Source organism: Vombatus ursinus, unplaced genomic scaffold, assembly GCF_900497805.2.
Source record: "Vombatus ursinus unplaced genomic scaffold, bare-nosed wombat genome assembly UNPS02007284.1, whole genome shotgun sequence".
Taxonomy (NCBI): domain Eukaryota; kingdom Metazoa; phylum Chordata; class Mammalia; order Diprotodontia; family Vombatidae; genus Vombatus; species Vombatus ursinus.
The window spans coordinates 10,374,614-10,662,971 of record NW_020947062.1 but is presented as its reverse complement, the minus strand read 5'-3'; the positions used below and the strand labels follow the sequence as shown (position 1 = coordinate 10,662,971).

The 288,358-nt window shown below is 38.1% G+C and overlaps 1 protein-coding gene and 1 pseudogene across 1 annotated transcript; one reads left to right on the top strand and one right to left on the bottom strand.

The window, feature by feature from the left end:
• Positions 1-53,315: 53,315 nt before the first annotated feature.
• RCOR1 (REST corepressor 1) lies at positions 53,316-178,362 on the bottom strand. The gene is made up of 12 exons (XM_027849230.1): positions 177,957-178,362; positions 177,730-177,789; positions 103,330-103,413; positions 81,770-81,822; positions 80,281-80,442; positions 79,297-79,415; positions 76,031-76,109; positions 74,035-74,229; positions 66,957-67,034; positions 66,680-66,737; positions 63,936-64,165; positions 53,316-58,258 (listed from the first exon to the last, which is right to left on the bottom strand). The coding sequence occupies exons 1-12, from the start codon at positions 178,324-178,326 to the stop codon at positions 58,217-58,219; spliced, it is 1,530 nt and encodes a 509-aa protein (XP_027705031.1). The 5' UTR covers positions 178,327-178,362; the 3' UTR covers positions 53,316-58,216.
• A 75,464-nt stretch (positions 178,363-253,826) lies between these two features.
• On the top strand, positions 253,827-254,288 carry LOC114033509 (annotated as a pseudogene).
• Positions 254,289-288,358: the final 34,070 nt, after the last annotated feature.

Here is a 288,358-nt window from a genome sequence, read left to right as displayed (position 1 = left end):
CCACATCTCAACCCCTCATTTCTTTCCAAGGCCTTCATTCCTATAGTAGCCACTCTCTTCTTTTCTCCATCTTGACCTCTTGGTGAACCAGTTCAATCCTAAACTGTCTTCTCTTCAGTTGAGAAAGCCCCCTTATCATATAACCAATTGTGGCCTGCCAACACTCAGTCTTGGATGACTCCCGCCATCCATTGCCTTCACTCTTCGCTGTATGCTGCTGAACAAAGGTGGAGAAAATGATACAACCATTCTGACTGGACTCACTACAAATTTGTTACACAACTTCAACTGGGTCCTCGTTGCCACTAGGTGATCTTTATACACCTCCCTTATCAACTCACTGTACACTCTCTACAATGGTTCTTTGCATCCTTCACCAAATATCCCCCTGATTCTCTCAACTGAGAACCTTGCCTCATCTTGTGCAGAAAAAAATTGAAGTCATTTCCTGAGAAGTCCCTGTTCTCTCCTCTTCCTCACATTATATGACTCAGATGCCTTCTGACTAATTCCTCCAACCCAACTCACATGAAGAGGTGGCCTTACTCCTTTCCAAGCCGACCTCTCTACTTGTTCAAGCAATCCCATTCCATCCTGACTACTCCAGCAGACTGTCCCCTCTGTCACAGCCACATTCTCTTATTTTCAGTCTCTCCTGGTCTACTGGCTCATTCTCTGTTGCCTACAAACATACCCATGTCTTCCCCATCCTCAAAAAAGATCCCTCACTTAATTTTTCCATCCTTGCTTACTAGCATCCTATATCTCCTCTGCCCTTTGTGGCTAAACTCTTTGATATGACATCTACAATCTATGCCTCCACTTTCTCTCCTCTCACTCTCTTCTTAACCCCTTACAATTTCACTTGTGACCTCATCATTCCATTGACACAGCTCTCTCTAGTTGCCAACATTCTGCAGGTGCTCTATCCATTGTGTCACCTAGCTGCTTTACCCACCCACCCCCACCCCCACCCCTGACCTTCTTCAAGTCCTAACTAACATCCCATCTTCTACTGCAAACCTTTCCCTCAATTCTAGTGCCTTCCTTCTGTTAATTATTTCCCATTTATCCTGTATGTAGCTTGTTTGTACATAGTTATTTTCATTTTGTCTCTTCCCCCCCATTAGACTGTAAGCCCCTTGAGGACAGAGCCTATCTTCTGCCATTCTTTGTAACCTCAGGACCTCAAACAGTGACTGGCACATAGTAGGCACTTAATAAATGCTTATTGACTGATAACTGGCACTCTTATATGAGAACTTTGTTGATTTCCCTGGTTATTAGCACTCTTCTCTTGAAACTACCTTGTAGCAGGTTTCCTGACTCATGTATATGTTGCATCGCTTCAATAGAATGCAAATTCTTTGAGGTTGGGGACTTCTTTAGTTTTGTCTTTGACTCACCAGTACCATATCACAATGCCTTGCACTTAGTAGGTCAGTAATGATCAAAAGTGTGCTGGGGCTAATTCAAACCTGGTTCCCTAGATGGTTATTATTTCAGTGTGAGCATCTACACCTTAGAAATCAGCAAATGCTATAAATCAGGGCTTGATTTATTTTTTATTGGTTGTTTGGTTGTCTAGACTTTTAAAAGCATGTCCTGTGTGCCTTTTCTTGAGAGCTAGTTGTTAAACATTTACTAGTTTACACATCCCTCTTCCCCTAATAATTGTTTATTGTATTTAATTGAATCTTTCATGGTCATGGATCAGTAGGTTTGAGGGAACACTGATTTATTTTCTCATAATTCATGCAGGGTTGGTTATGGTCTGATTGAGTCCCCCATGGCAGAACTCCAATTTCTGCCATCCCTGCCTGATTGTGTGTGTTCAATGGAGTTTGGTCTGATTTCTCCAAGGGTCACATCCCTTTCCCTTGACCAGTATTACTACCCTAGACCCTCATTCAATAACTAGGCTTGCCCCCTATTATGTATGTATCATCTAGGTAGAGAGGATTGGCTCGATTCTATAAAATTTCCTTCGATGGATAGCACACTCTCTGGAGAAAGACCTAGTCTCTTGGCAACTCTTACACACTTGGCAACTGTTACACACTTTGCACCCTTTGTATTAGAGATCACTTTCATCCTTTCCACCAGGATAAAATATTGATAAGGACATTAGGATCCTGACAGGATGGGGGGGGCGGGGTAAATGTGAGCCATTTTAATAATTTAAGAATTATTATTATTAAGAATTATTATAACCTAGCCTGGAAACTCAAACTGAGGACACTTCAAAAAAAAAAAAAAAAAAGGTAAGAGCTGGAGAAGCCAGGCAAGTCCCATCTATAACATCTACTGAAAGGGATCCTAAAGGATAGCTCAGGGTTTAGAGCACCACCTGGAGGATTGGGCATAGATTATACCCTGAATTCCAGCCCTACCCACTAGGGGGCACATGTGCTTAGCCTATTTTTTACCGACGCCTTTCCTTGCACAGTACAAAGCAGGTGTGCCTCTGTACAGGAGAAAAGATTCTGCATGTAGAAAAGATTTTATTTACCCAACAAAAACACAGAGAGAATTTATACCTGAGGCCATGGTAAGTCAAGAAGCTTTCTCTCTTACACCTCTCTAATCCCACCCCCATAGAGTTCTATATGGTCTTCTAAGCTTTATAGTGTAGTAATGTGTAGCTTGGGGTTACTAGTGAATCAAGTCACCCTGGTAGGGTCCCATCTTGTCCATGAGTAAAGCATTTTGGTTGGACCTTAAATGAGGATTAGTCCCTTACACTCTAGCTTGAATTTCTTTTGCCCTCAACTCTCTGTTAAACAAACATTTAAATGTACCAAGTAGCTAGTGTCTGAAAGCACATACTCAAAAGTACCATTACTTCAAAATCTTGAGATGAATGATGCGTAGAATGCAGGTGATCAATGCCAGCACCAGGACTGGAGAAGGGCAACGTCCTGTTGAGAAAAAGTGACAGGATCATAGGATTTAAAAATGGAAGAGAACTTTTTTTATTAGATTTTTTTTCCCATTAGCAAGCATTTATTTTCTCTCCTTCCCATAACCCCCCTTCTACACACACACACACACACACACACACACACACACACAACTAGAGAGAAAAAAAAAGACAAAACCTTTGTAACAATTGTGGAGTCAAGCAAAATAAATTCCCACATTGGCCATGTCCAAAATTGTATGTTTCATTCTGCATCTTGAATCCATCATCTCTCAGTAGCTGGGTAACATTCTTCATCCTCAGTAATCTGAAATCGTGGTTGGTCTTTGCATTGATCTAAGTTTTTAAATCTTTCAAAGTTATTTGTTTTAGCAATGCTCTTGTTTGTCTATAAAGTGTTCTTCTGGTTAGGATCTATTCACTCTGCATCAAAGAATTAGAAGGCGTCTTAAAAGATCGTCGTCCTAGGCCAATGGCCTTATTTTCCAGGTGAAGCAGCTAAATCCCAGAAGGGTTAAGTCACTTGTTCAGTGTAATGAGTGTCAGACTGTGCTATTGTCTCTGAATCAGTACATTTGCTTATTGATCCTCATAACAACTCTATGAGGTAAGTGCTATTGTTGTCTCCACTTTGTAGATGAGGAAACTGATGCTGAGAGATGTTCAGAGACTTGCCCACGGTCACATTGTTAAGTGTTTGAGGCAGGATGTAAAATTGGGTCTTCCTTATTTCAAGTCCAGTACTTTATCCACTGTACTGATGGGGTTGGGATCTGGGCCCCAGAAAGGAAAAACCCTGGACTTTCCCACGTGCCCAAATCTCTGGCGTTCCCCTGAGGCTATAATCTCATCAGCTGGCCTTTCATTGTGGAGCTCCCCATGGCCCCAGGCCACTTCTCCATTCTCCTTTGGCCATGTGGTCCAGGTCCCTGGAATTCTATTACCTCATAGACTACTTGGCCACTCCTAGATCCCTCCCACAGTCTTTCTGTCCATCTTGTCTCCATTAAGATGCTAAGATTCTTAAAATCTAGCCAATAAGCCAATAGGTTACTAATGTTCAGACTAATGTTCAGACTCCTTAAGAGTCTGCCCAATGTGATGGATGTTCTAATAAACCTTGTTTTTGGATGAAAGAAGGTTTGGGTCAAATTCTTTCGGGCAGGAACCGCGTGTTGTGATTTGGGGGTCCCAGCACCTCGAACCCCTAAACCACATCAGTACCACCTAGCTGCCACATGATCCTATTTGACTTTATTTACTGCCTTGTGCTGTTGATTATAGGGGCAGCTAAATGGCATAGGAGATAGGAAGACTCTTTTTGTGAGTTCAAATCTGGCCTTAGACACTTACTAGCTATATGACCCTGGGCAAGTCACTTTGATGAAATTAACTGAAGTCTTTCTGGAGATGATGAGATTCAAATAGACTGGTCAATGAAATAATGAAACCAGATAACACCATAACACACACACACCTTGTACCTTAGCTGTTTGGTGACCTTGCACCTAGTCAACTTCACCCTGTTTGCCTCAGTTTCCTCATCTCTAAAATGAGCTGGAGAAGGAAATGGCAAACCACTCCACTATCTTTGCCAAGAAAACTCCAAATTGGGGTCACAGAGAGTCAGACATGACTGAACAACTATTATATATTGACGTGTATGTCACATTGAAATACTACTCATCCTTCAAGGCCCAGGTGAAATATTACCTCCTCCAGTAAGTCTTTCCTGATAACCCTAGACAGAAGTGATTTCTCTGTCTCTTGAACGAAAGCACTATAGTACTTTCATTGTGTAACTTTTATAGCCATATAATATAGGATCTTGTATGGTATAACACTGTTGTTTGTTGAAGATGAGTCTTCCTGACTTCAGGCCTGGCACCCTATTCACTGTACCACCTAGCTGCCCATGATATAGCTAAGGAATACTCTAATTTAAGGCTCATAAACTTGTTTTTTAAAAATATTTTGATAACTGTGTTTTAGTTTCCCCTGTAATCCTATGCATTTAAAAACATGATTCTGAGAAGGGGTCCATAGGTTTTTCCTGGGGTGGGGGTGGGGGCATCAAAGAGATTCATAACTAAAAAAAAACAGTAAAGAGCCCTTGATGTATTAAGCACCTTCTCTGGACCAGACACTAAGCTCAGTCCTGAGCATAAGAAGATCATGTTGCTATGATCCACACTCTGACTTAAAGGAGTTTACAATCTAATAAGGGGAAAATATATGCATGAGGAGAGAAGATGGAGGATAGGGGAGCTGCCAGAAGAAACTCAGAGGGAGAGTTTATCACCTAAGGACGTCATGGAGGAGGGGGTATCAGAATTGAACTTTGAAGGAGAGGAAAAATTTCTTTTTTCTCCACTTTTTAAAAAAAAAATACATTGAAAAAAAATTCTGACCTTAACAAAACCAGACGAAATGAGAATTTCCTTATGCAAAGTAGAAGACAAAGAGGATTGCCCATGAAGCTGTGAATCTCTGTTCCATGCTGCTTGCTTTTCCTTTTAAGTTTAGAATGAATTCAACATGTGGCTCTGAAAGCTGTTCTGTTGGGCTGTTTTTCCTTTTGACCTTTGTTCTCTTGAGCATTTAAAAAAAAATACTTCCATGAATCTCTTTTCATTTTGTTTTTTGCAAATGTATCACTATATGCACCCACGCCCGCCCCCCCCCCAAAACCTGGTGGGGGGAAAGAGAGAGAGAGAGAGAAAGAAAGAGAGAAAGAGAGAAAATGAAAACCCTGGTAATAATATTCATAGTCAAGCAAAGCAAATCTCCACATTGGCTGTGGCTGAAAATGTATGTTTCATTCTGTGGCTTGAGTCATCACCTCTGTCAGGAGGTTCACTGGTTCCCTGAAATTCTGGTCATATGGAACAGAGAAATTCTAACAGATGGAGGAGAGACTAGAGGTTTGCTACAGGAAAGGGAATTGACCTAGGGCTGAGAAGGCCTGGGTGCGAGTACCAGATCTGCTGCATCTTAGCTGTGCATCCACAGCTCAAGCTACCCTCTCTACATCTGAATTTGCTCATCTATAGAAAGAAAATAACCACTTCTGGCTTCTGTGAAGGTGCCTAAAATTATAAAGTACTTTAGAAATGCCCATTACCCTTTGTGTTCATGGTTCGTGCACTAATTACACTCTGCGGTCCCTCAGGGTAGGGCGAGGAACCAGAAGGAGCAAGCATTTATTAAGCATCTATAATCAGCCTGAAACTGTGTTAAGTATTTTGCAAAGGTATCTCATTTCATCCTCAAAACAGCTCTAGAAGGTAGGTAGTATTATTATCACCCCCATTTTATAGTTGAGGAGACTGAGGCAGACCAAGGTTAAGTGATTCATTAGCCCAGGGTCACACATCTAGTAAGGCCCGGAGGCTGGATTTGAACTCAGGATTTCTTTTACTCTATGCAATGAGCCACCTAGCCAGAAATAGGAATCTTACTTATCCTCATAGCCCAGGACCCAAGAAATGATGGCTCATCAAAGCCAGTGGTCTCCCTTGTGTTGGAACTTCCAGTTCTTGAATGTCCAGGCCGCTGCTAAGGTGACCACGGCCAGCCACAGCATGGCTCCCAATCTGCCTGACCTATTCAGTCAGAAAGTCATCTTGCTCTGGATAGACGCCCAGGCTGAACCCAAACACAGTCCAGCAGCTGTTTTGCCAACAGAAATTAATTCATATCTGGGCTGGGGGAAACTCTCTTTGGCAGGAGATTTGGTACCTTGGGGCTTCTCCAGTGAAAACAGATGGTTTCCAGCAGGAGAAGGGCTTCCCATACCTTGGCCTCTCTTTCTAGTCACTCTCAAGTATTTTTCATCCCTATTTCTGTCAGTGGTCCTCTCCTTCCCTCCCAATCTCGGAGTTTCAAGCCTTGAAGTGGTCCTTCCCTCTTCCCTCTCCCTGGATCCAATCCCAGCTTTGATTTCTGTCCTTGTTCTTGGAACAGAGTGATCACAGGGTGTTCTGACAGATAGGCCAGTTCAGTACAACCCAACAAGAATTTCAGGGCCTCAGGTATTCAACCCAGACGTAGAAGAGGGAAGGAATCTTGCCTCTCAGTGAATTTTCTATGTTCCTGGGCCACTTTGAATTATCTTGCAGCCTTCCAAGACTGTGACCACTCCTCTCAACCTAAAGTCAACTATAAAGCAAATCTTGGCTGGAATTATCTAGTTAATTACCTCAGCATTTGGTTTTCCCAAGGAGAGCTAGCTTCTCGGGATACTACTTGTGAGTTTTTGTTGAGTTGTTTCAGTCAGTTCTGACTCTCCATGACTGCATTTGGGGTTTTCTTTTTGTTTGTTTATTTTGTTTTATTTTGTTTTTGGTGAGGCAATCAGGGTTAAGTGACTTGCCCAGGGTCACACAGCTAGTAAGTGTCAAGTGTCTGAGGCTGGATTTGAACTCAGGTCCTCCTGACTCCAAGGCCAGAGTTCTATCCACTGAACCAACTAACTGTCCCTTGCCCTGAACTTTTAAAGTAAGGATTCTTAACTTAGGGTCCGCGGACCCTTCCAAAGGGCTCATGGATAAGTCTCAGAAGGCCTGTATGTGAACTTGGGTGGGGAAAATAATATTACATCTTTATTTTTAGTAACCTCCAACTGAAATTTAGCATTTCCTTAAATTGAGGATTTTAAAATAAAAATTATTCTGAGAAAGAGTCCATATGTGTCACCAAACTACCAAAAGAGTCTATCATACACGCACGCACACATGCACTTAAGCACGCAAAGGCTAAAAACTTCTGTAAGTCTTTTAGCACCAGCAAATGCAACTTCTGTCTTCGATAGTGATGGGGATGGGATCTGGGCCCCAGAAAGGAAAAACCCTGGACTTTCCCACATGCCCAAATCTCTGGCGGTCCCCTGAGACTATAATCCCGTCAGCTGGCCTTTCATTGTGGACCTCCCTATGGCCTCCAGGCCACTTCTCCATTCTCCCCTGGCCATGTGGTCGAGGTCCCTGGACTTCTTTTACCTCACAGACTACTTGGCCATTCCTAGATCCCCTCCCACAGTCTTTCTGTATTTAAGGTCCATGCTTAGATTCTTATAATCCCGGCTCAGATTCCTAAAATCTAGCCACTGCTGGGATTCTTATAATCTAGCCACTGCTTACCCACCTTCAGACTCCTTAAGAGTCTGCCCAATATGACAGATGTTCTAATAAACCTTGTCTTTGGCTTAAAGAAGGCTTGGGTCGAATTCTTTCGGGCAGGACCCACATGTTGTGATTTTGGGGTCCCAGGAGCCCTGAACCCCTAAACCACATCAGATAGCATCTAAATTCTCCCATAGATAAGTAGATAGCTCTTTGTCTCCCTTTCCATCAAAGGCATTATTCTTCTTCCACTTCCTCAGAATTAGAAGATGGATGGGTGGATGAAAATGAATGAGTCAGCAACAGTAAATATTTTAACCCCTAATCCTATATGAGGAGTAGGGGCATTAACATGTGTGGCAAAACTACAAAACTCTTACTCCACATCTGTTTTCTCTGACAAAGACCATGATCTTTGGATGAGGTTGGACAGAACAAAAGCAGGTAACCAGAAGCTGAAGCCCAAGAGAATGGGGAGATGGCAAAGAAGAACCAGCTGTTGCTCAGTTAATCCAAGTCAGCAACCCTCCCTGAGTCACATCCTAGAACACCGAAAAGAAGTGTGGCTGTGACTGTTGGGGCTGCTGTCAATGATCTTGGAAAAATGGCCTGGAGACAAAGGAATTTTCCAATATTCCAAAAAAAGAAGAAAAATAAATTCTTCACAAATCATTATCTGGAGACTTTGCCTTTAATTTCTTGCAAAATTCTATTATAAATTATTGAAGAGATGATGCGTGAAAGGGAATCGAATAAGCATTTATATCATGCCTATTGTGTGCGAGGCACAGTGCTAAGTGCTTTGTACAAAAATTATTTCATTTGATCCTTACAAATCACTCTCAGTAATAGGTGCTATTATTATCCCTGCTTTACAATTGAAGAAACTGAGGCAAATAAAGGTTAAGTGACTTGCCCAGGTCACACAGCTAGTAAGTGTCTCAGGCTGAATTTGAACTCGGGACTTCCTGACTCCAGACATAGCACTGCGCTACTCGCTACCTCTGAACATAGAGAGAATGTGGCTGTCACTAAGAACCAAAATGGCTTCATAGAGAACAGCTCAAACCAGACTAATTTCATATTCCATTTTTTTATAAGATTGCTCTTCCTCCTTTTCCTCTTCTCCCTCCTCCTGCTTTAAGGTTTACAAAGTACTTTACATATATTCACTTATTTGATCTAACTCTATGAGATGGATGCTATCATTAACCTCATTTTAGAGATGAGAAAACTAAGGAGCATAGAGGTTAAATGACTTGCCCCGGGGCCACACAACTAATCAGGATTTGAATTCAGGTCTTGTTCCCTATTCATTCTACCACCTAGAGACAGACTGATGAATAGAGGAAATGCTGTAGACACAAGGGTCAAACACTCAATCCACAACAAGATTAAAATGTAATTGGGAAATATTTAACAAAATAAATAAAATATAATAAAACATAGATAATGTTAACCTGTGGTTTTCTGAGTCAGTACACTTCTACAAAACTCTTTAGGTATGGTTTAGTAGAGGTTCCATTTCTATTTGAATTTGATACCACTGCAAAGATAACATCTATTTAGATTTCAGCAAAGCATTTGATTATTTTGTATACTATTCTTACAAACAAGACAGAGAAATGGGCAAAATAATAAAAGAGTTGGGTGGTCACATACACAACATTGTCAATTAATGGGTTAATATCACATGGAAGAAGGTTTCTAGTACAGGGGAGGCCCTTTGGCATTGAGTTGTTTAAAATTTTTTTTTTATCAATAACATAGATAAAGGTATAGAATGCATAATTATCAAATTTGCATAGAATACAAAGCTGGTATGCATAGATAGCTTGTCAGATGACAGCGTTAGGTTTCAAAAGGATCTTGGTGACTAGAATCAAATGAAATTAAGTGGAGGAAAATGTCAAGTCCTATTTAAATTAAAAACAACAGCTACACAAGTATAGGATAGAGGAGATGGGATTAGACAACAGTTGGTATGAAAAAGATCTGAGGGTTTTAGTGATCTCCAAATATTTGAAAGGCTATCATATAAAAGAGGAGGCAGTTAGGTGGCTCCTTGGATAGAGCCCTGGGCCTGGAGTTAGGAAGACCTGAGTTCCAATCCAGTCTCAGACCCTTGTTAGCTATGTGACCCTGGGCAAGTCACTTAACCTTGTTTGCCTCAGTTTCCTCACCTGTAAAATGAGCTGGAGAAGGAAGTGGCAAATCACTCCAGTATCTTTGCCAAGAAAACCCTATGTGGGGTCACACACATAGGAGTAACTGAACAACAGCAACCACCGCCACAACAATTAGATTTATTGTGCGTGGCCCCAAAGAACTGATCTAGGAACAGCAGGTGGAAGTGAGAGGTGGATCACAATTAGAGCTGGACTTGAGTGAATGGGCCAGCTCAGGGGGTGGTCAGTAGAAGCTGGAGGACCACTTGTAAGGGATGTCGTAGAGGACATTCCTGCTTAGTTTTGGGTAGAAATAGTGCGTCCTCTCAGGTCCACAGGATCACTGACTCAGAGCTGGGACCTTAGAAGCCACCCAGTCCAGCCGTCTCATTTTGTGAAGGAGGAAGCTGAGGCCTAGAGAAGTCTGGCTCATGGTCATCCAGGTAATAGACAGAGGTAGCATTGGATTTAGCCCCTCCGATTTCATAGCCAGGGTTTTGCTATTCAAGACCCTATAGAATCCCCAGCCCACTTCCCAGACTCATTTCCCTCTACTCCGTTATTCAAATCCTGTTCTGTAAGCCAGCCTGCATGACTGCCCATTCTTCTGACTGCACAGTCCCATTCTGTGCCTTGGTTCTGATGGGATATGGGCCCAAAGTGAGACCTTCGTCCCAATTTGGGCTCCATTTGTCTTTGGGCCCTAGAAAACCTTTGGACTGTCCTTGAATTCTCCCACTTGATCAAGGAGATCTCTGGTGTTCCCCTGAGGCCATGATTCTGTAGTTTTGGCTACACCCAATCCCCCAATTCTGTTATCCTTGACCTAGCCTGGCCCTCCATTGTCTTGCCTCCCTATGACCCCAGGCCACTTCTCACCCTTGGTACCACCTAGGCTCCATTTCCCTGGAATTCTATTACCTCACAGACTACTTGACCACTCCTAGATATTACCTCATAGACCACTTGGCCACTCCTGGATCCCTCCCACAGTCTTTCTGTATATAAGGTCCATCTTGTCTCCATTAAGATGCACAGATTTTCACAATCTAGCCAATAGCCCACAGATGCTCAGATTCTTTAGGAGTCTAGCTAATACGGCGAATCTTCAATAAACCCTATTTTTGGCTGCAAGAAGGCTTGGGTTGAATTCTTTTGGGCAGGACCTGTGTGTAGTGATTTTGGGATTCCAGGACCCCTAACCTCTAGACCTCATCAGTTCAAGTGTCCTGTCTGCTTGGGATGTCTTCCTCAATCATAAGGAAAAAGCCAACTAGTCAAGTGTTTGCCAGGTGTAGTGCCCTGGCAATGTTAATTACTGATTTCTTTCCATTTTCATTCTCAAAACATTCTACTTTCCAAAGATATTCCTGCCCTAGTAACTACAGATTCATACCTATTTCACAGGTAGGCAAACTGAGACCTAGGGAAGAAACCTCACAACAGCAGCTGCAGTGGTGGGGATCTTCTACATGCTCTGAGCAGAAAAGGTTTCAATCCTCCTCTAGGCAGCTGCCTGTGTTTGGGTTTGGCTTTTTTCCTAGAGTGAGTTTTCTATTGGGGGAAGGTGTGGGAGGGAAGAGCAAAGCAATTATTTTCCAAGCACTGGTAAAGATTGCTGATCTTCTAATAGGATTCTAGGACTGCAGAAACAGAATGAGATTCTGAAAACTGATGGAAAGGGGGTGGGGGTAGTGACTGGCCAATGAAGGCACAGTCCTTTAGGAATGCATAGGCTTGCTCTGCCTGGTACCCACATCTGCCAGCCCCAACCTCCTGCCCCTTCCATTGATCATTCAGTTCTCTAACTTGCCGTGAGCATTGGGCAAATCACCCTTTTCTGGGTCCTAGTCTCCTCTGTAAAAGGTCTGTAAAATAGACTCTAAAATCCCTTTCATCTCTGCCATTCTATAGTCTACTTTTTTCTGATCCCCAAATCCCTTCCAGTACTATCACCTTCCCGTCTAGCAAGGATATTTTGAGCTCTCGGTTGGGGCAGAGGAGTGGAGCAGGGGAAGACACCCCCCTAGAGGACTGCCTGTCTTTCTGAGTGAGGGCCGATCTGTTCACACACAAATTCCTCTGGGTCCTGAAGCCTGCTTTGCTCTTGACTTGGACTAGATTAGATCAAGAACCAGCTCCCATTGTGTCCTGGAAAGAGTGAATCAGAGTAGACTTGGAAAGGGGGGGAAAAAAGATAGTTTGAACAAAGAAGCCAGATGGGCTTCCCCAGAGTTTCCTCTCTCCCTCCTCTCACCCCATTCCCTAGCAATTATCACAGTGACAATTACTGCACAGAATGGAATGTGCTCTATTTGTATTTTAGGAGGGCCTCAGCCCTGGGACGGAAAGACTTGGGGGAAGCCAGGGCCTCCAGACAGCATCTGCCAAGAACATCAACTCTTGAAGCTAGCCTTTCATTTTTTTTAAGGTAGGGGGCAGGGTGGTTAGTACTTATAACAGGCCTGTACAACATATGGCCTGCCAAAGGATTTTGGGCAGCCCGAAAAAAAATGTAGAGGGTATGAAAGAAATTAAAGAGGTAACAAGTGCCTTCCACTAGTCACTGTGGTGCCCGTCATGTAACTTGGCAGGTGGGTTGCCATTGTGCACTCTCTCCTGTTTGTCGCGTAACATGCGGCAACCAACAATTGTCAATGTGTCTCTAGTCTGAGAGGAGTGATTTTATGATAAATAAAAAATCTTAAGTATTTTATGATAAACAAAAATCTTAAGTATTTAAAAATATTAAGTAATAAGTGTAATTAATTGATATTAATTGAAATTGAAATTAAATTAATTGAAATTTCCCTTTTTAAAAATGTTTATTTGCAAAATAGTTTAATCATTAATTATACCTTTACTTAGAAAGTGAGCCACTAAAAACCTATCTGCAGCCTGAAGTTTAGCCTGTTTTAAGTCTGACCCCTACTTACTGCCAAGTTGTACAGGCCTGCCTTATACTATAGTCATATCCCTTTGGCTCTCCCCATCCTGAACCCTTCCTCACAAACAGGGAAAACATCTAAGGAAAGCCAAATGAGTGTTGTTCAAAACAAGTGGGCAGTGGATAGAACTCCAGCCCTGGAGTCCGGAAGACCTAAGTTCAAATCCAGCTTCAGATACTTACTAGCTGTGTCATCCTGGGCAAGTCACTTCACCCTGTTGGCCTAAGTTTCCCTACCTGTAAAATGATCCGGAGAAGGAAATGACAAACCACTCCAGTATCTTTGTCAAGAAAACCCCAAATGGGGCCATGAAGAGTAAGATATGACTGGAAATGACTGACCAACTTCAAGTAGCAACTTCATTTGACAATGTATCACACATTCCACATTCATAGTTATCCATCTCTCTACCAAGAGGAAGAAGGTATATTTCCCTACTCATTCTTTAAGGAGAGAGACTGTTCACAACAATTAATCAGAATCCAATTTTTTTTTTAGTCTTTTCAGTTACATTATTGTGGCCATTGAACCACAGGAAGACCTGAGTTCAAATTTGGCCTCAGACACTTGCTACCTGTGTGACCCTGGGCAAGCCACTTAACCCTTGCCTATTTCTATTCCCTCAACTGTAAGATGGGGATGATAATAGCACCTCCCTCTCAGGGTTGCTGTGAGGATCAGATGAGAATATTTGTAAAGCTCTTAGCACAAGTGCTTGGCACAAAACAAGTGCTATATACATGTTAGCTGTTCTTATTCTCTTCTGATTTCTTTACCATCCAAGTTCTTATTTTACAGGTAAGAAGACTGGAGACTGGTAAAAAGGCAGGAATTTCCCAAGGTCACTCGATGAGTCAGTGGGACAAGAACCCAGGTGGCCTTAGTCCTAGTCTAGGATTCCTCATCTTTGCCCAGGCTGAAGATGATCCCCCCACTCCCACCCCCATTACCAAGGCATAGGCTTTGAGTTATTCTGGTAGGGATTTGACACTCTTGTCCAATAGTCTTCAGGCCCAATATCTCACACTTGTAAAATGGCTAATTGTTTGGCCAGGGAAAGGAATGCAAGCAGATAAAATGAAACAGAAAGAGCTAGTTGACTATATTGTTGTTCAGTCATTTTTCAGTCATGTCTGACTCTCTGTGACCCCATTTGTGCTTTTCTTGGCAAAGATACTAGAGTGGTTTGCCTTTTCCTTCTCATTTTACAGCTCATTTTACAGATTAGGAAACTGAGCCAACAGGGTGAAGTGACTTGCCCAGGGTCACACAGCTAATAAGTATCTGATTATAATTCAGATCTTCCTAACTCTAGGTTTGGTGTTCTATCTACTGCACTACCTAGATGCCCCTGGTTGGTTATGACTTTGGCCTTATTGTTTTACCTTAACCACTGAACAAATTGAGTACAGATTGGTACAAGTTCCCAAAGCAGGTGATACCACCCCTTGGGAGGTGCTGGAATGATGGGGGGGGCAGTAATAGCTTCGGGTACAATTAGGGGTGTTGAATAAAAACAAGGGGGCAATAGAAGCATAAGGAAAGAAGAGAAGAGAATTTTGAAAAACTGTTCATCCATGTTTCATCTGTTGTGTTACAGAGTTGAAGTCATAGGGATTACATTATCTTCCAAATAAACACACAAAATGTAAGTTATAGCTAATCAATGGTCAAGTTTGCTGAAAGGTCTTAACAAACAAGTATTGGCAGACAAGCATGTCGCACATTGTCAGGAAGTCCAGAATGCATGACAGGAATATGTGCATGTAATGACTTGTTTACAATATGATGCTATACAGTTACATGATACAATATTGCATCATCAAAATTTCAATGCAGGAAAAAAACTACAAAATTACAATAAATTATTAAATTCAAGACAGGTGATTTAAAAATATACATATTATATTTTTTTGAAATGATGCAAATTACTAGCTGTGTGACCTTGGGCAAGTCACTTAACCCCGATTGCCTCACCCCCCAAAAAAATAAATAAATAAACGAAACTTACTACCTACTGAAGCAGCCTGATTGTAAGGGAATTCTTCTCATCTTGAGATGAAATCAGACTTCTAGATCCTTCTCTGTACTGAGAAAAGTTACGGTCATTTAACTACTCTTAGAGAACAGAGGGCAAAGGCAATGTCAATTAGCTGTCATGACAATTAACGGTGTCATTTCTGGACTTTGTGTTGCTTACTTAGTAAATGAAGGGATTGAACCAGACGGCTTCTGTATTTCAATATAGCTTTTACAATAAACTCTCTACTGTGTCATTTAGTAGGTTTGGATTTCTGAATTGCCTGTGGCTATCCAGTATCCATCTTAGGTATACTGAAATAACTTCTTATAAAGGAAGGAAGGAAGGACGAATGAAAGGAAAGACTTATTAAATGCCCTCTATGTGCCAGGTACTATACTAAGCACTTTACAAATACCCCATTTGATCCTCACAAAAACTCTGTAAGTTAGGTGCTATTATTATCTCCATTTTACAGTTGAGGAAACTGAGGCAAACAGAGGTTATGTGACTTCCCTTGGGTTACACAGCTAGTCAGCATCTGAAGGGGGACTGTGAACTCAGACTTTCCTAACTATAGGCCCCAGCATTTTACTGGGCTACCTGGCTGCCTAACCAGGCACCCTTATGGGTAATGATGGTGGTAGTGATCATGGTGAATCGTCTAATTCACAAACAATAAACATGGATTTGTATTTCAGAAAGGAAAAGGTGTATTTTTTTAATTGGAAAAATGCCTACAGTACTTTATTTTAATTCCTTAAGGATCCATGATTTCCCTGGTTTATGAGCATCCCCAGAATCAACAGGAATCATATCTTCTCCATACCTTAGTACCCCTTTTGGGGTTTCCACTTTGTTGGCATTGCACCGCCTGAGGCATGCGAGGTGCAAAGTGCACATGCTTTGTATTCAGAACCAAGGCTGCAGTGAAGTTGCACGATACAACTCGGGCAAGCACAGCCAGAAACTCCTCAGATTCCTTATGAGTTTGATTTTGAATTAATTGTTGGTCATCAAGTTCAGAAACCTTTCACTGTTGCCAAATTTTTTGTGACCCCATATGAGGTGATGACCCACAGCTTAAGAAGCCCTGCCTTAGTAGAGTCTTTGAGTTACAATGGACTGAAAAATTCATCTCTGGTGGTCAACATTCTTTTGTCAATGCAAAGTATGCCTTGAGGACAGGCACTGTTTTCATTTTTATCACTGGACCTGTGTTAAAAGTCTTTTTTTAGCTTAGTAGGACCTGCCACAACTTGGGCTCCACCAGCATAATAATAATTCCCCTATTTCTATAGCACTTTAGTGTTTACAAAGTGCTTTCCTCATGACAGCCCTAAAAGACAGATAGCTTAAGCATTATTACTCTCACCTAATAGATGAGAAAATTGAGAAATTAAGTGACTTGCCCGGAGTCGCCCAGAAGAATGAACGGCAGAACTGTGACTGGATCTCTGTGCTCCTGCCTCTTCAGGCTCATTCCACTGAAGAGCCCACTAACATTTACAAAATTCAAAGTTGTTATAAAGAGCCTCAGAAATGAGACTTAATTCAAGGTTGTTTTAAAGTGCATCAGAAATGAGAGACTTAACGGTGATTTTTCCTGACAAGTGCAGAGATGTGTAAGGGCCCTAATTATTAAGCTAACAGTGAAGGTCAGGGTAGAGGAGATATGGAATTCAATTAAATTTGATAAACATTTATGATGCACCTATGATGTGCCATGGAATTTTGCTAAGTTCTGGGGATACAAATAAAAAAAGATACATAGTCCCAGCCCTCAAGAAGCTTACACTCTAATATGGAAAAACAATATTCAAAAGGAAACTGGAAAAAAGGGTAGGGAAGGAAACCAAGGGGAATATCTGGCAGGTCCAGTCTCCCAGAAAGGAAAGCTTTGGATGGAGTTTACCACTCCCCCTTTAGCCTCTAATCAGAAGGGAGTGGAGGCTGAGGGAGCCGGGAGGTGCTGAGTATCCAAGGTTGAGTTTGGCATGATGAGATTTCTGGTGATCAGCTTAGCCTGGGAGGAACAACTTGTTCCTGGAATTCTGACCAAGCAGAGCTGCATATGGAGTGTTTCATACAAATGGATGTTTTGGGTGATATATGGACAGATACCTAGTTTAAAAAAAAATGAGATCATAGTTTCTAAGAGAAAAGTTCAAGATACTCTACCTAATGGCACCAGAAACATGCATCTTAGAAGGCAGCTGAATTAAATGTCTTAGTCTAAAACCATTGTGCCACACTATCCCAAGAATATGTACTGGGCGGACAATACAGAGCCATAATATCAATTATCTCCCTTGTGTATCCTGTGGTCCTAATGTCAAAACTCAGGCTGTCACATTCTGCTTAATAATAAGAAAAAATGGAGGATGCTTTTTAAAGCAACATTGTTTGGTGAAACACAATGGAATCTAATTCAATTTGGTAAATATTAAGTGTCTGTCAATCAACAAGTATTTAATAAGCACATCCTATGTGCTATGAAGAGGCACCTCAATGGTTCAGTGGATAGAGCAAGGAAGACTTGAGTTTTAAATCAGCCTCAGATACTCACTAGCTGTGTGATCCTGGGCAAGTCACTTAATCTCTTTTTGCCTTAATTCACTGAAGAAGGAAACGGCAAACCACTCCAGTATCTTTGCCAAGAGAACCCCAAAGGCGTCACAAAGAGTTGGACACGACTGAACAACAAATGTGCCATGCATTATGCAAGGCCGTACCTATACAAAGACAAAAATAAACCTGCCCTCGAGGAGCTTCCAGTCTTTGGAAGCAACAACCTGCCGTGGAGAGAAAATACATACATGGAGGCAGTTTGGTGGTGCAGTGGATAGAGCACCGGCCCTGGAATCAGGAGGACCTGAGTTCAAATCTGGCCTCAGATACCTAACACTCACCCTGGGCAAGTCACTTAACCCCAACTGCCTCACCAAAAAAAAAAAAAACAAACCAAAAACAAATAAACAAACAAAAAAAAACATGGTAAATACAAAGTATTTGTACGTACTTCTGTAGGGGTGTACTGTTGGGGTCTGAGAGGTTCAGAGACCCCTCAAAGACCAAAGTACAGAACAGGGTCATCTGGAATGAATTCACAGACTCAAGCATTCTTTAAGTCAAGTTGGTAAAGATTTATTGCTATACTTTTCAGCAAGCAAGGGTTCTTAAGGAATCTATGACCTTAGAAGGGTTTGGTTAAAGTTTATATAGGATAAACTAAGTAAAACACATGCCAAATATGCTAACTAGGTGATTCAGGGTGGGATTAGGGAGTGGTTGAGGAGTGGTCAGTTCCTAAAGGAACATGCACTTTTCGTATCTACTGCACAGACATTTTACCCAGAGTTCACTAGGAAAAGCCCAAGGTAGGTACACATGGAGGTACGGTTTTAAACCTGCTTCTTCACAAATTAACTAATGGTCAGGGCCAACTGAGGGTTGCCCAGTTTGCCACCAATCAATGTCTTGTTTGACAAGATATAGGGAGTATACATATGCCTTAGGTCTAGAATACACATAATGAGGAGTCCACAATGCAAATGAGATAGGGAGTTGGTATAGATAGTCCAGTGGGTACAAAAATCTTTATGAGCCAGTACAAAGCTAGTTTAAGCTGATAATTCCTACAGGTGGGGTTTGTAACTGCACCAGGAAGAGAGAGAAGTATTGCTGAGGCAAACTCATGAGTGACTGCTAGGCATAGAGTCCTTGGGCTGGGAAGAAACTGCTAGGGACAGTGTTTCTGAGGCTAGGGAGAAATATGGTCTTGGAATTGGGGTCCCAGTACAAGCACTCAAGCACCCCATCAGTACTAACCCCACAGGGATTAGAGGGATCAGGAAAGGCTTCATGTAGGAGGTGGTACTTGAGCTGAGGAAGGAAGTTAGGGATTCCAAGAAGTGAATTCGAGGAGAGAGTACAGTCTAGGTAGGAGGGAAAGCTTTTGCAAAAGCATGGAGATAACGAAAGGTGAGGAACAGCAAGAAGGTTGAAGCAGGGTTGTGAAGGGTGTAGAGTAATCATTCTCTCTCCCAGTGAGGTCTTATGCAAATGCCCGTACTTAAACCTTAGGTAACATTCTTCCCCTGAGCCAAAACTTTTTGCAGTCCCTTGTAGAAGTCAGCCAAAGCAAGCTTGAGCTGTACTACATAAACACAAACAACACTTTAAAATCAAGAGTGAATTTCTTGGTGTCCTAAGTAAGTAACCTACAGTACCTTTGAAGCCAAAATGAAATGATACTTGCAAGAGACATGGATGGCCTTGTAAAAATCATCCTCTGACTGGGTACAAAATGCCTAAATTTTGTACAAGGCATAATACACGCACAGTTCAGAAGTGCATGCATGCCCAGAATACACAGCAATTGATCACAAAAACAAAGCAAAGAATGGTTGATGAATAAGATAAATAACTCTGTGTGTATTTGTGTATGTGTGTGTGTGTGTCTGTGTGTGTATACATACATATATACATACATATAATCCAACCCAACTATAAGTGTTAGTGTATGTGCAAAACAATTAGCAGACATTGGCAGAGCAGGAATATAACACAAAACATAGTCAAATGAAGATAACAGCAAAATAAGAAATAAGCATATTCAACATGCAGTAACTAACATGTACAGAATAAAACATATAATTACATTAAAGGTATATTTTGCATGGGTAAGCTCTAGTATTGTTTACCATTCCCCAGACCTCTGCCTTCCCTCCTGGGGCTCTGCATGAACACAACTCCTCCACAGCTGGGGGAAGAGGAGTGGGGTTCTGGCAGCCAGTGCCTAGGGCCCCACAGTGGGAGGACCCTAGTGCAGGGCTGCATTGGCAACCGAAGCTGCCAATACTGCCTCTGCCGCCACCTGCCAGAGTCAGAACCTGGGCTGGATTGGGGTCCTGCCACCCACCGTGTAGTAGAAATTACATAATGCCAATTTCCATAAAATGAGACCTGTCTGTACACGTGTAACTATATCTTCAGGTTTACTTATGATATTGCAGCAGCCTGGTGACTGACTGGTCTTGTGGGTCCAGTTCCTTTGTTAGTTCTCCCACCCCTCTTAATTTCAGTGCCTTCCGTCTTTCAGATTTATCCTGTACATATTTGTTTCATATACATTTATCCCGTACATATTTGTTTCATATACATTTGTTTGCATGTTGTCTTCCCTTTTAGATTGTAAGCTCCTTGAGAGCAGGGACTGTCTTTTACCATTTTTTTTTGTATCCTTGATACTAAGTACAATGCCTGGCACATAGTAGGTACTTAATAAATGCTTACTGATTGATCTTCACTACTATATTTGAGCTAGTTGTTGGCATAGGTTGGCCACGAGGATCAATACAGGCTTTTGTTTGCCTGTATCTGGACTGGCAACAAGGGAAGGTTGACTATAAATGTTTGTGCTTTGTGAAATGAGCTTGCACCCTAGGAGTCTATATATGATTTTTTATTTTTTGAGTTAAATTTACCCTTTTGTCTTAAAAGATAATATTCCAATGAACTGACAAGCCACAATGCCCTACAGCTCTTGATTCTCAATGTAATGAACATCACATTCTGTGCCTTTGAAACCTTTTAGATGCTATGTTTTTCATTTTTAAAATAAATTTCTTTCTTTGCCCCACTTATACCATTAAACTGTTCACATACAAACAAGGTATTTTATATATCTTTATATTATAAATGTTATATTATTTATATATCTTTGTATGTATATATTTCATATATCTTTCATAAGGTGATTTGTCTTTATATTTATGCTACAGTTCTGTACCAAAATGCTATCTGATAACTTTATGCACAAATATTGGTAGTTCTTATTAAACCAAAGTTCTTTTCCTGTTCCTTTCAAGTATTAAAATCAAAACGTTCCTCAAAGACAAAGGCAATACCTTACATCCTTTACTTTATTGATTTAAATCTTTTTCTTCACACAAAAATACTTTTTTCTGTCCCCCTTCAGCACTAAATTGACCTATTTGAAAGGGAAGTATCTTAAGGGAGTAAGAACTTACACATTTACCTGAGTTTTTGCCCTGAACTGGCAACTGTCCCAGGGAATGTCAGCATCTGGCACTCCCTCATAAGTAACCACCAGCTCTCTTTATTAAAAACTCAAGCTCAGAGGATTTAAACACAGAACATTTTTATTTATTATAGTCAAGGACCAGGAAAGGCTCATGTCAGAACTGATACACAGTTATGGGCAATCATCTCTCCCCAGGAATCTGTACAAGTCTTCATGACTTAAAATCATGCTAAGTGTTCTTCTCAGGACAGAGGACTCCTCTCTGAGCGCAGAGCATCAAGACTAAACAAGTCAAGAAACTCTCCCTTCGAGCAAGCCGATAGTCCCCATTACTTATGTCACTACTCTGGGTGGAGTTCCCTGCAAGGAGAAAGGAGCTTTATTCCTCCACTTTGGTGTTTGGTGCTTTCTTCTTTCTCCAAGTGCCTCCTAGGTCGTTCTCCCTCTCCTGCAAACACCCTATAATTCCACATGGTCTTTTGTTCCAGCAGACATCCTATGTTCTTTCTAGCCCACCCTATGCACATTTTCTCTTATGTTGCTTTGCCACGACCTCTACTCTCTTTGCTGCTCCTTGGTGGTTACTCTTTCATTAACCTTTTTTTTTTATTGCTATTGTTTTAGAAGAAAGTCCTGAGGGAAACACAGATGAGCAGGATAGCTTCGAAAGTTACATATTGAAAATATACTCTTTAAAAAGCAAGCAATACATAATAAAGATGAAAACTTGGGCAATGCAGGTATATTTTCTGGCCTCCTTAATATCACCGGGCCAGCAGCTCATTTTAAATACTTCTTTTATTTGTCTTTTTTTAATTGATTAATTTATTTTTGGTTTTCAACAATCACTTCCATAAGCTTTTGAGTTTTTAATTTTCTCTCCCTCCCTCCCCAAGATGGTGTGCAATCTGATATAGGTTCTACATATACATTCCTATTAAACATATTTTCACATTAGTCATGTTGTAAAGAAGAATTAAAATAGGAGAAAACACAAGAAAGAGAAAACAAAACAAAATGGAAGAAAAAAATAGCAAATAGTATGCTTTGATCTGCATTCAAACTCCATAGTTCTTTCTTTGGATGTGGGTAGCATTTTCTATCATGAGACCTTTGGAGATGTCTTAGATCCTTGCTTTGCTAAGAAGGGCTAAGTCTATCAAAGTTAGTCATTGCATGTGGCTGTTACTGTGTATGACATTCTGGTTCTACTCACTTCACTCAGTATTAGTCCATACAAGTCTTTCTAGGTTTTTCTGAAGTCTGCCTCCTCATCATTTCTTATAGCACAATAGTATTCCATTACATTCATATACCACAACTTGTTCAGCCATTCCCCAATTGATGGGCATCCCCTCAGTTTCCAATTCTTTGCCACCACACAAAGAGCTGCTATAAATATTAAATATTTATTTATCATGAACTTAGCAACTACCAACAAATGCAAAAATTCAAATACATATATAGGATTTTAAAAAAGATTATACATCAAACAACAAACTTTCATGTACAGTTAGTTTAGGGGAAAATGTGTATATTAATTTTAACAAAATGCTAACACACTTGCCCCGTTTGTTTCCATCGATTCTCTTTTGAACTTTTTTCTTTTTATGTATTTTTCAGATTTCATTGCTGCTGCTGCTGTTCAATATTATTATTATTTATATATTATCAGTGACTATGTTAGCTTTTTGATTCTCCTTTTTCCACTCTAAATCACTTCATATGAGTCTTTACATATTTCTCAGCATTCTGCATATTCATCATTCTTGTAGCACAATTATATTCCATTACATTCACACACTATACAGCAATTCCCAGCATCACAGAATTTCAGAGTTATAAAGGACCTCAGCAACTATCGAGTTCAACTCATACCTGAAAAAGAATTTCCACAACAACCTATGAGTTGTTTCCAGTTTTTCTGGTGTTACAAATAATGGCAGAAATATGTTTATACATGTAGCTCTTTTTCTTCCATTAGCAGTATCCTTAAGGTGTAGTACTAGAAGTAGATTCACCGGGTTAAAGGGTAGGAACTGTTACTCTTAACACATAAAGTCGTATTGTTTTTAGAAAAGATTGCACCAATTAATAGCTTCACCCACCATGTAATAGCAATGTCCATTTCCACCAACCCCATGGCATTGACTTTTCTAATTTTTCATCATCTTTGCCAATTGAATGGGTTTACAGTGATATATGAGTTGTTTTATTTTGTGTTTCTTTGATTACTTTGTTCAGTCACGTCCAACTCTTCTTAACCCCATTTGAGGCCTTCTTGGTAGAGATATTGGGGTGGTTTGCCATTTACTTGTCCAGCTCATTTTACAGATGAGGAAACTGAGGCAAACAGGGAGAAGCGACTTGCCCAGGGTCACACAGCTAGTAGATGTCTGAGGCCAGATTTGAACTCAGGAAGATGAGTCTTCCTAACTCCAGGTGTGGCACTGTATCCACTATTCACCTAGCTGCCTCTCTTTGATTATTAGAAAGCTCAAATAATTTTTCAGGTGGTTATTAATATTTCTTACTTTTTCCAGAATTGCCTATTCATATCCATTGGTGATTTATCTATTGAGAAGGAATTTTACTTGGGAAAGTTTGTGTAAATTCATGAAATTTTAAATGTTAGACATTTATCAGAAATAGTTATCTCATAGATTTTCTCCAGTCTGTTTCTTTCCTTTTTATTATATATATATTGATTCTTGTTGTACAAAAACTTTGTTTTTAATATAATTTTTTATTTCATAATTTTTTATTTTATATAATTTATAGTATCATTTCCAATAGTTTTTTTCAGTTGACTAGAACTAAGAAGTTTCCACAAAAGATATATATGTACATATACACATACATATATATATATATACACACACACATATATATATATATATATATAAAACATACCATCATGTTCTATTTTTAATTTTAATTTTAATTTTTTTTTGCTTTTTGGTGAGGCAAATCTTCTTTACAATGCATACATTCTCATCAAGGATGGCCTTGCTGTATGTATAGATTATTCTCTTTTTGTTGTTGTTGTTGTTGTTGTTTTTGGCTAGGCAAGTGGGGTTAATTGACTTGCCCAGGGTCACACAGCTAGTAAGTATCAAATGTCTGAGGCCGGATTTAAACTCAGGTCCTTCTGACTCCAGGGCCAGTGCCCTATCCACAGCGCCACCTAGCTGCCCCTACATTATTCTCATAAATTTTACATAAATGAAAAAGATATATGGGTTAATAGATATTGATGTTGTCACTTTTTTTTTTTAATAATAATCATAAGGTCTGAGACTTGTTTCCACACCTTTTTTAACTCCCCCTTTCTGAGATACTTTGAGAATCATTCCCTCAATGCCCTCCAAACTGTATGGCCTTCAGCATGATCCTCTTCTATATGTGCTTGGTCTAGTCCATCTACTTTTCCTACTTTTATTTCCTTCATTGCCATTTCCACTTCCTCCAGGAGAACATCTGAGAATGTGATGTTAGAGTCAACTGTCTTTGATAGCGAAATTTTTTAAAAAAATTTAATAGTATTTTATTTTTTCCAATTATGTAAAGAAAAATTTTAACTTTTTTTTTAAATTTTGAGTTCCAAATTTTCTCCCTCTCTCCCTCACTTCCCTAAGACAGTAAGCAATTTGATATAGGTTATATATGTGCAATCATGTAAACCATATTTTTATATTAGTCATGTTGTGAAAGAAGAAACAGACCAAAAGAAAAAAAAGCATGAAGAAATAAAGTGAAAATAGTATGCTTCCATCTGCATTCAGAGTCCATCAGTTCTTTGTCTGGCGGTAGATAGCATTTTTCATCATGAGTCCTTTGGATCATTGTATTGATGAGAATAGCCAATTCATTCACAGTTGATCATCACACAATGTTGCTATTACTGCATACAATGTTCTCCTGGTTCTGATCTTTGCATCAGTTCATGTAAGTCTTTCCAGGTTTTTTTTTTAATCCACTTGCTCATTATTTTTTATAGCATAATAGTATTCATATACCACAACTTGGCCAGCCATTCCCTAACTGAGGGGCAACACTTCGATTTCTAATTCTTTGCCACCACAAAAAAAGCTGCTATAAGTATTTTTATACGTGCAGATCCTTCCCCCGCCCCCACGGATCCCCCTTTTTTAATCTCTCGGGGATACAGACCTAGTAGTGGCATCGTTGCTGGATCAAAGTGTATGCACAGTTTGGTTGCCCTTTGGGCATAGTTCCAAATTGCTCTCCAGAATGGCCAGATCAGTTCACAATTCCACCAACAATGCATTAGTGTCCCAATTTGGTGAAAAGAGTTTGTTACCAAAATCTTTGCAGATCTTTTGCCAAAACTCTTTTTTATTTTCCTTTAAATTTCATTCTTAAATGCTTTTGGAATGACTTTGCTTTTTGAGTCACTTTCTAGTCTTCAAATGTATTTTTCCCTCCATTGTTTCTGGCTGTTTTATGATACAATAATCTTGTACTATCTTTCTCTGTAAGATTTTATAAATAAGTTTACATTCCAACCTGTTGTGACCCTTGGTTTTCATATATCTCTTGATTTGGCAAGTAGGTTAATGGTTGCTGACTAAGGCAGTGCATATTCCAAGTCAAAGAGGTATTCTCTATAAATGGCCAGGTCCTCCAGGTATTCCTTTTTGTGGGTAACATACAGGTTGCATTAAACCTAAGAAAATTACAAAGCTCCTGAAATAAGATCCAGAATCACTGAAAAAAGTTTAGGAAAAAAAAGATGGATGGAGAAAGTATATTATTGTCCATACTGTAAAATGCAGTTGGATTTGTAATCTATAGAGCTACAATCTGTATATAGCTACAAGATATATAGATACAGACATATCATGTTCAAATAGTATAAATAGAAAATGAGTTGGGTGCAGAATTAGACAGAAGGAAAGGGAGTAGACTAAATTGATTTTGGAACACTCCAAAATTATTTTAATGTTCCCAAGCTTCTACCTGAAACAAGGGCCTATTGTTTTTAATACCAGTATTCTTCCAGTGACATTGTGAGACATGGGACCCTTCAGCTTCTGAAGAAGGAAGACAGAGTCCTTCAAGAAGAATTTGAAAAGACAAACAAGATAATCAATGGTTTATTAATAGAAGATAGAAAATTATTAAAGCAGCTAACACTGTGTAAAAGTATGTCAAACAGAACATAAAAAATGAAAAGATGCAATGTTTTAAAAAATACAGCAAAGTTGAAAGAACACTTAAAGTCTCTACGAAGCAGAGCTGTAGACCTTAGTAAAACAATCTGAAAATGATGTCTCCCATTAAAGCAATGAAAGAAAAAGTCTGGATACCATATTTCAGGAAATTATATGAGAAAGCTGCCTGGAGTACTGAAAAAGGAGTGGAAATGGAGGGAATCCATAGACATCATCAGAGAGAAATTCCAAGTTAAATAGCATTGGGACCATGTAGGGTAAAGTGGATCGCCCAGTCTGGAGATTACTGGAGCTATCATCTCTCAATAGAAACTAGGAGTTGGAGCTGAGCTGCTATCACTTGAGTGGTATGAGTGGGTGTCCCAGCCCTGGCCCCCTCAGGGACTGGATTTGGAAGTTGTCAAAGAACTGGCTGTGCCAGTATCTACTGCCCAACATGAAGAATACACCCACTCTGTTCTAACTCAGCACTCCCACAGACCTCCACTTACCACCAAGTGCCCAGGCAGGTGGGGCCCACTATTAACAAAGGTTCCTGCCCCAACACTCAAGCACTCACCTCTCTCTTCTCTATCACTGGTTCTGGATAAGTTGGCTGATAGCTCTGTGCTCACCCTGACTCCTCCACCCTGACCCTGGTTCCTCTCAGGAATGGCTTTGGAGAGCCTCCTTCTTTCAGAATCATGTGATGGCAGCATCTACTCTGCTCCACATTACCACAACAACTCTCCAATCCTGCCTTATCACCAAGTGTCCAGGGGCTGAATTTGCCAGTTTCCTCACTCTAGAACCCACTGGTTAGTGAGGAGGCTCCACCTATTCCACTCTGTTTCATTGAATTGTAGGAAAGGCAACAAGGCCTAAGCCCTCTGTGACCATTCAGTACCCAGATACTCTGCCTCTCATTACTAGTACCCCCATCCAGGACCAAGGTCTCAGACATCGGGCTTCTTGCCACCAGCCCTCTTCTGTTAGTAGAGCCTAGAATACCACACTCAACCAGGGTCAAGTGAATGCTCCATGTGCATGGTAACCTCAACTCTGAAAAAGGGGTAGAAGGGTAGGGGGAGGTGGCTTCCCATGTCTTCCTTGGGGCTAAATTTGTTCTTCATATTTTTTCTATATTTGTTTTTGATTGTTTTGCCTTACTGCTCCATTTCCTCCCTAATCTCCAGCCTTTGGAGGGAAGAGTAATGAAATCAGGCCTCTCCTCTGATCATCTGATTGTGTGTGCCTTATGTCTCATGCTTTGCTTGTCTCCTCCTGAGCTCTAGTTTCCTCTGGGAAGAGGAGTGGCACCTTCCAATCAGTAATGAACATTCCTTCACCAGGTCATACATACCCTATACACCCCAGGGTGTGTGAACTCCTATAGGTTTCATCCAAACCCCATTACCCACCACGTAATCTTATTTCCATCCCCCTATTCTGAAGTTCCAACCAAATACCACCCTCCCCTTCTGTTGTATCTTTTTTGAATGCCTGTTCTATAGGCAACAAACTTACTTTAATCCTAAATCTTTTCCTCTCCCACTCCTTCCATCTTCTAGCAATCACTGAAACCTGGCTCCCCACTAATGATGCAGCCTCCTTGGCCACAATTTTCAGTTCTGGCTATACTTTCACCCTTTCTCCTCAGCTCACTAGTTAAGTCCCGAGAATTAGAAAATGCCTTGTTTCCTTTTGTTACTTCCAGGTTCTCTCCTTACCTCATCACCCAGTAATCTTTCTTCCTTTGAGGTCCATGCAATCCAAATCTTCCACCCAATCAAAATTCTGGTAGCTGTTGCATACAATGACTCCACACCTCCCCCAGGTCACTCCCCTTCTTTTCTTAATGAGTTCAGTACTTAGTTCACAATTTTTCTCTCCTCTCAATACCTGTGCTCATACCAAGCAGGGGTGGGGAACCTGCGGCCTGAGGCCACATGTGACCTTCTAGGTCCTTGGGTGCAGCCTTTTGACTGAATCTAAATTTTACAGAATAAATCCTTTTATTAAGGGGATTTGTTCTGTGAAGTTTAGCTTCAGTCAAAGGGCTGCACTTGAGGACCTAGAGAGCCACGTGGCCTCAACACCTCAGGTTCCCCACCCATTAGGGGACATCAATGTACATATTGACTCTCCCTCAAACACTCTAACCACTCACTTCCTCAGCCTACTCACTTCTTATGACCTACCCCTTCACCCCACCTCAGCCACACACAAACATGGTCATACCCCCGATCTTGTCATCGTCCACAAATGCATTACCTCCAAAATCATCTTGACCACAATTTACTGTTTTTCTATCTTTCCCTCTGCCTTCCCTTACCAAATCCTATTTTTCATCCATACTTACTGTGACCTCCAATTCCTTTCTTCCAGGCCATCTCCCTTATATTAGCCACTCTCTCTCCTTTCCCTTATCTTGATGTTTTGGTAAACCTCTTCACTTAAGTCCCTGGCTCCCTTAATTACATCATCAGTTGTACTCTGCTAAGCCTCAGCCTGGGATGACTCCCACCATCTACTGCTTTCACTCTTAACACATGTGCTGCTGAACGTACATGGAAAAAACCAACCATTCTGACAAGGTTCACTACAAATTTGTTATATAATCTCAATTGGGCCCTCACTGTGGCAAGGCAATCTTTACACACCTCCTTAATTTATTCACTATTGCCTTCACAGTACTTTTTCCAAATCTTTTCATTCTCTTTTTGCATCTTTTTGCATCCCCAGTGCCTGGCACATAGTAGGCACTTAATGTTTATTGTCTAATTTTTCTGCCACCCACCACTCAACAACTTCTTCAATGTTCTGAGAGAAATTAAAATATTACTATATTAATAACCAATTATTAATTTGTAATTTTCCTTTCTTTTATTTTTGTTAAGGCCCAACTCCTGAAAAAGTCAGCCAGTCTCTGAAGGGCATGGCTGATTGCTGAGATCATTCCTAGCCCTCAAAGCCCAGGCTTATAAATTAGGTGGGTAGGACCCCACCCAACTGGGAAGATCTAATTTCTGTTTAGAGTATAAACAGAATCCAGTCTGGGCCAGCCTTTGCCTGCAGAAAGAACCCCCAGTCTTTGATTCCCTCCATTAGAGTTTAGGGCAATCCAGCTCACGAAGGAGAAAGCTAGCCAGAGAGATCCAGAGGGAAATGTTTTCCCCTGCCCAGATACCTTGAGATAGTCGAGTCTTATGATCAAGCCAAGTTCTCAGCAGGAGAAATTGAAGACTTTTAGCCCAACTTCTCATTAAATGTCCACCAATCAGGGCTAATTTTCACTTGTCAGGGGAATTACTTTTCAGAAGGTAAGGATTTAAAGCATTTCAGGGTCTCCTTTGAAATTTTTGGTTACTGAGAGAAACCACTGACCATCAATTTATTGATGACCATCTAGCCTAATTAATAAATTATTAATTACCCAGAAACTCTGTTCTTGGGGGTTTTTATTCATCACAATTCCCTCCAGTAACCTATGTAACATCTTATCCTGCACTTTCTTGCAGTAGTCTATCAGACTCCACCTCATTTTTCCTTCTGTCTCAAAAAATTAAGCTTCTTCTCTATCCTAACCCCTGTCCTTATACTTGGGAACATCATTATACATGCAGATGGCTCCTCAAACCTCCTGGCCTCCCCATTCATCAACCTCATCAGCTCCCATGACAAGTGCTCATCCAAGTCTCTCTGAAGATCTATAATGAGGAGGACCCTGTCACCTACTGAGAGACCATTATACTTTGGGACAGCTCTAATTGTTAGGAAGATATGCTTCTCCAGGGAAAAAGGAGAGAAAACCTTCCACTTAACCACAAGTTCCTTCTGTCTTTTGGTTTCATGTATCGCAAGAATGTCAGTATTTAAATGTTTTGGTGGTCATTGGGCACAGATCTCACATTTGGAATACCAACAGTTTAAATTAAAATTCATGTTATCTAAGAAGTGTGATTGTTAGCTTTGATGTGGTTTGGGGTTGCTGGGAACCCTGATATGTTAGGGTACAGGGTGGTGTCCACCTGGAATTCAAGCACTCAAACCATCTTCCCATCAGGGACAGTTTATTGTTTTTGTTTTTTGGGGATTTTTTTTAGGCAATTGGGGTTAAGTGACTTGCCCAGGGTCACACAGCTAGTAAGTGTCAAGTGTTTGGTCTGAGGCCGGATTTGAACTCAGGTCCTCCTGACTTCAGGGCTGGTTCTCTATCCACTGTGCCACCTAACTGCCCCTCAAGGGACAGTTTATTGTAATGCCAATAGAAGAAGATAGGGTTCCTAGTGAACCTGCAACTTAATGGGGGTGAGACTGATGCTTATATACAAAAAGGGATAGAGGAATGATCTGGATAGGATTAAGGAGTGGTTGTTACATGCAAGTAGTCTGAGTTGGGCCAAGAGCAACAGTGAAAGGAATGTCAAGTAAGCTAATGAGGTGATCTAGGTGGGCTGGGGTGGGCCAGTTGCCTTGGATGGAAGCCAGTCATCTGGGCTGCTGAAATGTATGTGAAAATTCAGGGACTGGGTTGCTTTCAAAGACATGGTCTTTTCCTTTTAGGGATCCAGGTGCCATCACCCCATCAGTTTTTTCTGCCACCTTTACTCAAATCCTGCCCCTATCTCAGCAGAAGCCAAAAGAGTCGATGAAGGACTAAGCCTTAGTCACTAAGGGTTCTTTCGGTATTTGTCTTTGGCTTTATGAAGCCAAGAAATTCATCACCTAAAAGTCACCACAGGAGGTGAGCCTCCCTGTATCATTAGACCATAATGGTCAAACATGTCCCAGCTTTACAGAACCTGCCAAAAATTTCAGTGAGCAGAGCCAAAGCCATCTCCATGCAATAGGGAGGTATTAGAGGAGGAGGATCTGTAAAATGGGGATAATAATAACAGTGTTTCTGGGAGGCTCAAATAACAGTGCATTGCAAAACTTATTCTAAATTGTACAAACCAACTCTGGGTGAATTAGAAGTAACAAAGACATTTATGATCACTAAAGTGCAGTTCAAATCTCAACAGTTCAAGACATATCAATCAAGAAACATTTATTATTATGCCAAGCACTGGGAATACAACTTTGAAAGAAAAAAAAAGCTACCCTCAAGAAATTTACAATGTAACCAGAGAAGACAATACATAAAAAGAAAGTTGACTATTGTGCTATAAGAAATGATAAGCAGGCAGACTTCAGAAAAACCTGGAAAGACTTGTATGGACTGATGCCAAGTGAAGTGAGCAGAAGCCGGAGAATGTCGTACACAGTAACAGCCACGTTGTATGATGACTAACTTTGATAGACTTAGCCCTTCTTAGCAAAGCAAGGATCTAAGACATCTCCAAAGGTCTCAGGATGGAAAATGCTATCCACATCCAAAGAAAGAACTATGGAGTTTGAATGCAGATCAAAGCATAGTATTTGCTCTTTTTTTCCTTCTGTTTTGTTGGTGGTTCCTCCTATTGGTTCTAATTCTTCCTTACAACATCACTAATGTGAAGATACGTTTAATAGGAATGTATACGTATAGCCTATATCAGACTGAGTGTCCTTTTAGGGAGAGAGATGGGGATGGAGGGGGAGAAAAATTTTAAACTCAAAAATCTATGGAGGTGATTGTTGATAAATCAAAATAAATTAATTAAAAAAAAAGGAAGTTGAAAAGGGGGAGAGGAGAGGCACTGGAATGATGAAGTCAAGGAGCAAGGATGGAGATGTCCAAAGGAGAACAGTGGGTAGGAAATGAAGAGCTGGCTGGCCTCAGGGCCCCAGCCTAAACAGGAGGCTTTGGGAAGAGCTCCCCACTCCATTCTTCAATCAGAGGGTAACGATGAGTTGTGAGTACCAAGGCTGATGTGATCTTGCAAAATGATGAGGTTCCTGGTTGCCTGATGGAGACTTCTCCATATGTAAAGAATATGACGAGTATGCAGCCCCACACCTGTTCCTCTTCCTATCTCTTTCAGCTGGTGGATGCCCTGGGGAAAGGTCTTCATTAGCAATTCTGATTAAATATAGATTTGCTGGGAAAGGAAGAGAGAGCTTTTTTGGTTAAAAGGAGCCTTGAAGCCTAACTATGGCTCCCATTCTCCTAGCTCTCTCCCAGATGACCCCAGCAGAGTCATTAGCTTAATTCTCATTAACAGATAATTGAGAAAGTGACTGTAATCAAGTATCTTTGGAGCTTCTGAATGCTGGCATTTGCATAGTTCTCAGCCTTCTACCTTCAGCCCCTCTAATCACAGAGATCCCATTATTAGACTAACTGGGGAACAATTAGAAATAACTTTCTATTCATTATCAGGTTATTAGTGCCTCATTTGAGAGAAGCTTTTTCATGTGTTTCTCTTACCTTACTCTCATCTTAGTTACTGCACTGATTTCCCAAGAATGTAATGCTATGCTAGGCTCTGAAATCCTGAACCCCCTCCCTGACCCCTCTCAGCAAACAGCTAGTGGACCCACCACAGTCCCCTCTGGCAAGGAGAGCCTGATGATTTCAAAGCAATTTACACATCCTACAGGTACCTGACAAATTAGTCCAGAAATATTACCGGGGCCTCTACAGTTTGTAGGGCTAGGCCATGCTGCCAAAGAGACAGATGAGTGAGGATCAGGTCCTGCTTCAAAGAGCTCTAGTGAGGAAAAGATAACAATAATAGGGTTAGACTTGGGATACAGAAGACTTGGGTTCCAATCCCACTTGACAACTAGCTATGTAATCCTATGTAAATCATTTAACCTGTCTGGGCCCAATTTCCTCAGCTATAAAATAGGAAAATACCTGCAGTAATTAAATCATAGGGTTGTTATGAAGAAGAATTGAAATACCAAATGTAAAGTGCTTTGCAAACTTTAAGGTGTTACCATGGTCTCTTTCCTGAGCTCCATTCTTATATCTTCAACTGCCTACTGGATATTTCAAATTGGACTTGGGGTAGATATCTCAAACTTAAGAAATCCAAAGTAGAACACTTTCTCCTAAAACTCAGCCCTCTCAGCCAGATTTGAACTCTAGTCCTCCTGGCTCCAGGGCCAGTGCTCTATCCACTGCACCATCTTCTTGCCCTAAATCTTGTCATTTCTACCTCCACAATACCATTCACATCTGTCTCCTCTATATTTACCTATCTAGTTCAAGCCATCACCTCTTGCCTATACTTTTGTATCATCCCACTAATTAGTCTCAGTGCTTTTCTAATATATCCTTCACAAAACCTCTAAAATGTTTTTCCTACAGTTAAGGTCTGACCAATGTCAGTCCCCTACTCAGTAAATTCTAATGATTCCTGTTGCTTCTAGGATTAAGTTTAAATTTTTCTGATCAGTTTTTAAAGCTAGTTCTTTTTTTTTTAATTTATTTTTAGTTTTCAACATTCACTTTAATAAGATTTTGAGTTCCGATTTTTTCCTCCCCTCCTTCCCCAAGATGGCATGCAATCTGATACAGGCTATACATGTACTATGGTATTAACCATATTTCACAATAGTCATGTTGTGAAAGAAGAATCAGAACAAAAGGGGAAAACCATGAGAAAAGAAAAAAAAGAGAGAAAATAGTATGCTTCAATCTGTATTGAGACCCCATAATTCTTTCTCTGTATGTGGATATCATTTTCCATCATGAGTCTTCTGGAACTGTGTTAGATCATTGTATTGCTGAGAAGGGCAAAGTCTATCACAGTTAGTCATTGCACAATGTGGCTGTTACTGTGTACAACATTCTCCTGGTTCTGCTCACTCAGCATCAGTCCATACAAATCTTTCCAGGTGTTTCTGAAGTCTGCCTGCTCATCATTTCTTATAGCACAATAGTATTCCATTACATTCATACAATTTGTTCAGCCATTCCCCAATTGATGGGCATCCCCTCAATTTCTAATTCTTTGCTACCACAAAAAGCTGCTATAAATATTTTTGTACATGTAGGTCTTTCCCCCTTTTCTATGTTCTCTTTGGGATACAGACCTAGTAGTGGTATGGATCAAAGAGTATGCACAGTTTTATAGCCCTTTGGGCATAGTTCCAAATTATTCTCTAGAATGGTTGGATCAGTTCACAACTCTACCAACAATGCATTAGTGTGCCAATTTTATCACATCTTCTCCAACATTTATCATTTTTCTTTTTTGTCATATTAGCCAATCTGATAGGTGTAAGATGGTACCTCAGAGTTGCTTTAATTTGGATTTCCCTAATCAATAGGGATTTAGAGCATTTTTTAATATGACTATAGATAGCTTTCATTTCTTCATCTGAAGACTGCCTGTTCATATCCTTTGACCATTTATCAATTGGGGAATGACTTGTATTCTTATACATTTGACTCAGTTCTCTATATAGTTTAGAATTGAGGCCTTTATCAGAGACACTGGCTGTAAAAATTGTTTCCCTTCTAAATTTGGTTGCATTGGCTTTGTGCAAAAAACTTTTTAATTTAATGTAATCAAAATTATCCATTTTGCATTTCATAATGTTCTCTATCTTTTGTTTGATCATAAATTCTTCCTTTCTCCATAGGTCTGACAGGTAAACAATTCCATGCTCTCCTGTTTGTAAAGCAGGTTCTAATATATAATCTGGTTCTAACCTATTCTCCTTCCTCTAATGTATGATTCAGCCAAAGTGGCCTTAATAATAGCTAGCATTTATATAATGCCTTAAAGTTTGCAAAATGCTTTACAAATATTAACTCATTTTATCTTCACAACAACCTTGGGAGGTAGGTACTATTATCCTCATTGTACAAATAGGAAACTCTGGCTGGCAAAAGAGGTTAAGTGACTTGTCCATGGTCACATTGTAGTGTCTGAGGACAAATTTGAACACAAGTCTTCCTCTTTCCACTGTACCATCTAGCTGCCTTGCTATATTCTTCCTGCCTCTTTGCCTTCATAGTGGTTGTCCCAACATGTCTGGAAGCACTCCAATCTCACCTCTGCCTCTTAGGGATACATTTGTTTCCTTCAAAACATTGCTTAATTGACACCTGCTACATAAAGCCTTTCTTGATCTTCCCAGCATGAGTACCACCAACTCCCCTATAAAGATACCTTGTATTTATTTTGGGTATGCATTCAGTATATCTATGTACACATTGCCTCCTCGTATAGCATGTAAGCTTCTTGATTGTTCCATTTTTGTCTTTGTCATCCTAACACCATGATAAGCGCAGTACCTGGCTTTAGTAGCCAGTGAATGTTTGTTGATTGATTGATTATTGTTACAGCAATTTACAAAATTGCTTGCATTATTCTTACTTGGCAAATGAGGAAACTGAGTGGTTAAGATCAGAGAGGTTAAGATATTCTTATTCAGAGTTCTTTCTACTGTACCACACTGAGGGAAGGGCATAAATACTTAGTCTTGTAGGCATTCAGGGAAAGAGGAGCTCAGTATGGCTTGGATTAGAACACGTCCTCTGGGGCTACTCCCCCAATTTACCCTCATACAGTACTTGTAATTTGGGGTAATCTTCAGAGGGAAACTGCTACTTCAGGTTCTGGGAGTAATCCTATGGGTGGCTACTACCATGTTAGCTCACAGACCCCATCCATATGTTTCTCAATAGCAGTCAACTAGGAAACTTAATCAGCTCCTAACAAAGACATTTACTAAGATGATTTTGTTAGTACAGTTGACAGAAAACACAAATCCCTCCCATAAATACACATAACATCTGGTGGATAACATCTGTTGGACTCAACTCAAAGTCCTAAGATCTTCCCAAGTGAGCAATTCCTCCTATCCCAATCTATTTGACTGGAGGTCAATAAATCAGGAGGCAAGGCTAGAAGACAAAAAGTTTAATTAGTATCAGTTGATGGGCAGCAGTTGCCAGTGGGTAAACAGTGCCTAAACAAAGGAAGACACACACATAGATAAGCTTCTGTGAAGCCTTAGGATGACAGAAGCAAAAGGAACCTGTCAGGTGAGCCTGCTCGGGCACTTTCCTCTTTGAGAAGTTGAGTATATCAGATCATTTTGGGGAGAATGTGTTGACGTTGAGGTTAAACTATGTTAACCTTGGGATCTCAGGAACTGCCAAAGATCAGGTTTGTTCATGTGGGATGATGAGGTAAACTCTGAGGTGAGTCTTATCACAATATCCTGGTGGTGCAGGACATATCTAAAATAGTGGAGGATTTCTTCAAGAAAGAATCAGTAAGGCCTAGCCTGAGGGGTCTTTACACAACCTGTAACTGTTTCCTTGACTTCTATGGTTACTTTTTGTGAGGTTAAGATGTTTTCCTCAAACTCATATTTCACTCCTCCACACATCCATTGGGAACATGGGCTCAAACTTGAATATAATGGTAGTGAGATACACTTGTAGGATGCATATGTAGAAATAACTCACAACTCCTGGTTGTGAAACTCTTGGTATTGGAAGCACGTTCTTCAAATAATCCTCGTACGTATTCTTTGGTGAATCTCTTTACTGGGTGGACCATTTCATCTTGGGCTCTCAAGGTCTGCTCATTTCTTGGGTCCATAGCTGTTACTTATCTCTGTAGCTGCCTCCTCCCTAGGATATGTCTATCCTTGGTTTCTGTTCTAGGGTAGGTGAATTATTTCCCAATGTCTGCCACCTCTCTCCAAGACTATTGTAATAACCTCTAAATTAGTCTTCCAGCTTCCAGATTTTCTTTTCTTCAGTCCATCTTTCACATATGTCAAATTGAATATTTCTAAAGCACAAATCTGATCATGTCACTTCCATTCTCAAGCATCTTCTGTGGCTCCCTATTGTCTTTAAGATAAAACACAAACTTCTCCACTGGGCATCTAAAATTTTTTAAAGCACAGCTCTAGCCTTCCTCTCCAAACATTTCCCACTGCTTTCCTTCACTCATCCTTTGCTCTAACTGAACAGGCTGCCATTCCCCAGACTCAGCATTCCATCTTTCACTACAGTACATTAGCACAGACTGTTTTCCCACATGTGTAATACACTTTTTCATCTGTGCCTCTTAAAATCCTTAGCCTTTCCTTCAAGAAGCTGAATATACTTCCTACTAACAGAAGTCATTTCTGATCCCCCGTAGTGTTTGTTCCCTCCTCAAATTACTTTGTATTCACTTAATGCAAATGAGGTAAGTGCTTTCATTTGTCTTTATATCCCCATTACCTAGCACAGTGCCTGGCACAAAATTGATATGGAACTGAACTGAAATGAGGAAGGACTCACTTTGTCATCACAATCATACAGAAGAAGCATTTACTGATTGTCAAATGTGCAAAAGATTGCCAATTGATGTAAGACAGCTTGTAAACCAGCAGTAAACCAGAAAACACTCACTGAAAGGTCACTGAGTGATACAGTGGTTGGTGTGTTGAAGGCTGGAAGACTAAGATCAAATGGGGCCTCAGACACTCACTAGTCGTGTGATCCTGGAAGAGTCATTTAACCTCTGCCTGCCTCATCTATAAAACCAGGATAATAACAGCCCTTACCTCCCAGTGTTGTTGTGAGTACAAAATGAGATGATATTTACAAAGCAGCTTTGCAAACTTCAAAGCACATATAAACGCTATTGGTATTGTTAATACTATATGGCTTGGCCTAATGCGGTAGAGGAGAGACATAAAAATTAATAAAATGTAGCTTTTGCCCCCAAGGAGTTGGTGAGCTAAATATGAGGAATACAATATGTACGTGAATAAGTACAATCTAATTAGGGACCAACTCCATGTCAGAGGAGGATCAGTTGAAGGAATTGGGCACGTTTAGCCTGAATGACAGAAGAGTGGGAGAACATAATAACTGTCTCATGAAGTTTTGTTGTTGTTTATTTTTTCCCAGGGTAGGCAATGGGGTTAAGTGACTTGCCCAGGGTCACACAGCTAGCTAGTAAGTGTTATGAGTCTGAGACCAGATTTGAACCCCAGTCCTCCTGAATCCAGAGCTGGTGCTCTATCCACTGCACCACCTCGCTGCCCCCTCATAAGCTTTTGAAGGGCTGTCATTTGGAGGAGAGATTAAGCCTGTTTTGTTTGAACCCAGAAGGCAAAACCAGGAGTAATGAATGGGTAGAAGTTGGAAAGAGGCCAGTTTAGGCTTGATAATATTAGGGGAAACTTCTTAACAGCTCTAGCTGTCCCAAAGTGGAATCAGTGGATTGTCTCAAGAAGAAATGGCTTCTCCCCACTAGGAAGTCCTCAAGCATAGGCTGGATGGCCACTAGTTAGAGATGTTAATAATGGAGATTCCTTTGGTGGATAGGTTGAAGAAGACGGCCCCCGAGGTTCCTCCTAACTCAAATTCTGTAATTCTGTATATTAAGTACTCACTATGTACCAGACACTAGAGATATAAGGCTGGGCATAATATGTTCAGTTTGGCTCACAATAGCAAGGGATCCATCAGCCTCAGCCTCCCCAGGAGCAGGGATTACAGGTGTGCACCACCCTTCCTTGATCTGAGTCTCTACTTGGAGAGCTTTGCCTTTCATGTAGATTGAAAGTCAGGAGTAATTGGTGTATGGTAACATCACTAAAAATGTTGTTCTTAAGTTTTTATGGGTCAATATAATCTCCTTGCTCTTGTGAACAACAGTTTTGTTTTGATGATGCTTTGATTCCAATACAGTTGATTTCTTGAATTTTCAAAAGGGTATTTTAAGGGTTGTGTCTGTAGGATGGGGATTTATCATCTGTTAATATCTGGTGTGTAATTCTGGCCACTTGATCATGTCTTTTTAGTTAGCCAGTGAAGTAATATGTTGTCATTTCTACCATTTCCTTGAGACATCCTTCTCAATCCAGTTTCCTTTAAGATGACCATTCTATAATTTCTGGTAGCAATGACCTAGTCTTCTTTCATAATCATCAACTCTACTGGTTTTTTAAAAAAAAAATATTGTTGTTGTATCATTCTCATCTTTTTTGGAGATAGTGTGAGGGCAAGCTGCTATTACTCTTTTTATTTAACATTCTAAGGACTATGGTGCAGGTAGATAAAATGACTGCTTTTTGTAATTTAATAAGAGTAATGGATTGTAAGCTTGCCTTCTGAAGACTCAATGAAAATATCTTCAGAAGAACTTCAGTATTAGACAGGATATGTGCCTCCTCTTGTTCCTCCGTGGTTTTAATTTCTTCCATGAAGTCTCCACATTTTGAAAGCTTTTTATTCCACAAGTTTGAATCCACATATTTAGTTTAGCAACATCTATTTATAATGTTGCCTTAAATTTAAATGCCTATATTTTGATCTGGAAGTCCCATAGGCATCTCAAACTCAATGTGCCCAAAACAGAACTCCTTATTTCCTGCCCTACCCCAAACCCCAAACCATTTCCCTTCTGAAATTCCATATTATTATCAAAGATACAACCATTCTTCTAGTCACCTAACTGGTGTCATTCCTGATTCCAGACTCTCACTCTCTCTACATATCCAACCAGCTGTCAAATTTTGTCCTTTCCCCCTCCACAACATCTCTCATCTATATCCATCCACCAGCTAGATGGCACAGTGGATAGAGTACTGGGCCTTGAGTCAGAAAGACCTGAATGAACACCCCCAACCCCCGCTCCATACACATTAGCTGTGTGATGCTGCACAAGTCACTTTAATGTTTGCCTCAGTTTCCTCATCAGCAAAATAGGGACACTATCTCCCAGGGTGGTTGTGAGGAACAAATAAGGTGATATTTATAATGGGCTTAGCGTAGTGTCTGGCACTTAAAAATGCTTCCTTCCTTTCTCTTCACTAACACAATCACCACCTTTCAGGCCCTTATCACCTCTCTCACCTGAACTACTGCAAAAGCCTATATGGTCTCCCCTCCTCAAGCTTCTCCCAATTTCCCTTCCATAAACCTGCCAGTGATTGTCCTAAAGCACAGGTTTGATCGTGCACCGCTACAATAAACTCCAATATCACCTCTAGAACCAAATGTAAATTCCACTGACATTTACATCTTAACAAACAGCAAACCAACCTCTTCTTACCTTTCCAGGGTTCCTACACATTACTGCCTTTCAAAAACACACTTTGCAATCCAGCTATAATGTCCCTACTTCACATTTCCAGTACTACATTCCATCTCTTATGTCCATGCTTTCAAGGCTGTCTCCTTTGCCTGGAATTCACTCCTTCTGCCTCACCTCTGCCTCTTGAAATCTTTGGTCCCAAGACTCAGATGAATTACCAGCTTGCTCCTTCCCAGCTGCTAGGACTCTCCCTCCCAAAACTATCATATTCATTTTGTGTAACATATATCTATATCTATATATCTATATAGTATATTTATTTATGTAATGGATGAGGGCCTTCTCCTATCCATGAAACATATGGTTTAATCCTTGGTGAGTCTGCTTTTGAGCATGCATAATGGAATACTTCATAACATAATCGACACATAATTAGTTCCACCATCAGCCAATTAAAAGACTTTTCATCACTGCAAACTATGGCAACAGAAAAAAAAGAATAGAACATAAACCATATAGCATCCAAATGGATACTGACAGACATAAAAGTTGTGAAATTATAACTTTAGATTGGAAGCAAGGAAGAAATTTTCTTTCAGATCTATGAATGGGGGAAAATATTTCTTGCTCACATCCTTTGCCCATTTATTAATTGGGGAATGACTCTTACTATCCATTTTATCTTCTGTGACCCTCTCCCTTATTTGGCCATGAACTCTTCCCCTATTCATAAATCCTAAAAACAATTTCTTCTTTGCTTCTAATTATAATTTCACAATTTTTATGTCTGTCAGTGTCTATGCAGAATCTTTCTTGCTATACAGTATGAGATGTTGGTCCAAACCATTAACAAGTTTGGACTGATTTGGATTTTTACTAAGCCAGTCTCCAAACTGAGAATGCTTGGAGCTGCACAAAGCAGGCTTAGAAGATGGGAGTGCCAATAATCAAATAGTTTAATCAATTTCAGGGTGAGCAATGTTCTCTTAGCTGAAGTAAAAGCACAGGTTATATACTTAATCCACAACTGGGGAAGGTGGATTACAAATGACCATTTAGTGGTTTCCCATGAGAAACCCCTAAGTCCCACAATACAACAATTCTGGAGTCAAGTCTTTGGGGGTTGTGACCACCTCCCCTAAAGTACAGAACCAGAATTCTGTGGGAATGGGAACAGGTTCTACAGTCTTTGATTTGCTTCAATTCAGGTACGCAGGCAGAAGGATACCAGTGATTATGAGCCTTGTCAAGGTTTGATTGATTGGTTCAAGCTGCATTGTGAGTCTGACTCAAAAGCAAGAAAAGGCAACTCTTCAGAAAACTAAATTATTAGTACATTCATTATACATAGTGATTAATATGAAAATCATTAATTCCTTTCTCAGAACCTAATATCTGCCAGACTACTTTCCAGTTTTCCCAATTTTTGTCAATTATTACATACTTAATCTGTTCTACTTATGAACCTATTTCTTAACCTGCAATAATAATTGGTAGTATTTATAAAGTACTTTAGGGATTTGCAAAATTACAAATATTACCTCATTTTATCTTCACAATTTTGTGAGGTAACTGTTCTTATCCAAATTTTACAAATAAGGTAACTGAGGCTGACAGATGTTAATTGAGTTGTTCACCTTCACACAGCTCATGTCTCAGGTCATACTGAATTCAGATCTTTCTGACTTCAGACCAGAGTTCTATCCACCATGCCACCTAGTTGCCAGTACCCAAAACTAACCAATAGTTTTGATGATTACTGCTTTGTAGTATAGTTTGATATCTGGTACTGCGAGGTCCTTTCCTTTCCACCGTCTTTCATTATTTCCCTTGAGATTCTTAACCTTTTGTTCCTCCAGAGGAATTTCATCAGTATTTTTTCTAGCACTATAAAGTAATCCTTTGATAGTTTGATAGGTATGGTAGCAAAGACACAAATTAATTTAACTAATATGTTCATTTTTATTATCTTGGCTCTGTCAACCCTTAAGCAATTAATATTTCTCCAATTACTTAGGTCTATCTTCATTTTCATAAAGAATGTTTTGCAGTTGTATATAGTTCCTGGATGTGACTTGGCAGGTTGATACCCAAGTACATATTTTATGCATTCTGTAGTTGTTTAAATGTATTCTTTCTTTGTATTTCCTACTGTTTAAAACGATAAATTTGTTTCCTCTTTACCTATGCTTATTTCCTTAATTTATGTTTTTCTTGTCTTATTGCTAGAACTATATTAAGTTGTAGTGGTGACAATGGACACACTTGACCACTGATCTTACTGGAAAGGCCACTAGTTTATCCCTATTACATATAATGCTACCTCTTGGTTTTCAATGGATACTACTTACCACATGAAGGGAAGATACATTTATTTCTCTGTTTTCTATTTATTTTTTAGACAGAAAGGGGTGTTATATCTTGTCGATAGACTTTCCAAGATCTTTTGATAGAGGACTTTTGTTGTTATTAATATGGTCTATTTTGTTGATAAATTTTCCTAATATTGGACCAGCCTGAATTCTTGTTATAAATTTAACCTGGTCATAGTATGGTTCTGTAGTTTTTTTATATGTAGCAGGAGTGAGTGTAGTGGTAGAAACACCCCATCCCCATGCTTAATTTTTTCCTTAAAAGGTATTGAAACCATCCTTAATACTTGATGGCTTTGGGGACTGACGACTCAGGCAACTGAAATCACTTCCTGGTTGCCTGAATGAGCCATACACAAATAACAGTAGGAATGTTTTGATCTTTGGCTGTGATCAACAATGGGTAGTTTAGACAGGTGTGCTTCACTAGGCTAAACTGGCTCAGGATGTCTTTAATACATATTCCTATTGCCTTCTGACCCCTTTTCACTTCACCATGGCCTATTCAAGAGTACCTTGGGCCCTCTCCTCCTCTTTTCAGTATCCATTTTATGTGTTATCTTCCCCTATTAGAAAGAAAGCTTCTTGAGAGCAAGGACAATTGGGGGGGGGGGGGAAGGGTTGTATTTGCATTCCCAGCAGTTAGCACATTGTAAGCCCTTAATAAATGTTTGTTGACTGACAAAGGATTTAAGGTGGAAGGGAGAGGGAGACTAGCAATAGGGTTATCCAAAAATAGAGAATGGAAGAGACAGTCTTTTTTTTTTAATGCAAAGAGAACAGAAGAAAGGCTAGAAGGAAATATAGACAAGGAATTTATTAAATACTTAAGAGAAAAAGCAAACTTTAAGATCTGCAGCTTCATGCCCAATCCTCTTATTCTGCTGTGCTCTATATGGAAGTGCTCATTTTATTTGGTGTTTAAGTTTAGAATTTTTAAAATTTGAAATAAAAAAGCAGTCTGGCAGAGAAGAGAGGCCTTGAAAGTAGACATAAGTGGAAAGAAGGGAATAGATGAGAAAAATTAAAGTGATATAATTGATAGGACTGGGCACTGCATGTGGTGGGGGGTGAGAGAGAAGATCAAAGATTATTCTCAGGTTTTGAACATGAATTACTGGATGTTGGTGATATCCCTCTGCGCAAGGACATGGCTAGGTCTATAGGATTTACTCAAAGATTTCTGCCTCTGCCTTGTCTACTCTAGCCTGGTGGCCTAATCCTGACTTCTCCTTGCTGTCTTGCCTGTTTTAGTGGGGGAGGGGAAAAGAGAAATGAGGAAGTTGAGAAGAGGGATGGGTTTTGAGTGTGAAGTACTAGGTGGAGATGTCCAACAAGTAGTTGGAAATGTGGGACTTGAGCTCAGTTCCCTGGCTTGCTGACTAGATCTTGACTCTTTATTCAAAAAGCTGTAATGAAAGACTAGTCATCTCTGCTTTGTCTCTCTTCTGACCTGTCAGCTATACTTCCTGTGGTCAAACTATCATTGACCATTAAAGTGCTGAAGTGTTAAAACTTTAAGTGATTTCAAAGAACGAATCAAAGTCATGCACTTTACAGATGGAAAGAAACTGAGTCTCAGAGATGTCATATATTGTTCATAGGAAAACTAATATTGGAAACCAAGGTATCCTGACTCAGTCCAATTAATATCCTTTCCATCACACTATGCTGCTTCACTCTCATTGATAGGGAAGTTAGCATCCTTAAGAGGCCCTTCTTAACTAAAACTCAGTGTGTCCAAAAATGAATTCACCAAGCTAGCATAACAGAAAGAGCACCAGGCATTTGGAGTCAGTAGGCCTAGGTTTGAATTTTAGCTCTGCAATGACTTTAGGTGCGAACAACCTTTCTGGGCAAGCCACCTCGTCTGTAAAATGAGGGTCGTGGACCTAGAGGACATCAGGTCCCTTCCAGTTCTATATCTTATGGCCTTCACCCAAAACCTACCCCCTTCCCAACTTCCCTCTTTCTGTTGATGGCATCACCATCTTCCCAGCCACCAAAGCTCAGAAATGTCATTGAGTTGCTCCCTTTCTCCCAACACAATTAAATCACCAAATCCCAACAATTCTACCTCACAAATTTCTTTTCTGCTTTGTCCTTTTCTCCAGAATCTCTTAACTTACTACTTGCTCTCCACCCAACCAGTCAAGGCAAGGCAACAATGAGTCAGGATCAGGCTACCAGCCAGAGGTAGAAAATCAGAGACAGAAGACCTTGAGTAAGCCCAGCACACTTAGCCTAGTTCCTGGCCCTGAACACATGCTGGTTGATGGCTAGGGAATCACTTGCCACCAGTCTCCTGTGTAGCCTAAAGTCTAAGCGGTCTTTATTCCTCATGTTTTAAGAACAATATATCATTGAGATTTGTGCCCCTTGTAGGAGAGGTGTTTTATCCCAGAAGGTATTTGCCAATAAAGCAAATAAAATTTCTTTCCCACTTCTTTAGGCATCAGCCTAAAGTTCAAGTGCCCCATCTCAATCACATGACAACTACTCTCAGAGGAGATTAAAGGGGCAAGGAGATATATAATAGGAATTAGAACTAGAAGGAAACATGGAGCTAATGAAGTACAACTTCATTTTATAGAAGAGGAAAATGAGGCACAAAAGGAAGTGATGGGGGCTCCTATATACTCTCCCAAATAGAGTTAATTAAAATTATATCCATATTAATGATCAGTCTAACTTCTGCCTCACCATCATCATTCCCAGGCTAACCACTTACCAGATCATAACAGTCAAAAATGTCTGGTCTGGGAGTCTTCTCTGAGTGGTGGACAGATGTTGGAGATACTTATACAAAAAGTCCCCTTCCCCACACACACCAAGAATGTGCGTTCCCTTACTGTTCTGGCTATTAAATCTATCTCTACTCTCCCTTCTAGTCCCTACGCACTGCCTCCTTACTGTTGTTTCTTTAGTATTCCTTAGTTTACCTCAAAATTTAAATATGAATGTCACCTTCTGTATGTCTTTCCGGAGTCTCATTTTTAATTTGTATATAATTACATGTTGCCTGCTTCAGCAAGCAAGCTCCTTGAAAACAGAGACTTTCATTTTTTTATTGTCTTTGTATTGCTGGGCACAAGATAGGTAATGAATACTTACTAAGTCATGCTTCAGAGACAAGCTCAAGTATTACCCCTTTTCCCTGGTCCTCCCTGGTTGAAACTGATCTCACCCTCCTCCTATATTCCTAGAGCACTGTATCCAGCTCTCCCACATTGGATAGTAAGCTCAAGGTCAGTACCTGTTTTTCATCTTTGGATCTTCAGCACCTCAACAATGTGCATCCCAATTAATAGGAGTTTCTTGAGTTGAATTCTGGCTCTGCCACTCGTACAACGTGGCACATATCATTTCCTCTCTCTGGGCTCCAGTTTCCTAATTTAAAAAGGGGTTTAAGGAAGATAGATGTGGAAAAGGCCCAGTCATTTGACTGCATTCTCTCTCTTGCCTACTACCAATACACCTTGTTCCCTACTACTAATGCACCTAATGCTCCAGATTCCTTCATTCTCTCCTCAGAACATAAAACGTTCATTTTTTTTTTTTGCTTATACAATTCTTTCATCCTCTACTTACTTCCACTTGCTGAAAAGCACTTCTCAAAAGCTCCTTAGAATCACTGAACTCATGAGAGTTGGAAGGGATCTCATGATTTATCTAGTCCAACCCTTGCCTGAAAAATCCCCTTATTCTAACATTCCAACAGTCATCCAGCCTAATTTTTGAAGGCCTCAAGATTAGGAAATCATTGCCCAATGTGGAGGTTCAGATCATTTTTGGACATTTCTAATTGGGAAATGTTTTTACATTAAATCAAAATCCTTCTCCATGTCAACTGCTCCTAGTTCTGTCTGGTGCCATGCATTGCAAGTCTGACCTTTCTTCCACATGACATTATTAGGCTAAGTCTTACTTTCACAAATCTAAAAACTTCTAAGCCTCATATAACACCCAATTCTGTTACTATCTTGGTCACCCTCCCCAGGGCACAATAATCCAGATAGTATCCTGAACAGGGTAGAAGACTATGGAATTTCTCAGAGGTCTACCATCACCATCTAAGTCACTTAATCCCTCTGGGTCTATCTCCATCTTGTCTTTGTCTCCTCCTTCGGCTAAAGTGATCTCTCATTATATTATTTGCAATCCACATATATACAAATACACTTCTTTCAGTAATCCTACTTATCCTGCTCACCACTATGCACCCCCAAACTTGAGAACAGCTGTTAATTCATTCTGAACTCCCTACAGCACCTAGGTTCTAAAAACAGAAAAAAGTGACAGTTTATGGTAGAGGCAAGAAAGTAGACTAGATGATCTCTAGAAGTTTTCTTGAGTTTTAACTTCTCTTCCTTTTATTCATCTTCCTCCCTCATCCCTCCTCAAAAGTGTTTGCTTCTGATCACCTGCTCCCCTAATCTGCCCTTCCTTCTATCACCCCCACTTCTTTTCCCTTTCCCTACTTTCTTGCAGGGTAAGATAGATTTCTATAATCAATTGTGTGTGTATGTTAAGCCCTCTTTGTCAATTCTGATGAGAGTAAGGTTCACTCATTTCCCTCTCACCTCCTTCCTCTTCCCGTCCACTGTGAAAGCTTTTTCTTGCGTCTGATGTGAGATAATTTACCCCATTCTACCTTTCCCTTTCTCTTTCTTCCGATATTCTTCTCTTACCCCTTAAATTTTTTAGATATCATTCCTTCATATTGAACTCATACCTGTGCCTTCTGTCTATATATACCCCTTCTAGCTACCCTAATAATGAGAAAGGTATTATGAGTTACAAATATCATCTTTCCACATAGAAATGTAAAGTTTAACTTTAATAATAAGTCCCTTATGATTTCTCTTTCCTGCTTCTCCTAAGTCTTATATTTGAAAGTCAAATTTTCTATTTAGCTCTGGTCTTTTCTCAAGTATGCATGAAATTCCTCTATCTCACTGAATGTCAATTTTTTCCCCTCATGTATTATACTTAATTTTGCTGGGTAGGTGATTCTTAGTTTTAGTCCTAGCTCCCTTAACCCCGAGAATATCATATTTCAAGCCCTCTGAGCCTTTAGTGTAGAAGCTGCTAAATCTTGTGCTATCTTGATTGTAGTTCCACAATACCTGAATTGTTTCTTTCTGGCTCTCTGCAATATTTTCTCACTGACCTGGGAACTCTAATATTTGGCTATAATATTCCTGGGAGTTTTCCTTTAGGAATCTCTTTCAGGAAGTGATCAGTGGGTTCTTTTAATTTCTATTTTACCCTCTGGTTCTAGAATATCAGGGCAATTTTCCTTGACAATTTCTTGAAAGATGATGTCTCTTTTTTTGATCATGGCTTTCAGGTAGTCCAATACTTTTTAAATTATATCTCCTGGATCTATTTTCCAGGTCAGTTTTTCTGACGAGATATTTCACGTTGTCTTCTATTTTTTTCATTCTTTTGGTTTTTGTTTTCTAATTTCTTGATTTCTCTTAGAGTCATTAGCTTCCAATGGCTCCATTCTAATTTTTAAGGAATTATTTTCTTCAGTGAGCTTTTGGACCTCCTTTTCTATTTGGCTAATTCTGCTTTTTAAGGCATTCTTCTCCTCACTGGCTTTCTGGACCTCTTTTGCCATTAGGATTAGCTTATTTTTTAAGGTGTTATTTTCTTCAATATTTTTTTGGGTCTCCTTTAGCAAGCTGTTGACTCATTTTTTATGATTTTCTTCCCAATTTTTCCTCTACTTCTTACTTTTTTCAAAATCCTTTTTGAGCTCTTCCATGGCCTGAGACCAAATTAATATTTTTCGTGGAGGCTTTGGATGTAGGAGCTTTGACTTTGTTGTCTTCTTCTGAGTGTGTTTTGATCTTCCTTCCTTCATCTTCATCCCAAAGTTAAGTTTTTATAGTCAGTTTTTTCCTGTTGTTTGTTCAGTTCCCCAGTCTATTACTTGACTTTTTAACTCTTTCTTAAGGTAGGGCTCAGCTTCCAATGTGGAAGGCAAAATGTCCCAAGCTTCAGGAGTTTTGTGCAGCTGTTTTCAGAGATATTTTTGGGTGCTGTAAGTTTTCAGTCCTTCCAAGGTGGTATGATCTAAGCGGAGGTGTTTACTCCTCTCCTGGCCTGTGCTCTGGTCTGTGAGTAACCACAAGCACTCTTTTCTGCCTAGGAACTGTGAAAAGGGTCCCCTCTCCACTGGGGCTACAAGCTCTGCTATGCTAGTGTTCCTCCTCTCCCCAGGACTGCCACCCTGGACTGTGATCTGAGCATGGGCAAAGCAACAGAGTCCTGCCTCAGCGCTAGCAAAGAGACCTCTGTAATCTCCTTCTGACCAGTTGTTTGATCCCCTTACCATCAGTGGGCTGAGAGCTCCAGAAGCAGCTGTTACTGCTGCTGCTGCCCCCGGGCTGTGCTGGGGCCAGGGCTGGACAGCACTCCTCTCTCACCCAGGTCTGACAGACCTTTCCTACTGATCTTCTGGGTTGTCTTTGGCATTTGTGGGCTGAGAAGTCTGGAAACTGCCACTGCTGCCAGTGATTCAATCCCCTGAGGCCTGCTCTGGGTTTGCTGGGGCCCCATCTGTGCTGGATTGTGCTCCTCTCTCAGCCTGGTGCAACAGACCTTTCCTGTTGATCTTCCAGGTTGTCTTGAGCTGGAAATTTGTTTCACTCTTCTTTGTGGTTTCTGCTGCTCTAGAATTTGAGAGTCATTTTTAAAGGTATTCGGAGGGGTTTGGTGGGAGAGCTCAGGTAAATTTCTGCTTTTACTCTGCCATCTTGGCTCTCCCCCTCCCCATATTTCATCCTTTATTCTCACCTCAAGGAAAGAAGAATGAATGTAGTACCTGGGGCCTTGCAAATAATGTCTTCAATAAGTATCTAGTGAAGTACAATTCTCCTTATTTTACAGAAGAGGAAATTCAAGATTAAGTCTAGACAGGTCACAATAGAACTCAACAGGAGAGTTGAATTAGAATACAATTTACTCTATGCTATCTCTGCCACACACACTTTCATCTCAGATGTGTCCTCTGTGGCTCCGAAAAAATGTACAAGGACATTTGTAGGGGAAGAGAGGAAGATGGGTGATTGATGGCTCCATAGAGCCAGGATGGTGTAGTAAGATAGAGCACTGGACTTAGGATTCAGAAAGACTTAGGTTCAAATCCCACCTCAGATTTCTTTTAAAAAGCTGGGCAAGCCGATTAACTTGTCTATGCCTCAGTTTCTTCATCTGTAAAATGAGGGAATTAGTCTATGAACCCATGATCTATGATTTAGTGAAGCTTTGACGCCACAGACAAACAACTGGTGAAAGGAGACACATGGTACATGGAGGCTATGCAGCCTTTCAAAACTTGCCCCAGATAACATCTGGACAGACTTTGGGGACAGATTTATCCCAGGCAAAAGGCTTAATTTAATCTAGATACACTATCTGCCTCCATGCCCTCCCTAGGCCATTCTTGGGCTCTATCTGAAGAACCAAATTCTAGGAAACATCAATTGCAAAAACACTTCCTTAAACATCACAAATTAGTCCTGAGGGATTCAGGACTTGCCCTCCAGGGACTGACTTTTACAGACCTTACCTTATGCTGTATAATATCAAACAATGAGGGGAGCCATTCCAAGAAAGCTTATAATTCTCTACAATCTTCTAGAACATATTAAGAGGCAAGAGAGATAACTAGATGTGACTTGTAGCAAAGAAGGTTCTCTCACAGCTGCCAAAGAAAGATTAGGTTACTTCATACTCCCTCACAGAGCTAACATGAGGTCCAAGTCAGAACGTGTGGGAGATGACAGATATGGAGGTGAGGGGGAGGACTGCAAGAAGTATAGTATAGGGCGGTGGGCACAGGAAAGTTTCCAGGATATGGGAATATTTGTCATGATTTTTAAAAAGGGAGGCATCATCCCTCTTTAAAAATTTGTGAGCATTTGAAAAAGAATGTAGGAATTTTTTAGGAATCAGCATGGAATCAAAAACAAACCATGACAAACTAATTTCATGTCCTTTTATGAAAGGATTACTCAATAGCCTAGCTTGGAGAAATGCCAGAGACATAGTATTGCTAAATTTCAGCAAGTTATTTAACAAAGTTTCTCATGATATCCTTGAGGATAAGATGGAAAAATTATAAATTCAAAAATTATCAGGTATGCTTCACATAAGAATTTCTTGACAATCAGAGCTGTCCAAAATGGAATGGGATGTAACAAGAGTTAACTAAGTTTGTCACTGGAAATATTTAAAACAACATCCAAAACACCAGAATGAACTCTTGATTGAGGATACTTTAGAAGGTGAAAGGCTCAAGTTGTTTGTGCTCAACAGAACAAGGCAACACTTCAGGCTCCTCCCTCCCAATCAAGTGGTTTTCTGAACAACAGCATTAACATTTAAATATGTTGTATTGTTAGTAAACTGGCATTTATTGTTTTTACTAAGGGCCAGGCACTGTGCCAAGCACCAGAAATAAAGCAAAAACATGATTCCTGCCCTCAAGGAGCTCACATGCTAAGGGAAGAGCTCCTTAATCAAAGGAAAAATAGTGGGACCTAGTGATTTAATTCCAAATATCTTCAAGGCAAAAGGAAATCAAGTCAATAAAAACCAGGTATCACTATTGCCATAATCACCACCTCAAAATTGTTGAAATTTAACTCAACAGTAATACCCACTTCATATTCCATTTATACATATGAAGGCAAATGCTTTACTAATACAATGTTGGTAGAGATGTGAGCTGGTTCAATGATCCCATTACTGGACTTACACGCCAATGAGACCAAAGACACACACAAAAAAGGCTCTCTATATGAATACTTGTAGTATTTTTTGTGGTAGCAAAACAAACAAAATTCAGTAACAAAGTAGATGACCATTAATTGGGAAACAGCTGACTACAATGTGGTACATGAATTAATGGGAGTAAAAAAACAATGACTGACCAATCTAAATATAAGCAGAGTTGTATGAACTGATGCACAGCAAAGAAATCACAAAAGGTACAGCAGACATGACTAGAATAATGTAAATGTAAAGTGATACAAGCAGCTATACTCAGATTAATTACAATGACCAATCTTGGAACTAGTTGTAGAATGAAGACATCAATAAAACTTTTTTAAGCTATTGCCTCTGTTGTGCTCTTAAAGCATGACAAAGTTCACCTCAGGAGAGCTAAGTCAGGATTAGTGTCAGTGGCACCAATGTGTAATCAAGAAGCAAACTTTGTTCATAATGACATGTCACATTTTCCCCCTCTTGTACCCTACTCTCTATCCACTTCCATACTCTCGTCTATAAACACAAAATCTTTAAGATAGGGTGTACAAGCTATCTCAAAAGTCTGAGTAGTTTTAAGCTTTGTCAATTTTAGAAGTGTAAATGTGACAAACAAATTTGAAAAAATTTATGAAATGTATTAAAAATTTGAGTTTGTTTAAATTTTTCTTATACTTAGTTTTTAATCTTAACAAGATGGGGTACCCTATCATTACGTATGAATTTCTGGTTGAAACAATCTCAGGCCAATAATTTGGAAAAGGAAGTCTTCTTGCTTGGTTACCTTATCTCCATTATACATTTTTTCGTGGGGTCATGTAGGCATCCAAAACTTGCTCTTGAGATGTTCTTAATAAAACTTAATAAAAGGATCTGTACTGTGAAACTTGGACTCAGTCAAAAGGCTGCACCCAAGGGCCTAGAAAATCACATGTAGTCTTGAGGTCCCAGGTTCACCACTGCACTAGAGCAATATTATAACAATAATAATAATATATTAATACCATAAGATGGTAGCTAGCAATATTTTAAGGAATTTCTTTTGGGGGGGGTGGCTAGGCAATGGGGTTAAGAGACTTGCCCAGGGTCACATAGCTAGTGTTATGTGTCTGATGCCGGATTTGAACTCGGGTCCTCCTGAGTCCATGGCTCTAACCACTGTGCCACCTAGCTGCCCCCAGTTATCAATATTTTAAAAACAAATAACCTCCCCAATTTTTAAATAAGTTTGTAGCATTTATACTTAAGTAATTAAATCTTAAAACTACACCAAAACTTTTGGGACATCCTGTATGTATAGATCTATTTACACATATACACATTAAGTATGCATCTAATTACAAAGTTGTCTCTTATATTTTATAATGTTTTCATATACATTGTAACATAGCACCAATAAAGCCTTTCAATTCACATATGAAGTTACCTAGACTCCTAAAGCTCAAATGAGAAGGAATCCACTTCTCATCAGTCCAGTGATCATAGCTACAATGGGTACCCATTTGACCACCAATGCAACAAATTATTTGGGCTGACATTATCTGTAGACACTGCTTCCTCTGGTGAGATTATAAAAAGTCAGGGAAACAACGGCAGATCACCATAACTCCAACCTTTAGCTTTAGTGCTGTAAGGTTCCACGAGTTGGATAAGCCTTTGCCCCAAATTTTAGTATTCTTGGGTTCAGGAGTGGCTAGGTGGCTGTCACAACTTTATTTATTTATTTTAATTTTTTAGGCAAGTGGGGTTAAGTGACTTGCCCCGGGTCACACAGCTAGTAAGTGTCAAGTGTCTAGTCTGAGGCCAGATTTGAACTCAGGTCCTCCTGACTTCAGGGCCGGTGCTCTATCCACTGTACCACCTAGCCGCCCCATACGACTTTAGACCTTATTTATCCTTTCTTGCTTGCTGTTATTAGACACTTGCCATCTGTGGTAAACCTCTGACTGTTCTTTCTTTGCCTAACCTTGGAAAAAAGAAAAACAGGTAGCTAAGCTAACGTGGACTCCTTAAACAGCCACAACCCAGTTCATATCAACATGTGGGTCACCAAGAATCAGTTTCAAAATGCTACCAGGTACCTTACTTGTCCATCTGAAATATGGGATTAATGTAGACTAACCCAAGGCAATAACTATGCTCAAGCGCCTATTTCACAGTTTGAGGCTCAACAAACATTCTGATTAAAAGGTAAAAAAGGGGAAGATCAGTGAGGCCCCTGATGAAGAGCCTGTGACACTTGTTGACTCTTCAGTTAGCTCTTCATGAAACTGAATGTAAGAAGTAAGCAGTTTAGTTTGAAAGGAGGGCCATGGACCTAATGGCTGGATAAAGAGAGATTTTCTTCCTGATCAAATGCCCCTAAAGAAACTTTAGAAATAAATGTGCATGCAGGTAGAACCCAAACAAATTTGATTTCTTTATCTCAGGAATGCATTAAGAATGAACACAAGAGGGTAGGGCCAGCTAATTTCCAGGGATGATGTTTTTAGATAAACTACATCCTTGATAATACCAAGACTAAATACAGGAACAGATAAGAACAGTTTAGAACATTTCATTTGGAGGGAGAGGTGGTTTTACTCCATGTTTTATTACATACATGGCTTGAAAAGGTTTTATTTGATATCAGCAAACATTGCAAATCATAGAAAAAACTGAATTATGCAGAATTTCACAAATGAATTTTTCAATCTCTACTAAAATTTCATTTACAATAAAATGATAATCAGAAAAACAGAAGTTACCTTTTATCTTTCAATGGCTTAGCAAGTTTGATGCTATGAACATTCACCACAATAAATGTGCTGAATAATAAAAAACAGGCCCAAGAGACGTTAAAATATTACTTACAACAGCATTATTACAACATACTTTAAAAATTCCAACGTGTAATTTATCACTTCAAAAGCTATACAGCATTTCCATTATATTTCCAAACTTAACCTTATACATCTTTTAAAATCTTGAAAAACTTTTTAAGCTGTCTAAAAGCACTTAACAAAATTGATAAAATCTACATAATGGAATAATACTATACAATCCAGTATAAATTTTCATCTTCAGAGAATATGACTGTAAACACTCATTATTATACAACATGCATAGACTATACTGACCTTCCTTCTTCTGAACTGTTACTGCAATTGTGCTTCACGATCAACAGAAAAAGCTCCACAAATCCAGGGAGTGGCTGAAAGATTGTAGGCAATTAGGCCTCTGCATCAGAGATCATCAGCATCATCAGACTAGCTAAAAACTACCTCAAGGGATTAATTTTGTTTTAAAAGCTTGAATCCTAGGTCATTCATCAATAGACTTTAAAACAGGGGAAAGTAAGAGGCTCTTTATTTCTGGTTGGCGCCGTATGTAGGGCCTTGGCTCAATTGAGGAGTCCATGGCTGCCCTGGGCTCACCTAGCAGTGGCCCAGTGATCTGTAATGCACTGTTTGGCTCATATTTGGTGTGCAATTATACCAACAGTATATCAGATATTTAGAAAGACAAATAAAGGGCACAGTTTAAATTTAAAGTGACGATGAATATATTTAAGTGGTATAGGTAAGAGAACTTTTTAAAGGACATTTTAAAAACTAGTTTGAACATCATGGTTAGAGATTTAAAACCCAATGACCTTCTGTAGATTAGAGGCTTACGTGACCATTAAAGGATCCTCTGGGTTGAAAACTTTTACAAATAACTATCAGGAAATCAGTTTCTTTATTGGTGTGAACTTATCAAGACACAACACAGTGCTTGTGTTATATATACTACCTATGGCTCCTGTGGACTAGAGCATACACTGTAATTGTCCACAACTGCTCAACTATTAAGCACAACTGAGGCATAGTCATTTCCTTGGTTAAGAGAGCTATATTACAAAATTGATCACTGTGTTTCAGGAACAGTTAACACAATATTCAAGTAACGAGGTGTTTAAATGGTTAAGTGGAAAAAAAACTTTACCTAGTACTTTACACACCTATGAAAAATTAAATAAAACAAACGTAATTTGCTTATGCATATGTAATACACTTTATATCTCTGAGGGATTCTAAACTAAAAGTTAAACTATCATTTGCTTTAATGATACTATATTTTGCACAATAACTTATAATTAGGAAAAATAAATTCCCAGTTCCACAAAAATTTATATAATTATGACATTCACATTGATAATTTTTAAGAAAACAAAATTTAAGTGAACACTACATCTTCTGCAGTTATCATTGCAGACTTTCACACGTCTCAATGCCACCATTTGATGCATATAATTCTTGATCCATTAAAAGAGGTCTTAATATAAATAAGACCAAACTGCTTAGCTTTTAAAGCTAAGTGATTTCTTATATTTAAAACATCATTGCAAAGACAGTGTAATGAAAATCAAAGGTAAAAATACAGTGCTATCTTATGTATATAGCTACAATGGCAGCAGTCAAGCAAAGATGGGTCACTTATTTTTTCCCTCTTTCTATCAAATGAAAATTATATGCTATTTATTATCCCTTAGGGAGTGTGCCAAAACTTAGCTGCTAGGAAACATGAATGGTAGCTTGATGGGACTGGAGCCTAATTCACTAAAGATTAAAGATTATTGACCTGTTTGCCATTCTAAATTACAAGCAATAGCATCTGGCTTCCAAAGCACTGCCATAAGGGACTATTTCTTAATCAGAATATTTGTGGTAGGAGAAATGAGTTTTTTGGCAAGGCCAAGAGGGCTCCTGCAGCAAAAGCTCCTGATGTGCTGACATTAGCATAGAGAAAGCATGTGTTGTTGCTTTGGAAAGATGTGCAAAACTGTCCCTCAATTCTTCTCCCCGACACCTTCCCTGCCAAGTCCCCAATTCAGCAGCAGGCTGGCTGCTTTTAAAAAAGGTAATTATTCTAGTATTGTTCTATTCCCACTATCATCATGCAAGAGCAACCAGTTGCTGCCCCTCTCATCTTTCCTCCTCTGATTTTCTCAATAGGTTCCATTAAGCAACATACAGACCTTGTTGAGGTACAAAAAGGAAAAGAAAATGTTCTCTTTCTCCTGACTTCCGTACTTGAGTACTCTTTCTCCAGAAGCATTTCTAAAAATCTACAGTTCCCAGATAACCCTCTCCGAGGCAGAGGATCAATTAGCTTAAAAAGCAAGGTGCAGAGAGGGACTTAAAACACACGTCCAATTTTAATTGCATATTTTAAGTTCTTAAGAAGGATGTTGTACCTTAAAGCATCTGGCAAGCATTTTTTTGTTTTTGGTATTGAAAACAGAGAGCAGAAATCAAACTTGATGATGCTAGGAAAAAGTTAATTATACCTAGAATTTAACACGGATCTGAATCTGTGGCTTGCTAGTCTGCTCCTCCCCCACCTTTGCATACACAAGTTAAAAAAAATCTGTTCTCCAAATCTTAGAGCCTTGGTCAGACATGTTTTAGTAGTCCAACCAAAAGGCATTATCATGCTACCTTGGAATATGCTTCTTTTTATCATAGTCTTGTTAGATCAAAAAGCTGACCAACCATTTCTACACTCTACCCTTTGACCCATTTGTATTTTTGTTATCAAACGTTCGTGCATAGGTAACACAAAGCGGGTTGTGATCGAGAGGCAAGTTGTACAAAGAAGAAAGGGAAGTGCAGTGAGCTTTCATGAAGCAGTCACCAACCATTCGACCACTCATAAGTATGGAGAAATTCTAAACCTGTGCTCCTGTCAGGATCTATGGCAAGCACACTTGTGCTTGCCACCCCTCATATAAATACAATGATCTTTGGCAAGCAGCAAGCTTTAAGGAAAGAAGATGACATTGAAGCATAATGATAATATGGATGCCAAATGTGAAAGGCACCAATTCCAAATGGATGAGCACCAGATAAAGTTGTTTGGATTCAATCTCTAGGGGGTACTGAGAAAGGTAGGGAGTACAGTGTAGGGGAAGGTGTGCCTGACCAGGGTTACAATGCAAAATGACGAGTGTGGTGGCACTTTACTCAACCAAACCTTGAAACTACTGTAACCCAGGCTGGTCTGTTCACTACTAGTGAGTTTTCCACCAAGACAGATTATTAGGGGTTGGCTTAAGAGAGACACCTGCCATTAAACCATTATGATCTGATAATTATAAACCATCATTAGGACCTAAGTTGAGGAGACCATGAATGGCATTGGAATGCTGAGCACTAAAAAGTCACGATGCAGTTTACAAACATAGACTATGTTTTCAGAGGAAGCATGATGTCTGGGTGGTCAGTCAACTCAAAAATGAATAGGAGGCTCTTCCTGGAAAGCTAAGAGTGTCACTATTACAATTATAATACGCACAAAGCAAAGATTACAGGCAATACAGAGTTAGACCTTCTGAGCTGACTCTTCTCCCCCTTCTACTCCCTGCCGATTACTTTGAGGCTGTTGGGAGTACTTATGGAGACAGTTCAAAAACAAACCCACAAGCTATGTGGGATGTGGTGATGTCCCCCAGCATTCAGGCAGGTACCGACGAAACAAAAAGCAAACTGGGAAGTGGAGGCAACGCAGAGGAATGAGCAAAGAATTAAGGCAGTTGCAGCACAGGACTGGAAGTGTTTGCCTTTTTTGGTAATAGCTGCTTGTCCACATAGGTATGATGCAGATGGCTGTCTGAGGTTCGGTAATACCTGATATCTTGGATTAACAGTAGTTAACGCAAATTATTCTAAGCTACTCGAGTCTTTCATGAAGCAGATGCATATCTGACGTCAAGAACAGAAGTGGCCTGTAGAAGAGGAGAAAATCAAGTATTAGACAAAACAACTAATTGGGCATCAATGGAAGAGAAGCAGCACAGTAGAGTCAGGAAACCAAGGTTCCCAGATCACTGTACAACCTTGGATAATAGCAATAAAGCTAATAATAATAGCTGATACATACAACCCTACTATTAAGGTTTATAAAAAGGTTTTACATATGTTTACTTGATTTTATTACAACAACTTTGTGAGATAGGTGCTACCTTACTGATGAGGAAACTGAGGCTAAAAGAGATTTAGCAACTTGTTCATGGGTCATACAACTAGTAATATCTGAATAATATGAGAAAGATACTTTAAAGTAAACCACTGGCCTATAAATTCTGATCTGCTTCAAATTATTAACAACTTATTTGAAATATCACAAACCTTTTCTAGTTAAGTCAAGCGATTCTAAGCTGATTGTATGAAAAAGTTACTCATTTTCACAAACCTCCTTTGCCTCTAATTACAAGTCATCCTAAATTTTCTTTTATTTCCTGTAAATATTAAAAGGGAAAAACAATGGATAGAGAATTAGAGACCTTGGTACTTATCTTGCTTCTGCTTCCAACTGCCAAGTCCCCTTCTGTCTTAGGGCTTCATGTAGCTGCACTAGACCTCAGAGATGACCTGCTCAGTCTAATGTCTTAAATTTACAAATGAGAAAACTGAGGCACAGAGTGGGAAAATGACTTGCCCAAGTTCATACAGGCATCAAAAAGTAAAGCCAAGATATGAACACAGGTCCTTAGTCTAAATCAAGTGCCTTCTTCTACTATATTGAACCTGTCCAGCCACAAATGAGAGATTTGGACTAGGTAGTTTCTAAGATCCCCCCTCCTAAGTGACACTATTGTTTCTGCTCCTTAACTATGGAAAAGGCATGGTGGTATATGATTAGGAGCTCAACAAGAAGTCAAACATTTGGATTTCAGGAGATTTAAAACCTTTACTTTACCACCTCTTCTGTATTAGGCTAGAGACCCAGGGATCAATCAGTTCCTTCTGAACTATGAAGGAAAATGGCTTTTTAATTAAAACTGGGACTGATCCATTGTTCATCGCTTGGACAATTCTAAAAACAGACTGTATAATAGACTTTTCCTTCCTCCTATGCTACTCTACTATTGACAGCCCTAGCATGTTGTACCCAAAGCAATGAATTGTGTTGTCTACGCCTACCAAAGGCAAAGGGCAGCCATGATAAGGTGAAATTCTTTGTCTTTCACTTCCCTTTTGAAGTGGTTTTTTTCCAGGAGGTGGAAATCTGAAAGCCTCAAATCTCTTTCCTTTGCCCTGACCCTGGAAAGGCCCAAAATGGCATCAGAACATAGGGACTGAAATAGTTGAGTAATTTTGTTATGTAAATTAATGCAAAAGTAGAAAAACTGAGGGGAATTATTAGTATAATTAGAAAAGGAAAACCATCTTCATTTTTTAGTGATGTAAGGGATAAGGATTTATCAAAAAGATAAAAAATCTATTTAAAAATCAAATAAAATGCATAATTACTGCAACCAGGTAAATGAAGACAACATTGTCTTCAACAAATGGCCAAAAATAAAACAAACATTGGTTAAAAAAAAAAAAAAAAAAAAAAAGAAAAGAAAAGAAAAGAAATTATTAGTATTAAAAAATATTCCTCAACAAAATAAACCATAAAAGCAAAACTGCTGCAGGGAAAGGGGGGTGCTATATTTTGTGGGTTATCTTGGGAATCTGGGTTAATCTTCTGTGACAAAACCAAATTTATCAATTTTTTTTTTAAAGAAAAGGAAAAGATATTACCAGTAATTCCCATATGAACTTAGAAAGATGAGATCAAATGTTCAATACTATCATCCTACTCTCTACAGGAGCATTTTTAACCAAGTACAAGTTAGTGAACAATGAGGAAAAACAAATCTGCTAAATAAATCTAACTTGTTGAAATAATACCATCATTTTGTATTTGTTTAGTATTTTGCTTTCAGTTAGACTATTTGATTATCACAATAATTCTTGAAGCAGGGCATACAGGGATTATCGTCCACTTAATACAGATGAAGAAACTGAGGCCTAAAAGACATAATTTCTACAATCTGGACAAGTTTACACAGCTATAAATTAGCCCTGCTAGTCCAAAGCTAGTACTCTACTCCATTACATAGATTCAAATAAATTATTTGGAATCATTTGATGTTTGGAAAAGCCAAGCCAATGAAAGATAAGACAGGTTAAAACTACAACTCCCTGGCTCCCTACCTACCTGTGGAATGGAGGCAAAACTAGTCTTCTGGAGCAAGATAACACTGGGAGTGGAAAGAAGAAATATGATATGATAAAGAATACACAACAGTGGACAATAAGTAACCTGGGTTCTAATTCTAGTTTTACCATTAAGTAGTTGTATGAATTGAACCAACGTAAACTTTTCTTATCTGTAAAATGCCATGATTGGACTAGATTATTTCAAAGGCATTAACATACTATTATATCCAATAATAATTTACATTGATCCTTTAAGGCAGATTATATAAATATAATTTCTACTTGAGGAAACTGATATTAAGTGTTAGCTTAGAGATGATCTTATGACACCCATGTTCAGGACTCATTCTATTATATATCATATTGCCTTTGTGGTAGAAAGAACACTAAATCAGGAGTAAGAAAACCTAAGTTTAAGGGGCACTGATCCTGTCAGTTACTATTTGTATGAGCTTAGACAAGTCACTTAACCTTTGAACTTTGGTTTCTTCTTCTATAAAATAAAGCTAGTATCTGTCCATTAAGTGGTCGGATGCATTTTCTTAACATATATATATATATATATATATATATATATATATATATATATAGGTTTTACTCTCAAACTATATTAATTTTATAATCAAGCTTACCCTTCCCTACCTCCATAGGAACTGTGAGGAAAACCAATATGAAATTATGAAAAATTCATAACTATAAAAGCACTATATAAATGTAAGTTATTAAGACAATTCTCATTTTATATAAGTGTACCGTTCCACATACCTTTACATAAAGCAATTTTTACGTAATGTGAATTTGCTCGTCGGGGGCTGCACTATGGGGTTAGCAGGGGGAGGGCTGCCACATGGTTCAAGGACACAAGGGCTGGGAACAGACATATGTTACCAGAAGACAAAGGGACAAAACATAGATACTAAAGGGGGCCCAAAAGGGGGTCGGACAAGTGGATGGGTACAGCAGGATAAAGTTCTCTCTCAGAGCCAGAGGTCTCAAGCCAAGCCCCTGATCTGGTGCTGGTAGTCTCTCTGCTTCTCTTCTTCTTGTTTCACTTGGAGGGTTTTTTTTTTTTTTGGTGGGAGGAAAAAGGTAGAAGGCCATAGAGCACCAAGCACAGGGGCAAGAACAGAGAGAGAACCCGGTACTGTACAGTAAAGTTAACACAGGTATTTTTTTTTGGAATACAGATTTCTTTCAGAATTTTTACATAAAATTGAATTTGTATAATGCAAATTTATATAAAATGAGAATTGTGTGTATAATAATTTAAGGTTTTCACTTTTTCCTATTCCCAACATCCTTATTGACAACATACTTCATCCTTATCCAAGAAACCCTGATAGTGAAAGTCATCAGGTGATGGGGAAAAAAAAAAAGCTATGGCCTTTCTCAGGGAAATCAGTTAATGGTGATAATCAGCAAACTCTGGTCTAGATAAAATCATTGCTTCCCACTCACTAAAGTGACTAGGGCTAATACTCACCTAAGGGAAGTGTCCTCTTTTATATTTAAGGTTGAGATACAAATCACAAGGAAGGAACTCTTTTCAACTCTTTAAGAAACTGAAGTCTTAACATAAATGCTATTATTGTTATAGTTTATATAACACTTCAAAGTTTACTAAGTGGGCTTGACATACATTATTTCATTGGATCCTGACAACCGCCAAAGAAAAGAGGTTAATAAACATTTATTAAGCTCTTACTGCTTGCCAGGCATTATGCTAAGTAAGCACTTTACAAACATTATCTTATTTGACTCAACAACCCTGTGAGTTAGTTGTTATTATGATCCTCATTTTACAGTTGAGCAAACTGAGGCAGCCATAGGTTAGGTAATTTGCCAGGGTCAGTCATATTTGAATTCAGGTCTTCCAGACTCTAAGCCAGAAGTTCCCAAACTTATTTGACCCACTGTCCCCTTTAAAAAAAAAAAAAAAAATTACTCAGTGCCCCTTGGAAATCTACTTTCTTTAATGGTTAAACCCTTTAACTTTTTTTTTTAAGTTTGCATCATTTAAAAAAAATTAAAAATTTTTTAAATGATGCATCTTAAATTTAATAATTTATTGTAAATTTATGGTTTTTTTCCTGCATTGAAATTTTGATGATGTAATATTGTGTCATGTAACCATATGGTATCATAAACAAGTTATTATACTCATATTCCTGCCAATGTATGCTGGACTTCTCAACAATGTGAGACACGCACTCCTGACAACACTTGCTTGTTAAGACCTGTCAGTGGACTTGATCACCGATTGGTTATAACTTGCATTTTGTGTGTTTATTTGGAAAATAATGTAATCACTACTACTTTAACTTGGTTACACAATAGATGAAACATGTGTGAAAGGTTTTTCAAAATTTTCTTCTTGTCTTTCTTTATGCTTCCACAGCCCCCTTATTTTTATTCAATGCCCCCAAATTGCACCTGAGGTTACTATTGTGCCCCTCTCCCCCATCATTCCAGCACTCCTTCCAGGGTGTGGCATTGCCCCCTTTGGGAACCTCTGCCCAGTGCTCTATCCACTGTACTACCTCACTGTCTCAAGGTGTCAGGGAGAGGAGTGAGTAAAAACAGTGTTGATATAAACGGAAGGGTTGAAGGTCATAATGAGGGCAACTAACGGGTTTAAGAAGATTAGAGAGGAACAATTCAAGTTTTATGTTTTGTCTCACATATACCATTTTCCAGAAACATAGAGAGGGTAAATATTTGTTGCTAATAAACAGGGAGACCACTCTAATGAGTAGATGACAATGACTTAATACTGCTCACAATAACATGATGAATAATTTAATCTCTGAGCTGTGATTTCCTCATCTATTAAAATAACTTTTGCTGCCATATACACATCTAGTTCTGTTTTGTCTTCAGGCCTGGGTGTAGAAGGACCACTGAGGTCATTGCAAGGTCACTGCTATTTCACTCTGGGTTTAGGGAAGGAATCTCCCTCTCCCACCCCCAGCTGCTATGAGGAAATCAACCAATTAATAAACCTTAGAAGTAGAATAAAAGTGCTTACTACATAAAAGGCACTACAAGCCTGATAGAAATGTGTGACCTACACTAACTGGAAGAGCTGAAAGATGATCAAAAACTGCCACAGAATCTACACTGCATATTATTTACACATAGGTGATCAAAAATTGATTGAAAGATATATAAAGTAGAAATACTCTTTCGATAGTATGTACAAGATGTCAAATGACTGATACACCTAATTCACATGGTAATAAGGAAAGTACTTTGCAACTCTCAAAGCACTATATAAAAATGCAAGATGCTATTAGTTTCATTGTAATTGAAGGATAAAAATATCTCTACTGTCAAAATCACAAAAAATTAGAAACTGACTTGAACATTTGTTGCCAATGAAAAGAGCTAGATTTTAGGCTATAGATTTACCTCCTCCTCTTCTTCAGGTATTTTAATGGGATTATCTGAGGACTTTATAGGTTTCTGGGTACTGGTTCCATTGGTTTCTTCTTTGCCATGTTCTGCCTCCCATTCCTGTAAGACTTCGTCTATGTTGAAGCGGCGTCGGTAATTTACAAAAAAGTTTTTCACTTGTACCACTGATTTGTTTCCAATGACATCTGAGATTGCCTGAAAATCTCGGCCATATTTCCTGATTGCTAAAGAATTAAAAAGTCATTTTATTTAGTGCCAAAGAAAAATAATACTCTGTATCCCACCCACCCCCAACAGAGAATGTATGATACCAAGAAAAAACCCTTACCAAGAGTGGAGGAAATTGCTTCCTCCACTTTATTTACTTTGCATATTATTGTACATGACCCACTGAAATGTGGCAATTGGATTCTTGAAGGCTAGACAAACTCTGGCAAGTTCTAAGAAGTGGAAATGGCTTTGAATACGGAGATGGACTACCTGTCACCCAAGAATAAATCTAAAGTTTAGGGAGGATCATAAGCAGAAGGTTGGTAACCAACTGATAACTTCTGCCACAACTCACCAAAGATACAGAAGAATTATGATTTGATTCAATGGAATGAGTGCCCACACTGATGAAAGCATAAATTTCTTTGGTTTTAAAATATCATTAGATAGATGAAAACTTGAAAGGTAGTGGGCCTATCAAGTACTCTATGCTGGTTACAAAAAACAGACAGTGCCAGATTTATAAATTAGAGCACAGTGTGGACTTAAATCAACCAGGAGAATGGCTTTCATACTATCTAATTGTTCATAAGATAAATGAAAGACCACCACAAGAGGGCTTAAATTTGGCAAATACTTATTAAGTACTTACAATATATGAGGAGTATTGTTGGCACTGGACATAAGGAAAAAAATAAAATCAAAATAGCTTATGCCCTCAAGAAGCTTACTAAAATTGCTAAGGAATAACGGATGGGAGTTGTGAAACAGAAAAAATGCACATTTTAAATAAAAACAAGGTAGAATGAGGAGTCATATACATGCATATAGATACTTAATCCCAGAGGGGCTAATGAAACCATCAAAACAAAGTATATAAGGAAAAAACAAATCAAGGACAAAGTTTTAGGCTATGTCTACGCTTAGGAGATAGCCTCTGGATAATGACATAGATCTGGTCAGAAAGGCAAGGGTAAAACCAGAAAAGTGTGGTATCAATGAAACCAAAGGAGGAAGGCTTATATCAAAACTAGATGGAGGAACAGGAGGGAGAAGGGGTTTGCAGTGCTTAATAGTGCCAAAAGTGGCAAAGGAAAGCTACTAAGAACAGACTAGTGATTTAGCACAGAATCAATACTAGTAACTTTCAAAGAAACAATTTCAGAGGAGAAGAGGGATTGTCAAAAACAAGGTTATAAATGTCTGAGAAACGAAAAAATTGGTAATTAAGTGGAGACAGTAAACAGACTTTTCCCAGGAGTTTCACAATTAAAGGGCCAAGAAATACAATAGCCCGAGGGGATGCCAAGGCCAGGATCAGGGGAGGAGAGAAAGGGAGAAATTTCCAGAAGGAATCTTAGGCAGGAGTAGTGTGGATGGCTTTAGCAAGGAAAAGGGTGACCTTTCCCTCAACAGAAGGGCCACAATTTTCCTAATAAAGTAGGAAGCTAAGTCCTAAGCCAAAGGGAAAGGGTGATATATAAGGGCTTAAGAAGAGAGGAAGTAATTTGGAAGAATAAATGTAGGAAGCACAACAGAGTTTATATTAAGGCAAAATATTAATGGCAAAAGGACAAGGTGACAAGGAATAAAGGTAGACAGTTAAGACTGAATGGAGAAACTTAGGCCAGAACATGAGTGATAGATTGAGAACACAAGAAAGAATAAGATGATTGAGGACACAGTAAATATGAAGAAAAAATTTAAGGGGGGTGATTGAAAGACAAGAAGTTAATATTAGAGAAAGTATCACTAACTCTGTGGGTAGCTGAAATGAAACGATGGTAGTTAAGGAGACTGGCGAACTGGGAGGCCAGGGTATTTGAGAGGCATTAAACATACACTGAAACTCAAATTTTAAGACAAGGGCTAGATTAGACTCAGACACTGAAATTCTCGAGAAAAGACAGTGTCCAGGATACCAGGATATAGTAATAAAAAAAAAATGTCTGGTATAGAGAGACACAGTGAAACTTCAAAGGAAAGGACAGCGAACATTGGTGTCAGGAGGGTTATATTTTCAAGCTTTGCTGCTTACTATCCCTGTGAAGCAAAATAACTGCTTTGGGCATAAGTTTCCTCATTTGTAAACTGAAGTAGTTGCCTAGATAGTCTCTAAGATCCATTCCAGTCCTATAGCTATGATTATTTGATGTTATCAGTCTGGTGGTATATTGGGGTGGGGGGAAAGGGGACATGTGTCTACTGGAAGGACACATAAAAAGCATACCCTATACTGCAGAGGTCTATCAGGGATGGAATATCTTCTGGAGAGAGACAAGTTTCTATGAATTTAAGCTGAAGACAGGTAGGTAGGTACTCAATATACACAAATCCCAAATTTAATCTCAGTTCAAAAGCTCCAAAATCAGTGGTGATGTCAGATCTATTTTCTTTTTGGATTTTGTCACTGGTCTGAAGATCCACAAGTAAATTAGTAGTTCTAATACCTATGTAGTCAGACTAATGTTATTAAATCAACTTGGAAACATTGCAAAGCAAAAGAAAAAATATAACTCCTTTCATACCTTGTACAGCAAGAAGCTGTTCTTCCGTGGTCCAACGTGCATTAAACTTCTGAATAACCTAAATGTCATCAGAATAACTCATTATTAGCCCATTTATACTTAGAACTCTATGAGAGATGAACTGTTTTCATTTTCCTATTCAATTCAAGATCCTAAAATATTGGAATGTTAGACTTATCCTACCTCCCTCCCCCAAACTGATGACCAGGAATAATAGACTAAATAGCAAACATGACAAAGTTATTGAGAAAAAAAGATACAGTATGAACAGTTTTACCTCTGGAAGTCTATATTGTTCTATTCCACCATCAAGTCTTTCTTTGAGAGCACTGTTTGTCTGTTTAATATTCTGAATCTGGAAGCAGAAAAAACTCTTTTTTTTAAATGAACAAAAAAATATAATAGCAGCTCACATTTTGTAGAACACCAGTGCTGCCTCATATTACTACAAATTAGAAAATATAAGTAGCTACAGATTAACTGAGGCTTAGCAAGATTAAATGACTTGATCAAGACAATACAACTATTCATTTACATTGCCAAGACTTGAATCCAATACTCCTAAGTCTGGGTGCTCTTTCCCATATACATTTTTTTAAAATAAAGGGCTAGTTAAAAAAGATTTTTAAAATTATGTTCACATTAGCAAATCTCTCAAATTTGTCTCAATAACTATGTGGGACTCTAATAGCATTATAAAAAAAAAGAAAACAAAACAAAAAATACTAACAAGGACTGCCTTTCACAAACTGTGCAAGTAGACTAATGGCCTGGTGTCATTACACATGTCTGTAGTCCTTGCTGCTGGGTAGGTTAAGGGTTCAATAAGGCTACTGCTTGACTGGCAATAGGGCTAAAACTGCTCAGGTTTCTGCACTAAGTCTGGCACTAACTTGATGAGACCCTGGAAGCAGAGGGCCAACAGGCTGCCAAAGGTGGGACACAATGGCACAGATCAGAAAAACGAGAGGTAAAGCTTCTGTACCAAATATAAGCAAAAATATGTCAGTATGCCCATGGAGTTATGCCACCAATATTACTGATTTTGCATAGTTCAAAGAAAATGGCCATGACCAAAAGGAGAAATTAAACAAGAAGCAAAACAAAATATAATTCCATCTGCAGTGGGAAAACTCAGGTAACTGCACTTAGTTCTAACATTTTTATCAATTTGCACATATGAAGATTAGGTGAAATTTATTAAATTTGCAGATGAAATGAAATTGGATTATATAGCTGACAATGAAAAAATAGTCAATATTCAAAAAGATTTTAACTGATTAGTGGTATGACAGCTATCCTTCAAGTTTGTGAAGGGCTCTCATTCAGAAAAGAGATTAGGCTTTTTCTACTTGGAGGAGCACAAAATTCAGAGTAATGTTTAGTAGTTGGAGAGAGGCAAATTTAAGCCTGATTTAAGGAAAATCTTCCTAATAATCAGAACAATCCAAAGATGAAATGGTCTTGCTAAAAGGTAGTGGAGTCATTATTGTGCTCTAAGAAATATTAAGCAGGATGATTTCAGAAAAAATCTGGAAAGACTTACATGAACTGACACAAAGTCAAGTGAACAGAAGCAAGAAAACATTGTACACAGTAACAGTAATATTGTTAGATGAAGAACTATGAATGACTTGGCTATTCTCAGCAATATAACGATCCAAGACAATCCCAAAGGACTAATGATGAAGTATACTATCCACTTCCAGACAAAGAATTGATAATTGTTTGAATGTAGCCTGAAGCATGCTATTTTTCACTTTCTTTCATTCTTTTTCTTTTGAGTCTTCTTGTAAAAAATGACTAATACAGAAATGTTTTACATGATTGCGTATGTATAACCTACATGTGATTGCTTACCATCTCAGGGAAGGGGAAGGGGAGAAAGAGAAGGAAGAATAGAATTTGGAATTAAAAACTTAATCAAATATATTAAATTAAAAAAGGGTAGCGGAGTCCCATTCTTTGGAAGCCTTCAAGCAAAGATGCTACTGAGTAGATCCCTTCTCAGGTTTGTATTGGACTAAATGGCCTTTACTGAGATTACTTTCATGCTAAAATTTGATCTACGTAAGATACTTACGAAGAAAGAGCCAAACACTGACTGATGGACAGTTAGTTGTGTTATGAAGCAGTCCAGCTATACAAGATTTAAATTTGGAGTTACAAAAGAAAATAATGTTGTTCATAGCCTTTCACCCAACAATTCTACTAAGCACATACCCAAAGCAAGTCAAAGAGAGAGCAAAGGCAGTGGACAGAGTGCTAGGAATGGAGTCAAGGAAGACTTATCTTCTCAAGTTCAAATCTGGTGGGAGGAGAGAAGGAGAGACTGGCTGTGTGACCTTGGGCAAGTCATTTAATCCTGTTTACCTCAGTTTCCTCCTCTGTAAAATGAACTGGAGAAGGAAATGGCAAACCACTCCAATATCTTTGCCAAAAAAACCCCAAATGGGGTCACAAAGAGTTGGACATAATTGAAAATGACCAAATAACAACAAATTATGGTATGAGAAAGTAATGGCATATGATGATACAGTAAGAAAGGATACAAAGAATTCAAAAACATTGGAAGATTTGTACGGGAAGATGCATAATGAAAGAAGTAGAATCAAGAAAATAATACACGGCTAGAATGTAAATGAAAATCACTAAAAGAAGTTCAGCTCTGAGTAACTGAAAGATGAGTTCTAGAAATGAGATATTCTCCATTCTCACCATAGGAAAGTTGAGTGTCTATTACGGACAGAATATTGAATAGATTGCCAGACAAGGTATCCATACTGTATGTTTTTACTGAATTTTTTTCTTTGCCACAAAAAAGTTGGATAAAACTTTGAGTTCAAACTCTCTGCTTTTTCTTCCCTACCCCACTTATTGAGAAGGCAATCAACCTCACTAAAGAAAATAATTCCTTTAGATACAGGAGAGACAATTTTAAAATTATTGGATTAGCTAAAAGTCATGATCAAAAAAAAAGGGCTAGACATCATCTTTGAAGAAATTATCAAAGAAAACTGTCCTGATATTTTAGAACCAGAGGGTAAAACAGAAACTGAAAGAACCCACCAATCACCTCCTGAAAGAGATCGCAAAATGAAAACTCCCAGGAATATCATAGTCAAATTCCAGAGCTCCCAGGTCAAGGAGAAAATATTGCAAGCCACCAGAAAGAAACAATTCAAGTATCATGGAGCCACAGTCAGGATAATGAAAGTTTTAGCAGATTCTACAGAAAAGGATCATAGGGCTTGGAATATGATATTCCAGAGGTAAAGGAGCTAGGATTACAACCAAGAATCACCTATCCAGCAGAACTGATTATAATTCTTCAGGGCAAAAAATGTATATTAAATGAAATGGAGGACTTTCAAGCATTCAAGACCAGAGGTGAATAGAAAATGTGACTTTTAAATATAAGACTCAAGAGAAGCATAAAAAGGTAAACAGGAAAGAAAAATCTTAAGGAACTTAAAAAGGTTCAACTGTTTACATTCCCACATGGGAAGATGATACTTGTAACTCATAAGATCTTTCTCATTGTCGGATCAGTTGGAAAGAGTATATATAGACAGAGGACACAGGTATGAATTAAATATGAGGAAATGATATCTAAAAAAATAAAATTAAGGAATGAAAGAGGAATGCACTGAGAGAAAGGAAAAGGTAGAATAGGTAAATTATCTCACATAAAAGAGGTAAGAAAAAGCTTTTACAGTGGAAGGGAAGATGGAGGAGGTTAAGAGGGAATGAGTGAATGAACCTTACTCTCATCGGAACTGGTTCATAGAGGAAATAACACACACACTTAATTGGGTATAGAAATCTATCTCACCCTACAGGAAAGTAGGAAGAGAAGGGAATGGGAGGGGGGGGTATGTTGATAGAAGGCAGGGCAGATTGGGGGAGGTGGTAGAGTCAGAAGCAAAACACTTTTGAGGAGAGACAGGGTAAAATGAGAGAGAGAATAAAATAAACAGAAGGGGAAATACAGTTAGCAATCGTAACTGAAAAAAATTTTGAGGCACATTTCTCTGATAAAGGCCTCATTTCTCAAACATACAGAGAACTAAATCAAATTTGTAAAAATAAGAGCCATTCCCCAATTGATAAATGATCTAAAGATATGAACAGTTTTTAGATGAAATGATCAAAGTTATCGATAGCTATATACCATTCTGTAGAGAAATATGGAACTATGACCAAAGGGCTAAAAAATCATGCATACCCGTTAACTAAGCAATACCACTACCAGGTCTATATCCAAAGAGATAAAAAAACAAAAAGGAAAAGGACTTTTATGTGCAAAAATATTTATAGCAGCTCTTTTCTAGTAGCAAAGAATTGGAAATTGAGGGGATGCCCATCAACTGGGGAATGGCTGAACAAACTGTGGTATGTGATTGTGATAGAATACTATTGCGCTATAAGAAACGATGAGAAGGATGCTCTCAGAAAAACCAGGAAAGACTCACAGAAACTAATGCAAAGTTACAGGTCCTGTGCACAAAGTAATGGCAATATTTTAAGATGATCAGCTGTGAATGACTTAGTTATTCTCAGCAATGCAATGATCCAAGACAATTCTGAAGGACTTATGATGAAAAATGCTATCCATCCCCAGAGAAAGAACTTATAGTGTCTGAATAAAGATCGAAGCATACTTTTTTATCTTTATGTTTCTAGGTTTTTTCTTTTGTCTATGTTTTCTTCCACAACATGACTAATATGGAAATATGTTTTGCATGACTACACACGTATAACCTACATTAAATTGCTTGTGGTCTCAATTAGGGGGGTGGGAAAAAAGGAAAAGAGTTTGAACTCAAAGTTTTAAAAATGAATGTTAAAAATTGTTTTTTGGAGGGGCAGCTAGGTGTCACAGTGGATAGAGCACCAGCCCTGAAGTCAGGAGGACCTGAGTTCAAATCTGGCCTCAGAGTAAACATTTGACACTTACTAGCTGTGTGACCCTAGGCAAGTCACTTAACCCCAATTGCTTCACTAAAATAAAATTGTTCTTACATGTAATTGGGGAACAATAAAATACTAAACAAAAAAAGGGATTATAAAAAAAGTTAGTTATTCTCATACGAGAGTGTCCATGACAGATAACGTTATAGTAGAAAGAAAAATAATTTAGAATCGGGACAATTGTGCACAAATCCCAGCTCCTACACTTAGTAGCTATGTGACCACAGACAAGTCACTCTTCTGAAGCTCAGTTTTCACATCTGTAAATTGTGAACAGGATCTGTACCATCTATTTGGCATAACTGGCATGAGAAAAGTGGTTGGCAAACCATAAATTGATATGGTAATTTTAGTTATTACATTTGACTTGGATTTATCTTTGTTGATTTATAGATTATATCTATATCTATCTATCTATCTATATATATATAAAGATTATATCGATGATATAGTACAACGTATTGTCACAGTTCTTCCCTCATAAAACCCTTGAACATAGGGAGAGGAATAAGAACCAATCCCTAACCTCTATTCCTATAATTATTTCATTCCCTCAGAAAAAGGAACTTTGTAAATAAGGGAATAATGTTAAGAACGAGGACTAAATCCTGCCTCTGACAGATACTGGCTATTTGTCCCTAGAAAAATAATCTCAACACTCAGTGTACCAAGCAACTCTTGAAAACTACTGTAAATTACAGAGCAGATGTTGATTCCCACTAGCTATAGTTCTATATCTTTACTTACCTTTTGCAGCTAAATTCCTTGAAAGGAGCATCTAAATAGGTGCCTTCACTTCCTCGCACTCTCTTTGCAGTATGGCTTTTGACCTCATTATTCAACTGAAACTGCTCTTTCCAAAGTTACTAATTATCTTATAATTGCAGAATCTAATGGCCTTTTCCCAGTCCTCATCCTTCTTGACCTCTAATCAATCAATCAATGGCCTTTGGTACTGTTGATCACCCTCTTCTCCTTGATATTCATGGTACTGCTTTTCTAGTTCTTCTCCTACCTATCATATGACCCCTCAGTCTCCAACGTATCCTGGACCCTCTTTTCTTTTCCCTCTATACTACTGATCTCATAAATCATCTCTAAACAGATGATTCTCAGATCTACCTGTTAGGTTATCGCTAACCTTTCTTCCAAACTCCATTCTCACACCTCAAACTATCTTTAAGACATCTCAAACAATCATTTCCCCTAGACATATTAAACTCAACAAGTCCAAAAGTGACATTTCTCCCCAAACCTTTCCTTCTTCCTAACTTTCCTTTTACTGTTGAGGATACCACCATCCTCTCAAGCCACCCATGCTTACAACTTGGGCGTCATGTTTAGATCCTCTTATCCCCCATATCTAATCAGTTGTTAAGTTCTGTTATTTTTACCTTCCTAACATCTCTTGCGCATGCCATCTTTCCTCTGACGCTGACACCACTCTGTTACAGGACTTATGCCCGGACTACTATAGACTATATAGACTATGGACTCCTACTGGAATATTAAAAGACTTTAGTCTTCTGGGTGGTGTTTTTGCCTCAGGTCTTTCCCCAATCTAATCTATCCTCTGCTTAGCTGTCAAAATGTCAGATGCAGGTCTGACCATATCATGCCCCTATTCAATAAACTCAATTTGATCTCTATTATCTCCAGTATAAAATTAAAAAATCCTGATTTTAAAGCCTCTCATAACCTGGCCCCTTCCTCCCTTTCCAATCTTCTTACATCCATCTTCATGTACTTGCAAACCAGTGACACTTGCCTTCTTACTGTTTCTCAAATATGGCACTCCATTTTCCTGCTCCTTATATTTTCGTGAACTGTTTTATGTATGTGGAATACTCTCCCTTCCCATCCCTACCTCCTAGCTCTCTTGGCTCTCTTCAAATCTCAGTTATAGCCCCATCTTTTTCAAGAAGCATTTCCCAGTCTTCCTTAATCTGAGGGCTTTCCTTCTGAAATTATTCTCAATTTATCCTGTCTATACCTTGTTTATACATCATTGTTTGTTGTCTCCCCATAAGATCATGAGCTCTTTGAGCGCAGTGACTATTTTTTGCCTTTCTTTGTATGTCTAGTACTTAGCACAGTACGTGAAACAAATTAGGCACTTAATAAGTATTGATTGACTAACTGGGAGTTTCTTATAACACTGAAATCATAGGTCTAATGAAGAACAAAGAAAAAATTAATATCCTACCATAATTAAGTACATGATCAAGGAGATAGATATGCCAATAACTAAATAAGTTCCCATAACTCAATGAAATGTCAGATTATTAAGATATGGAAACAGAATACTTAGGAAAAGATCCTCTGGGTCACTGTGTCAGTTCTAAATGTCTACCAGGTACCAGGTACTATAGGGCAGGTACCTGTCGTTTGATTGAAACCAATTCCATGTCCAGTTGTCTTAGCACTGTGGTAGCAGCTGTAGCATTGGCAGAAACTGCCTCTACATCTTCTTGAGAAAGAAACATTCCCTTGGGAGGTTTCCTCTTGGCCCTATTTTTAGCTTGTGTACTATGCTTTTCTTTTTTGATTTGAGGAATTGTCTCAGTTGGTGGTACCTGCAAAACAATATTTGATAAATGACTCATGCGTATAGAAAGGTTTTAAAATAAAACGGAAAGAAACCCATTATCCTACAAAATAACGAACTACTCTCTTTAATATATAGCTCTAAAGGTGCTATCAAATACATGCCATATTATAATTACATTGACAAATTTTAATACAGGTGGTTCAGAGTAATAAGAAGTCACTAAATGACTAGACACTTCAAAGCTTACTCTTATGTCTTTTACACAGAAAATTTATTACTTCAGTTTAAGCCTCTGCCATCAAGATTATTGTCTTAACTAGAATCTCTCTCAGATAATTCCAGCAAACATAGGGGAAACCTCAGCATACCTTTAATGAGCTTTGTTGCTCTAAAATCTTTTTTTGTTTAAAAGAACAGGGACCTATTTTATGCTGAAAGACTTATGGTCAAAGACAGACATAATGACAACATATTGTGAGTATTTAAGTGGCAAACATTTAAGTTTGACATTTTATAAAATGTATAAGACTATACCCAAAAAGAAATCAAAATCTTTGCATCAAACTACATCCACTACAACCCATCTTAAAAACTAAACTTAACTTCAGATACAACTGGTGTAATTTTCTTCATAACGAAATTTTAAAGCACTAAGATGCATTATCAACACTTGTTATGAAATAAATTTTCACAGTGAATCAATAATAAAGTATAGATCTCAGTATGTTGTGCTTTAATGTCTTAGCAAGGAAAAGCAGAACTTTGTTAATATGAAGATTTAACAAGTTTTAAATTCATTAAATGTCACAACTTTCCAAGTTTTTTTTCTATTAATGTCAAGTTTATTATATTAATTAATATTTAAGGGATTACATATATATACTATCTGTAAAGTAATATTAGCAAAACACAATTTGCTCATTCAATACAATTATGGTTAAGTGATTTTTTACAAATAAAACAATTTTCAGATATGTTTAAAAATCATTGCATGGCATTTAAAATAAATAAATAAGCTTCTTAGAAACAAAACATTACACTTTCAATAGTAGGCTATAAAACTACACACTGCTAATTCTTTCTCTGTATAACATGATGGTTGTCTATTCAAGGTCAGGTGTTTACAGCGTTCATGCTTTACTTGGGTTTCAGTTCATAAGAACTCTGACACTTAACCATTTTCCTTTTTTTTTAAATCAGGAATTATCAGAGTAGTTATTGTTTATCTATCCCTTTCTTGGTGACCTAAAATGCTTCAATCAAGAAACGTTTTAAATGACAGTACACAAATAGAAATCATATTCCAAATTTAGTAGAATCATTTGGTTCCTCAAAGAAAACTCATAATCTAACATTTAAAGACATGGGGGATTTTTTTTTTAAAGGGAGAGGGTGGCACCTTGCTTTCATATGTGAAAATGATGCTATTTATCAAGCCAAACCCTTTTCCATGGTTCCCCTTGTGGTAAAAAGCATTTATTCCCCAAGAATACCAGCTAGGAATGAGGATGTGGCAGAGGAGATATTGGTCCAAATAGGAATCAAATATAGAACCATATCCTTATTGGCACCAAATTTCTAACCAAATTAAAGATGTGGGTTTGTAATAAATGATGCTACTATAGAGAAAATCTTTAATTACCTTCAGCAATGCAATATGAAAGAAAAAAATTCGCCATATTTATCTTTCCCTTCCTTGAACAAAACTGGAAATATAATTGTTGATGTGTCTAAACAGTAACAAGTTTCCTGTGACAGGTGTGTTTTTACTAATAAAAATAGATAATGAATTCTACTAGCCTTCCAAAAAATTAGGAAAAAAATACCTCCTTTTTGCTTTCCTTGTTTTGATCAACCTCAATGTCAACTGGGTTATTTCCATTTGTTTCTTCCAGTTCATCCTCACTGGAAGACAAAAGTAAGTTACTGAAAGATTACTTTGTGATGATTCTATATACACACACATATAAGCTAGCTTGGGGTTAATTTGATGCATGTTTTAAACTTCTAAAAAGGAAATGACATTTAAACCCCACATTATTTTTGGACTGCATTATTTCATATATATCATCACAAAAACAAATCTGATTTGAGCCCTCTCTCCAAACCAGCAACCGAATAATCAGTAAGTATTTATTTATTAAACACCTATTATGTGTGCATCCCTGTGCTATAAGTGGAGAATATAAGTGCAAAGAATGAAATCATCCCTACTTACAAGGTGCTTACATTCTAACGGGGAGACAAGTACATGTCAATATACACAACATAAGAGGCAATAAACACAAATATATACAAAGTACTTCAATACCAACAGGGTGGGCACTAATAGTCAGGCAAGAATCAGAAAAGGCTTCACACAGAAAAGTACCATTTGTGCTTGAGCTGTCTTAAAGGAAGAAAAGGACTCAGTGAGGCATAAGTAAAGAGCGGGGTGAATAGCAGGTACACAGAACGGCTGTCCTGGGGCAAAGGCCCTGAGCAAGGATGTGGAGCATTATGTCCCGAGGTCACTTAGGCTAGATCAAAAACTGTGGAAGGAAGAATGGAATAATGTCCAATAAGGCTAGAAAGATAAGTTGGGGTCAGATTGCGTAGGGTTTTAAAAGCAAGACAAGTTGAAATTTGATCTTTGAGGCAACAAGAAGCCTCAGAAATTGAATGAATAGGGAACTCACATGGTTAAAGCTGCACTAAAGGAAAATTACTTCAGCAGTAATACGTACATTGGACTAGACTGGGAAAAGACTTGAAAGCAGGAAGACAAATTAGAAGGCTGCTGAAATAATGTAGGCCAAGAGGTAATGAGAACCTGAACTAAGGTGGCAGCTATGTAAGTGTAGAGAATGTCCAAACATGTAGGGTGAGGGTGAGTGAAGAGTAGAGGACTGATATGAATGTGGGAAACCTAGGTGACTAGAAGAAGGGTGTCACCTTCAACAAAAATGGGAAGTTACTGAACTCTTAATTTGCTTCTATTTTCTTTGCCAGAAGAATAAATTTTAAAGTAGAAAGAACAGAAGAAAAATGAAAATCATAATAAGGAGCTGAAACCCAAAATAAATAAGAGCATCTAATTGCCATTCATGAGCTCAAGTCACTGACTCAGTATTAAGATTAAGATACTAGAAGATGTGATTGCTGGACCTGTCGATGATGTTTCTTTTCTTTTTTTGATCTTTTGATATTTCAAATGTAGAAAGCTGGAGACAAAACTTGAGTAGAAAAATATCCTGATTTTCAAAAAAAGGGAAGAGAATAAAATCTACTAAAGAGTTTGACTTAGATTCCTGGCAAAATTTTAGAGTTTATTATTACAGAAATGGTTACTGAATGTTTAGAAAAGGAAATGAACACAGAATTGCATAGATTTCTTGAAGAACAGGGCATGCCAGATTATTCCCTTTTTTGAAAGGGTTACTAAACTGAATTATCAGGAGAATGCCGTAGATAACAATTCCCTAGATTTTAGCAAAACATTTGATGAAGAAAGGTTGGTTAGAAGACAGTATAACTAGATGGATTTGTACCTGGTTGAATAGACTGCAAAGCATAGTCACTACTAGTTCTATATCAATGTGAAAAGACATCATCAATAGAGTTCCCTAGGAACCTGGGCTTAGCCTGATGCTTAATATTAGCCATGATTTGGATAAAGAGAAGGATGGCACCTTAAATTCGCAGATGACAAAAAGCAGAGAAGGATAGATAACAAACTAAAAAGATTAAGATTTCAAAATATCATGCTTTCATAGATTTAGATCTAGAAGAAACTTCTGAGGTAATTTATGCCCTCCAACTTCATTTTACAGATGAAGAAAGTGAAGGCCAAAAAGATTTGTCCAAGTCAAAGGAGAGAGATTTGAATTCAGATTGTCCTCCAACTCTCTAATCAGTGTTGGGCTTTGAAAAGTGGACTTGTACGGTGAGATTTAATAAGGATAAAGGTAAAAGTCTTACATTCAGAAAACGAACCTCAAAGAAAATGATTTCACACGTAAAAGATGAAGGAGTCATGGTTAGACAAACAGACAAAAAATAGTCAGACGAAACAGCAGTTTGTCTGAAAAAGATCTGAGAAATTTAGTGGATGATAACTTCTATGAATCCACAATGTGAAATGGCATTCAAAACACTAATGAGACGTCTTGTGGTGCATAAAAGGAGGCAGAGTTTCCAGCAATAAGGTGACCAACCCCACCATTCTCTTGCTTGTTCTGGTCAGACCACATCTGGAATACTGTGTTCAGCTGACTGAAAAGACAGAGAGCACCAGGAGAGTAAAAGGCCTCAAAACCCAAGCCACATGATCATCAACTGAAGGAACTGGGAATGTCTGGCTTGAAGAAAATGGATTGGAAGGGGAAAAGCTTAAGGCAAATGATAACTCTCTTCAAGAACTTGAAGGGCATAAGATGGAAGAGTAATTAGATTGTATTTTTGGCCCCAGAAGAGAGAACTAGGAGTAACAGGTAGGCGATGCTAAGAAGTAAATCTGAAAGAAATTTGAAATGTTTAAAAGGAAAAACTTTCTAACAAATAACACTACTCAAAAGTGGAATGAGCTGTCTTGGGAGGTACTGGTTTCCCCATCTCTAGTTGGAATTCTTTTTCATGTATGAGTTGGCCTAGATCAGTGGTTTTTAACCTAAGGTCTAAGAACTTGGCTATTAATTTTTTGACAACTGATTCAATATAATTGGTTTCTTCGGTAATCCTATGTTTAGGCTTAGGAATGTAAGTATGAATTTGATAGACCCCAGTTGAAACTTGCAAAATCATTAGCACAAAACCTGTGAAACCATCAGTCTAACAAAACCTGTGAAACCATCAGTCTATTTCAATCTAGAAATTATATTATTACTTTAAATAGTCACTAAATTAAAAGAGAGAGTGATACCAGCAAAAAGAAAAACAGGAAGAAAACATTTACTGTTTAATTATAATATTTCTGTTCAACTACTACTTTATCAGGAAATAATTGAGGAAATTCCAAACAATCTACTTTTGATTTTTGCCTCTACCTACTCTCACGAATTCTAATGGCTAACCAAGTTAGTGAAATAAAAAACATAGCTATGGCTTTAGTTACCTTTCCTCCCGTTCCCTTTTCTGCTTCCGAGCATGACGATCCATTACACTGGTTTTGGTTCTTGTCTTCTTCCAAGAATAGTAAAATTTCACTAGACTTGCTATAGACTTATCAGGAAGCTAAAAACACAATGAAAAAAAATTCATTCTAATGAAACTTTATTGGAGAAACTACAATTTGAATTTAAATATTATCCAGATTCAAATATAACACTAAGTGAAACTTTTTTTCTTAGTGAAAACACAAAATTTTTAGCCTAGCCTATTCCATATCCAAATTTACCATAAATTCTGATTTGTATTGTCTAAAGCAGACCTACACAACTTGTGGCCCGCCAAAGGATATTCTCTACATACAAAGGATGTTTTCTTCAACATTTCTTGCAGGCCACCAGAAATCCTTTGGCATGCCAGAAGGTGTGCAGGCCTGGTCTAAAAAGCACAGTTTTACTGTACTAAATGGCAAAAGTTGTCTGAAATTATAGAACTATCTCATATTTAAACTACATAGTAAACCCAATGTTCTTTTTTAAATAAAATTATTGATGCCTTGTTTTGATCATCAGTGATATCTGAGGATATCCCTTCCTACCATCAGAACAAAGAAACATAGTTTAGAAGCACATGAAACAGTGGCTTCATCTAATGAGGTATGTATGTACATGTATGCATATATAACTACATACATACATATATAAAAACCCCATGTTCCTACTATAGCCCTTGTTTTATTTTTTAAGCCTTCTATTTTAAAAAACATCATCAAAGATTTCTTAGACAAGAATTCAATTAAATATCTTTGTATAACTAAAAGCCCTTCTGCAGTCAGGTGTAACCAATCAACAGTTTGTAGTATGTTCAACTACCAAAAAAAAAAATTACAAATACCCTTTTCTGAATAGTAGGCACAACCAAACCAGCTTACCTGTACCAAGATATAATGTACCGAATAATGTCCTTCCTTATTTTTTTCTAATCTACTTACCATCTGTTGGATTCTATGAAATGTTTTCCCATGAAAACTAAAGGCCTGCTCAAACAGAACTTTATCTTCCACAGTCCACTCATCTGGAAATGGGGTAAAGTTGGGTAGATCAGCCAAGGATTTTTCAATATTGTGCTTATGCCAAAAAAGCATCCCAAGTGCCTAAAAATATATTTTAAAAATCTTTATATGCAACACTATAATCTTAGATCAAACAACCTCAAAAACATACCTGATGTTATGAATAGAGGTAAAGAGTAAATGCAAAGTGTAAGGAAACTACTGAACTACTTTCTTCTCTCTAAAAGCTTTGTAGATACTATTGTTAAGGATATTACAGAGGAGAATTCTTGAAAAAATATAGTTCCTAAGTTCCCTTCCAACTTTCCAATTCCATGATCCCACAGAAAAATATATATAAGTGATGAGGTACAGATTAAAAAATGAAAAGCTGAGAAAACTTGTTAATATTGTTTTGACACTATAGTTTCCTAATGATGGTTTGTGAAGAAGTATTTCAGAGGGAATAATAAGTAGCATTATGTCCAATCTTGAAATACAGCGTATGGGGAGGTACATGATGATGTAGCTGTTGGAAGGAGGGGATGGAGCTGTGAAGTGGCAGAATCATGGCTACATAAAGCTTTTCCCTGGAAATGGGGCATCTACTGAATGATGGTCAAATTTCTTTAGGAAAAGAGGGAAACAGTCTGACTGAATCAGGAATATTTGTGGTGAGGAGAGGGTGGTATTGGTACAGATTATCAAATCAAGATACAACATAGGGAGCCTCTCAAACTGGAAATGGGGTGGGCTAAACCATCTAAACATAATTGATACTCAGGGGCCAGGTGGATGAGAATCTTCATAAAAGATTCTCTTGAGTCTGTAACTATACATTAAAAATTTTTTCTTCAAATTGTGTATTTTTAATTCCTTCCCTTTAACTTTAATAAATGGCTTAAAAATCCATCCCCTTTCCTTTGAGCTGTTTCAGGATGAAGAAATGGATTCCCACTTGAAATACTACCTTTTTTACTCCTCCCCCCACCCATAACAATAAGAAATGGTATGCCTCTCCCTACCCACTGGATAAGTACTCTCGGGATTAACTAAACTATTCAACAATGAAAAGGACTTCCTTAGTAAGGAAGTGATTTCCCCATCAGTGGAAATTTTTAAGTTGAGAGTAGATGACTAATTCTTATAATTTGTAGAAAGCTTTGCAAATGGAGAGAGATGCTGCATTAGTTATTAATTCACATTTCTACCGCATTTTAAAGACTTATAAACCACTTTTGTCCCCATATTCATCCTGTGAGGTAGGTAATTATTACCCAATTTTATAGAAAAGGTAATCTCTAAGGTCCCTTCAGATCCTATGGACAAAGGTGGTAAAAGGAGTAGTACCAAAAGAAAATCCTTTTCAGCAATGTGTTTATAGAACCCCACTTAATAGGAATGAGGGGGAAAAAAATCACTTTATTACCTGCTCCATATTGTACCCATGCTTCTCCTTGGCAATGGCAATGTATTCGTCTACTGAAAAAACACAAAATAAAAGAATTGTAAACAAATTAAAGATTGAAAGAAATACACATATTTTTGTTTGTGTTCCCATTTCAGATTTTCAACACATAGTGTTTGAGAATTAGGGTTAGCCTGGACTGAGGTTGAAGAAGAAATGTTCCGTTAATGTTTAATAGTCAAATTCCATTACCATAAAATCCAAGCAAACTGTACAAGTGAGTCATCAGTTAGGTCTTTGAAATATTATATCCTCCCTTTCATAGCCAAAGTACTAGAAAAGATCATCTATATTCATTGCTTCTACATTTGTAGTTTCCAACTGCAACCACTATTAACTGAAATTGCTTTCCCTAAGGATACCAACAATTTTCTAAATTAGAAGGATTGCTAATTCTCATACTGCATGACCCTACTCTGGCTTTGGCTTTTCCTACACTGCTATCCCCTAGTTCTTCTACCTGTCCAGCTGCTATGTCCTTTGCTATATCATTATCTGTCTTCTGTCTCTCTACATGCTCTTCTCTATGATCTCAGCAGCTCCCATGGGCTGAATTATATCTACGCAGAGGGCTTTCAGATTGATGTATCTGGTCCTAATCTTTCTGAACTCAAGTCCCACATAACCAACTGCCTGAATAATTCCACCCAGAAGTTGCTCATGCATCTCAAACTCAAACTATCACCGTCCAAACTTGCCCTTCTGTATTGGAAGACACTACCATCCCTTTTAATCACCAGGTTTACAACCTTTGAGTCACCCCTGACTCTTCTTTCTCTCACCTTCCACATAACCAACCTATCAGTTGCCAAGTTCTGTCAAGTCTATCAACATCTTCACTTTGCCACTTCCCTAGTTCAAATCTACATGAACTATTGTCTAACTACTATAACATCATCCTAACCTAACTAGTCTCCCTTCTTCCAGTTTCTTCCCTCTGCAATTTATCCTCCAACTAGCTATAAAAATAATTTTCCTAAAGCACAGATCTAACAATGTTACTTTCTTGATCAAGAATCTTCAAGAACCCTGTATTGCCCCCAGGATAAAATACAAACTCCTTAACTTGGCATCTAAATGGGGAATAAGCATTTATTAAGTGCATATTCTGTGCCAGGCACTATGTTAAACACTTTACAAATATTATATCATTTAATGCCCTTTATAGTTTGGCTACTGCTTACCTCGGTAGACTTCTTTTCATCACTTCTGCCCCTGCCTACTTGATCTTCTGCACACCTTTCACAGGCAGGCCTCTCCCTTCATTCTATACCTTAGAATCCTTGGCTTTCTTCAAAGTTTATCAGGTATCATCTCTTCAGAAAAGCCTATTCTGATTTCTCTCATCCCTTCCTCAAATGTTCTTATATTTATTTATCTGTGTATATGCAGTCAGTAAACTCTTTCACCTTGGTAGAAAGCTCTTTGGGGACAGGGCTCCTTTTATCCCCCCTATTGCTTTTGTATCCCTAGCACCTAGTACAGTTCCTTGTTCATAGAAGGAAACTGAATTAAATACAGTGCTCTTGAATATAATAAAAGAATTAGACATCATTCAACAAAATATTTTGTGAGCACCTATGTATAAGACCCTAATTTAGGTGATGTGGCAAATATCAGGAGAGAGTATGGATTAGGGCAAATAGCTCTTTTGCCCTCTGGACAACAGGAAATGGATTTAAAATGCTATGGGAAAGATTCTATTTATTTAGTAATAGAATTGCACAAATTATATTGAAAGGTTTCTAAGACTACTCTTAAAAACAATAGAGACTACACATCCTCTCCAAGTATTTTCTAGCCTTCTACTAAAGTCTTACTCTTGATGCCCTACCATAGCACGGAGACAATCCCAGATTCTTAAAGGATATGCCAGCAAAGCACAACCTCTAGCCAAACTGTAAAGGCTTTGAGTTTGGAACCTGTGATAGACTGTATATGTTGCTCAAGGACTAGCCTATCTATAATTCTGAAAGAATTGTAACCAAAAGGTTGTCAATTAGGTGATTGATTTCCCAGAAACTCTTAAAGATTGTCTAGCCTAAGGTATGAAAAGGCTGAGATGTACACTGCAGGAAAGTGAACACCCACATTTGGAAATAATGAAATAATTTCACATGGAAAGTAAAACAAGAAACACAGAAAATACCCAGACTTATAATATTAACGTATGTTGACAGCAATGATTCCAATGAGATATTTCATGTTGTCTTTTTTCCCCCATTCTTTTGGTTTTATTGTTTCTTGATTTCTCATAAAGCTTCCATTTGCCCCATTTTAATTTTTAAGGAATTATTTTCTTTAGTGAGCTTTTGGACCTCCTTTTCCATTCAGCCAATTCTGACACTTTTAAGGCATTTTTCTCTTCATTGCCCTTTTGTACCACTTTTACCACTTGGTTTAGTCTGTTTTTTAAGGTGTTATTTTCTTCAGTAATTTTTTGTGTCTCCTTTACCAACCTGTTAATTGCAAATAGTATGCTTCAATCTGCATTCAAACTCCATAGTTTTTTCTTTGGATGTGGATAGCATTTTCCATCATGAGACCTTTGGAGATGTCTTAGATCCTTGCATTGCTAAGAAGGGCTAAGTCTATCAAAGTTAGTTATTGTACAATGTGGCTGTTACTGTGTACAACGTTCTCCTGGTTCTGCTCACTTCACTCAGCATCAGTCCATACAAGTCTTTCCAGGTTTTTCTGAAGTCTGCCTGCTCATCATCATCATTTCTTATAGCACAATAGTATTCCACTACATTCATGTACCACAACTTGTTCAGCCATTCCCCAATGGATGGGCATCCTCTTAATTCCCGATTCTTTGCCACCACAAAAAGAGCTGCTATAAATATTTTTGTACATGTGGATCCTTTTCCCATTTGTACGATCTCTTTGGGATACAGCCCTAGAAGTGCTATTGTTGAGTCAAAAGGTATGCACAGTTAAACAGCCTTTTGGGCATAGTTCCAAAGTACTCTTCAAAATGGTTGGATCATTTCACAACTCCACCAATAATGCATTAGTGTTCCATTTTTTCCACACCTTCTCCAACATTTATCATTTACTTGTTTTGTAATGTTGGCCAATCTGATAGTTGTGATGTGGTACCTCAGAGTTGTTTTGATTTGCATTTTTCTAATCAATAGTGATTTAGAACATTTTTTCATATGACTATAGATGGTTTTAATTTCTTCATCTGAGAATTGCCTGTTCATATCCTTTGGCCATTTATCTATTGGGGAATGACTTGTATTCTTATAAATTTGACTTAGTTCTCCATATATTTTAGAAATGAGGCCCTTATCAGAGACACTGGTTGTAAAAATTCTTTCCCAATTTTCTACTTTCCTTCTAATCTTAATTGCATTGACTTGTTTGTATAAAAACTTTTCAATTTAATATAATCAAAATGATCCATTTTGCATTTCGTAATGTTCTCTTATCTCCTGTTTGGTCATGAATTCTTCTGTTCTCCATAAATCTGATAGGTAAACTATTCCTTGCTCTCCCAGTTTGCTTATAGTATCAGCCTTTATATCTAAATCACAAACCCATGACTTTATTTTGGTATATGGTGTGAGATTTTGGTCTATGCCTAGTTTCTGCCATACTCTTTTCCAGTTTTCCCAGCAGTTTTTGTCAAATAGTGAGTTCTTATCCCAGAAGCTGGGGTCTTTAGGTTTATCAAATAGTAGATTACTATAGTCATTGACTACTGTGTCTTACATACCTAACCTATTCTACTGATCCACTACTCTATTTCTTATTCAGTACCAAGTAGTTTTGATGATTGCTGCTTTACAATACAATTTAAGATCTGGGACAGCTAGACCACCTTCCCCTACATTTCTTTTCATTAGTTCCCTTGCTATTCTGGACCTTTTGTTATTACAAATGAATTTTGTTATTATTTTTTCTAGCTCTATAAAATAATTTTTTGGTAGGTTGATTGGCATGGCAATGAATAGGTAAATTAGTTTAGGTAAAATTGTCATTTTTATTATACTACTAATACTCGGCCTACCCATGAGCAACTCATGTTTTTCCAGTTATTTAGATCTGACTTTATTTGTGTGAAAGGTGTATGGTAATTGTGTTCATATAGTTCTTGGGTTTGTTTCAGTAGGTAGACTCCTAAATATTTTATAATATCTACAATAACTTTAAATGTAATTTCTCTTTCTATCTCGTGCTGTTGGCCTTTGACATTTATCTCTTTTTAAAAACTTGTTGGACTTGTTGGAATTCTTGTTGGACTTGTGTCCAATTAGCATTTTTCTTTGAGGCTTTGTTACTGTTTTCATGTTATTTTCTTCTTCTGAGTTTGGGTCTTGGGCTTCCTTGCCACCATAGTAGCTTTTTACAGTAAAGTTCTTTTTCTGGTGTTTGCTCATTTTCCCAGCCTATTTCTTAACTTTTGAACTTCATGTTAAAATTGAGCTCTGCTCACCTGAAGGTGGGGAGGCACTATCCCAAGCTTCAAGGCTTTTTTTCATTCTGCTGTTTTTAGAGTTAGTTCTAGGACTCTGTAAGTTTTTGGACTTCCAAATTGATGTGATCTGGGGAGAGGTATGAGTACTGCTCTTCTGGTCTATGCTCTGGTCTTTACTGACAAAGGGCCCCTGCTCCCTTGCAGCTGCAAGCACTAATGGTCCTCTCAGCCCTGGAACTGTGACCCAGAACTATATATGAGCAGTAGAGTTGCCAATCAGTGCTAGTTTCACCCAGTGGCAGCAAGGGGTCCCTTGTACCCTTTCTCTGACCGGTTGTCTGACCCTCTTCCTGCCTATGGACTGAGAGCTTCCAAAGGAGCATGCCCCCCAAACAGGCCTCTAGTCCAGTGTCACAGACCTCTGCTGCCAACCTTCTAAGTTTTCTTAGACTGGAAAAATGTCTCACTTTGACTTTTTGTTGACTCTGCCATTCCGAAATTTGATTTGAAGCACTATTTTAAAGTTTTTTTGGAAGGGAATGTTTGTTGAGTGCTCAGCTGGGTTGCTGCTGCTAATCTGCCATCGTGGTTCCCAGGCTACCTTATACAAATCTTTTATGTAGATACTTGTTTGTAAGCCATCTCCCTCATCAGAATGGGAACTCTTTGAGGGTAGGGACCATGCCTCTGATTTTCTTTGCATCCCCAATGTTTAGCACTATGCCTAGTTCATAGTAAATGCTTAATAAATGCTTGTTGACTGACTCTCCCTCAGGCCAATCCTTCAGCTATTATAAGAGGGCAATCATATCTTTGCCTCCTATCAGTTCTTTTCTCCAGGGTAAACACCCTCCAGTTCATACAAATGATCCTGAAACAAAATGTAAGTGCCTTTAGAAGTCAGAGGTTTAAAGATAAAACCCCCTTAAGCTATCTGCCATAGGTTCTAGAACCTTCAGGAAAGAGCAACAGTTGGAATTTTGATAAACTACCCACATAGCTTCTTTAAATCAAAACTAAAGTCAACTTTGTTACAAAGAAAGAGAGAGAAAGAGAGAGAGAGACAGAGACAGAAAGAAAACCTGTTCTTACTCATACCCCAAAAAAGGTAGGATAGAAGGCCCCAGCCTTGGTTAAGGAGTTGCATTAATGGTTTAAAAACTACATTATGTGGAAAGGGTATCAAGCTCATAAAAAGCTGTGAATATAGAGCTCTTGGGATACATATTATGGCATTATGGTCCTCCATAATGAGAGAGAAGAGAAATCATTGATTTCACCATTTGGAAGCTAATGGTTAGCCTGCCAATTGCTACCTTCACATGATTTTGATGAAGTGATATCAAGGTCTAATCTCACCAAGTCAAGTCAATGAGCATTTATTAAGCTCTAAGCACTGGGGATACAAAAAAAGGCAAAAAACAGTCTCTGTTCTCAAGAAGCACATATTTTAATGGGAGAAACAACATGCAAAGTATACACCAACAAGATATATATGAGATAAGTTGCAGATAGTCAACTGAGGGAAGGCACTAGATTTAAAGGATATTTTTATTGGATCATAGAATATGTACAGGAAAGTAAGGTGTAAAAATAACTGGAAAAAGTATGAACAGAGAAATTTTACATTTGATCCTGGAGGTGATAGGAAACCACTGGAGTTTAATGAATAGAGGGATGACATGGTTAGATTTAGGCCTTGGGAAAATCAAGCTTTTACTATTTCTTATCAAAGCAACATTTAGTAGGCAAAGAAGAGGCTTGTCCTTTTCTCTTAGGCTGTTAACTTTCTCCCAGTTAATAGTGCGTTCCTGTCTGTCACCATGAGCCATAGATGTAGGTACAATCTGTTATGGGATTAACCATACTCTCTTTTTAAAAATAATTCTGAAATTGCATCCATGAAAAAATCTAATACACATAAAACTACTTTGGTAATTCATGCTAGAAACACGCAAGGAGAATTACCTAACATTTAAACTCTAAATTTAGGACACATAAATCCACTGTATTATGTTTATGATTTTTTAAAACCCAATCTCATGTAAGAGGGGCAAAATTTTCACAAAACAGGAACTTTTTCAAAAAAAAGAAAAGACTGAAAATAAAGAAAACTATAAAATGTCATATGGGCAGCAAGACAAGATCAGTTAATGATTAGGAAAACTCAGAATTTCAGCTACCCAATCAATAAGCATTTTGAATTATGTAGCTTGTGAATTTAGGATACAAAAGAAATAAATATTTGCCAATGAAAAGAACTTTATAAAAATTATTTATAATCAATGGAGAGCAAAAATATATTTTTAACTTGAGGATGACATAAAGTAAAAACGTCAGGAGATCCAGCTTGATTTGGGACAACTCTGAGTAGATTTCAGTTTCTTCAGCTATATAATGAGGAACAGGGCTACATGATTTATGATCTCCTTCTCTCTGCCTTTGCACCGGGTATACTCCTTGCATGAAATGCACTGTACTCCCTCCTCACTTTTATCCTCAGGAATCCTTAATTTTCTTCAAGTCTTATCTCAAACACCACCTCCTCCTGCACAAAGCTTGGTCCAGTTCCACCAGCTGCTACTTTTCCTCCAAGGTCACCTTCCCTCCATTTTGTATTATACAGCCAAGTATGTGCATGTTATCTCATGCTAAATGCAAGTCTTTGAGGACAGGAACTGTTTTGTTTTATGTCTGTGTATCCACCCAGAGTTCTTGGAACATCAGCAGGGGCTTAATAAAAGTTTATGGACTGAATGTCTAAGGCTAAATAGTTAATAAGTTGCAGAGCTAAATTCAAACCCAAATCCTCTGGATTTTTTATAGCACTCTTTTTCCTATAACAATGATACCTTGAGGAGAGTACAAGTCTGCATTGGCAGAGAATCTTGGCTTGGATGGGATAAAGAGAACATCGAAAAATGAAGTTGATGAAATATTTTGGAGGTAGAAGCACATAGCAGGTGGATTCTAAGCTTATCTTGTTTGATAAATTAATTTCTGTATCTGATGAACAAATCAGCACTAAAAAGCTTATGATTCTCGCATCAGTTGGTCTCAAGTTGGAAACGAAAAAAAGAAATCCAGCCAAAAAACCACTACTATCACCTTAACTAACCCTCTTCCCTATTTGCTGCAGGCATCCAAAAGCACCTTGTGATCCTGCATATTCTCTGTGGTGCAACAGGATGACATAATAGGGTGAGTTAAGGACAGAGCTATCCCTTTAATGGAGCCTACTTGATGTATGGACCATTTGCAGTAGCATTAGACACTGCAAAGGAAATCTGGCAGAGATTTCTTCTCAAAATGAAATCTTGAACATGCCCAATTTTTTTTTTATCTAGACTGCGATGGCAAATGAATACATGGCTGACATTTTTATGATTAAAGTAAGGAATGGGCTATTGCAGCACCTCAATTGAAAGTATAATTAGCAGAAGCTGTTTTAGTAAAGCAATAGTGCCATCTGGTGGCTACAAAACATTAATGCAAACAACATCTCTAACCAATAACCTTAAGAAAAAGAGGGAGGTTGTTAGAGTAATTAATATTAATAATAACAAGTAATATTTAGGGATATAAGGTTTGCAAAATATTTTGCACACATTATCTCATTTGGTCCTTATAACAAGCCTGTTAGGTGAACATTACAGTCATTATTATCCCTTTTTCATAATGATATTGTTGGATGGAAGACTGATTCAAGCAATGAGAACCAATCACCCAAAGGCAACATAAAAAAAAAAAATTATCGAAGGCCAAGATTTAGATGAAGGAATTCAAAAGATTTCTGAGCTCTTAAAAGAGAGGTTTCCCCCTTACCTTCTTCAAAAGTCCAAGATTAAAAGACAGCTCAGTTTGACCCAAGCAAACATGCCTTCCTAAAATGTGTCCTTTTTCATTTCAAGCCATTTGAAACATTCACAACTTCTCTAACTCCTCCAGAGAGATCAGTTTCTTTTCCTACACAATGTAAGTAGGGACAACACGAACATTTTATAATTATAAGTTAACTAACTGAATACTAATGACCCCACTTTCTGTCCATATTCATTCTGTAAAGCCACTCTTCATTAACATGTTGTGTTTGGATGACTCAGCACATGTCTCAGTGGGAAAGAGAGCTATGACAGAAATGTGGGAACCTGAGGAAGGTCAAGGAAAAACAAATACATTCTCTGCTTGACATTAGAGGGGAAGAAAATTATGTTATTTTCTGCCATGTGATTTGAGATCAGGTCTCTTCTAAGTCTAAATCTATAACCTATGAGCTTCACATAGGTGAAAAGTAGAATTTAGAACAAAAACTTTTTATTTACTTCCCAAAGCAGAATTTAAGTTCTATCTTAACACATTTTACTTTACATGTAGTTCATGGAGCAATTTTTGGACTCTGGACACACACTGATAAATCAATGGCCATCTGAGCAAATTATGGCTACTTACTGATTACTCTAATGACAGGAATGAAATCATGTGGACTTTTCCAATTTAAGAATTTATTTCCTTCTTGAAGGGTTTGTTGTGAGGACAGAATAAGAATGTATGAAATTATTTCAGTTTGTATTGTATCCCATAGGCAATAGATTCACTTCAGGGTTTTGAACAAGAAAGGGACATATAGACATGATAAGAGTTTTGCATTAGGAGGATAATTCTGGCTAACATGTGCTAGATGTACAGGAGGTAATGATATCCTGGTCTAGGGTGGTAGCAGAGTGACTAGAAAGGAGATAAAATTAAAATAATTGGGGAGGGGGAGTTTTGGAAAGGAACAAGAGAAGAATGGTTTTGACCCTTCTGGGGAGGAAAGCAAAGATGGCAGAGAAAAGGCAATGACTCGCCTAAGTTCTCCCAAATTCCCCTCCAAACAACTTAAAATAATGTCTCAATACGAATTCTGGAACAGCAGAACCCACAAAAGGATACATGAAACAATTTTCCAGCCAAAGACAACATAGAAGATTGGCAGTTAAGATCTGTTACACCAGGGTGAGAGTGGAGTAGAGTACAGGCTCACAGGCCAGGCCCCAGCAAACCAGAAGCAGACATTGGACTCAACTGAATTGGCAATGGTAGCAGCAGCTGCTAGAGTTCTCAGTCTATAGATGGTAAGAGGGTCAGACAACTGATCAAGAGATCACAGGGGATCCTTTGCTGGCACTGGATGCAGGAGTCTATTGCATTACCCATACATACATCTGGGCAGCAGTTCTGGGTACCAGTCTCAGGGCAAGGTAGAACATCAGAAACAGCTCCAGGGTGGAAAAGAGTGCTTATGGTTGCTAACAGGCCAGGAGCCTCTCCTTAGATCATACCACCTTGGAAGAACTGAAAACTTACAGACCCTTAGAACTAGCTCTGAGAGGAGCAGTAAGAAAGGCCTGAAGCTTGGGACAGTGCCCCCTCCACCCTGGAAGCACAGCCTCACTTTAACATAGTTAAAAGTCAAGAAATAGGCTGGAAAAATAAGCAAACAACAACAACAAAATAACCTGACCACAGAAAGTTACTATGATGACAGGGAAGATCAAAACACAAACTAAGAAGACAACAAAGTCAAAACTGCTACACCCAAAGTCACAAAGAGAAATGTGAATTGGTCTCAGGCCCAAAAAAGAATTCCTGGAATAGCTCAAAAAGGATTGTAGAAATCAAATAAGAGAGGTAGAGGAAAAAGTGGGAAAAGAAATGAAAGTATGATACAACAGAATCATGAAAAAAGAGTCAATGGCTTAGTAGAGGAGGCACACAGAAATACTGAAGAAAATAACACCTTAAAAAGCAGAATTGGCCAAATGGAAAAAGAGGTACAAAGCTCAATGAAAAAAAAAAATAATTCCTTAAAAATGAGAATTGGTCAGGTAGAAGCTAATGACTCCATAAGAAATAAAACAAAAAAATCAAAAGAAAGAATAAATAGAAAATGTGAAATGTCTCATGGGTAAAACAACTGACCTGGAAAGCAGATTCAGTAGAGATAACTTCAGAATTATTGGACTATCTGAAAGCCATGATCAAAAAAGTAGCCTAAACATCACATTTCAAGAAATCATCAAGGAAAATTGCCCTGATATCCTAGAACCAGAGAGTAAAATAGAAACTGAAAGAACTCACCAATTACCTCCTGAAAGAGATTCCAAAATGAAAACTCCCAGGAACATCATAGTCAAATTCCAGAGCTCCCCAGGATCAAGGAGAAAATATTGCAAACATCCAGAAAGAAACCACAGTCAAGATAACATAAGATTTAGCGGCTTCTACATTAAAGGATCAGAGGGCTAGGAATATGATGTTCCGGAGGGCAAAAGAGCTAGGATGAAAACCAAGAATCACTTACCCACAAAACTAAGTATTAATGTTTAGGAGGGGAAAAATGGACATTCAATTAAATAGAGGACTTTCAAGTATTCCTAATGAAAAGACCATAGCTGAATAGAAGATTTGACTTTCAAATACGAGACATGAGAAGGATAAAAAAAGTAAACAAGAAAGAGAAATCAGAAGGGATTTAACAAGGTTAAACTGTTTACATTGCTACAAGGAAAGATGATACTTGTAACTCCTAAGAACTTTCTAATTATTAGGGCAATAAGAAGGAGTATACAAAGACAGAGAGTATAAATTAAATAAGATGGAATGCTAACTAAAAATATAAAATGGGGGGGGAGAAAGAGGAATGCACTGGGAGCAGGGAGAAGTAGAATGGGGTAAAAATTATCTCACATAAAAGAGGTGCAAAAGGGTAAGTTTTACAGTGGAGGGGAAGATCGGAGAGGTAAAGGAAGACCACTTGAATCTCATTCATATTAGAATTGCCTCAAAGAGGGAGTAACTTACACACTCAGTTGGGTATAGAAATCTTTATTAGCTACAGGAAAGTAGGATGGGAGGGGGAGCCTGATAGAAGGGAGGGCAGATTGGGGGAGGTGATAGAAGCAAAACATTTTTGAGGATGGAAAGCATGAAAGGAGAGAGATAATAGGACAAACAGAGGTAAACAGGATGAAGGGAAATACACAGTAATCATAACTGAAAAAAATTTTATAGCAAGTTTCTTTGATAAAGGCCTCATCTCTTAAATATATGGAGAACAGAATCAAATTTGTGTAAAAAAAGAAAAAAAAGAAAAAAAAAAAAAGCCATTCCCCAGTTGATAAATGGTCAAAGGATAAGAATAGGCAGTTTTCAGATGAAATCATCAAAGCAATATATAGTCATACGAAAAAAATGCTGATTAGAGAATGCATATTAAAACAACTCTGAGATACTACCCCACACCTATCAGGTTGGCTGGGGGATGTGGGAAAATTGACACATTAATGCATTGTTGGTAGAGTTGTAAACTGATTCAACCATTCTGGAGAGCAATATGAAACTATGCCCAAAGGGTTATAAAACCATGCATATCCTCTGACCCAGCAATACTACTACTAGGTCTGTATCCCAAAAAGGGAAAAGGGCCTATATGTACAGAAATATTTATAGCAGCTCTTTTAGTGGGGGTAAAGAATTGGAAATTGAGGGGATACCCATCCCCTCACTGGCTGAACAAGCTGTGATAAATGATTGTGACTGAATACGATTGTGGTATAAAAAATGATAAGCAGGATGCTCTCAGAAAAAACCTGGAAAGACTTACATGAACTGATGCAAAGTGAAATGAGTAGAAGCAAGAGAACATTGTACACAGTGACAGCAATATTATATAATGATCAACTGTGAATGATTTAGCCATTCTCAGTAATACAATGATCCAAGACAATTCTGAAGGAATTATCATGAAAAATGTTATCCATCTCCAGAGAAAAAAATGGTTGGGGTCTGAATGCAGATCAAAGCATACTTTTTAAACTTTGCTTTTCTTGGGTTGCTTTTTTTTGGGGGGGGGGAACAGCTGTTTTCTTTCATAGTATGATTAATATAGAAAAATGTTTTGCATAACTGCACATATATAACCTATATTAAATCGCTTGCCTTCTCAATGAGGGGGGAGGGATGGGAGGGAGAGAATTTAGAATTCAAAATTTTTAAAATGATTGCTAAAAATTGGGTTTTTTTACATTTTTTACATGTACTTAAGGGGGAAAATATCAAATAAGTATATTTTTTAAAAAAAGAAAGAAAAATGGTTTCTTTGAGCCTAGATACCTGAAAAAGATCAAAAGATTTAGTGAAGCTGGAAGAATGGGTCAGATGCTTAGTTCATTTTTAGACAGTGGCAAGTTTGTGGTACTGACAGGACATCCAGATGAAAATGTCCAGGATACAAAATGGAAATTCATTTGAGCAACTGGAAGGAACGGTATAATGAAGTGTTTAAATTCAAAATATTTATATTCTTCTCTGGAAGGAATTAAAGCCAGAACAAGGTAGAATAAGGAATAAAGTCCTGACCAAATTAACAAGTTTTTTTTTTTACTTTTTCTTTACAATGTTTATTATATGTAAACTATATTTACAAACTATACTGTGCTAGGTACTGAGGACACAGGTACAAACAATGTTAATAATCCCAACTTGTAATGAGCTTATATTCTTTGAGGGCAATGATAGGAATTTATGATCAGCTTTAGAAAATCAAAACTATGCCAACTTTTCAACTTATCATATGGACTAAAAACTAAATATGACTAGGTTTGGTTTACAGTTGGTGCAAGAAGAACTAGGATATATCTTCTCTTGTCTCTTCCGCAGGCTTCTAGATACCCCAAGGACCACAACTGACCACCAGATTTGCCAGAATTAGACACAGCTGCCTTCTAGCTGGAAAGAGCACTTCCTATTCATGCCTACCACACAGCAACATGGCAACTGAGGGCAGTTCTGAAATCTCTAGGATCCACTTCAAAACTTGTAATCACCTGCCTACACCATAGAATGCAGTTCCTCTGCCTAAATTCATTCTCCATTGGGATACCCCCCACTCCCTCTTACTTGCCCCATTCCTATGATACACTAAACTCCCAATTGGTAAAACACAAATCCTCCTTCCCAAATCTAGCTATCTACTCCCTCATTCACAAAGACCTCAACTCTTCTTCATATAATATCCCACACTGTATTTTCTGGAATGCCTGCTCCATAACGAACACATTTCATCTCTTGCTCCTTCCATCTTCTGGCATTCACTGAAACATGATGCTCTTTTAATAACATCTTATCCCTCACCACACGTTCCATTACTGGCTATTTATTACCAGCTTCTTCACTCAATGGTCAATGGGGAATTGGAATATCCCTTGCCCTCCATTACCAATCCCAGGCTCTATTGCCATCCCTCAGCAATCTCCCTCTCCCTTTGAGTTTCATTAAATGAAGATTCTAGCAGACTACTTAGCTTCATTCCATTCTGTTCTCTTCAAACAACAACTCAACAATGTGTGGTATGCCTTACCCATTCTTTCCCCCACACCTTCCAGTTCTGGAACCATGAATCAGAATAAAATCAATATTATGGATTGTATTATCCCTGAATGGATTGTATCAATCTATTTTCCTAGTATTGCCCACACTTAATTAAGTGCTCCTCCCCAGTCATTCTTTCTCCGCATGTTGGTTTCCCTTCTCATCTGAATGTAAGCTTATTGAGAGCTGGGACTATCATTGCTTTTTTATTTGTATCCTCTGCGCTAAGTACAGGAAGTGCCTAGAATAGAGTAAGCACTAATAGGTAGTACAGGGCATAGATTGCTAGTCTTAAAGTCAGGAAGACCAGAATTTGAATCCTGCCTCAGATACTTACTAGTTCTGTGTAACCCTGGGCAAGTCACTTAACTTCTGTGCTTCAGTTTCCTCATCTATAAAATGGAGACCTACCTTCCAGGGTTCTTGTGGAGATCAAACAGGATAACACATACAATACTTTACAAACCTTAAGGTACTATATAAATGCTAGCTATTAATATTATTAATAAATAATTGTTTACTGATATAATGTCTGGCACACATGAATTCATTCCACATACCCAATCATTGGCAAAATATTATGTCTTGGGGCAGCTAGGTGGCACAGTGCATAGAGCTCCGGCCTTGGAGTAAGAAGGACCTGAGTTCAAATCCGACCTCAAACACTTGACACTTACTAGCTGTGTGACCCTGGGCAAGTCACTTAACCTCGAAAAAAGTTATGTCTTTTTTCTAAATATCCAGCACACAACCCATTTTTCTCCACTCTACTCCATCCCCTCCTGACCTCTCCTCTGGACTACTGAAATACCCTTCTAATAAGATTCCCTTCCTAAAGTCTTTCCCCACTCCAATCCCTATTTCACACAGCTGCCAAAGTGATTTTCCTAAAGCATAGGTCTGACCATGTCACTCCCTATATTTGATGAACTCCAATGGTTCCCTTTAAAATCAAATATAAGCCATTATGGCATTTAAAAGTTCTCCACAACTTGGCCTTTTGCTATCTTTCCAATCTTAATACGTTACTCCTTTCTATTTATCACGGTCCACTCTCACACATACTCATAATTTATATACTCTGTAACTTTATAGTAGCTATTCCCTATGCTTGAGTTTCAATCCTAACCTCTGACTCCTAAAATCCTGGCTTTCTTTAATATTCAGCTCAAGCACTGCCTCTTAGAGGAGGTCTTTCCAGGTCCCTCCATGCTTCTGGCTTCTCCTCCAGAGCTACCTTCCAATCTACTCTGCATCTTGTCCATAATGATTTATATTTATGTTGTCTCTCCCCGCACTCCCATTAGAATGTAAGTTATTTGATAACAATGACTGTTTTTTGCTTTTTTTTTTATTCCTACTCCTCAGCAGAGTGTCTGTCTGGCATATAATAAGTGCCAAATAAACGTCTGATGCTAGAAGCATCACCACACACCTCAAAGTATGCCCCACATTGGATTATTTTTTTTTCAATCAACAAAAATCCTCCCTCACTCCAACTAAGAAAGAAAGAAAAACAAAACCTATTACAAACATGTATAGTCTAGATGAAACAAATTCCCATACTGGCCATGTCAAAAAAAAAAAAAGAATCCTGCTACTAAATTACTGTGAGACTTTGGGAAAGTGACTTAATATCTCTGGGCCTGTTTCCTCATATAGAACCACAAGGGAGTTATACTATTTCAATCTATGACTACATGATAATTCATTTCTACAGTACTTGACAACTTTCCTATACTATTTTCCTTACAGAACTATGAGACATAATATAAATATTATCCTCATTTTATAGATAAGAAAACAGAACCATCATAAAGGTGAAATAACTTGCATAAGGGACACACCTAATAAGTGGTATGGCCAATGTAATATGTAATATAAGATCAACTCTAAGTTTAGAACACGTTCCACCTGTACTATGTTTATATTCTACTGGAGGAAAACAACATCAATACAAAAAAATACAAAACAGATGCAAAGTAATTTCTGGATGAAAGAGGAGGGGAATCAAAAAAGGATTCCTATAGGACAAGAAGCAGGTGAATTGAATCTTGAAGAAAGCCAGAATTTCTATGAGAAGCTAATGAGGGGAGAATGCATTCCAGGTATGGGAGACATTCTGTATAAAGGCAAAAACATGAGATGGAATGGTGTGGGCCAGCAAGTGGGCCAATTTGTATATAACAAAGTGGTTGAAAGAAGAACTTAGAAAGATTGCCTGAAGCCAGACTACGGAGGACTTTAAAAAAGAGAGGATTTTGTACTTTACCCTAGAGGCAAAAGGGAGACTTTGGAACTTTCTAAGCAGGGAGTATGGAGAACAGTCTGTTCCAATGGTGGGCTTCCCCCTTTTTAGCAAATGCCAAATAGTTTTAATGACTGCTACTTTATACTATACTTTGAGGTCTGGAAGTGCTATTCTTCCTTTATCCTTACCTTTTTCATCATTTCTCTTTATATTCTAGATTTTTTATTTCTCCAAGTGAATGGTGTTATTACTTTATTAAGTTCTGCAAAGTATCCCTTTGTTAATTTGCTTAAATTTAAGTACATTCCTTTTCTCTAGAGGTCAGTAATATATTTTGTCTGCATTCTTTTGGACTCATGGTTTATCACTGTGTTGATCAGAGTTCCAAAATCTTCCAGAGTTCTTCCTCTATCATGTTATCATTTATGAACTGTTGTCCTAGCTCTGTTCACTTCGTTCTGCATCAGTTCATAAAGGTCCTCCTCTGAAACTGTCCATTTCCTTCTTTCTTAGGGCACAATAATACTGCATTACATTCATGATTTGTGTAGCCATTCATTTCCCAATAGGAGGACATTTCCCCTTACTTTCCAATTTTAGGCTAGCATAAAAAAGATCTATAAATATTTCTGTACATTTAGATGCTTTTCCTCTTCTATTACTTTGTGGGTACAAGCCTAGTAGTGGTATTGGTGGGTCAAGGCAACTTTCTGGGCTTAGTTTCAAAGTGCTCCCCACAATGCCTGGACCAATTCACAGATCCACCACTCCACCAATAGTGTATTAGTCTACATTTCCAGTCTCTTTTTCCTCTTTTGCCATATTTGCCAGTCTGACAGGCAGAAGGTAGGACCTCAAAGTTACTTCAATCTGCATTTCTCTAATTATTAGTGATTTAGAACATTTTTTCATATGATTGTTGTTAGCTTGGACTTCTTTCTTTGAAAACTGCCTGTTCATATCTTTTGACCATGTATATATTGAGAAATAGCTGTTAAGTCTTACAAGTTTGAATCAGTTCTTCATATATCTTGGATATAGATACTTTATCAGAGGTACTTGTTACAAAGAATATTTCCCAATTACTTCCTTCCTTTCTAAATTTAACTGCATTAGATTTGTTTGTATAAAAACTTCTTAAATTTAGATACTCAAAACTGTATGTTACATCTTCTATCATCCTATCTATCACTTGTTAAGTCATGAACTCTTCATCTAGCCATAGTTCCAAAAGGTAATTTCTTCCTTGATGCTTTAACTTGCTTGTGATAGGACTTATTATATCTAAGTCATGTATCCAATTTATAGCTTCTCTTGGTAATACGATGTGAAGTGCTGGGCTAACTAAACCTAATTCCTGTCAGGCTGCTATCTCGTTTTCCCAGCAGTTTGACAATCCACTATTGATAGACCTTTTCCTTTCCCATCTTTTTTTCATTATTACCCTTGAGATTCTTGACCTTTTATTCCTCCATATTTTAGCGTTTTCACTAGCTCTATGAAATATTCCTTAGGGAGTTTGATATAGCATTGAATAAATAAATTTAGGTAGTAATATGTATTGGCTCAACCCAGCCACCAGCAATTAAAGTTTCAAAAAGAGCTATCTGTTAAAAATTTTCCTATCAGAATTATATGTAATTGTAAAAAAGATACTTTTATGATACTTCATTCATTTAAATGAAATGTAAATACTGAAACAGTAAATAGCAAAAAGAGTAGACGAGTTTTGATCTATACTAGACAAAAATAAAATCACATATCCATGGAACTATCTAAATATGTGTCATGCATAAGGATAAGAATTTCTAGCTGATGAGGACTTTATAAAAATGTCACTAGAATTATCATAAATGTGATTTGTAATACAGTCAAGATAAAGGTAATTGGTTTCGATTGCCCCCTCTCAAAAAGTCATCTGTATTGAAAACAAAACTTTCAGGAACCATTAATACAAAGCTTTTATTCTAATGTGCCTTTACAGCAGATACATAACAAATTTTTATGTGGGTATTATACAAAGGATCATTTTCAGAATACTGATTGTAAAGAGGTATAATTCATGTGTGCTGAGTCCACTTATTACTAATAAAAATTATGAAACCCCCACCAATTTTGCTAACATCAAAGACCCACTCATTGAATCAAAGAATATTGGCACTAGAAGGGTTCAAAAGTTCAAACTCCCACATTTGATAAATGAGACCAGAGCCCAGGGAGGTAGCATAGCAAGTCAGTGAAAATCCAAGACTAGAACCCAGATCAAATGACTCCTTTTCAGTAAAGTTTACTTCTTATTTCTTCAAATTTGGCTTTGGGTAACTTTGTTACATTTTATTTACATCTTTTCAAGGGTTACTATATTAAAATAATTTTAAATCAAGTGAGTAATTAATTCCAAAGTTGTTGATGGGCTTCATTTGTATATCTCCCAATAGTCCAATATTGTATTTAGCTGTTTGCCTTCTTATCGTGTGCAATTCTTAATTCAATTTTCTGGGTAAAATTTTCTGGATGCCAATATCCTCAGGCTGTCAGTCAAGAGACTGACAATAAGATCCTTTATTCCTTCTTTTCACAAAATCTCTTTTTCCAGTCAGACATCTTGTTCATAAAGTCTTTTCTATTACTTTTCAAATGCAAGTCTTTAAAAGTATATTGAAACCTTTAACCTAGTGTTTTCCACTGTCCTCTAGATTACTTGTAATTTTGATTCTTTTGAGACTGTGTTCATGTAAAAGGGACTGTTTTCCTGTTCTCCAATTTAGTTCGACCATATCAATTATGCTCTACTCCAGATATCACAATTTAGGAAAGATACTGACAAATTGGAACACATCCATAGGAAGGATCGAAGATGAAATATTGAAGAACTATGTCATATAATTAATAGCTAAAGGAGTTGGAGATAGCTGTCTTCAGCTATCTAAAATTTCAGAAAGGTTGAGATATTTTGGGCTGCTAGGGAAAAACTAGGTGCATGAGTAGAAGCTATAAGGAGATAATTTTCAGTTCACTATAGAAAGTTCTTCTCTGCTACTTGGAATAAGCTATCTTGCGAAATAGTGAGGCATCTATCACAAAAGTATTCAAGTGAAGGCAAAATCACCAATTAGTAAATATTCTAGGAATTAGGTAGGAAACTAGACTAGATGACTTCTAAGTTCCTTTTCCAAAATAATTCCATATTTCCATATGACCATTATATTTATATTTCATTTTTTGGTCCACGTGATTTCACTGATGTAGGAAATGCCTGGTGAAGGATCTCTTTGATGCAGCAAATACTATTCTTAAGAGTCAATCAGGATGTGTCAGAAGGAAGGCTTGAACCCAGGTCTTTCTGAATCTGAGAAAGCTCTGACACTTCACCACCCTGCTTCTCAAATTTGTAAAATAATAATATGATGAGGATAAAGGGTAAGGTACTCTAAAAAGTTTAGAACAGATAAAAAGCTGAGCATAAGATGACCGACTTAAACTAAATTTGATACAGATTCCATCTTCTTGACGTATCCATTCATGATGATTTGCTATGGTCTATGCCTACGATGGTTTAGAGAATTGTGTATGCATGTATGTATGTACGTATATAGTACAAATAAAACCAATGTAGCTAACATTAGAAGAAACAAAGAAAATTGGGAGGAAAATATTTATAGACAGTTTCTCAGATAAAGGTCTCCTACCTCAAATAGATAAGAGAACTTTGTAAAATTTATAAGAATATGAGTCATTCCTCAATTGACAAATGGTCAAAGAATATGAACAGGCAGTTTCTGAATTAAAAATGATTTCTTCAAAGCTATACATATATATATATATATACATATATATATAGTCACATGAAAAAATGCTCTAAACCATTACTGAATTAAAACAACTTTGAAATATCATCTCACACCTATCAGGTTGGTTAAAATGACAGAAGGGGAAAACAACAAGTATTGAAGGGGAATACGGAAAAATTAGGACACTAATACACTATTGGTGGAACTGTAAACTGATCTAACCATATTGGAGAGTAATCTGGAATATGCCCAAAGAGTTATAAAACTATATATACCCTTTAACCCAGCAAATACCACTAATAGGTCTGTTTCCTAAGGTGATCAGGGAAAAAGGGAAAGGACCTGTACGTATAAAAATATTTATGGCAGCTCTTTTCTGGTGACAAATTGGAAATTGAGGGGACGCCCATCAACTGGAGAAAGGTTAAATAAGTTGTGGTATATGATTGTGATGGAATACTACTCTGTTGTAAGAACTAAGAGGTTGATATTGGAAAAACATGGAAAGACTTGTGTGAAATAATAGAGTGAAAGGAGCAGAACCAAGAGAACATTGTATACAGTAACAGCAATATTGTTCAAAGAATAACTGAATAACTAAGCTATTCTGAGTATTATAAATAATCAAATTAACTACAAAGGACCTATGAAGGGAGATGCTATCTACCTCCAGAGAAAAAACTGATCAATAGAGGAATGCATAATATGGTTATCTATCTATATATGACAAATGGTAACCTTCTCTATTATAGGGAGGTGGGGGAGAGGGAGAAGGGAAGAACAGCTTGGAACTTAAAATGTAATAGAAATTAAATTTATTTTTTTAAAAAGAGAGAATTGTATTTTTGAAAAAAATTATTCAAAGAAAAAAAGACTTCTTTTTTTTAAAACTTGGGAGAAATTAAAGATTTTGAGAATGACATGAAATTCACCTTTAAAGTTAGTTTGTGATATGTATGTGTGTATATGTTTATGGATAGGTAGAGGAGAGGAAAGGGCAGCAGGGTAGAAAGAGACCAGGAAAGCTAAAAAGCTACACCAAGCAGTAAAAATTACTAACAGCTGGAGTACCAAAAGAGGGGAAAAAAAACAAAAAGAACACAAATATAATTTTAAAACCACACATAAATCAAATAAGCTACAATTCTTTAGATAGCTCATTGTAATTAAATAGTCTTGCCTTCCTGGTTTGTGAATTCTTAGCAATAGAAAACTCATTTTCTACAACATGCATTTGCCACTGTAATTCTTTCTATTACATTCCAAGGTTTTTCAAATTTTGGCACCTTAAATATTCTTAAAGTCCCAGCTAGATTAGTTACTGTATTGCAATGTTCCCTCCCCTCCTTGAGCCTCTTATCCTGCCTCAGCAATGTTATTTTTGTGTCAGCTGCTACAGCACTTTGAAAAAAATGGATGATTACGAAAGCTCATGGTGCAAAAATTTCAAAGGTTTGTGCCTAGAAGATCACTGAAGACCTCTTTTTTGTGACGGCTGGCTGCTTAGCAGTATAGAATTTCTACATATATATCCATGAATTCTTTAGATATGCAGACACATAATTAAAGAAAAACGCAACAGGAAATAAGCATTTTTGGTTGAAAATGGACTAAATTAAAAATTGTTTTTAAGACTTACATTTTGCCTCTGATAGATTCTGATTAGGTGACCATACCAGCATGCCAAGATTTTCTCTTTCCTGAGAGCGCCTTGAAATTTTAGCTTGAAAAAAAAAAAGCAGAAACAATAAGTTATATATTTTATTGTTTTAATAGATACAAAAAGCAAACTAAACAGTTTTTTTAAAACCATAGTGTGTTCTGACAAGATTACTCATCCTTACCTAAACTTACCTGACATCATGTAACAGAGAACATACATTCATCAGCATGCAAACCAAATGCTTTTTAAAATGCTGACATACTTCTACTTTTGTATTTTTAAAAATCAATTTCTTGTGTTTACCTTTCCTTAAGAAAACCAAAAAGGTAAGGAAACCACTATTTCAAATCAGAGAACCTAATAGTTTTATAATTATAGAAATTTCCAAGATAAATGTACCAAAATTAAGATTAATATCTATGCTTATTATCTAGCTATACTCTTCATAGGTATATTAAAGAAAAAAAATTTAAAGACAGTGACCAGAACTCTTTGAATGGATAATCAAATTATTGTGCCATTGTTCTCAAATTATTGTACCATTAGCTAAGAAATGGAAGCCCTGAGTAAGATGAGTGGATATAGCCAAGTTTGCACATACAGGTTTACAAGTTGCTGACAAGGACAATGGTATATAGCCCAGAGAACCTTGGAGCACTGTTAAAATTCTTCTATTATCTAAAGATACACACACGCACACATACACACACAAAACAAGCATGGGGAAAAAAATAACATGTGTCAACCAAGTTTTTATTAATCTCATTTTTTGCAGGCTAAGGTGGTTTACTTTAATGTGACTAATTGCAAATCTTTCCACACACTAATCTGCATCATCTCTCCTCTCTGTAAGAGAATGTCAAAGAAAAACCTTAGAATTCATCTTATTCAACCCCCATCATCATATGTTAATGTTTCAAAACAAGTGCCAAGATAAGAAGTAACCAACTTCAAATAAAAATGGACAAAGCATTTAACTTGCAAAAAAAAAAATGAACATTGTAAACTTGGAAAGACTAAATTGTAGGGGCTGGTAAGTGGGACAAGGCAATGGGAGCAAGGCATTTTAAGTAACCAACAATACACTGGCTACCACAGTCTAATAATGATTATCCTATGTTTAAATTAATTTAAAAACTCTATAATTTCCCATAACTTAAAAACTCTATAATTTCCCAAATACTACCTAAGCTATTTATGAAATAGACAGATTTCTGTAAAGTTGTATATCATTTACATTTCTAAGAATCAATCAAGAAGCAGATACGGTAATAACACTAGACTCAAGAGTTACCATACAGGCAAATCTGCTATAACACAACCTATCTGTAAAAATCGCTGTGCTATGTGAAATCAAATAATCAAAACCACTGGGCTTGTGGGGAAAATGAAATGGTAACACAACACTCCAACTCACTCCCAGGGGAAAACACTACAGCTGTAGGATCTGTGTCACCAACACTAGTCTCTGCCCTATGAAGAGCATGAATGGGATCAGCGTGAGGGGCACAGGTGGGATCAGCCTAGGACCTGGAAATTGGAGACCTTGGGCAGAATGTCTTCTGTGAGGTTGGCCTAGGACCACTCTTTATCCTGCATGCATGAAGTTCTATTGCCCATTTCCACTGAAGCACTACATTGCAACTATCTCCATCTGGGCTTTTTCTTTGGCAGGTGGCTGGGGTCAAAGGGGCTGGATCAGTCTGTTCTGTGGTAAAGGGTATGTTGGGGATCTCTGTGTCTTCCCTTCCCTTTTGTGCCTGCCTCTCAAGGCCTCCACCTCTCATTCTCCCTATTGTTACACTTCCCCAACAGCTCTCACATCATCCTAGGTGGAGGAGTATAACTGCTCACTGCAGTACTTTTCTCCCAGTGGAAGACTGGCATCTCCTCTTCCCAAAACCCCTACACATTACTGTGTCCCATGCATACCCAACCACTATGGTGTGATGATGAAATCTGAAAAAGCAAGGTAAAATTCATATCATTCTCAAACTGTTCCTTAATACAGCATGCCTTTGGAACAAATTCATATTTTCAAAACAAATGTTGTAGCAGAACTGTCTGTACATACTCTACTACATTCTACTAAATTGCTGTGATTTTGAGTAATCCCTTTACCCCACTGAACCTCAGGTTTCTCATTGATAAAACCAAGGAATTGAACTAAACTATCCATGAAGTTCCTCTCAACTCTAATATTTTATGATTCTATGAAATTTATTTCTTCAATGACAACTATAATTCCAATGGTATTTTGTCATCATTTCAGTTATCTTCAACTAGCAATGGATCCTGAGCTTTAGTTTTAGTTTTCTCTCCTTTTGTCCTTACAAATGTGCTAAGGATCTATAAAACAACATTTCAATGGACTAAGGAAGTTTTTTTAATAACACAATAAGACACTTAATTTTGTACAGCAAAAAAGCTGGAATTCATTTGTATGTTGGGGTTTCCTAAAATACAACTTTCCAATATGGAAACAAAATATTATAACTGCAGAATTTAACAACTTTAGGGATCAAATTCAAAATCCTGTCAATAATAGTTAATAAAAAATACGAGGGACAGCATAAGTTTATACATTTTATATTCATTATCTCATTTGATCTTCACAATAGCTCTGCCAGGCAGGTTGTTCAGGTATTACCCTATTTTATAAATGATGAACTTGAGGCTCTCAGGCACATTAAGAGACTGTTACAATAATTAAGATTATATCTCCCAGATCCTCTGATTACAAATCTAGCATACTTTACACCAAAACATACTGAGAATTGGAAGTGTTTAACCTGAAGCTGTGACAGTGTAAAGAAAGGTATTCCCCTTCCCATCTCAATTGATGTAGTCATAGAAGACACAGAATGAAATCGCAATGTATTAATGAGGTGTTAGACTGATAGGAGAGATGCAGCTTTGCCCAGATCCCTCTGCCAGGTGTCAACACTTCACTGAGTCAAGAAGGGAACAGTACAATTGGCTGAGAAAATAAATTAGTTCTGGGGGCTTTAAATCACTAAACCCTGAGGCCGTCTATAGGGGGTGGGGAGAAGGAAAGAATTTCTCTTTCCTCCTTCCCTGGTATTGGCCATGTGGCTTAGAAAGGGTGCTAATGGACCAAAAGGAAATACTTTATCAGAGAGTGTAGACACACACTGGAGACAGATACAAAGAGAAAGTTATCTAAGACAGTAAGCAGCTTTAGGAAGCTGTGGAGAGAACTCTTGGAAACCAGGTTGCAAGAGCATGGAAAGACGCAGATCTCTACAAGAAGACAGGAGACTTTCAGAGTCTTCAGTACCAAGAATTGTGAGTTGCCACATGTGTAGGCATCCTGTGTCTCACTTCCATTGTACTTCTGAGTTTGATTCCACTATTCCCAAGGACACTGCATGTATGTATGTATGTATGTATGTGTGGGAGAATACATTCTACATTTATGGAGGTAATGTTTTATAAGTACTGTTCTTTCTACCCTATTTGAGTATATGCCTCTGATAAGAGCTGAGTCCACTGGCGGATTGTTAACTGGAAGTACAAAGGAGGGATTCATGAGCAACAGTAACAGAAGTACTACCCATAGGTTGACCCCATAGAGTCTGTGGTTAACAGTAGGCCATAAATATGAGTACACACTGGAGTAGCATCCCAGAAGGTGTTACAATAGCAGCCCTCTTATCAAAAAGACTGGGTAAGAGTGACCAGGTTTGTTCTATGTGGCTCCAAAAGGCATAATTAGGATAAATAGTTGTAGAAGTTACAAGGAACCAGATTTCAACTCAACACAAAGAAAAGATTATTAATAATTATAGGATTATAGGGGCTATAAAAGGGACCTTAGAGATCACAGCTAACTCATCACCCGTTTAGAGTGGATGTTTACAAATCAAGTATTCTTTTTGCTTCATCACAAACTACAATCACATAGATGTAAAAAAAACCACAAAAACAAACAAACAAACAAAAAAAGTGGATTCCAATGGTTAAGCACAGTGATTGGCATTTAGTAGACACTTAGTAAATGCTTACTAACTGACACCGTAAGGGTCCTAAAACACCAGCAAGGACCTTGAAGATGCAACAATATGAATCTCAGAGATCAAGGGGATGCCTTACCCTGAGAGGTACAAGAACCTAGAGGACCCAGCATAAGAGTAAGTAAAGCTGATCATCTGATGATCAGCCCAAAAGAGGGAAGAAGCCTAGATAAAAAAATATAATATAAAGCCCCAACTCAGGAACTAAAACTGGAGAGCTGAATAAGTCAAAGGAAACACTGACCAATAACAGAAAGGTTTATTAATCCAGGAGATTGCCTTAAAAGGAGGGTAACTACATAACAACTGCAAGCAGAAACTCAAAGGGAAAAAAATGGATTTTCTACAAGAAATATTCTATATTTCTATAAGAATACCTAGAAGAAATGAAACAAGAGGCAATGAAACAAACAAAAAGGGAAATAAAAGCTCTGGAGGAAAGATGAGTAACTTTGAAGAGAAAATGACAAATTTACCAATTAAGAGACTCCCTGAAAACTAGACTAGACCAAACAGAAATCAATGACTATGAGAGAGCAAGAAATAATAAAACAAAACCAGAAGACTGAAAAAAAAAATAGAAGAAAATCATCTGATATAAAAAAAACTCACCTGGAAAACAGTTCAAGAAAGAAAAGATAATTTAGAAACACCAGACTCCCCGAAAACTATGAAGGGGGGGAGGCCTAGACACAACATTTCAAGAAATCATATATGACAAATACTCAGATCTATTACAACTAGAGGGCACATTAAAGAGGAAAAAGAAAACAGCAATCACCTACAGAAAGGAATCCCAAAAGAAAAAGGCCCAAGAATAGCAAGGCCAAAATCCAGAGCACACACATCAAAGAGAAAATACTGCAAGCACCTACAAAGAAACAATTCAAGTACCAAGGAATTATATATTCATGATCACACAAGACCTGATAGCTATAACTATAAAAGAGGAGATCTTGGAATACAATATTACAAAAGGCAAAAGAATTAGACCTGCAACCAGATATAATTTATCTTACAAAACTGAGTATAATCCTGGGGGGAGAAGGGAGTGTTCAAAAATATTTCTGAGTAGGAACTTTGAAATACAAGCATATGTGTCCAAAGAAACTTAGAAATTTATTTTAGCAGTTATTAGGAGCCACGTGATTTCTCAAAAGTAGAGTGACTGAAAAGAGTATACCAAACATGGTGGAAGTGAAGGAAGTGGACATCATATGAAGAACCCACTACAAGATCAAGGTAGAGCCAAGACCAGAAACCAGGCTTCTTGACTCCTAATCCAATAAAATTCTGCTGCTATAAACTTTACCCCAAGTCATAGTCATTGTTTTCCAAAGCAAAGTTGCTTTTTTGGTAAGATTTCTTAAGAGCTAAACTAGATTAATGAAATTTTAACAGGATCACACCCCAAGTTATACAGCTGTTTAGTTAAACTAGACTGGTGATCAATGTATGGAAAGAGTCAGGACTAAGTTTTATGGAATTAGAAGATAAGCCCCTTTGAAAGTAGGGATTGTTTCCTTCTCTATATTTGTATCTCCAGTACTTAGCATAGTGTCCACTAAATAGTTATGGCTCCTTGTGGTTGTCGTTGAGTTGTTTCACTTGTAACTGACTCTTCATGACCCCATTTGGGATTTTCTTGGCAAAGATTTTGGAATGGTTTGACATTTCCTTCTCCAGCTCAGATGAGGAAGATGAGCAAAGATAAGAGATGAGTAAAGATAAGATGAGGCAAACAGGGTTAAGTGACTTAATGTTTACTGACTACTTAATTAGCACAAATGTAATAAATATATCCTGAACACCACTTATAATAAAGGTATTCTCCTCAAAACCAATATAAAATAGTCCTATCACTTAAATGAGCATGATATCACTTTTAGGAAAAGAACATTTTAAGATAGTGTGTGTGTGTGTGTGTGTGTGTGCGCGCGCGCGTGTGAGTGTATTTTGCATAACGCTTCTGAAATCTGTTCTTAATTTTATTAGCAGTTTGGTGGGAAAGTTTGAGCTTCCCCATTTGTAGAAACTCATTTAAAAATTGTAGTAATTTACTTAAAGATTACAAAAAATCATGAAAGCAAAGTAGAAGAAGAAATGGCTCAAATATTAGTTTCTTGCTCAAGTTCCTAAAAAAAAAAACAACACTAAAATAAACAAATAACCCTAAAAATAAAGCTATATGTTGACATATAATGCGTGGTGCTATGTTAAAGTTTGCTGTTACAAAAAGGGCAGACAGGTTTGAAATAGTTATAGAGCACCAACCTAAAACCTATCTCCCTATGGACACTGCAATGCAAGTATATGTTATCTCATCAACTGGCTTCACAGAATGATATTAGGTGAACAACCACAGAGACAGTTAACTCCAGTAAACAAGAGCCATCTTATGATTATGATCAGCCAAACAGCATTAGGACATTAAATCACAGAATTTCAGAGTTGGAAGGGACCTCAGGGGCAAATTCATATTAAATTCAATTCAATCTATACCTGTCTAATGATACTTCCTATATATCCCTGACAAGTCTTCAACATTTGTTGAAAGGTTCTTTTTGCAGTATAGATCCATACTCAGAAAGACTGTAAGGGATTTTCCATAGTACAGATCAAAAAAGCTCCAATATCCCAATCATAGAAACAAAGAATGTTAAAAGAGTTGAAAGAGACTTTATAACTTGATGTAGATCATCTAGTCCAACCCCTTCATTTTACATGTAAAGAAACTATACACTGGCTTTTGATTCAGAAAGATCCATTTAAACATGAAACAAATGAGCAGAGAGGAACACAAGAAAGCATCAGATCTGGACTTTAAGCCCACCTCTACTATTTTTTGCTTGTGAGACCTTAGGCAAGAAACTTAAATTCCGGGCCTCAGTTTCTTTGGAATAGAGGGTATAATTCAAAGGATGTTGGATTTCTAGGCTATGGCTTAAAATAGAGGAACAATATGGCTTTTGACATGGGATAGTATGCAGCTAACAAAACCTGATAAAAATTTATATTGATCCATCTTAGTGGTAACAAAAAAAAAATGGTATATGAATCACTTAGCCTCTCTAGTCCTCAGTTCCTTCATCTGTAATATTATGAAAATGGATTTCTAAGGTCTCTTTTAGTTCTAAATTTATCCTATGAATGTAATGGAATATTATTGTGTCATAAGAAAAAATAGGGAATTCAAGAGAAATATAGAAAGATTTGTATGAATTAATACAAAGTTAAATAAGCAGAATTGAAACAATTACAATAACAAACAAAAATAATACAATGTAACCTACTGACGAGAATTTTGTAATGACTAATCCTGCCCCAGAGAAGACACAAATAAATAGCTCCCTTTTCTCTAGCAGTAGAAGATTATTCATGGAGAATGTTGTATATATGCCACTAGATATAGTCACAGTGTTAGTTTTGCTTAACTGTTTTTGTTATAAGGATGGCTTGTTGAGACATGTGAATTTCCAGAAATGACTAATGTAAAAAATAAAATACATCAGGAAGAAGATAGAAAATTTTCTATGTACATCTACCAAGCTATCTACTACAGAGAGGAGCAGCTATAAAATGGAAACAGCAATAGATGTATCAAATAATATACAAGAATCAAAATCCAAGAATGAAATGAATTAAAAATCCAGCAATGAAAACCACACCCTCAGATTATATACACAAATGCACAAATATAGTCATTAAGGAAACTTGGAAACTTTTAACACTAGAAGACAAATTTAAACACAGAGTGAAACCTGTTGGGTAGACTGGGAGAATGGCAATCTTTACTAAAATATGGCTCTGTAAAACTGTAATATTCCAAAGGACCAAAATAAGGGGGGAAAGGTATGATGCAGAAGGGAATAGTATCAAATGTTAATAAGACATACTCACATGTGAGGAAATCTGGGAACCAGAGGCAAAAAGCTAGGAGAATTTCCTAGTGAAGATCAAAACAAGAAAGAGGAATGATATTGTCAAGGGACTACACTACACACCTGTATAGAAGGAGGAGTTGGGGAAACAACATAAACTAGGCACACAGGCACAATATAATGATTGGAGATTTGAATTACCTGAATATTTGTTAGAGCTCTGACTCACAAAAACAGCAGCAATTACATTCTTGACATTCTCTAATAATTTCAATCTTCAAAAAGCAGAAAAAGCAACAAGGAGAAATGCTATTACAGATCTAATTCTCACCAAGAAAAAAAGAACTTGTTGCTGAAACAGAAATGATAGAATCCTTGAGAAGTGACAACGAAAAGAGAGGCAAATAATAGACTGGCACAAATCCTAGATTTGGGAAAAGTTAATTTCAAAGAGTTCAGACAATGGAACAATTGGATTATATGGTCCGAAGGGGGCTTTTAGCCCAAGAGGGAATGGAAGTTCTCAAGAATGAAATGTTTAATACAAAGAGAAATAATGCCAAAGAAAAGAAGAAAATACATAAACTGACTATGGAGAAATTACAGGGAATTCACTGACCAACCGAGATTTTTAAAAGACATATAAGATGGAAGCTTAGTTAAGGAATAGAGGATTAATAAAAAGCATGGCATAGACCTGCAAGAATACTATCCAGAAAAATAATGTCCAGAATGTGATGGATACAAGGACAAAAAAAGGGGGGTGTTTTAGCTGCACTGGAGAAAAAGATCAAAGGGATAGTGGATGGAAAGCATCTGAGTGATATGAAATGAGGAAGGGGAGAAAAGGGAGTTCATAATGAATGACCACAATTTTCTTTCTGTAAAATATGAGAAGTCCTCAGTTGAGAGGGTGAGGGGAAGGAGAGCAATGGGAGGTTTGAGCAGGGATGAAAAAGGTTTGGAAGAGCCACAGCAGAGAATGTCATAGTGAGTTGATAAGGAAACTATAGAAGGGATGCCTAGCAGCAGTGAGGGCCCAGATGAGGGCAAAAGACACAAATGAGGTGGAAGTAGAAAAATAGGGTGGAATTAGGAGAAACATGGGAAGATTTGTACGAATTGCTGCAAAGTGGGTTGAAAAAGAAAACAATATACACAACTGCAACAACGTAAATGAAAAGAAGTTCACTGGACTTGGAGTTAAGAAGACCAGAGTTTGAACCCTGCCTCAGACACGTGACTAGCTGTGTGACCCTCGATGAGTCACTAACCTCTCTGAACCTCAATTTCTCATTTGTAAAAATAAGGTGACTGGATTCGATATATAGAATGTACCATGGCTAAGTCTGAGATGAATAGCAGCACTGTCATGAAGAATATTCTTAGAATAGACTAGTAAAGTTAGTGTCAATATGCGCAATGAACTCAGTACCTTTTTTGTGATTCCTTCCAGAAGCACTCAGAAAGTAACAGAAAAGGAAAGACATTCAAGGATGAATAAAAAAAGTATAATGAGCACTGGACTTGAAATTAGAAGACCTTAGAGTTTTGAAACCAAGTTCTCTATTCCTTACAGACTACATGAAACCATGATAATCCCTTTGAGTATTTTTCTGGTGCAAAACAAGGCGGATGGAATAGATAGTCTAAAAGGTCCCTTCTGTCTTTAAGTTAAGACCTGTGAAAGTACATAGTTAATAATGCTGACCTAGATTCATTGGCCAGGGACAGACTAGAAGTGAACTTATAAATAACTTTTCCAAACAAATTAATTTACAAATTTACTACTTTGGTAACACAATAGTTAAACTGCTTATGTATTTCCTCCATTTTGATTCATCAGAGAGAGTCATTTCAGTTCATGAAGCCATATGCTAAAGCTGAAGAAAACAGAAAATTAAAAGACCTTCTCAAGGAACATACAATCTAATATCTGCGAGACACTTCCCAATGGCAGCTCTTGGAATTTTCCCTATAACTTATTTTTTATTCCTTTAAATAACTCTATTTTCTTTTATTCTTTAAGCATTTTTATTAATCAGTCCCTCCTACTCAGCTAATATTTTAAAAAAGAATCCTTTAAAACACATTTACACAATCCAACTAAACAAATTTCCATATTAGTCATGTCTAAAAATATATGTCTCTCTCTACATTTTAAGTTCAGGAAATAAACGGAATGTTTCATCTTCATTCTTTTGGATTCACTGTGTTGATCAGAGTTCTGAAGTCCTTCAAAGTTGTTTTTCTCTGTCATGTTATCATTCTATAAACTGTCCTCGTACTTCTGCTCACTTCACGCTGCATCAGTTTTAAAGGTCTTCCCAGTTTTCTCCCAAATTGTTCATTTTGTCATTTCTTATGGCACAATAATATTCCTTTACATTAATATACCATAATCTGTTTAGCCTTTGCCCAATAAAAAGATTGGGGAATTTAGTTCCCAGTTTTTGACTCTCAAAAAAATGTTGCTACAAATATTCTTCCTTCCATTTCTTTTGAGTATAGGCCTAGTAATGATACATTTTATGAATTCACATAGTTTGATAACTTTCTAGGTATATTTCAAAATTGCTTTTCAGAACTGCTGCACCAATTCACAACTTAATGAAGAATATATTAGTATATACCTATTTCCCCCAAACCCCTCCAACTTGCCATTTTCTCTTTTATCTTCACTATTCCTATAGGTGTTGCTTTAATTTGCATTTCTCTAATTATTCATGATTATTAGTAGTTTCGATTTCTTTTGAGAATTACCTGTTAATATTCTTCAACCATTCAGTGATTTGGGAATGGCTTTTAGTCTAATAAATTTGAATTCATTCCTTATATTTTGGATACAAGACTTTTATCAGAGACACTTGTTACAAAGATTTTTTTCTTTCTCAGTAACCTATTTCCCTTCTAATTTTTACCATTATATCTGTTTATGCAAAAATATTTTCATTTTAAATAATCAAAACTCTCCATTTTATCTTGTGATCTCTTTTTTTTAATGAACTCTTCTCTGATTTATGGATCTGAAAGGTAATTCTTCCTTGCTCCTATAATTTATGATGTGAACGTTTATATCTAAGTCATATGTATTTATTTGGAGCTTATATGTATGATATGAGGCATTGAACTAATACCTAATTTCTGTCAGACCGCTGTCAGTTTTCCCAAAAAAAAAAAAAAATTTTTTTTTTTCAAATATTGAATTCTTCCTTCAGTAACTGAGGTCTCTGGGTTACCAAAAACTAGGCTATTTTCTTTGATTTCTGTATGTTGTGTGCTACTCTTTCTTTTTTCTTTAACCAGTACTAAATAGTTTTAATGATTATTGCTTTGCATTATAGTTTGAGATCTGGTAGAAACCTGAGATCCCATAAGACCTTTCTTCAAACTTTTTTTCCCACTATTGCCCTTGAGATTCTTGACCTTCCCTTCCTTCATATGAACAATTATTTTTTTCCTAACTCTATAAAATACTTGGGACAGGTGTTAATGATTGGCATAGCACTACACAAATTCACTTAGGAAGCATCATCATTTTTATTATATTGGCTCAACCTATCCAAGAGATGAAAAATTAATGTTCCTCCATTTATTTAGATCTGTCTTTATTTTCTACAAAGAGAGTTAGATTGATATAGTGCCTGAGTGAAGATACACTCCCAATATCTTACAGCTTCTGTAGTTATTGTGTTATTATGTACCTACACACACATTTACACATACCTGAATGCTTATTTTTATTTTTTCACTGTCATATTTTTTTTAACATTATGAGAAACTTTTTATACATAGATATGCAATAATATCTAATACCACATACAGAAACAGAAATCTCATGAAAAATTCACATACCTTAGGATAAGAATTGAAAATCTTAAAAATAGAAGTATGCTCATTTAAAGCATATCTGAATAAAGGATATTAGCATATGATAAGTACAATATATTAATTAACCTTTGCAATACTATCTTTTTTCTGAATGCTTATGAGTGTGTATTTATATCTTGCAGAGTTGCTAATCTTAGTTTCAATTAACTTTATTCAACCCTCTATGTATACCCTTGTATTACTGCAAAAAACAATGATTTTATTTTCTTTGCCTATACTTATTCCTTCAATTTATTTTTCTTGTTTTACTGCCAAAGCATTGGGTACTCTGTTCCTTAGTCTAGTTTTCTTTCTCTGCTTTGTCTCTTTGAGGTTTAAATATCAAAGGTATAACTAAATCATAAAAAAACCCAGAAAGGTATCTCCTTATTACTGCAAATAGTTAATTAATATAACAATTTTTATTTTGTAATAATCTATTATCCTGCTCTCCCTCTTCCACCTACTTAACACGCATCTTTTGAGTAAAGGATTCTCATATCTTACTCTGGAAAAAAAAAAAACCAGTAAAAGGTGAAAGACTGACATAAAAAAAGTAGAATGTAAAGAACACAGGCTAATAATACGTGGGCAATATGATTTCACTGTAAGCATGTCATGGAGATCTCAATGCCTACTGCAATTTCATACAATTTCATAAATAATTTTTTAGCTGCTGGCACCAAAATATTTAATGAAACGCTCAGACATTAATGAAGCAAAATAATAACAGCCAACATTTCTAGAAAAAATCTGGAGAACATACAAATAAATTAACTTATTCACAAGGATGCTGAGAGGTAGACAGCACAAGAATTATCCCTATTTTATAGACGAGGATGATGATTTTATCGAGGCAGCTAGGTGGTACAGCAAATAGAATGCTGGGCCTGGAGTCAGGAGGACACCAGTTCAAATCCAGCCCCAGCCCCCTATTTATTGTGCGACCCCAGGCAAATCACTTAACTTTTCTTAAGTCCCAAGTTCCACTTTCTATAAGAAGTCTTCAGAAGCCCCAATTAAATTAAATTCTAGAGCCTACCCTCATAAGTATTTCCTATTTAACTTGTATATAACTGCATATTCCTCTCTTGATTATATATTCCTTGAGGGCAGGGACTGACTTTGATTGTATACTCCTTTATACTATCTTTTGCCTCTTTTTGTATCTCAAGAACTTAAGCACAGTGCCTGGCATTTAGTGAGCTCTTAATGAATGTGTATTGATTGATAGATCGACTTACCCCTCTATATGCCTCAGAATCCTCAACTGTAAAATGAAGATAATGGTAGCAGCTACCTCCCAAGACTGTTGTTAGAATTAAAGAAATAATATTTGTAAAGCACTTAGAATAATATCTGGCACATAGTAGGCACTTAATAGATGCCTGCTTATTTCCTTCCTAGGAAGGGTTAAAACATGAAATTCTGGCCTTCTAATTCTAAGCCCAGTGCGCTTTACATTTCACCAGAGTTTTAGATAAAAAAATTGATCTTTTTTTCTCCCTAGCAGGCTCCCTAACAATGCCATCCCTTAAATAAGTGGTAATTGTTAACACTATGAAAGAAACTTGGTCTTAAAGCAAGAGAGACAAAGGCAAAAATATCTTAGCTCATTAACATATCTGTCGTTATGTTAAGACGTCCATCAACTTTCCTCCTTACATACACAATACTCTCTTCCAGCTTCTGAAGTTGTCAGCGCTGACAAGTAAGCTTCCTAGTCTTTGTCAGTTTCAGGAAAGGATTAACACAAAAGAACAGCTTGCTATTTGGGAGGAAGGGAAGTAAGGACAGAGAGCAGCAGGACAGACACTCAAATCTATCTTCTTCAAGCCTCTGAAGGCTTTCTCCTCATCTCTTACTACCCAAGCTAGGGTAATGACAGGACTTGGAAAGCAAAACAACTTTCCATCACATGCAAATCATCTCCCTACACAGGATCATAGGTTTTAGAGCAGCAAGAGCAACACCCTCATTTGACAAACAGACCCAGACCTCTCTGGAAGAGATCTCTAATCCTTTCCCTCAAAGGATACTAGTAGATGATTGGGTGAAGGGGGAATGGAGAAATAAAGGACAATTTAAAAAATATTCTAATTAACATAGCAACTGATTTTTAGTAAATGTGGTAGAAAGTGAATTTGATAGATTAATGAAGCAGACCAGGACCTAAATGATCACATCATCTTATTATTCCCATTCTTTCTCTCCCCCAGTGAATTTACCAGGGTTGGTAAAGGGAAATGAGGGAAATAGTATGAGTATCATGTTATTCCCCTTTTCCTCATCCTACAACACAAATTTTAGCACTGTATGATAATGCAATGCTTCTCAAAGTGTGGTCTAGGAATTGATCCCACCAAGACCTGTTCAAGGTCACACAGCTAGTAAGTGTTAAGTGTCTGAGGCCAGATTTGAACTCAGGTTCTCCTGACTCCAAGGTGGGAGCCATCTAGCTGCCCCTGACTTCTAATATCTTGAAATTTTTCCACAATTACTAAGAAAATAATTCATTTTTATTTTAAAATGTTGCCCCCCCCCCCAAAAAGGGCTTTCATTACATTAAGTATTTTCCCCTCTCTGGGTTTTTGTGACACTACTCTCTCCTGATTCTCCTATTAGTCTGGACTCCTCAGTTTCCACTGCTGAATCATGCATTATCCTTGTTCCACCGGCTACATATGGGTATGTCCTGGGCTCTTTTCTCTTTGTATAAATTCTCCCAGTACCCTCCCTCATCAGCTCCTATGGGTTCAGCTATAACCTCTATGCAGACAACTACCAGATCTACACATCTAGCTCCAATGTATCTCCTAACAGTCTGTCTCACCATCACCAACTGCATTTTGGACATTTCCAACTGGAGTTCCAAAAACAAAACGTATATACTCCCCCTTTTCAACCATTCCTGCTTACTCTTAAAATGCCCTGTTTTGGTAAAGGAAACTACCATTCATCCTTTCATGACCCAGATTTAAAGCCTCATAGATCCCATCCTCTAGACATCTAATCAATGAGCAGAACCAGGAGAACAATTTATATAGCCACAACAGTATTACTGTAAAAGACAATCAACTTTGACAGAATCTAATCATCTCTGATACTCATCACAAAAGATTCATGATGAAGCAGACTACCTGGGAGGTGATGAAATCAAGAATGCAGATTGAGACTTTTTTGGGACACAATCAATGTGGGAGTTTAATTTACTATCCACGTTTGTAATCTTGGTTTTCTTTTTCTTGCTTTTCCAATTGGGGATGGAGGGATGGGGGAAAGTGGGAGGGAAAGAAGACATATTCATTTGGAAAAAAATTTGTTTTTAATAGCTCTTGGAGGCAGAACCAGAAGAATAATTTACTAAGTGACCACAATATAATACGAAAGAATTTTGTGACACCTCAGAACTTCAAAAGACTGATGATAAAATTTACCTTTTACCTATTAGCAGAGGTGTGGTAGACTAGAGGTACAGAACTAGATATGCATTCTTAGACTTGGCCAATGTGCAGATTTGATTTCCTTTACTATGAGTGACATGGGACACGCTGGCATAGGACCACTCAGCATAGTGTACGCACATCAGAGAAGGTGCTGTGCTCTGTGAGCAAAGGAGAATTGAAATAGCTCAAAAGAAATGCAAGATGCACAAACTAAGAGAATCCACCCTAAATGTTCACACAGACTATTTGTGCCCGACCTGTGTTAGAACATTCCGAGCTCCTATTAGTCTGATCAGCCACAGTCGGGCACACTGAAACTTGATTCTAACATAGTGATGTCATTTTGGTCCTCTTCAAACGAAGGACAACAACCAACCAATCTTACAAAGGAGGACTGCTACTAGGATACAGATAGGAGTTGGGTTAGTCAGTAGTGATAAGCATTTAAAAAAAAAAACTTCAATAAAAATGTAAAATGCACTAAAGAAAAAAAGTACAGAAGGGGGGCACAAAAAGCAATTTTGTTACTATTTTATTAAATTTCTTATCTTTATTTCTTTAAATAAAATTTTAAGTAACAAGTTCAATCTTCCCTGTTCTTCTTTGTGTTAACATTAAAAAAAAAAAAAAAAAACAATCTTCAGGTTCACACACAAAAAGAAAAAATACAAAAAGCTCCAGTGGCTTCCACTTGCCTCTAGTTTCAAATACAAGCTTTTTAGTTTGGCTTCTAAAAATCTTTCACAATCTAGTTCCAGCCTACATCTACAGGTTTATTTTATGTCACTCTTTCACCCAAACTGGCCTTCTTACTGTTCTCCAAAAAGCAATATCCCATGTCCCATCTTCAGGCATTCACACAAAGCTATTCCTACATGCTTGGAATGCAATCCCTCTTCACCTACGCCTCAGACTCCCTGGCTCAAATAAAGTGCTACAGGAAGCCTATCTGTATTTCCCCAGCTGCTAGGGCCTCCCTGGTAAATATATATTGTAGATATTTTATACTTGTTTTTTTTTTTAAGGCAATTGGGGTTAAGTGACTTGCCCAGGGTCACATAGCTAGTAAGTGTCAAGTGTTTGGTCTGAGGCCGCATTTGAACTCAGGTCCTCCTGACTTCAGGGCCGGTGCTCTATCCACTGCACCACTTAGCTACCCCTATACTTGATTTTCTATGCACATATTGTCATCCCCCCTCCCCAATTTGAATGTAACTTCCTTAAGGCAAAGGTGTTTTTATTTCTGCCCCCAGCATTTAACAGTGTCTGGCATGTAGCAGATACTTCATAAATGTAAGTTGAAGACTTCTATAGCAGAGACCATGGTTACTTCTCAATGGAAAATGTCTATCTAGAATGAGTAGCTAAAAAAAATTAATTCCACCTTGAGCTGTAACTACAAATCTTATGCTACCTGGTTAAGATTTTAAAGATGACCATTCTTAAAAAATACCAAAAACCGTAAATTTTTAAGAGAAAGAAGTATTTCTGCTTTGGCATTAGAAAATGTTCTGGCATCTACCTTTGTAAATTATCATCCTGATGAAAATTATTTGTCTCATCTTCCAGATTACTAATGCAATTTTTTACAAAAGAAAAAAAACATAACTATGATTAACACAGAACCAGACCTGACTTCCTTTACCCTTCCCCACCAAAAAAAACTCTTACACATACTCTCAACACATATTGAAACACTGAAATAAGCCACCAACCAAAAGTACTAAAATATGCCTCTGGATTACACAACCCACTTGTATGTTCTAACAGTTTTACACAGGAAAATACTTATTCACAATCATTATAAAACAATGTTTTAGCATTTAATCCCTTTTTTAAAAAATTTTAATTGGCTCAAAATCCAAGAACCTCAAATTCATCTACATTTTATCTTCAATTTCCACAACCCCAAAAAAGTGAGTTCCAAACTAGGACTCTAAATTCTGGCTACCAGTATGAATTTAGTGGAGTTTTTTGTTTGTTTTTGGAAGACTTGGTATCCATATGGGAATGAGAATTCATTTAGATATGATTAGAGTAAGGGAGCCTGACGACTCCTCTCTCCCCAGAAAATACCCTGTCACATCTGAGAAATCACCATGGAAATAAAGTCCTAGAAAAGAAAAAAATCAATCACTTAAAATTGTCGCTAGAAATTATGGTTTGTGGCTCACAATTTTTAAAAGGTATGAATAAGGATGACTAAATCTTCTAGGAGAAAAGTTTTATAATCAAAAGTTCTAACTTGGTTCACCAAAAACAAAACAAAACAAAACAAAAAAATCCCACATGATTATAGGAAGCTGCCTGGCTGAAATTTGGTCCTCTTCCACACAGTGTTTCTATGAGGCAGGTATTCTATTTATGGTCTAAGGTGGAATGTAAAAAATCTGGGAGAACAAGTAAAAATAGACTAAACTTTCCTGATAACATCCCAAAAGGACAGGAATGAAAAAGTATTGTTTCAGCACACTACACATAATTATCCAAGCTAGACAACAAATTTTAGTTATATAAGTTCTTTCATCTTTAACAGCAATTTATAATCATTAACTAATTCATAATATCTATGTCAAATGCACTATGGCACTCTCATTCTGAGATGAGGAAAAGCTATTGCTCCAAGCCTAAATGATTCAACCTTAAACAAAGGTTGGAATTATGGATTTCATGAGTACTAAACAATGTCAATACCACATGTAATCTTGCCAGAACATTAAAAACAGGACAGAAAGCAGACTTAAGATTAGATTTCTTAAATTTCACAATATTTCTATTCAGACTGCCTCCTCTCTACTCATTGTGATAAAGAATAATTCTTAACAATGAATTTCAAAGATAACTTAAAATACAGTGCAGGTCACAATCCCTCTAAAAAACTTCGTAGCAGTTCTTCAAGAGTTGCTATGTACAAAAATATTTCAAAGACTGGGTTGCATTTGGAGACAGACATCCATTAGTAACTCTGCTCCTACAACCCATGTGACCTTGAGCAAGTTATTTAAATTTTTGGAATCTCAGTTTCCTTATTTGTTAAGAGGAGCTACCAGCTATATGTATATGATCCATGATCAGTAAGATCAAACTGTTGATGAGCTCCTCCCTCCTCCAAATTTAGCTAGCTAGGATTCTTTGTCATCTAAGATCACCAGGTCTTTCCAACTTGGTAGGTTCTACAAGAGTTTAGGCTTCACTGGTATTGCCTTTTAGGACCCAAGATCATTCCACACCACCACGGGGGTATCTATCTTTTGAAAGGGTCACAAAATACCATATATGTAGGTCTATCCAAAAATCCCTCAAAATAATCAGTATGCAAAAAAAAAAAGACTTTTAGTCAATAAGCATACTGAGAAATATATTGATATATTAGGCATAAGTGCCTAAGACATTCCAGGCAAATAATACAGATAAAAATTACTTGTTCATGCAACATAAATGTTACTAACAAAAGAAAGACAAATTTTTAAAAACTGAAGTTGTAAATATATCCATTGTTCAATCCAATCCCACAATCTTTATTTTTTCTAACTAAAAAAAAATCTGCATCTCAAATAGGAACAGGTATCAATCCCACTGGTCCCTTCCTCTTTTTAAAAGAAGCTATTTACCAAAGACTTCTCCAAGCATGATAATTTTAAAAAAAAACATTGTCACCATTCTGATATTTGTCTATATAGCAGGTGAGCTTAGCTGTTTATTAGTTCAGCTGGTTAGAATTTGGTGCTAGTGAGGCTGGGTCACCTGATTCAATTCCCATTTGAATTAGCTTTATTTTGGTCCTTGGCCACATTTATAAACAGTCATTCAGTGCAAATCCAACACCACCATTAGAAAAACAATTCAAAACTCACAGATAAGTGGTGAAGAGTATCTTGGGAACCCAAATATATTCATTTTAAACATATCAGAAGGGCAGCAAAGTGGAGAGAGCCAGTGTGAGAGTCAGGGAAGATCTGCTTTCAAATTCCAAATCTGTTACACACAGCACTGGATGTGTGACCCTCAGAAAGTCATTTCATTTCTCAACTACATAACAGTTGCCAATGTTCATTGGTAAAAGTTTCTTTTTTCCATGAAAGCTCTTGCCAAGAGTTTCCTATCCCAATGAAATAAAAAAGCCATTTAAATAAAGGATTAAAAAAAAAAAGAATTTTAAAAGAGAATCAGTCTCTTAGGAGTGACCTCAAAAGTCATCTAATTCAACTTGAACCTGAACAAGTGGTCAGGTATTTGGGAAGTAGTCATGAAATCTTCGCTTGAAAAAAACCACTCCACCCACCATTTCCAATTATTGGCACCTGCACTGGAACCAGGCCTCATCCTCCTGAGGCCCCTTCCTTCACCAGAACCTTTGACTCTCCTCCAGGAACCATACAGGGTTCTAATGGGTGAGCAAGTCTCTACCTCATTTAAAGGCCATTTCCCAAATATATTCTCCTTTATGTGTTGGCTTCCCCAATTAAAATATAAGTTCCTTGAGGGCAGGGCTGTGGGCTTTCTTCAATTTGTAACCCTTTGACTTAGCACAGACAACAAAGACTTGAGTTATACTCAACTCTTTCCCTATCAATTGGTTCCTTCTCTACAACCTTCCATCAGGCCCATATCACCCCAATTATTTTATTTTTTTAAATTAATTTATTTTGATTTCTCAATAATCACTTCCATAAGCTTTTGAGTTTTAAATTTTTCTCCCCCTCCCTCCCCACCTCCCCTCCCTTATACCTGATATAAGCTATACATATACATCTCTATTAAACATATTTTTACATTAGTAATGTTGTAAGGAAGAAGTAGAACCAATAGTAGGAACCACAAGAAAGAGAAAACAAAACAAAACAGAAGAAAAAAATAGCAAATGGTATGCTTTGATCTTCATTCAAACTCCAAAGTTCTTTCTTTGGATGTGGATAGCATTTTCCATCATGAGACCTTTGGAGATGTCTTAGATTCTTGCATTGTTGAGAAGGGCTAAGTCTATCAGTGTTAGTCATCACATAACATGGCTGTTACTGTGTACAACATTCTCCTGGTTCTGCTCACTTTGCTCAGCATCAGTCCATACAAGTCTTTCCAGGTTTTTCTGAAGTCTGCCTCCTCATCATTTCTTATAGCACAATAGTATTCCATTACATTCATATACCACAACTTGTTCAGCCATTCCCCAATTGATGGACATCCTCTCAATTCCCAATTCTTTGTCACCACAAAAAGAGCTGCTATAAATATCCCCAGTTATTTTAAACAAAACAAAACCTTTACTAGAACCTATTCTATCTCAAACACTGTAGCATATCTTTTTCCTCCCTTTCTCAACCAAAGTCTTTGAAAAAAATTATCTACACTCACTGCCTCCCACTTGTCCTCTTATTTTTCAATCTTTTAAAGTCTACCTTCCTGGGGCAGCTAGGTGGTGCAGTGGATAAAGCACCGGCCCTGAAGTTAGGAGGACCTGAGTTCAAATGCGGCCTCAGACCAAACACTTGACACTTACTAGCTGTGTGACCCTAGGCAAGTTACTTAACCCCAATTGCCTTAAAAAAAAATAGTCTACCTTCTCTCCTCATCACTGAAATGAAACTGCTTTCTTGAAAGTTACTAATACACTGTTGGTGGAGCTGTGAAGCGATTCAACCATTCTGGAGATCAGTTTTAAACTGTGCTCAAAATCCTATAAAAGCATGCAAAGCCTTTGACCCAGCAATAGCACTACTAGGTCTGCGTCCCAAAGAAATCAAAGGAAAAGAAAAAGGACCTATGTGTACAAGAATTTATTTTTTTTAGTGAGGCAATTGGGGTTAAGTGACTTGCCCAAAGTCACACCACTAGGAAGTATTATCTGTCTGATGCTGGATTTGAACTCAGGTCCTCCTGACTCCAGGGCCAGTGCTCTCTCCACTGTGCTACCTAGCTGCCTCAAGAATATTTATAGTAGCTCTTTTTGTGGTGGCAAAGAATTGGAAATAGAGGAAGATGCCCATAAATTGGGGAATGGCTGAACAAGCTGAACAATTCCATCACATGACTGTGATAGAATACTACTGTGGTATCAAAAATAATGAGCAGGAAGCTTTCAGGAAAACATGGGAAGACTGATGCAAAGTGAAGTGAGCAGAACCAGATCATTATACACAGTAACAGAAATACCATAAAGATGATCAACTGTGACTGACTTAGCTACAAGGATCCAAAACAATTCTGAAGGACTTCTGATGAAAAATGCTGTCTACCTCCAGATAAAGAACTGATAAAGTCTGAATGCAGATAAAAGCATACCTTTTTACTTTCATTTTTCTTGCCTTTTTTTTTGGAAGAGGGGGAGTATGCCCATGTTTTCTTTTGCAACATGGCTAATATGGAAACGTTTTGCAAGACTTCACATGTATAATCTATATCAAATTGTTTGCCTTCTCAAGGAGGTGGAAGGGAAGGAGAGATAATTTGGAAAGGAAGGAAGGAAGGAAGAAGGTATGCTTCACTGTGTATTCAGACTCCATCAGTTCTTTCTCTGGAGAGGGACAGCATTTTTCATCCTAAGTACTTTGGGATTGTCTTGGATCATTGTATTGCTGAAAAGAACTAATTTATTCATAGTTGTTCATTACACAATATTGCTGTTGCTGTGTACAGTGTTCTAGTTCTTCTCACTTCACTTTGCATCAGTTCTTATATGTACTTCTGGATTTTTCTGAAATTTTCCTGCTCATCATTTTTTTTTCCAATTACATATCAAGGTAGTTCTCAACATTCATTTTTTTAAGATTCTGAGTTGCAAATTTATCTCCCTCCCTCCCCTCCCCAAGACAGCAATCTGATAGAGGTCATACATGTACAATCATGTTAAATATATTTCCACATTAGTCATGTTGTAAATGAAGAATCAGAACAAAAGGGAAAAACCACACTGCTCATCATTTCATCATATTACCACAGCAGTATTCCACTACAATCATATACCACAACTTGTTCAGCCATTCTTCAACTGATGGACCTCCCTTTCCAATTCTTTGCCATCACCAAAAAACAAAAAGAAAAACACTGCTATATATATTTTTGTACAAATAGTTGCTTTGCTCTTTTCTTTTTTTTTTTTTAAATCTCTTTGAGATACAGACCTAGTAGTGATATTGCCGGATCAAAGAGTATACACAGTTAGATAGCCCTCTGGCATAATTGCTCCCCAAATTGCTTGCATCAATTCACAACTCCACCAACGGTACTTAGTGTCCAAATTCTCCCAAATTCCCTCCAGTATTTATCATTTTCCTTTTCTGTCATATTTGCCAATCTCATGGGTGTGAGGTAGTACAGTAGCTCTGAGTTGTTTCAATAGTGATTTAGAGTATTTTTTCACATGACTATGGATAGCTTTGATTTCTTCATCTGAAAACTGCTTATTCATATCCTTTGACCATTTATCAATTGGGAATGTACTGTATTCTTATAAATTTGACTCAGTTTTCTATATTTTTTAAAAATCAGGCCTTTATCAGAGATACTTGCTGTAAAAATATTTTCCCCCAGTTTTCTGTGTCCTTCTAATCTTGGCTGTATTGGTTTTGTTTGTGCAAAAACTTTTTAATTTAATACAATCAAAATTATCCATTTTACATTTCGTGATGCTCTCTTATTTGTTCCTACATTCTTTCCTTATTCATAGATCTGACAGGTAAACTATTCCACGCTTCCCTAATTTGCTTACGGTATCACCCTTCATGTGTAAATCATTTGATCTTGTCCTGATGCACTGTGAGAGATGTTGGTCTATACCTAGTTTCTGCCCTACTGTTTTCCAGTTTTCCCATCAGTTTTTGCCAAATAGCTTGTACCAAATACTTGAAACTTTGGGTTTATCAATCATTAAATTACTATGGTCTTTGGAGTTAACATTCAGTCATTTTAGTTATGTCCAACTCTCTGTGACCCCATTTGGGGTTTTCTTGGCAAAGATACTGGAGTAGTTTTCCATTTCCTTCTCTAGCTCATTTTACAAATGATGAACAGAGGCAAACAGGGTTAAGTGACTTGCCCAGGGTCACATAGCTAGTAAGTGAGGCCAAATTTGAACTCAGGAAGAGGCCTGACTCCTGGCCTGATACTCTATCCCCCATGCCACCCAGGTGCCCTATAGTCACTTACTACTATGTACTGTGTACCTAGTTTATTCCAATGATCCATCACTCTATTTTTTGGACAGTACCAGATTGTTTTCATGATTACCACTTTATAATACAGTTTGAGCTCTGGTACATCTGGATCAGCTTCCTTCACATTTCCACCCCATTAATTTCCTTGATATTCTTTACCTTTTGTTCTTCCAGATGAATTTTGCTATTTTTGTAGCTCTATAAAATAATTTTTTGGTACTTTGATTGGTATTGTACTGAATAAGTAGATTAACTTAAGTAGAATCGTCATTTTTATTATATTGCCTTGGCCTACACACAAGTAATTAATATTTCTCCAGTTTCGATTTGACTTTATTTCTGTGAAAAGTATATTGTAATTGTGTTCATAGAATTCCTGGATTTGTCTTATTAGTAGATTCTCAAGTATTTTATAATGTCCATAATTATTTTAAATGGAATGTCTTTTTCTATCTCGTGCTGCTGGACTTTGTTGGTAATATATGGAAATGCTGATGATTTATGTGGGTTTATTTTATACCCTGCCACTTTGCTGAAATTGTTAATTATTTCAAATAGTTTTTAGTTTAAAAACTATTCTAGTAAACAGTTTTACTTTGATTCTCTAGGATTCTCTAAGTATACATCATATCATCCGCAAAGAGTGATAGTTTTGTTTCCTCACTGTCTATTCTAATTCCTTCAATTTCTCTTGGCACGATGTTTTCTTAATGAAGCCATTCTGGTTCTTTGTAAATCACTATTTCCTTTTTCTGGATACTTGGTGACCATCCCTTTAATACTACTGCATTCTAGACTTCTGACAGGATTTTGTCAAGCTCACTGGCCTATAGCTTCAAGAATACACTCTCTTCCCATTTTTTTTTTCAAATTGGAACACTTGCCCTGGTGTTGTGGATCTATACTCCACTATTAATGACAAATACTCAGGAATTGTATCTGCTAGTTCTTTCAGTATCCTTGGATATAGAATTTGTCTATTCCTAGTGACTTGAACTCATCAGGGCCAGGTAGGTGCTTACAGGAGAAAAAGCACAGGCTCTGGAGTCAGTGGACTTGGGTTCAAATATGGCCTGACAGTTACTATGAGACCTTGTGCAAATCACTTGAAAACTTCCCTGGACCTTGGTTTCCTCCTCAACTAGATGACCTAAGGTCTCCTCCAGCTCTAGATCCATAATTCTTTGAGTCCTTCTCCCTACTTATCTTTGATAACAATTCCCTACCAGCCTTTTCTATTATGTCCTTTGAAGTCTAAAAATCCTCCTTCATAGGAAAAAAAAATGAGAGCAGTTCTGCATTCTCTGTCAGTTTTTGTTCCATCTCACTGAGAGTATCCTTTCTTTGATTTTCTGTTTTTCCCAATATAAAGCAAGCTAAGTGGTGCCAGTACATAGAGTGCAGAACAACCTGAATTCAAACCCTATCTCAAATACTTACTAACCTGTGACCATGGGCAAGTCACTTAACCTCTCTCAATCTCAACTTCCACATCTGTAAAACTGGAATAATAATAGCACCTATTTCATAGAATTGTTATGAGAATCAAATGAGATAACAAATATAAAGCAACCTGAAACCTTAAAATGCTATAATTATACAGCTAAAATGTTTTTCTCTTCTTTCTTAATTTTCCTCATCAGCGATGGCTTATTTTTATGAGTTTTAGTATATCTTCCCCCTCCCCCTTTGCATTCCATTGTTAATTATGAGCTTCTTGAGGGCAGGGAATGTCTAATTCCTTTTTTTGTGTCCCTACAACATAGAAAGCAATTTAATAAATGTTTGTTGATTAAGGTAATGAAAATTAATAGCCACTGGCATTTAAAGGAACATGTGGATAAAATGAAATAATATATAAAGCATTTTGTAAACCTTAAAGCTTTATAAAAATGTTAGCTATTTGTTATCTGTAAAGGATCTTGAGGTTTGAAAAATGGTTTAAGGAGCCAAGACTGTAAAGTGGAAGGGGCATTCCAGCCAAACCCTCCCAACATTCTCCTCCAAACAACTTTAAAATAACACATCAAATCAGAGTCTGGAGTGGCTTTACAACATGAGACATTTTTCCAGCCCATAAAAACTTAAGAGGTCAGAAAGAGAGGTCTGTGACACTGACAGTGTGACTGTGAGGACACAGTCAATTCAAGCACACAGTATAAGTGAACCTGGGAGTGTGAAATGCAACCAAGTAATAAAGAGCACACATACTACCAATTGATAATGACTAATAAAAAAAAGTTACAAATGAAGTATTTTTTGTTTTTTAACTTTTACCTAATGCACTGGCAGTCTGGATTGGCTTCAGATGTCCTAAACAGGAAAAGCATTTTATAAAGAGAGTTAGTGACAAATTAAGTTTGTATTTAAACTTAGAAAGTACTTTCCTCAGAACACCCATGAAATAGATATTGTAAGCATTTTATACATGAGGAAACTAAGGCACTGAGAAGTTAGGTGCCTTGCACGAAGTTACAGAGCCAATAAATGTCAAAACCAGGACTTAAAAGAGTGATTGATTCCAAGAGAAGCACTCTTTCCTTTATAGTACAGAGTCTACACTATACTATTCCCATAGTGAAATAAATAGAAAAATAAATGCTAAGCTGGTGATGCTGACACTATTATTAGTGCATCTTGTACAGCTGCTCTTGCTGTTTTTATTTCCTCATTCAGCATATTTGGGATTGATGTTAGACCAAAGGGTAGCCGTACTTACTGTTACAGATGGAGAAAAGTTATAAATCTTTACACATTTTTAAAGCAGAGGTTCATAGTTATTACTTCTAATTAGTAAAATATCTGTAAATTTATTTTTTTCAATGTCAGCTATATCTTGTTCTGCTCCATCCATGAGTAAGTAAAAAAATAATTTCAAAGAAAAAGACCTCCTAAATCTATCTTTTCATTACCATCTCATTATGTCAGTGGTACCAGGTCTTACTGATGTCCATTTAAAAATTCTTACTCATTAATCTTTTTGAAAAGATCATATCTAGTTTCAATTGAATTTTTTCTTACAGTACACAAATAATAGGAGTTCAAAAAAAAAAGGTAAAGAATGAACAGCATTAAGGGCAACAGAGAGAGAATCCATTATTGTTCTATTTTATTTTTCTTTTAGTTTTCTATCCTAGACTTAACAGGGGTCTAGGTCCTTGGGTGCAGTCTTTTGACTGAGTCCAAATTTTACAGAACAAATATTTATTAAAGGGATTTGTTTTGTGAAGTCTAGTTTTTTTGTTTGTTTGTTTTTTTGGTGAGGCAACTGGGGTTAAGTGACTTGCCCAGAGTCATACAGCTAGTGAGCGTTATGCGTCTGGAATTTGAACTCAGGTCCTCCTGACTTCAGGGTCAGTGCCTATCCACTACACCACCTAGCTGCCCCTTATTCTGTGAAGTCTGGATTCAGTCAAAAGGTTCCTCACCCTGGTAAGCTTTAAATGGAGATACATTAGCTTTTGTTGCAGGGGAGAACAAGTCAATCAATAAATATTTAAGTGCCTACTATGTGTCAGACACTGTGCTAAGGCCTGATGTTACAAAAAGAAGCAAACGACAATCTGTTCTCAAGGAGCTAAGAGTGTAATGGGAGAGCCAAGCAAACAACTATGTACAACAAGCTATATACTGGATAAATAGGAAATAATTAACAGAGGGATGGCACTAGAATCAAGAGGGGTTGGGAAAGGCTTCCTGTAGGCGATGAGATTTTAGTTGGGCCTTAAAGGAAGCCAGGAGGCAGAGATGAGGAGGGAGAGCATTCCAGGCATTGGGGGGCAAGGGGGTAGGCAGAGAAAAGTCAGAGCTGAGAGATGTAGTGTCTTGTTCAAGGAACATCCAGGAAGCCAGTGTCACTGAATCAAAGAGTACATGGTGGGGAGTAAGTTAAGTACTCTGGGGGAAATAGAGTCAGCATTGTAAATGTGAAGGTAGAAATCAACCCAGGGAGAGAGACAAGAAATGAAATAACTTATCAGTGATAACTCTAGGCTACACTCCAGTTTTAGATAAGCCAAATTTATGAGATAAGGACCTATTTTCTGTATTTTGGGATAAGGACCTATATACATTTTGAGATAAGAAGACTGAAAAGGTAGGAGGGAGCTAAATTATAAAGGGCTTTTAATGCTAGATGGATCCGCTCCCACAGCACTTCTTAAATTGTGGGTCTCGAGGTCATGAAAAATTTGACAACAGTAAAAGGTTTCTGAAAGCACAACGACCAAAAATTAATTTAAAAATCAAATGCATAATGAATCTGAGGTGTTTCTGGCAACCTTACCTGTGATGCATCATACAACTTCACTACAGCTTTGGTTCTGAACACAAAGCATGCGCAGTTTGCACTGCGCATGCCCTCAGGCCAGGCAATGCCAACAAAATGCTGTCCGAAAGTTAACCAAGGAAAAGGTATCTCAAGGGGAAAAAGTTTAAGAAGCCCTGCACTAGAGGGTTAGACTTGGGCTTTAACAAAATCACTTTGGTGGCCGAACGGGAGGATGGATTGGACTGGGAAAAGACTTGGGGCAGGGAGACCCACTAGCAGGTAGTAGTAGATAGCATTCCTCTGTGCAATTGTATTTCACTAAGCCTGCTATGGGACAATGGTGAAGCACTAAACTTTTTAGGAAAGATCTATTTTCAAATCCTATACACTGTTCTGACATTTAGTAATAAGCACATGACCTGATTTTTAAGGACCTTACAATTTTCTCATTAGTAAAAGGATAAAAACTACAGTACCTCACAGAGATCATAAGGTTCAAGTTAAATGATGTTTATAAAGCACTTTACAAAGTTTAAAGCATTTTAACTGTAAGCTATTATTAAAATAAAGGTATAGCATTAAACCATCATTCATACTGTTGTTAATCAATAAAACTCTTAATTATATGTTAGGTGAAAGGGAAATAATACAATAATGCTGCCCATCTACTTACTAAGAAACAATCTTATTAGAGTATTATTAGCAGCCAGCACACTGCAATACACTTACACGCAAAGGTTCTGGGTTATAATTTCTAATTAGTAAGATATCTATAAATTTATTTTTTCAATAAATCAACATCTTGTTCTGCTCCATTCATGAGTAAAACATAATTGCAAAGCAAAAGATCTCTTAAATCTATCCCTTCACTACCATTTCACTATGTCAGTGATACTAGGTTTCATTGATTGCCCATTTAGAAATACTCATTAAATTTTTTGAAAAGATCATATCTAATTTCAAAAACATTTTTTCTATGGTACACAACTAATTTAAAGGTCTGGTTCTAATTGGTCATATTAATCTGATCACATAAAAGTGAATTATTAAAGCACGACTACATTGTTTGCTATAAAGGAAAACCTATCCCCTAATCATCCATATCCCATCCACCCAAAAAGAAATCAAGTAAATTCCATCAACAAAAATAAAACAGAAAATGACCACTAGCAAGGTCCTTATCTTAAAAATTAAGGATCACTGCAAGTTTCAAATAAGTTATTTTGGTGTCTTGTCTCTCTCCTTGAGTATATTTCTACCTTGACTTAAACAATGCTAACTATACTTACCCCAGACTACTTGGCTTCTTTCCTACTATACTCCATTGAAATACTGAAGTATTATAGTAGTAATAATGATGATAGGTGGCATTACATCAAACTTTGAGGCTTACAAAACACATTACCTCTTTTGAGCCACAACAACCCTAAGGGTAGGTACTATATAGTGATTATCCCCATTTTAGAGATAAGAAAAGACCCAATGAAGTTTTAAGTGCTTTGCCCATCATCACACAGTAGGTCTTAAAGTCTTAAATGTGAAATATCTATATTTGATTTGAACACAAGTCTTCTCAATGTCAAGACATTCTATCAACAATATCCATTTAAAGGTCAATCTTCACATCGAATGGAGTTTATTTGTTTTTAATTTCTACGCATCTCCTCCTACCAGTAGAGAAGACTGATGAGACACACAACTGATCCACACCATCCTAAAAGCATTGAAGGGTGAAACTGGAGGATAATCAGAAGATGAAAAATGTGTAAAAAATTTGTTAACTTTTCTCCATAAGTGACAGTAAGTATGGCTGCCATTATTTGATCTATTATCAGTTCCAATATGCTGAATGAAGAAATAAAAACAGCAAGAACAGCTGTACAAGATATGCACTATTAAAATCCTTTGCAATTTTCATAACTAATAAAAAATATCATAATCTTACCTTGCCAGTTTTACCTCCTACTTAACTAAAATCACCACCACCACCCCAAAAAATTCCCTTGATTTTCTTGCCTTTGCTAACACTATGCCTTACTCCCAGAATATCTTTAGGCTCACCTCCAACTACCAAAAGCCTACCCAGCCTTCAAGGCTCATTTCAAAGCAATCTCTATCTTCTATGAATTCTCAAAATGTCTTATACCTCAGAGCAACTTTCACATGCTGACATGTCTGTGTGTATGAAACATTTATAATTAGTTCGAACATAGACTGCTCCAAAAAGGTTACACTATACCCCAAAGACATCAAAGAAGAAAAGTTCTCACATGTACAAAAATATTTATAGCAGCTCTTTTTGTAGTAGCAAAGAACTAATTCCCCATTAATTGGAGAATGGCTGAATAAATCATGGCATACAAATGTAATAGAATATTTTGTGCTGTAAGAAATGAAGATGGTTCCAGAGAAACCTAGGAAGACTTGTGTAAAGTGAGCAGAAAAAATAAGATTTCTACAATAGTAATAACAGTGTAAAAACTCTGAAAACCACAAGAACTTGGATCGCTGCAAAGACCAACTATGATTCCAGAAGACTGAGATATGATGGATTCAGGGTACAAAATGAAACATTTATTTTTTGGATACAATAAATGCACTAATTTATTTTGTTTATGCATTATTTGTTACAAGAGTTTCTTTTTGTTTGTTTTTTTCTTTTAAAGATGAGAAGGGTAGGAGAGAAATAGATTTTTGTGCATTGAAAAAAGTAATTTTTAAAAAAGAAATATGGGCTGCAATCCCTAAAACAAAATTTATTTGAATGAGAAAAAAATAGATATGGGATGAAAAAATAACACTAGGTTATACTTCAATTTTATACAAGCCAAATTTGGGGGAAAAGTACTGCTTGCATTCAGACAAGTCCATGTACAATTCTCCTATCAAACTGTAAACTCCTTGAAGACAGGAGCTTTTAGCTATGCCTTGGGAGGTAGCAAGGTACTGTGGGAAAAGTACTGTTTCTAGAGTTAGAGGAACTGGGTTCAAGTCATTAAATTCCTTGGGCCTCAGTTTCCTCATCTGTAATGAGAGGGGCTGGACTAGATTGTCTACAAGGTCCCTTCCCCTCTAAATATATGTTCCCTACACCTGATAGGTACTTGGTAAATTATAAGTTGGATGGATGTATAAGGAAGGGTGCAAAAACTAGGATTATAATTTCATAAAAGAATTCAATTCAATAAGTAGTTATTACGCATAATAAAAGAACTGAAGAAACAAAGACCACTGGAAACAATCCCAGCCCTCAAAAGAATTTACATTGTACTGAAGAGAAAAATGTACACCTAAGTAAATGTAAAACATATACAAAGTAAATAAGAAGTAAAGTTGGAGGAGAGATTAATAAATGAGGAAAGGTATCTTGTAAAAGGAGGCATTTAAACAGAACTTTGAAGGCAGCAAGAGATTTCAAAAGGCAGAAGCAAAAAATAATTCCAGGCATGAGGGACAGTCTGCAAAGCCATAGAGGTAGGAAGTAGAATGCCAAGTAGAGGAAATTTCAAGTAATCCAGTTTGGCTAGGACACAGTACTAGAGAGTGAAAGTGAATAAGGTAAACAACTAAAGTCAAAACAGCCTGGAAATAAAGGTTGGAGGTAAATTGCAAAGAGCCTAGAGGCAATAGAGATCTTTTGAGGATTCATGATCAAGGAATAACAGATTCACATTTTAGGTTCATAGAAGCACTGCTACTCCATGTCTGAGGTGGGATTTAAACCCAGATCTTTCTGGCCTAAATCCAGTACTCCCTCCACTATTCCACATTGCCTCAATTTAGTGGCATTGGGGCAGCTACGTGGCACAGTAGAAAGAGTGCTGAGACTGAAGTTAGAAAACTCATCTTCCTGAGTTCAAATCTGGCCACAGACACTTACTAGCTGTGTGACCCTGTGCAAGTCACTTAATCCTATATTTGCCAGTTTCCTCATCTATAAAATGAGTTGGAGAAGAAAAATGGCCAAACACTTCAATATCTTTGCCAAGAAAATCCCAAATGGGGTCACAGACAATCAAACACAACTGAAAAAATAACTGAAATGAAGCAAGCTGTGGAAGATAGATTAGAGAGGGAGAAACCTCGAGGTACAGAAATCAATTAATAAACTATTGCAATAGTCCAGATCAAAGATCTCGATAGTTTTCATGCATATTATCAATAGCAGTAGAATAGCAGAATTCAGTACATCAAAAATGTAAAACCTGGGCAAAACTACTACCCATGTAAGTACAGAAGAAAGGATATCTATGAGATCTTGAAAAGTTACTTCACCTCAGGTTGTATAGATCTCTAAGATCCCTTCCAGCTCCAAAGCTGATCCTATCAGCTGGGTCTATATTTTTAAGTAGAAAAGGCTATGTCTCCCAGAGATGCTAGAATAAAAGGCTTCCTCTTGTTTGCTCATTCGAAGAATATCAGTCTAATTTCTTTTTTTCTTTTTTTTTTGGCTAGGCAATGGGGTTAAGTGACTTGCCCAGGGTCACACAGCTAGTGAGTGTTTTGTGTCTGAGGCCAGATTTGAACTCAGGTCCTCCTGAGTCCAGGGGCTGGTGCTCTATCCACTGCACCACCTAGCTGCCCCATATCAGTCTAATTTCAAAAATGTCTAGATAAACTCTTTCCCAACCCAATAACCCCCTCCATGGTACTCCTGCTCCTCTACTAAGCTAAGCCCACTTCAAAGCTTTATTCCCCATGCTGCATATTCCAGATAATTCAATTTTCCAATCACCTCCAACTTAAAAAGATACTTCCTCATAAGCACACGGGAAGTGTAGAAGGGGGAGGGGAGGGGAGAAGGAAGAGATGATATCCACAAGTACAAAGATATTGTAAGAGCAGTAGGTGCAATGTTGGCTAGGTCACTTAGCCTCTCTGATCTGTTTCTTCTTTGGGGAAAAAGAAACTAAGGCTACCCAAGTGATCTGTTCATTTATTTCTAGCTCGAATTATCTACCAGGCCCTTACAACCAAAGCCAGAAAATTCAGTAAAGGGTAAAGTTCTCTGTTCCCCTATCCATCTAAAATGAACAGTGAGAAATGAAGATACAGGGTCTTGGTGTTGGAGTAGAAAAGGGTGGCACAGTGGAAACAGGCCTTGGGCAAGAACAAACAAACGAACAAGGATACAAGCTAAGATACACCTCCATACACCCAGTTTAACATTTCAATACTCCTTACAACACAGGAAAAACAGAGCTGGGAAATGAGAAGGCTCTCAGTGTTGTTGGAGGCTCTTGTTTCTTCTATCACCATTTCAGGAGGAGTAAGATTTCCCTATTGATTCCTTCAATAATACTGTATGATCTGGGTGCACTGCAATGACAGAAAATGTTTAGCATCAGCTATTTCCCTTACTTTCCCCAGAAACTCACTAAAGAAATTAGAAAGTCTGTGATTCTGTGTATTGTAATTCCTTTATCTCCAACTTATCTTTAGTTTCCACTACTAATCAGTATTATTACTGTAAAGCAGATATCCCCAACCTCACTAGTCAAGTGGCACTATAGTCCCGACTATTAACATGTATAAGTAGGGAGGAAAATTGGGACAGAGAAGTTGCCCATGAGCTACTATCATCCTCTTCCTACCATTTTGTTTGAAGCATCGATGAGCCACAGTGTGGGCAGAGTGTCAACTCTCTGTGATAGGTAGCATTTAAAGCAACAGTAACAAACATGTTGCCCCCTATCCTAAACACAAGAACCTTCTGGGGATAGTAGCAACACACTGGCCACCCTCTTATAATAAGAGGCATCATGGTATGGTGGAAGAGCTGAACCTAGAGTCAGATGGTATGTTCTGTTTGTCTCTACCTCTTACTAGTTATATTACCACTCCACCTTTCTAAGCCTTGGTTTATTCATGTGTAAAATGAACAAAACATTTGTTTAAAGGAAAACACTTTGTAAATTTTTGTAAAATACTATGCAGATATGAGTTATCAATCCAGCTAAACTAGATTCTTTAGTACAGAAAATCCTGTACTAAATAATACTCTCAGGAAGTTCCCTCAAATTTTCTTTCTTTTTTTTTGCTTCTTAAAAACAGCAGAAAGTTGTGGATAAAGGCACAATCCAGTTAGATATTATGAGGCATGAAATGGAAGATTGGATATATCAAATAACTACTTGAAATTTAATTTGAATATTGCCTTTATAGAGACCATTCAGCCTTTTAGTTGTGGGGCCAATCTTACAATCAGAAGCTTCTCTAGTATTAGAGTATCACCAAAACACCTCAGAAGAACAATCTCAAATAAGCACGCATATTTTCACCCATGTCTTCCATTAAATCTCCCAGAAATGACAAGGAAAATAAACGCTGAGGAATTTCTCCAGAATAGATAAAGCTTAAATCTATTCCAAAGGAAGATGTCAATTAAGTTCCCTTGCATTTCCCCGGTCAGCTGCTTGCTATTGTCCTAGACCTCTTTCCTTTTTCTGACTCTTCTCCTCCTGCTACTCTCTTTCTTAATCCTCAGTAATCTGACTTCCAACCTCATCATACAACTGAAACTGCCCTTTCCAAAGTTAGAAATTACTCAATTGCCAAAACGTTTTTATTGTCAAGGTCTGTTATCAAAACTTTACCCTTGGTGACCTCTTTGTCACTCAAAAAAATTCATCACTTTCTCCTCTCTAGATTTTCATAACACTGCTCTCTCCCGGTTCCTCTCCTAATTGTCTGACCACCCTTTCTCAGTCTCCTTTGCTGCATCTTCATCCAGGTCATATCCTATACATGAGCATCCCCTATAGTTTTGTTCTGCTGTCTTCTCTCTTCTCTCTATACACCTCTCACTTAGCGATCTCATCAGCTACCATGGCGTCAATTATCATCTCTATGCAGATGATTCCCAGATGTATATAAGTCATCCCTAATCTCCCTCCCGAGCTCCAGTCTCACATCACCAACTGTCTTTTGGATATCTCCATCTGGATGACCCATAAGCACATATTAAAAATCAGCTGTCCAAAACAGAACTTCTTATCTCTCCATTATCACTCCAAGGGACAAACCTACCTGTTCCTGCAAGTGTATATTGAGTTCTAAGTGTTCATCATTTATTAATGTTAGTGTTTGTGTCAAGTAGGGGGAGAGGAGAATTAGGAAGAAGGATTAAATAAGTGCTAATAGTATACAGTGAGGCAGCTAGATGGCTCATAGGAGAGAGCACTGGGCTTGGGAATCAGGAAGAGTTCAAATCCGGCCTCAGACACTTATTAATTCTGTGGCTCTGGGCAAGTCACTTTTACCCTGTTTGCCTTAATCTACTGGAGAAAAAAATGGTAAAACCACTCCTGTATCATTGCCAAGAAAACCCCAAATAGGGTCACAGAGAGGCAGACACAACTGAAAGGACATGGAGCATACCACAAGAAGTATAGTCTGTCTGGACCTGAGAACTTGCTGCTGACGTTACACTGGAATCCCCCATTACAGGATGACATGACTGAACAACTGAATGACAACATAAGTGTATTGTAGGTGAATCATATCATACCTATCTGAGAAGTGAAGGCAAGAGAAAAAGCTTAAAGTGTTGAAAAGAGGTACAAAATTAAGAATATTTACCCAAACTCATAGTCCAGGGCAATAGCACATTTAGATTCCTTAAATATAAGTACAAATTATACAGAACGGTATTTCAGTGTCAGTCTCTAAGGCTAAATGCTGCTAATAAAAGTAATATCCTAACAAAGAAGTTAAGTGATACAGACCAAAAAATACTATAACCATTAAGAAAAAACTAGCTTTCTACCCAAGCAAGCCTTCTGTGTGAATGCAGTTTGAGAGATGTCATCAGATTCCCCAGCTATAACCACTTTCCCACCCTGAGCAAGTTATTCTTAGAATGAAAACTCCTTTAAGGACAAAGACTCATTTTCTTTGCATATTCACAGTTTGACTGAACCCACAAGTTCAATATATGGTACACTCTTGATAAATGTTTGATTTCTATGAATTGCAAAGTAATTGTCAATCTGGATTAGTAAAAGGAAGTTTCCTCACCAGAGGGCTCCCTATACTAATAAAATCAAATGTCCAGAACAAGTACAGATATATATGAGGGAGACTAGAGAGAAAACGAAAGAGAAGAGAGTGGGAGAGATAGAGAGACAGAAAGACTTCCATTTCAGCTTATTCTGTAAGTTTGCTACATTTCTTGCTGGTATCACCTTTTAGCTTATGTGTTCAGTGTGAAATGCTACCTGATTTTAAGCTTGCTGTAGTGCTATGGTTAACTCAACAATATATTCCAGTGAATTTGACATAAGGCTCCTCCAATTCTTTTTTTGTTTCACTTTATAATAAAAACATACTGTTGCCATAATAACAAATCCAGATATTTTACAAATTGTATGGTTCATCTACCCAGTCTAGGTGGCAAAGCAGATAGAGCCTGAGACCTGAATGAAGTCGCCAAATTAAATCAGAAAGACCTGAGCTCAAATTCTGTCCTAAAACAGTTACTAGCTATGTGATTCTTGTCAAGTAAGTCACTTCACCTCTATCTATCTCAGTTTTCTCAGTTTTAAAATGGTAATGATAATTATAGCTCCTACCTCCCAGGGTTGCTGGGAGAAATGAGATGTCTATAAAATGCTTTGAAAACCTTAAAGCACTTATATAAAGACTAGCTATTTATTAGTATTATTATTAAAACTTCTTAAACCTGGGGTTCTACAGCCTCCCACTCCTTTCAGTGATAAGTCTTTGAACACATTCCAGGCCATATTCTTGATTTTGGCTTCTTTCTTGTGAATCTAAGGTGTTTAGGATGTCCAGAACGAAGTATTTCACTTTCCTTATTTCCTACCCTCCCCAACCATCCCTCATTTCTAAAATGCAGGTTGTTATTAGTCTGGACCACAAAAAACCACCAGTTAGTAACGAGTCAGTATGATGAAGAAATAAGATAATCATGTTTTGCAGAGCACTATCAGTTCTTCCAACTAGTCACAGAAATTATAAAAACCATTAAATATTCTGAAATAAGCCCCAGACTTGGGGGTGGGGGGGAAGCATGAGTGGAAAAAGCATGAAAATCAAAGACCTGGCAGGCCCGAATACAGGCTCTTCCCCATTTTACCAGTAAGTGACATGGCAAGTCATTTAACTCCTCTGGGTCTCAGTTTAGTCATCTATAAAATGGGCAGGTAGGTGGCACAGTGGATTGAGTGCCAAGACTGGAGTCAGGAAGATTTATCTTCCTGAATTCCAATCTGACCTAGCTGTGTGACCCTAGGCAAGTCACTTAACCCTGTTTGCCTCAGTTTTCTCATCTGTAAAATAAGCTGGAAATGGAAATGGCAAACCACTCCAGTATCTTTGCCAAGAAAACCCCAAATGGGGCCGTGATGAGTCAGACTTGACTGAAAATGACTGAACAAAAATGAGACATTTGGACCAGAGAGACCATCTCTAAGGTCGCCTAATGCTGTCAGTTAAGTTCCCATTAAAAAAAAAAAAATCATTAGGCCTTACTTACAAATGACTACCCATACATAATAGTGGGTAGAAATGCAGGCCCTAACTCAATTGAGATAACCATCTTCTACAACTGTGGATATTAGAATTAAGATACAAAGGGAACGCATAGTGTTAACTTGCTACATTTGCTTAAGAGTTTAAAACAGACAAACATAATGATGAGTTCCTTTTTGTTTGTTTAGGGTTTTTGTTGTTTTTTTTTTTTTTTTTTTGGTAAAAATGGGTTGAAAGCCAGAGTATTCCTGATGTCCAGATGTATTTTCCCTGTTTTACTGAAGAGACCGTCTTTCAAGTCAATAGGCATTTATTAAGTGCCCACTATGTGGCATGCACTGTGTTAAGCACTGGGGATACAAAGCTTTGAAGGTTTAAAAAAAGGGGGGGGGAGAGCAGCTAGGTGGATAGAGCACCAGCCCTAAAGTCAGGAGGACCTGAGTTCAAATCAGGTCTCAGATCAAACACTTGACACTAGCTGTGTGACCCTGGGCAAGTCACGTAACCCCAACTGCCTAAAAAATCAAAACAAAACAAACAAAAAAACAGTTTCTGCTTTCAAAATGCCCAAAGTCTTATGGGGGAGGTAACACACAAACAACTACATACAAGATACATACAGGATAAATTGTAAATAATCAACAGAGTGAAGGCACTAGCATTAAAGGGCAACCTGAAGGGCTTCTTGCAAGTAAGACTTCAGTGGAGACTTGAAGGAAGCCAGGAGATGTACATAAAAATAAGAGTTTGAGACATGGACAATAGCCAGTGAAAAAACTCCCAGAGTAAGGAAACAGGAGACTGTTTGTGGGAGTTACAGTAAACAGTCCAGTGGCACTAGACTGCCCGGTAAGTGGAGGAGTAGCACAATGTAACTTGACTGGAAAGGTAGGAAGGGGACTGCGTTTTGAAGGGCTTTGAAAACCAGAGTGTTTTATATTTGATCCTGGAAGTAAAAGGAAACCACTGCAGTTTATCAAATATCGGGGTGACATGGTAAGACGTGGGCCTTAGATCAACTTAACAGCTGAGAGGATGGACTACCATGGAGAAAGACTTGAGGCAGGAAGATCAACCAGAAGGCTCTTGCAATCAACCAGGCATGAGGTGATGAAGATCTGTGCTGGGATTTTTGGAGTGTCAGAAGAAAGAAGAGGGATATGAGAGATATTATGAAGGTAGAATCAACAAGACTTGACAACTGATTGGAACGGCGGTGTGGGGTGGTAAGAGAACACCTTCAGATGAAAGTGGTGCCTTCAACAGCAATATGAAAGTTACAAAGGGGGAGAACTTGGGGAAAAAGATAAGTACTTCAGTTTTGGACAAGTTGAGTTTGAAACAGGTTGAATACCTAAACAGTTAGTGATGCCAGGGTGGAGGGTCAGGATAATTAAATGAATTAAAATAAGTTCATTTTGGTAAGAAGGGACAACACCTTATAGTAGGGAGACAGACTTTTAATACCTAAAGGCTAATGCAGAGAAGGCCCAATAGAGGTTGTGGGGCAGGGAGCAGAGTAAAGTGCCACTGAGGAGGGGTTTGGCTAATATGCAGCCACGGGAGGAAGGAAGTATAACTTGGTAACTGAAACTGGAAGGTCACCAATGACTTACTAATCAATAAATCCAAGGACCCAACTTTCTTAAGGCTCATTCTCCCTTAACTTCTTTACCATTATCTTCAGAAAGTAAAGCCTGATGTGGAACAAGGATTGTTAATCTGAGGCCTGTGAACTTTTTTTTTGTTTTTTAAATATTTTGATAACTGTATTTCAATATAATTAACTGGTTTACTTTGTATTCCTGTATATTTTACGTATTTAAAAGTTTCTGAGTGGTCCAGAGGCTTGACCAGACTGTCAAAATTGACACAAAAAATGGTTAGGAACCCCTTATATTAAGTGTTATAATTAAGTCTCCTTCACTAACTCTTCAATCACCTCCTTGCCTCTTAAATGTGAGCACACCCCAAGACTCAGTCCTAACCTTCTACTCTTCTCTTTGTAAACTCTCTTACGGATTTTATCCACTTTTCCAAAAAAAAATTTTTTTAATCCACTTTTGGCATTTATCACCCTTAAACAGATAACATCCAATGTGGTCTCTCCTTACTTTCATCTCACAGAATATCCAGCTTTTTTTGAAACATAACTCAGGTGCCATGTTTTACAAAAAGCCTTTCCCAATCTCCCCCACCTCATTAGTATTCTTTCTCTTGAAATTAAATTGTATGTAGCTTGTGTTTACTTACTTCTATTGATTGTATACCTCCAGCCTACTGCGAGCTCCTTTCAGGCAAGATTAAGTTTTTTTTTCTTTGTACCCCCAAGTCCCTTGGAGGCATTTGATAGACCTTTAGTTAAATTGGTTTGTAGAATGTACTCTATACTTCCCTGAAATGCCATCTACCTACCTAAATTCTATCCCATCCTTCAAGATCCACTTACAAATCTACTTTCTCCACAAAGTTTTTCCTAACTACCAAAACCTGCAGTGATCTTTCACTCCTACAGAAGTTCGTGTAATTCATTTGAAAATCATGGGATGTTTCTTCTATTGTTGTAATAACCCCACATTGCCCAGCATCCTAGATATTAACTGATCATGAGCTGCGATGAGATATAAGACTATTTGTACTAAAACTTTTCAATTTTATTATAGGTTAAATACACACTGGTGAGTGAGACAGGAAACCTAACAAGCTTTATAAAGTTTCTAGTAAATGCCTTCCAGATTCTAAAATACAACCTGTTGGAAAATTAAGGACTTCTTGGATGTAAAACTAGAAAAAAAAAATGAGGAAAAAATGATGAGCCATAACTTGGTTTAAGTGATCTTCTATCACTTTACAATCTATTTAACAAAGCAGTGCAGAATAATAAAAATATTTCTGAACCACAAATCAAAAACGTCTACTTGTCTCTACTACAACTAATTTTAGGACCTCACTCCAACCTATCTATAGAAAGGAAAAAAAAAACCCTTAAGATGAGAGGAGGTGAAATGACTTGCCCAAGATCACACAGCTATTAACTAGATGAAAGCTGCAAACCTAGAATTTTTTAGCCAAACTACAGTGTTCAGTTTACTACACCACAAAGCCCTACCAAACTCCTGGAACACGGCATTGCTTTGATCTTTGCATCTTCGAGGACCTAGCCTGGTGCCTTGTACACATAGGTGTTTAATAAATTGCTTATCATTAATAAAGCCAATATATTAAGGCTCACATGTAAATTTCACATTGCAAAGTGCTGACGAATTGTCAAGTTCACAAGTCAATTAGTACTTTTTAAAATTGGGGAACAAAAAGAACAGCATGACAATGAATAACACTGTGTGATCAATCAATAGATACATTTTTAAAGGTGCCAGGCATGGTTCTATGCATTGTGGATACAAGTACAAAGAATGAAATAAGCTCTTTGTAAGGAATTTACATTCTAATGGGGGAGATGAATACACACATATACATGCATATACAGGTATATGTACATACAGCATTAATATAAAGTAAATAAACACACAAAGGAGAACAGAGTCTAGTTTGGCTGGATTGCAGGAATATAATGTCCAATGAGGCTGGAAAGACAGATTGGGGCCAGGTTGCATAGGACTTTAAAATTTTAAATGTGTTTTGTTATTGTTTTTTAAATTCTAGAGCAAGAGGAAGGCACTAGAGTTGATTGAATAGGGAAGTTACAGGGTTAGATCTGTGCTTAAAGAAAATTAGTGATGCCACTAGAGCAAGAAAAAAAGTGGTTGGTTCAGAGACATGCCTATGTTTTACAGGGCAGAATATAAATACAAACTTCCTAAAGATATATTCATGGCCTTCTAAAGGACCCTTCCAGCTTTCAATCCCAAGTTTCAGTCACATTGCCCCATAAACATGAGAGAGAGAGAGAGATCTACATGAAATATAAAAGGTTTCCTCTCAAATTCCCAAAGAATTGAGATAGGTTCAGCTATACTGTTTCTGCTGCCTGTACTATATAAACCATTTAGTTTCCTGTACTCCTATCAATTGTCCTGCAGGGTTCACTCACAATGTGGGATCTGAACATTTGGTTACTACACACATTCAGAGATAAGAAGTATAACACATATACCACAACTAATTGCGCTCATAGATATGGAGCTGGAAGGGACCTCAAAAGCTCCCAGTCCTTGGGGCAGCTAGGTGGCGCAGTGGATAGAGCACCAGCGCTGGACTCAGGAGGACCTGAGTTCAAATCCAGCCTCAGACACTTGACACTTACTAGCTGTGTGACCCTGGGCAAGTCAGTTATCCCCATTGTCTAGCCAAAAAAAAGCCCTCAGTTCAGCCCCCCTCACTTTACAGATGAGGAAACTGAGACTGAAGGAAATCAAGCACCTTGCCCAACATCACACAGGCAATAAAAGTAAATAAGTAACTGATAAGTAAGTTGATAAGCAACTACCTCTGAAAAGATCACTTTGAACCCTACCATCCCAAAGGCCAGAAAGGATCCATTAAAATCAATCTGTGATACACTAAAGCACTTCAGTAGTCTAATCATATCAGGCTTCAATGGGCCTATTTCATACACCTCCCTTTCATGTACTCTACATTCCTGCCAAACCAAACTACTAACCCTTCCCTGAATTCATTCTGTCCTCCTCCCTACCTCTCCGCCATCTGTATACACCCTTTCCAGACTCAAAAATGAACCCTCCTCAGATCTCACCTGCTGAAATCCTTTTCTGGCTTAAAGATCCAGCTTGGGAGCTACTTCCCCTATGAAGCCTTCCAAGATTCCTTTGATTAGAATTGAACCCTCTCTCCACCAATCTCGTCACCCTTTAAGTCCTCCTATGTACTTAATCACATTCTAACTTATTCTAACATAAAATTTAAAGTTGAAGGCCCCTTCAAAATACCTTGTATCTCTCATTTCCAGCATTGTTCAAAGGCCACCTTATACATTAAGTATTTCTTGATCCTTCCAACTGCTCATGTCTTCCCCATAAATTATACATACACACACACACACATATATGTATATATGTTGTATCCTCCAGCTAAATTGTAAGCTACTTGAGGACAAGGATTGTTTCATTTTTATCTTTGTATCCTCTGTGCCTAGTACACAGTAAGCACTTGAAAAATGCTAGATGTTTCACTGAAATTATACCATCTCCCTTTAAGGACAGGAACTACATATTTTTCCCATCCTTCAAAACCCCAGCAACTAACTACATGGTGAATGCTTAATCGATGTTTGAACTAAAAACCAGTTCATACACTGACCAAAAGAAACTAAAGAGATTAGGGGTTCAGGAGTGACTAAGTGGATCAGATATCTAGACCTGTGCTTGAAAGGATGAGGGACTAGGTTTCAGGGAACATTACTGATAATTTAATTCTACTCAGTGTCAGACTTCAATTAACATGCTCATCTAATCCCTCCTACTCTGACATTTCATACAATTTCACAATTGCAATTTGGAATCTACCCCATTTTTAAAAATTCATACCCAGGCAAAGTTAGAGTTATCTTCCCCCACAAAACAATTTTTAAAAAAGAATCCAAACACTTTTTTTTAATGAGAAGACTTTAATACACACATTGAGCAAGATCTGCCTAGCAACAAGTTATAAACTCATGTCATCCTACTTATGTTCCCATGGCTACTGTCATGAACAGTACCGTGGCAGCTGTATAAATTGAGAAAAGGATCCCAAGAGAATCATATTTGAGACTCAGCTAGAAAACAATACTAAAAAGATAGGAATGCTTGTCTCGTACAATTTCCATTAAAGTCCATCTCTCCATTCCTTAATAAGCCCCTAACCACCGTCATTAGAGACTTCCCCACAAATCTCTAAAGACATGATTGCTAATACAGGTTTCAGTAGAATATTGGATATCATCTGAAAACACCTTTTGGTTTGCCTTTTTCCAGATCAGTACACAATCTCTTGCTCTTTCTGATGGAGAAGCAATTAAGCTGGTTTGAAAATAAGGTGGAAGATCAGTCCACATCTTAAAGTGGTTAGGGAAGAACTATATCTTTTTTTTTGTTTGTTCTTATTACAAACCAAATCTAATGATTTTTAGCATTAACATCTGTACAGAAAAACCAAAGCGTATATTCCAAAACATGACAAATAGTTGTTTTTAAATAAAGATGGTACTTCAGAACCTAATTTGCCATAACTATAAAGAAGAAAAACTGGTAAGATTCTTAACCAGAGAAGATAAGCAAAGTTTCTTCCATCATATTCCCTTTATCCAAATAAAACCTCTATTTCTGTGTTCAAATTTCTCTAATAGTAAAAATATAAGGAAAGGGAAAGGTATCAAAAGCTTCTAAATATTATACAGAATATGACATGGGTTATCTTCAAGCAACAAATGTCAACTTTCTATGTTACACATAACTATAATATACACAACAAATCTGATTAGCATTAACCCTGAAAATCATGCCCCCAAAAGGTCATAACTACTGGCCTCAAATGACAGATATTTATAATGCTACATTACTCATTTAAAATTTGTATATCCTTCTTAGGTATCTAAGTGGCACAGTGAGTAGAGTGTTGGGCCTGGAGTCAGGAAGATCTGAGTTAAAAACCAGCCTCAGATACCAGCTGTGTGACTCTACGAAGTCACTTAACCTTTGTTTGTCTCAGTTTTCACATAAAATGAGATAATTGTAGAGTACTCAGCATGGTACCTGGCACATAGTAAACAATATATAAACTTTAGCTGCTATTATCATTGTTGTTGTTGTTGTTATTCATTGATATTTTGTCCAGTCAATCAAGTTATTTGCAGTAAGCTGGTTCCATTGATCACTGTTGTAGTAGTTTCATTGTAGTTAAGTCACCTAAACGCAATGCTCATCATTCAAAGGATCAGTCTGACAAGAAAACATGATGGGATGAAGACAACTCATAGTCCTTCATCAACCTCTACTCCCTTCCACGCATTTATCTTTTAGGTTTCTCTTGACCACTGTATTTGAGTTTCATTTTTCCACTGAGCTCAAATTTTTTCATTAGAAATGCTTGAAATTCTTTCATTCCATTAAATATTTAATAACATTGAAAAACACTGAAGAAAACAGTTTAAAAGGAGATATTAGCAATACTTTTCTTACTGCTATATTAAACTTAATATACATGTAAAGGAATAAGTTTATGGGTGTATAGATAATCATCACTTTTGTTCTTTGTATATTGAAATGTCTGTGTTTGTTGCCTATTAAATTCATAATAAAATTTTTCACATATTACTTCCTATGAGTTGTCTTCATCCCAATTGATAAATGGTCAAAGGATATGAACAGGCAGTTCTCAGATGAAGAAATTAAAGCCATCTATAGTCATACGAAAAAATGCTCTAAATCATTATTGATTAGAGAAATGCAAATCAAAACAACTCTGAGGTACCACATCACACCTATCAGATTGGTCAACATTACAAAACAGGAAAATGATAAATGTTGGAGAAGATGTGGGAAAATTGGAACACTAATGCATTATTGGTGGAGTTGTGAAATGATCCAACCATTTTGGAGAGCAATTTGGAACTATGCCCAAAGGGCTATAAAAATGTGCATACCCTTTGACCCAGCAATAGTACTTCTAGGGCTGTATCCCAAAGAGATCACACAAATGGGAAAAGGACCCACATGTACAAAAATATTTATAGCAGCTCTTTTTGTGGTGGCAAAGAATTGGAAATTGAGAGGATGCCTATCAATTGGGGAATGGCTGAACGAATTATGGTATATGAATGTAATGGAATACTATTGTGCTATAAGAAATGATGAGCAGGCAGACTTCAGAAAAACATGGAAAGACTTGTATGGTCTGATGCTGAGCAAAGTGAGCAGAACCAGGAGAATGTTGTACACAATAGCAGCTGTGTTGTGTGATGACTAATATTGACAGACTTAATCCTTCTGAGCAATACAAGGATCTAAGACATCTCCAAAGGCCTCATGATGGAAAATGCTATCCACATCTAAAGAAAGAACTATGGAGTTTGAATGCAGATCAAAGCATACTATTTGCTATTCTTTTTCTTCTGTTGTGTTTTGTTTCCTCTTTCTAGTGGTTCCTCCTATTGGTCCTAATTCTTACTTACAACATCACTAATGTGAAAATATGTTTAATAGGAATGTATATGTATAGCTTATATCAGATATAGGGGAGGGAGGTGGGGAAGGAGGGAGAAAAAATTTAAAACTCAAAAGCTTATGGAAGTGATTATTGGTAAGGCAAAATAAATTAATTTTTTTTAAAAAAAAGGAGGGGGGGAAAGAGATACACTAAGTAAAATGAGGCTAGGTTAGTGTAGAAATAAATTAAATTGAACTGACAGTTGACAGGGACAGGAGGAACTTAATAAAGAAAGAAGTATGGAGAATGAAACAAAACAAATTTCACCTTCACTGAATGGAGCATGGTAAGGAAGAGGACTAAAATGGAATCAGGTAAGGAAGAGGGACAAGGGAATGGAGGCAGAATTATAGATCACTTCATGAAACACCTACTTCACCACTGTCTTCTTTGTAAAATGGGGGTAGGTAGAATAGCAGGATAGGAAAAGGGGAAAATTTACAATTAACAATCATAATAGTGAAGACAAATGGGATAAACTCACTCATAAAAAGAGCTCAGACAGAATGCGTTAGAGAGCAAAAACCAATAATATGCCGCTTAAAAGAAACAAACTTGAAACAAAGATTCAGAATCAAAATGAAAATGAAGCAAAATTTTTTTATGCTTCAGGTAAACTTATAAAAGAAGAGCAACCACCACCTTAGACAAGGTAACAGAAGAGAAAAAAAAAGGCATGATTAAGAGATAAACATGGAAACATTATTATGCTTAAAACTACCATTTTTGTCTAACTCTTCCATGACCCCTTTTGGAGTTTTCTTGGCAAAGATACTGGAGTGGTTTGCCATTTCCTTCTCCATAAAAGCACCACAGACAATGAAATAATACCAATACTAATTAAATACACACTGGATGTCATAAAGTAAAAGTTAATTGAAGGGAGAAATAGAAAGCAAAACTATATTATGTGGAGACTTCAATATACTTCTTTCAGACCCAACCATAGTTAACCAACAGATTAACAAAAAAATCTGGGAAGGTACATATGGACTAATGTAGAGTGATGTGAGCAGAACCAGGAAAACAACTTATACAATAACAATGTCGTAAATACAAACAGTCTTGAAAGATGTAAGAACTCTGATCAATTCAATGACCAACAGAATTCTAAAAGACTCATGATGAAATACAATACGCATCTCCTAACAGAGCAATAATGGGATTCAGAGTGTAGTGTGAGACACTTTTTGGACACGACCAATCCTGAAATTAGCTTTGCTTTACTACAAATATTTGTAAAATGGGTTTTGTTTTTTCTTTCTTTATCAGTGGAGGAAAGGAAGTGGGAGATAAGGTGCATTTTTGTTCATTTAAAAAAAATTTTTTTAAGCAATTAAGAATTTTAGAAAAGTTGGATATATAATAGATCTCTGGCAGTTACTGAAATGTACCTATAGATCTATATACAGTACCTTAAAAAAACTTACTATGTTCTAGGGTTTAAAAACCTTATTAATAAATACAGAAAATCAGAAATATTAGACATATCCTTTGGTGAGGACGCAATAATGATTATAATAATCAAGAAAGGACTTTAAGGAAAAGGCAGGTTTGGCTTTTTTAGCAGTGCCAAAGGCCACAGAGTGGATAGAGTGCTGCTGGGCTTAGAATAAGATCCAGCCTCAGATATTAGTTGTATGACCATGGGGCAAGTATCTTAACCCTTATGTTTTGGTTTCCTTACCTGTAAAATGCGGATAATAGCAGCATCTACCTGACATGGTTTTTGTGGGGACCTAATGAGGTACTTTGCAAACCTTAAAGCATTATATAAATGCTAGCCAATATTATTATGAAAACTTAGAGAGTAATTTAACTCTAAAGAATTGGTGGATCAAAGAACAAATCAGAGAAATAATAGACTACTTAATCAAAGAAAATGACAACAATGACATAACACACCGAAACTTGGTTGACTGTCAAAACAGTCCTTAAAGGAAAATTTGTATGTCTAAACATCTTAGCCCAGTTATATACCAACCAAACTGAAAACTTAAATGAAGATTTATAGAAATAAATACCCAGAATAACAAAATCAGAAAGAGAACATAAATAATCCTATCTCAGAAAAAGAAGGTCTCAAAGGAACTACCAGGATCAGACAGTTCACAAGTGAATTCTATTAAACATTCAATTAATTGTTCCCTTTTTAATCTATGTATTTCGTTTTATGCATTTAAAAGCATGATTCTATCCATAGATCTAATAAGTAATTTCTTCCATGCTCCACTAATTAGCTGGTATCACCTTTTATGTCTAAATCATGTGCGCATTTTGAGCTTGTCTTGGTGTACACTGAGATATGTTGATCTATACCTAAATTTCCAGACTATCTTCTATGTTTCTATAGCTTGTTAAATATTAACTTCTTTGCCCAATAACCAAGATATTTGAGTTTATGAAATACTAGGCTTCTGCGCTCATTTGCTTCTATATATTGTATACTTAATCTATTCCATTGATTACCTACTCAACTTTTTATCCAGTACCAAATTACTTTGAAGTATTATCGTTTTGTAGTATAGTTTGAGATCTGGTAAACACTTTTCACATTTTTCTCATTGACTTCCTTAATAGTCTTGACCTTTTGTTCCTCCAGATGAATTTTATTTTTTCTAGCTCTTTCTAGCTCTTACTAAAGTAAGTCTTAGGTAGTTTGACTGGTATGACATTGAATAAGTAAATTAACTTAGGTAGTGTTGTCACTTTTATTATACTGGTTTGACCTACCCATGAGAAATTAATATTTCTCCAATTATTTGGATCTGTCTTTTTTATGTGAAGAGTGTTTTGTAATTGTGTTCCTATACTTTGTAATTGTGTACTTGCCTATAGTTCCTATAGCAAGTAATTTCAAGTATTTTATGCCCTCTACAGTTATTTTGAATGGATTTTCTCTTTCTATCTCTTCCTGCTAGGTTTGTTGGCAATACAGAGAAATGCTGGTGATTTGTGTGGATTAATTTTATATCCTGCAACTTTGCTGAAGTTGTTAATTGTTTCAACTGGCTTTTTAGTTGACTTTCTAGGGTCTTCTAAGCAAACCATCATGTCATCTGCAAAAAATAACTGCTTTGTTTCCTTGCTACTATGCTTATTTCTCCAATTTCTTCTTCTTGTCTCATTGCTAGCATTTCTAGTACAATATCGAATAATAATGGTGATAATGGACCTCCTTACTTCACTCCTGATCTTACTGAAAGGTTTCTTGTTTATTCCCATTACAAATAATGCTTGCTCTTGGTTTTAGATAGATACTCCTTATTGGTTTAAGAAAACCTCCATTTATTCCTATGCTTTCTAATGTTTTTAATAGGAATGGGTTTTATGTTGTCAAAAGCTTTTCCTGTATCTAGTGATAGAATCATGATTTTTACTGTTTGATATCATCAATTATCCTTACAATTTTCCTAATATTGAACCAACTCTGCATTCCTGGCATAAAACTGGCCTAGTCATAGTATGTGACCTTTGTGACATATTACTCAAATCTCCTTGCCAGAATTTTATTTAAAATTTTCTATCAATATTCATTAGGGAAATTGATCTATAGTTTTATTTTTGTTTTGACTTTTTAGGGTCTTCTAAGTACACCATCATGTCATCTGCAAAAAGTGATAACTGTTTCCTTGTTGCCTGTGCTTATTCCTCTAATTTCTTTTTTTTTTTGTCTTATTACTATAGCTAGCCTTTTTAGCACAATAATGAATAATAATGGTGATAACGGACATCCTCAAAAAGTTTTATTGAAGCTCTTTTTCTTTCTCTTTCTCTGTATCTCTGATCATTACGCATTGTTACTTCCCCCCATGAACTCTTTTTTTCTTGTAACAAGTAAGTACAGTGAAGCAAAGCAATTCAGCACATTAGTTATGATGGGAAATGTTTATCTCAAGAGGTGTTTATATTGGGTGGTTCCACTCCCCAGCTAAGGTAGAAGAGGAAAGGACAGAGAAACAGCAAGTAGTTAAATGAGAAGGAAAGCTCATAGGGCATCCCAGAGGAAATCCCTCAATCCTCAATGTAGGATAACTTTGTCCTGGAGCCAGTTGTTTACTTCCCAAGGCAATTTTTCTATTCAGGATCCCATGTTTTCAATAGGCTGAGGTAACAAAAACATCACCTGTATTCTAGTGTCTCCAAGTTTCTTGACCAAGACTTTGTAATCTTTTGCAACACTTTTTAGGTTTTTCTGGCAGTATCATTTGTGTCTATGACAATCACCAGAAGTGGGCAATAATAGTTATCCCTTTTAATAACTTTGAGAGGTTATCTGTTATGTGTTTTATACCTGGCCCAGGAAGATAACAGACTTCATTAAGCCACTTACCCTCTCTGGACCTCACTTTTCTCATCTGTAAAATGAGGAGGTTGGAGTTAGATGGCTTCTGAGGTCCCATTCAGCTCTAAATCTATACTACCACGATCTGTGTAGCACAGCTGTGTAAAAAGATAGCAACCTGAGTCCTTCTGGGATATTTTTCTTACAGAAAGAGGGTTCTTAAAGGGCCCATGCTCCCAGAAATATAATTATAATTACAAAACAAAAACTGTTAGGAATCAATTTACCATGCATTGTTTTAAAGGAAGCATTTCAGACATGCATTATTTCACAGATTAGTCTATATTGCATTGGGCTCCTGGCAGGATCACATGGCATCATGGAATTTTAGAACTCAAAGACAGCCCCTAATTCAACTACCTCATTTTAGAGGACAGAAAAATAAAAACCATCTTAATTCATAAAACTTAGATCATCTTTAGGGCTTCCTCCAGCCTTAAAAAAAGAAACAAAAAACTCAACTCTAGAATCAAAACTAGGAGTAAAAACCTAGCTGCTGCCACTCATCCTCTTCTTCACTACCAATCCAATGCTCATTTTAAAATTAAAGCACACTGCTTTATCCTAGAAAAACAGTTATATAGCATTAATTTTTATTTTAAATCTGGACTAAGGCAAAGAAGCCTCCTGTTGTGGAAACTTCCTCCACTGATATAGTTCAACTTACCTGTTACAATCTTAAAGAGGTGTCTACCCCATTCACAAGTTAAGTGACTTGCCCAGCCACACAATCTGCATGGGTCAGAGACAAAATTTGAATCCAAGTCTTCATGACTCTTATCCATTCCATTGGGTTGTCTCTCCTTCATAGCTATTTATTCTAAAATACGTAATTTATAAGTGTACTTATCAGCAACCATGTGCCAGATTTCTCAAAGCAGTCCCAAATGGAATATCTTAAAACTTTATTCAAAAAAATATGGTCCCTGCAGGTATACCTTGCAAACATTGTACCATTATCATTTTGCAAATCATTTATGCATTATAATTTCAAAATCCAGGTGGAAAAGGTATTGAGTTTAGAGTCAAAACACCTGAGATGGAATCCCAACTTTGCCTCTTAATAAACCTAATAACCTAACCCCAATAAAAGTAACTGACATTTTACTTAGTGTTTTAAAATTTGCAAAGTGCTTTATATACATTAAGTCATTTGAATCTCACCCTATGAGGTTATTACCCTCATTTTACAAATGAAAAAACTGTGATTTAAAGAGAGTAAGTGATTTGCTTCTTGTCATACAGCAAATAAGGCAAATCTGATCCTACGATCTTCTTGATCCAAATCCAGAATTCTACCCACCTTGCCATGCTACTTCCAGACTGATTTTGTTTTTAGCCAGGCACTAGCAGTGGCCAAATTTAAACAGATTCTTCCAAGTACCATGGCAGAGACTGAGCCTAGAGGAGCATTAAACAATTATGTATTTGGGATGAGGGTAAATACTAAGGTGACCTAGTTCTGATTTCTGATATTTAGATTCTGATATTTAGAGCTGTAAATCCAGCTCTAAATATTATGATCCAATAAGAATACAATAACAAAAAGTAGTGATTGTGTATGTGCACGTGTGCATGCATGCACACATGCATACGTGGCAGGGGAGAAAAAGGGAGAGAAAGGGGAAAGGGGGGTTGGGAGGGATGGAGGGAGAGTGTGTGTGTGTGAGTGTGTGTGTGTGTGAGTGAGTGACAGAGAGAGAGAGAGAGAGAGAGAGAGAGAGAGAGAGAGAGAGAGAGAGCATTTATATAGCATTTATTATGTGCCAGGGACTGTGTTAAACGGTTTTTACAAATACTGTCTCATTTGGTCCTCACAACAACCCTGTAAGGTGGATGCTATTATTATCTTCATTTTACAGAGGAGGAAATTGGGGAAGACAGAGGTTGACTTACCCAAGGCCATAGAGCTAGCATCTGAGACTGGATATACTTGTGCCAATAGATGATAGAACACAGGAGTAACATCAAGACAGTGATCTGTCTAAAGACCATTTGTATGTGAATGGTATTAAATTATCTCATTGATTCTCACAAAAATCCATGAGGTAAGTGCTACTAATGACTCCATTTTGTAGGTGATAAAACTGAAGCCTAAGTGATTTGCCCATGGTCACACAAGAGGCAGCTGGTAGCAGTGTTTAGAGAGCTGGGTCTGAGTCACTAAGATCTAGTTAGAATCCAGCAGTAGAAAAATCCCTATCAACTAAATCTGATCCTTAATAACTCCAAAATTAGAGGTTCTGCTATATCAGGAGGGCTTACATGTTAGTCTCTTAAGAATTATTAATCTAGACTCTCCCTTATTAATCTCTGAAAGCCCAGAAAATATCACCCCAGGAAAAACCCTGGAACGGTTGAACCTGAAGAAAGACGGAGAACAGTCCAGTAGCCCAGGTAGCTTGGGGGATTAACAGGAAAGGCCCCTTTTGCCCTGGGGGAAGAGGAGCAGTACAGAATGGTAGTTTCAGCAAGCTAGCAGAAAGCCCCACCTCAGCATAACAGGAGAAGATCCTGAAATCCAGGTGGTGGAGCAGGAAACACCAACACCAGGACCCCCAAATGCCTCAGTGACGGTGGAGGAACTGGTGGAAACTAGTTTGAAAAACCACCAGGTGCCTTAGCATTCTACAGCAACCGGTCTCCCAATGCCTCAGTAAAACTAACAAAAGCAGCTCCAAGGGGCCCTAGGCAGATAAACATCCTGCAACATCCATCTGAAAGGAGCTGCAGAAAGCGAAAGGAAGGAAAGGTCAGGGTGAGCAGGAAATCTCCAGGGGCCACACTATCCAATCTACCCCTAGAGTTCCAGTGTTGCTGATTCCAGCCCAACACTACGTAAGCTGCCAGAATCCTGCAGCCTCCGACTGCCAACAATGGAGTCTCAAAGCCAGTGACTAGGCCCGAGGCTCCCAACACAAGAAGCTTGGGTCAGTGCCCTCTGCTTCCCAACAGGAGAGCTCAATCTCTTTAAAGGCCAGGAAATAAGCAAACACCATGAGCAAAAAGAAACGTACGATAGGGAAGAGTGAAGATCAAGGCAGAAATTCTTAAGAGGACAACATTGTCAACATCCACATCTGGAATCTCAAAAGGGAATATGAACTGGTCTGAAGCCTAAAAAGCCTCCTTAGAAGAGCTCAAGAAGGACTTTAAAAGTCAAATGAGAGAGGTAGAAGAAAAAATGGGAAAAGAAATGAGAGGTATGCAAGAGAGAGTCAATAACTTGGAAAAGGACAAAAATTAACTGTAGAAAACAAGTCCCTAAAAAATACAATTGGCCAAATGCGGAAGGAGGTACAAAATCTAACAGAAGAAAACAATTTGTTAAAAATTAGAACTGGGCAAATGGAAGCTAATGACTCTATGAGAGAGCAAGAATCGGTCGAACAGAAACAAAAGAATGAAAAAACAGATGAAAATGTAAAATACCTCACTGATAAAACAACTGACCTGGAAAATCGATCCAGGAAAGACAATTTAAAAATTATTGGTCTACCTGAAAATCACAATGAAAAAAAGATCCTGGACAGTATCTTTCAGGAAATCATAAAGCAAAACTGCCCCGGGGTCCTAGAACCAGAGGGTAAAATAGCCATAGAAAGAATCCCCTGATCACCTCCTGAAAGAGATCCCAAATTGTAAATGCCAAGGAATATAGTAGCCAAATTCCAAAATTACCAGGTCAAAGAGAAAATACTGCAAGCAGCCAGAAAGAAACAATTTAAATATCATGGAACCACAGTCAGCATTACACAGAACCTTGCAGCTTCTACATTAAAAGACCGTAGGGCGTGGAATATTATATTCCCTAAGGCAAAGAAGCTTGGATTACAACCAAGGATCAACTACCCAGCGAAAAGGAGCAAGATCTTTTAGGGGAGGAGATGGATATTCAATGAAATAGGGGACTTTCAAACCTTCCTGATAAAAAGACCAGAGCTCAACAGAAAATTTGATCTTCAAATACAAGACTCAAGAGAGACACAAAAAGGTAAATAGGATAGAAAGAAACAACATGTTATTAATAAGGGCAAACTGTTTACCTCCCTACAAGGGAAGATGACATTTGTAACTCGAGAACTATATTGTTATTACACGATGTTAAAGGGGTATACATAAAGGGGGTGGGTATAAGTTGACTTTGATGTAATGATTAAAAAAAAATCTAATCAAGTGGGTTAAATGGATCCAAGTGGATTAATCTGATCTAAGAAAACGTACTGAAAGAAAAAGAAAGGAGGAAGCAGACATGGGTAAATTACATTACCAGAAAAGGCACAAAAACCTATTACAGCAGAGGGAAAGAAGGGAGATGAACATTGTTTGAACCTTATTCTCATCAGATTTGGCTCAAGATGGGAATAACATAATCAGTGAGGTATAGAAATTTAACTTGCCCTATAGGCAGTCGGAGGGAAAAGGGGAAAGAAAAGGGAGGGGGGGATAGGAGGGAGGGAAGAAGTAGTAAGGGTAAAGGGGAAGAAAAGGGAGGGGGCTAATAGAAGAGAGGTGGGACTGAAGGAGGCAGTGGTCAAAAGCAAAATACTAGTGAGGAGGGAAAAGGAGAAAGGAGAAAGAATACCTATTTTTCCACCTCACCTCCAGCCTATGTCATTTTCCATTTCTGTCATGTTATCCAATCTGATAGAAATGAGGTGGTACTGCAGAGTTGTTTTAATTTGCATTTTGCTAATTATTAGCTATTTAAAGCATTTTTAAAGTGACTATTGATAGCTTTGATTTCTTCTTCTGAAAACTGCCTGTTCATATCTTTTGACTATTTATCAGTTGCGGAATGACTCTTATTTTTATAAATTTGGCTTAGTTTTTTTATATATTTGAGAAATGAGATGTTTATCAGAAAACTTGCTGTAACATTTTTTTTAAACCACCTTCCTGTTTTCCTTCTATTTTCGGCTTCATTGGCTTGGTTTGTGCAAAGCCTTTTTAATTTAATGTAATCAAAATTATCCATTTTACCTCCCACAATCCTCTCTACCTCTTTCTTGGTGATAAACTCTTCCCTTACCCATAGATTTGACAGGGAACATTTTCCATGCTCCTCTAATTTGCTTATGATATCACCCTTTATGTCTAAACCATGTACCCATTTTGACTTTATCTTGGTATGTCGTGTGAGATGTTGGTCTATGCCTCATTTCTTCTAGACACCTTTCTAGTTTTCCCAGCAGTTTTTGTTGATGTGAATGTTAACAATTTTTTTCATGTAATTGAGAAATATTTAATGAAATAAGCAAGAATAAATTTAAAAAATAAAGTAATCATAAAAAAAGAATTATTAATCTACAAAGATTAGGGTACAATCATGTTTTAGAAGTAAACCACTAACCTATATTAAGTGGGATTCATGGAAAATTAAAAATACTTGGACCAATATGTTTAAATATATGCACAAAAAATAATTATAAAAACATAATCACTTCCAATGATTATAAGCTCAACAATTTATATTAAAAGCAGAAAACATTTATCCCAAAAAGCATGCATAACTCAAATGCTTTTTCAGAAGCAACCTATAATGCTTCACCTCATTATCTATCTAAACATGAAACAGTACTCACACAAGAAAAGTGGAGAGTCACGAGAATAGGGAAGAGAAATTTAGGTAGCATGTTAGCTTTCTGACCAAATTATTTGTAGGCTAAACTTTTATCTGAACTAACAACAAACTGCTTGTAGACTAGTGAACAAATGTCTGAAAACACAAATATAATCTGAAATCAGATAATCATCCAAATTTTCAATGACTAGAATAACCCCCTACTTTGAAAGTAAATCTGAGCCCACAAAAACAAAATATCAATTGAATGAGTAACCCTGCCAAACAAAATGAAAGCTATGTTCTCCCACACTTTTGAATAGAAATTAACAAAATCAACCTAAAGTTACCATAGGAAATGTCTAATACAACCAACACACACACACACACACACACACACACACACACACACTCTCACACGAAGATTTTCTACCTACACCACTGATTTTAACCAGTACACTCTCTTTTCAAAAATGAATTTAAAGGGGCAGCTAGGTGGCACAGTGGATAGAGCTTGGGCCTTAGAATCAGGAGGACCTGAGTTCAAATCCGGCCTCAGACATTTCACACAGAACACTTACTAGCTGCGTGACCCTGGGCAAGTCACTTAACCCCGAATGCCTCACCAAAAAATAAAATAAAATAAAATAAAGAAAAATGAACTTAAATCATCATACCCTCTTTATAGTCAATCGTTATGTTCATATATTCATCAATTCAAGCATTCAGGTATTAAGGCCAACTATGACATGTAATGTGCACCAGGTACAGAGGAAGATGCAATGTGGACTATATTATAACCATATACATTGCCACTGAAATGTATTCATCTTGGTTGCAGTGACAGACTAGAAATAATGATTAAAATAAAATTGTGAATTTTTAATAAAGGATCTTTATAAAGCCATATGCAGTTTTAGAATTTTAAACTTAGGTTGCAGATGTTAAAGAAATCTACATAGGCATGACAGAAACCATCTGGTAAATATCATTTAGAAGCATTTAAAACATTCTTAAAGTTTAGGACAACTCCATCACAATAGTATACAATATATTCTTATCCTGTAACATTTTTTTTTTAGAAAAAGATGAATTGTGGTACATGAAGAGCAGAATTAAAGTTCTTTATCCACCTGAAAAGAAAATTCCCTGTTGATCACCACAAAGACACACTGCATAGAAATTTAGATATAATGGCACAGATTAAATTTTGTTGATCTAATAAAATTGACTCTTTTGGAGGAATATAAGATTAAAGCTACAAGTTCAATTAGTTAAGAGGCAGTATGTGAAAAGAACACTGTACCTGAAGTTAAAAAACTTTGGTCAAATGCCAGTTCTGCCCCTAACTAGCTCTGTGGCCTTGGGTAAGTCAAACTTTGCTGTGCTTCAATTTTTTCATAGATATTACCTGTACTATCTACTTCACAAGGTTGTAAGCAAAGTGCTTTATAGTAAAGTAACAGATAAATGGAAACTATTTTTGAGTTCAGAATCTAGATGTAGAACTGGATAATGATATGATCATTCCTCTTCAGAGCTAGAAGAGACTTGACCTTTGGGGCCATCTAGTCCAAATACTGATAAACGGGAAACTGGAAATCAGAGAAGTTAATTTACCTAACACAAGTAATGAGTAGCAGAAGTGGGATTCAAACCCAGGTCCTCTAACTACAAATCTAGTACTGTTTCAACTGCATCATGAGAATATATGTGGTAATTACGTAGAAACGTACAATTGCACACTCCAATTTACCCTAAAAACTTTTATTTACACTCTTACATGCCACAAATCGTTTCTATCTCATCTAGCAACCTAAATTTTAAGCCTCACAAAGTTGTAATATGGAAACCACTTTGTAAAGTGCTATATAAAAATTAAAGCATTATATAAAAGTGAAATATGTAAAAATTTATACATAATATTGTAAAACATCTTAAAATAACTGGTTTTTAGTGAGAAAGTTCAACCTTCATATTACTACATTAAGTCCTATATTTAATACCATTAAAGCCAACCATCTTAATAATCTTGTTTCAGTACTAAATGGCCAAAAAAAAAGAAGTAGAGGATATGAGAAAAGAAATTAAGGTTAAGGATTCCATATACACTTGCACTTTCAAACTGTTTCCTATGGGCTTTTTTGATGGACATCCTATTACATGTTGATGCTAACACCTTGAAAAATGTCTACATTAGAGAAATATGCACACATCATAACCTCTGATCAATTACAAGAAATACCCTGAAAATACTACATACCAAGGGACAAGGGCCTACTCTAAAATCACATGACACATGAGGCATAATTTCAGAGCTAATTAAAAAGAATAATCAAAAAGTGGACTTTCAATTAAGCCCAGCTACCCTGGACAATTCACAAAATAAAATATAATACATTTTAAAGAAAATTTGAATAAAAAGCTCAATCTATAAGAGATAACTGTAGAAATTTTCCTTCTGGATTATTGTAGATCATCAATTTAGGAAGGCAAAACAAAGACATAAGCTTTTAACTACTTAAACTATTCAGGTTTTTGTTTTGGCTTTTTTTTTTTTTAAAATAATCACAATCACAAACATTAATGACAAAGGTTCATAAAGATTTCTCCATTCAAGGCAAGTTAGCTAGGCCAATAATGTTTGGATGCCTAAAGAAAATATGTTCCAAAAGTCAGAATCATTAAGGCTTCTATTATCTCCTGCTTTCTTCAGAGACCCGAAAATTAAATTCTTTTCTCGATTATATTCAAATACTATAAGATCACTGTTTCTCTGTTTCCATTCTCTTCATCCTCACTTAACAAGACCGAAGGATGCTCAATCAGGCTACGTGTGTTAAAGATACACTCACTTCTTTGTATACCTTGCATACACTACTTTTAAAGCTGAACTTTAGGCTTATGCTGAGAAGAGAATTCTCCATCCGGAAGGGTTAGGAGAAGCAGAGTTGGAACTGGATCTGGGTCAATGATGACAAGCTTCTACAGGGTTATTTGACTTACTGAGGTGCAATCAAGTGACCATACTAGAACTCAATTCAATAAAAAGCAAGCAAAATTAAATGTATGCCCATGAGTTTAGGCATTTTATGGTATTTCTAAAGACTTGAGTCCACAAACCCATCTACAACATTTCTCTATTGGCTGTTATATGAACTTCCAGGAGAAGATATGATTAACCAAACTTACAAGAGCACATGAGTTTACCCTAAGTTCCCCACAGATTCCTGATAAGTCCAAAGTCATGCCTCAGTTCACAAATCAGACAATGCCTCGATTTGAAATTCAAAAAAGTTAAGACTCATCCACCTCAACCAGAACAGGGACACCTTCACCAATAGCTGCTTTTTATCTATGCCTCTACTCTTTGAATTGCAGGTCAAAGAACACCCCTAGAAGTATAAATGAAATGAAGAAGGGAAAAAAAGAAGAGAACACTGTATTACTAGGAAAATCATAATCTCCTGGATATTTTAGTTCATCTTGGATTTTTACAAATTTTTCGTCATTACAAAATCCTATATCTTAAGGAGGATGAGACAACAGATTGACTAGCCTATAGATGAGTAATGCAATGGCAGCCATGAAATTAAAAGAATAAAAAATAGTTAATGTGTCAGTGTGACTATGTGAACTAGGTTTTCTTTTTTTATTCTTTGTTATAAGGAATGGCTCTTAGGGAGGGTGTATTGTAGAGGGTATAAAAACAAAATATAACAATTTTTTTAAAAGAGAAGAAGGCCACCAGATTGTGGGGTAAATTTTCAGTGAAGGATTTATAGAAAAATATGGACAAGACTTGCACAGAATGAGAAGTCATGGAGGGGCTGCAACTTGTACTGGTGAATTGATTACCTGAACTGATGAATCACAGATTCAAAAGTTTAATCAGGAAAACAGCAATATAAGGCAATGTCATTCTATGAGGTTGACAATGTTAACAGGATTATGTTATCTTATGAAAAGTAAAGGAACCAAGATGGCAGAATAGCAGGAAGTAGCCAAGTTCCCCCCAATACAACTCCTCCACAAAGATCTAGAAAATGCATCAAGTCCTGATCAAGAAATCCAAGAAAAATCAAAGTAAATCATACTTCCAGCCCAGGTCAGCATGTGGAGACAGGCTGAGAGGTCTACAGACACTGGAAACTGGATCTAGACAGGAATACAGTTCAAAGAGTATTCCAGCATGCAGAAACTGAAAGAGAACCAAGACTACGTAAGCAAAAAGGATCAGATTCATACATGGGGACCCTGACTTCATACAGGGTGCAGGATACAGAAACGGATGCCAAAGTGCCAGGTCAAAGATCCAGGGCAGATTGAGAAGGGGACCAAACACCTAGAATCTCAAGACATTGGGGGGGGGGCATGGGAAGGAAAGGGTCCTAGCAATACCAGATCTCAAACCCTACTGTAAAGCAGCAATCATCAAAACAATTTAATACTAGATAAGAAACTGAAAGGTTGATCAGAATAGATTGGGTATACAATATACAGAAGTAAATGAGCTGTGTCAGACACACCCAAAGATACATACTATTGGAGCAAGAGTTCACTATTCAATAAAAACTACTGGGAAAACTAGAAAAGACTATGGCAGAAACTAGGACTAGACAAACATCTCACACTCTATACACTAAGATGAGCTCCAAAGGGGTATATGATTTAGAGATCAAGTGTGATATCATTAACAAATTAGAGGAGCAAGGAAGAAATTATGTCAGATCTATGGATAAAGAAAGAGTTCAGGAACAAACAAAAGGGTCCCAGAAGATAAAATGGACAATTTTGATTATATAAAATGTAAAAGGTTTTTGCACAAACACAAGCAATATAGCTAAAATCAAAAGCAAAGTGGGCAATTGGGGGAAATTTTTTGCACCAAGTTTTTCTGAAAAAGTTTGTCTCATGTCTAAGATATACAAAGAACTAATTCAAATTCTTAAGAAGAAAAGCCATTCCCTAAAAGATAGTCAAAGAATATATATGAACAGGCAGTTTTCAGAAAAAGAAATCCAAGCTATCAATAACCATACCTAAATCACTAATAATTAGAGAATTGCACATTAAAACATCTCTGAGATACCACCTCACACCCCTCAGATTGGCAGAAAATCGACAAATGCTAGAAAAGCTATGGGCAAACAGGCACATTGATTCATGGAGCTGTGAGCTGGTCTCACCATTCCGGAAAATAATTTGGAACTACTCCTAAAAAGCTATTAAAACCCAGCAATACAACTATTAGGTCTATACCCTCAAAGAAAACAAAACAAAACAAAAAAAAAGAGGGAGAGGACCAGTATGTACAAAAACATTTATGTTAACTCCATTTGCAGTTGCAAAGAATTGAAAACTGAAGGGGTGACCAAAAATTGGGAAATAACTGAACAAATCTTAGTATATTAATATGACAGAATTCTATTTTGCTGAAGAAAATTATGAAGGAGATGGTTTCAGAAAAAACCTGGAAATACTTGTATAAACTGATGCAGAGTAAAGTGAGAAAAACCAGGAGAATAATTTCTACAACAGCAACAGCATTATAAAGACAATCAACTTTGACAGACTTAGGAATTCTGATCATCACAATGAATAGCCAAGAATCCAGAGGACTCATCATGAAACAGGTTACTTACCTCCTGAATAAAGGAGTGATAGAATCAAGAATGAAAACTGAGATGGGTTGGGGAGGGGAGGGAGGATTTGGACATGAACCACTGAGATTTTATTTTACTTGACTCTCCATTTTTGTAATCAGCATTTTGTTATTCTTGCTTGCCCAAATTTTCCCAATTGGGGATGGGAGGAGGTGGAAAGGAGAAAAGGCAGATCATAACTTAAAAAAAAAAATTAAGGAAAAAAAAAGAAAAAGAACTTTAAACAAATGTACCCTTTAGAGATGCAGGGATTAAACAACATAAAGATCTCTTTTTAAGTACGCATATTCAAGATAATTTTGCTCACTCATGTAACCACAGTAATTAACACTCTCAAGTAAATACACCCAAAGAACCTAGAAGGGCCATGATCCAGTCCTTATGAAACTAGTTAGTGATCACAAGTCCTTCAGTTTCTTTTAAAAAAAAAAATGTATATCACAGCAGGACTCTTGATCCTGCCTGGAAAAAGGATTAGTTCCATCATTATTTTTGGCAACCGAGAGTCGCACAATATCACACTTAACCAGAAGAGGGGGATCATTCACCTCAGGACCTTTTAGTAGAAAACCAAGCTGTGGGTATTGACCATTTCAATTTAATACATTGTGAGTCACTCAGTCACAGGAAAGCAAGTCACTCAGCTTCCTGCTTGTAAGGATGGACTCCTTTTGTCATATTCCTCCTTTCCTGCTAGTGAAAGGACAAATGAAGGCGGCTGCAAAGCAATTTTTGCCAACCCTAGAACTCTAACTACTAATATTACACTTAGAGCCATATGGACACAAACGATACAGATAAGCAAATATAATGGTATACTATGTACTGTACTGTTTTCCTCTGTGTCTTTTGTTTTGGCTCTTTCCAAGCACTGCTGGGTTGACAAATAAGGAAGGGCAAAAGTGTTGTCCTCATAAGATGACAATGTTAATGAATCAGCATACCCTTCGGTCTGTGAAGTCTTTCCGGTAGTAGTAACCTTGGATCTTGTTCAAGCCTACCTTAAACTGATGGCATAAAATAGCAAAGTGACTTATAAGTTAGGCCTGTCTATAGTCATTAAGTTTCCTCTCTGCAAGACTGACCAAACCTATGACCCTGGTTTCATCAGCATTCTACTCTAAAGAAAATATTCTTACAAAAATAATCTTTTATTTTGCTTTGCTTTCCATGAACAAAAACTGATTTCCTCTTCCTCCTTCCTACTCATTCCAACCACTGGGGGGAGGGAGATGGGAAGAGGGGTCTTGCAACAAATATAGTCAAGCAAAACAATTCCAAAATTTTGACCACATACAAAAACTATGTTTCATTCTGCACTCTTAATCTATCACCTGTAGGAAGCATAGTGACATGCTCTATCATTAGTCTTATGGAATCACAGTTGGTGATCAGAATTCTCAAATCTTTGAAAGTTGTTTGTTTTTACACTGTCATTATTTACAATGTTCTTGTTCTGCTCAGTTCATTCTGCATCAACTCATACAAATCTTTCTGGGTTTCACTGAAACTATCCTTGGCATATTACAATAATATTCTGATGAAGGCTCAAAATAAAAATTGGCGGGAGGCATCTGAGTCACTAATTTACAAAGCCATTTATAAGTCCATACTTCTGAATTATCCATGTTCAAAACTGACACCAAAAAAAAGGAAGTATGTCTATACAAATGATAATTGTCATCATAGGGAAGCAGCAGAACAAAATGCCCTTAGCTTTAGAAATAAGAACTCGTACTCTATTCTTTCCTCCCCAAAGCAAAAAACTCTTTTTTAAAAAAACTCTCAAAAAATATGTAACTGAATGCTGATAAAATTTGGCTTCATGTCTCAGGCAAATATTCTACTGTAATGTACTCTCAACAACTTATAGTAAAAAAAATAAAAAAAAAAAGCAGATATCACCAACAAAATAGTAGAGCTGTTCAGAGCATCTCTCAAAGTCAAGGAAACATGTCTTAGCAATTTCTGCACCTTACAGGCCAGCTGCCAACACTGAGAAGATACCAACAGTCCTTTGAGAATCACAATCCTCTTACTTAGTTGAGTAAATTCTGGCCAAGGAGAAGGAGAAGTTAAGGAACATGTAAGTTCCTAGTATAAGGAAATATATATTTGCTGAAAATAAAACTCTCCTCAAAAAAAAAAAAATCACATTTTAAAACAAAAATTCAAAGCTTGTGATTTTTTCTCAGCTAATATCAAGTAGTCTTCCCTCTAAGGAATTCCAATTGCAAAGGAAAAAAATCTTTTTTTTTAAAGTTTTCTCTCAAGATAAGAAATAAATTATGAAACTTTTATTAGCCAAATCCTAGTAATTAACCAGAATACTCAGATAACAAGGAGCAGCTACACTCCATTTTTAAGGGAAAGAACCAAAAGTTTAAAAAAAAACTCATCATGACTAAACTAAAAACTAAAAACAAAACCAACAACCTTCCAGGATGTTACATAATTACCCTGATCCTCTATTACTACAATACTGGACACAGAGTGATAATATATATAAAAAGCACTAAACTGAGTCAAGAAACCTGGTTTTGGTCCCAATTTTTCCACTAACTCACCATATCAAGTCTCTACTAATGAGCCTCAGAGGTCTCATCTGTAAAACATAGGGAGAGGAGCTGAAATAAGTGCTTACCATGAATACCAACTATCACTGTGAAGTGCTCTTGCTGAAGAAACTAAGAGTTTAGGCCAAAATAGACTAAGCCTATGACATACCCCAGAAACTGGGCAGGTCAACAGCAGTACTACCGTCATTGGTCAGCAGAAGTAACTTGGTCCTAGAGTCCGAAGACTTGAGTTTCAAGTCCTAGGCTTGAAATGTACTACTGTGATGCATAACTTTTTGGTTAAGTCACTTTACCTGTGAAACACACTTCCTTCATCTGGAAAATTATCTGTTATAAGATAATGCTTTCAATCCCACAACCTGGAAGGTAGGTAATGTGTTTTTTTAAAACTACCAATTTAAAAGCTACCCTTAAGTAAGTATGATAAGTAACAGGATCTGTCATTTCTGTGGCATAATAGAAGACCTCTGAAAAGTCACAATCTCTTACTGCTCTTGGCAGCCAGACTAAGTCGCAGAGAAGTAAATTCGATAAAAGCTTAAAAATAAAGGTCTAGAGATGAGTGAGAATTCACCAAGATCTTGATATCAAAATTTGATTATATTCCACAGGAAAAAAAGGCAAGAACAGAAAACAAAACATTTTAATTTTTCAACAAATGTTGAAGCAGATAACTTCCCTAGCTAACCCTCTGCAGGACGGTACCCTGGAAAAGAGCTCTGGATTTGGCACCAGAAGCCCAAGGTTTACTCCAGCCCTGGAGTCATCTTCCTGTATGACTGGGCAAGGCACTTGACTTCTCTCAGCATCCACACTAGACAGCCTCTGACCAGGTGATCAAGAGTAACCGTTCAGCACAATGCCAAGGTCCACAGCTATGTCTAACTTCACTCTGAAACATTCAAGTTAGCTGAGGTCTTACAGCACCATTCTTTAATAAGAGCCTTTCTCTTTAATAAGATGCTTTAGCTAAAGTATTATCACCTTACAACAACTCTCCAGTATTCATTTCTTTAAAAGTCAAAAGCAGTCAAGCAACAGAGACTCAGAAATTAACAGACCTGTACGAAGTCATTCATGGGCCAGAAGAATACTTCCAATCCCACAGAAAGAAATACAGCAGCAAAATACCTCCTCATAACTCAAACATTTATCAAGCTCCCACTACTTAAAAGCTGGTGCACAAAGTTCTAGGGAAAGAAAAACATGTGATGCCTTCAAGGAGCTTACATTTCACTGGAGGGATACAACATGTCCACAAGCAAATACAAAGTATGTATAAATTAATACAGTTATTTCTAGAGGGAAAGCATACTAATGGTGAGGGAAAGGGAGAGAAGGGGAGGAGGAGAAGGGATCAAGAAATGGCCTCAGGTAGGCAACTGAGCTCTGTTTTTTTTTTTTTAAGGCAACTGGGAATTCTGTGAGGAAGAAATAAAAGAGAAGCACATTCCAAGCATGGAAGTCCACTCCTACAAAGTTAGAAGAGACAACGTTGAGCTTGGTAAAGAGCTAGTGGCTGGTTTAACTAGAAGAGACAACAAATGCATGAAGTGGGTCAAAGTATCTTTCATAATTGCTGTTGTTCTGTTGTTTCAGTCATGTCCAATTCTTCATGACCCTATTTGGAGTTTTCTTGGCAAGGATACTGTAGTGTTTTGCCATTTCCCTCTTCAGCTTATTTTACAGATGAGAAAATGGATGCAAACAGGAATAAGTGACCTGTCCAGGGTCACACAGGTAGTGAAATGTCTGAGGTGAAATTTGAATTTGATTCCAGGCCCAACACTCTATTCACTGAGTCACCTAGCTGCCCAATCCATAATTGTGGCTCAAGACTTAAAAGTATCAACATAAATCCCTCAAAATCAATTCCCCTTAGTACCCAGCTCTTATGTTGCTCATACTGGTCTCTGGAAGGCTACTACACAGTATTATTAGCAAGGGGAAGGGAAAGAGTACACAGAACAACCTCCTGACTACCACTTCTTGAAAAAGACTTCAGGCTGACAGGTTTATAAATAATACTTTCTTCATAAACTCTTTAACCAAAGGTCACAGTTTTCTAGTAAAGGGCTTTAGTACACTAGACTTTCTTGTCTAGTAGTATGTCTCATTTATAAGACAACAAAGAGATGTAAATGGAACTGGTAAGGAAAAAAAAACTCTCCTATACTTTTATTGAGATCTAACTTTTTTCAAAATTAAACAAAAACTTAATTTAAATATAAAGTCACCTCAAAATTCCCTAAATTTGTACTGTTCTGAAAAAGTTTATTCACAGCAATTCTCTCAACAAACTTTCTAATTCCTCCAATGTGAAAAAGCAGAACAAATGCTGGATTTGAAGTCAGAGGACCTGCATTCAAATCCTGATTCTATCACTTAAGCAAGCCACTTAAGCTCTCTGGGACTGCTTCCTTATCTTTAAAATGAGGGGGTTAGAAGAGATGACCTATTAAGGTCCCTTCAAACTCTAAGTCTATGAACTCTATATCATGGCTTTCATTAGCTTTCATCCAAATAAAGATCTCTGATACTCAAATACAAAATACTCAGACTTTAAGTATCACAGAGTAAAACCTCATTAATTCAGACACTATACTACCTATGAATTCCTACGGCCCATGACTAGATTTAAGGTTTTTGGTGGTTTACTTTTTTTAAAAGATTTTTTGCGTTTTTGTTGGTATTGGGTTAGAAAAAAGGTCTTCTTAAATAAATTCAAAATGTACTTATCTAATTCAGCAAAACAAACCTTTAACATGATAACACGTCTACGTCAGAGATTTTGTGTATAGTTATATACACTAGAAAGTAGCAGAACTGTTGTTAACTCAAACTTAACTAATTTAGATTTACTCATCTGAATTAATCAGTGAGGTTTTACACTAATTTAAATTATTCTTCTAAGAATGATATTTTATTTTTAGGTGAACCAGAACTCATTGCTGAAGACTATTAAAACTAGTATTTTAAAATATTTATTATATGCAAGTTTTTCTCTTCTGAAAACTATCATAAAACATTATTTTGTACTAAAAAATCAACTAAATTCACTTGGGCCAATGATAAATGCAAACTGAATTAATTTGTACAATGTATTGAAATTAAGCTTTGGATCTTCTATAATACTTAATATAACTCCAGGGGGAGAAAAAAGACACAATGCTCAACTCTAAATCAATTATTTCTTCTGTAAAAATTGAATAGGGATAAAGGTAAAGTTCTACACTTGTGTTTAAAAAAAAATCAACTTGATAAGCACAAGACAGGGAAGATATGGCTAGACATGTCCTGTGAAAAAGAACTGAGGGTTTAAGTGGATTGCTAGCTCAAAGAATGAATCAACAGTGTCAATTCTTAGGCAAAAAACTAATGTTACTATAGGCTGTACTGAGAGGTATAGTGTCCAGTATGAGGTAACAAACACTTAGATTACATTTCACCTTGGCCAGACTATATAATTAATCCATGTGATTCTGAGCATCACATGTGGAAAAGATAAACTAGAGTATGTCCAAAACAAGATGATCAGAAGGGTGAGAGAACTAGAGGGCATGCCATAATTGAAAGTAAGGAATTTTAGGTCTATAGAAGAGAAGACTTGACTATGGCAGAGAACATGATTATGACATTAAAATGTCTGAAGATCTCTCCTATGAAAGAGGAATTAGACTCATCCTGCTTTTCTCCAGAAAGCAGAACCTGAAATAATGAAGCTGCAGAGAAGCAGACCTAGGCTCAAATTTAAGAGCAAATTTTCTAACCAAAACATTCCTAAAATGGAACAGGCTGCCTCAGAAGGTAATGGATTTCCTCTCACTGGAGGTCTCAAGCAGAAGACCAACTACTTGTTAGGAATAAAGGGAGTCTTGGTCAGGTACAAGCTAGATTACCTGGATTCATGACCTCTTTCAGCTCTTAAGAGTCTGTGTAAAGCCTAAATTTTACTAAATAGCGACTAGCAGTTCTAAAAAACAAAAGCAAAACAAAACAAAACAAACTGACTTAATAAACACCAGCCAGGAGGCAAAGCATCAAAGTCAATTTTCAACTCAGTTCTTTCCTAGGTCATTATTCTATAGTGACTATATTCTACTCCCTTCCCAATCTCAGCCCTTTAATGTACCAATTAAAGTCTACACTAACTGAAATCCTTGCCTCCTCATTATCAGTCTCTGGCAAGCCCCAACTCTGGATTGCTTCCACCATCCCTCTCCTTTATTCCTACATACCCTTGCTGAACAGAGTTACAAGAAAATGATGGGGACCTACTGCAAATTTGTTATCTAATCTCAACTGGGCCCTCACTGAAGCAAGAGAAACATTTTATTTCTCCTTAATTGATTGACTATTCACTCTCTGAACACTCATCTCTCTCCTCAAGCCTCTTATTGCACCTCCCCTCCCCAACTCTCTCAGCCTAGAATTTCACTTCATACTTACACAAAACAAAAAACAACAACAACAAAAAAAACAATCTGAGACTATTCTCCAAAGATTCTCTCTTCATTCAGATTCATTTTCTCTAAATACCAGCTCCTTCACTCCAGTCTCAGATGAAAAGGTGGCCCTTGTTGCCATGGCAAATTCCTTCAGATGTACCTTTGATCCCATTCCATCCCAACCTCTCCAGCAAATTGTTCCCACTCTTACTATTCTTCCCACTCTTATCTTCAATCTCTATTAGTTCCTTTACTGGTGCCTACAAAGATGCCTATGTCTCCCCCATCCTTAAAAAACTCTCAGTTAGTCCTAACAACCAGTCTAGCTATCATTCACTTATCTCTCCTTCCCAGTGTGGCTAAACTACTGAAGAAAGCCATCCACAACAGGTGTTTCCACTTCTCCTCCTGTCTGTCTCTACTAAATCCTCTACAATCTGGCTTCTGTCTCAAATTACCAATGATCTCTTATTTGTCAAATTTAATGGCATTTTATCAATCCTGATCCTTCTTGACTTCTCTGCAGTATAAGACGCTATTGATCACCTTCTGAATACCCTATCTTTTCTAGGTTTTCATGTCATGGTTCTCTCACCTGTCCAACTGATCTCTCAGTCTCATTTACTCTTTCTTTATCCATGTCATACCCATGGTCCCTCAAGGTTCAATCCTGGGCCCTCTTCTCTTTTCACACTCCTTTCAGCTCTCAAGGGTTTAATTATCATCTCTATGTAGATAATCACCAGATCTACATAGCTATGACAAATCTATCTCCAGAGCTAAAAGTTAAGCATCTCCAACTACCTCATCCAACATTTTGAATAAGACATCCCATAGGCATCCCAAACTCAGCACCCAAAATCAGTACATTCAAAACAGAACTATCTTTCCTCTTAACCTCTTCTAAATTTCCCTATCACTGCCTAGGAGGAGCTAGGTGGCATAGTGCATAGAGACCCACAGTTGAAATCATTAAGACCTGAATTGAAATCCACACTCAAGCACCTATTATCTATGTGACCCTGGGGAAAGTCTTGTTCCCTCAGTCATTTTCAGTTATGTCCCACTCTTCGTGACCCCATTTGGGGTTTTCTTGGCAAAGACACTGCAGTGGTTTGCCATTTCCTTCTCCAACTCATTTTACATATGAGGAAACTAAGGCAGAGTTTATATAATATATAAACCTGCCCAGGATCACAGTCTGAATAATAAATCTGAAATTAGATTTGAACTTGGGAAAATGAGTCTTCCTAACTCACAACCCAGCCCTTTATCCATTGCATCACCTAGATGTCCCTGGGAAAAGTCATTTAACCTCTATATGCCTCAATTCCTTCATTTGTAAAACCTCCCAGGTTTGTTGTGAGAATAAAGTGAGATAATATTTTTTAACAATGAGCATAGTACTGGAACATAGTGGACACTTAAAATTAAAAATTAAATTATCACAATTGAGAATACCATCATCCTCCCCATCATTGTGGCTCAAAAATGCAGTGTTATCCTCACCCGTGCCACATATCCAATGTGTTGTCAAATCTTTTTCTAACTTCACAACACCTCTCATATAGTCCACTTCTATCCACTTTTACAATCACAATTCAAGGTCAGGAACCCACCACTCCTCACCTGAAATACTAAAGGAACTTGGCCTCCTGGCTTTAAATTTCTTCCCACTCCAATCCAGACTCAACTTGGTTGCTAAGATGATTTTTCATGTGTAATAGGTCTGACCATGTCGTTATACCTACACAAATTCCAGTGGCTCCCTATCACCTCTAGGACCAAATTTAAAAAAAAACAAACCAAAAACCTGTTTGGTTTTAAAACTCTCCATAACCTGGCCTAGTCTTCTCCCACTACTCCCCTCCATACACTCTACAACTATACTGGCCTACTTTCAAGTCCTATCTCCCAACTTCATCTCTCATCTCCATTTTCCTACCTATTCACTGGTTGTCTCCTGGTCAGTTAATAAACATTTGCTGAGCACCTACTATGTGCCAGGCACTAAACTAATCACTGGGGATACAAAGAAAAGTAAAAAGCCCCTGCTCTCAAGCTCACAGTCAAATGAAGGAGACAAAATGAAAACAACTAGGTACAAAAGGTTACATACAGGACAAACTGGAGACAATCAACAGAAGAAAGGCACTAGACAGTCAAGAAAAGCTTCCTATAAAGGTGGACTTTAACTAGGACTTAAAGGAAACCAGAGAAGCAAGGAGGCAAAAATGAGGAGAGAAAGCATTCCAAGTATGAGGGACAGTCAATGAAAATGCACAAGAGCTGGGAGTTTCAGAAGAACAGTAAAAAAGACTAGTGTCACTGGATTGAAGAGTAAATTGGGGAAGAGGAATGTAGGATGTTAAGAAGACTGATGGGAGGGCAGGTTATTAAGGGCTTTGAATGTCAGAGTAAAATATAAGTGGTAATATAAATATACTTTATATTTTATTCTGGAGGTTATAGGGAGTCTCTGGAATTTGAGTAAGGCAATGTCATGATCAGACTTGCTCTTTGGGAAGACCACTTTGACTACTAAGTGGTCAACTCTGTTTGATTTCCTTCAAGACTGATCTCAAATCCCACACAAGGCATCTAGCCTCCCATCTACTCTGTATATAACTAGTTATAGTAAACTAGTAACACTATAGTAACACTAGTTAAGTGTTTTCTTCCACATTAGAATGTACATTCCTTGAAAGTAGGGCAGTTTTTTTGCCTTTCTTTGTATCCCTAGGGTTTAGCACACTGCCTGGCACATATCAAGGACTTAAAATGTTTGTTGACTGACATCACTGAAATACCTACAACTGGAATACAATAAAGAGAGTATGATAGCCTTACTGAACTATAGAATAACAAAGATCAAAGACTTTAACAGACTACTCTAAAGTGCACTAATAAAATTACAGGAGTTTTCACATTTACATAGGAGAAACCATGTTAACTATCTCAAAATAATACCCATGACTGAGGAACATAGTTAACTGTGGACTAATAAATAGATTGGATGGGCAAGAACAAGCACTGGATGGTAAAACTGAGATAATTTTCTTTGTGATAGCTGAAATAGATCTAAGGAGAGTGAAGTCAAAGGTAAAGATTTAATGAAGCTCAGAAAAGACAGCCTATAAAGTATTACTAGGGCCCATATGATCCAAATTCTGAGGACAACCACTTTCTTCAAACAACAAAAGTTTATTCTAAGTGAAAGGTTCATTTCCCTGTACTGCACTTTCAACTTTCACATTTTTTATTCTGAGTGCTAAAACGTTCTTCTCCCAGTGTAAATAGACAGTAATTAAGATGACTTTATTACTGATTTTTTCAAGTAGTACTCCATTGATCCAGCTTAGTTCTTAATTAAATTTTAAGAACTGAATCAACATTGTTATTCATACAATTTCATGACAGAATGATTGCATACCCCAGTTGGTCTATAAAAAGGGGGGGGGTTGATATTATCCCAACCTTATAAGTTACATAGTACCATTAAATACTTGTCAGTATTTAATATATTGTAGAATATACTGTAGATAGTAACAATAAGAGTCTAAAAATTACTGTTTAGTCAGTCATCCCTTCCTTCTTTACTACCCCACATACCCCCAAATACTTCACTTAAAAAGTAACACTTGTTAAATCCAATTTTCACTTTCTCTTCACTGATATCTGGTAGAGAAGCTAAATAAGTAAAATGACCAAAAAAGTAGGCAGAAAAAACAGCAAGGGACCTGGATAATCTTAAAATGAATAAACTTCCTGAAGAGCAGTTTCCCATTATTATACCTAGCTTGTCTAAAAGAAAGGAAATAAAAATAATGATCATAAATTCCCAAAAATTAATGTCTCTCCTTCCTCTTACCCCAATTACTTGGGTTTTTTTTTTTAATTTCCATAAGTATAGATCACTAGGCAAGAGAGTCATTAGTTGTGAAAAATACAATAAGGCCAAACATACAACCTTTAACCAAGCTTTAACCTAGAAGCAACACCAACTTTCTGATATATTCACCATTTCAGATTGGTAAAGTACTGTTTGAAATTTATTATTACAGTTCAAATTTTTCATTTTTGTTGAAAAATAAATAGCATTCAGAAATGTTTACACAAAACAACAACAGGCATGTTATACTATTTACCAGAACAAGAATATCTACAATGTTTTATTTTTTACAATAAGGGGCTTCTAATAAGCCCGTTAACTGGTAAATGTTTCCTTGAAAAGTGTTAGGCAGTTAAAATATAAGCTGTTACATATACTCTTCCATGGGAAAATAAACAGGTAAAATCCTCAAATTGCTAATGATGCATAAATGATAAAGTCAGACCAGCTGTATTCAGCTACAAATCAAAAATTTTTTAATTTTTTAGTTCCCAATATGTCTGCCACTTTTTCTTAAGGCCCATTCAAAATATTTAACTAAAAGGTTTCAAATAGATGTAACCAAAATGTATCAAATTAAGCCAAGATAGTTGCAACTTGTTAAAACTAGAAGATTTGAAAGGATGATTGAAAAAATATACAATATTTTATAGATACTTGGTGACAAGTTCTATTTTAAATATGCAAAAGAAATGATGAGCTTGACCTACAAACTAAAGAAAGGGTCAACTGTAACCAAAAAACAATGTGCTTCCCCTGGTGGCTGACTAAGGAACAGAATCATGTTGGGGGGGTGGGGGGGCGGAGCCGACAAGGCTAGCTTCCTAAGTCTGCTCTGTCATTCAAACAAATGAAAAGTTACTATAAAAATGGGAGGGGCACTCTCAAAATTCAGGTAATAAAAATTATTACAAAGTAACATGGAGGTTTGGGTTTTTTTTTTGAAAGCACAAGCCTTTATGTACTGAGAGTATACCTACACAGTTTCAAAGGTTTGTTTTCACTTAAAATAGAAATTGTCAAAATTACAAGGAAAGGTAAAATTGCAAGAAAAAAAGCTCATATCCAAAGTATAGGGGAGCAGGACAAAGTCATCTCCACTTAGTGACTTCAAATATCAAATCACAATATATATCTAAAATCTTCACTAGAGTAAGAGTTGTACCTATTTCAATGACTGGTCCTATCCTATCAATTTTCTGTTTATATACTGTGGAAAAGAGGTTATGCATTATTCAAAGAAGTTTGAGCCATACAAATGAAGCAACTCCAGGTCTAAAAACCTTAGCCAGTAAGAGTGTTTGACTAAGGGTCAAGTTTTAAAATGGTTTTTTTTTTCAAATTAAACTTCTTCCTTTTAAGAATTCTATACACCAACATATCAAATAAATTGACAAGCTGAGATCCCAAGAGTTAAAATCTAACTACAATTCTTTTCCACTTTAAATTATCTTGGACCTAACAGCATGCTGGATATGGTTTCAAAAATGTTCTGTTCTTGTTTCTTGGGGGATGAATTTGGGGCTGGTTGTTTGTAGATTAATCCGTTCTTTAAGATGAGATTTTTGATTATTTTATTTTCATAACTTGTCCTCCACTCCCCCACTACCTTCACCACCACCCCCAAAGGAAAAAAAATATTTACAAAGAAGTCTCAAAAAAAAAAAAAAAGCAAACTGCCATATGAGAGCCTCTCCTGGCTAAATAAGCTTTTCTTCTGCTTTTTCCCTGCAAAGCGCCCTCTGGAAAACCCACTTCTCTTATAAACTGAAACAATATGTATTTTGTCCTTATTCTATCTATCCATCCTTGACATTTCAAAATCAGGGATAAGGAGGGAAGCAATGGCTCAGGAGGCCAGAAAGGAAGTAAAGGGTATCTTGAGTAATAATTGATCGTGTAGGGTTGTCTATTCTATGTGGTCAGTGAAATTTCATTAAGTCCATTTAGCTTGCTAGATGCTACTTCACCACCACTACCATAATCACAGTGAATGTGAAACTAACCACACCTGAGCCAGAATGGAGTCAATACAATTGCTCCCATTACTACATCCCCGTTATCAATACATTCTCAGCTCTCCGGAGGATAGATACCAAATCATAAGTTACACTGGTATTTCGTGAAGGAGAAATCATCTTTTTTTATAAGTCTAGAGGCACGTTGGCAGAACACGTTCCCCCTCCCCCCCTGCTGTTCTTCCCTTGGACAGCAGGGCGAACACACACAAAAAGAAAGTTGTTGATTTGATCTCCACTCCCTACCCAAATCCCCTCATACTCCTTAAAATCCACATGATCCTACGTTTTCCTGTAAGATTTTCTCCCCCCAAAATGAAAAGGGTGGGGTGCCTGTCCCTCAAACATAACCCCCACCTGGAAGACTTGTGTGCAACAGCCAAGGACATACACACCATCAAAGTCCCCCAGCACCTTCTCTAACCAGTTTGAGGCTACTACCCTACCCCATCCGTCTCAAGCTCTAGATACCATCCTCTGCCACCCCAAGCAGGGGCAGCTGCCACCCTATGCCTGGAGGACCACCCCCCACCCCCAAGGGTGCCAAACTCACCAGGATCAAAATCGGGGACCACCGCCTGGTACTGGGGTCCGACTCTCATGCCACCTCCTCCTGCGAATAAAGGGGAAAGCGGGAGGGAGTCAGCGAGGGCTCCGGGCAGAGTTTGGAAGCTGGGCAGGAGGGGACGACGGGGACGCCCGGGCGGAAGGGGGAGGGGGGAGGGGGGAGGGGGGGTGGAGGCAGGGTAGCCTCGGCTCGAGTTTGAGGCTATCACCTACCATGCTCTTCATCACTCGAGGAGCCCGAGCTCGCTTCCTCCCAGGAGTTGGTGCTATTTCCATTGGGCGCCGCGGCGGCGGCCGCTGCCAAACTTTTATTATGGCCATTATTGGCGGAGCCGGCGGCGGCCGAGGCGGAGGCTGCAGCGGAGGAGGCAGAGGCGGCCGAGGCCGAGGAAGAGGCTGAGGCTGAGGCGGCGGCAGCGGCGGCTGCTGCGGAGGCGGAGGAGGAGGAAGAGGAGGAGGAGGAGGCAGTAGTGCTGGCGGCGGCGGCGGCGGCGTTGGCGGCGGCGGCCGAGGAGGCAGCGGCATTATTCCTCCCCCTCCTCTTCCCCAGTACCTCCGGGCCCTTCTCCACCATGGCTGGCATCGGAGGGGACGGCGGGGCGCGGGGAGGAGGGAGCAAACTGGGGCTGAGGGGCGAGGCGGAGGGGTGGCTCGCCGCGAGGGCGCGGGGATGGGGGCGCGCCCGCCGCCCGCCAAGGGGACGGGGGGCCCGGGACTCCGGGGGGCGACAGTTAGAACCGGGGCTGCCCGAAGGGAGAAAGGGCTGAGGGAGAGACTTGTGACGGCGGCCGGGTACGCGGAGCCGCTTCAACGCCCCAGCTCGAAGCCAAGCGCAACTTTCGCTCTCATCGCCGCCAGCCCGCACTTCACTGGCTCAACTACTCTGGGAGCAGGGAGTCGAGGGGGAGGGGGGAGGAGAGAGGGCAGGGGAGGGGAGGAGGAGCAGAGAGGGAGCTCAGCCTAACCCAGCCGGCCAGAGGAAGGCCCCGCCCCGCTCCCGGCCTCTCATTGGTCCCTCCGGGATTTTGGAAGAGCCACAGTCACGTCGGTTGGCTAGGACGCCCCGTCCGTCAAAAGGAAGCAGGGCGCGGATGGGAGGGGGAAGGAGGAGGGGGCGGGCCCGGAGCTTCCGTTGCTCGAGTTCGGTTGACGCGTGTAGCCCGCTGTACGTGGTTGGGGGTTTGCAATCTCTCTACGCCCCATGATCCCTCTCTCTAGTCTAGGCAATGGAAAGGACTTAGGCTATCTCCCCCCAACCGCCCTTCCCGATAACACCCACCAACCAACACCCTCATCTGGCTTCCCCCAAGGATCCCACCCAAGGGCTAAACAGCTTATTTTTTTTTTATGTGTGTATATAAAAAAAAAGCTGTTAAAGCCGGACTACTTTTTCTCCTCCCCCTTTCAGCGGAAGGTTACATCAGTTTGAATGGAGTCCATACAAAGAAGAGAAACTAATTGGAAGAAACTAATTGCGCCAATCTCCCTCCCTCCACCTCTATATCTTCTCCAAGGATTGGGGAGGTGGAGAACCAGAGGGAGCAATTCTTCTGAGGCTGGGTCTATTCCCAATACAGCATACAAAGTACCACCCCTTGGGTGAAAAAGAGGAAAGTGGTAGTTGGGAGGGTAGTCATCTGAATTGCTGGAGTTGCCCAAATTATTGTGTGTGCTGCGGCTAGAGGGAAAGAGGAGGAGGAGGAGCTTCCTGCTGCGGAGGGCCATCTCCCCTCTCCTGGTCTCCCTCTGGGCCAAACCCCGCCTCCAAAGGGAGCAGGCGAGGTCCCAGCCACTTTGCGATGTTCGACCTTAGACAGCTGGAAGATTTTTATTCCCTGTTTGAACGACAGTAGCTTCATAGGGACATAATGTGTACATTTCTCTCACACATTCACCCTCCCGGGTCTGGAGTTGCAGAGTTTCTAGTCAAATTGCCTCTTTGTAGCTAGGTGCGGTCTGGTCAGTGTCATGATATTGTAAATTCCGCTGGGACTGCACCTTATCACAGATTGCATCCTTCCAAACTGTCCCTCATTCTCTGCCTGCACTTCCTCTGTCCCTATCTCCTGCCCTAAGCCAGAAAGAGCTAGGGCAGGGTAGGGGATGGAAGAGGAGAGCTGCTGATAAAAAGTGGTAGTGCTGCTGGGTTTGGGGGTTGAATCTTCCTCCTTACTTGTCCCCCTGTCCCCACCACTGATTCTCAGGTATTTAATTTCTCGAATGTAATTGGAAGACAAATGAAGTCCATCGAATGCTCGAGAGAGTTGCACTTCATGAAAATGGCCGGGATGTTGGAGAAAAAGGATAAAGAAAAAATATTGACACCCAAATCCCTTTGTTATGTGGGTCAACTTCCTCCAAAGACAAAGTCCACTTTTCAGTACTGAAAGCACCTCAACCTTCTAAAAAAAATTAGTCCACTAATTTCTAAACCTTTGGATCTCCTAGCAAGAACTTGCCTTTTCAAATACCTGGAATTAGTATTTCGTTGCTTTTGCTTTATCCCCTCTGGCTCAATCTAGAACTGAAGAAATTCATGTGAATGGCTGAATGGTGATGTGAGAAATTCACAAGTTCAAAGACTTAAAGGGACAAAACCCACCCGGGCTGTTTTGAGGTCTGAAAATACATCGGGTGACTATCTAGAAAATATTGTTTGGCTAAAAATCAAATGTTTTCAAAATAAAATATTATTAATGGATAATTGGGGAAGGTGTTCAATAATTAATTTTAAAAAATTAGAAAAATAATATCCTTTCAAACCAAAGCTTAATATGTGTAGGATTTACACCAGTTCAGGGATATAAATAAGTATAGAAAAATGTTGAATTTTGTGGTTTTTAAAGACTAAATAATCAGATATTTAAATTCAGTTGTTAATACTATATGAACATTCATTATTGAGTTAATAAGTTAAACTAACCACATTCACTTCTGTTTAAATGATCTTACATTGGTATGTGGTACCCATTTTAGAAATATTTGCTCCATGAATTTCGTATTCATTGTTAATAGAGTAAGAATTATACAATTATCTTCTTAAAGAATGTTGTAGACTATTCTTTTCAGGTCAGAGAACTGTTTTCATAAAGGTCACCAAATATTTACAGTAGTATTTAAACGTTTTTCAAACTTGATAAAATATCTCAATTTTTCTGTTATTTTTTAGATAGGCACCTACAGTGATGGGGAAAATGCTGGATTTGGAGTCAGAGGATCTAGATTTCCATTCTGGCTCTGGTTTCTGTGGTTTTCAGTGTTCTTATACCCAAAATGAAGAAGTTGGACTAGGTAGTCTTTTAGGACTTTCCAGCTCTAAATCCTCTAAATCCAAGTGACTTTATAGTAAAAATGACCTTTCCATTTTCCTTTCTGTAACTCATCTGGTAAAGTGAGTACTTTATGTAGGGATATGCTTATAAAGCATTTTTCACTTACGCCTTTTTCTCAGATTTCATTACGAATTTAACAGCTATTAAAAAATAATTAAATCTGGGGATGGTGCATTGATCAGATCAACTCACATCAAATTTCAAATTTAATGAGTTTGCCACGTGGTGAGCTTTTGACTGACCTTACTTCCCCCCAGAAGGTCTGGATAGGGCCATAGGCCCTTTAAGAGGACAAAAAACAAACAAAATCCATTTAAGGCTTTATGACTAGGCTGCCCTAAGAATCATTTATCTGGAGTCACTAATCTAGGGGATGGGCTTTCAGTAACTAGAAGCTATCCCCAAGGTGAACTGGTTAATTCAGAATCATAGAGATTCTTGTAGGAGAAACCAACCCATTTCCATTGGCTTATAAAAGAGATCTTCATTAAGGAATCTGGGTTTTTTCACCTTTCTTCAGGAGAGGCTGTAGGAGTGCCTACAGTGTCTTCCTCAAAGACATACATGGGAGTTGCATGTGCTCAACACTTAAGTCCATACGATGGGAAAGGAGAGTTCCTGCTTGCCTTTTGCCTTTTTTCATTTCTGACCACAAGTTAGAAACCAAAGACTTGACCATGGATTTTCCTGGGCCAAATGATGGAAAGAGCCAGGGAAGTGGTAGAGTATCATAGAAACACAGATATGTGCTTGCCCATATGCCTTGAGAATGGAGTTTAGGACTCTAATCAATGCTAAGACCAACTACTTTTCCAGAACACAAATGATGAAACATGCTACTACTTACCACCTGATAGAGGTAATGGACTCAACGTATACATTTTAGACACAGACAATGTAGAAATTTGTTTTGCTTGACCATGCATTACAAGGATTTTGCATTCTTGGTTTCCCCCCCCCAATATGAGTGTTGGGGGAGGGGGAAGATGGGAAGGTAAAGGGGAGAATGGTGATAGGACTGCTAAAAACAAAAAAAGAGGATGATTGAAGATTTTTTTTAAATCATAAGAGGCCAGGTTTGCAAAGCACTTTACATCGGTTAACTCATTTGATCCCAACAACAATCCTATGAGGTGGGTGCCATTATTATCCTCATTTTATGGAATAGAACAGAAGGAAGAAAAAAGGAAAACACAGACAAACAGGACAGCTTTGAAGGTTATAAGATGGATTTATTATATGCTTAAACGAAAAAAGACAAGCAATATATAATACATGCTCAGTTTCACGTAGAATCCTCTTTTTATTATCTACTTTGTATATGGAAATGATCCTTTAATTTGGTGCTTTAATTCAGAATAAAAAAAGAAACTTAAAAACAAGAAAAGGGAGTTCAAAGACATTTTCATTCCCAAACTTTTGCCTCTAAGTAGAGAAGGAACAGCAATGAAGGGGAATGCCAGCCTTGGAAATGGCCTTGGAAGTAATCCCAAATTTGATAGTTTAGGCTGCTAGCCAAGGAAGGGGAATTACCTGAATAGTGTGCCTCTAAGAGAAATAAGAGGATTGCCCACATGACTCCCAAAGATGAAGAAGTGATCAAGGATCAAAGTTATGACAGAAAGGATCAAAAAAGTCCTTAACTTTGTTCTCTGCTATTACCTTGAGTTACTCAGAGAGAGAGAGAGAGCAAGTCCATTAGGAAAGGAATTACCTGTCTAGCAGCCTCTAAGTGTGTTTCCTTTCTAGGGGACAAAAGTCTTCAGAAAAAGGTGTCTGAGGAATACAAAAGGCAGGACCCAATGGAGAACTTAGAGAATTGTATTGATTGCTTACAGGCTCCTTCAAATCTTCTGTCTTTTGTACATTTTCTATGGGAGTGAAATAAATGTTGTCCTATACCTAATATGGTTGAAACCTTAAGCTGTGGATCCTATTACTCCATGTTAGTAGAGATCTAGACTCAAGTATTTAGTGATTTTCCCAAAGCTCTATACAATGGTCCTACAAAGGGAGGTCCTTTTTTTGTTGATGTTGTAATGACCATAGAATCATAGACCTAGAGATGAAAAGAACAACCTCTGTTTGCCTTGGAGGCAGCTAGTTAACTCAGTGGATAGAGCACTGGGCCTGGAGTCAGGAAGATCTGAATTCAAATCCAACCTCAAACATTTACTAGCTGTGTGACCCTGGGTAAATCACTTACTCTCTGTTTGCCTTAATCCACTGGAGAAGGAAATGGCAAACCACTCCACTATCTTTGCCAAGAAAATCTCATGGACATTATGGTCCATGGGGTCAGGAAGAGTTGGATACAACTGAGCAACAACAACTAGTGTGATATATAGGTAATATTAAGCCATTTATTGTGCTATTTACATGCACAAAATTATTTTTCCTCCTATTTCCCACATATTATCTGTTATCATGATTCATAGAATCACAGAATTAGAAAGCCAACTAGTTCCTGTACATGAACAAGCAATCTTTATAACAACTGACTGGTCATCAGTCTTCCATTGGAAGACCTCCAGTGATGAATCAGTTAACATGCCTTTTAAGCATTGTGCTAAGTACAGGAGATACAAAAAAAAGGCAAAAGAGAGTCCCTGTCATCAAGAAACTCAAAGTCTATGGGGAAGACAACAAAGAAACAACCATGGATAAACAAGATATATAGAGAATAAATTGGAGATAATCTCAGAGGGAAGGCATTAAGAATAAAGAGGACTGAGAAAAGCTTCTTGAAAGTGAATCTTTAGTGGAGATTTGAAGGAAGTACTTGACAAAGAAATCATTATGTCCTGAAATTACTCACTCTACCTTTGTAGCTTTAATGATTTTTGTTGTTGTTCAGTTGTGTCTGACTCTTTGTGACCCCATGTGGGGTTTTCTTGGCAAAGATACTGAAGTGGTTGACCATTTCCTTCTCCAATCGTTTTATGTATGAGGAAACTGAGGCAAACAGGGTTAAGGGACTTGCCTAAGATCACACAGCTAGTAAATGTCTGAAGCTGGATTAGAACTAAGGGATATGAGTCTTCCTGATTCCAGGGCCAGCACTCTATCCACTGTGCCACCACCTAAATCTGCTCCTCTACAAATTCACTCACTTCTCCCAGCTCTGCCTCTTGAAGCCAAGACAGACAAGTCTTTGGGTCAAGCAACAAGATATGTCCATTGAATGGTTGTGGTGGACTTCCAAGCACTGGAAAAACAACTGTGAGGTTTGTCAAAGATTGAAAAGCTTGGGACAATTAGACTAAGTGTGAAAGACTATAGTATGAGACAAGATTGAAAGGTAGGATTGCTAAAACTGCTAAATTGAGGGAAGTCTTGTTTTTTTGTTCATCCTTTGTTCTCTAAGAGGACCAATGACTTTATGAGGACGATGCTCTTGAATTGGATTTAAATGAGGCAGAGCTGGGCAATATCATCAACCTCCCTCTCTCCTCCAGAATCACCGAAATCCAGGGGCAAGACACAGGTCAAGAGGGATGGTCCAGGATGCAGTAGGTGATTCTGGAGGAAGAGGAGGAGAAGAAGGAGAAGATGGAAGGGAAGGAGGAGAAGGAGAAAAAAGAGGATGAGGAGAAAAAGGAGGAGGAAGAGGAAAAAAGAAGGAGGAGGAGCAGGAGGAGGAGAAATAATAATAGCATTCCCCAACTTCTGCTCAATTTGGCAAGTTGGGCCTCCAGAGGGCAGCTACTACTACTCTTAGATAACATGATAAAGACAATACAAACCTTCTCCTAAGAACCTGGTTCACTCCTTTGTGGGAAGTCTTGAATGCCATACTAAAGAGTTTGAATTTTGATTAAGAGGCAAAGGGCAAGTTTTGGTCAGATCTATACCTAAGGAAGGTTGATGTGCCAATAATGTGGGACTGATACTTCCTCTATTTTATGTCCTTTCTCTAGCTGAATTGTCAAGCTTTCAAACTCTGCTGCAGAGTGTGCAACTCCAATGGGCTGGCCACATAGTTTGAATGCCAAACTTACATTTACCTAAGAGACTATTTCACAGAGAATTCACCGAAGGCAAGTGCTCACATAATGATCAGAAGAAGCCATACAAGGACACTCTCAAGGTTTCTTTGAAGAACTTTGGTATTGATTGTAAGACATGGGAGACACTGGCACAGTGTCAAGGCCACATGTGACTTCAGTCAAAGGGCTGCACTTGAGGACCTAGAGGACCACATATGACCTTGAGACAGCAGGTTCTCCACCCCTGGTCTAGACCAATGACAGGCAACTTTGAGACTCTATAAGGTCATCAACCCTTAGAGCCCAGAAGAGAGATATGTCTGAGGGGAATTTTATGAAGGGTTAATTTTATGAATGGGTGGTGCAGTGGAGAAAGTATCAGCCCTGGAGTCAGGAGGACCTGTGTTCAAATCCAGCCTCAGGCATTTACTAGCTATGTGAACCCCGGGCAAGTCAGTTAACCCTGTTTACCTCAGTTTTTTCATCTGTAAAATGAGCTAGAGAAGGAAATGGCAAGCCACTCTAACATCTTTGCCAAGAAAACCCCAAAAAGGGTCATAAAGAGTTGGATGACTGAAATTATTAAACAACCAAAAAACACGTCTAGTAGTGAGGAACTAGGGGTTTAACTTTGGACATGGGTGCTAAGTTTGAATTCACTTTTCCCAAAGACTTCGTATGTTCAAGAGGAGGCTGTGTCTCCAGTTTTGGAAGATGATTCTATAATGACTGTCTTTGTTGTACCCTCTTAATAAAGGCCCTCTCTAATAGCTAATTATATGGGGCTGATGATGAATGGGTTATAAACCAGATGGGGCTCATGAACAACAATATTAGAAATCCCAGTGACTCTTCCATCCCTAGGTTATTCAAAGAACTCTGAAGGCAGTAGTAGTCAGTATGCCAATTAGTTTAAAGGTTAAAGGAGTGAACTACATCTCTAGGTAAGGAGCTCTATACTTTCATTCCTAATGTAAAGTCAATTTGGTCATACTGTATAATTTTTTGGATATATCGCCATAATTCTTTTGTTGATATTATATTTAATATTTTTATATTTGTATTCATGAATGATACTAGCCTGCGATTTTCTTTCTCTGTTTTATCCCTCCTTACTTTGTGAATTGGGACCATGTTGTTCTTATAGAAAGAGTTTGCTAGAGTGTCTTCTTTCTTGATTTTTGAAAATGGTTTTTATGCCATAGAGATTACTTGTACTTTAAGTATCTAATAAAATTCGTGTGAAACCATTTGGTCCTGGAGTCAATTTCTTTCTCTCTAAATAATTTCATTTATGGTTGCTCAATTTTTCTATCTGAAATCAGATTATTGAGATTATTTAGTTGATCTTATTTATTTGTCATTTAGTTCTCAAAATCTCTTTGATGCTTTATTTGAACTTAATATTTTGATGGAGTTTTTTTTAGTTGCACCCTCAATTCATTGTCTTTTTTCTCTTGTTAATATAAGTCTTCAGGTATATATGCTTTCCTGAAAAGATTGCTTTTACAACATCAAATAAATTTTGGTGTGTTGTCTCATGTTTGTTATTCTTTTTAATATGATTTTTCAGTTTCTGCTATTCAAATTTTGACCTAATTATCTAAGGTGTCGAGTTTTCCTTTTACATTTTTATTGTTGCTTTTTTTTACATGTCTGTCCCTTCTAAACTGCCCTACCACTGAATCCTTCCTTATATCAAAGAAAAACATGTAATTAAAGCCAATTGACACAGCAACTGCATCTGACATTGTATAACACATTCCACCTCATAGTCCCCACCTCTCTACTGAGAGGAGAAAGATGTGTTTCTTTGTCAGTTCTACAGGACCAAGATTGTTTGTTACAATTTATCAGAGTTCAACTGTGTTCTAGTGTTATCCTTTATATAATTGTGGTCATTGTGTATAATTTTATCTTGCTTCTCCCTCTACTCTATATCACTTTATGCATCACTGTTTTCCTGAATTCCTCATATTCATTGCTTATTATGATAGAATATTTCTTTATATTCCTGCCCCAATTTCTCTGCTGGCCTCCAATCTTGCATTTTCAACTGCCTTTCAGACATCTCAAACTGAATTCTAGTAGCATTTTAAATTCAACATGTCCAAAATAGAGAAATATCTTTCTCCCTAAACCACAGGTTCCCAAAATGGGTGATACTGCCCCTTGGGGGATGCCAGAATGAACCAGGCAGGGTGATAGTAGCTTTGGGTTCAATTTGGCAGTGCTGAATAAAAATAAGGGGGTAGTGGAAGCATAAGGAAAGAAGAGAAGAAAAATTTGAAAAACTGTTCCTACTTGTTTCATCTGTTGTGTAACAGAGTTAAAGTCATAGTAACTACATTATTTTCCAAATAAACACACAAAATGCAGGTTAGAACCAATCAGTGGTCAAGTCCACTGACAGGTCTTAACAAGCAAGTGTTGGCAGGCAAGCATCCAGCATTCACTGACAGGAATATGTGCATGTAATGACTTGTTTACAGTATGATACTATACAGTTACATGATGCAATATTGCATCATCAAAATTTCAATACAGAAAAAAACATAAAATTTACAATAAATTATTAAATTTAAAAGGCATCATTTTTTAAAAATATTTTATATTTTTTGAAATGATGCAAATTTTAAAAAACCGTTAAAGGATTAAAGAAAGTAGGGTTCCAGGGGGGCACTGAGTAATTTTTTTAAAAAGGGGGCAGTAGGCCAAATCAGTTTGGGAAGCTCTACCTAAACCAGAGGAGGAGAACCTGCGACCTTGAAGCCACATATGGCCCTCTAGGTCCTCAAGTGTGGCCCTTTGATGGAATCCAAACTTTTTGTTCTGGGAAGGTTCCCCACTCATTGTCTGATCCATCAACTCCCTTCCCCCACCTTCCCTATTACTGTAGAGGGTAACACCATCCTCCAAATCCCTTGGGCTCACAACCTAGGAGTCATCCTGGATTCCTCGCTATCTCTCATCCTTCATATCCAAGACGTGCTGATTTCACCTTTGCAACATCTCTCAAATACGAGCAACAATTTTATTGTACTTAAAAATGCAAGTTCCCTTCTCTCCTCTGACACTGCCCCCATTCTAGTGCTGGCCTTCATCCCCTCTTGCCTGGATTATTGTAATAATCTATGGGTGACTCTGTCTGCCTCAAGTCTCTCCCTACTTCAACCCATTCTCCATTTAGTCACTAAAATGATTTTCCTAAAATGTTGGTGCAGTCATATCACTCTCATACTGCCCTACTCAATAAACTCCAGAAGCTCTGTATTGCCTCCAGGATCAAATACAAATTGCTCTGTTTGTCATTCAAAGCCCCTTCCAACCTTTCCATTCTTCTTACACCTTATCCAGAAATATGTACTCTTCAGTCCAGTGACACTAGCCTCCTGGCTGTTCCATGAGCAAGACACTGCATCATTTGGCTCTAGGCATTCTCTCTGGCTACCCTCATGCCTGGAATGCTCTCCTTCCTCTGCTACAACTACTGACCTCCCTGGCTTCCTGTAAATCCTAATTAAAATTCTACTTTCTACAGGAAACCTTCCCTCACTCCTCTTAATTCCAGTACTTTTCTTCCTTATTTCCTATTTATCCTATATATAGCTTGTTTTCTATATATTTGTTTGTATGTTGTCTCCTCCATTAGATTGTAAGCTTCCTGAAGGCAGGGACTGTCTTTTGCAATGTATCTACAATGCTTAGCACAGTGCCTGGCATGTTTTTTTGCTGTTGTCATTTAGTCATTTTCAGTCATGTGTGACTCTTTGGGACTTTCTTGGCAAAGATACTGCAGTGGTTTGACATTTCTTTCTCCAGCTCATTTTACAGACGAGGAAACTGAGGAAACACATTTAAGTGACTTGCCCAGGTTCACACAGCTAGTATCTGAAGTCAGATTTGAACTCAAGAAAACGAGTTTTCCTGATTCCAGGCACTGCATTCTACCTACTGTGTCACTTAGCTGCCCACTTGGCACATAAGAGGTGTTTAATAAATGTTTACTGATTGATTACTTTCATACATTTTCTTCAACTATTCTTCAGGACTAAGGACTCATTTTGCTTACAATTCTCTAATATCATTAAGAGTTCAATTTATTAAATTCTGCTTAATTCATCAAATACAAGAATAGTAAAGTCAACTAAAATTACTATCTTACTATCTAGAGCTTTTTTTATTTCAGTTAGCTTTTCCTTTAAGATCCATTTGGTGCATATGTAAATATTGATATTGTTTCATTGTTTATTGTGCCTTTAATTATAATATATTCAATAATCCTCCATATGTTAAAAACTTGTCTCAGTATTATGTATGTTGCTATTACTTTACATGAAATCATGATTGCAACTCTGGGTGGGTTTTTTTGTTTGTTGGGTTTTTTTTTTTTAGCTCAACGGTAGTGTGGAAGTGCTCTTTTTACCAGAATTTAGATTCAGAATTTTAAAAATAAAATTTTTTAAAAGGGAAAAAAACAGTTTTATTCCTTGCACTCTCATACTGTTTTTCCTCCTGTCTGCACTATAAATAAAGCTTGTCTTGCTTTATAAATTCAGTCTTAATTATATATACCTTCCCTTTATGAATTCTATTTCATTGCATACTGCCATATATTCTCAATCTTTTTAGATGATTTTCTCATACAACTTACTGGAATATAGTATTCATACTCTTTATAATATGTGTGTATTTTAGGAAACTAATATGAATTGTTGTATTACCTTAGGAAACTTGGTCTTCTTATGCTATAGAATGTGGTTTTTTGTATTTTTAAGTTCAATGTCTTTCTGCCAGGAGGTAAATGGCATATTTCATCTTCATTCTTTTTTGTCTTGTGGTTTATTATTGAGTTGATAAGAGTTCTAATGTCTTTCCATGTTGTTTTCTTTATAGTGTTATCATTGTATAAATTATTCTCCTAGTTCTTCTCACTTCCCTGTGTATTAATTCATATCGGATTTTCTTTGAAACAGTCCATTTCATTATTTCTTGTGGCACAATAATATTCCATTATTCATATGCCAACTTTTTTTTAGCCATTCCCCAATATAAGGACACTTCCTTATTTTACAATTTTGGGCTACTATGGTCAAAAGCTACTATAAACAATTTTGTACATATATATCCTTTTCCTCTTTCTTTGATTTCTTTGAGGAATAGGCCTAATAGTGGATAGGCACAGTTTTGTAACTTTCTGGACTTAGTGCCAAATTTCGTTCCATAATGAAATCGGACCATAATGGACAAATTTACAGCTTCAAGAACGATACATTAGTATACCTGTTTTCCAGCAGCTCTTCCAAGATATGTCATTTCCTCTTTTATCATCCTCACTACTCTGACAGGTGTTGCTTTAGTTTGTATTTCTTTAATTATTTGTGATATAGGGCATTTAAAAAATAATATTGTTGGTAGCTTAGATTTCTTCCTTTGAAAACTGCCTATCCATATCCTTTGATTATTTATCTATTTGGCTATTTACCTATTTATCATTTACCATTTATCTATTTGGAGAATGGCTCTTAGTCTTATAAATATGAATTCATGCATTTTATATCTTAGATATGAGACCTTTATTAGAGAAATTTGGTGCAAAGATTTTTCCCAGTTAGTTATTTCCTTTCTACTTTTAACTATATTAAATGTTTGTGAAAGAAAAACTTGTTAAATTTCATATAATCAAAATTATCCATTTTATTCTGTATAATCATCTTTATCACTTGTTTAGCCATGAACTCTTCCCCTTTCCACAGATTCAAAAGGTAATTTCTTTCTTGCCCCTCTAATTTGTTTATGATGTGACCTTTTGCATCTAGGTCATATATCCATCTGGAACTTACTGGGCTAAACCTAATTTTTATCAGACTGCTGTCCAGATTTCCTAGTAGTTTCCATCAAATTGTAAGTTCTTTCCCCAATAACGTGGGTTTGTGTATTTATAGAACCTTAGACTACTATGTATGCATGCTTCTGTATGTTATATACTTCATCTGTTCCACTAATCAGCCACTGTTTTTTAAAACCAGTATCAAATTGTTTTAGTGATTACTGCTTTGTTATACATTTTGAGATCTGGTACTTACTGACAGACACCCCTCCCCCACTTTTTTCATTATTGTCCTTAAAATTCATAACCTTTGCTCTTCCGTATGAGTTTTATTATCATATTTTCTAGGTCTATAAAGTTTACTTTCAGAAGTTTAGTATAACAATGAATAAGTAAATTAATTTAAGCAGCATTGTCATTCATACTATATTGACTTGACCTACCAATTAATATTTCTCTAATTATTTTGATTTACTCCTGCTAAAAGTGGTTTACAGCTGGATTCATATAGTCTCTGGGTGAATCTTAAAAAATAGACTCCTGGGGCAGCTAGGTGGCACAGTGGATACAGCACTAGTCCTGGAGTCAGGAGGACCTGAGTTCAAATCCAGCCTCAGACCAGACACTTGACACTTTCTAGCTGTGTGACGCTGGGCAAGTCACTTAACCCCAATTGCCAAAAAAAAAAAAAAAAAATAGAGTCCCAAATATTTTATATCTAGTATTTTAAACATAATTTCTCTTTCTAGCTCTTCCCTCCAGATTTTTTTTGGTTTTAATATATAGGAATGCTGATGAATTATATATGTTTATCTTATATCCTGCAACTTTGCTAAAGTTTTATTTCAATTAATTTTGAGTTGACTCAAGAATTCTCTAGGTATACTATCATATCATCTGTTTAAAAAAATAATTTTGTTTCTTCTTTGCCTATCCTAGGGAAGGAAAGAAGCATTTATTAAGCACCGACTACGTGTCAAGTACTGTGCTAAGTGCTTTATAAACATTTCACTTGATCATTTGCTAATTCCTTTTATTTCTTTTTCTTATCTTATTGCTATAGTTACTATCTCTAACACTAATATTAGATAGTAGTAGTGATAATAGGCATTCTGCTTTACCCCTGAATTTATTAAAAAAAAAACACCTCTAACTTTTTTCTTTTACATATAATGTTTGCTTTTAGATTTAGAAAAATTCTGTTTACTACATTGAGAAATGGTTCATTTATTCCTACAGTTTCTAGAATTTTCCATAGAAACAGGTATTGGATCTTATAAAAAAAAAACTTTTCCAGCATTTATTTACACTGCCACCACCCCAGTGCAGGCCCTCGTCACTTCATGCCTGGATTGTTGCAATAACTTGATGGTGGGTCTGTCTTCTCAAGTCTCTTTTCACTTCAGTCTAATCTCCATTCAACCACTAGAGTGATTTTCCTAAAGCACAATCTGGTCATGTCATTCTCCTACTCAATAAACTCCAATGGCTTCTTGCTAATATTTCATTTAAAAATTTTGTGTCAATGTTCATTGAGGATATTGGTCTGTAGTTTTCTTTCTTTGCATTGTTTCTCCCTGGTTTAGCTATCAAGACCATATCTTTATCATTGAAAGATATTGACTTTTCCAGCATTTATTTACATCAAAATATGTTTTTATTATTTCTACTGTTAACATGATCAATTATATTTATAGTGCCTCAGGTTTGCAATCTATGAGTCATCCTGGATTCCTCATTATCTCTTATCTTCCATATCTAAGCTATTGCCAAAGCTCATTGATTTCACCTTTGCAACATCGTCTAGAAATAACAGCCAAGAAAAGATGTCACATTCATTATGGAGACCGTAATGCTAAAGTAATAATCAAAAGATAATTGGAATAACAGGCAAGTTTGGCCTCAGAGTACAGAATGAAGCTGTACAGAGACTAACAGAGTTTTGTCAAGATGACTTACTGGTCATAGCAAACACTCTTTTTAAACAACCCAAAAGATGACCCTACACAGGGACATTACCAGATAGTCAATATTGAAATCAGATTGATTATATACTTTGCAGTTAAAGGTGAAGAAACTCACTACAGTCAGAACAAAAAAGTAGGGAAAACCATCAGACTGTATAGGCATAACCTAAATAACAACTCTTATGAAAATGATGTGGAAGTGATGAATAGATTTAAGTGATTAGATCTGGCACATAATGTGCTTGAAGAACTAAGGACAGAGGTTCACAATATTGTACAGGAGACAGCAACAAAAACATTCCAAAGAAAAAGAGAAGCAAGAAAGCAAAACGGCTGTCTCATAAGGCTTTACACATAGCTGAGGAAAGAAGAAAGAGAAAAGGAAAGAAGAAAGGGAAAGATAAACTCAACTAAATGAAATATTCCAGAGAATAGCAAGGAGAGATAAGAAGGTTTTCTTAAATGAGTGATGCAAAGAAATAGAAGAAACCAATAGAATGGGAAAGACAAGAGATCTCTTCAAGAAATTTAGAGACATCAAGGGAAAATTTCATACAGAAATGAATAAAAGACAAATATGGTAGGGACTTAACAAAAGTAGAAGAGAGTAAGAAGAGGTGGCAAGAATATACAGAACTATACAAGAAAGATCTTAACATCACCAATAACCACAGTGGTATGGTTACTGATTTAGAGCCATACATCCTAGAGAATGAAGTCAAGTTCATAGGAAGCATTGCTAACAATGAGGCTAGTGGAGGTGATAGAAGTCCAGCTGAGGTATTTAAAATCTTGATGATGCTGTTAAAGTGTTGCCCTCAATATGCCAGCAAATTTAGAAAACTCAACAGTGGCCACTGGATTAGAAAAGATCAGTTTATGTCCAAGTCCAAAGAATGTTCAGATTACTAAACAATTGCACTCATTTCACAAGCCAGCAAGATTATGCTTAAGATTCTTTGTTTAATAATATTTCCCCAATTTCATGAAAAACAATCTTTAACATTATTTTTTTTAAATTTTGAGTTCCAAATTCTCTCCCTCCACCCTTTCTCTCTCTCCTCCCCTAGACAGTAAGCAATTTGATATAAGTTATACATGTGCAATCAAGCAAAACATATTAGTCATGTTGCAAAAGAAAACCATACCACCACCACTACCACCACCATCCCCACACACACAAGTGAAAAATAGTATGCTTTGATCTGCATTCAGAGTCCATCGGTTCTTTTTCTGGAGGTGGATGGAATTTTTCATCATGATTCCTTTGGGATTGTCTTAGATCATTGTATTGCTGAGAAGAGCTAAGTCATTCACAGTTGATCATCTTACAATATTTCTGTTACTGTGTATAGTGTTCTCTTGGTTCTGCTCACTTCACTTTGCATCAGTTCATGTAAATTAGGTTTTTCTGAAATCATCCTGCTCATCATTTCATGTGTGTGTGTGTGTGTGTGTGTGTGTGTGTGTGTATTTAAGATAACGAAAGCTAGACTTCGGCAGTCTCTGAACCAAGAATTACTAGAAGTACAGGCTGATTTTTGAAGAGGCAGAGGAACTGGAGATTATATAGCCAACATTCACTGAATTATGGAGAAAGCAAGAGGGTTCCAGAAAAGCATCTACTTCTGCTTCATTGACTACACTAAAGCCTTTGACTGTGTGGATCACAACAAAATATGTTAAATCCTCAAAGAGATGGGAGTATCAGATCATCTTTACTTGTCTCCTGAGAAAACTATATGCAGGCCAAGAAGCAACAGTTAGAATCAAACATGGAACAACCAATTGGTTTAAGATTGGAAAAAGGAGTATGACAAGGCTATATATTGTCACCTTATTTATTTCACTTATATGTAGAGTACATCATGTGAAATGCCAGGCTGAATGAATCAAAAGCTGGAATTAATATAGCTGGGAGAAATATCAACAATCTCAGATATGCAGAAGATACCACTCTGAAGGCAGAGAATGAAGAAAAATGAAGAAACCTCTTGCTGAGTCAAAGAGGAGAGTGTAAAAGATGACTTGAAGTTTAACATAAAAAAAAAACCCTAAGGTCTTGGCAACTGGTCCTGTTACTTCCTGGCAAATGTAAGGAGAAGGAATGAAAGCAGTGTCAGATTTTATGTTCTTGGGCTTAAAGTTCACTGTAGATGGTGACTGAAGCTATGAAATTAAAAGATGCTTGCTCCTTGGAAGGAAAGTTATGGCAAATCTGGACAGCATATTGAAAAACAGAGACATCACCTTGCTGATAGGTAATGTACGACTATAAGAGTTGAACTATGAGGAAAGCTGAGCACTGCAGAATCAATGCTTTTGAATTATGCTTTTGGAAAAGACTTGTGAGTTCTTTGAACAGCAAGGAGATCAAATCAGTCAATGCTTAAAAAAATTCGGACTAGTAATTGAAAGGCCAAATACCTAAGCTGAAGCCTAAATACATTAGCCACATAATGAGAAGACAAGACTCACTGGAAAAGACCCTGATGTTGGGAAAAATTGAAGGCAAAAGGAAAAGGGGACAGCAGAGGATGAGATGGATAGATAGTGTCATAAAAGCAACAAACATGAGCTTGGACAGATGTCAGGGGATGGTGGAGGTTAGAAGGGCCTGGTGTGCTATGATTTATGGTGTCACAAAGAGTGAGACACAATTGAATGACTTAATAACATCTCTTTCCTCTAAGTTATCAGTTTTGTTAGCATTTTATTGGGCAAAATGGTTTCTGATTATTTATTTTATTTCCTCTTCAATTATTATGAGTTCCCTTTTTTATTTTTGATATGAAAATTTTGGTTTTCCTCTCTCTTTCAAAAAATCAGCCTAAATAAGTTTATCTGTTTTATCTGGGGTTTTTTTTAATAGTTCCTAGTTTTACTGACTAATCAGATTGTCTTTTGCTTTCAATTTTATTAACCTTTTCTTTATTTTTTATAATTTCTATTTTGTTATTCAGTTAGATTTTTTCCTTTAAGTTTTTAAAAATTTCATGTCCCATTCATTCATTTGTTCTTTCTCTCTTTTGCTGATGAAAGTGTTTAAAGATATAAATTTTCCTCACAAAATTGCTTTAACTATAAATAGCATAAGTTTGGGGATGTTGTCTTTTTGTTGTATTTTTCTTAGATAAAATTTTCTATTATTTGTATAATTTATTTTTTGACCCACCAGGTCTTATTTTATTAGTCTCTATTACTTTTTAATTTTTTCTTTAAGGGCATGTTATTGAATATAAATTTTATTGTATTGATCTCAGTAAATAACATATATAACATTTCTGGGGTTTTTTTTACATTTTTTCATGAGAAATTTATGCTTCAATACATGGCCAATTTTTGTAGTGGTATCACATAGAGAGAGAATTATATAAATTCTTTTCTAAGAGAACTCACTTTCGGTCTTAGAGACTCCAGATCTTTCATCAGATGTCTTTTTGTAATTCTAAAACACTCTAGCTGTTCTCTGTTTTAGAGATGTAGTTGGAGCAGTCTTGTCCTTTCCTTCTGGAGATTCCAATTCACTTTCTTTTACCCTGTAAATATTTATTTACCATATTAATGCCTCTTTTTCTATTTATACTCTCCTTCAATCTTTCTGTTAGTTTTCCTCTAAGATTTTTCCTATAAAAGTTGCTTTCTCTTCCCTACTTTTCTTTTTTGTTGTTGTTCTTTATGTTGGTGCTTTTGTCATTATTTTGAAGTGATGTGAGGATAGTGGGCTTATTCATGACCATTCCTTCAGCTATCTGGCCAGAAGTCCCAGAACCTTACTATAGTACTTGCTTTACATATATTGGGTACTTTATTCATGTTTACTAAATGGAATAAGTGTTCCATTTCTTCAGATACTAAAGTAGATGGAATCAACATTCTTTAATTTTGGCCCCCAGAAATTATTACTTTCCATGGTTTGGTAAATCAATAACTTTGGATGAAGTTAAAGGCAAAAAAAAAATTGCTGATTATCCTAGTCTCCATCAGAATTTGAAGTTGAAGAACAATCTGAGGGTCACCAATATGAAATAAGCCTCTTCCCCAAGCTCATCCTTCTAAATACCTTTTCCCCACCAAGCCTGGATGCCTTCAAAAAGTGAGTTGGAAAAACATTGTGATGAATGTCAACATCCTTCAAAGAACAAAAGCAGTTTTACCTGACATGTATTTCATGGCTTGATATAAGAATTGGTGAGTGTAAATAGACAGCAGCATATTTCTAATGACAATTTTCATATAGGAAGTGGTATAAAGGCATCGTCAAGGATGTAGGATGAGAATGAAGATGAGTCTATTTGATTGGGAAAGGAAGTGAGTCAGTCATATAAAGATGTAAGGGAAGACAGATGCAAAGGCCAGTTGCCAAACTGGTAGAAATGATATATTAAAAGAAACAGAAGAAAACCAAGAAAACATGAAGGGGCTGTACCAGGTGAAGGAAATACTGCTACCTATGGATTCATAAATTCTTTGGAATATAGAATGATGAGAAACAGAAATTAACAGGTGTCATGGCACTTATGCATACATTATCTCTTTTAACTTTCATAAGTTTATGTTACAAGTTTACCCAGACAGAGGTTCTCTGGGTACAATGGCTATAGAGCATAGGCTAGGATCTATAGCACTCCTACTCTGATTCTTCTGTGTATCAAACCTGTTCTGTTTTGTGGTCTTATCCCTGGATTATCCTCCTTTTTTTTTCACCTGTTATGTATTGACAAGAGGACCAGTCCTAATTACCTCTTTACACTTCTGACAGTGGTGGTAGTATAGAGTTGTCAAACTGAAGAGGAAAACCAGCTATTCTCTCTCTCTGGTCCTGGCTATTGTGTAGACAGAGTTGTTCTTTCCCAATTCTTGTCTTCAAGTGTCACCATGAATGTGACTTTTCCCTCAGTTATACCACCTTCCACTCTGCCCTTTAGGCAAGGAAGAATGAGGCTCTTCAACCTGCTTTGAGATTAGAACTATGAAGAAGGGAGTTGTCCAGGATCACTGCCTCCGAGGCAAGCTTCCTCATTTTTATTACTAAACCTTTTCTCCCACTACATTGTTGGTTCTTGTGTCCAAGGAAATGCAAGATAGTGCAGACTCATTTTTACCTCAGGCTTGGAGGAATTTAATATACTATCAGTTTTCAAAATCTCTTTTGTTTGTCTCAAGCCCCCAGTTGGTAGAAATCTTAGTGACTGGAAAGAAAATCTCCCTTCTGTGTACATAGCTGACCATCGCCTCCCTCTCAACTGTCTTTGAAGAAATGATACATGTACAGACCAGTAATGCACTGAGTTAACCAGTTTTATCTTCATACTGGCTTTTAGAGCACAGATGGACAGAAATACAAAGTAGACTTTGAAGAAACAGAGATAAGCTTTGGAAGGGATACATGCTTTCACAGGAGAGACAGATAAACCAGCATTCTGTTTTGTCTCCTGGTAATCTCGCATTGCTCAACTAGTCTTTTCTCTTCTTGTCTCATGCCTGGTGGTGCTAAGCTCCCATCCTCTCTTGTTCTTCCTCTGGTCATCTCTGTAGTAGAAGCTGCTGGGAATTGAAGCTGTCACATGATGGCTGAAGCTCCTTGGACACAGAGACTGTCTCAGGAGTTGGCCAGAGCCCTCTTGCCTTCACTTACCTTTACAATTCACTTGCAATTTTTCACTGATGGCATAACCTCCTTGTGCAATTCCTTTTGCTCTTCTCTTATTCCTTAGGGAGGGGAAGGACTGAGTTTCCAGTCACAGGCTTCAATCTCCAAAACTGAAAAGACATGCATGGTTACATGCTGCTGGTTACACACTTCTTTGGTAATACCTGGGTTTCATTGTGTAACTAATGCTTGCCTTACTCTTTCTGGGATCATAACAATAAAATAAGGGAGTTGGATTTGATGACCTCTCAGATGAAAAAAATATAGAGATCATGTATAATGATGATGTGCACTCATGGGAAACATGTATGGAAGAGCAACCTTTAACACTGCTGGGCCCCTGATACTTCTTGTGATATCCTCATGCTTTTTTTTCATGGATGTAATGTCCTGCTTGGCATTTGGCTTGGCTAGTTTCACTGGACTTACTTACTGCAGGGCACATTACTGTTTCAGTTGGCTATAATTTTCACTGCTTTTAGTTACTGGTTCACCTGAAGCTATTGGTTAGGATATTGCTATACTTTTTGAGAAGGAACCAGAGCCCTTACCCTAGAATTAGCGGAAGACTATTCTCTTAAAGTCTTGACTATAAAATTTGCCATCTCCCAAGCAACAGGATCTCAGCTCCAGATGCCAGGGCTTACAAAGGAAACCAAGAATAATGAAATAGTTATCAAAACATTAAAAACAAAACCAAATTCATGGACCTCAGATTAAGAATCCCCAAATATAATAGGACCTGTTTCTAAGACCTGTATCTGTCCTCTATCCTAGCCTTTTCAACTTATGAGTAGTAGGCCTGTTGGTTACCCTTGATTCCCCAAGGCCAATGTCCCCAAGGCTATGTTACTTACAGTTCATCACCATCACTCTCCCACACAGAGAAATATGTACACATAACACAAATGTACAACCTATGTCCTTGAACCGTTCCATGTATCTGCTTGGCACAGAGCTAATTTCACCACCTTTCAAATGTTTAGATATACTGTTGCACTATAAAATGCAACATATAATCTATGCAATGGTCAGCCCTGCCTATGCACTCTAAGAACCTAGATATTATAATCTCCCGCAGGGCAGGAACTGTATCTGCTTATATAAAACCCTTAGCACAGCACCTAAAACTATGATATGCAATTGGTTGATAATATCTGAATCTGTAAATAGCAGATAGGAACAGAAACCTTTCCTATCTACTTATTTTCCTTTTCCTATCCCTTTATTAGGAAGGGTCAGAGAGAAGCACATTCAGAATAGCTTCAGAACATGAGGAAGGTAGGAAAAGACAGTGTTTCCTGGAATTATGGCAAATAGACAGGTGGAAAAGAGAAGAAGGTGGAAAACAGCAACCACACACAAACTTGGGAGCTGGTTCTGGAGGTGACCAATTTGGCAAACAGACATTCCCAATGGTAAGAGACTAAGAATGGCTGCCAAACGAGACTGGTTGGTGATCTGAGCAGGGATGCTAATTCTGACTTCATAGAACTTTCCAACCTCTCACTCTAACTGCAGAGATACTTTGACAGGGCTTGTTCTAGTAGAGTTGAGAGTGTGTAGAGATGATTAAGACCCAAACTACTCTTTGGGAATAGAGGAATGTGATGGTACTCGCTAGGAATTTAGGTTATGATTACTTCCTATTGCTTTACTGTTCATGTCTATTATGCATAAGTGTTCTTATATTTCAATGCCACAGGGAGACATGGTTTGCTAATATATGAGTCAACTGAATATTCTAGAAGTGAGCTAATTAGAGAAGTTTCCCAGAGCAAAGGAAGGGGCAAAATGAGTCAAAGAGAGTGTTAACCATTGAGAACCTATATGACAGGAATTCAGTCTATCAGAGGTTGGATCCAACACCTGGCTTACATGTAAATGTTGCTCATTTAGACTCTAGGAGTGGGGTCCTTACCCCAACTCTCACTTGTACACTAGCAGAGCAGGTTCCTAGAGAGTGGCTACATCTACCCCCTCAAGGTCCTAGAGGCAACTTTAAGAGGATATGGGATTTATTTTAATGTTAATATGAATTAACTTTTACTAAGGGATATTTGTTGAAAAAGCAAGAATCAAAATATAAAAATATTCCTCCTCCAAACCAGGACACATTCTTCCCTTTACCACCTTGGTCCCTGGGGATAGTGGGTTCAAACTTAAAACAGTCACTATAGTTTCATTCCATCAAGTTCATTTATGAATGGGTATGACCACTGCAAAAGTCACTCCTTTGTTGCAAAATAAGGCATCTTGGCTACCAAGTCAGTTCACTGCTAGGTTAGGTCAAGTATAGTACTCCTCAGGTATGTGCTAGCACACTGGACTCCACTGCCTGCAAACTCTAGTAAAGATGCCCATCATTGGACTTTTCCTTAGCCTTTTGAAGTCTCACAAGACTCTATATATCAAAGGAAAGATAAATACAAGAGACAGTCCTACCCCAGACACAGGCTTGCCTAGGAGATCATAAAATCAAGGGTTGTTGGGAGGGTGGGAATGGACGAAGAGGAAGAACATTCCACACCTTCCCCCCTCCCAGTCTTCCTGAGCTCAGAGATGTCTTTATACCTTGCAGCCAATGGAAAGGGAAAAGAGCAAGTTTTTTCTTTTGTATTGCACTCTCAGTTCCAGTTTAGCAGCTAACCAAAAGACCCCTCTTCATTATGTAATAGAAAAACAGGACACAGTCACAGAATACCCACACATGCTCTGAAGTAGAGAGCCTGTGAGGTGGAGACTATCAATTCCATGTTATCATGAACTTCTAGAAGAAGATATCCCAGCCTTCATGCGGGGGATTTTAATAGGCAGAGCGCACCATACATGCTCCTAAGGACTATGCTTTTGTTGGCCAGTCCATTTTTTAATACCTTTTAATAGCCATTTATAATAGCACTGCCTATGCTATTATATAAAGCACTTTCATGATTGTCACAACAGCCCTATGAGGTAGAGTAGGCATCACTGTGCCCATTTGACAGATAAGGGAAAATAGGAAGAAGAAGGAAAAGTGGTAAAATTAATTGACCAAGATCATACAGCAAACATAGTAGACCATTTGGATTTGAGGGAAAGAGCCATAGTTAACACTTTACAGGGAACTTACCTAGTTGAAATGTAACGGTATTAAAATAAAAGATGGAAGTAGTTGTGGTTTAGCAGATAAAGAGCTGGCCCTGGAGTCAGGAAGAATTGTGTTCAAGTCTTCCCTCTCTCACCTACTGATTGTGTGACCCTGGGCTAGATCCAGTGGTATACTGGTAAAGGTTTGACAACAGGCTCTGTAGGGAAAAAAATGACACATATTTAAGTTTAATCTGCATTATTGACATTTTCTCTATCACTTTGTTCAGTAGAGACAATCAATAAAACAATAAATCAGGCCCTGATTTGTAGTGTTTGACAGTTTCTGAGATGTAAATGTTCACACTGAAAATTTAGCAATTAGCTCTTGTGAGTTGGTAAGAGCTGGCTCCAGTACAACCTGAGCACCCTAATCAACTACCTAAAACTAAGAGTTACAGGGCAGGTACTGATCTTCATTGAGGAAGCAGTACAACTATTTTGGAAAACGATTTGGAATTTTACCAATAAAGTGACTAAAGGGTTCATGCCCTTTGATCCAGAGATTCTGCTACTAGGCTTGTACCCTTCAAGAGATCATTAATAAGAAGAAGGTCCCTGTACACACCTGTGATAAGACAAAGTTGTCTGTGGGACTTGATTGGTCCCAGCTTCCCTGATGTGACTTCTGGGTTGTTGAAAGGCATAAAAACATGCCAATCATATGGACTTTCAGACTTGGTAGATGCCCAAGACCATGGAAGTCACCATACACTGATGGCCTACTGACCAGATGGAGACAAAGGAGGCTACATCCAGACAAGCAAAGTGCTACTGTATTCTTGTTGCATGTTCTTGCCATGTCATAGAAAGTAAACTTCCTTTGTTACATGTTCAGTGCATTGCAAGTAACTTCTTTTGTCCCAACATCAATCCGGAACCAAGAGGGGTTAAGGCAATAGGGCCACGCCTATAACACCAAAATACTATTTTACAGAAAACTCATACAAGGCAAGTGCTCACATAGTGGTCAGAAGAAGCCATGCAAGGATCCTCTCAAGGTCTCCCTGAAGAACTTTGGTATTGATTGTGAGACACAGGAGACACTGGCACAGGACTGTCCAACATGGAGTGCCTACATCAAAGAAGGTTCTGTGGTCTATGAGCAAAGCAGAATTGCAGTAGGTCAAAAAGAAATGTGAGATGCACAAATTTAGACACATCTCCCTTCTAAATGGTTATCCAGCCGATTTGTGTCCAACCCATGGTAGAGTCTTTTGAGATTGTATTGTTCTCATCAGACACAGCTGGACACACTATACATTGACCCCAACATCATGATGTCATTTTGGCCCTCTTCAAGTATGAAGGACAGACAACATGATTTATAGCAACTCTTTTTTGTGGTAGCAAAAAAAAATTGGAAATAAAGTGAATGCCTATCAATTGGAGAATGGCTAAATAAATCGTGGTATGTGAATGCAATACAATATTATAATGCTATGAGAAATGGCAAACATGATGGATATAGAGAAGCATGGAAACATTTATATGATCTGATATAAAGTGAAATAAGCAGAGCCAAGAAAACAATATACAGTACATAATAACTACAGCAATTTAGATGGAAAGAACCACAAAAAGTGAAAAAATTAAAAGTGAATGTTGCAAAATTACAAAGAATAAATGGGGCCCCAAAGAAGAGATACAAGAAGATATCTCCATCCTACTCTTTTGCAGAGGTAGGAGGTAAAGGGGAAAATATGCATTTATATAGCACTTATTATGGTAGGCACTGTACTAAGCAATTTTTTTAAAATGTTATCCCATTTGATCCTCACGACAACACTCTGAGGTAGGTACTATTATTATCCTCATTTTACATTTGAGGAAACTGAAACAAAGAAAAGTTAAGCGACTTGCTCAGGGTCACAGCTAGTAAGTGTCTGAGGCCAGATTTGAACACAGGTCTTCCTGACTCCAAGCCCAAAGCTTTATCCACTGTGCCAGAGGTCCAGAGGTAAGTATAGTTCATATCTTTTTGGACTTTTTATGTATTCACAAGTTTTGCTGCTTTTTTCCTTTTAAAAAATTCTTTGTTATATGAGATGGCTTTCTTTGAGGGGAGAAGGGGTAGGGATACTGGGAGAAATTTTGGCAGTATGAAAAAAATAAGATATCAATAACCATTTATTTTATTAAAAAAAACATTTTTAACCCTAAATGTTACAGTGTAAGTTCTGATTCATTTTGGTGGAGTGGATTTCCTCATCAGGAATTCCCCACATTGACAAAATCACAGATATAGTCCCAAGAATAAACAAAGAAAGGATACAGCAAGGACATGTACCAGCTGGTGAAATAGATACACAGGATGCCTTCAGCTCTGATCTGCAACATGCTCAAAGGAGTCCATTTAGGAGTTAGTCAGATGTCAGAACGACAGAATGACCTGAGAGGCTCCTGGACATGCAGGATTTCACTGCCATTTGCTCAGGAAGATTTGCTTCTGCAAATGCACTGACCTGGGGGTTGAGTGGCAGGAGACCATAAAGCCCTTCAAATTTATCAATCATGAATAAGTTAAACTGGCATGCAGACAAGGGGTAGGGCTCAGTGATTGTATCCAGAGACTCTAGTCATTCTAACCTAGGAAGAGAACATAGATCTCTGAACTCCCATACCAGAGCTCTTTCCACTAAATCGTGTTGCCTCCTTTTGAAAATTATAATATTATCATGGGAATTCACCACTTTCTTGTCATAGGTTGTCTAATCCTGGATATAGTCCAGGGTGTTTGATTCCTGAATTGTAACATTCCAAGGTTGGTAGAGTGGCAAGGGAATATGGAACATCACAGTCAATGAGGCTGACAGTAACCAACATGCCCAGCCCTGTGGAAAGAGCTCTGGGCTTAGAATCAGAACGTTTGGGTTCTAGACCTTGCTCCAGCATTTGCTGGCTATATGATCACAAAGCAAATTGTTTGACCTCTCTGGGCCTCAGTTTCCTCATTGGCAAAATTATGATAATACTTGTGCTACTGATCTCACAGTCTTGCTGTAAAGAAAGTGCTTTGTAAATAGTAAGATGATATATGAATGTGAGCTATTATTTATTGTCTATGCCAGACCCCCTGATTTGACAGATGAAGAAACTGAAGCCCAGAAATAGAAAAGGGACTTGTTTAAGGTCATAGAAGTGGTTAGTGTCAGAGCCTGGACCAGAACCCAGTTCTTCAGACTCCTGGTCCAAGGCAGTGTCTAGGCCACCACATTGTCTCCTCAACCCTAGAGAGCCCTGAAGCACCAATTAGTACTAGGGTGAGACCCCAAGTTCCACAAAAGTAGACATTATATGTTTGCACATGATGGAGATGGTGCCTAGCAGATTCAATAGATGTATATATGTATAAATAGATGGATGGATGGATGGATGGATGGATGGATGGATGGAGAGAGCGAGATCTCGTTTGTTTATTATTTTCAAGGGAAAATTGCTTTCTATCCCTCCCACATTCCTCCCCATAGATAGACAAAAAGAAAGACAAATTTCCTGTTACAAAACTGTATTGTCAAGCAAAACAAATTCCTGCATTGTCCATGTCCAGAAAAACAGGTCTCCATCTACATTCTGTCTATCACATCCCTATCAGGCAGCATGTTTCATAATGACTCCTCTAGAATTATAGTTGGTCATTGTGTTGATCAGAGTTCCCAAGTCATTCAGAGTTGTTTATCTTTACAAGATTGTTGCCATTGTATAAATTGTTCTCCTGGTTCGGCTCACCTCCCTCTGAATCAGTTGATACAAGTCCTCCCAGGTTTCTTTGAAACTGCCTCCTTCCTCATTGATAGAGCATTTATTAAGCATTTAATATATGACAGGCACTGTGCTAAGCACTGGGAACACAAACACTAGTGAGGAAAATAGTCCCTGCCCACAAGGAGCTTCCATTATAATGTCAAAATTACATTCTAACACATTAAGACAACCCATTAAGAGTAGGGGAAAAGGAGGAAAAGATGGAGAAAAGGCTGCAGATAGCCAGAAAGTGAAGTGGAATCCTGGATCTGGCAAAGCAAGGTACAAACACACCTATCAGAATCCAGAGTGGATCTAGGAACAGAAACCCACATTTTCAGTGAAAAGGAGGTGGTGATGATGACTGGAGAACTATCATAGTTTGGAGATGGTCAGGAAATGAGGTGAAGGCTTGGATCCTGGCAAGATAAAGTAAAAGTTCACCTATCAGATTACAGTGCTTAAGTAATATCACATTAATATTTCTATTTTTATCCATATAACAAAATGTCTTGTAGTGTTTTCTTACTGAGGAGACTAATACTTTAAAATTCTCTGATCATGACTTTTTCCAGTCCGCTGATACTATGTGAGATGCCCAAAATGATGTGAATATTTAGCAACGACATTTGGAAACTATAGAGTGCTGCAACTGTGACCTATTCTTGGTGCAAAAAGGAATTGCACAAATACAAGAATATCTACATATAGAAGAAATGAGAGAAAAGCTTAGCATAAATCAAACAAGCATGGGAGAAAGACGCAGGAGGCTTGAGTTCCAGTTGCAATTCTGCCACTAATTCTGTCCTTGGATAAGTCACCTCTCCTGGACCATCAGCTTCCTCATCTGCTAAATAAGGGTTGTTTTCATGATTTCTAAAGTCCTTTTTGCCTCTGACATTCTATGTTCTATGGCTTTTTGTGATTCTACAAATTTTCAGAATTCCAGTATTCTCACAGCTTGCCCTCAGTAATGCAAAGTTATTATTTGATAGATGTGAAGGAGAGGGGAGGGAAGAGTTTTGATTTTCCTTAGAAACTGTCTTGAAAATTGTAACATGTAAATTGCCTAGAAAAAGCTATCTACATTCACTGTCTTCCTCTCTTCTCCCTCACTCCTCAACCCATTGTAATCTGGCTTCCATCTCTTTATCACTCTACTGAAACTACTCTCTCCCATGCTAGTAATACTTTCTTTTTTTTTTTCCCTTTTGGAGGTAATCGGGGTTAAGTGATTTGCCCAGGATCACATAGCTAGTACATATCTGAGGCCAAATTTGAACTCAGGTCCTCCTGACTCCAGGGCTAGTGCTCTATTCACTGTGCTGCCTAGCTGCCCCATCAATGATTTCTTAATGAACTTTTAGTCTTTTCTCAGTCTTCATCCTTCTTGACCTCTCTATATGACACCATTGACCACCCTTCTCTCCTGGTTATTCTCCCTTCTCTGGGTTTTCCTGATACTGTTCTCTCCTCCTACTTCTTTGTCTCTTTTGTCGAATCATTATCCATATGAAGCCATTTAACTATGAGTGCTCCCAAGGCTCCACCTGGGCCCCCTTTTTTCCCCTCTCTATACTTTTTCTTTTAGTGACCTCACCAATTTCTATGATTTCATTACCACACCTATTCAGATTACTCTGTGTATTGTAAATACTTGAGTTGGGACTTAGAAATAGAACTTTTAAAAAAAAATTCAGCCTAGTGTAGGGGAATTCTGAATTAGAGAACCTGGGTTTGAATCCCAGTTCTGCTACTTGCTACCATGGGCAAGCCACTTCCCCTTTGTGTGTATTTCGGAGTGGGGAGCATTTTATAACAGTACTAGAATGGGAGAGACCAGCTTTGGAAGGAGCAGAGAGGCCTAAGATGAGAAACAGATTGGTCTACTTCCAAATTTATCTGCAAAGTAAAAATAAAGATTTAAAGGCTTGTAGTTTTGCATGCAAATGTGACATTATCCAAGCAAGAAGAGTGTGAAAGAGAGAAGAGAATGGGGGAGAAGAGTATAAGAGAGAGGGGAGGGGAAGAAAGAGGAAAGGAGGAAGTAACAGTTACTCAGAGAGTGAAATACAGGAAAAGGAGAGAGTGGCAGAGTGGGGATGGGATGAATGAATGAATGAATGAATGAATGAAAGAGCATATAAGTGGCTTCTATGTACAAAGCATTGCATTAATCACCTAAGACATAAAAACAAAAGAAGCAAAACCAGTAATGCTTTCAAGGAACTCGCATTCTAGTAGAGGATGACAACACATGCAAAAAGTTTCAGCTACAAATCTATCCAGTGGTCCTTTAGGTGCTTCAGTAAAACAAATGGTACTCCACATACTTCAGGCTAGTTCTTTCCTTTAAGAGGTACAGAAACTCTCCTTGCAGACCTGACTGATTCAGGTGACATCTGACTTAGGCTGTTCATGTGGCTTTCTGGTCACCTGAATACAAGGCTACCAGGTGTTCCATCTCTCTCTATGACCGTGACAGCATGACTGGATCCAGGAAGCTGTGCTCAACTGAAGCAGTGTAGATGTCCTCGCTGAATATCCTTGCTAAATAACTTTCCTTTGCTATGGTTAAATAAACCTCCTTTTGTTAACTCTTGAATGATGTATGAGTGCCAAATTTCCTCACCTCATTCTAATATTGGTCCTTAGTTCCCTTATCTGTGAAATGGGCATAGAACTCCTGCCCTGCCTACCTTATAGGAGCATACATTAAGAGCCGGACCTTAAAAGTTCATAAACCCCACTAAGTCTAGAGATGAGAAAACTGAGGCCAAGAAAGGTTAAATGATGGGCCTAGGGTCATGTAAGTAAGTGGTAGAATTGAGATTTGAACTCAGATTCTTTGAGTCCAAATCAAGTATCCTTTCCACTACATCACACTGTCTCCCGCATAGTCACTCTGTCAGTCAACAAACATTTTATCAAGACCCATTCATGTCTGACTCTTGGTGACCCCATTTGGGGTTTTCTTGCTATTTCCTTCTCCAGCTCATTTTACAGATAAGGAAACAGAGGCAAACAGGGTTAAATAACTTGCCCAGGGTCACACAGCTACTAAGTGTCAAGTGTCTGAGGCTGCATTTGAACTCAGGTCTTCCTGACTCCAGGGCCAGCACTCTATTCATTGTACCATCTAGCTGTGTGCTAGATCCTGTGCTAAATACTGGGGATAGAAAGAAAGGCAAGAACAGTCCTTGTTCTCAAGGAGCTCACATTCTAATGGTGGAGACAAACTTATAAACAAGTCTGTATATATAAGATCTATACAGAGTTGTTGTGTCATTTCAGTCATGCCTGACTCTCCATGACCCCATTTAGGATTTTCCTGGCAAAGATACTGGAGTGGTTTGCCATTTCCTTCTCCAGCTTTACAGATGAGGAAACTGAGGCAAGCAGGGTTAAGTGACTTGCCCAAGGTCACACAGCTAGTAAGTATCTGAGACCAGATTTGAACTCACAAGATGAATCTTCCTGACTCCAGGCCTTGCACTCTATCCACCGTACTACCTAGCTATCCATACATACAGAGTGGATAAGTTCACCTACCTTGGTAGTGGACTTTCCAGGGATGTACACATTGATAACAAGGTTGATGAATGCATTGCCAGAGCTAGCTCAGTGTTTAGGAGGCTCCAAAGGAAAGTATTAGAGAGAAGAGGTATTAGACGGACTACCAAACTGAAGGTCTACAGAGCCATTGTGCTGACCTCATTGTTGTATGCCTATGAAACCTGGATAGTATATCAGCACCATTCCAGGAAACTGAAGCACTCCAAATTTGAATTGTCTTAGGAAAAGTTTGAAGATCACCTGGCAGGATAAGATACCAGACACTGAGGTCCTTTCTTGAACTGAACTGCCAAGCATTCAAACCCTACAGCAACTCTGATGGGCTGACCATGTTATTCTAACGCAAAACATATGCTTGCCAAGAAGACTATTTTATGGAGAGTTTACACAGGGCAAATGTCACAAGGTGGTCAGAAGAAGCGATATAACGACACTCTCAAGGTCTCTCTTAAGAACTTTGGAAGTGATTGTGTGACATGGGAGACACTGGCACAGGACCGCTCAGCATGGCGTGTCCTCATCAGATGTGCTGTGCTCTTATGAGCAATGCAGAATTGAAATAGCTCAAGGGAAATGCAAGAGATGCAAACTTAGAGAATCTACCTCAAAGATTCACACGGATTATTTGTGCCTGACCTTTGGTAGAACATTCCGAGCTTGTAATGGTCTTATCAGACACACTAAAACTTGACTGTAGCATAGTGATGTCATTTTGGTCCTCTTAGAAAACAAAGGACAACAACCAATCATATACAGACTACACAGAAGGTAATCTCAGAAGGAAGGTAGTAGCACGGGAGAGAACCAGGAGAGGCCTTCAGCAGAAAGTAGAATGTGAACTGAGTTTTGAAGGAAATCAGTGGACAGAGGCAATGAAGGAGGGTATTCTAAGTATGGAGGATAGCCAACAAAAAGGCTTGCAGTTGGGAGAAGCAGTGTTGTGTGCTTATAGTAAAATTCAAATTAAATAATACCACAAAACAATTTTCTAGACTTAAAATCTTTGATATAATGTGAAAGATATCCTATATGATATGAAAAAATATTATTAAGATCAGAGATGATGCTTCTCAAATGATATCTCTCTACCTTCTAAGCTCCTGCCTGTGGTGCCAATGTAACACCCACCTGGGCATAAGAACACTCACTGCTACTGAATTCTGACTCTGCTATTTCTCCCCACCCCTCAAAGGAAGTAGGATGGATAACATGGTGGACCTTGGACAAGTCACTTAATTCAGCGTTCTAAGCACCTCTCTCAGATTAAATTGCCAAGAAAGTGCCAGGTAGTGCCCTACATTGATATAGTTTTCTTATCTGAGTTCCCTATACCAATGAAAGCACTGGTACAGCTGCTATCCCTGTCTCCAAAGGAAACTTCAGAGGCCACTGTATGAGCTCCATGTGCTCCTTAAGCTCATTTCTCCTTGTTCTGTCCTCTGGGAAAGAGAGAACAGCTGGTCGTCATCGTCAGTATAATAATGATCTATTCCAATCTCCTAGCTGCTGGCACCTGACCAGGAGGCAGCTGAATCTCTAAAAACCCTCTTCCCTGTCCCATCCCCCAACACTGTCCCTCTTACCATTAGGGAAAACCTCAATTATTTTCAACTTGAGCCCCAAGGTCTTTAATAATCTACCAGCTCTGACATTCTAAGTTCTATGATTCTAAGAAAACTTCCAACTCTGACAATTCTGTTTTATATGCATTTTTGTTATTCAGTCATATCTGCCACTTCATGACCCCATTTGGGGGTTTCTTGGCAGAGATACTGATGTTATTTGCCATTTCCTTCTCCAGCTTATTTTATGAATGAGGAACTAAGGCAAACAGAGTAAAGTGATTTGCCTAGGGTCACACAGCTAGTAAATTTCTAAGGCTGAATTTGAACTCAGGAAGATGAGTCTTCTTGACTCCAGGGCTGGCACTTTATCCACCAAGCCACCTAGCTGCCCCATAGAACTATAAAACATAGAAGCAAAGAACTAGAAAATATCTGACCCATAAGAGCTCTTAGAATCATAGATTCATGGAATGTCAGAGCTAGAAGGGAATTGAGAGTTTATCTAGTTATGTGTTAAAAAACTCCACTCCTCCTCCTGCCCACCCACCCTGCCCAAACATCAGCTGAGTTAACACTTCCCAGAAGGTAGAGGACACACCACTATGGTGACATATGTTGACACACGTAGGCAGCACAGAATCAATTGTTAAATACTGGGTCAGGTCAGCCTGACATTATAGGGTCACAGCCCATCGATACTGGCCGAGGGATGGACAGCAGCTGGGCACCAAGGAGATGAATGCATCGAGGGCCTTGAGGGCAAAGGAGCAAGGACTGACAGCTCTAGCCCCAAACCAAACACCCCGGCTTCCCTTCCGAAGGTGAACCCTCTCCTAGGTGCCCATGGCACAAACATCTACATGAGGAAACTGAATCAGTTTCAAACTGAGGAATCATTTTGTTTTCTTTCTCATCCCTCAGCTCTAATCCATAGCTAAATCCTGATGATTTTACTTCCCTGATTTTTCTCAAATCCATTTCATTTCCATTCTTGCTCAGGTCCTCATTACCAGCACTGGACTGACCTGGGATTCAGGATACCGGAATTTGAATCACCATTTCTGCCACTAAGGAATTAAGCAAGTCACTTTCACTCCCTGGGTTGCAGTTTCCTCATCTGTAAAATAAATCAATTGGACTCAAACATCACTAAGACTCTTGCTAGCTAGAGGCAACTAGGTGCTATAGTGATTAGAATGCTAGACCTGGAGTTAGAAAAATCTGAGTTCAAATCTGGCTTTAGACACTAAGAGCTGGGAAAGCTACTTAATGTCAGTTACCTCATCCGTAAAATGGGGATAATAATAGTATCTGCTTTCTAGGGTTGTTGTGAAGATCAAATGAGATAATATTTGCAAAGCATTTTGTAAATCTTAAAGAGCTATATGAATACTAGCTATTATTAATATTCCAGCTCTAATAGTCTATATATCTCTGATTTTATACAATAGAGACAGTGGGAAGTAGGAGAAAGAGATCAAGCCAATCTGAAAAGATAATGGTCTAAATCCCACCTTTATCACATACTAGCTGTTGGGCTCTGGGCAAGTCATTTATAGTCTCAATGTCCCAGGCAGCTTTCAAAGGCTAGAGTCTAGTTGATTTGCATTAATGGGAGGGATTTCCTCCACGTGACTTCTCTATTATCAGTGAAATCACATTTAGTGGACAAAAAATATTATAAATTATTCATGTTTTAAAGCTAATTTTAAATCATATTCATTCAGTAAACATTTATTGATTATTTTATTAGGCCTGGATCAGGTATGCCTCCCTTTGACACCATAAATTCAAATTACAGTTCGACCCTCTCTTAAGCAAACCCAATATATGCAAACCCACACTTGCAGAAAGGCTAGATTAGAATTCTGATTGTTGTGCTTTACAAAAAGATCAATTACTTTGAAAAAGACTTTACTATAAAATTTCTTTTAATGAAACTCTACTGGTTGACACAAAATCTAATTCAATTTGCAAAAATTTGATCTGTGAATTTTTTAAGGATATTGGGTATATACTTTGTAGTTGAAAATGCTCCTTTGTGCATTTTTTAAAGGATTCATTTGACCACATATTTGTTAACATGTGCACCTGTTGAAAAGGATGTCTTTAAAGAAATTTATGATAGAAAATGAGAATAGACTGGTTATGAGAGAAGAGCAAGGCATGACCAATGAACAGATCACATGGCACATTAGTATGCTCAGGCCTCTAGTACTTTGGGTGGACCATCCAAACCCCCCAGGGCAAATTTATGAACTGGTTGGAACTGGAGTCAAGGCCCAGGGTTGGAACTAGTTGAATTGCAATCTGTATTGTTGAAGGGAATACCTGCATAATGAGATAACATTCATTTGAGTATCTGAGTATTTGAGTACACTTTGCATTCTCCAGTCCCTCCCTCCCTGCCTCCCCAGTAAAATATAAACTTCTTTAGGGCAGAGATGATTGAATCTTTCTCTTTATAATCCTCCCCTCTTCCCTACCCCCACCCACACACACACTCAAGGAACTTCTTCCAGCACATAGTAGGTAGTCAACAAATGTTGAATAGAATTTACTTCACATATGGAGTAAATCAAGGCACACTTGTATCAATACATGTAAAATTAATAAAACATCTTGCCTTTGAAAAAATTTAGTAATTCTAACTTGTTTTCCAACATACTTTTAAGTACATAATTATGCAAATGATCCTTTATTATCTTGGAGGTAAGGCTTAGGTACTTTTCGTAGAACTATATCTTAGTCAATCTTCACCTCCAATGAAAAAAGAATTTTATATATACATACATACATATATATATACACATACATACATACATACATATATATATATATATATATATATATACATATATATATACATATATATATACAATTGAGGCAACCAGGTGGTGCAATGGATAGAGTGCTGGGCCTGGAATCAGGAAGACTCATTTTCCTGAGCTCAAATCCTGCCTCAGATACTTACTAGCTGTGTGAGCTTGGGCAAGTCACATAATCCTTTTGCCTCAGTTTTCTCATCTGTAAAATGAATTAGAGAAGGAAATAGCAAACCACTCCAGTATCTTTGCCAAGGAAACCCCAAATGGGGTCAGACACGACTGAAAAATGCCTAAAGAATAACATATGTGTACTATTATAGAAGTAAGTGGTGTATACTAGAAGTATGTGGTATTTAACTGGTACCCACAGCAGATAATACAAAATGTCATCTAAGTCTATAGTTTCATGTTATTCAGATAGGTGTCACAATGGATAGAGCCCTGACCCTGAGTTCAAATCTAGCCTCAGACACTAGCTGTGTGACCTGGACAAATCACTTAATCTCTGTTTGCTTCAGTTTCCTCAACTATAAAATGGGAATGATAATAGCACCTGGATCAGCAGGTTGTTGTGAGGATTAAATGAGATCATATTTGTAAAGTGCTTAGCACAGTGCCTGATGCATAGTGAGGGCTTAATAAATTGTTTCCTTTCTTCTTTCTTCATCTACCTTTCTACTAGGCCTGTTCTTTTAAGTAATCAGAATGTTTTGACTTAAATTTTCAGTGATCTGGTGTCTTCTATCCACCCTGGAAAAGATGCAGAAAGGGCTACTCTCCAAAAAAGGAAAAGAAGAAGGAGAAATGAAATAATCATTGCCAACTCATATTTACTGTTCAATGGGCAAGGTCATATGCTTATGTACTGTGGGGATACAGAGGAGAATAATAATAACAATACTGTAAGCTCACATTTCTAACTTCTAAAATTCTAACAAAAACTCTCAGGTAAATTAGCAAATAAAATAAAAAAGGGCTATGCATAAAACCATAAGCTGTAAGTTACTTACAATTTGTCTTTTTAAATGTTTTTATTCACTTCAAAAAAAATCCTACCCTACTTGGCTCATCATGATACAGAGACTTCTGAAGGTACTGCCAGTGGACCACAAGCTCTGACAGGTTGGACCATGAAGGAAAAGCCTCCAGGATGGGCCTATTGGTGGCCTATTGCAGCAGAAATAAGTATGTTAATTTAGGGTTTTTGTTGTTTTGTTGTTGATTCAGTTATGACTCTGACTCTTCACAACCCCGTTTGAAGTTTTCTTGGCAAAGATACTGGAGTGGTTTGCCATTGTCTTCTCCAAATTACAGATGAGGAAACTGAGGCAAAGTGTTATGTGACTTGTCCAGGGTCACACAGCTAGTAAGTATCTGAGGCCTCATCTGAACTCAGATCTTTTTGACTTTAGGCCGGGAACGCTATTCACTTTGCCACGTAGCTGCCTGGGTTCAAATTTGGCCCCAGACTTATTAGCTCTGTGACTTGACACTTAATCTGCCACAGTTTCCTCAACTGTGAAATGGAGATAATAATAGCACTTACCTCCTAGGATTGTTGCGAGGATCAGATGAGATAAGATTTGTAAAATGGCTAGAACATAGTAAGTGCTCAGTAAATACCTGTTCCCTCCCCTCTCCTTATCTCAGGCTGCCTCTCATTTTTTTTTTATTTTAACAAATCAATTAGAAATTGTCATGGACAAAATGTTATACTAAGAAGCTGGATATAAGAAAGCCACTTCAGCTGTGTACAATGTATATTCATGGACGTCAGTTCCCATAGCACTTTGAATAGGGACATCAAATTGCTTACCATTGGAGGGAGAGGGGAAGGAGAAAATTTGGAACTCAAAAATTTGTAAAAATGAATGCTAAAAATTGTCTTTACATGTAGTTGGAAAAATAAAATGCTATTTATAAAAAAAATTTAAAAATTAAATATCTCTTTTGAATTCATATATCATCCATGGGTAGGCAATGGAAAAGGGAAGGAGTGCTCACTGATTATAGGGTCAGAGGATGCAGGTTCAAGTCCTACCTCTGGTGCTGTCTTCCTGTGTAGCTTCAACATTTCTTGGCCTCAATTTCCTCATTTGCAAAAAAAAAAAAAAAGATGAGGGTGTAGGGGTATACCTGGAGAGAGGGGGTCATATTGAGGAAGCCCAGGGCTACATGTAAAGTGAGGGGGAGGTATATGAAGACCTCTAAAATCTCTTTCAACTCTAAAATCCTATGATCTTGATAAGCTTATAAATTACAAATATAAGAGGGGAGTATGAGAGCAAATACACAAATAACAATAGTTCATGTGACAGTGAGATAAGTTCCCCCAGATGGTACAATGGATAGAGTGCTAGGCTTGGGGTCAAGATCTGAATTCAAATCCAGCCTCAGACATTTACTAGCTATTTGACCCTGGACAAGTCACCAAACTTCTCACAGACTCAGTTTCCTCATTCATAAAATGAGGGGGTTGAACGTAATGGCCTCTAAGGTCTTGGTTCTGAGTCTATAAATGCAAAAAATGGTCCAGGGAAAATGCTGTGACAAATTTGAGGGGAGAGAGGTCATTTTCACCTAGGGAAAGCTTCATAATGGAAGTAGTATCTGAGTTGGGCCTTGAAAGAAAGGAAGCCCTTTGAAACTGGGAAGAGGTCTGGGGAGAGGTATCAAACACAAGGCCAGCAGGACAGACGCAGCCCAAAATGCTTCCAAGTTTGGCCCAAACCAGATTAAAATGTAATTGGGAAATATTTAACTAAATAAATAAAAATATAATAAAACATAGATAATATTGCATTTTAAAAGTAAGCAAATATCTGGTCCCCAGGGATCCTGATGTATGATTTAGTGGCCCTGTTTCCATTTGAATTTAACATCACTGGTCTAGAGTACCAGACTCAAAGTTTGCACTAAGTTCTAACCTTTACATAGCAATCAAGACATTTGTAGTGGAGGTGGGATATCCTAGTTCATATTTTAGATGTAACACAAATGGAGTTAACCTTCCTTCCACAGTGTAAGCAGGGTGTTTTTGTTCTAATCCTTCAACCACATACATAGTCCATCAAATAATGGAAGGCAGATCATGGACCCTAAATATACAGCCTTGTGGGGAAATCACTTTGTAAATCTTAAAGCACTATGTAAATTCAAACTGTTATTATTATAGCTTCCAGCTCCCTTTTACATTCATGATCTCATTTCATTTCAATTCCATTAAATAAAATATCTGCTAAGGAACTATGCTAGGAGTTAGAGAAACAGAGTGTCCTAGCCCTCATTCTACTGGTAGGATGTTCTATGTACCAAGATAAGTAAACAATGTAAGTAGATGGTAGTTTGAGGAATGAAAGAATACCAACAACTAGGAGACCTTTTCTGGTCAAAAAAAAAAAGTTTTGTGTAGGAGATGGCATCTGAACTGAACCCTGAAGAAAGCTAAATATCCCACGAGGTGGGACTGAAGATGCACCAGGCATGGGGGATAACCCATGGGAAGGCACAGAGACAGTCAATGGAATGCCAAGTTCAAGGAAAACTAGTAGGCCACTTTGGCTGGAATTCAGAATGCATGAAGGGAACCGAGTCTGGAAAGGTAGTGGGGAGCCCAATGTGGAGGACTTTAAATGATAAGCTTGTGTTTTATTCTAGAGGCAATAAAAAGCCACTAAAGATTTTGAATAGGGGAGTGACATGATCAGACCTATGTCTTAGAAAAGTTTTTTTTGACAACTATGGAAGATGGATCAAGGAAGGGAGAGGTTGAATGCAGGGTAAGCACTTAGGAGGCTAACTGGCAAGGGGCAACTGGAATGCCAAAACATTCCAGAAGGTGCACACACTTAAAAAAGATTTTTTTTAAAGATTGTGCATTTTCAAAATTTGTAACATTTACATTTCCATTTTGACAGCATCTTCACTCCTTCAGCAATGAAGAAACAACTGAGCCTAGCATCTAGTTAGCAAGAATAATGAGTTAAACTGGGAACCTACCAGATGGTTTATTTCCTACTCCCAAAGCTGCATATTAGGCAAAAATCTCCCTAGTGGGGCCTTGATCCCCCCACTTCCTCCCCCATACTCCCCCCCCAGGTGGTGGTCTTCCTTGCATTATTGTTGACGTAGCCAAGGGTCTCTGTTTCCCCACCCAGAGTCTCCTTTCCTACTCAAATAAATGTATCTGAATTACTTTATTACTCCCGACCTCCAGTCTTGCATCTCTAATTCCCTATTTGATATCTCTAACTAAATGTCCCTCAGATGCTCAAAATGTCACAGACTTAACATAACCTAAATTTAACTTATTATCTTTTTTCTCTAAGCCTTCCCCTCTTCCTAACTTCCTTAATACTGTTGAGGTTACCACCATCGTCCCTACTCACCCAGGCTCACAACCTGGATGTTATTCTTGATGCCTCACTTTTTATCAACTTCCATATCCAATCAGTTACCAAATCCTATCAATTCAGCCTTCATCTTATCTTTATGTACCCCCTTTTCTTCTCTGATACTGCCACCTTACTCATGCAGGCCCTCATTACCTCACACTTGGACTATTGCAATAGCTTCCTGGTTGATCTGTCTGTCTCAAGACTCTTTCCACTTCAGTCAATCCTCCATTCAGCTGTCAAAATTGTTTTCCTCAAATTTTTGCAATTGTTTTTCCCGTCCAAGTTCACAGACCCCCTGAAATCCACTTTGAAACGTCCACTGAATAATCAGTACTTCTAGCTACACAGACAATAAGGAAGCACTTCTTCATCTTCAATTATAAACCTTTCAGCCATAAGTCACATGTAGCCAGGCCCTGAAGAAAGAGAGAAAGAGTTCAGAAAGGTAGAGAAAGTGTGCCCTGAGCATAAAGCATGAGCTAGACAAATATATGCAGGCAGAAACATGCAGGACACAATTGGGCAACAGGTTCTAGTCTTGTTTCTGGGTTGAAATGTAAAGGGCTTAGGAAAGACTTGCCTAAAGTTTTTATATTTTATACCATAAACAATAAGGAGCCCCTGAAAGTTTGGGGTTTAGAGGGAGATGGGGTTAGTGACGTGGTCAAACCATGTACATGGTCATTTTGGGCAGAATGTGAAGGATGGATTTGAAGAAGGGAGGGGATAGAATAGTTTCTATTTGAGTTCTTTTCAGTCTCCTTTGAAAAGTAATCATCCTGTCTGATAGGTGAACCAATCCTAGGACCCCCTTTCCTCTCTCTTAATGTATTTCTTTCCAGAATATCAATCAGGTCCCACTATGCAGATGACTCCCAAATCAACATACTCAGCATTCATCTCATTACTAAGCTCCAGTCCATCGATCAATCAACAGGCATTTATTTAGCACCTACTATGTGCCAAGAAAAAAAAAAATGAAACTATCCTGGCCTCAAGGAGCATACATTGGAGAGAATATGTATATATACAGAGTATCCTAAAAATCTTCATGCAGTCTTAAGCTATTAAAGCTTAAAGCTAATAGCTTAAGCTATTAAGACTGCACAAATCCTTTTGGGATACCCCGTATGATGATAATAATAATATTTAATATAGCACATATGTTATCTCATTTGATCCTCACAACAACCCTTTGAAGTAGGTGCTATTATTTCCCCCTTCTACAGATAAGGAAATGGAGGCAGAAGGAGGTTAAGTGACTTATCCAGGGTTATGCAGTTAATAACTGTCCAAATGGGATTTGAATTCAAGTCTTCCCGATTCCAAGTTCAGCATTCTATCTACTATGTAACCTAGCCACTTCTATATAAGTATATGTAAAATATATAAAAAATGAATCCAAGGACACTTGGGGAGTTAAGGCACTAGCAGCTGGGTAGGGGGATCAGAAAAGCCTTCATGGAGAAGGTGGAATTTAGACTAAGTTTTTAAGGAAGCCAGGGATTTTCAGAGACAGAGGGGAAGAAACAGTGAAAACAGCCAGTATAAAGGCACAAAGATGAAAGGTAGATTATCCTATATGAGGAACAGAAAGGTCAGTTTGGTTAGAGTACAAGAAGGTGAGTAATACATTTAGGGATGTGCTGATAAATGTTTAATAATCATCTTTCCAGGAGTTGATTATTGAAAAGTACATAAAGGGGGGCAATTAGGTGGCACTGTGGATAGAGCACTGGCCCTGAAGCCAGAAGTTCAAATCTGGCCTCAGACCAAACACTTGACACTTACTAGCTGAGTGACCCTGGGCAAGTCACTTAACCCTAATTGCCTAAAAAACAGAAAAGAAAAAAGAAAAGTACATAAATAATACATTTTTAAGTTTGATCTGTGTTATTAATATTCTCTCAACCAATCTCTTGATCACTTAAGACTATTAACAAAATAATCAATTAACCCTAATTTGTAGCCATTTGCTGATTTCTGAGGCATAAGTACTCACAATGAAAATTTAACAATCAACTCTAGATTGTTGTATGAGCTAGTTGTACCACACCCGTGATACTGAAAAGGTAGGTTGGGGGCAGGTTTTGAAGGGCTTTAAATGCCAAGCAGAGGAGTTCATTTTTGACACCAAAAGACCCAAATCACTTTGGCAGCTGTATGGAGGATAAATTGGGAAGGAGAGAGACAAGGCAGAGAGACCCATTAAAAGACTATTGTAAAAGTCTAGGAAAGAAGTGATGAAGGCCTGAGTTAGGGTAATGACTGTGTGAGGGAAGAGAAGAGGATGGTTGTGAGAGATATGGCAGTAGAAGTGAGTGACAAGACTTGGCAACTGGGTAGTTATGTGAGGTGAGAGAGAGAAGAGTCCAGAATGGCTCTGAGGTTGCAAATGTGGATGGTTGAAAGGGTAATTCTGCCCTCAACAGAAATAAGGATGTTCACAAGGCAGTTGGTTTTTGAGGAAAAGATCGAGATCCCTGTATGAACATCCAGTTTGAAATATCCAATAGGCAGTTGGTGATATGGGACCAGCCCTCAGGAGGTTAGATTATCCACCAACACAATCACCCTAATTCAGGCTCTCATCATTCAAAAAGACTATTGCAATAGCCTCTTAATTGTTTCCAATCTCTCTCTTCTCCAATCCATCCTCCACATAAGCTACCCATATTCCTGAAGCACAAGTCTGACCTCTCTGGCTCAAGAAGCATCAGCAGGCTCCCTATTGTCTCTTCTAGGAAAAAAAACATAAACCCCTCTGATTGGCATCTGATTCCAATATATTTTTCTAGACTGATTTCACACTTCTTATCTGCTCAATATTTCAGTCAAAGTGGCCTATATGCTATTCCCTATGCATGAATTTCTAACTACCATGCCTTTGTGTAGACCATCCCCCATGCCTTGAATGCTGCCTCTTATCACCTCCACATCTCAGAATCCTTTTTGTTGTGTGTTGTTCAGTTGTGTCTGACTCTTCACGACCCCATTGGAGATTTTCTTGGCAAAGATTCTGAGTAGTTTGCCATTTCCTTCTCCAGCTCATTTTACAAATAAGGAAACTGAGCCAAATAGGGTTAAGTGACTTGCTCAGAGTCACACAGCTAGTAAGTGCCTGAGTTCAGATTTGAACTCAGGAAGATGAGTCTGCCTGACTCTAGGGCCAGCACTCTATGCACTATAGTGCCACCTAGCTGCCCCTTGGAATCACTAGTTTTCTCTAAAACTTGTTCAAGTGCCACCTCCTGCAAGAGGCCTTTTCTGACTCCCCCAGATGTTTGTACTCCACTGGCTCCCTAAAATTATTTTGCATATATTTTGCATAATTAGCTTAACTGCGTATATATTTGTGGCAGAGTAAAAAAAAAATCAACTTTAATTGCATCAATGCTTTCTATATATATGGTCTCTGTAGTTCTATATCCCTCTCAATTATGTATATAAGGATATAGTTTTGGGGCAGCTAAGTAGCTCAGTGGATAGACCACTGTCCCTGGAGTCTGGAGGACCTGAGTTCAAATCCAGTCTCAGACACTTACAAGCTATATGACCCTGGGCAAGTCACTTAACCCCAATTGCCTCAAAACAAACAAATAATAATGATATGATTTTGCTTCCTCAAATATTTAATTTCATGTTCTCTCCATTTTTACTCTGAGAAGGTAATGAATCAGTCACTTAGGTGGCTAAGTAGCAAGGTAGATAGAGTGCCAGACCTGGAATTAGGAAGATAAGTTCAAATCTAGCCTCAGGCACTGACTAGCTGTGTGACCCTGAGCAAGTCATTTCACCTCTTCATCTCAGTTTCCTCATCTGTAAAATGGGGCTAATAATAGCCCCAGCATCACAGGGTTGTTGTGGGGATCAATAATATATTCAAAGCCTTTGCAAACCTTAAAGTGCTCTATAAATGCTTGCTATTATTTTTTTTTAATGAAGATTGCGTTCAATAAGATATAAGGGCAAAGGAGGGGATTTAGTTCTCACTTCCCAACCCTGTAGCAGAAAGAAAAGAATAAATGACAGAGGTAATGAAATGTTTCTGAATAACATTCAATGATCCCTTTATGAAGTGTAAATACCTTTCTCTAATGAAATTAAAGGGAGAAACCTCATTGGAAAAGGGAGGGAAATGGGCTTGCCTTTGCAGAGCTTTAGATAGTTAAATTCTGGGATGAGTTTGGCTGTTCAAAGGAATGCAGACCAAGAGTTACTATGAAGGCAATCCATGAAGGGGGAGGAAGGGATCTCTCACCCTCCCTCCCCTGTTAGCCCTGTAGCTTTGAAGGGGAGCTACTCCATCTGCAGGAGACACTTCATCATTTGGAAAGCAAGGACTCAAACTCCAGACAGACAAAAATACAGAAGGAGACGTTCACTCAAGGCCGGGAGCAGCTTCAAGGAGAAGGACATGTAGCAATAGAAAAGAGCCAGGTATGGACTACAAAAAAAGCTAGCCATAGAGTAAATCTGAGAAAAGGAGTAGACTGGGAGCCAAATGGAATAACTGGTCCATCAGAGACTGTGCGCCCAGCAAGAGCTTTGTGAAGGTTCCACATGGTTGTGAGTTGCTTTGGTGCCATATTTTCCTACACGACCGCCTCGTGACCATTGCACTGCAAGCTTATACCCGCTCGACACATTGACGCTGTGTGTATTTGTGGGAGAGTGTACGCCAAGGTTTTTTGGAGAAATGTTTTATAGTTATTGTTTTTGAGCGTATTAGATTTGAACTCAAGAAGATGAATCTTCCAGAATTCAGGCCTGGCCCTCTATCCACTGTGACACCTAGCTGCCCTCTCAATTAGCCAATTGTAAACTCCAAACCTCACAGACTTATGTATATGTATATATAACTTGCTGTAGTTTATCTACAGATGCCAAAACTAAGTATGTTTAACCTTTATGGCCTTTGAGAATGTATGACATTGATGCATGATCAAAAATTACTTCTGTCTCTCCGATGGAATCGAAAACCATATAAGCTTTGTTGGAACCCTATTTAGGGTTCAGAGTTATTTTTCTGAGCTCTGAACCTGTGCTTAAATATAATAAAACCCAAATTTTAACCTCTGGGATCCCCGTGTTGTGATAGTGTTATTCAGCGTCAGTTTAGTATGGGGGATAGCCAGAGTAAAGGCTGTGTTTGGAGTGTTGTGTAACAAGTAGGCTCTTATAGCTTGATTATAAAATATATGGGAGTAAAGTGTAAGAAAAGTGGGGAGGTAAGAAAGAGCCAGGTATGTTAAATATCAAACAGAGCATTTTATATTTTATCCTGAAGGTAATAGTGAGTCAGGAAGCTAGGTGGCTCAATGGATAGATCACTGGCCTTGGAGTCAGGAAGACTCATCTTTGTGAATTCAAATCCAGCCTAAGACACTTATTAGCTGTGTGACCCTGGGCAAATTACTTAACCCTGTTTGCCTCAGTTTCCTCATCTGTAAAATGAGCTAGAGAAGGAAATGGCAAGCCACTCCGTATCTTTGCCAAGAAAACCCCAAATGGAGTCATGAAGAGTCAGACGTGGCTGAAAAATAACTGAAGACATAGACTAGGGCGGCTATATGACACAGAGGATAGAATGCCAGGTCTGGAGTCAGGAAAGCCTGAGCTCAAATAGGATCTCTGACACTAGCTGTGTGATCCTGGGCAAGTCAATTAATCCTTTTGCCTCAGTTTCCTCATCTGTAAAATGAACTGGAGAAGGAAATGGCAAACCACTCTAGGATCTCTGCCAAGAAAACCTCAAATGGAGTCTTTATGAGTTGGACACCACTGCAATGACTGAACAACATTGGAGAGGAGAGGTTTATATACCACAGGATTAGAGCCACTTGGGACACTTCCACAAATAAAGCAAGTTAAATTACTTTGTGAACCCTTGACTCTCTTTTGGCTTCTAATCTCAGAAATATCTGAGAGCCTTCTCTAACATTTAATAAGGGACAGGTTTCAGCCAGCCAAAAAAACTTCCTTAAACAGGAGAGGCAGCCTTTGAACCCCAAATAATAAAGACAAATAGAAGGATATAAAAATTTCTTAATACAACACTTTCTTTTCACCTCTGCTTCTTAGCTACACTGTGTTCCTTCAGACCTCAGATCAAATACCACCTTTTTCAGGAGATTTTTTTCTAACCACCTTCCCCCAAGCTATTAGTGCTTTTCCTGCTAAAATGACCTTTTATCTACTTTCTCTATATCTTGTATGTACTTAGTTATTTTCATGCTGTTTCCCTCATCAGAACGTGAGCTCCTTGGGACAATTTTTGTCTTTCTTTGTATCCCCAATGCTTAGCACAATGCCTGGTATGTCATAACCACTTAATAAATGCTTATTAATTAATTAATAATTAATAAATGCTTAGCCTTTGCTAAGAGCTAAATGTTTCCACTGGCTAACTACAAAAAGGAAACTTATTAATGAAGGCTCATGAATTATACTTTTAGAAGAATAGCTGCAGAAGGATACATCCTTGAAACTAGAGGTGGTAGTTGTCATTTAGGGCTCCAACCCACCATTTTGAGTGCAGCTTGGGGAGAGTACCCCAGAGAGGATGCTATGTATGCATGTATACACACCTCATAAATAGTGATATTACTAAGTGAATATTTTATTCCCTTGTTATGTTTTGTATATTAGAAGCTTATTCCCCTTTCTTCTACTGAATCTGAGTTTGTATTTCAAAGGTAGAATGGGGGAGGGGACCACAAGTAGTTCTATAAGGCCTTTGATTTCTCGCTTGAGAAAAGAGCCTGACCAAGGCTATTCTCTCTCTCTCTCTTTCTCTCTCTCTCAAACTTTATGAATAATGTTTTCCCACAATTATATGTAAAAATAATTTTTAGCATTCATTTTTTTTAAATTTTGTATTCTAAATTCTCTCCCTCCCTCCCTCCCCCAACCCCACCCTGAGAACATAAGCAATTTGAAATGGATTACACATCTGCAATGCTGCAAAACATATTTCCATAACCGAAGCTATTCTCCTGGCATTTTCCAGAGAGTTGGCATTTATCTTGTAAGTGATAATTGTCCTCCCCCCTTACTTTTTGCCTTTGCCCCTAAAATCAGTCAAGAACTCTCTCTCTCTCTCTCCTATTCCCCACCTCCCCAATATTGACCTCAAAGATAAAGTCTCCATCTGTGCCCAAGCAGCCCAATATGGCCAGGCATGGCAAATAGGCTTTTCTACAAACCTCTTTGTTAACCTTGAGTAAATAAGGTTACATTCCAGTCCCATTTTCAAGTCTCTTGATACCAGTTACTGTGTTCACAGATCCAAAAGCATAAACTTGACATCAGAGAGAGCATCTAACAGTTTCCTCTCCACCAATCACCATCCTACAACCACCACCACCTCCACCCGAAGGAGGGAATTTCCCTAAGGAATGTCATAGATAGGACTTTCCTATAGGGCAGACTGGGAGTCCATCAAGGAAGCTGAGAGGTACAAGGTAGCTCACTTGACAGAGTGCTGGACTTGGAGTCAGGAAAACTTGAGTTTAAATCTAGCCTCAGACACTTACAAGGTATGTGATCTCTGCCTCACCTTTCTCAGGGAAATAAGGATAATAACCACAGGATAATAACAACCCTACCTCTGAGGGTTGTTGTGAAGATCAAATGAGATAGTATTTGTAAAGCACTTTAGCACAGTGCTTGACACAGTAGATGCTAAATAAATGCTTATTTCCTAAAAGGAACCATAGACAATGAAGTAATATCAATACTAAACATATATATACCAAATGGCATAGCATCCAAATTCTTACAAGAAAAGTTAAATGAATTATAGGAGGAAATAGACAGTAAAACTATACTAGTAGGGGACCTCAACTTTCCCCTCTCAAGGCTAGATAAATCTAACCATAAAATAAATAAGAAAGAAGCCAAGGAGATGAATAGAATCTCAGAAAAATTAGATATGATAGACCTCTGGAGAAAATTGAATGAGACTAAAAAGAAGTATGTTTTTTTCTCAGCTGTACTTTCCCAAAAACTGACCACATATTAGGGCATAAAAACCTTACAACCAAATGCAGAAAAGCATAAATAATAAATGTACCCTTTTCAGACCATAATGCAATAAAAATTACACTTAATAAAAGTCTATGGTAAGCACAAATTAATTGCAAACTTAATAATCTAATCCTAAAGAATGAGTGGACTAAAGAACAAATCAACAATTTCTTTAAAAATGAAAACATGATAAAAATGATAACAAAATTTGTGAATGCAGCCAAAGGAGAAAATTTATGTCTCTGATTGCATACATCAATAAAAGAGAGAAAGAGCAGATCAATGAATTGGCATGCAACTAAAAAAAAGAAACTAGAAAAAGAACAAATTAAAGATTTCCAACTAAACACCAAAGTGGAAATCCTGAAAATCAAAGAAGAGATTAATAAAATTGAAAGTAAAAAAAAAATGAACTAATAAATAAAACTAAGGGCTGAGTTTATTTGAAAAACAATTAAATAGGTAAATCATTGATTAATTTGATTAAGAAAATTAAAGAAGAAAACCAAATTATTAGTATCAAAAATGAAAATGGTGAATGTGTCACCAACAAAGATGAAATTAAAGAACTTATTAGGAGTTAATTTGCTCAGTTATATACCATTAAAACTGACAATTTAAAGTGAAATAGATGAATATTTACAAACTACAAACTGTGCAGATTAATGGAAGAGGAACTAGAATACTAAAATAACCCTGTCTTAGAAAAAGAAAATGAATAATCCATCAATGAACTCTCTAAGAAAAAATCCTCAGGACCAAATGGATTCATAACGAATTCTATCAAACATTTAAGGAACAATTAATCCCAATACTACATAGACTGTTTGAAACAATAGATAAAGGAGTCCTACCAAATTCCTTTTATGACACAAATATGGTTTTGATACCTAAACCAGGGAAAGTAAAAACAGAGAAAGAAAACTATAGACCAATTTCCTTAATTAATATCACTGCAAAAAAAATTTAAATAAAATACTAGCGAGGCGATTATAGCAATATATCACAAAGATTATACATTTTGACAAGGTAGGATTTATACCAGGAATGCAGAGTTGGTTCAATATTAGGAAATTAATATAATTAACATAATTAATTACCATAATTAACGATGACAACAAAAATTATATGATTATGTCAATAGATGCAGAAAAAGCCTTTGACAAAATGCGTCACCCTTTCCTATTAAAACACTTGAAAGCAAAGGAATCTATGGAGCCTTTCTTAAAATGATAAGTAATAAATAAAATAATAAAAGAAATAGATTTAATAAAATAAAATGATAAGTAGTATCCATCTAAAACCAAGAGCAAGCATGATCTGTAATGGAGATAAATGAAGTCTTCCCAGTAAGATTGCCACTATTATCAATATTGTACTTGAAATGCTAGTTACAGCAATAAGACAAGAAAAAGGAAATTGAAGGAATACAAATAAGCAATGAGGAAACAAAACTATAACTCTTTGCAGATGATATGATGGCATACTTAGAGAACCCTAGAGAATGAACTAAAAAACTAGTTGAAACAATTAATTTCAGCAAAGTTGCAGAATATAAAATAAGCCCACACAAATCATCAACATTTCTATATTCTACCAACAAAACCCAACAGGAAGAGATGAAAAGAGAAATTTCATAACTGCAGACAATATAAATAAAAAGTCTGCTTGCCAAGACAAACCCAGGGATTATATGAACATAATTACAAAACTTTTCACACAAAGATAGATATAACAATCAGAGAAGTATTAATTGCTCATGGATAGGCCAAGTAAATATAATAAAAATGACAATTCTACCTAAGCTAATTTACTTATTCAGTGCCATGCCAATCAAACTACCAAGGAATTATTTTACAGAGCTAGAAAAAATAGTAACAAAATTCATCTGGAAGAACAAAAGATCAAGAATATCAATTAAAAAAAATGTTTAAGAAGACGGTATAGCAGCTATAGATTTCAAACTATGTTACAAAGCAGTAATCATGAAAACAATCTAATACTGTCTAAGAAATAGAGTGGTGGATCAGTAGAATAGAATTAGGTACACAATACACAGTAGTAAATAACCATACTAATCTAGAGTTTGATAAACCCAAGGATCCAAGCTTTGGGGATAAGAACTCAACAGTTGACAAAAATGGCTGGGAAAACTGGAAAGCAGTTTGGCAGAAACTAGGCATAGACCAACACCTCACACTGTATACCAAGATAAGGTCAAAATGAACAAATTATTTAGACATAAAGGATGATATCATAAATAAATTAGGGGAGCATGGGAAAATGTACCAGTCAGAGCTACAGATAAGGGAAGAGTTTATGACAAAACAAGAGATAGAGGGGAGTACACAAAGTAAAATAGATAAATTTGATCACATAAAATTTAAAAAGCTTTTTCACAAACAAAAATAATGCAACTAAAGTTAGAAGGAAAACAGGAAAGTGGGAAAAAATTTTGCAGCAAGTTTCCCTGATAAAGCCCTCATTTCTTAAATGTGTAGGGAACTAAGCCAAATTTGTAAAAGTAAGAACTATTCACCAAGTGGTAAATGGTCAAAGGATATAAACATGCAGTTTTCAGAAGAAGAACTCAAAGCTATCAATACTCACATGGAAAAAAAATGCTCTAAATTCACTACTGACTAGAGAAATGCAAATTAAAACAATGCTGAGATACCACCTTACACCATGCAAATGAAAACAATGCTGAGATACCACCTTACACCTATCAGATTTGCTAACATGACAGAAAAGGAAAAGGACAAATGCTGCAGGGAATGTGGAAAAATTGGGACACTAATGCACTATTGGTGGACTTGTGAACTAATCCAACCATTCTGGAGAACAATTTAGAACTACGCCCAAAGGGTTATAAAATTGAGCAAATCCAGCAATACCCCTACTAGGTTTATATCCCAAAGAGATCAAAGGGAAAAGGACATATAGGTACAAAAATATTTGTAGCTGTTCTTTCTGTGGTGGCAAAGAATTAGAAGTTGAGGGGATACCCATCAGTTGAGGAATATCTGAACAAATTATGGCATATGATTATAATGGAATACTATTGTGCCATAAGAAATGACAAGGAGCAGGATAATTTGAGAAAAACCTGGAAGACTTATATGAACTCATGCAAAGTGAAATGAGCAGAACCAGGAGACCATTGTACTTAGTAACACCCACATTGTAAGAATGATCAACTGTGAAAGAATTAGCTACTTTGATCAAGACAATGATCCAATACAGTTCCAAAGGGCTGAAAAATGTTATCTACCTCCAGAGACAAAACTGATGAACTCTGAATGCAGATTGAAGGATACAGGTTTTTACTTTATTTTTATTGTTTTATTTTGTTTGTGTTTTCTTTTGCAACCTAGTTAATATGGAAATGTTTTGCATGACTTCACATGTATAATCAAACTCAAATTGTTGCCTTCTCAAGGAAGGGGGGGAGGGGCAGAAGAGAGGGAGAGAATTTAGAACTCAAAAAAATTTTAAGTGATTGTTAAAAATTTTACATGTAATTGGGAAATATCTAGTGAAATAAAATAATCCTAAAAATAAATAAATGAATGAATTTAAAGATGCTTATTTCCCTTGCCCCTACCCCAATCTGGACTCAGATTTGGAAGTCTTCCACATCCCACTCCCATGCCCATGTAGCTAGAAAGAATATCCATTAGTCAATCTCCTTTGGGCATAGAAGTAAAGTGTGTGTTTCCATTTCCCCTCCCTAACCAGATGCTTGAAGTTACCATACAATCTCTCATTTGGAGAATCATTTATTGCCAAATAAAGAAATTAAGATGGGAGAGGGGGAAACCATGACCAGAACTCTTCCTCACTTTTAAACTCCTAGAACTTATGAACACTTATTCCAGTCAGGTTTTTCTTTTATTTATATATTTATTTTTACCATTCTTTTTTTTGCACTTTGAGTTCCAAACTCTCTCTCCCTCCAGCCCCTCCCCCATTCATTGAGAAGGCAAGTAATATGGTCTCAATTATACATGTGAAGTCATGCAAAACATATTCCTATATTAGCCATGTTGCAAAAAAATAAAAAAGTAAGAAAAATAAAGAAAGCAACAGTATTCCATCATCATATACCTCAACTCGTTTGGATTCTGTTTAATTGTTACAGTGAGTGGCCCTAATTTAAAGTCATTTCCCTTCCACCTTTAAATTATAGCTATTTAAGGACTTGAAAAGATTGGATTTTTTTCTTTGCATGCCTAGTACCTAACATTATATCTGGTATATAGTAGGTACTTAATAAATGCTTATCTAATTGAATTGGAAGTAGATAGACCAGTAAGGATGCTAGTATAATTAGCCAATCAGTCAATTAGCCTTTAGTGCCAGCTAAGTAGCAGGTACTGTGTGCTGAGCACTTGTCAGAAAGAGGTGATGAATACTTGAAATAGGGTGGTGGAAGCATGAATGAGGAAGAAGAAACAAATGTGAAAAATATTATGGAAAGAATGAACAGTAGTATGTATCAAAAGGGCTCCTGTTTGGGTATAGGTAGGCTTCAGAAGTCCCTTCCCACCCTGAAAAATTATGTGATTCCATGACAGTTTTTGTGACAGGATTCGGGATGTACTCAAAAATGATTCTGATGTTTTCATTATAGGTTACTAGGAAGATGGTGATGCTATGGACAGAAATAGAGAAGTCAAGATGATAGGGAGATTTGGAGAGGAAGATAAGTTCCTTTTAGAAATTGCTGAGTTTGAATTGCTAATGAAAGTCAAAGTGAAACCTTCTGTTGGGACTAGACTTCTGGGGAGAGGTTGGAACTAGATATGAAGATTTGGGAATCATTTGCATAGAGGTGATAATTGAGGCCCTGGGAGTAGATAGAATCCACCCAGGAAGAGAATGGAGAGAGAAGAAAAGAAGACTTGGGAGAGAATTTGGAACTTAAGGTTTTAAAACAAATGTTAAAAATTGTTTTTTACTTGCAACTGGGAAATAAGATATACAGGCAATAAGGTACAGAAATCAATACTGCCCTACCAGAAAATAGAAGGGGAAGGGGATAAGGGGGGAAGAGGGTGATAGAAGAGAGAACAGATTGTGGGAAGGGGGATTCCGAATGCATGTCTTGGGGTGGGGGAAGGGAGAGATGAGGAGAAAATTTGGAACTCAAAATCTCGTGGAAGTGAAAGTTGAAAACTAAAAATAAACTAATTAATTAATAGAAAAAAGAAAAGAAGACTTGGGACAAAGCCTTGAGGGATACATATCCTTTGAGAGAAGGAGGGGGAAAACGTGTACATAGTTTTCACTTTTAAAAAGCATTGATTTTGGAGAAATACTGTCATTAGAAATGAGTTTCAAGGGATCCTGCACCATAGAGACCTGAGAGTTAGTGAGAAACTTAATAATAAGGAAATAGAGAAGAGAATACATTCTCACTCAGAATTCCCCAGCATTACCTCCTGAGGGGCCTATCAGGCATCCCCAAGCTGTTTCTATCAGAGAGTGATCAAGAGTAGGAGGTAAGAAGCAGGAAATTCTGAGAAGAGAGAAGTCAGTCTTTGCAATTACTCACCAGGGACTGAAGGACTGAATGTGTGGGAGAGGAGGCTAGATGATGAGAGGATAAGAGCCTGAATATGGTATGAAACAACTGTAATGACCACAGGGAAGAGAAAAGAGCCAAGGGAAGAAAGGCATACTAATGCATATTAATGCAGCTATCAATTTGTCTAACCATTTTGGAAAACAATTTAGAATTATACTGAAAAACTTTTTAAAATGTTTATTCCCTTTCATTTAGTGATCCCTACTGGGCACATACCCCAAGGAGGTTAAAGAGAAACACAGACAAAGAGAGAGACAGAGAGATAGTAGACAGACAGAGACATAACTATATCTTTATATATGACAGCATATACTTCAAAGTGGTAGCAAAGAACTGGAGAGAAAGTAGATGCCCATCAATCAGGGAATGGCTGAAGACACTGTGCTAAAGAAATATAATGGAATATTATCACACCACAGAAATAATAAATGAGAAAGAAATGGGAAGACAAAAAGATGTATAAATTTACACAGAGTGAAGAAAGAAAAATTAGGAGAAAAAAATGTGCACAGTGACTACAATAATACAAATAAAAATAAAGGCAACTGAATTCATATGAAATTAAATAACCAATATTGATCCCATAAAATAGATGATGAAATATATCTCCTTCCCCTCAGTAGAGAGGTGATGGGCACACACTGTCATATAATTTGTTTCATTTAACTATTTTTCTTTATTACAAGAGAATGTCTTAATCCAAGGGGTGGTGTATCATGAAATTTCCATGGTGTTAAAAAAAAATCAGTGAAACTTAAAAATTAAAGCACTCACACATATACAGATACACACAAAAGTAAGGTGCTCCACAAGGCACCTGTTGAATCATCAAAAGAATATTTGCCTGGGAATCAGTAGTCCCCAGTTCCAATTCTGGTTACCTTGGACAAGGCTTCTTGAGCCTCAGGCTCCCCATCTCTAAAGTGAGTAGTTTTAAAGATCAAATGAAATAATATAGATAAAAGACTTTGTAAAATATAAAGCATTATGTAAACATAGACTAATATAACCCCTCCTTGCTCAGCCCCAATAGCAATGGGGGAGGAAAGGGGAGAGAGTCATAACTATAACAAGTGAGGTGAAGATTGGACGAATTGAGATTGGCCAGGGGAAGTAATTGTACGACTCAAGGCTGGGTCAACTTGTGTGCTTTTCTAGAAGGAGAAAGAACAGAGGAGAAATCAGTTAACTGCAGTAAGCTAGGGCCGCTTGTCCTCCATTCCAGGTGTTTGGACAGGAAAGTGAAACTGAGTCCTGTCCCATGAAGAGCCCCACCCTCATTCTCTCTGGTGTAGAAGAGAGCAAATATGACCTTCATGTCCTACACTTTCCATTGTCGGATCAATTCAGTGAGAATGGACAGGGGAGAAATGCTCCTGGTAAGATTCATCTAAGGCTTAGGCAGTGGATTAAATCTGAATACCTGAAGTATGTTCTTTAAATGTCTGAGCTTAAAGCAAATTGTTATAAATGTGACAATCAACAACAAACATGAACCAGGTTTGTCTGCAGACAAGCTGTTGTTGAGTTGTTTCCAAGTCTTCTTGACCCCATTTGGGATTTTCTTGGCAAAGGTATTGGAGTGGTTTGCCATTTCCTTCTGCAGTTCATTCTATAGATGAGGAAATGGAAGCCAAGAGGTTTAAGTGACTTGCCCAGGGTTACACAGCAAGCAAGTGTATGAGGCTGGATTTGAACTCAGGTCTGCTTGATTCCAGGCCTGGCGCTCTAACCACTGCACCACCTAGATTCCCCTTGCAGACAAGAGCAATATGTTAATTTGGTCACTTGAACTGTGTTTCTTCAACATCTGAGCTGAGACTTACCTGAAGACATAAAAGTGTTTGGATTACTTGGTATGGAAAGAAGCCTCACTAGTAGCCTGGACTAGGTGCTTAAAGTATTCAGTTTTATTCATTTTTTCTTATGTTTATGAGGAAGGAGAAGAGGACAGAGTCTTCTAGGAAGTGACGGCTAAGACAAGAGTCTAATGGATAAAGTCACACACAGAAAACCTGAAGGAGAAAAGTGATGCCACCCGTGGAAGGGGGAGTAGTCAGCTCTCTGAGACACATAGAGAACTTGGGGTTTCCCTAGGTGACCCTCAAATGTTGAGTGGAGTGAAAATCTGATTAAAAGTACCTGACTGTTGTGACTGAACAGGATCAGCTAACTAAGCAGCAATACTGCTAGTGGTAAAAAAAAAAAAAAAGTATTATTTTATCATAGCCAAATTATGAAAAAAGAAGAAACAGGGACACTTCTCTAGCCTAAAGAAGAAAATGATGAAACAAATTTGTCCCTAAATAATCGGGTCATATTGTGATTAAGAGGAGAAATCTGCAAGAATCTAGTGGTTTCTACAAATAATGGTTATTAATAACTACCCAGGATCAGTGGTTTCTACAAATAGTGACTATTAATAACTACCCAGGATAGCCAGCAAATACTGCCAAGCACAGACTTCTTCAATTCTTTCCAAAAGCAAAGTGTGAAGGAACACGGGACTTAGGAGTCAAAAGATCTGGGTTCAAATCTCTGATCTTCCAATTGCTAATCTGTGACTTTGAACAAGTCCCTTATGTCTTTGGGGATCAGTTTCCTCTTCTATAAATGCGGCAGTGGACTGGGAGACCTAGGTTCCTTCCAGATCTACCAACCAGGTTTTTTAATGAAGTCGAGTGCTACCGGAAATCTTTTTTTTTTTTTTTTTTTTTGGCTAGGCAAGGGGGTTAAGTGACTTGCCTGGAGTCACGCAGCTAGTAAGTATCGTGTGTCTAAGACTAGATTTAGACTCAGGTCCTCCTGACTTCAGGGCTGGTGCTCTATCCACTGTGCCACCTAGCTGCCCCCAACTGGAAATCTTAATTCACAGATTTGAAGAATGTCAGACCTAAACAGGGGTCTCAAACACTATCCAATCCAACCACCTCCTTTTACAAAGGAGGAAAATGAGGCCCAGAAAGGGATATGAATTGACCCAAAGTCACACAGCTTAACATTTGCATATGGATATTAGTTTAAAGAATCAGCAAAGAGGTATCAACCTGGCCCTGGATCCTGATCAATAACAGTGAATGATAACGAGCCATTCCTTTAAAAAAATATTTTAAAATTTTGCCAAAAGTGGTCTTACCTGGGTGATGCCAGTGCAGAGGATGCTCTGGAAAGTCCCAACAAACTGGAAAGGCTTTAAGTATAGCCTGGCAACATACTGTGTCTTTTGTTTTTTTTGTTTTGTTTTTTTTTGTTTTTTGTTAGGCAGTGGGGGTAAGTGACTTGCCCAGAGTCACACAGCTAGTGAATGTTATGTGTCTGAGACAGGATTTGAACTCAGGTCCTCCCGACTTCAGGGCCCGTGCTCTATCCACTGCGCCACCTCGCTGCCCCAAATAAGGAGTTAAGGGGTAGATGATTTCTTGGTTCCTTTTTTTTTTTTTTTTTTTGTCCTAAGAACATACCGTGCATCTGTCCTCTAAGGACAAGAGAAATTCAGAGTTTCATCATTAGTGGGTTGGCTATCAAGATGTTACTAAGTATTTAAACATCTGCCAATTACAAAGGTAATAAAAAATTTCAGCCACAAAAAATTATGAAGATTGTTTCCTAAGGAAAATTATCCAGTTAATAATAACTCAAATCTTTATCATGCTTTTTTTTTTTAAACAAAAGGATATTTACTTCACAGGTATAGCAAGAAGAGAATAGTTCAAACATTTCTTCCCAAGGCCTGGAGACACACTCTCTCCCCTATCACCCTGGCCCCTTGGGAGAGTTGTCTCTGGCTTAATTCAGTTTCTACATAGCATTTGCCTCACAAAGTTCACTTCCTTTTATCCTCAAATTTAATTTTATTATTTTTTCTGATTATTTTCTAAATAAATATTATTTTTTTCTGATTAAATTTTCTTTTCCTTCCACTCTCCCACCCCAGCTGAACAATTAAAAAGAAGAAAAAAGAGAGGCTTCATAAAAAATATGCACAGGGGGCCGCTAGGTGGCACAGTAGATAGAGCTCTGGCCTTGAAGTCAGGAGAACCTGAGTTCAAATCCAGCCTCAGACGCTTGACACTTACTAGCTGTGTGACCCTGGGCAAGTCACTTAACCCCAATTGTCTTAAAAAAAAAAAAAAGAAAGAAATATGCACAGACAAACAAGATATATTCCTGCATTGACCACGTCCAAAAACCAACGTCTCATTCTGCATTTTAAGTCCATCACTTATCAGGCAAAGGTAGATAACCAGCTTCATCTTTGATGCTCTAGAATCACAGTTTGTTATTGCATTGATCATAATTCTAAAGTCTTTCACAATTGTTTTTCTTCACAGTCTTGTCATATTACTCATTCTCTTAGTTCTGCTTGCTTCACTTCGTACACGTCTTCCCACTTCACTTCCTCTGAAACAGTCCCACTTGCTATTTCGTCTAATATTCCCTTATATTCACATATTCTGTTTTTTTAGATATTCCCCAATAAGTGGGCATCCCTTTAATTTCCAGGATTTTGCTACTAGGAAAATAATAGTTATAAATAGTTTTAAATATCTAGGTCTTTTTATCCTTCCTTTGATTTCTTTGGGGGTATGTGCAATAGTAGTAAAGGGTTAGAGGATACGCACAGGGTAGTAACTTTTAAGATATGGTTCTAAATTGCTTTCCAGAATGGCCAGACTACTTCACATTTTCACCAACAGTGCGTTAATGTGCCACTCCAACATTCGTCATTTTCCTCTTTACCAATCTGGGAAGTATGAGTTGAAACCTCAGATTCATGGAGTAGAGCCGATGAACGAGTCCTTGTCTTAGCCACCATTGGGCTGGGTTCTACAGGTTATTCCTTGGGGCCTTGACGCTGGACTGGCTGGCCCAGCAGGGCTGAGAAGACTTCTCTCCTCACAATCTGACTTCCAGCAAATTTCAACATGTATTCTGTTTCCAGACTTCCGGTGACTCACTCTTCTGACCTTTCAAAACTCACAGGATTGTAGTCATCTCCAGTTTCCATTACCTAGAAGCAGAAATAAATGGGCATAACTGAGACAGAAGCAAGAGCCTCCCAGGTGAGAGAGGGGCTGACACCCCTCCCCAACCCAGAGGTCCTCAAGAGCTCCTTGTCTTCCTCCAGTGCCAGAAAGTCCAGGAAAAAAACCCTCCACAAGAGCTATATCATGCTACAAAATGTGAGGCAGTTAGGTGGGGCAGTGGAAAGAATTCTGGCCTTGGAGTCAGGAGGACCTGAGTTCCAATGTGGCCTCAGACTTACTAGCTGTGTGACCCTAGGCAAGTCACTTAGCCCCAATTGCCTCAAGCAAAAAAAAAAAAAATAGACTCAAAAAAATAAAATATTTGGTGATTGTTTTTTTTAAACAAAGTGCGACCACCCTATGAAGTAGGTGGGTAATTCAAGCACTATTATACCCATATTAGAGATGAGAAAACTGAGCCACAGAGAGGTGATATGCTTTGCCTGGTGTCACATATTTGAGACTTGAAATAAGCTCTGTGTGGCCCTGGGCAAATCACTTAACCTATGTTTGTCTCAGTTTCCTCATCTGTAAAGTGGGGGTAAGAATAGAAGCTACTTCTTAGGGTTGTTGTGAGGATCAAATGAGATCATAATTGTAAAGCACACCACATGGCAGACTACATTACCACCCAGAGGAGGAAATTACGGATTCCTGAAGAATTAAAATAAGTATGTTTTTGCCAGGATTTTAATTGCATAGTCGTCAGGATGGGCAATCCCTTGTCTTTTTCTTTCCCCATCTGGGGCTTTTTTTTTTTTAAAGAAAGTAATCAAAATAATAATAGCAACAGGGTTGTTGTCAGGGTAAAATGAAATAATATTTGTAAAGCACTTCTCAAATTTTAAAGTACTGTACAAATGCTAGTTCTTATTGTTAATAAATGTGGCAGAGTCTGCTTCTGAGGAGAAAGAAGGATCTGTATTTATATCTGCACACACTCAAGAACATTCCCTAATCACCAAATTAATGAAATACTTAGTGAAAACCCAGCTTTGTACATACTGATCCAAAGAAACATAAATGCAAAAGAACAATTACCACTGAGGTGAATTCTCTACCCCACAGAAGTTGGGGGGTGGGGGGTGGCAGGTGGGAGGTGGCAGAAGGTACAGGTGACAGGGGTTGATCAGAACCAATTTAACTATTTTCCGTGCCCCAGCAGTGGTATTCTGGTAAATGTTCAATAACTGCTTCTCTATGGAAAAGAAGAATGTATGTACAACACACTTTAAAATTTAATCTTAATTATTAACATAATTTTCCATCACTTTCTTAAGTCTAGACAATCAACAAAACAATAAATCAAGCCCTTGATCTGTAGCAATTGCTGATTTCTGAGCATTCTGTAAATGCTTATGCTGAAAATTTGACAATCAGCTCTCGTGAACCTATTCAAAATGGCTCTAGTACATCCTTACCCCAGGAAAACTTTTGTGAATGCTACCCCTTTTTTTCTATATTGATTTACTGTAATATCAGGAAGCATAAATATACCACTATCAATATTACCTTCCATGGATTTTATTCTCCTGAACATTTCAGGAATGCCTATGTCCTCAGGACACACAGTCTTGAGTCTTTTCAGAGCTTATAGTACAAAAGGGGAGGGGGGAGATAATACATGTAGATAAATAGACATAATCAGAATGTGAAAAGTACAGTAAGGTATATAAAGAAAGTGCCACCATGATTCAGAGGACAAAAGCATTGCTTCTGGCTAGGGGAGAAATGTTCACAGTGGCTTCTGATTTTGGAATTACAACTAGAAAAGTACTATCAGGTCAGTTAACTAGAGCTGTAGCTAGTCAAACTATTTACTTTTAGGGCAAATTCTACTGAAGATGTGGTGCAACAACAAAGCACAGGGGCTGCCCCAGCATTGTTGAAGATATTCTAGTGGGGAAGAAAGGAGTATGGTCATGCACAGGACAGTTCTATACCTAGAGGAATTAATCTGCCCCTCAGAGAGTAATGTCAAGTAGTTGACCCCATTACCTCCAGAAAGCCTTAGTAATTGACGAGTTTCAATGTTCATGTTAGGGCCATGCCAACCTAGTAAAAGCTACATTAGTAACCAAGATAATCTAAAGGCTTAAAGCTACAGCAGTTGTTCTGGACTTCACCATTCTCCTGGTAGATTAGGTTTGATGTTATAACAAAATGAGACACTCACTGTCATTCAAAAATTAACAAAAGAAAATTTATTTAGCCACAGTAGGTAAAGGATATTCAACAAGGATATCACTGAAGATACCTTGAGTTGATTTAGTTATGTAAAGTTCTTTTGCCAGAGTCATTCATGGATTTTCACCAGCTAAGCATCAAAGAGAGTACCTGGAGTGCCTCCTGGCTGTAGGCAATCAGAAAGTGATCTGAGTAGCCTGAGCCATTAGTCTCTTCACTCAATAAAGTCACAAGGGTCATCTCAATACCTTTTAAGGAAAAAGTAGTTTAAGTTGCATGGGTGCTAGAGTTGAGATAGTGCTCCTACTATACTAGTCAAATTACCAATCAAATCTTCTTTATAGAATGGAATAAAATATGGAGGAACAAAAGGTCAAGACTATGAAGGGAAAGAATTAAAACAAAGTAGGAAGGAAGTGTGGCTAGCATGACTACATCTCAAAATTATATCACAAAGCAGAAATTATAAAACCAAATGATATTGGATGAAAGATAGAAAAATAAATCACCAAACTAGATTAGATAAGCAAGATATAAAGGAAATGCAGGTGGTAGTCTAGTGTTCAATAGAAGAATAGAAACTAGAAGGGAAGGAATTACATTACAAGGGAAGGAACTCTTCAACTGGAACTATTGGACAAAACTGATTAGTAGTTTAATGGGAGATAGATATAGACTAGTATCTGATACTATATGACACAACAAATTGCATATGGATAAAATATTTGAGCATTTAAGTTACACCATTAAAATGCTATAGGAAAATAAGTTATATGTCTTTAATTGTAGATAGGTGGGAAACCTACAACTAGAAGTATGGTAGAAGAAATTATAAAAATCAAAATAGACTTTTATATAATATTCTAATTATACAAAACACACACATAAAGCTTTAAAAAAAAACAAAAGCAATGCAGCTTTTAAAAGGAAGAAGAGATATGGATTGGGAAAAATTCTTTCCACTAATTAGTGATAAAAGTCTGACATTAATAAATCCATAGGACATTGATAAACATAGAGGCCATTGCCCAAGAGATAAGTGAGTTAAAGATATGAACTTTTTAAAATAAGAAATGCAAACTATCAACAGTAATCTGTTGAAACACATTAAAAATCAGAGAAATCAAAACTAAATAACTTTGGGGTAACAAATTGCCAGAGATAGTAAAAGATGGAGAAGCACAATGGCAGTATTGATAGAGCTGTGATTTGTCCCAACCATTCTGGCTTGGTGGATAGAATGCCAGGCCTGGAGTCAGGAAGACATGAGTTCAAATCCAGCCTCAGACACTTATTAGCTATGTGACCCTGGGCAAGTTACTTAACCATATTTGTCTCTGTTTCTTCATCCATAAAATGAGCTGGAAAAGGAAATGGCAAACCACTCCAATATCTTTGCCAAGAAAACCCCAAATGGGGTCACAAAGAGTTGGACATAACTAAAATGACCAAATAACAACAACTTCAGAAATTATCCAGTCTAACTATCTCATTTCACATATCAGGAAACAGACCAAGAGAAGGGAAAGAGACTTTGTTCAAGGTCATACTGCTATAGTAGATATTTAATGTCCTTAATGTACTTAAGCAAGCAGACCACTTAATGATAACTGACATTCATGAAGTACCTTAAGGTTTTGCAAAGTACTTTACATATATTATCTCATTTGATCCTCACAACAACCCCATGAGTTAATGGCTTCAGGTGTTATAATCTCTGTTTTACATATGAGGAAACTGAAGTTCAAAAGATGAAGTGACTTGCCCAGGGTGATACATATAGAAAAGCCAAGATTAAAACCCAGGTCCCCTGATTCCAGATCCACTGCTTGTCTGGTAACATTCTTTCTGCTGTCATATAAGTTCTCTGGGCCTCAGCTTTCTCCTTTGAAAAATGAGGAGCTTGGACTAAGTGATCTATGAGGTCTCTTGTACCTCTCAACTCTATGAACCCATAGAAGAAATGTGAGCTATTATTATTATGCCCTCCTTCCTCACAGATGTTGAGGTTGAGCTTGGAAGTATTAAAAATATACCTTTAAAGACTTATTTATTTTGTCATCTAGAATGGCTAGTTCAAATCTTATGTCTCTATTTGCAATTTATTAGCAGAATCTATCAGCGGAATGCTACTACTGAAATGGTTTGTTCTTTGTCTATTTGGTGGTCACCATAGCTACCATTTCAAACTGTTAACATATGCCGGGATTGGGACTTCTTAACTCTTTAATCCCTGGCATAATCAAGGTTTTGTCTTTGTGCAACTGTATCTATTCCTCCCCACCCTCACCTGAGAAGTTTGTGTTCACCTTGTGCCTATAGCAAGGATGGGTCTCTTTCTTAGGGCCTGGTTTGGAGTCTGTGACCCTAGAACTCAGTGCTTCATCCCCAACTTTCTCTTCCATCCCCCCTTACCCAGAACCTGTTACTCCTAAAATTTGAAATCACAACTCTGAATTGAGTAGCCTTGGGCTATAGTCCCTAGGCTATAGAGACAAAAAAGTAAAGAACATAACATTTGTCAGAGGGGTCCCCCAGAGGCTACACAAGAATTTGGGGGTGCATGGGTGTCCAAGGACTAGCACCTCTGGTGTGAGGGCTTGCTGAGAGCTCTTTTCAGGACCACTTATCCACCTTTGGTATTCCCCTGGCACTCAACTGTCACCTGGCCTTTGAGAATAATAAGTAATATACTATGGAAGTGTTTTGCATGACTACACAAGTATAACCTGCATTGAGTTGCTTGCCTTCTCAATGATGGTGGGTGGGGAGGGAAGAAGGGAGAAAATTCGGAACCCAAAGTTTTAAAAACAAATATTAAAAAAAAAATTGTTTTCACATGCAACTGGGAAATAAGATATACAGGAAATGGGGTATAGAAATCTATCATGCCCTACAGGAAAATTGAAGGGAAAGGGGATAAGAGAAGAGGGGGAGAGATAGAAGGGAGGGCAGATTAGGGGAAGGGGTATTCAGCATGCCATTTTGGGGTGGGGGAAGGGACGAGATGGGGAGAAAATTTGGAACTCAAGATCTTGTGGAAGTGAATGTTGAAAACTAAAAATAAACTAATTAATTGAAAAAAAGAATAGTAAGTAATAAAACAGCAGGACTAATAACAAATAATAATAATAGCTAATATTTATATAGTGCTTACTATGAGCAAGGTTGGGCAGTGGGCCCTTCAGATCCAGGGCTCTAAATACTATGGTGCCATCTAACTGCCCCCCAGATCTAGATATATGGCTACAGAAATGATGGGGGAGGAGATTAAAGGAAGAAAGCAACAGAACAGAAAGAGAAGTGGAGTTATAGTCACAAGCCCTGGCCTCAAACCCCAGCTTGATCACACACAGCTTAGCTGTGACAGAGGATGAGCTTCCTCTATCTGAGCACAACTTCCAGCCCTCCTCCTGCCTCACTTTTCCTAAACCTCTTCTTCCCTATAATCTCCCTATAACATTACTTCAGAACCATGCTGGTTCTACTGTCGGCTCATCCTGGAATTTCCTTCAGTGCCTGGTGCCTCCTTGCCCAGGAATAGCCTACCACCTTTGTGGTCCACTCACCATGGACTATCCCTACATGATGCCAGCCCCCTTCTTCCATTAGTGAGTTTTTTCTAGAGCTTCCATCTTGTAGACAGGCCAAATCTGGCCTGACTTTATTCTTCTGCTGGGCAGAAGGTGACCTTTATACCCACCTCTTCCTTTTCAGCCTCTTTTTGTGTCTTCTCTTCCCTCACTAGAACTTAAGCTCCTTGAGGGCAGTGACTGGCATTCTTTTTGCTTTGTATTTGTTTCACCAGCTTTTATCACAGTGCCTAACACCAGTAAGTACTTAGCTAGGTCCTTCCTTCCTTCCTTCCTTCTTTCCTTCCTTTCCTCCTTCTTTCCTTCCCTCTTTCTTTCCTTTCTTCCTTCTTTCCTTCCTTCCTTCCCTCTTTCCTTTCTTCTTTCCTTCCTTCCTTGTTTCCTTTCTTCCTTCCTTCATTTCCTCCTTCCTTCTTTTCCTCCTTCCTTCTCTCCTTCCTTCCTTTCCTCCTTCCTTCTCTCCTTCCTTCCTTTTTTCCTTCCTTCCTTCCTTCTTTCCTTTCTTTCTTTCTTCTTTCCTTCCTGTATGACTTTTCTATCTCTGTCACCTATTTTCTCTAACTAGTCTAAGGTATGATTTTATTTTTTAATGATATGCTGTCCCTCTCCTATGGGGATCCAGGATCCTTCTTTCCTAGCCTGATATCTTAATTCACGCTGATAAGGAATAATGTCTCCCATCTCTTTCAAAGGACTCCTGCTTTTTCTACATTCTACAAGAGAGGAGAGACAATGATGCAAGGGAAAGGGTCTCAAGCTCTCCTAGTTCTAGGTCTATACGTTGCCTGTGAACCTGAGCTTCCACTCTTTGCCTGAGCATTTCTTTAGTTTTGGGTGGAGGAGATTGGAGGTTATGATTTTGTTAGTATCAAAAGGACAGAAGTATGAGTCACTAGGAAGTAATTCCAGGAGTGGGATCTGTGTTGGAGTTCCTAGTCAACTAATCAAGCCTTACGGCCAAGAGGATCAAGGAGCAACCTTCAGCCCAGTGGTAGTTGATATCAAAGATGCCAAGCTTGTCCACTGCATCCTGGGCCATTGCCAGTCATCCTGACTTTTGTCTTGCCAATGGACTTGGATAACTCTGGAAGAGAGAGGCTGTGGAACTCTGCTTCACTTATATCCAATTCATGCACAAGTCAAGACATTACCTGTCTTGAAGGACCAACAATAACAACAACAGCAGCAGCAGCTGATATAGCATTAGTTTGTATCTACAGGACAGATTTATAAAATATGATCCACATTCATCACTGGGAAGTGTAGTTATGAAATGACTCATGCTTATGGCCCCAATTAGAGAGCAAAACCCTTAACAATAGCTGAAGGTTGAGCTCCCAGCCCTTCTCTAGGAAAAGTCACTCTTTGGTGTGGCTCCCCTTGTGCTGTCATGCCACAAATAAAGGGACACTAGTCAACATGAGGACAGGGTTGACCACAGATGTTTATAAAAAATAATATTAAATCTGGCAAGTGTATCCTTTAACTGAATTTTTAGAAACACAACTAAATGCAAGACCTAGCAGCAGTGACACTAAAAGACCACAGATCTTGGAATGATATATATCGAAGAGCAAAAGAATTGGGGCTGTGGCTGAAAATATCATACACAGCAAAGCTAAGCAGAAATCTGAATGAAAAAAAAATGGACATTCAATAAATTGATAGACTTTCAGGATTTTGTTGCAGAAAGACCTGAAATCAACAGAAAATTTGACATACAAGATCCAAGAGAAATATAAGATAAACATCAAAGACTAATTACAAGGGACTCAATAAGGACAGACTTTTATTTTTATATGAGGAAATGTAAATCGTATGTCTAAGATTGTTATTAGTGATTGGGTAGTTAGAAAGAAAGATTGGAGTAGAGTATGATTCAATACTAAAAAGTAAACTGTCTAGGAAAAGGTAAAAAGAGAAATCATCTTATACAAATGAGGTGCCAGACGAAGGAGCGACACAGAGGAATTAGATGGGGAAGGAGGGCTGGTAGTTCTAGAACCCTACTCTCATCAGGAATGGGTTAAAGAGAGAACAATACATACATATCTAGAAGGGCATAAAAGTCTTTTAAATTCAGAAAGAAATAAAAGGCTAAGGGGATAGGGAGGGGGGAGAGGACAAGGGAGGGATCTTTGGTGGAGGGGTAGGTTAAGTAATAGGAGGGCAAAGTAGTAGGTAGAAATAAAATGGAGGAGTCAGGAGGGATAGGAAATAGGAGATACACACAAATATAAAATAAAGATCAGGAGTAGAATTTATTAGGAGAAAAAAAAAACGGGCTAGTAATCATGATTTCAGACAAAGTTAAAACTAAAATAGATTTAATCAGAAGAGGATAATAGGGAAACTATACTATATGTCAGCCATATTAATCAATATTGTTTTAGACTACTTAAAATAAAAAGACAGTATAAGGTTGGAATATTGCTGTGGTATAGGAAATGATGAGTTGGTGGACTTAGAAATATAAGGAAAGACTTGGACCTATGAAGGAAGATATTATTCACCCTCAGAGAAACAGAGGACAAAGAAATATAGTATGGTCTTACATAGATGCATATGAATGTATATATCTATATATGAGTATGATTATAGATATCTAAATGTGTGTATGTGTGGGTATTTGTATGTATGTATATGTATGTGTGTATATATATATATATATATATATATACACGTGTGTATGTGTGTATACACACACACACACAAATATATCCACACTTAATTGTAGCCTTGGGGGAGGGGGGGTGAGAAAGGGGGAAAAAAATAAAAAAGTAAAAAGTGCACAGCAGAGAACAAAAGAAATCTTACAAGGAAGCAAAAGCAAACAAAAGCTCTGAACACCTTGTGTAGTATTTATTATATAGGCATTCTTAAAATGGAAATTTATTGCTGTATATTTTGGTTCCTCTCTTATGTTCTGCTGTGCACATGGCAATGCTTCTTTTTCTTTCCTTATTTTGTATTTAAGTTTAAAAATAAATTAATTTTTTAAAAAAAGAAACACAGATAGACAGGAATAAGACAGGGGCAGGGTAAGAAACACTCAGGATCAAGTACCCTGGACAAAAATATAGACACCCACCTTCCAACTTGTTCATTTAGAAGTCATTAGAAGTCATTTCTAATGGTCTTGAAAAAGGAAAATGTAGATATGGCAGACAGCTGGTGCTACTGCCAGTATAGGATGACTGCCATGTCTTCCTTCACCTCTCCTCTTTCTCCTGGAGAGTCCCCTAACCCTGACCAGAGCCTGTATGTAAAACCTCTGCCCTCTTGTCTAAGGGATTATCTTGTGTTAGTTTCCTCCCTTCCCAAACTGGGAAGAACTACAAATCCCACGGTTTTTGTGACCAGCCATCCGCTGGCTAGCAGTTGTTACACTGAAACAAGGGCTCATCTAGTTGCAATGGTGTGACCAATGTTATGTAAAAATTGCAATAAAACAGAGACTGAAGTGGTACGGAAGAGAGTGCACCCATCAAGTGTCTGAGGAAATGTTTATATTTTGATGCTGGCTATATCTTTGAAGTATATATCCTTTTGTAAAAAAGTAATTGATGCTAATGGGTTAAATGGAACTCAGGTGCTAGTCACTGATGGCTAACAGTAGGGGGGGAGAGTCCACTGAAATGGGACCTTGAGCCAATACTCCAACCACTCAGGGTAACCCTTGCTGGGAAGATGTAGACTGCCTAGTTCTGGAAAAGTAAGTAAACATGAACTATAATTATTCTCTTCCTCACAAACTCAAATGAAATAATGTCGATGATGCACTTTGTAACCAACTGTAAAGTGGTCTATAAATGTGAACTATGATTATAGTTATACACTACTTTATGTTTTGCAAAGCATTCTTGCATGCATTATCTGGCTTGATGCTTCACCACAACTTCAGCAGGAAGGAGTGTCAGGTGCTATTATCAACATTTTACAAGGTAGGGACAAGTAGGTTTAGTAGAATGAGGTGACTTGTCAAGGGCCACACATTAAACTTTCAGTTTACCCTGCAGCTAAACTCTCCTCTAGGTGTTGTCTCCCCTAATTAGAGTATGAGCTCCTTGAGAACAGGGGCTGTCTCACTTTTTTGGTATCTCAATTGCTAAGCAGTGTTTAGCACATAGTAAGTGTTTATTAAGTGTTTTTTTCATTCGTTCAAAAAGGGGAGGGTCAGGAAATACTTCTCTCTTCCCAAATCTCACCCTAAACCACATTGACTAAATCATGTCAGCTGGAATTTAGGTCACTACCAACTTATCTTTTTTTTTATATATATTAAACAATGAAGATATCATCAAGATTGAAAAGGTTACAGTCAAAAAGTAGATACTTTTTGACCTAGCATGTGAAGAGGGACATGCCTCTGTCCCTGACCCTGTCACTGTCCTTCTTCCTTTTTCTATGCTGGGGAAGCGGAGGGGAAGCTATTATCTGATTTGTCATCTAAGAGTCAGGGCTTTGAGCTAACCCCTTTAGCAGATAAAGGGAAAAAGCATTCTCTCTCATCTACTGCAGTTGTCTTACCCATGATTTCCATCAGTCCTCATGATGCAGTTTAGAGGTTCAGGGGTGCTGGGACCCCAAAATCACAAACCGTGGGTCCTGCCCAAAAGAATTCAACCCAACCCTTCTTTCAGTCAAAGACAAGGTTTATTGGAACATCCATCATATTGGGCAGACTCTTAAGGAGTCTGAACATTATGAAGTTATTGGCTAGATTTTAAGAATCTGAGCAGTAGCTAGATTATAAGAATCTCAGCATGTTAATGGAGACAAGGTGGACCTTATATACAGAAAGACTGTGGGAGGGACCTAGGAGTGGCCAGTAAACTGGGGTGAACAGAAGTCCTGGGACCTGGACCTCATGGCCAAGGGAGAATGGAGCCTAGCTAGGATTAAGGGTGGGAAAAGGAAAGGCCTTACTTAGGGAGGTAAAACAAAGGAAGGCCAGGCTAGACTAACAGAATTGGGATATTGGGTGTAGCCACAATGAAAGGCCAGTTGATGGGATTATAGCCTCAGGCAAATGCCAAAGATTTGGCCAAGTGGGAAAGTCCAGGGTTTTTCCTTTCTGGGGTCTAGATCCCAACCCCATCACTCAGAAGGTGAGGTTCGGGCAGGGTTTCTCCTCAATTTCCAGTCACCATTGTCAACAACAGCAACCCTTGATCATCTCCAAAGCAAGGCACAGGGAATCAGGGCACCCAGAGATGGGACCAACTCACTGTCCCAGACCCCCTACCGCCTCCACCTTGCTAGGCTAGATAGACTCTCTTCTTCTTTCCCGGAGTTCTAAAGCTTCAAGTTCAAATGCCTCTTTCTAAGACCTCTGGCTAAAGTCTGTTTAGCTACCCTAGTTACTTCCAGTGTCCTCAATCCCTATAGCAATGATCACAATTTGGCAGGCCAATCATTTGGTCTAATTGAGAAGTTCCCAGTTCTCTCCAATTTTATGTCACAAATAGCCTCAACATTATCCCTAGTTCTCTATTCCTTTATTCCAGTCTAGGGGAAAATGATAGCCCTTCTTGACTGGCCCAAGCCCCTTTTTTGTGTCTTTGACCTTACTCCCTCAGGTCCCCTTCACTTTTAATCCCCTCTCTCTTTCTAATACTTAATGTCACTCTATTTACTGACTCCTTCCAGCTGCCTACAAACACATCCTTATCTCTATTAGTCCTTAAAAAATCTTTCATTGGATCCTGCCTTCCCCTCAAGCTATTGTCCTATTTAACCTTTTCCTTTCTTTGGCAAACTCATATCCTACTCACTTCTCTTCTATCTCTTACAATCTGACTTCTGACTTCATTGCTCAAATGAAATTGCTCTCTCCTAGGTAACCAATGACTTCTTAATTGCCATTGTAATAGCCTTTTCTCATTACTCTACTTGATTGACTTCTCCCCAAAACTGCAACCAGATATTCTCTCTCCTCCCTGGATTTTTGTAATGCCTTCCTAGGTTCTCCTACTATCTGTCTGCTCCTGCTTAGTCTCTTTTGTTGAATCAACATCCATATTCATAGCTTTGTAGGAACATACACCAAGAGTCTGTCCTGAACCCTCTTTTCTTCACTCTCTACACTTTCTCTTAAGTATCTCATTATCTCCCATGGGTTCACTTCTATACAGATGTTATCCAAATGTATACATCCATTTGTAGCATCTCTTCTGAGCTCTAGTCCCACTTCACCAACTGCTTGCTGGACATCCCATCTGCATTCCCATGGGCATCTGAAACTCTATGTGTCCAAAATGAAACTCATTATCTTTTTCTGCAAACTTCTTCCTCTTTCTAATTTCTAACTATTTCTATTGAAGGTATTATGGAAATTTTTCTAATTTCTTTTTCTTTTTTGGCTAGGCAATGGGGTTAAGTGACTTGCCCAGGGTCACACAGCTAGTGACTGTTATGTGTCTAAGACTGGATCTGAACTCAGGTCCTCCTGACTCCAAGGCCCGTGCTTTATCCACTGGGCCACCCGGCTGCCCCTTTATTTCTTTTTCTTCAGTTTTATTATGTCATTCCTCCTGAAATATTTGGCTAACTGAAGCCTCTTTTCCTGTAGTTATTATTAACCTCACTTGGCTAAAAACTTGAGTCACGGAATGATGACATCAAGGGAAGACTTCGGAAATTCCTGAGGTAAGAAACCAAAGGAGAGGAAGAAGAGAAAACAGAATCTTTAAAGCCTCCCAAAAGAATCGTGGACGAATTTCTTTGATTCCAACCTTTGGTTATCTTTGTGGCATTAAATCTCTTCCACCCAATTAGTCCATTGTAACTTCTTTAAAATGTAGTCTCTAGTTTTGTAAGTATAGGATTTTGCAAACTCAGTGTTTAAATCTATGACTTAGTCTGTTTACTAATTTGTTCTAACTTAATTTGTTCAACCTTAATTCAAGGAATCAGGAGATAATGAATCTTTTTGACTCGGCCTGTGTGACCTGTATGGACTGAGGCCATAAAGACTGTCACATGTTAAGAAATTATTTCTCTGTCTCCCTGACCTAATTTTCTCCATTATTTTTCTCTCTGTTTCTTCATCAGAAACTCTAGTCTTTCTTCAGGGTTATTTTTCTACCTTCTGAACCTGAGCACAAGCATAATAAAATGTGGGGTTTTTACCACTGTATTCTGCATTGTGATAGGTTCATTTGGCAGGAGTAACCTACCCCATGAACTTGGTGAGAGATATTTCTCCTGTAACAAATCACCATCCTTATAGTCACTAGGCTTTCAACCTTGGAGTTATCCCTGACCCCTCACTCTGCCTTACCCTGCATCCCAGTCCATTGGTAAATATTGTTGATTCTACCTCCACATGTCTTTTATTCATCCATTTCTCTTTACTCACACAGCCACCACCCTAATTCAGGTCTTCATCAACTCTTACCTAGACTCTTGCAAAAAGCCTCTTCATTACACTCTCTGTCTCTGTCTCTGTCTCTGTCTCTGTCTCTGTCTCTCTCTCTCTCTCTCTCTCTTCATTCTTCACATAGCTGCCAAATTGATATTCTTAAACATAGCCCTGCCAATGTCATTCCTCAGCTCAAAAAGCTCCTATTGCTCCTAAAATAAAATACAAACTTTACTGTTTGGCACTCAAAGCCTTTCACAAGCTGGCTTTGACCTACCTTCCTAGACTGATTTCACACTAATCCTCCATCAGACGCTCTGCATTTCAGTCAAACTGGCCATGTGCCCTGTATGTGACATCCCCTGCTCTATGGCTTTATGCAGTCTGTCTTCCATGAGTAGAATGCTTTTCTTCCTCCCCTCCATCTCTTGGAATCCCTAGCAACCTTCATGGGTCACCTCCTCCGTAAGATCTTTCTTACACCTCCCTTCCTAAATGACTCTGTTTGCATTGTATATATTTTATATAACTTTTTGTAAACATGTCATCTTCCTCCCTGCCCCTCTTCTCCACCACACATGAAAATATAGGGTCCTTGCATATGTACATATATATGTATATATATGACTATGTGTGTATATATATACGTGTGTGTGTGTGTGTGCATAATCAATATAACCATGATGGAAAGCAATTTGGAATTATGCAAAGAAAGTGAGCGTACTCTTTGAGCTAGAGATTCTGTGTACCCCAAGGAGACCATTGACAAGAAGATATTTATACCAAAATATTTATAACAGCACTTTTTTTGTTGTTGTTTTTCTGGGCAATTAGGGTTAAGTGATTTGCCCAGGGTCACACAGCTAGTTAAGTGTCAAGTGCTTGGTCCGAGGCCAGATTTGAACTCAGGTCCTATGCTCTATCCACTGAGCCATGTAGCTTGCCCCTATAACAGCACTTTTTGTGATAGCAAAGAACTGGAAACAAAGTTGATGCCAATTGGTTGGGGAATAGCTAAGCAAATTATGGGACATGAATGAGGAATATTATTATGCCATAGGATATGGCAAATGTGGCAAAGGCAGAGAAGCACGGAACAATCCACATAAACTAATGTGGAGTGAAGTAAGCAGAACCAGGAAAACAACATAGCCAAAGACTGCAATAATGTAAATGGAAATAACCACAAAATGATCAAAAGTGAATGTCACAAATTTTTTTTTAAAAAAACCCTAAGTATGGCCAAAAGAAGAAATATGGAAAAAAACACCCCTACTTCCACTCTGTTGCAGAGGTCAGAGGTCCACAGGTGTGGAACATTGCCTATATTTTCAGACTTTTGATATATTTATTAATTTTCCTGATTTTCTTCTCTTCTTTTTCATTTTTTTCTCTTAAAAAATATGATTTGTTATATGCTATGGCTCTCTGAAAGGGAGGAAGGGGAAGGATACTGATAGAAATTCTGATGACTTTTTTTAAACCAATAAAAATTTATTTTTAATTAAAGAATATAATAATCTCTCTAAATGCAGGAACCATTTTGTTTTGCCATTACATTCCTAACACCTAACAATACCTTGAATATAGTAATGCTTTGAGTTGAACTGAAGTCACTTAACCTGGGCTTCAATTTCATAATCTGTACAATGAAGAGAGACTCGGTAACTTCTACCTCATATATTTCTGCTGCGTGCTGTGTGTGTGCTGTATGCTGTCATGTATGCTGTATGCTGTCATGCTGTGACCACTCCCTCTCTCCCTGCATTTCTCTCTTTCATTGTTACTGTCTGGCTTAGATGTCAATCATAAAATCATACATTAAGAGCTTGAAAGGACCTTAGAGGCTTTTTAGTCCAACTTCCTCATCTTACAGATGAAGAAAATGAAGCCTGGAGAGGGACCCAAGATCTCATAGGCAGAACGCATTGGAAGCGGGATGTGAACTCAGGTCCTCTGCTCCCAAATCTGTTCCTCTGACTCTTTCCTGTCCCACATTACCTCTTTTTCATTTTCAAGTCAAAGCCTCAAGAGAGGCTTTTAAGTCAACAAGTCAAGTCAATAAGCTTTGTAAAGCATTTCGTAGAAAGGCAACAACACATGAAACAAAGAGCCCAGGTACATCTGAGGGGATTTGATTTCTCACTTCTTGGGTTTATTACCCCCACCAAGATATTTTGAAAGCACCCCCTAAAAGGTGTATCAACTTCCTTTGCAAGTACATGGTACATGAGGCACAATGAAAAAAAGGCTTATCTTACAAACAAGTGACAAGAAGCTATACTAGAAACCATGGGTCTAACAATACTTACCTGAGAATAACCCTTCCCCAGAGACCTTTCTTACATAGTGCTCCCAGCCACACTGTGCACACCCTAATGTGGTTTTTCATTGCATGTCTCCTTCTGAAGTCCTGTGCCTTTCCTCCCTTGAGCTCTCCACATTGCTCCTCTTTGGTTCCCAGGAAATGGCAGCAGTTCTGTGGTTCTATTGTTTTATAGTTCGTCTATTTGACCTTCACTGGGGTAGGCATCACCATAGTCTCTTGAGTTACTATTATCTCTGCTGCTTCTAACTGGGTTCTACAACAGAATGAAGTAAAGTCAGAAATGTGGCAACTTTAAAATATTACTTCAAAAATATCCAGAAAATTACAAAATCTGTGAATATGGTAGCAGCTGCAAAATATTCCCATGCTGAAAAAGAACTCCCTGCCTATGGATATGGAGTTGGATCTTTGGTCTTCTTATAGGGCAGGCAAACCAGCCCAGCTAAAGCAGCAAAGCACCTCAGTGGAGAGACGGGAGGTCTGGAAATGCAAACCACGATCAGCTTGGCCATCATCTCCCTGATGGAGACATCCAAGACTCTGAACCCAAGAGCCTCAGGAATGGCTGAGCTTCTAGCCCAATGCCCTCAGCCATTATCCTGAAATGTAACTCCTATGAAGATGCAGCCATTGAAGGAGAGAGAGACAGACAGAGAGACAGAGACAGAGAGAGAAGAGAGAGGAGAGAGACAGAGAGACAGGAGGAACAGGAGAGAGACAGAAATAGAGAAAGACAGAGAGGGAGAGAAGAAAGAGGGAGAGGGAAGGAGGGAGAAGAAGAGGGAGAGGGAGAGAGACAGAGACAGACAGAGAGATAGAGAGATGCAACCTGGCAACTGTTCCTGCAGATACTGTAGTCACAGCTACTGAAGACCTAGAAAAGAAAGTTCTTGCCACCAAAGTTCTTGGTACTGTCACATGGTTGAAAATCAGAAACTGATATGACTTTACTAGTGGAAATGACATTAAGAGGCTTTGCCACCTACTTTGCCACCACAGCCTAAGGACCATAGAGCCTTTCCATCTGACTTAATATGTGTCATCTCCCTCATTAGAATGTGAGCTCCTTGAGAGCAGGGATTGTGTTTTCTATTTGTATCCTTAGAACTTAGCACAATGCTTTGCACATAAGTGCTTAATAAATGTTTTTTCATTCATTCTTTCCATTTACATGTTATTTCTCTCCATGTACCCTGCAGTCCAACTATACTTGCTTACTTGCTGTTCCTCACATGTGATGCCCCACCCATTGTCTCAATACCTGAAATGCTCTCTCTCCTTTTCTTTTAGAATCCTTGGTTTCCTTCATAATTCTGCACAAGTACCACCCACACCCACTCCAGGAGACATTCCTCTCATCGCACTTAATAGTGCCTAAGGTTTCTTTTTGTTGAGTCATTTTCAGTTGTATGCCACTCTTTGTGACCCCCTTTGAGGTTTTCTTGGCACAGATACTGAATGGTTTGCCATTTCCTTCTCCAGCTCATTTTACGGATGAGGAAACTGAGGCAAGCAGGGTTAAGTGACTTGCCAGGGTTACCTTGTACATATTTACTCTGTATCTTCTATATGTCTATATATTCACCTGATGTTTCCCCATTAGCATGTTTTTGCTTTTTCTTTATATTCCCAGTGCTTAGGACAATATCTGGCTTAATAAATACTCATTGATTGATTGATTGATTTGTGCAGAGTTGCATCTTCCTTGTCATTCTAGCTACAGTTTTTCTCAAGTCCCAGCAGATGACAACCATCCTTTTCTTCCATTCAGCAGTGTATCTCATCCTCCACTCCATGGGGAACTCCCTGTATTCCCTCCCTCATCCCCTCAGTCATTGATGTTGGTCTTTCCCTTTTCCAAAGAGATGTGACCCTCGTTGAAGAATTTAGATCACAGATTTTATTTGGATTATAGCAGAAAAAGGAGAATTGAACTGTGCAGCCAAGATGTATAAGCTCACAGAGGATCAGATGGAAGAGTTCAAGGAGACCTTCCAGCTGTCTGACCAAAGAGGGGATGGAGAGATCTTATAAAGCCAGTGTGGGAAGATGATGCAGTCCCTGGGCCAGAACCCTACTAATGCTGAAGTGCTCAGGGGCTTAGGGAATCCCAAAAGTGATCAAAATTAATGTGAAAGTGCTAGACTTGGAACACTTTCTGCCAATGATGCAGGTGGTAGCAAAGATTAAGGACTAGGGCACATATGAAGACTATGCAAAGGGACTTCCAAGTGTTTGATAAGGAAGGGAACAGCATAGCCGTAACCATAGGGATTGAAAAACAACATGTCCTCATCTCCCTTGGAGAAGAGATGACGGAGAAGAATGGAAGTGTTGGTGGCAAGGATGAAGATCGCAACAGGTATATCAGCTTATGAAAAGCTAGTCAGGGTAGTGCTGAATGATTGAGAACTCCCTCTCTTTTCTCAGTATGAAAACCATCCTCTTCCCTCTTATGTAGCTACATTCTCAGTAGTACCAACACTCTTACTTTCACTCCACACCATATCTCCTCCTTGAACTATTTGCTTGCAGTTTTTACCAAATAAACTTACTTATCTGATACTGAAATATAAAAAAAAAAAAAAATGAAGGGGCAACTAACTGGTCCAGTGGATAGAGCACAGGCGCTGGAGTCAGGAGAACCTGAGTTCAACTCCAGCCTCAGACACTTGGCACTAGCTGCGTGATCCTGGGCAAGTCCCTTAACCCCATTGCCTAGCCAAAAAACAAACAAAAAAAATGAGGACTTCAGAGGCCTTTTTTTTTTTTATATACTGTGTTATGGCTCAAAATACCTCTACAGACCAGGGTCTTTCCATTTCCAAACCTTAACTGTTGCCACAGTTTCTGCAACCTCAGGCCTCACACAGCAGTTTTCCCAGGGATCAGAAACACTCTCTACTCCTCTAGCCAACTGTGAGCTCTTCTTTTCTCCCCCCCAGCTTCCTGTGAATTTCCACATAGAATGGGTCAGGGAAGCTGAATATCAGGGCACTTCCTACAATATCTAGGGTCAATGGATTGGCAGGGAAAACCTCCACTATCCAAGTAGCCTTCCACTACTAACTGCCACTTAATGGCCCGATTGACAGCTCAGCCAGCCAATACCAGGGAAGAGAAACTTGGAAGATCACTGGTCACCTTTCCTATTTCCTGTTATCCTAATTTCACACAAGAAAGTAATCCTGAGAAAACTGGAAATCTTTAGATGCCCCTTAAGTAACCAATAGGGAGGTGAAGTCTATGAGGAAGGAAGGAATTTCCATTTGGGATGGGGGAGTCCTAGGATAAGGTATTTATGCCCCCTAGATAAAGTTTGATGATTCCATCTACCATGTTACTTTTAACTGGGCACTTACTAACTCCAAATAAAATGGGCATTTCCACATACAGAATAGAACAGAAAAAGGACTGTACATGAAGCTGCAGATTTCTGTTATGTACAACTTGTTTGTCTTTTAAAATATATAATAAATTCAACATGTAACTTTCTTTTTTAAATTAATTAATTTATTTTTAGTTTTTAACATTTACTTCCATAAGCTTTTGAGTTTTAAATTTTCTCCCCCTCCCTCCCCTCCTTCCTCCCTAAGATGGTGTGCAATCTGATATAGACTCTACACATACATTCATATTAAACATATTTTCACATTAGTCATGTTGTAAAGAAGAATTAGAATCGATAAGAGGAACCATGAGAAAGGAGCAACAAAACAAAACAGAAGAAAAAAAAGAGCAAACAGTATGCTTCCATCTGCATTCAAACTCCATAGTTCTTTCTCTGGTTGTAGATAGCATTTTCCATCATGAGTCTTTTGGAGATATCTTAGATCTTTGCATTGCTGAGAAGAGCTAAGTCTATCAAAGTCAGTCATTGCACAATGTTCTCCTGGTTCTCCTCACTTCACTCAGCATCAGACCATGCAAGTCTTTCCAGATTTTTCTGAAGTCTGCCTGCTCATCATTTCTTATAGCACAATAGTATTCCACTGCATTCATATACCACAATTTCTTCAGCCATTCCCCAATTGATGGGCATCCCTCAATTTCCAATTCTTTGCCACCACAGAAAGAGCTGCGATAAAACTTTCAAAGCCAGATTGCTTGTCTACAGTTCTTTCTGGCCCTCATTCTATTTTTCTCTGTGCATATTGCTTCAATGACCCTTTCTTTCTTTTTTTGACTACCCTATCCCTAGTGCTGGCAGCTAGGTGGCTTAATGGATAGAGTGCCAGGTCTAGAGTGAGAAAAACTTATTTTCATGAGTTTAAATCTGACCTCAGACACTTACTACCTGTGTGACCCTGGGCAAGTCACTTAACCCTATTTACCTCAATTTCCTCATCTGCAAAATGAGCTGGAGAAGCAAATGGCAAACTGTGCTGGCCACACCATGCACTCTCCTCCTATAAGGAGCAGGCTGCCAGGGTCATACTACTTACCAGTCTTCGGAGCCTACCCGGATAAACACACAGAGACGAGCCCATCAGGAGGTGCCAACACTGGAACTTTATTCAGAGGCCATCACAGCAAGGCCAAGCAGGAAGGCCAGAGCAAGAGAGCAGGAGCAAAGAGAGAGCGAGCTCCAACCACTACCGTTCCTTAAGACCTACTTAGCCCCTCCTCCTCAGCCCGCCTACTAGTCATTGATTGTAGGATCAGATACCGGAAGGGGACGTCTGAGTTTAGCGCACCAAGCGAGAGGAAGTGACTCAGGAGGCTAGGACTGGATACAGGAAGGAGGCGTCTGGGATTAGTGCATAGACAAAAGGGAGAGTACGTGACCTAGGAAGTCAGGCCCAGATACTGGGAGGAGGCGTCTGGGGTCAGTGCTACACAAAGGGAAAGTACATGACCCAGGAAGTCAGGAAGGAGATGTCTGGGGTTAACGTTGCACCTAGGGAAGAGGACTAGACAAAGGAACTCATTCTCTGCCATCCCACTCCCACGTGGCACAGCCCCCTGCCTCAGGAGCACGTGCTTCGGCTACTTCCTTGTATTCTGTTCCTTCCCCAGCTTATCACAGCTCCACATAGCACTGCCCACTGCCTCAGGAGCGTGAGCTCTGGTTACTTCTCCGTATCCAGCCCCCATCCCAGTTCACCACAACTCCGCCTAGCACAGCCCCTGCCTCGGGAGCCTGAGCTCCGGTCATCTCCTAATATCTTGTTCCTACCCCATCTTGCCACAACTATCACTTGGCAGTAGTCAACATCAGACAGTCCCTCACAGCAAACCATTCCAGTATCTTTGTGCCATAACAAACAAACAAATGGGGTCATGGAGAGTCAGACATGACTGAAAAATGACTGAATGACAATATCCCTAGCCCATCTCTTTCTTCCACACTCCCCAACATAAAACAAAAACAAATCAAAACAAACAAACAAACAAAAAAAATCCCTTGCAACAAATATGCAAACAAAATCCCCATGTTGATCATGTCCAAAACATATCTTCTTTTTTTTGGTGAGGCAATCAGGGTTAAGTGACTTGCCCAGGGTCATATGGCTAGTAAGTGTAAAGTGTCTGAAGTCAGATTTGAACTCAAGTCCTCTTACTTCCAAGGCCAGAGCTCTATCCACTATGCCACCTAGCTGCTCCCAAAAACATGTCTTCTTCTGAATCTTGAATCCATTACCTGTTAGGAGGTGAGTGACATGTAGAATCACTAGTTTTTTGGAATCATGCTTGGTCATTGCAATGATCTCAGTTCTTAACGCTTTCAAAATTGTTTTTCTTTGTAATATTGTTATCATTGTATAAATGGTTCTCCTGGTTCTTTTCATTTCATTCTTCTTCAGTTCATGTAAGTCTTCTTAAGGTTTTTCTGAAATCATCCCTCTTATGATTTCTTATGGCACAATAATATTCTGTTATATTCATGTAACATAATTTGTTCAGTCATTTCCCAAATGATGAGCACCCTTTTAGATTCCAGCTCTTTACTACAACAAAAAGAGCTGCCATAAATATTTTGGCATGTATAGTATCAGCCCACGTCTGCTATTACTAGTTTAAAGGGTAGGTCTAGTGTAGAAACTTTTGGGGCAAAGTTTCACATTGCTTTCTAGTATGGCTGGAACAAGTAAGTCATTGCTTCACCCAGAGTGATTCAGTGACACCATGGGTTTTAACTAACACACAAGACTTGCCTGTTTCAATTTTTCAATGGATTGATGATTTTAATAGAGTGAGTTTTCCCTCCTTTGATGCAGATCAAAATCTCTCCATCCCTTCCCAGGCTGTGCAATCTTTGTCACATAAGGATCTGACATCCTGTCATTTTACCTGAACTCCCAGATCATGGCTAATCTTTTTCTCTGTTTGGAAGATATAGGTCTTTTCCTAGAATCGTAAGTTAGCTTCAAGACTAAACAACCTTCTGAGTGAAGAGTATAAGTTAATTCTTGACTATCCACATTTTTGATTCCTCACATTGTGATATTTCATGGACTCACAGAATCTCTGAATGGGAAAGGATCTCAGAAGTCATTTAGTACAATACAAACCTGAATCAGCATTCTTTCTATGATATATCCAACAAATGTCCAGTCAGAATTTGCTTGAACACCTCCAGTGATGGGGAAGCCAATCCCTTCTGAGACAGTCTATTCAGCTGTTGAATGTCTCTAATCATTAGGGAGTTTCCCCTAATTCAAATTGAAATCTGCAACTTCCACATTGTTCTTCGTTCTGCTCTCTGGGGCCAAGATGAATAAGGCAAAGAGTCAATCAAGCCTTATTTCATGCAAGCTTTATCAGATTCTCTTTTTCTGATCTTGTTCAGGCTGAACATCACTAGTTCCTTTAATCAATTCAATTCCATTTTTACTATATGCAAATACTGTTCTAGGCACTGAGATTGTAGAGATCTTAAAAGGTAGTCTTATTGCAGGGATCTTCCAGTCTACTCCCAAGAAGACAGTGTACATTCATAACCATAATATAATGAGACAGCTTGGTGTAATAGAGAGCTGGTCTTGAAATCAGAAAGACATGGGGTCAAGTCTGATTCTCATATCAGTTATGTGACTCTTGGCAAATAACTTAACTTCTCAGTGCTTTAGACAATTCTTTAAGACTATAAAATGCAGAGAAGATGCAGACACACAAAGATAGGGAGTTTCTTCACCTTGGAGTTTCCTATTCCAATGAAATGAGAGAAGAGAGAGTGGGAGGATGAAGTAAGACTTCCTGTAGGAGAAGCATTTGATCTCAAGATTATGGTACCATAGATTTAAAGATCAAAGGGATCGCTGAAGTCACTTAATCCAACCCTTCATTTTATAACAAAGGCCTGGAGGATTTAAATGAGATTTCCCAAGGTCGTGCAAGTTGTAAATAGTTTAGCCAGGATTCTAATCTGATTCTAATCTCTGTGTTCTTCCTACTGTACCTTACTGTCTGATCTGAGCTAAACCTTAAAAGAATATAAGAATTCCAAAAGTCAAAGATGGAAATGAGATGTGTTGTGAACATGGAAGGTGGAGCTTATGCTCTCTCTGTTACCAAAAAAATAAACAAATAAATAAATAAAAATAAATTACCTTGCATTTATTTGTGTAGCACCTTGGACACAGCTCCTCCATATATGTGAAAACCCCAGAAAATCTACCCTGGGTCCAAGGCACTTTATGGGTTTTAATTAACTTAAAAACCCCAGCTCACAAATCCTTACCTATGGATTTACTTTTACTAAGTCAGAAAACAGAATTAGTGATTTTAAAATCATTTAATGAAACAGAAAAGTAGGGATAGAACATTCTTCTCCTTATCCCTCCCCCGTAAACCTGAGGCATACTCTCCCTTGTCTTGTACAAATCAGTAGGAAGAGTGACAGCACCTAAAGAATATAAGTGGAAATGACACATATGTGGAACACCATACATACAGGGAACACATGTGGCCAAAGTGCATGTGTGGAGGGATGTCCAAAACTTCAGGGCCACCAACACCTTTTGGTGATATTATTGCATTATTCCCATTGGACCTACTCTTCACTGGTGTGACATGGTGTGCGGTCTCTTCAGAGCAAGCTGGTTTCCCATGACTATTACATTCTGATGCTTTCCCAGACCCATGGTCATTGCTGGTTACTGCCAGGTCTGGGCAACACATTGTGAAGCTTCTTCCTGCTTCTTACTTCCAGTTTTGGCTGGAGTCTTTTCAGTCAGTAAGTCAACAAAAATTTATTTTAAGTACCTACAATTTGCCCTGCACTATGCTAAGCTCTAGGGATATAAAGAGAGGCAAAAAAAAAAGAAATCTTGCCCCAAGAGCTCATAGACTAATGGGAGAAATAACAGGCAGAAAAAAAAAATCATATATAAAACATATATACACTGCAAATGGTAGGTAGGGAATCAATCCCAGTGATGAGGATGAGGAAAATCTTTGGACTTTCCCAAATCCCTGGTGTTTTCGTGAGGCTGTAATCCACTCAACTGGCCTTTCACTGTGGCTATGCCCAAGCTATTCTCCCTTGGCCACATGGTCCAGGTCCCTGGTGCTCTGTTCCCCCTAGCTTACTGGCCACTCCCATCCAGACCCTCCTTAGACCCCTCCTCCAGTCACCCCAAACTAGTTGCCCACTTCTAGATCCCTCCCACATTCTGTCTGTATATAAGGTCCATTTTGTCTAAGCGCTCAGATTCTTAAAATCTAGCCAAATGCTCAGATTCTTAAAATCTGGCCCACTTGCATGAGCAATATAAATGCTTAGATTCTTAAGAGTCTGCCCAATATGACGGATGTTCTGATAAACTTTGTCTTTGGCTGAAAGACGGCTTGGTCGATTCTTTCGGGCAGGACCTGCATGTTGTGATTTTGGGGTCGCAGCACCCTTAAACCCCTAAACTTCTAGACCTCAACACCAGAGGGAAGTCACTAAATTATGATACTACTCTTCTCCTTAAGAGGAAGAAGAATGATCTCAGCCATCTCTCTTTTAGCTTAGAACCCAGAGACTGAGTTTGTCCATCCTCAAAGCTATGGTTATGACAGATTTCCCCTCTCTACAAGGGGACTCTTGGCTAAATAGTTCAAGTTCTTCTGGAATATAGAACAACCAGTCAATTAAATAGGACCTACAGGCATTAAGCCTATTTCTTAACCTCAGTATACTGCTCGTTAAAAAACAATGTTTTATGCCAAACTTCCATCTGATTTAGGGTTAGAAAGTCTTTGTAATTCTTGCAAATTTCTCTTTTAATTTTGGGGATTTCATGTAACAAACTTTGTGACTTTTGATACTTACTAGCCATGTGACCTTACACTGGGCTTTAAGTTTCCTCTTCAGTAAAACAGGAAGAAAAATAAAATCTGTAATAGTCTGAACAGTCTGAAACAGGTACCAACTAATAACACTGTTCCTGTAGTAAAAAGTAGGATTGCTGTGAAGAGTACTGATCTATGGTCAGTGTCCCTTATTCATGCTCCAAAGGATGGATTCTGAAGAAATTTTGACTTGGTACCTCCTTCATCAATAGAAATCACAATCTTTCCACACCATCTCATCCTATGCAGTTCTCATTTATAGCCTCTACGTAAATTGTAGAGGAGATAACCCTAATAGAGTAGGAGTCTCTCTCTGGCATGTTATTGTTGTTGTTGTTTTAATTATCTCACCAATGCAATCAGAAGGCTGTCTGTTGTCCCTCCTTCATTCAAGATGCATGGTCCAGAGCAACCTCAGAGTGGGAGAGAGGCTGGTGCTCTCATTAAGATGGGTAGCAGCAGCTACCTTTTTCCTGCTTCTAAATCTCAACTACTTGACTTGCCTCAGCAGAGCCGTAACTAAGATCTTCAGCTCCTTGGGCAAACAGCAAAGAAGGTATCTTCAGAGGAAGAGGAGGAGTAGGGGGAGACAGAGACTTTAGGACACTTGCCCAATGTGGGGGAGAACACTGATCTCCATGAGCCTGCTGCTGAGAAGGCTGTCTTCACTAGAGGAAGTTGTCAGATAACATGTCTTTTGACCAATCTCTTCTTTCTCTTAGAAGGAACTTTGCTTAAGCAAACAGAAGCTGAAGCTCCTCTTCTCTCTCCCCTACCCCCTGCCCCCTTACTCTGCTTTCCCAATAAAAACCCATTCCCACCTCAGCCCTTTAAATTTTCCATCCTGAGGTAAATTTCCCACTCTTTGATCAATCAACCAAAAAACCTATATTAAATTCATATGTGCTAGGCACTGGGGTTACAAAGAGGAAAAATTAAGCAATTTCTGCCTTTGGGGTAGACAATAATCTTGGGTAAACTTCAGTCTGGGACAAAGCTCCAGGTTCCATCCCTCAGAGTAGAAACAGTGGTATTTAAGCAGGTGGAGTAATATGTTTCGAGCTTCAGGATGTGAAACTAGCCTTTTAAAATTCGGCTGACTCAAGGGATCCAGGCTGAGCAGCTAGCTCTTGGCTAAGCCTGAGAGAATTTCTGTGAACCAACTCTATTCTCAAACTTAAGCCCTGGAATCCTTGGGTTCATTACATAATGATTTATTGATGGATGCAAGCGTGGTGCTCAGCCGTCTACTATCCTTCACTCTTACTACATGAATCAGCTCCCCTCCTTTCTAGGCATATATGATCTTGATTTTGTATTTTAGGTCACTTCATTGTTTAGTAATCCCTTTCAGCCTATGGATGTCCTTCATTGCAAGTTAGGTCACTTGCAATTTCAATCAATCAATTCACACACATTTATGAAGCCCCTACTTTGTGCCAGGCACTAGGCTAGGTATTGAGGGAAAAAAAAAAAATTGTGCACTCCTTGCCTTTTGTCAGGGGCGAAACTATGTGAACACTTTTGCCTTGATACAAAATAAATCTATACAGATGTAAACTTGTAGAGCAAACCCCTGAGGCAGCTAGGTGGCGCAGGGGATAGAGCACCGACCCTGAGCTCAGGTCCTCAAATCCAACCTCAGACCAAACAGATGACACGTACTAGCTATGTGACCCTGGGCAAGTCGCTTAACCCCAATTGCCTGGGGGGAAAAAAAAAAGCAAATCCCCTTTCAGATTTTGAAATGGCCATATTTACATGTACTATGAAAAATCAGCAGGGATTTCGCCTCCAAGCGTAGATAGCCTCAATCCCTTTTCCCATTCTACTGATTTATGTAGGTGAATGGGATAAACTTTAAATCTGGGGAAACCCCCAGCCCCGGAACTCCTTCGTGCTTATTAGGGAAACGAACATTGCTAGTTTATGGCCCAGCTTGCAAATATGCAAATTAGGGAAGTGTATTGGAGAGCCCTCGTAAGTTTGGGCCAGGTTTCCAGGACTCAGCGCTATACCCAGGAGAGTACAATAGTTGAAAGGAACTGACAAGCCTGAGGGCATTAGCTTACCGTCTTTATGCAAAGTGTGCTTTTTGCTGCACCAAGGGTTAAGAACCTTTGGCCCAGGAAATAGCAGGCCCCAGGAAGCAGAACTAGGAAGGCTTCTGCTCAGCCTAGGCCAAGAAAGCCTTTCTGCATTGGACACTGCACTGGAGCTGTATCTGGCAGCAACCAGTAAAGTATCAGAACAGTGTTCAGGGAAGCAGCATCTGGTACGGCCGGGAGAGCCCTGTCCAACCAAGAATGCAAAAGCAAGGTCAACAGGAACAGCGAGTGATATTTGCTGCTCTGAAACACCAAAAGCATGAGCTTCCCCTCCTCACACACGCTGGCAATATGTGCTCTTTCTGTCTCTGGCTGTCTCCCATGCCTGAACTCTCCATTTCCTTATCTCTGCCTATTGGCTTCCCTGGCTTCCCTTAAGTCCCAGCTAAAATCCCATCTTTTCTAGCTGTGTGACCCTGGACAAGTCACTTAACCCCAACTGCCTCACTAAAATAAAATAAAATCCCATCTTTTACAGGAAGTCTTTCCCAAATCCTTTTAATTGCAGTGCCTTCCACTAATTATTTTGTTTGCATGTTGTCTCCTTCATTAGATTATAAAGTTAACATGTCATTGAGGAAAAATCCTAAGCCTTCTTTGATCCTTCTTTTCTCCCAAAGTAGCTTAGAAAATCTTTTCTTGTTGTCATGGACTTCCCTAGTCTCAGCTCATTCTGAGCTTTAGCATTTCTTTTTTTTCTTCAGCAAAAGCAATCACTACATTTATTTTTTTTAAAGAGTTTTCCATGGTAGGGTTTATTTTTTCCCCACTTAACAGTATTTTATTTTTCCAATTACTTGTAAAGATAGTTTTCAACATTCATTTTTATAAGATTTTGATTTCCAAATTTTTCTCTCTCCCTCTCTACCTCCCCTCCCCTCTCCCCAAGATAGCAAGCAATCTAATATAGGTTATACATGTACAATCATGGTAAACATGTTTCCACTTTAGTTGTATTGTAAAAGAAGAATAAGAACTAAAGGGAAAAATCATGAGAAAGGGGGAAAAAAAGTTAGAATAGTATGCTTTGATCTGCATTCAGATGCCATAGTTCTTTCTCTGGATGTGGATAACATTTTCCATGATAAGTTTTTTGAAATTGTCTTGGATCATTGTAATTCTAAGAAGAGCTAAGTCTATCATAGTTAATCATTGCACAATGCTGCTGTTGCTGTGTACAATGATCTCCTGGTTCTGCTCACTTCACTCAGCATCAGTTCATGTAAATCTTTCCAGGTTGTTCTGAAATCTGACTGCTCATCATTTCCTTTTTTTTAAAATTAATTAATTAATTTTTAGTTTTCAACATTCACTTCCACAAGATTTTGAGTTCCAAATTTTCTCCCCATCTCATCCCTCCCCCCACCCTAAGATGGCATGCATTCTGAATACCCCTTCCCCTAATTTGCCTTCCTTTCTGTCTCCCCTCCCCCTTCTCTGATCCCCTAACCCTTCAATTTTCCTGTAAGGCAGGATAGATTTTATACCTCATTTCCTGTATATCTTATTTCCCAGTTGCATGTGAAAACAATTTTTTTTAACATTTGTTTTTAAAACTCTGGGTTCCAAATTTTCTCCCTTCTTCCCTCCCCGCCCACCCTCATTGAAAAGGCAAGCAACTGGATACAAGTTATAGATGTGTAGTCATGCAAAACACTTTCATAGTAGTCACGTTGTGGAAAACTAAGTATATTTCCCTTAATCCTATCCTGCCCCTCATTTATTCGATTCTCTCTTTTGACCCCGTCTTTCCTTAGAAGTGTTTGCTTCTGATTACCTCCCCCAATCTGCCTTCCTATCTATCCTCCCCCTGCTCTCTTGTCCCCTTCTTCCCCATTTTCCTGTAGGGTAAGATAGGTTTCCATACCCAATTGCTGCTCATCATTTCTTATAGCACAATAGAATTCCATTACATTCATATACCACAACTTGTTCAGCCATTCCCCAATTGATGGGCATCCCCTCAATTTCCAATTCTTGTCCACCATAAAAAGAGCTGCTATAAATATTTTTGTACATGTAGTTCCTTTTCCCATTTGTATCATCTTTTTGAGATACAGACCTAGTAGTGGTATTCCTGGATCAAAAGGTATGTAGAGTTTAATAGCCCTTTGGGCATAGTTCCAAAGTGCTCTCCAAAATGGTTGGATCAGTTTACAACTCCACCAACAGTGCATTAGTGTTCCAATGTTCCCACATCTTCTCCAACATTTATCATTTTCTTTTTCTGTCATATTAGCCAATCTGATAGATGTGAAGTGGTACCTTAGACTTGTTTTAATTTGCATTTCTCTAATCAATAATTTAGAGCATTTTTTTCATATGACTATAGATAGCTTTAATTTCTTCATCCGAAAACTGTCTGCTCATATCCTTTGGCCATTTATTAATTGGGGAATGACTTGTATTCTTATAAATTTGACTCAGTTCTCTATATATTTGAGAAATGAGACCTTTATCAGAAACACTGGGTTTAAATATTATTTCCCAGCTTTCTGCTTTCCTTCTAATCTTGGTTGCATTGGTTTTGTTAGTGCAAAAACTTTTTAATTTAATGTAATCAAAATTATCCATTTTGCACTTCATAATGTTCTCAATCTCATTTAGTCATAAATTTTTCACTTCTCCATAGATCTGATAGGTAAACTATTCCTTGCTCTCCTAATTTGCTTATGGTATCACCCTATGGTCATGGTGTATTATCTTGGTGATAAGTTTCTGTAATCTCTTTGCTAATATTTAATTAAAAATTTTTACATCAATACTCATTAGGGAAATTGGTCTATAATTTTCTTTCTCTGTTTTGGCTCTTCCTGGTTTAGGTATCAGCACCATATTTATGTCATAAAAGGAACTTGGTAGGACTCCGCCTATTTTTCCAAATAGTTTATATAGTATTAGAATTAGTTGTTCTATAAATGTTTGGTAGAATTCATCTGTAAATCAATCTGGCCCTGGAGGTTTTTTCTTAGGGAGTTTATTGATGGGTTGTTCAATATTTTTTTCTAAAATGGGGTCATTTAAATATTTTATTTCCTCTTCTGTTAATCTGGGCAATTTATATTTTTGTAAATATTTATCCATTTCACTCAGATTGTCAGATTTATTGGCATGCAGTTGGGAAAAACAGCTCCTAATTATTGCTTTAAGTTCTTCTTCATTGGTGGTGAATTCACCCTTTTCATTTTTGATACTGGTAATTTGCTTTTCTCCTTTCTTTACCAAATTAACCAAAGGTTTATCTATTTTATTGGTTTTTTTCATAAAACCAGCTTTTAGTTTTATTTATTAGTTCAATAGTTTTCTTACTTTCAGTTTTATTAATCTCTCCTTTAATTTTCAGAATATCTAATTTGGTGTTTAATTGGGTATTTTTAATTTGTTCTTTTTCTGGCTTTTTCATTTGCATACCCAATTCATTGATCTGCTTTTTTTCTATTTTATTACTGTAAGCATTTAGATATTTCCCCTAAGAACTGCTTTGGCTGCATCCCATAAATTTTGTTATGTTGTCTCATTATCGTCCTTCTCTTTGATGAAGTTATTGATTGTTTCTATGATTTGTTGTTTGACCCACTCTTTCTTTAGGATTAGATTATTTAGTTTCCAATTAATTTTTAATCTATATTTCCATGGTCCTTTATTACATGTAACTTTTATTGCATCATGATCTGAAAATGATGAATTTAATATTTCTGTCTTTCTGCATTTGATTGTGAGGTTTTTATGCCTTTATGCATGGTCAATTTTTGTGTAGGTGCCATGTACCACTGAGAAAAAGATATGTTCTTTTCTATCCCCATTCCATTTTCCCCAGAGATCTATCATATCTAACTTTCCTAAATTTTATTTGCCTCCTTAACTTCTTTCTTGTTTAGTTTCTGGCTAGATTTACCTAGTTCTGAGAGAGGGAGGTTGAGGTCCCCACTAGTACAGTTTTATTTTGTATTTCTTCCTGTAACTCACATAACTTCTCTAAGAATTTGGATGACATATCACTCAGTGCACATATGTTTATTATCGATATTACTTCATTGTCTATGGTACCTTTTAGCAAGATGTAGTTTCCTTCCTTATCTCTTTTAATTAAATCTATGGTTGCTTTTGCTTTAGTTTGAGATCAGGATTGCTACTTCTGCTTTTTTTTTTTACTTCAGCTGAAGCATAATATATTCCGCTTTACTCTGTGTGTATCTGCTTCAAATGTGTTTCTTGTAAATAACATATTATAGGATTGTGGTTTTTAATCCACTCTGCTATCTGCTTCCATTTTATGGGAGAGTTCATCCCATTAACATTTACAGTTATGATTACTAATTGTGTATTTCTCTCCATCCTATTTCCCCCTCTGTTTATAGTTTTTTCTCTCTTTCATCCTGTCCCTCCTCACCAGTGTTATGCTGCTGACCACTGCCTCCCTCAATCTGTCCTCCTTTCTCAGTCCACAACACTTTTCTTTCCCCTTTCCCCTCCTATTTCTCCATAGGGTTAGATAAATTTCTATACCCAACTGAGTGTGTATTGCTATTCCCTCTTTGAGCCAAATCCGATGAGAGTAAGGTTCAAACAATGCTCACTTCTTCCCTTCTTTCCCTCTATGGTAATAAGCCTTTTGCACCTCTTCATGTGATGTAATTTACTCTATTCTGCCTCCCCCTTTCCTCTTCTCCCAGTATAATCCTTTTTTTCTACCCCTGAATTTTTTTTATATCATCACATCAAAGCCAACTTATACCGATACCCTCCATCTATATATACTCCTTCTAACTGCCCTAATAGAGATACAGTTTCTAAGAGTTACAATATCATCTTCCCATGTAGGGATATAAACAGTTTAACCTTGTAGAATAATTTTTTTTCTTTCCTGCTTACCTTTTTATGCTTCTCTTGAGTCTTACATTTGAAGATAGAATTTTCTGTTCAGCTAGATTATGCTCAATTTTGCTGGGTAGTTGATTCTTGGTTATAATCCAAGCTCCTATGCCTTCCAGAACATCATATTCCAAGCCCTCTAATCCTTTAATGTACAAGCTGCTAAATCCTGTGTAATCCTAATTGTGATTTCTTGATATTTGAATTGTTTCTTTCTGGCTGTTTGAAGTATATTCTCCTTGATCTGATAGTTCTGAAATTTAGCTACAATATTCCTTGAAGTTTTCATTTTGAGATCTCTTTCAGAAGGTGATTGGTGGAGTCTTTCAATGACTATTTTACCCTCTGGTTCTAGGCTATCAAGGAAGTTTTCCTTGGTAATTTCTTGAAAGATGCTGTCCAGGCTCTTTTTTTGGTCATGACTTTCAGATAGTCCAATAATTCTTAAATTATCTCTCATCTATTTTCCAGGTCAGTTGTTTTTCCAATGAGATGTTTTACATTTTCTTCTATTTTTTCATTCTTTTGATTTTGTTTGACTGATTCTTGATGTCTCATAGGTTCATTAGCTTCTACTTGCCCAATTCTAATTTTTAAGGAATTATTTTCTTCAGTTAACTTCTGTACCTCCTCTTCCATTTGACCAATTCTATTTTTTAAGGAGTTGTTTTCTTCAGTGGGTTGTTTTTTTTTTTTCCCCATTTGGCCAATTGTATTTTTAAGGAATTGTTTTCTTCAATCAATCTTTGTCCTTTCTTTTCCAAGCCATTGACTCTCTCTTCATAACTCTCATTTCTTTTCCCAATTTCTCTTCTACCTCTCTTATTTGATTTTTAAAATCCTTTTTGAACTCTTCCAAAATTTTTTAGGCTTGAAATCAATTCATCTTTCCCCTTTGAGGCTTCACATGTGGGCATTTTGATATTGTTGTCCTCTTCAGCACTTATGTTTTGATCTTCCCTGTTGCCATAGTATGGTCTACGGTCAGGGCTCTTTTCTGATTTTTTACTCATTTTTTTAGTCTATTTCATTCATTTTTTTAGACTTTTAAAGTTGACCTCTGCTCCTGCGGCACAGGGTGCACTATCCCAAGCTTCTTGTGCTGGGGGCCAGAGACCTGGTCACTGACTTTCTGCGCCAGAACCTCAGGTGCTGGCAGCTTGCTCACTGCACTGGGATGGCCTGGCCTACTTGAGCCTGTTGTGCTGGGGGTTCCTGGGCTGGCAGTTTGCCTTCTGCGTTGGGGCTGGAGGCCTCACAGCTGGCCTGCTGTGCCACTAGCCTGCTGAACCAGCACTGAAAGGCCTCAGTTGCTGATCTGTGATGTGGCTAAGAGCCTCCTGCTGGCTCACTCAGACACCATCTACACTGGGCTGCACTCTTCTTTTACCCAAGTGAGACAGGCCTTTCTTGAAGGCCTTATCAATTATCTTAAGCTGGAAAATTGTCTCACTCCATCTTTTTTGTAGGTTCTGTCGCTCCAGTATCATTTCAGAGTCTTGATTTAATGCTGTTTCTGAGGGAAACTGGGGAGAGCTCAGGCAACTTCCTGGCTTTTCTTCACCATCTTGGCTCCACCCCCGAGCTTTAGCATTTCTAATGCTGTTTTTTACAGGACCACATTACATTCTTATTTTCATCTTCAGTTACTGAGCCTTTGCTTTCATTTTCTATACATTTCTTTTTTTAATTAAAAAAAATTTATTCTGAACTTAACAAACAGAAAATAAAATTTCCATAAACAGAGAACAAAAAAGAGGATTATACATGTTACTGCAGCTATTTTATTTATATATAATTATATATTATACATATATTATATACAATATAATATATTCTATATCATTATGTGTGTATGTGTATTTCTTTTTAAAATCCTAGTTGGTTGATGAGTTCTCTGTACATCTGCTTCAGTCTCTTCTGACAAATAGTATTTTTTCCTCCTCGGTGGGATTGTTTCCCTTTGGGACTCCCTTCAGAAGCACAACATCATACAAGCTAATGGCAGAACCAGGATTCAAACTCAGGTCTTCTGACTCCAGGTCATTCTTTCCAGTACCCTATACTTCCCCAATCTGGGTTTCTGTTTTCTTCTTTTGTGAAATGAGGGCAGTAGAAACAAATGATCTCTAAGGTTCCTTCTAGGCTATTATTTTATGTTTTATGTTCTAAGACCTTTTCCAGGTCTGATGTTCTATACAGTCTTAAGTTAAAACTGCATAAGACTTTCAGGATACCTTGTATTTTTTTTTTTAACATTCCTAGCCCAGATGCTTCTGAGACCCCCAGGAAGTTAAGTGACTCATTTTTCTCTTTCAGGGACAAACAGGTTTCAGGTTTGGGGTCTCCTTCATAGCACACAGAATTTAGAGATATTTCCCTAAGGCTGTAAAGATTTTCAAGGGAGGATGCCAGGGATCTGAGATACTCTTCTGGGCCTTATAGGACCACACAGGGGGATGGTAAAGTGCTTATCAAGGTCCACAGGCAGAATCTGGGACTTAAGATCACCAAGAGAACTTGGCTTACCCCATAGCCAAAGCACCCAGGCTGGAAAGGAAAGAGTCCATCAGTCCAGATGTTTGGTCCAGGAGAAGCCAAGAGTGTTTCCAAATAACCGGATGTTTATCATCACGTAGACAGAAACTTCCCAATGACTGACTGAAAAAGTGCCTGTTGGAAGATAGAAATGATGAATCACACATGAAGAGAGTTTAATTAAAATAAATACTCATCAAACAGGATTTATTAAGCTGCCATGTGCATATGACTGTAGGCTGAGTGCTTACAAACCAGACTTAAAGAGACAGTCCCTTCCTGTCCTTTAGAAACTGGGGATCTCAGGACCTTTGTGCATAAAATTTCCTTTTTAAAAAATGTATTTTTTTCTAACATCCTTCTCTTTTTAATTTTTGAGTTCCTGATTCTCTCCCTTTTTCCTATCCCTCCCTCCACCCACTGAGAAGACAAACAATATATCAATTATACATGTGAAATCATGAAAACATACTTTCATATTAGCCATATTGCAAAAAAAAAAGTGAAAAAATATTTCTATTTGCACTCAGACTTCATCAATTTTCTCTCTGAAGGCAGATAGTATTTTTACATTATGAGTCCTCTGGAATTTTCTTGGATTACTGTATTATTCAGAGCAGCCAAATCTTTCACAGTTATCATCATTACAACATTGCTGTTACTTCACACAATGATCTCCCAGTTCTTCTCACTTCATTTTGCATCAGTTCATATAGATCTTGCTATGTTTTTCTGAAACTACCCTTCTCCTCATTTCTTATAGCACAACAGTACTCCATCACAATCATATGCCACAACTTGTTTAGCCCTTCCACAATTGATTTGTATTTCCTCAATTTCCAATTCTTTGCTACCACAAAAAGAGCTGCTATAAATATTTTGTACAGGTAGGTCCTTTTCCTTTTTCTTTGATCTCTTTGGGACAGAGACCTAGTAGTTGTATTGCTGGATCAAAGGGTATGATTAGTTTTATAGTCCTTTGGGTAGAGTTCCAAATTGTTCTCCAAAATAGTTAGTTAGTACCAGTTCACCACTCCACCAATGGTTCATTAACGTACCTATTTTCTCTCATTCCCTCCAACATTTGTCATTTCTGATAGGTGTGATGTGATACCTCAGGTTTGTTTTAATTTGCCTTTCTCTGATCAATAATGATTTCGAGCATTTTTTCATTTGACTATAGATAGCTTTGATTGCTTCTTCTGAAAACTGCCTGTTCATATGCTTTGACCATTTATCAATTGGGAAATGGCTCTTATTTAAAAAAAAAATGGCTTAGTTCCCTACATATTTGAGAAATGAGGCCTTTATCAGAGAAACTTGCTGTAAATTTTTTTTCCTTTTTTTTAGGCAATTGGGGTTAAGTGACTTGCCCAGGGTCACACAGCTAGTAAGTGCCAAGTGTTTGGTCTGAGGCCAGATTTGAACTCAGGTCCTCCTGACTTCAGGGCTGGTTCTCTATCCACTGTGCCACCTAGCTGCCCCTGTAAAAATTTTTTATATTACTTCATTTTGATTAAATATAATTTTCCTGATTATCTTTTTAATCAGGTCTATTTTTGTTTTTGCTTCATCTGAGATCATGATTACTACCCCTGCCTTTTTTTTACTTCAGCTGAATTATAATAGATTCTGCTCCAGCCTCTTATTATAACTCTGTGTGTGTGTCTTTCCATTTCAAGTGTGTCCCTTGTACACCACATATTGTTGGATTCTGGTTTCTAATCCATTCTGCTATCTGCTTCCATTTTATAGGTTAGCTCATGAGCATAGAATTTCTAGAGTCAGAGTGATTTCTAAAATCATAGCATTTTAGAACCAGCAGGGAACATCATCTATTTCAAATCTCTTTATTTACAGGTGGGGAAAATGAGACTCAGGGAGAGAAGTAATTTACCCAGTCACATAAAACATAAATGGCTGAATAAGGACTCAAACCCAGGGCTAAGGCTAAGTGTGGATCTTTGTACTGTACCATACTTAACTTTTGCTATTTTGAAATCAAGGAGGGGAAGTAAACTTTATTCATTATTTCTTATGGTTAGTCTTACCTCCCCAGCTAGACCATGAGTTTGGCAGGGTGTGAAGAGGGAGATGAAACCCTATTTCCTCCTGCTTTTTTGCCTGTATTCTAAGGTTGGTCACTTCAAAGGCTCTTAACAGAAATTTAATTGATAAAATATCGATGACCCTCAATGCCTTTACCCAAGCAATGAGTAACGGTAGAATTTCAGGCATAGGAATAGCCAAAAGGGAAGATATCTTGGAACAGTCCCCAAATGGAACAGGAGTCAGAAACCTTAAGGAAGAGATACTTCAACCTCAGTGATCATGATTGTTTCCTGTGCTGGAGCTTCTCTAAACCAGGAAGAAAAAGTCTTCCCGCCAATCACCATAAAATAAGGAACCTTACCAGAACATAAGTTCTGACCTATTCTAGCTGTGTGACTATGAGCAAGACATTTCTGAATTTCAGTTTCCTTATTTATAAAATGAGGATAATAAGCCTCGCACTCCTTCCCTCTCAGGGTTGTTATGAGGATATCACTTTTCTAAACCATAAAATGCTTTAGAAATGGATATTATCCCCTCTGAGTGGACTCAGAGATTTATGTCTAGAAGGCACCTTAGAGGCCATCTAATCCAACTCCCTCATTTTACAGATAAGGACACTGAGTCTTAAAAAAGTCAAGTGACTTGCCCAAGGTCAAACAAATAGTAAAAAGCAGAGCCTTGATTTGATGCAGCCAGAACCCTCTCTACAGTACCAGCTAATCTCTCCGGGGTCACTATTTAAGAAACAATTGCCATAAATTAATAGGTGTCACATGGTGGAGTGAAAAGAACACTGGATTTTTGAGTCAGGGGAGCTGTTCAGCCCCTGGCTGTGACTCAATTTCCTCATAGAATTTCTGAGAAATATGGGATTGGCCTAGATAGTCATGGTGCAGGCAACATGTGTTGGGTTTGGAATCAAAGAATTTGGGTCTGAATCTCAGTTGTGCCACTTGTGTGTCTTTGGCAAGTCATTACAACTCTCTGGGCCTCAGTTTCCTTACCTGCACAATCTTATGTATCCTCAAGCCATCTAGCATCTCCTCCAGTGGCAGAAGAGCTCTCTCCCCTTTAAACACAACATTCTTCACCTGGAGCTGCCCTCTCTCAGGTCCAGGCTGCCTACAATACTTCCCCACTTCTGCCTAACTCTTTCCAAATCTATTTTCAGCTACTGTACTCTGTGGTTTATGCAAATCCTCCTTTTTTTTTTCTTTTGGGAGCTCTCAGTGGGAAGAAAAGACCTCTGATTTTGCAAGGCATAGCACTCAATAAAGTCCTATTTGTGTCCCCACCCCATAATATAAAAGAGATATAAGTACCAATATAAAAGGGAGGCTTCATCACAAATAACAAGAAATTTTCCATCGGCCATAAGACCTAGATGGCAATGTAGCATACAAGGAACCTGGCTTCAAATCCTGGCTCTGCTGTGAGACAGGGCCTCAGCACTCTTGGCCTCAGTTTCCTAATTTTATAAATGAGGGCCTTGGATTAGATGATCTCTAAGGGCCCTTCCAGCTCAAAATCCTGGAATCCTTATACAGCTCCTAGAATATCATAGAGATGAAATAGGGATTGTAATGTGCTGAGCCTGGCTCAGGCTGGTCCCTTGGTAGTTTTGGTCCCATATTAGAATGACAAGAGACACTTGTAGGTCATTCAACAGTTAACAAATTTTAGGTTTATTTAGCTATAGAATAGAAAGGATACCACTAGAATTCACCACTCAGAGCTCCCTCATCTCTGTATGGAAACCCATCTGGTCAGCAGGGCAAGGTATATTGATATACAGGTCCTAGGGACATCCACCAAATGCAAAGGGCCTTAACGTCATTTTTTGGAGGGTTAAAAAATTTTATAAAGAATCTCGTTTGAAAAACAAACCAAAAGATTTACTTTTAAGTTTTTTCTGGAATTTTTTAAATTTAAATTTTAATTAAATTTAATTTATAAAATTTAATTTAAAAATTATATAAAGAATCTCTTTTAAAACAAATAAAATTTTCTTTTAACTTAATTCTGGAATTTTTTAATTTAAAATTTATTTAAAATTAAATTTTATAAATTTACAAACTAAATTTTATTAATTCTTTTAGCATAAAGAATCTTTTTAAAAACAAAAAATTTCTTTTAACTTAATTCTGGAAGTTTTTTTAATTTTAAGTTAATTTAAAATTTTTAAATTTATGGAATATAACAAACGTTCCATAACATAGCAGAATAAAAAAAGACTGCATGTAAAACTGCAAATCTATTATGTACAACTTGCTATTCCTTTTAAATACATAATAAAGTTATCGTGTAAATTTTTTTCTTTTTTCTAAATTAATTTTTTATAAATTCAATTTTATAAAATTTAATTTAAAAACTATAAATAATCTCTTTTAAAAACAAACCAAAACATTTTCTTTGAACTTAATTCTGGAGTTGTTTTACATTTTATAAGATTATAATTTAAAAAATTTTTATCATTAAAAAACTTTTCAGAATTAAATTTCTTAAAATGCTTTCTTGTTTGTAAGTGTTAAAAGACACTTACAAAGTGTTAAAAGACAATTACACTTTGTAATTTTCTAACTCCTCTTTTTATTACTCTTAGGCAACCACATCAAACATCCTGACACTACGAAGGAAGAGTCAACAGCAACCTGGTTTAGGCTTTATCTGCCTGGGGCCACTCCAGTCTTGGGGACAGCTTCTTTGACTTTAGGAAGAGAACTAGTCTAACCTACATGGGGGCGGGGGCGGGAAATCCAGGCCAATCAATTGATCATACCTATTGGGGGGTGTGAGGAGGAGAGGATGGTGTAAGAGGAGAAGGAAAGAAAGATGGCATTTAGAAGGTAGAAATGACCCGCTGCCTGTTATCTCCCCATAAACTTAGAACATTTGCATCTGAATGTCCCTTCTGTCACTTAAAGAGAAAGAGCATTGGATTTTGAATCAGAAAATCTGAATTGTAATCACATTATTCTGGGCCTTAATTTTCTCTTCCGTGTATAGGGTTTGAACTAAAGATCTGTAATAGCTCCCTTCCAAGTCCAGATTCTATGACAAACAAAACTGAGTTTATAATTTTCCCCTATAAACTTGTCCCTCCTCCTGACTTCCTTACTTCTGCCAACAGCACAAGCCCAGTCACCAGGCTTGAACCCTCAAAGTCATTCTTGCCTCTTCCCTTTTCCCTATCTCCCACATCCAAGCAATCACTAAGACTTATCAACCTACTTCCGGAGAGGCTGACGCCTCCTCCCCGCTGCCACTCCCAAAGCCACAGCTAGCTCAGTTCAGGCTCTCATTCAACTTTCGCTTGTATTATTGCACTAGGGTCACAGGTAATGTGCTCACAGCTTTTAGAATTGGGAGGGGGGAAATAACCTTACAGAGACCATCAAATGCAATGCCTGCGGATATTGAGCTGTGAAGAGAAGAAGGGATTATGCTGGACGTCACACCAGGCTCTAGGAAACTGAGCTGGGATTCAAATTCAGGGTTCTTTCCCCTGCCTAAGATACCTTACCTAGTAACAGGTCTCTCTGCCTCGAGTCTTTCCTTTTTCAATCTAATCAGTCAGTCGAAAAGCACAGGGTTGGCATTTAATCAGTGTTTATTGACAGCACATAAAGCATTGATTAAACTCTTACTGTGTGCCTAGCTGGAAGAGTGGGGAATTTAAAAAGTATGCATGGTTGACCTGGACGTCCTTTCTTAAAAGAGAGGTTCCAGAACGAAATGATTAATCAGAGAAAAGGGACCAAAAGACTGGGGGATCTTGCAGGGTGAGAAGACTGCTGAGACACGGTGAGGAAAGAAGTCCAGACAGTTAGGGACGGGGCCCAGAGAGATCCATTATGGGGCAGCTAGGTGGCGAAGTGGATAGAGCACCGCCCTGAAGTCAGGAGGACCTGAGTTCAAATGCAACCTCAGACCAAACAGTTGACACTTACTTGCTGTGTGACCCTGGGCAAGTCGCTTAACCCCAATTGCCTTAAAAAACAAACAAACAGAGAGATCCATTACACCAGATAAGTCTCTCTAAAGCACCAGCTTTCATTAGTTCTCACCCCTACTCAAAATCCTTCAGGGGTTTCCCCATTGCCTGTTGAACTAAATTCCTCCTCTACCTGCCAATCAGGTCTTGTAACCTTTCCACCTTCTGCTCCCTTTTATTCACCCTTTACTTTAGCTAAGCTAGGCAGCTACACACCAAGAACCTATCATCGCTCCCATCATTTCCTACCTACACACCTCTGTCTCTTCATCTTATTCATCATTCAATGCTCAGCTTAAATGCCCCCTCCTCCGTGAAGCCTTCCCTGATTTCCATCCTCCAGCATCCCCCCAAAAATTGAATATAGCCTTCTTCTGGACTTCCTTAGCAAATGGTTGTATTTTTCAAGATCCTTCTCACATTCACCCTCATAGAAGAATGTGTTTACCATATATATATTTGTGTTTCATATGCCCTGTTTCCCACTAAACTATAAGCTTCCTCACCTCTTTTCACTACCATTTCCAGATTTCACAGCCTCCACTTCACTCTGGACTTTATTTCTACCTCTTTGCTATTTGGACTCTACCCCCACCCCACCCCCAACCACCTTGGACTTCAAAAGATGGACTTTTACTTTATCTTGCCCACATCCAGGCCTTCAGTTCATTTCCTGGCCATCTCCACATGCCACAGTGTGTGAAACATTCCCCCTTTCCAGTACTCTTTTATGTGTTTTCTTTTCCTATTAGACTATAAGCTCCTTGAGGGCAGCGATTCTTGTTTCCTTATATTCATATCCCAAGCTCTTAGCACAGTCCCTGGTTAAGTACTAAATCTTTCTCTCTCTCTCTCTCTCTCTCTCTCTCTCTCTCTCTCCCTTCCCCTCCCCCACATCTATCTATCCAACTGTAACTACATGTCTATATTCTTGCATCTGTGTACCATAGAGGAAAGAGTGGCACATTAAGTCAGGAGAACCAGTATTGAATCCCAGCTCTGATGCCCCCTTTCTTTGTGCCTCTGGAAAATTTGACCAATGTCTCTGATCTGGTTCCATCATCTGTATAATGGGAATAATAATACTTACACTACCCTCACAGGGTTTCCCAGCTATGTGGTTAGGGAAAGACTGAAAAGGAGGATGCCCTTTTTGGAGTCTGCAGGCCGGCTCCCTCCCCACTAAGTCCTCTCCTAAATGAGTGGTCTTCTACATCCACATCCTGGGTCTGCTGTTCTAATAGGGACAGTGTTGCCAGAGCAGGTCTGGATAACTAACACATGCTTTCCAAGAGACAGGGACCTCTTGCTGGTCCCCAGCAGCATCCTAACAATTGGTGAAAGAGAGAGATGGCCTGTTTCCCTGGAACACTCCCAGCTGCTGCAGCTAATGTGACCTAAGGGCTTCAGGCTGCCTGGGCATGCCACCCACAAGCAGGCTCTGCCAAGTCAGTACCCTACAATAATACCCCAGCTCTCAGTTATCAGGAGGTGGATTTTCTACAGCCCATTTTTAGCCACAATGATACTTTGACTGTTATACAATATTTATCTCTTTTTCAAACTCATTTCATAGCATTTTAACTGGAGGAAAAATGCTTCACTCCCAAAGAAGTTCCAAGACATCTCCTCCTACCATCTGACTCATAGGAGCTCAGGGAATGCAAATTAAAATGCCCTGGGCTGGGAATCAGGACACCTGGATTCAATTACCACCTCTGCCACTAACTCATTTTGTTACCACGCAGGTCTTTTGCCTTTTCTGGTCCTTGGTGTCCCCATCTGTAAAATAAGGTCATTAGACTAATGATCCCAGCCCCCAAATTCTACATTCTACTTCTGCCATCCTCAACCACCCCACCCCCCAGCACTGATATTTTATATTCTACCTTTCTACCGGGACTCTTCCCGCTGTTCTAGGTTATCTAATTCTAAAGGCCCCTCAAAGCTCTAATACTCAGTAAAGCTATGACAGAGCTCAGTACTCTGAGGAAACTGGCCCTTTCTTTTTTAAGCCCTCAATGCCCCCAAATTCTATATGCTTCATAGAAAGGAAACGCTGGTGCCCAGAAGCCCAGAGGATGCTCTGAAACTGTGGGTGTGGCCAAGTTAGGTTTCCAAACCACTGGCCCGATTTCCTTGCGGCCAAAGCCTGTTGTTGGCAGCTGCTCACATCCCCAGAGGAAGCCCTCCCGAGGCCTCCAGGTGTGTGGGCGACTGCCTAGGCACTGAGGAACAAGCAACTCATTTTCCCAGGTTCAAAGCAGGAGCTCAAATACTGAGTCATCGCCTGAGCCATGCCCAGAAAGTCCCAATTACCTGCTCCCTGTGAGCCTGAGGATGGGGTGGGGTAGGGGAGGGGGCAGGACATTCTGAGCTGGATCATAGGATCAAAGACTTGGGAGTTGGGAGGGATCTCAAGGGCCATCGAGTCCAAACCCCTCATTTTACAAGTGAGAAAACTGAGGCCCAGAGAAGGGACTTGCTCAAGGTCAGACACGTGGTAAATAGCAAAGCTGGGGAGCAGACCCAGACCCTCTCACTTCAGTCAGCTCTGTCCAATGCATGCTGCTTTCCTGAGAGTCAGGAGCTGGCCTCTCTAGTTCTGGCTGCACTGCCAAAGTGCTGGGTGAATTTAGTATGAGACAGGGAATCTGTGGAAAACAGGGGGAATGAAGGCACTCCCTCTCTCCCTTTCTTTTCCCTTTCTCCTTCCTCTCTCTTCCTTTCTCTTTCCCTCTCTCCCCTTTTTCTTTCTCTCCCCCTCTCTATCTCCCTTCTCTCTCTCTCTCTCCCTCGTTCCCTTTTTAACTTCTCTTTCTCTCTTTCTCCCTCTTTCCCTTTTTAACCTCTCTCTCTCTTTTTCTCTCTCTCTGTAACTGCCTATGAAACCTATGACTTTCTAGCTTGCGTACCTAAGGGCATCCTGAATAAAAGAAACTGCATTAATAGGCTTCCTTATGCCTCCCTCTGGATTGAGTCAGTGATGCTGGAAGGCTCACAGAGACATATCCCTTTAGCAGGGATTTTGCTGGAGTTTCCTCTTGGTGCTGGAAACACAAGATCCTCCATTTAACCTTCCGTCACCTTACCAATATTATGCTTCTGCTTCTGCTGCTCCTGCAATTTCAAATCCAGGTCCTCTTCAGGCAACAGCAAATCCCTACCCCTCTCTAGGCCTCTGTATACTGAGGAGACTGGACTAGATGACTGATGTAGGATATCTATGCAGCCATACCTTATTTTATTGCACATCACTTTATTGCCCTTCACAGATATTGTGTTTTTACAAACTGAGGGTTTGTGAAAGCCCTTCGTTGAGTAAGTCTCTGGGCACCATTTTTCCAACAGCATGTGCTCATATCCTGTCTCTGTGTCACATTTTGGTAATTCTAGCAATATTTCAAACTTTTTCATTATATCTGTTATGGTGATCTGTTATCAGTGATTTTTGATGTTACTATTTTAATTGTTTTGGGGCACCACCCACAAACTGCACCCGTGTAAGATGGTAAAATTAATCCATAAATGTTGTATGTTCTGGCTGCTCTGCTGATCAGTTATCACAGCCTCTATCCTTCTCCTTGGGCCTCCTTATTCCCTGAGACATAATAATATTGAAATTAGGCCAATTAATAACCCTGCAATGGCCTCGAAGTGTTCAAATGAAAGGAAGTGTCGATAGATGGGCAAACTTCATTGTCGTCTTATTTTAAGAAATTGCCACAGCCATCCCAACCTTCAGCAAACCCCATCCTGATCAGTTAGCAGCCATCAACACTGAGGCAAGACCTTCCACCAGCAAAATGATTATGACTCACTGGAGACTCAAATGATGGTTAGCTTTTTTTTTTCAGCAATAAAGTATTTTTTAATTGAGGTATGTACATTTTTTTGCATATACTATTACACATTCAATAGACTACAGTACAGTATAAACATAACTTTTATATGTACTGGGAAATAAAAAAAAATCTGTGTGACTCACTTTATTAAAGCAATATTCACTTTATTGCGTTGGTCTGGAACCGAAATGTAAGCTCCATGAGGGCAGGGGCTGTTTCATTTTTGCCTTTATACCCCCAGTTCACAGTATAGTGCCTGGCAAACTTAAAAGGAATAGGGATTGGAACAGTATTTCATTGCTAGAGGCAAGTCCCAGGTGAGGAAACTCACTCTTCCAAAGCAGGTTAGCATGTTCTCTGCCTGGATTCTGAGAGAAAGGTCAACACAGATAACATGTGTCAGAGGTGAGACTTGAACCTGGGTCTTCTTAGCTTCCAGGCTGGTTGAACTTTTCTCTAAGAATGCTTCTAGCTCTGATAGTCTATGGTTCTAAGATTCTGTGATTCATTTGAGGGGCTCAGTTGTGGAAGTTAATAATAAACATACTATGCTGGTGCTATTGTGTAGGGCCTTATGCTCCAGGATGTGGGAGATATAAAACCACACAAGAGCATCTTTACGATCAAGTAAGTCACAGGTCAGTCGGGTGCATAGGATCACACCCTGAGGCATATAAGGCAAATTAGGACATGATGAGGAGTTGGGGAGGTACTATGTTATGGCATCTTAGAGCTGAAGGCCCTGATCTGTGAGGCTCTGAGGTCATTTAGTCCAACCTGACCTGATGAACCTAGTGGTCATCTACTTAAAAACTTCCAATAGAGTCTTCCCACTATCTCCCATTCCGCTTTGGGGTAGACCTAATTTCTCAGTAGTATTCCTTGCATTGAGGTGAAATGTGCTTCATGGCAACTTCTCTCCATGGCTCCTGGTTTTGTCCTCAAAGACGAGTCTGATCCTTCTTCCATGGAACCCGTCAAATATTCAAAAATGGTTGTCACGTCCTCCCAAAATCTTCTATTCTTTATGAGAAAGGGAACAAGCGTTGATTAAGTACCTACTTTGTGCCACACGTTGTGATAAGCACTTTACAAATATAATCTCGTTTGATCTTCACAACAATCCTATAAGGCTAGTGCTATAATTATTCCCTTTTTACAGTGGAGGAAACTGAGGCAGATAGGGGTTAAGTGACTTGCCCGGGGTCACACAGCTAGTAGGTATATGAGGCCATAATTAAACTCTGGTCTCCCTGACTTTAGGTCCAACATTCTATTTACCTAATTCACTAATTCCACTGAACCACTCCCAGTTCCTTAAACCATTTCTCACACAGCACGTCTCAAGACCTTCACCATCTTTGTCATCCTTTATAAGGACTATCCTTCCCTGAGTCATTACGTCTTATTTAAAATGGTATTAGCTTTTTTAAAAAAAAAAAACTTCCACATCACATTGTTCATTCATATTGAGTTGGCATCCCAATAGAACCCTTAGGTCTTTTTCAAAATATTATATAACTTGATTACTCTAGCATGTAGTTGTGAAGTGGTTTTTTTTTTCAAACTCAAGTGTAAAGTTGTCCACTTATCCCTATGAAATTTCATCTAATTAGATTTATTTAGCCCAGTGTCCCAGCCAGTCAAGATCTTTGTATACAAATTCCATCATCCAGCATGTTAGCTATGCCTCCCAGTTTGTTAATATTTTCAAAAATGTTTTTTAATTATGAATTTGACAAATACCAACAAACAAGAAAATTACTATATACAAAGACAGAAAAAGAAGATTGTACATGAAATCTCTATTATATACAACTTATTTTTTAGAAGTAAATAATAATTTTTCATAGTAGTACCAATACTTCCCTGCTTGTCCATGTTACCTTTTGAACTTCCTTCTGCTCTGTTCTGTGTATTTTAAAAATATTTTCTTGACACTCTTCTTCTGTTTTGGCATCATTATCACTACCTCCATTCTTCCCATAATTCTCCTCACTACCAAAATAAAAGCCCTTCCTTGTAACAAATAAGTATAGTAACAAATTCATAATTGGTTGTGTCACAAAATGCATGTCTTAATCAACGTTGCCTGCTAGGCAATCACTTCTTTGCCAAGGGGCAGGAAATATACTTCATAATCAGTCTTTTGGCTTCATAGCTGGTCATATGCACCTTTTCACCTGCTGCTGCATCCTGCACATGGATCCTTCTCTCCTCCTCACCTGCTTTCTAGCTCCGTTATAAATGTTACCTTCTCCCACATTAGAATATAAGCTTCTCTGTGTGACCCTGGGCAAGTCGTTTAACCCCAATTGCCTTAAAAAAAAAAAAAGAATATAAGCTTCTAATAAATTTTTTAAAAGAATATAATATCTAATGTAAGTTACAGTGAATAATCAATAAACATTTATTAAGCAGCCCTAATTTTTTTTCTCTCAAATAAACAAATAACAAAAAGGAAAAAGAATGTAAGTTTCTGGAGGATAAGGGCCATCTTTTTTGCTTGTTTTTGTGTCCCCAGCACTTAGCACAATATCTGGCACATTGGAAATGCCTTAGTGAATAATCTGTCTGTCTGTTTATTTATCTAATGGCCAGGGCTCAAATCTAGCTTGTGTTACCTAGTACCAGTTTGATGATGGAAAAACCACTTCCTTTCTCTGGACTTCAACCTTTGTATAATATGGAAGGGTTGGACAAGCACTAGATTGATCTCTAAGGCTCCTTCTTGCCCTAACATTCTCTTGTTCTATGATTCTAAAGTCCCTTCTGCCACTTTTAATGTTCCATATTCTAATATCCCTTCCAGATATGATATTCTGTGTTCTAGGTCTTATCTTGTTGCTGTTGTTCAGTTGTGTCCCATTCTTTTTGACCCCATTTGTTTTTTTTTTCTTTTTGGGGGAAAGATAATGAAGCGATTTGCCATTTCCTTCTCCAGCTCATTTTGCAGCTGAGGAAACTGAGGCAAACAGGGTTGAGTGACTTGCCCAGGGTCGCACAGCACTAGAAAGTGTCTGAGGCCAGATTTGAACTCAGATCTTCCTGATTCCAGGCCCAGAACTCACCTAGCTGCCCCAGGTCTTATTTTATCTCTCATACAGGTTCTGAAATCCCTTCCAGTTTTGACACTCTTTGATCAATGTGTATGATCAATTAGCTCTGTTTGATCTCTGAATACTGTGGTGACAGATACAGAAGCTCTAACTTCACTCTCAGGGACAGGCCTATTACATCACACCTCTCCAGTTCTCTGGTATTCCAAGGGGGTTGATGTATCTCTTTTTCTACTCTCTTCAGCTTCAGCTTTAGCTATGCTCCATCCATTTGTAAGGGGCCAGTTCCAATAAACCATTCAATACCAGGTAGCTTTTACAAAGAGATATTTACTTCAAAGATATAGCCAGGACAAAGTATAAACATCTCTCTCAAAACCTGAGGACATAATTCCCTGCCCACCCCTCTACCCCCATACATACATCTCAATCTTATGGTGGGGGAAAGATTAGGTTCAAAACTTAGGTCACGCCATACCTAGCAGTGGTCCCACTAAGCTCACATCCAAAGGCAGCATCTCTGAGCTTCTGCTGGGCTGGAGTCCTAGACCTGTGCTCCTCAAGACATCAATGCTAGCCATAGAACTGCTCTGCCTAGATTCCTGAACTCCTCAGGGCATCAATACTGGCCTAGCTACAATATCCTACCTGCATTCCTAGACTGCCAGATACCTATGCAGGAGACTCCACTCCTTGTACCTAGAAAGAAAAAAGGATAAAAAGAACCCTGTTTCTAGGGGGACCATATGACCTCAGGAAGGGAGGAGGCAAGAAGGCCCTCCTTCCTTACCACATGGTCTCATATACCATGATCAAGAATCTCTTTGTTCCCTCAGACTCTAATGTAGCAAAGAAAGACAGCAAGAACTGTGGCAAGCCCTTTTGAACACACTATTTGGGCAAGGGAAAAAGATTCTAAGCCAACTGGAACCAGTTACAGATATTCCATACGTGCACTTCCCTCACACGTCATCCTGGTTTCCCTGGAAGGAGTTCCCTTTCATCTTTCAACTTAGCACACTGATGAAGTCTATACATATGCCTGGTTCTCATTACACTATTGCAGTAAAGATCATCCAATAGTGCACACTGGTTCCAGTCTACCATGTGGGTACTCTGAGGCTTGCTTCTGGTTAGGTGATGGCGCAGCCCTGGGAGGATGTGGCATTTTGGCATGACATGACAAGCCTGAATAGTCCTTTAGGCCTCTCCCCACTCCAAACCAGTTAAGAGAAGAGCAGCTTCTGGCTTGGCCACTTGCTTTGACCACCATTTAGCAGGCAGGAAACTGTCTCTAGGCCCCCAGTGAAGGAAGGTGGGGTGTTGGGTGGCACTCTTTCCCTCCAGCTCAACACTGCTTCCACAGGGAGTATGGACTGAATTAAATAGGTTTGAACCTGGCCCTGTAGGCTTCCTTATCTGTTTTGTATTTCCTTTCCTGAGTAGTTGATTGAAATTCATTCTCAGGGCAGATGTGTTTAGACTTGGAGGAGACCTTGTGAAGTGGCCTGGTCCAAAGCAGGGGATTTGTTCTGTGAAGTTTGGATTCAGCTAAAGGGCAGCACTTGAGGACCTAGAGGGCCACTTGTGGTCTTGAGGCCACAGGTTCCCTACAGGTCCAGAGGCTCTGTGGGTCACTTTGAGTTGGAGCTGGTTGGAAGCAAGGGTAGTTTCTGTGTAAGAAAACAGAGATGATTGGCCCAAGTCTGGGTGTTATACTGGCAAACATGTCCTGAAAATTACTTGGACAGTGAAAAGCTGAAAGGAAATGTAAAATGCCTAATTAGCAGCCCTACAAACTGCTTTTTGTTCTGATGAGGTTTAAGGATCAGCCTCCCAGTAGAATGTAACAGTAGTTATAAGTTAAGTTACTTAATCCCATTTAAGTCATTCTTTCTATTAATGCATGCTGTGAGTCCTGTATGTTGTGTGTAGGAGTAAATTACTTGTGCCATACCTGATTGATATTCATATTTACTGAGTATATTTTTCTTTCCTCTTTTTTGGGGAAACCCTGGACTTGAGTGAACATCTAAGCTTCAAATAATTTATCCTCAGGGTTCCAGGGAAGGGTTTTAATGAGCTGATGAGTGTGAGAAAGGGGAACCTAATGACTCTGGTTAGGAGCAGACTCCCCCAGGCCTGAACCTGGTCCAACCAAATACCTAGATCCAGAGTAGAGGGGCCCCATGGGTGGAGAAGGGAGTGCTGAAGCCCCTCAGCCCCTGTGGGACCAGCAGAGTTTCTCTGAGGTTAGACTCTGAATTGATAAGATGGTTGTGGGGGCAGAGGGCCAAGAGTCCCCTTATAAGCAGAAGGTTGTAGAAGATGCCCACTCAAGGTCTGGAGATGTCAGTTTCCAAGCTGGACACAGAAGGAATTTGTTACTGGACACAACCTCCCAGAAGTGAGGTGCTGGAAAGGAACAGGGCGGTAATTTCACCCTTCAGAAGGAAATCATAATATTTCAGAAGGAAATCTTAATATTATTGGGATATAAGGTTTATAGATTAACACAAAAAGACTTCATTTCAGAGACTGAAAGAAGCAACATCAGAGCTTAGCTGGTTCAACTACCTTACTTTACCAAGAGGCAATATGACAGAGAAATAGGAACTGGTCACAGAGACAAAGGACCTGAAGTCAATGCTCTGATACTACTTGCTATATCGCCTTGTCACCTATGCTACCTCTCTAAGCCTCAGCTTCCCTATCTGTAAAATGAGAGTAATAATGTTTTGTTGTTGTTCAGTCACGTCCCTATTTGGGTTTTCTTCATGACCCTATTTGGGTTTTCTTAGCAAAGACACTGGAGCAACTTGCCATTCCCTTCTCCAGTTCATTTTGTAGATGAAGAAACTGAGGCAAACAGGGTCAAGTGACTTGCCCAGGGTCGCAGAGCTACTAAGTGTCTGAGTTCACATTTGAACTCAGGTCTTCCTGACTCTAGGCCAGCTGTTCTATCCACTGCGCCACCTACATACCCTGAGAATAATAATAATCGAACTATTTGACGCATAAATTACTATGAGGAAAGCTACAAAGTGCTGTGCATATTAAGGAGTTATTATCACTATAAGATTAGATGTAGTTGGTAGCTGAGTTAATATGTAGAAATGCTGCTCAAAGGGATTCAACTGACCTTTGCTAAGAGCAGAGAAGGACCCAGGTGGCACCACCAGCAACATACCTGGGGTTGGAGGAGGCATGGTCCAGGACTGCAGAGGTTGGGTAATCTACCTTCTAGTCTCCAAGAGGAGCTTTGGGTTAATATCCTATCTTCCACCTTTCAAATATCTCTAGTCTAGGAGTACAAATCTGACTTCAGAACAAAAGGCACTCTCTGGTCTCTCTCCGGGGGGGAGAGTAGTCCTTAGCTGAACTCCACAACTTAACCTCTTCCCACCAAAGACCCATTACACAAAAGACCATCATAGGCAGCAAATAATGAGTAAACCCATTTATCCTAGCAAAACATTAAACCGAAATTGGAGAAGTTTTTACTGTGTGACAGAGATATGGTATAGGTCAATCAATCAACCAGTATTTATTGGGTACCTGATAACACAAAACTGAAACAGTCCCTGTCACACAAAGTTCATATTCTATTGGGGAGAAAAATATATAACACACACATACATACATATAGACATATACATACATATTTACATATATACATATAACATACAAACATACATTTGCACAATATATTATACACACATGTATGCAGTATACGTTTTATATACATATATGTATATTGTGAGATATAGATATAGATATAGATATACATACACATACATACACACATACAGGCCCAAGGCTCTCTACTGCACCACCTACCTGCCTAGATATATAGATGTAGATAGAGCACTGGGCCTAGAGCCAAGAAGAAGACTTCTTCCTGAGTTCAAAGCTGGCCTCAGACACTTACTAGTTTGGGCAAGTCACTTAAGACTGTTTGTCTCAGTTTGCTCATCTGTAAAATGAGCTGGAGAAGGAAATGGTAAACCATTCCAGTATCTTTGCCAAGAAAACCCCAAATGGGGTCACAACGTGTTGGACATGCTTGAAAACAAATGAAGAACAACAAAATAATATATGTGTACATATGTATATACACATATGCATACACATGCACATATGTACATATTTAGGTACATTTATAACATATAAGTATACATAAAATAGCTACAAGGTAGTTTTGTGGGAAAGGAACTAATAGCTATGATCAGGAAAAGCTTTGTAAAAGCTGGTAACTGAACTGAGTCTTGAGGGAACTAGATTCTTTGAGACAGAGTTGAGGAGAAAGAACACTGCAGTCAGAGGGGAGAGCCGGCAGAAGCCGACAGCCGGTACTAAAGCACATAGGTAGGAGATGGGTGGTCATGTCTGAGCAAGAAGGCCAGTTTGAATGGAACATAGTGTACCTGGGGAAAGGTAGGTTGGGGTCAGGTTGCGAAGGTCTTTAAATGCCAAAAAAGAGGGATTTGTATTTGATCCTGGAAGTAATAGGGGGCTCTGTTGGAGTGTGGGAGGTGGGAGTGGGTGATATGGTCAGACTTGTGCTTTAATTAAGTTCCTTAATTAAAGGATGAATTGGAATGTGGAAAGACTTGAGTCAGGGAGACCAATTAGGACTCAATTGTAATCATGCAGGCAAGTAGTGATGAGGGCCTAAGATTATCTCCAATTTATCCTGTCTATATCTTGTTTGTATATAGCTATA

Coding starts and splice junctions, on each gene's coding strand:
- RCOR1 (XM_027849230.1), bottom strand. CDS start 178,326: ATGCCAGCCATGGTGGAGAAGGGCCCGGAGGTACTGGGGAAGAGGAGG. Junction 74,230..76,030: donor ACAAGGAAAGCAAAAAGGAG/GTATTTTTTTCC, acceptor ATTGTTTTGCAG/GTACCACCAACTGAGACAAT. Junction 67,035..74,034: donor TGGTTTCAATCAAACGACAG/GTACCTGCCCTA, acceptor TTCTGCTTCCAG/ATTCAGAATATTAAACAGAC.